Source organism: Budorcas taxicolor, chromosome 3 (assembly GCF_023091745.1).
Source record: "Budorcas taxicolor isolate Tak-1 chromosome 3, Takin1.1, whole genome shotgun sequence".
Classification (NCBI taxonomy): Eukaryota; Metazoa; Chordata; class Mammalia; order Artiodactyla; family Bovidae; genus Budorcas; species Budorcas taxicolor.
In genome coordinates, this window is record NC_068912.1 from 1408636 (window position 1) to 1640233 (window position 231598).

General features: G+C 44.1%; 2 protein-coding genes and 2 non-coding genes across 6 annotated transcripts; 1 reads left to right on the forward strand and 3 right to left on the reverse strand.

The window, feature by feature from the left end:
• Positions 1-691: 691 nt before the first annotated feature.
• Positions 692-94228, reverse strand: MPZL1 (myelin protein zero like 1). Of its 2 annotated transcripts, XM_052637078.1 has the most exons (7): positions 94088-94228; positions 26475-26641; positions 20207-20420; positions 19140-19272; positions 16598-16700; positions 6329-6469; positions 2298-2416 (listed from the first exon to the last, which is right to left on the reverse strand). In XM_052637078.1, exons 1-6 carry the CDS (start codon positions 94176-94178, stop codon positions 6353-6355), a joined length of 825 nt encoding a protein of 274 aa, XP_052493038.1. In that variant the 5' UTR covers positions 94179-94228; the 3' UTR covers positions 2298-2416; positions 6329-6352. The 2 variants fall into 2 exon arrangements, with proteins under 2 accessions (XP_052493039.1, XP_052493038.1); XM_052637079.1 differs by lacking the exon at positions 6329-6469 and having other exon boundaries at positions 692-2416.
• Positions 94229-100264: 6036 nt separating this feature from the next.
• On the forward strand, positions 100265-100336 carry TRNAP-AGG (transfer RNA proline (anticodon AGG)). Its single transcript has one exon. It is a non-coding gene; the product is annotated as a tRNA-Pro (tRNA).
• Positions 100337-100989: 653 nt separating this feature from the next.
• On the reverse strand, positions 100990-101061 carry TRNAP-CGG (transfer RNA proline (anticodon CGG)). Its single transcript has one exon. It is a non-coding gene; the product is annotated as a tRNA-Pro (tRNA).
• A 6885-nt stretch (positions 101062-107946) lies between these two features.
• On the reverse strand, positions 107947-176662 carry RCSD1 (RCSD domain containing 1). 2 transcript variants are annotated; one of them, XM_052636640.1, is made up of 7 exons: positions 176490-176662; positions 127820-127921; positions 126634-126723; positions 121836-121907; positions 117117-117320; positions 114423-115058; positions 107947-110016 (listed from the first exon to the last, which is right to left on the reverse strand). In XM_052636640.1, exons 1-7 carry the CDS (start codon positions 176493-176495, stop codon positions 109984-109986), a joined length of 1143 nt encoding a protein of 380 aa, XP_052492600.1. In that variant the 5' UTR covers positions 176496-176662; the 3' UTR covers positions 107947-109983. The 2 variants fall into 2 exon arrangements, with proteins under 2 accessions (XP_052492600.1, XP_052492601.1); XM_052636641.1 differs by lacking the exons at positions 126634-126723; positions 127820-127921.
• Between the last annotated feature and the right edge of the window lie 54936 nt (positions 176663-231598).

The window sequence follows — 231598 nt, forward strand, 5'->3', positions numbered from 1 at the left end:
TAAATGTCAAGTAATCCCTTGCAGGTACCCCCTTAGAAAAACCACGTGCAGTCTTAGGAGGCCTCATTCTGCCGAGAATCAGACATGAAAAGGACAGTCTGCCATCTGGAAGCAGCTCCACTGTTGTCGTCTGTGTCCAGGGATGAGGATGTTGGGACCCAGGAGAAAGGGCCAAAAGATCCGTAGGAGGTGGTATGAGGAGTTTCAGAAAAAGCCCCAACCCTGAAGTGCTCCACCCCAGTGTGAGCAGCTCCCTGCAGGCCAGTCAGTCACAGACCCAGAGCGGGAAGCCGGGACCCTTGCCCGGTGGAGGCGGGGAGAGGAGGCTCACAGCCGTGCTAACAGAAGTGATAGCTGGTGCTCTGGGTGGGAGCTTCACAAACATGCAGAAAAATAGGGCTCTTGCTCTCAGGAGGTGTTAGGAATGTTCCATACATAGTAGATTCATTGGACCTGCTGAGAAAGGAGGAAAAGGAGAATCCTCTTTTCTCCGTAAAAGAAAAAAAAAAAGACTAAGAAAATTACACACATCAATGCATACACTTGGTCTCTCCACAGCGTATTTTCTTATTCCTTGAAATCCTGGATGGCTGTACAATTCTCACAGTGGGAGGGCTCACCAGGAGTGTCCTCATCCTGGCGGCCTGAAGAATGCGGACGTCTGAACACCCGCATCCCCCCCCACCCACTGCCCCCGCTCCCCCTACACAAAAAGGCCTCCTAAAGGTTCTGGAGTTTTCACCATGGAGTCAGAGAAGCCCAGGGTACAAGGCAAAGCTGGTGACTTTGCAGGACTGCTCAGGGCGAGTGTTCTTCATTCCCCTTCCGCATGGGGCCTGTGGGCACAAGGGAGGGACAGGCAGCAGAGCCAAAAGGCCTTCCTCCACGTGCAGCACAGACCAGACACGCCAGGCTCAGAGATGGCAGGCACGCGCGATGACAAAACCCAGTCCTGCTGACATATATGTCAACAGAATGCGAGCTGGAGCACCAGGGGTTAACAGCAGTCTCTCAGGAAATAAAAGACTGCACATATGGGACAGAGTTTGTTTGTAGCGCGTACACTTTTTCTCTGTGTAACCACCTCCTAGACATCTTCAAATCTAAATTACTCTTTATTTCCTTAGAACTTGGCCTTCAAAGTCTCTCACAAAGAGAACAAGACAGGAAGAAAAAAGGAAGCAGCTCTTAGGGGACCTCAAACTAAATGAGATGAAAACTAACATTACCTGTCACACCCACTTACCCCAATGTGTTCTGGGACTATATCATCAGTATTTTCAATTTTAAATGAAGAAAATTCTTTACAGATCTAACTGTCTTTAACCTCAAAGGCCTTGAAGCTATTATTATAGGAGCCAGGCTGCTGGAAAATGACTGAAGCTTTATAATGATTCTCTAGAGAGAGCTCTGCCATACCAGAGACTGGCAATCTAATTATTCCATTTCTGGCTACTTAGAAAGAAAAGAAATTCTGCTCCTTAAGCTATATGGGGACTTGTTACAAGCACGAAGGACTTCAGCAAAGAACATACCATACCTTTTGCTCTCCAAATAGTACTACTCCTCAAGCCAGTCCAGGTTCTCGATTTCAATTATGTATCGATTATGGTATGGATGTAAAAGTACTTGGAAAGAAATGACTTCTGGCATTGATCCTTTGCTAATCTTGCTATGATGAATCCACAAATTGAGATGATATGCTACAGGGTGTAATTTTATAGTCTACACAACACTGAAAGCAGAAAACTGCCCTGTATTTTAGAGAGGAAAATAGCAACAAAAATCACATAGTCTTCAAGTGGCATAGCAAATGGATGCTTTCTAAAAACAACTGCCAAATAGGCGATATACCCTGGGCTAAAGGCCATCCTGAACATGCTTCCATCATAGCATCTCCACTCTCCAACTACAGTACACACAAAGGTGGGTTAAGCCCTTATATTAAAAGGCCATGTCTATCAGAATACTAAAAGATCTGCTACTTTCCCCATTAAGGCAAACCACATCTAAACGATGGTGACAGGAATGTGTCTGAATTTTCTCAACTGTAAATGATCCTGATGGGAAGTACAAAACCAGCAAGACAATTTATATACACATAGAATCATACCGTCTCTTAATCATGCAACACTGGCTCCTTGCACCAGGAAGATTAAATAGAACATTTATACACATCTTTTTCTCCCTCTATGACTAGACATGTGCTTCTCCACGTTTTGGTTTCCAAGGCCACACATACTTATGGGCCACATTTTCTGCACAAGAGTCCAGTTTGGATTTGCTTATTGCTTAGGGTATGATCGTGGTCTTCTCAATTTTTCCGAATGTCTGCGTACACCACAGACTCTGACTTGTTAATCCTGTCGCTGTGGTGTCCGCCAGAGTGGTCTAGCTGCGCGTATATGACTGGGCCCTGGGGAAGAGAAGCAGAATTAGAGGTATGGAAAACCTGGTGGCCTTGTGAAGTGTAGGGACAGAAGCAATGATTAATGTGATATTGTTAGGGTTTCAGAGCAAAGAGTCCCCCCTTTAGAATGTCTTCAGGAACATATTCTTCTTAGGAACAGTATGTCCAGGACTGACTTTAAAACAAGATTGGGTATACTTGGTAACTGTTCAAGATGGTACACAGAGATTTGTTATACTATTCTGTCTACTTTTGTATCTGTTTTAAAATATCTATAACAATATAATATTCCTTCTCAAGAGTTACCCTTAAATACCTGTCACAGAATTCCTCAACTCTTGTAACTGGCATCAGAGTCTCAAGGACAAAGATGGACCCTTCTGCCAACCCAAGACCCGCTGAAATCATGACTTTAAGAATGATACAAGAAATCAACATATGCAGTGCCACTCGAAAATACAATCAATTTTGAACTGATCATTTTACACAAATAGGTACTTAAAAAAAACTTCCTATATTCTTCCACACGCCTACTTCTAGTATGATTCTTTTAGTCTAACTATAACCCATATACTGCTTCTTTGATATCTAAGATCAGGTAAACATTTTTCCTGTTTTCAAATTTAAAATAACCCCAAAGCCACATCTACAGGCTTACAAGGAAAAGCCCTAGATGGACTAGAAGAGGCCCTCCTCTCACCCTCAGCAGTAAGGAAGAGGGCTGGCAGGGTCCCACCAGGACAGCAAGGCAAGGCTGCCTCGGGTAGAGCGAGTCTTGACTCTTGGGAGGACCAAGGGTTCAAGTGTGAGACAGCTGGCTGTACTGCACAACTCTCAGAGTCCCTTCCAACCCAGAGATTCTAAAACTGTAAACGACAGCAACTACCACAAAATAGCCTTCTTTAGAGGTAAAAAGAAGTTTAATATAACCCAAAGGCAATTGTCCCAATCCAGGGAATCTCTCCTTGAATAGTCTACTACTGTGCTTAAGTTTTCAATTTTGAAGTCATAAGATCAGTAGCCAGAAGCATGTGGTTTAAAATAAACACTCTTGAAACTTCTATATGAATCTAGAATGGTAGATACATGACAGAAATGCACAACACAGAGAGTGAGCCGTAATACAAACTGTGGACTTTAGTGAATTAGAAAGTTCTCCGTATTAATTCATCAACCGTCACAAAGGTACCGCAACCATCCAAGTTGTTAACAATCAGGGAAACTTTGGAGACGAAGGAGTACATAGGACCTCTTTACTTTCTGCTAGATTTTTCTGTAGAGTTAACACTGCCCTAGGAAATAAAGTCTACTTTATACGAAATAACTGAATAAAATAAAATAAACATCCTCACTCCCATCTAGGAGTCCTACAGGCAGCATCCCTTAATGCGTAGCATGGGATCCTGCGGAGTTCAGGCACTCCAGCTTCCAGAGAAGGGATAAACCGAGCTATGCAACGGTGCTCCTGAAAGAAGACTTACACAGTGACAGCCGAGGGCTAGACCCATCTGAACGCCGGCAGAGCTGCAGTCTGAATGTCCTGAGCACGGCAGGAGCACTGCTGAGCACCAGCCGTGGGGCCTCACGCCAGGCGTGTTCTTAACCCCCCAAGCATTACTGTCTTCATCTCTAACATGGCACTAGCAATAGTATTATCTCTCTCAAGACTGCTGTAAGAATTAGATGATATCTACAACTAAAACTTAAGCAATGTCTGACAGCATTCAAAATACAGCAATCATTTTTATCATGAACACACTGTTATACAAATACAATTAAAAGTACACCACTGTTACCAATCAAATAAGTCAAGCAAGGTCACTTTGTGTTTGGTCAGCGTGTGATACTTTTCAGGGCTGTCATGGGTAACACAACAGATCGTGCTGCTAATACTGAATCAAACTGAAACCCTCTATATTCATCTCAGAAAGCTGCAAGTTAAATGTGGTTCTAAAAAATAAAAAGTTAAACAAGCAAATGTTGTTCAAGTCATTATCTACGGTGGTTTATTACCTAGCAATAGGTAACCGATACACTGTGTGAGTGGGAAAGAGAGAGAACGGAGAAAGCAACAAAGGAAAATAACAGAATAACCTCTGAATCAGTCAGTAAATATGAAGAAACTAGGGAGGTCTTTCATGTGAGACAGTATGGTCTTTCACGGCACGAGGACACAACAGTTGGTCAAAAGGAACTGGGAAAACACAGAAGGATAAAAGGAGCCCCTTCCTACTGATGGGTTTGTTTCTCCAAATTGCTTCCTAACGTCCTTCCTCTTTCCCCCTTAGGAGCTCTGCAGCCAGCGGCTTTGTTAAATGCCTAGAACAGCCCCTGGCAGACTGTAGGTGCATGAAAGGTGCATGAAATAATGGATCTGGAGGAATTCTCACCAGAATGGGGGATTGGGAATCTGCCAGTGAACGTAGCTTAGTTGTGAATAGCTCTTTCAGGTCTGGTCTGAGGGAGATCTGGAAGCTGATGGTACACCGAGTCTCTGTGGAACACGCCTCAGGACTTTAACAAGAAGTCAACGGTCTTCTTAGGCTAAGACCACTGAGGGCTTCAGGAGGGGTCAGTGAACCAAGGACTTGGAAATGTACCTGCTATATTGCTAAAACATGCACTTTGGGGTGTTTGAGAGTTAAAACAGTATCAATAATAACACCTATGCTCACCTAGCTGTACTGTACAGCCTGACACCTTTCCTCATCCTCTATTTTTTTTTTTTTTTGGTGCTACCACAAAGAATTACACCAACCAAGTGAAAAATCACTCCATACATACATATTTTCCTCAACTATTTATTATACAAATAATCCTTACTATTAAAAATGTTTCAAAAAACTAATTGCTTGACCTAGGTTTATTCTTTTAGTTCCAGTTAGAAATGAAATTATCCCTGGACACTACCTGCATGAAATTTATTCTAATATAAAAACACAGTGGTGATGGAGTAGGGAGAAACTCCAGGAAGAAAGGGTTATGGAAGAGCAAGGATACCTATCTCTGAACACATATTAATTTCTTACTATGTGTAACTCAGGAATTACACTCTCCATAGCCTCTATAGCCCTTTAGAATCTGAATCTGGTCCTTCATCACCCTTGACACCCTAACACAGATTTGCTTTAACCACATGCTCACTGACCGTTCACAAAACACATTTTCAGTACTTATTTCACATCACCAAATACAGACGTGAAACAGTGTGTGTTGTGACATTCTTTGACATAAATGAAACTAATTATCAAAACAAAGTTGAAAAGAACTGGATATAGGCAGGACAGGATAAGTCTATGTCTTAAGAGCCACACGGATCTGGGTCTAATACCAGCTCTGGCAGTAACTACTGACCTTGAGCAAGTGACTAAACCTAGCTCAGCCTGGTTTCTTCACAAGCAAAATAGGGACAGTGAAGGAGCTTACCTCACAGGACCGCCGTGAGAACTACAGGAGGCAATACACGTGTTGTACTTCTGGAGACCTTGCACATCTATAGACTAAAGTTGACACAAACATAACTTTCCCACTCACTGTCCTCCAAAAATACTTGCCTCCTGTTGGCTTTGGCTGTGCCATGTGGTTTGTGGGATCTTAGTTCCCCAACCAGGGATCAAACCTGTGTCCTCTGCAGCAGAAGCTTGAAATCCTAACCACTGGACCACTAGGGAATTCCCACTTGCCTTTTGTATACAAAGCATTGTTTCCAGAAAAGAATCTAGAAAACCAATTGTCCCAAAGGTATACACACAAAGATTATTTGAAATCAATGTCATGCAAAACTAAGCTTTACAAAGAAAGATACTCCAAACTCTTAAGTTGTGCCTACCTGACACCCTTCCCAACCCAACTTCCCACTTTGTTTGCGGGAAGAGTCCCCCCTGCCTTTTTTTTTTTTTAATTAATTTGGAAACCAACTTTATTTTTGACTGTGCTGAGTCTTCATTGCCACGAGCAGGCTTCTTCGAGCTGCAGTGAGCAGGGGCTGTTCCATAGCTGCGGGTAGCAGGATTTTCTCTGTGGCGGCTCCTCTAGGTGCGTGGGTCCCAGTGGTCGCAGCTGGTGGGCACAAGAGCGCAGGCTCAGTAGTTGTGGCACAAGCGCTTAGCCACTCTGTGGTATGTGGGATCCTCTCGGACCAGGGATTGAACCTATGTCCCTTGTACTGGAAAGCGGTTTCTTAACCACTGGACCACCAGGCAAGTCCAAGAGCCCTAATTTGGTTCTGGTGTTCACTCCCTTCACTCAGGTAACTTGACTCCACCCTCCTTCCCTTGTGCCTCAGCTGGTAAAGAATCTGCCTGCAATGCGGGAGCCCTAGGTTCAATCTCTAGGTTCAATCCCTGGGTTTGGGAAGATCCCCTGGGAAAGGGAAAGGCTACCCACTCCAGTATTCTTGCCTGGAGAATTCCATGGACTGTGTCCATTAGGTTGCAAAGAGTCAAACAGGACTGACTGACTTTCAGTTTCACCTCTCCTGCCCCCAGGGGTAAAGTCAGTTATAACTGCTGCCCCCTCGCACAAGACTGGCAAGAGGCATCAGCATGTGACCCACTCTGGCCAAGGGAACTAGGAGAAGTTTGCTGGGGGGCTTCTGGTAATTTTCCTTCATAATAAAATCTCCTCCTTCCTCCTGGGAGGAGATTCAGCTCTTCCTACAAGTGCCTTTTTTCATGAGCTGCCTCAAAGCATGGCAGTCATTTTGAGGTTGAGGGAAGGCGCCTGAGAACAATGTGCCCAGAGGATGAAAGAATAAGATGGAAAGAACTTGCGCCTTAAGGACACTACTGGATTACTAAACTAATGAACACAGAGGTACCCTGCTTTGGGGTCGCTTGTGAGTTAACAAATCTCTTACTGTTAAAGGTATTTTTAGTCAGGTCTTCTGTTACTAATCTTCCAATTATAACAAAAATAGTGGCCAAAGACAGATGAGTAATATAGCACAATTAATGCCCTGCCTGGCTATTATGTTTTCATCTTTTGTAAATTTCCTTCCTGGAGCACTAGTATTGTTTCTCTTTTGATAAAAGAACATGGAGTTATTTATTCACTCAAATAGTAATGACTAATGCTATTAGACTCTCAGGTGATGCCTGCAGGTAGAAAATGGAAGGTTTTGCTGATCAAGGAACATGTCCTGATAGAACCATTGGAAGAGAGTACTAAGGGATAGTTTGCAAATATTCCTGTCACGTGTCCATTTCACACATCTGACTGTAGTACGTGGGCAGTGACTGCCTAAACCTGCCCTCATAAGGCACAGTATGCCGTGTTTGCTTGTATGTGTGTGTGTTAGCCACTCAGTCGTGTCTGACTCTTTGCAACCCCATGGACTGAAGCCTCCCAGGCTCCTCTGTCCATGTAATCCTCCAGGCAAGAACACTGGAGTCGGTAGCCAGTCCCTTCTCAGGGGATCTTCCCGACCCAGGGATTGAACCCAGGTGTCCTGTATTGCAGGTGGATTCTCTACTGTCTGAGCCACCAGGGAAGCCCGCAGTGTACCATGAACCCTTATAATTAGCAAAGGAAAAATGAGAAGGTCTTTAGACGTCAACTTGCCCTAACCCATTATTTAATAAGAAGGTGTTTAGACATCAACTTGCCCTGACCCAGTATTTAATAAGAAGGTGTTTAGACATCAACTTGCCCTGACCCATTATTTCAAAGATTAAGGGAACAAATGCTGAAGTAAAATAATTCCCTGAAAGTTTACACCATTAGCTGGACCCAAGAGTCAATACTGGTTTGTAACACATGACTAACCCTTCATACACTAAGATGTCTATCTAATAAATATGAAGATTTCCTCAAGGTTGTTTGTTAGGATGTACACATAAAAAAATTCTCCATATCATGGAAAAGCTTGAAGATGATCCCAACAACCCAGGAGCCTCTGAGGTTCTGTAGGGCAGGGACCAGATAATAATCATCCCTGCGTTTCCCACGTTCAGCTAACATTGCATATATGCTGAGCACTTAGATGTGTGTGGAAGTGATACATACAATGGAAAGATCAGGTTGTCAAAACAACTGCTACGTTTGGTTATGTTCAATTTATAAAAAGTATTTAATCTCATAAATTCCCTAATAAGATGAACATATTAGGTCAAGCCAGTTTTCTCCAAACAGAAACCTTTTCTGCTTCAGTCTGAACAAGTGGAAGATAGAATATCAAAAGGATTCTGGTGAGAACAACTTCCATAAACTCCTCTGGTGCTCAGACAGAGACATGTTTCTGTCACGCACACTGAGGGTGCCACGTGACGGTGAGTAAGAGCACACACCGGTGTCACCTGAGGCCCCCTGGTGCTTAGGAATTCTGTGGAGTATTTGAAGCAAATGTTTTAACCCCAGGATAGCAGCCCTCGTTTTAAGGTGACCACTGAATGAAAACCTAAATAAAACAAAAACTGGAAGATAAATCTGCAAGGAAATCACAGTTCCAAGTCTCATGTTGACTGGCAAAGGCTTTATAAATTTCAGAATCAGGTTAAGGCAGAAAATATACTTAACAAGTTGTACAACTGTAAATAAAAGATACATTATTACTTGATTAAAAATAACCAAGTAAGACAAAGGCTACTCCAGGTAATGTCACTTAACAGAAACCCTGATTTGCAACATGTTCAGCATTATGCAAACCAAGAACTCCCAGACGTCCAGGCTGGGTTTAGAAAAAGAAGAGAAACTAGAGATCAAATTGCCAACATTCACTGGATTATAGAGAAAGCAAGGGAATTTCAGAAAACATCTATCTCTGTTTCATCAACTATGCTAAAGCCTTTGATTGTGTGGATCATGACAAACTGTGGAAAGCTCTCAGAGATGGGAGTACCAGACCTTCTTACGTGTCTCCTGAGAAGCCTGCATGCGGGTCAAGAAGCAACAGTTAGAACCCTGTATGGAACAACTGACTGGTTCAAGATCGAGAAAGGAGTCCGACAGGGCTGTCTGCCATCACCCTGTCTGTTTAATCGGAACACTGAGCACATCATGAAAAATGCCAGGATGGGTGAGTTACAAGCCAGGATCAAGATAGGCAGGAGAAACATCAACAATCTCAGATACGTGGATGATACCACTCTAATGGCAGAAAGGGAAGAGGAACTAGAGAGCCTCTTGATGAAGGTGAAGGAGGAGAGTGAAAGAGCCGGCTGAAGACTAAATACTAAAAACACTAAGATCACTGCATCCGGCCCCATTCAGTTCAGCTCAGTTCAGTCGCTCAGTCACGTCCGACTCCTTGCGACCCCATGAACCGCAGCACGCGAGGCCTCCCTGTCCATCACCATCTCCCGGAGTTCACTCAGACTCACGTCCATCGAGTCCGTGATGCCATCCAGCCATCTCATCCTCAGTCATCCCCTTCTCCTCCTGCCCCCAATCCCTCCCAGCATCAGAGTCTTTTCCATTGACTCAACTCTTCACATGAGGTGGCCAAAGTACTGGAGTTTCAGCTTCAGCATCATTCCTTCAAAGAAATCCCAGGGCTGATCTCCTTCAGAATGGACTGGGTGGATCTCCTTGCAGTCCAAGGGACTCTCAAGAGTCTTCTCCAACACCACAGTTCAAACGCATCAATTCTTCGGCACTCAGCTTTCTTCACAGTCCAACTCTCACATCCATACATGACCACAGGAAAAACCATAGCCTTGACTAGATGGACCTTTGTTGGCAAAGGCATGTCTCTGCTTTTCAATATGCTAGCTAGGTTGGTCATAACTTTCCTTCCAAGGAGTAAGCGTCTTTTAATTTCATGGCTGCAGTCACCATCTGCAGTGATTTTGGAGCCCAAAAAATAAAAGTCTGACACTGTTTCCAGTGTTTCCCCATCTATTTCCCATGAAATGATGGGACCAGATGCCACGATCTTTGTTTTCTGAATGCTGAGCTTTAAGCCAACCTTTTCACTCTCCTCTTTCACTTTCATCAAGAGGCTTCTTAGTTCCTCTTCACTTTCTGCCATAAGGGTGGTGCCATCTGCATATCTGAGGTTATTGATATTTCTCCCGGCAAACTTGATTCCAACTTGTGCTTCTTCCAGTCCAACGTTTCTCATTACTGCATGGCAAATAGAAGGGGAAAAGGTGGAAGCAGTGACAGATTTCCTCTTCTTGGGCTCCAAAATCACTGCAGATGCTGACTGCAGCCATGAAATCAGAAAATGATTGCTTCTTGGCAGGAAAACGATAACAAACCTAGATAGTGTGTTGAAAAGCAGAGACATTAGTCTGTGGACAAAGGTCTGTATAGTCAAGGCTATGGTCTTCCCAGTGGTCATATATGGTTGTGAGAGCTGGACCATAAAAAAGGCACCAAAGAATTGATGCCTTCAAACTGTGGTGCTGGAGAAGATTCCTGAAAGTCACTTGGACATCAAGGAGATCAAACCAGTCAATCTTAATGGAGATCAACTCTGAATATTCACTGGAAGGACTGATGCTGAAGCTGAAGCTCCAGTATTTTGGTCATCTGATGCACACAGATGACTCACTGGAAAAGTCCCTGATGCTGGGAAAGACTGAGGGCAGAAGGAGAAGAGGGCATCAGAGGATAAGATGGCTGGATGGCATCACCAGTGCAATGAACATGAATTTGGGCAAACTGTGGGATATGGTGATGGACAGGGAGGCCTGACGTGCTGCAGTTCATGGGGTCACAAAGAGTTAGACACAACTGGGCAACTGAACAACAACAATGAGAGAGAAGAGGCTTTCGGGGACCTGCACTGAACACAAAGAAAATAACCCAGGAACAAAGCTGTGGGAAGCACTGGGGCTCTCCTCTCAAAACCGACCTGAGGTCCGACTGCAAACACTGAAAAAAGATAGTACAGATTGACACGGTGTGTGAACTGCTTCCCACTAACCTCCAGAAAATGCCAGAGTCAGGACTGGGCAGAACCCCGGGAGCTTACTCACAAGAGAGCTGAGCCTGGCTCTGACTCACGGACAGCAGGCACAGCAGCGTGGGGTCTGGATGCTGGAAACAGGGCAGCCAAGGAATGGCAGCCACTCCAGTCTTCCTGCCTGGAGGATCCCACGGACAGGGGAGCCCGGTGGGCTACAGGCTATGGCCTTGAAAGAGTCGGGCACCACTGAGCGACTGACACTTTCATTTTTAAGTCCACTTAATGAGTGCCTTCACTGTGAACAGACAACCCAGGATCATTGGGCATTTGAGGAAAGCTTCTAACATGACAAAAATTATAAGAGAAAAAAGGGAATTCAAAGGAAACAATAACAGAAGAAAACATTTAAAAAAATCATATAAAACAAGAAAAAATTATACAGAGAGATAAGACAATGTATTCATGAAAACAAGTATGCGCTATTAGAATCTGAGAATAAGTAATAGTTCTTGAAAATTAAGAGGAAGATAACAGCAATTAAATATTTAATAAAAGTTGGAAGATAAAGTTGTAGAAATTTTCTAGAAGAAAATTGCAAAACAGAAAAAATAAGAAAGAACTGCTCTAGGAAATGATCCAATTCTTAACAGGAATTTCCAAAACAGAGAATAAGAAAATGGAGGAGGAAAGTTTCCAGAGAATAATGGAAGACAATATCCTAACTGAAGGACATAGCTTCCAGATTGAAAGAGTCCACTGAGTAGCCAGTATAATGTATGAAAAAATCCCACAATTTTATAAAATTTCAGAACACAAGGGATAAAAAAAGACTCTAAGGGAAGGAGAATAAAACTGGCTCTACACAAAGGAGGAGGCATCAGGACAGTGTCAACTTCTTGGCGTTGGAAGCTAGAAAAATCAGCAATGCCTCAAAATGCTGAAGGAAAATGATTTCCAATCTGGAATCCTACCCAACCAGATTATCAGTCAAACTTGAGGGAGGAGAATAAAAACAATTTCAGACCTGCTGAAGACAAACATATTATTTTACAGTTTTGGAGGTCAAAAGTTTGAGATGGGTTTCACTGGGGTGAATCAAGGCATCAGTAAAGCTGCTTTCCTCCTAGGGGCTCCAGGGACAATCTGCTTCCTTGCTTTCCCCAGCTTATGGGAGCTGCTTGCATTCCATGGCTTGTGACCCCTTCCTTTATCTTCAAAGCCACCAGAATAGTCTTCAAATCTCTGGCCCGGACCCTCTTGCTTCCCTCCGCTAAGGACCCTTCTGATTACATCTGGCCCACATGGATAATCCAGGAAAATCTCCCCATCTCAAGATCCGTAAGGTAACGATCTTGACATGTAATGTAACATATCCCACAGGTTCCAGGGATTAGGATGTGGACATCTTTTGGAGGTCATTATTTTGTTTAGCATACAAAGCCTCAACATTCGTATCTGCTGTGCATCCTTTCTCAAGAAGTTATGGAGGATATGTTCTACCACACTATGGGAATAAAGTAAAAAGGTGAGGATGTGAAGTCCAACAGAAGCAAGAGAAAGAAAATTTCTTGGGAGGGGAGGCCCAGGATGACTCCTACACAGCAGCCTGAAGCACAACAAAGCCAGATTTCAACAGGCATGTCTCCATGAACAAAATGAAACCCACAGAATATCTGATGTGTCTGAATGTGCTCAGAGTTTTTTGCCTGGAGAATTTTGAGATGGAGTGCATTAATAGATAAGCACTTAGAAAACTAAGCAAATAAAAACCAAAGTAAAGATGAGCTCTATGACAAACAAAATAAAATTGTACAAAAAACCAAATGTATGCAGTACAACAGTGACAAAAACAGGTTTATGTAACAGTGAAAAGTAACACCTAACCACATATCCATACTGGGAAGAAGCATGTGGCCGTGTATATACTTGAAAGTGTATGCTGGGAAGAAGGGCTTGAAGGGAGGGGCTAAATTCAGCAATAAAGTTGCTCAGAAATATGAAGATAAATATCAGGGAAAAAATGGCAAAGAGAGAAACTTCCCTGGTGATACAGTGGATAAAAATCCCCCTGCTAATGTAGAGAACACGAGTTCGAGCCCTGGTCAGGGTAGATTCCACATGCCGCAGAGCAAGCGAGCCCACCTGCTGAGCCTACGCGCTGCAAATACTGAAGCCCATGCGCGCTGCAGCCTGGGCTCTCCCACAAGAGAAGCCGCCGACTAAGCAGCGCCGGCACCGTAACAAAGAGTAGCCCCTGCTTAAAACAGCCACAGCTAGAGAAAGCCCACGTGCAGCAACAAAGATCCAGCACAACCAAAAAAAAAAAAAGAGTAAATAAAAATTTTAAAATAGCTACAAGAATGGAAAGTGTTTGGCTACTATTTCTTAAAATTTCTTTTTACTTCCCTTTCCTTCTCAGCCTCCAATCAGGTTGCTTAATATTGTCTGCTAGCTTACTACTGTAGTTCTGTTCATGTCTCCCAGCGTTCCTTTCATGCTTTGTTTTGGTTAGTTTCGATTGCTTCTTAAAGTTTACTGAATTTTTCTTCCATAGTGTCTAATCTGTCATTTATGCCATCCAATGTTTTTTTTCATTTCTAGAAGTTTCTTCCATTTTGGTCTTTTTTATATTTCCATTTCTCTCCGTATTATGTTAAGGTTTCCCTTACAACCTTAAGGTTATTTTTAAGGTTTCTAATATTTATTTTAAGGTCCTTGAATTCTATGAATTCTATGACCTATGTCACTTCTGGGTTTGCTCCTATTGGTTGACTTTTCTCTTGACTATATGTTTTATATTCCCCCTTCTTTGTATGCTTCGTAATTTTTGACTGATGTCAGACATTGTGAATTTTTTTTTTTTTAAACACCAAAAACCTCTGTATTGGGGTAGGTTTCCCAGGTGGTGCTAGTGGCAAAGAACCCACCTGCCAATGCAGGGGTCATAAGAGATGCAGGTTTGATCCCTGGATTAGGAAGATCCCCTGGAGGAGGTCATCTAAACCCACTCCAATATTCCTGCCTAGAGAATCCCATGGACAGAGGAGCCGGATGGGCTACAGTCCATAGGGCTGCAAAGAGTCAGACATGCCTGAAGGGGTGTAGCACATACACACAGCCAGTCAGACATTGGGAATTTTTTGGTGGCAGGTGTTGGATTTTGTTTTTTGGTGTTTGTCTTTTTAAAAACTTGAAGCACAGTTAATTTACAATACTGTGTTAGTTTCAAGTGTACAGCAAAGTGATTCAGCTATACGCACACACACACATATATACACATACACTTTTTTGTACATATACTTTATATATCTATATACTTCTTTAGATGCTTGGATTTTGCTATATTGTAAAGACTGGATTTTGTGTTGGCGTGCATCTAAATTACTTTTAGATTAGTTTTATTCTTTAAACGCTTCCTTTTTATGGTGGGTCCACAGCACCCATAATCTGGTACTGATTTAGCCCTACTACCAAGGTGCTAATTTAGTCGCATTACCCCGATGGCTCAGTGGTAAAGAATCTGCTGCCCATGCAGGAGACATGGGTTCAATCCCTGGGTCGGGAAGATTCCCCGGAGAAGGAAGTGGCAACCCACTCCAGTATTTTTTTTTTCCCTACTCCAGTATTCTTGCCTTGGAAATCCCATGGACAGAGGAGCCTAGAGGGCTGTAGTCCATGGTATCACAAAGAGCTTCTGCAGCTAAGGTGTGACCATTCTGAGAACTCCAACCAATACCCTGAACATAGTGAGCTCCCTCCACTCTGCGTCTGAGAACACAAACTATTTCCGGTCCTGGGTAAGTTTCAGGGCACCGTACAACCCGCTGCTTTCCAGGCAGTTCTTCCTCCGGCCACCAGGACGTGTCGCCCATGCGTCTACAGACCTGTATTTAGCAAAGGCTCAAGGGGACCCACTCCAGATCCCAACGCGTCTTCTCTCTACACTCTTTCTTCTCTGGTGCGGTGCCTCGTAAATCCCAGCCACCCTGGCCTCCCCAGCTCAGTGGGACAGCTGCGCCGTTTCTGTCTGCCCTTAGTACCGCAGCCTGGAAGATGCCTGAGGAAGCCGGGACAATCACGGGGCGGCCCCTTATTCCCCTCTCTCAGGAATCATGGTGCTGAACAGCCTGTTTCCCAGTGTAGAGAATTCTTTCTTTCTTCCCCTACCCCCAGTTTGTTTTCAACAGGAGAACACCTTCTACAGCATTTCAAGGGCAGAAGCAAGTTTTCAAGGCTTCTTTAGGTATAATGTCTACCTGTAACTTTAATGCCTTTATTCACAACCTTATTCCTATTCACAATCCAAATTAGTGAATTAGGTATCTGAGGCATACTATGTAAACTGAGAGAGAGAGGGACAGAAAGACACACAGATAAAAAGAACGAGAGAGATGAACAGACAGACTAGGAATAAGTAAGGTCCTGATGCTGTGACAGAATATACGCTGCCTAGAAATCTAAGGTTCGAGCCCCAATTCTGATGCTAACTGCTCTGTGCTTTTAATAATTTAACATCACAACGCCTCCGTGTCCTCACCACATATGACAACTCCAGTCTAAGACTGTGGGGTAATTCTTCCACAAAACACTGTTATCCTTTTCTTTACTTCCTCTTAAATCCACCCACCCCACTACATCCCTAATCCCTCCTCCTCAGAGCAAAGTTATAACTGGCCACATTCCTTCTAACACTTTCTATCCCAGAAGAACAGAATCAGTACTAAGCTCTGGAATTTCTGCCATGCCACAATCATAGCTACATCAGCATGAATAAAACACGATACTGACCACAATGCTAGATTCCATGCTAGTTCCAAATAAAAGTTATTTCTTCTCTGTACTTTCTACAAAAAGCAGAAACCAGACTTTCCTTGTTCATCAAGCCTACTAATTATTCAAGTAACTGCTTACTTTCTATTGCTTCTAAAGAATTCATACAAAATAACTTCTCTGTTTTATTATCAATACCAAAATCAACTTACTCCTGTGAATTTCATGGCTTAAGGTACACCTCAATATAGAATCTAGTTCACTAGCTTTAATTCTCTGAGCAACTAGGGAAGAAGTGTTTACATCTGACAGTCATCTCCTAATTTTCTTGAGCCAATCTGTTCGTGGCGGTTTGGTGGAAACCTTTACTCAAGTCAGATTCTTTTCCACATACTTTCTTGTGTTCCTCCTAAAGCAACCCCTATGTTCTTCTCTGCTTCTCTTGCCCTGTCTTTCGGTTTCACTCTTTCACAGCTTAGTATTATTCTTTTCCACATCCCAGAACACGGCACAGCACCAAACTGCAGAGCACGGTAAGTGGACAGACCGCAATCAGCTGTTACCTGGTGAGATCCAGAAGGCAGGCTCTTTACGAGACCCTCTGGGTCGGAGGGAGACTTCTGTGAAACCTGCTTAACTGGTGACACATTCTCTGATGTATTGCAGCTGATAAGTTGGCAATTTGGAGAACAAATGTAAAAAAAACATAATTAAAATGGAAACATAAAATATAGAAATGCAAGTGATGACAAGATGAAGTAGCAGATATATAAAAACAAAACTCAACAAAACAATGAGTATCAAAACAATCACATTTCTTGAAACTAATTTTTATCCCTGACACTAGTTCTCCAAGCCAGTGATGCTACTCCAGGGGAGGAAAAGAAACCAATGTGGGATGACCACCTTGCCCCAGTTTACAACAATGATACATGCTGAATGGGATTCTGGCTATAATATACATTTACCCTTTGGCTGCTTTGGGTTTTTCCCCTGCTATCAATCCTCCTTTGGCATACAGGTTTAAAGGAGCAAGCTATACCTTCTTGACAGCAATTCGCTTTTGTGATCATCAAAGGCAAACCTCTTCTGAATGTGCTTCCAAAATGACAGATACAGATCCAGGCTTGTAGTCTTGGCTCATCTCACACCTTTGATTCCCTGGGTCCCCATTGTTTGTTTGCTCACCAATTCCGCAACCAAACCAAAGAAAATCCAGGAAGTCACGGATCATAAGAAACTGTGGAATGCCAAATCACATGGGCTGAACTTTTTCAGGGGCACAGGGGGTTTTCAACAGCAAGGCCCATCTCTTAAATAAACCAGAGAGAATTGATGCCAAGAGGTAACTCATTACAGATTCCTTGATGGGATGTGTTTTCAGCAGAGCTAAAATCCTTTATGATGTATTTTTAAAAAATCTTAGAAGTATGGAGAGAATCACTTAAAGTGTCGTTATTAAGCTCAAATCATACAAAGCATTCTGCAAACTGTGCTTTCTCTGAACCAGGAGGCTTATACAGCCCAAACCAAAATGGTTTGAGTATTCTAACACAAAGAGGGTCTAACTCAGTAATGATACAATTCAAGTATTAAAAAAAAACTAACACACACACACAGGCATCTTACATGAAGAACATATATGTTCAGATGACCATAAAACCTGACAACCCAATTTCATTGGGATGGTACACTCAACATGTTTCTAATACAGACACAGGACATATTTGTGGACAAACCATGATAGCTGTTGGGTTAGCTCAGAGATAGATGGTTAGTTGTCAACAAGGGAGATGGGCTGAGTACACACACAGGAGTATTAACAGCAACAGCCAGTGTGATTGGTTACCATGTGTCTAGTGGGAGTGGAAGAGAAGACCCAGCCCTGTTATAGTCCCAGTGTGTCGTCTATGTCAGCTTTTCTTAAGAAGTGGAAGACAAGCAGGACCTGATCTTGGCACACCAAGGTAGAAGAGACGGGAGGAGGGAAAAAAAACAAATAAGAAGAATAGCAGCATTCATGATGCCATGCAAGATTCTAAGGCACACTTTTCAGTGCTTTCATTAACCCAAAAGCATGAACTAAGATTGGCATGTCACCACCCGGATTAGTTTCATGTTGAAAACCAATCTTCCAGTTATATTTCATCATAAATTACTCACCATGCAAGGGAGCGAGTACAGTCAGCAAACAGAAACATTCCAAGCAAGTGATATCTGAATTTGAACACTCAAACTCCTTAAAACACAGCACTCCTAAAAAGTAAAGCAGCAGAGCCCAAAGAAAGAGGTCCTACCATCCACCAGCCAAGGAGTTCAGGGCATGCAACCCTCTCAGATCACAGTCCCTTCGTGCACTTGGGATGCAGCCCGTGCTCCATCAGCTGAAACCCAGCCTCACTCTCAGTCTTACCACACAAGTTCTACAGAGCTTATATGGGCTAGCTGTCCAGCTGGAGCGGCAAAAGGAGAGGGTCCTTCAGTTAGACATGCATCCTCTGCTCAAATGTGTTATCTTTGAGAAGCCACAAGCAAAAAGCAAGTCTACTTTTCTTTACTGCTGGTATATTTTGGTGTTCAACTCTTATTATCCCCCTTGGATGAGTCTAGCCATGCATTCAAGAACAAGTCATAAACTACTTATAAAACTACAAACAGGAAAAGTCCCGCATCATCACATCAGGTACCAGCACACTCTCCCCAGGCATTGTTATGACTATTACATTTACCTAATTGAAAAGAAGAGCCTTGTAAGATTATTACCAAGAGATCAAATTAAACTCATACTGGAGCAAGAGATCTGTGGCTTAATAATACTAATCTCAGAGTGGAAGGTACTCAGAGAGCACAGACTACAGAGCAGTCCACTTCACCAAACCTAAGAAAGAAACTGAGACAGGTATTAGCATCACATTCCACGTTTAATGGCAGTCCCTTGATCCCTGCTTGCCCACACAAAACACCTTTTAAGGAGACAGCTCAGTTCCGACATGAAAGTTAACAGCAGCTAATTCTTCACCATTCTTTTTCCATACAACATATAGAAGTTTTCACAAATTTTGACTCCTTCCCTCCAACTTTCCCCTCGAAAGCAGAGCTTCTTACCCAGTGTAATCCTGTTTAGAGTTTCTCCTTCTATAGAGGACAGCCAGAATCACGGTGATAAGCAGAGTGAGACCTAGGACCACAGCAGTAACTATACCCACCACTACCCAAACTGGAAATGCAGGCAAAATCTCTAGAGAGAAAGAACAACAAAATATGTTTAAGGTACATCGCTATAGAGAGAAGCAATGAAATCGTATCAAGTTAATAAACAAGTGTCTTCCTTTAGCAATTACCACACACTCTTTTATTATCCAAATTATGATATTCTAATACCTAACTGGTGACATATGAACATTAACCTGATAAAGAATGAGCTTCAGAACTCAACACATTTATATACATATAAAATCCCTCTCAATGCTCTAATTCAAAGAAAAGCTGGGTATGTGAATTTACCTCAATCTATTCTCCAACAAAGCAGACTTTGTCTCAAAATGAGATCCAGAACCTGCATTTCCTGGCTTATTCTCCAAAAAAAGGTGAAGAAACAGCTATACTGTTTCTGCCAACGTTAAAACTTTCTCCTGGAGAATATTGTGTGTGTGAAGTTGCTGAGTCATGTCCGACTCTTTGCAACCCCACGGACTATAGTCCACCAGGCTCCTCCATCCATGGGATTTTCCAGGCAAGAACACTGGAGTGGGTTGCCACTGCCTTCTCCAGAGGATCTTCCCAACCCAGGGATCAAACAGGGGTGTCCTGCATTATAGGCAGACACTTTACTGTCTGAGCCACCAGGGAAGTCAGAATATTAAAATAATACTAATCTCCTTTTCCACTACCCACCACATGTAACTATAATGAACTTGGTCTTAGTTCTAACTAACAATGAAAGATTCATACTCCTGGAATCTGATCCATATGCTCCGGACAGTAGGTATATAGATGGAGAAATTGAACACTCCAGTTGGAATGAGTTCCCTGACCCCCATGGATGTTTCGTAGAGCCACAGTCCATGGAAACAGGGATCATAACTAAGGCAGAAATACCCCTTTCAAACACATCCTGAAACATCACTCTTAAGGGGACTGTATCACTACTGCAAAAATATTCAAGGAAGTACCTTTCTCTACAACATAAAGCCTAATGTGTCCTGGCTGGACAACAATGTCAGGAGGGTTTTTGACATCACAGATGTAGGTGCCATTGTGTATAAACTGCATATTTTCTATGTTGATTGATGCATCTTTCTTGTCAAGGTCTCCAGCCCAGCTGATTCTGTCCTTAAATGGTGGATAATTCCCAGCATACACTTGCCCTTGGGAGTAGTGGAAAAACTGCAATTAGAAAAAAAGAACACATGAGCTATTCTCAAAGGCAGAAGTTCTAAACACTAGTATAGGCATACAGTGAGGGGTTCTTTTTAAAAAAGACTTCATTTGAGGAGCTCCAGTCAAGACTGTGGAGGAAGGACATGGAAAAAAGACTGCATCCAGAAAGAAATGCCACATCATCAAGATGTGACGATAAAAGAAATGCCAAATCTTAAGCAACGGGACCCAAGCCAGAAAGGGGTTTAGAAATCATGGAGCCCAATCCTCTTTCAGTTGAAGAAATGAACTTGCACACTATCTCTGATCCTCTCAATACTCCTGTGATGTAGCAATTACCAGCCATATTTTTATAAAGAAGGAGACTGAGACTCAAAGAAGCCATTTGCTCAAGGTCACAATGATTAACAGGTGGTAGATTCAAAGTCAGGACCACCTGATTCTTCAAACCAACGCTCTGACGGACACCATGATTGAGCCCAGTGAATCCAAAAGTTTCATCCTTAATTCACAAAGCTTACCATTAAGATACACGAGGGCAGCAAGAAAAAGAAGCCGAAATATCACAGATCAGTTAGTCTGGTGGGTTACCCCATTTTACTCATTTGCTTCCTACAGAAAAGTCATGGATATGTGAAAGGAACACAGCCCAGACAACCCAAAACAGTCTCATCCGCCTTTGCAGGCTCAGCCTTCAGCCCTTTGTCTTTGCAGCCTCATTCTCCCTGCAGGCCTGCTTTCAGCAAAGGGGCTCATTTCTCAAACCCAGTCCCCTGAAAATGAGGCCAGGCCTGGAGGGTGGGGATCTATCTTCATATGTGGCTCCAGTCTACACGGCCCTGCTGGAGGCCTGATGTCTTTGTTCTTATTCACCGATGGGGACACTGCAGGGTTGGGGGTGGCAGTCAGCATTAGTCAACCACTGAGCTGTACTTGCAATCCAAACACAACACTTTCAGAATCTTTTAGAGAAGCTGAAATCTCATCCATTCCTACGATTTAATGGCCATCTACATTTTGTTAACTTCTTAATCTCTCTCTCATCCATAGTACTCTCTGGAGCTCTAGACTCCTAATCCAACCACCTGCTTACTTTGGCTTAGCTGTCCCCACCCTCCCGTTGCCACCTTCTCCTACAATCTGCTTCTACCTGTGACATCTTGACTGATGGCAGCATGCCAGTCTCCCAAACCATACATTTTGGAATTATCATTGATTCATCTTTCTTCCCATTCAGTTAGTCTCCCAAACCTGTCAATTCTATCTCCTAAGTTTCTCTCTTCTATTTGATTCCCACCAATACTACCTGATTTTATGTCCTCATTATCTTGGACTATATGACCTTTTAACTGGTCTCAAGTTCCTCTAATCCATCCTCCATAATGCTTAAATGATTACTGGAAAAAAAAAACTTATCAAATATATACCCTGTGTTTAAAATAAACTAATGCTTATCAGGAACTATGCAGGGTCTGAGATTTTACACTCTCTGCAACTCAGCCATAGGTTCACAGATGCTGGCAGAAACACAAGACTCACAGGAAGTCTTTGTTCTTCTGTTAGAAGACTTGGACACAAAGAACCCTATTACTTACAAACAGCCAGCCGCATGCTTTTATCTGTAGCCCCTGCCCCTCAAAGTCCACAAGGACAGCATGGAGGGACTAGGGTGGATGCTGTGCACACAGAGGCTCTGCATCACAGCTGAGGAGCCCCAAGCTTGGAAAACCCCAGTCTTTTACAATGAGCAGTAAGCCCATCTGACCTTTGCCCCAGAGAGAGGCCTATTACTATCGTGGACAGTAAGAAAGCCTGTCTTCTGCTCCAGAAGGAGATACCCTCTCAGCCTGCTAAGACTAGTCACTGTACAAGAAAGGCAGCCAAGGCCTCTGCTTGCAAGATGGACAGAAATGTGAAATACCATGAAAAATAACATTCTGACACTCATAACCACTCTCCAAGGTAAGATTCACCTGCCAGACATTTTGCAAGTGAGGAAAGTGAGGCTCAGAACTTTAGTGACTTACTCAAGGTCACAGGTCTTAAGAGACAGAATTCAAAGCCAGCTCTGATTTCAAAGCTTAAGCTATTTCTATTATTTTAATGCCTCTCATGTCTGGTCATATCTTGCCTGGCCCAAGCCCTTCACCCTCTCTTCTTTACCAGGAAATAAACCATAAGCTCTCAGCTTAGCAAGCAAGTCTTTCTATCATCTGGTCTCTGCCTTCCTCTCTACCTCATCTACAGACATTCCCTGCCCTGTATTTCTGAAACAGTAATGAAAACCTATACTACACCTTTTCCCACTGCTGGGTCTCTGCAACCCCTCCCTCATTACACCTGATGCCTCTGAAACTGTATTTGTCTCTGCGCTTCTCTGCACTTGGCGTATCACTGGAACCGTATATGTTTGCTGAACTGCGCGATTGATAATGATTTGGTCAAACCACTAAGAAAGAGTAACAAAATGGTAAAAATAAAATAAAATACAATAAACTCATACAAAAAGAGACTAGATCTCCTTGAAAGTGAAAGTCAGTCACTCAGCCATATCTGACTCTTTGTGACCCCATGGATTGTAGCCCACCAGGCTCCTCTGTCCATGTAATTCTCCAGACAAGAATACTGGAGTGGGTTGCCATTTCCTTCTCCAGGGGATCTTCTCAACCCAGGGATTGAACCCAGGTGTCCTGCATTGCAGGCAGACTCTTAACCAACTGAGCCACCAGGGAAATCAGATCTCCTTATCAACCAACATTTATCAAGTAAAAGCCGGTGATAACATCCTGCTGCTGCTGCTAAGTCGCTTCAGTCGTGTCCGACTCTGTGCGACCCCATAGACGGCAGCCCACCAGGCTCCCCCGTCCCTGGGATTCTCCAGGCAAGAACACTGGAGTGGATTGCCATTTCCTTCTCCAATGCATGAAAGTGAAAAGTGAAACTGAAGTCGCTCAGTCGTGTCTGACTCTTCGCGACCCCGTGGACTGCAGCCTACCAGGCTCCTCCATCCATGGGATTTTCCAGGCAAGAGTACTGGAGTGGGGTGCCATTGCCTTCTCTGGATAACATCCTGAGGGACATCAAAACTGTAAGATAGGTCTCTACCCTTAAAATGCTTCCATTCAAGATAATGAAGAGTAAAACTGTTCTAGTAAGGCACACTCTTTCACAGGAGTGGCCAAGATAATGTGGGCAGGGAGTTTTAAGAACAGCTAAAAAGGGAGGACTTCCCTGGGGGTCCAGTGGTTAAGACTCAACGCTTCCAGTGCAGAGAGCACAGTTTTAATCCCTGGTCAGGGAACTAAGATCCCAAATGCCTTGTGGCACGGCCAAAAAAAAAAAAAACTAGCTAAAAGGTCAAAAGAGGTATTTAGAGGGATCAGAATGTGAAGATGGGGCAGAACTTAAATGGTAAGAGCTAAGAAGTGGAAAAACACTAGACTGAAGGAGATCACATAGGAGAACAGAAGTGGGGCTGGAACTCAGTTGTGAGGAGTTTTGAATTCCAGACAAGAACTGTTCGCAGTGGGAAACATGAGGATTCTGAAGAGGGCAGTGATGAGGTGAAAGAAGTGTTTTAAGACGAGGCACCTGGTGGACTGCAGGGGTGGCTTGAAAGATGGATGATATGAAGTGGAGGAATACCCAGGGGTGTTACTACACCAGCCCTGGCAGAGTTTTTATCATGTAATGGAGAGCAGAGAAGCAGGAAGGTTAACAGAAATCTAGATGCCAGATACAAAGTAGGAAGATCCAGCACATGTCCTTATTTCTTGGTTGAGTGTGAACGGTGGAAGGGAAGAAGCTATGGATCGGGGAGGGAAGGACAAAAACCCCACCAACAAAACACAAGATTAAAACAAAAAAGCAAAAAATCAGGTCCCTAGAAGAAAATAAATACCCAAATACAACTAGCAGAGATGGGAACATTGGGTAGAAAAGTTGAGCTCAGTTTTAGACACAGGGATCCTAACTCCATGGACCAGAAAAGCCACCTTTGGTATTTTGGGCTTGATTTTACTTCTCTTGAAAATCCATAAAAATGAGGAGCATCCTACTCATCTTATTAACTGTGCACCAACATCTAGGGGTTAAAGCATCCTATTTCAGTAACTGAACATTCTGGAACTAACTATGATCAGATTGATATGTAGGTATAAATGGATTAGCTAAAATGTAGCATTAACCAGAAATACAGCCCCTTCTCTTATTTTTCTGGCTGCACTGGGTCTTTGTTGTGGCGCATGGACTCTCTGTGGTGCCAAGTACGTGTGGCACACGTAGCTGCAGCGTGCAGGTTTAGCTGTCCCGAGGCATGTAGGATCGTGGGTCCTCAGCCAGGGCCCCAACCCTCATCCCCTGCATCGGAAGGCAGATTCTTAACCAGTGGACCACTGGGAAAGTTCCCAGCATGCTCTTAATATTAAGGCTGAGGGTATCTAAGCATGCATCACGCACATGGCAAGGATGTTTTGAGCACAAGCAGAATTGCTCTTCAAAGGAAAGAGCATCTAGGTGTCTTCCTGATGATGCTCTACTTTCTATAGATTATATCCCTCACTTCTAGTCTGGCAAAAGATATCAGTGTGAAGTTATTACAAATTTAAACAATTCTTTGAACTCTGCTGCGTAAATCTGTGTGTTTAATTTTGCATCTATAGGATACATGTTCCACATTAATAACATGTTTATGGGAAGCAACAGAATGCCTCTGACTCTGTTTTCCCATGTTACATTTGTATGGGTTCCTGCTCTCACTCACTCTGGGACTCTGTTTTACCAAGAATTATACCTAACTGGACCCTATGAGGAAGTTAACTAAATACGTAATCTCTGACTTTACCTCATCTTTCCTTCCTTCTAAGGCACAGCACCCAAGGGTCTCCCTTTTTATAAATCCTGAGGGACACAAGTCCACGCGAAGATTTGGAAATCAGGCATATATCCCAACCCAGTAGATAGATGATAGAGATATTAATATTGGTAACAATATCGATAAAAAGTTGCATTTAAGAGATGCTGAACTTATTTTTTTTCCTGGAGAGTCTGAGGCAAGAAAAGGGCCTTGAAGCGTCACTGACTTATTTTGCAAGTGCCCAATCAGAAGAATCATCATTAATCACACTAGAGAAGTAAAGAATCTCATGAGGCCATCGCCAAAAAGTCTACAGACAATAAATGCTGGAGAGGATATGGATAAAAGGGAATCCTCTTACACTGCTGGTGGGAATGCAAACTGATACAGCCACTGTGGAAAACAGTATGGAGATTCCGTAAAAACTAGGAATAAAACCACCATATAACACAGCGGTCCCACTACTGGGTGTATGCCCCGAGGAAACCAGAACTGAAAAAGATACATGCACCGCAGTGCTCATGCAGCACTATGTAAACAGCTAGGACATGGAAGCAACCTAGACGTCCACTGAGAGATGAATGGATAAGGAAACTGTGGTACATATACATAAAGGAATATTACTCAGCTATAAGAAAGAAGGCATTTGAGTCAGTTCTAATGAGGTGGATGAACCTAGAGCCTATTTATTATACAGAGTGAAGTAAGTCAGAAAGAGAAAGACAAATATTGTATATTAACACATATATATGGAATCTAAAAAGACAGTACTGACGATCCTACATGCAGAGCAGCAAAGGAGACACAAACCTGAAGAACAGACTTTGGGACAGTGGGGGAAGGAGAGAGCGGGATGATTTGAGAGAACAGCACTCAATCATATACATTACCATAGGTAGAGTAGATAGCCCCTGGGAATTTGATGTATGATGCAGGGAACCCAAAACCAGTGCTCCATGACAACCTAATGGGCTGGGAAGGGGAGGGAGGTGGGGGTTTCAAGAGGAAGGGGCCAAATGTATAACTAATTCAGATTCATGTTGATGTATGGAAAAAAAATCATAATATCCTCTAATTATCCTTTAATGAGAGGGTAATATATATATCCTTTACATATCCATAATATCCTTTAATTATCCTTGAATTAAAGAAATAAAAAGAACACCACGAGAGAGGACCCGTAGAGATGAAATAAGCGTTCCTACCGACACTGTGGTGTCGCTCCCCTCTGGCTGGAAACTCCAGGAGACTGAGGTCAGCGTGCCAGTCGAGTTAGTAGACTTGAACTTGCACGGCAGCTTCCCTTGTGTCCCATTTGGCACGAAGATTTCTTTTGGTGTATACACCTCCAAGGCCGATACACCATATGTCACTGTAGAGAGAGGAATAAGGACACTTTAGGAGTAGGATTTAGCATGAATACCACTGTGCATATTTATCTGAGGACAAAGAAAAAAATAAAAGAACATTACAAACTGTATACAGTAACCCACCATCACTGTATATTAGAGTTTGGGATTTCTGTTTTTTAGTAAGAAGACATTTTTACTAGTTCAGTTCTACCTAATATTTATGTTTTCCTTGAATGAACAGACTTTAATTTTCAGAGCAGTTTGAGGTTTGCAGAAAAGTAGGTAGTTCCTGGGACCTCCATGGCAGTCCAGAGGTTAAGACTCTGAGCTTCAGGCAAAAAAAAAAAGGGAGTTCCCATATATTCCCTCTTGCTTTCCCCAAGTGCCAATTTTCTCCATTGTTAACACTTTGCATTCAGTTCAGTTCAGTTCAGTCGCTCAGTCGTGTCCGACTCTGCAACCCCATCAATCGCAGCATGCCAGGCCTCCCTGTCTATCACCAACTCCCGGAGTTCACTCAGACTCATGTCCATAGAGTCAGTGATGCCATCCAGCCATCTCATCCTCTGTCGTCCCCTTCTCCTCCTGCCCCCAATCCCTCCCAGCATCAGAGTCTTTTCCAATGAGTCAACTCTTTGCATGAGGTGGCCAAAGTACTGGAGCTTCAGCTTTAGCATCATTCCTTCCAAAGAAATCCCAGGGTTGATCTCCTTCAGAATGGACTGGTTGGATCTCCTTGCAGTCCAAGGGACTCTCAAGAGTCTTCTCCAACACCACAGGTCAAAAGCATCAATTCTTTGGCGCTCAGCTTTCTTCATAGTCCAACTCTCACATCCATACATGACCACAGGAAAACCCATAGCCTTGACTAGACGGACCTTTGTTGACAAAGTCATGTCTTCACTTTTCAATATGCTATCTAGGTTGGTGATAACTTTTCTTCCAAGGAGTAAGCGTCTTTTAATTTCATGGCTGCAGTCACCATCTGCAGTGATTTTGGAGCCCCCAAAAGTAAAGTCTGATACTGTTTCCACTGTTTCCCCATCTATTTCCCATGAAGTGATGGGACCAGATGCCATGATCTTTGTTTCCTGAATGCTGAGCTTTAAGCCAACTTTTTCACTCTCCTCTTTCACTTTCATCAAGAGGCTTTTGAGTTCCTCTTCACTTTCTGCCATAAGGGTGGTGTCATCTGCATACCTGAGGTTATTGAGATTTCTCCCAGCAATCTTGATTTCAGCTTGTGCTTCTTCCAGCCCAGCGTTTCTCATGATGTACTCTGCATAGAAGTTAAATAAGCAGGGTGACAATATACAGCCTTGACGTACTCCTTTTCCTATTTGCAACCAGTCTGTTGTTCCATGTCCAGTTCTAACTGTTGCTTCCTGACCTGCATACAGTTTTCTCAAGAGGCACATCAGGTGGCCTGGTATTCCCATCACTTTCAGAATTTTCCACAGTTAATTGTGATCCACACAGTCAAAGGCTTTGGCATAGTCAATAAAGCAGAAATAGATGTTTCTCTGGAACTCTCTTGCTTTTTCCATGATCCAGCGGATGTTGGCAATTTAATCTCTGGTTCCTCTGCCTATTCTAAAACCAGCTTAAACATCAGGAAGTTCACGGTTCACGTATTGCTGAGGCGTGGCTTGGAGAATTTTGAGCATTACTTTACTAGCATGTGAGATGAGTGCAATTGTGCGGTAGTTTGAGCATTCTTTGGCATTGCCTTTCTTTGGGATTGGAATGAAAACTGACATTCTCCAGTCCTGCGGCCACTGCTGAGTTTTCCAAATTTGCTGGCATATTGAGTGCAGCACTTTCATAGCATCATCTTTCAGGATCTGAAATAGCTCAAGTGGAATTCCATCATCTCCACTAGCTTTGTTCATAGTGATGCTTTCTAAGGCCCACTTGACTTCACATTCCAGGATGTCTGGCTCTAGGTGAGTGATCACACCATCGTGATTATCTTGGTCATGAAGATCTTTTTTGCACAGTTCTTCTGTGTATTCTTGCCACCTCTTAATATCTTCTGCTTCTGTTAGGTCCATACCATTTCTGTCCTTTATTGAGCCCATCTTTGCATGAAATGTTCCCTTGGTGTCTCTAATTTTCTTGAAGAGATCTCTAGTCTTTCCCATTCTGTTGTTTTCCTCTATTTCTTTGCATTGATCGCTGAGGAAGGCTTTCTTATCTCTTCTTGTTATTCTTTGGAACTCTGCATTCAGATGCTTATATCTTTCCTTTTCTCCTTTGCTTTTTGCTTCTCTTCTTTTCACAGCTATTTGTAAGGCCTCCCCAGACAGCCATTTGGCTTTTTTGCATTTCTTTTCCATGGGGATGGTCTTGATCCCTGTCTCCTGCACAATGTCACGAACCTCCATCCATGTCAGGGGCGGCAGCCTAGAGGAGCTATCCCCGCCGACCCCAGTCCAAGGAGTAATGGCTGCGTGGGCGCTGGAGGGCCTAAAGGAGCTATTCCATGTTCAAGGTCAGGAGAGAGGGTGGTGAGGAGATACCCCTCGTCCAAGGTAAGGAGCAGTGGCTGTGCTTTGCTGGAGCAGCCGTGAAGGGATACTCCACGTCCAAGGTAAGAAAAACCCAAGTAAGACGGTAGGTGTTACAAGAGGGCAGACACACTGAAACCATACTTATAGAATACTAGTCAATCTAATCACACTAGGACCACAGCCTTGTCTAACTCAGTGAAACTAAGCCATGCTCTGTGGGGCCACCCAAGATGGGTGGGCATGGTGGAGAGGTCTGACAGAATGTGGTCCACTGGAGAAGGGAATGGCAAACCACTTCAGTATTCTTGCCTTGAGAACCCCATGAACAGTATGAAAAGGCAATATGATAGGATACTGAAAGAGGAACTCCCCAGGTCATTAGGTGCCCAATATGCTACTGGAGATCAGTGGAGAAATAACTCCAGAAAGAATGAAGGGATGGAGCCAAAGCAAAAACAATACCCAGCTGTGGATGTGACTGGTGATACAAGCAAGGTCTGATGCTGTAAAGAGCAATATTGCATAGGAACCTGGAATGTCAGGTCCATGAATCAAGACAAATTGGAAGCGGTCAAACAGGAGATGGCAAGAGTGAACGTCGACATTCTAGGAATCAGGGAACTAAAATGGACTGGAATGGGTGAATTTAACTCAGATGACCATTATATCTACTACTGTGGGCAGGAATCCCTCAGAAGAAATGGAGTAGCCATCATGGTCAACAAAAGAGTCTGAAATGCAGTACTTGGATGCAGTCTCAAAAAAGACAGAATGATCTCTGTTCGTTTCCAAGGTAAACCATTCAGTATCACGGTAATCCAAGTCTATGCCCCAACCAGTAACGCTGAAGAAGCTGAAGTTGAACAGTTCTATGAAGACCTACAAGACCTTTTAGAACTAACACTCGAAAAAGATGTCCTTTTCATTATAGGGGACTGGAATGCAAAAGTAGGAAGTCAAGAAACACCTGGAGTAACAGGCAAATTTGGCCTTGGAATACGAAATGAAGCAGGGCAAAGGCTAATAGAGTTTTGCCAAGAAAATGCACTGATCATAGCAAACACCCTCTTCCAACAACACAAGAGAAGACTCTACACATGGACATCACCAGATGGTGAACACCGAAATCAGATTGATTATATTCTTTGCAGCCAAAGATGGAAAGCTCTATGTAGTCAGCAAAAACAAGACTGGGAGCTGACTGTGGCTCAGATCATGAACTCCTTATTACCAAATTCAGACTTAAATTGAAGAAAGTAGGGAAACCACTAGACCATTCAGGTATGACCTAAATCAAATCCCTTATGATTATACAGTGGAAGTGAGAAATAGATTAAGGGACTAGATCTGATAGATAGCCTGATGAACTATGGACGGAGGTTCGTGACATTGTACACTTTGCATTAGTGTATCACTAACTTCCAGAATATTCTATAGCTGGAATCATATAGTTAATGTAGCCTTTTCAGATTGGCTTCCCTCATTTAAGCTTCCTTCATATCATTTCATGGCATGACAGACCACTTCATTTCACTGCTGAACAATATCCTTTGTACTTCAGTTTATCAGTACATCTACTGAAGGACATCTCATCATGCTTCTCTGATGCTCTGTTTTTAATGATGTGGAGGCCATATTTTTAACTCTTTAAACGGTTCTTATATTCACCTCCTACATTTCAATTTATATCAGGTTGATCTTTTCTCATCTTCCATATTTAAACCAATTTAAACTGTTCTAGGTAAGAGATCACTTTATTTTAAAGCCATGTTCATTATTTAACACACTCTTTTCCTGTATTTAAGGGGGAAAAAAGCGTAACTTATCTTGTGTTCATTAATGAAATCTTACCTACCATTGAATTTCAGTGTGTCAAATAACATGTGTACTCAAGAAATAACTAACCACACTGGGTCACATATTCCTCTCCTCATTGAATTTTTCAATTAGCCTAAGCCCGGAAAATAGTAATCAAAATGTCTATCATTTCAAGATCTACAATCAGAGGCAACTGCAAGAATTATTAAGGACTGTTGCTAAGCTAAAATAATCTTCACCCCAAAAGAAACTCTTTCATGGCCTAAATGATGATTAGAAAGAAACTAATTTGGCCTAAAAGTGGAAACAGAGTTAATACAGAAAAGATTAAAAACACCCATTTTCAAAATAAGAGATTTTTTAAAGAAATATTTGGGAGAGAATCCCTATCTACAGTGTTTCAATTATTCTCAGAATGTAACAGATGAGTAGAATAAGGAAGGGCATTGTCACAGGGGACTGATGGTCATTTTCAGAATTTTTTCTCCCTGAGGTCTTTATGATTCCAGGCCAAGGAGAGCAACGGCACTCCCCCATTCTCTCCAACTATCTTCCAAATGTTTATTCTCAGGACACAATGGGCACTTTTGGCCATTCTTCTAAATAAACTGATAGCCACACTGAATCAAGTAGATTTTTTTCTGCTAAAGAGGGTGGATTATTATTATAGAGAACAGCAGATTATTATTCATGGTCCAAACCTCAAAACAAGACCTTCTTTTAAGCAAGAAGCAAACAAAAGACACCCCGTGCTATTGTGGGTAGGCAGAAAAGCAGCCCCAGGGCACTTGAGCTCAGAATGAAGGACAACGCGCAAGACCGGACAATGTGACTTATTCCAGGAAGCAGCACTGGTTTGTGACCCTTATTTACTCTGTGTGATTTTGACTAGTTTCTCCACTGTGAGGAGCACTGCAAGGAAAGTCACAGTCTTTAAAATCAATAAATTAAGTTTCTCAACGATTTTCTCAAACAAGATCCCTGCTACAAGGTCTAGTTGCAAGAACTGTTACCCTGAGAAGGTATTTAAAGATGGAACTAGGCCAAGTGCCCAAGTTTACAGTCATGTAATTTTGACCAAAAGACCAACCAAATCCCTAAATGGGTTTTTAGACAATATATTTAAGATAGACAATTATGTCAAAACTGGTTAAAAAACAAGTGACTTTTAAAAACAACAACATATCATCACTCTGGCTAATTTGGACATGTAGTTTTTTGAGCCAGGAAAATCAATTCCAACTCCAGCCAGTCAGCTAGTTGCAGAAAAATAAAATAACTTCATACACAGCTAGTTAACCTCCTCTATCCCTGACTCTTTCTCTTAACTCCTTTTGTAATTCTTGGAGATTCCATTAGTCATAGGAAGAAACTTCCAAAACCCTGGTCTCTTTACCTTCTTTTTTCCAATAATCTTGTCCTCAGGCTTATCCCAGCTACTAACTCCCATAATCACAGTCTAGATGGGGCTTCTCCGCCATGGCACTCCTGACAGTCAGGCCAGACCAGTCTTTGTTGTGGAGGCTCTCCTGTGCGTGGATGTTTAGCAGCATCCCTGACCTCTACCAGGTGTCTGAAGTATCTTCTCCCTTTCCAACAATGTCTTCAGACAACCACAACTCCTATTCAGGGTAAGTTGCTCCTGGTTGAGAACTGCTGCCCCAGATCCTATCATCAATACCTGTGCCCCCTCCACAATCTTCTTTCAGGCTCTCTACCCTCTGACTGACCACCTCTGATCTTTCCAGAACATTTCTTCCAAAACCCTGATTTTATTGAATGCTTCAGCCACATTAGAACCCAGACCCCATCGGTCCTGCAACCCTTTCACAGTCTTATCCAATGTGCATCTCTGCCAGGGCAGCCGGCCACAGATGGAGAGAAGCACACACTCCCACTGACTGGGCTTCCCCTTAAATCCACGGCCACTAACGTCAAACAGGGCCCTTAATGGTGCTGAGCGATCCTCCCACATGCCCCTCTCCGTCAAGGATCCACTCTCCCAAATGACTACTTTATGCCTTCTCTCCAACCTCAACTGTGGACTCCCCCTCTGCTTCTGCTCAGCTAATGACCATGCTGCCTGTTTCCGTGAGAAAACAGAATCGGAAGAGAACTTCTCTGTGTCCCCAACCATATCCTACCCTCCGCCTGCATTTGTGGCCTGTCTTTCCTCTGCAGGAAATGTGGGTGCCCCTCTCCACTGTGCACTGCGTCTCATCTTCTCTCAGTCACCTAGAGACACTGATCTAGCAACTCTCGCTTTTTCTCCTGAATTTTTCATTCTCTACTGAGTTACTGTCATCAGCCATAGAACTATATACATTTATATAGCATTTATTATTCTATATATACTATATACTTTAGCGGAAAAAAATCTTGACCCTGCGTTGCCCCCCAGGTAAGATCTCTTTGCCCTCCTCTAATCTACAAATCTTAAAATAATGGTCCAGTCACTGTGCCCCGTCTTCCTCCTCCCATTTTCTCTTGAATAAACCCTGTTCAGGCTTTCATCCCCAGCACTCCACTAAAACGGTTCTTGTTAAGAAATCCAGTGACTTCCATGTGGCTAAATTGACAGCTAATTCTCAAATCTCATCTTACTGACTGAACTACATTAGATACAATTGATCACTCCCTCCTTGGAACAATTTTCCCCCCCAATTTGGTATCAGTATCTCATCTCTTTTGATTCTCTCATCAGCTCCTCTTTTCTAGTCTCCTGACCTCTATATGCTAGACAGCCCCAGATCATCCTTCTGAACTCTTAAAATTTTTTTTAAATTTTGGCTGCACTGGGTCTTTGTTGCAGCACAAGGGGGCTTCTGTTACGGTGGAGCTCAGGCTAGGAGCACACGAGCTCAGGAGGTGCAGCACATGGGCTTAGCTGCCCTGTGACATCTGGATTTGTAGTTCTGTCCAGGGGTCGACCCTGTGTCCCCTGCTCTGAAAGGTGGATTCTTAACCACTGGACCACCAGGCAAGTCCCTCACCCCTCTGACCTCTTATCTAGTCATTCTCTTGGTGACCTCATCTAGTTTCAGGGCTTTAAATATCTCCTAAGTGCCGATGACTCCTGTACACACACACACACACACACACACACACACACACACACACACATTCATATGCAAGTGTTTACCCAACAATGTCACTTGAATCTAACTGGCATCTTAAATTTAACAATGTAAAGATGATTCCCACCTCCCAATCTGCCCTCCACTTTAGTAAGTGACAACTCCAGCCTTCTAGTGGCTAAGGTTAAGACTCTGGACACCTTTCTTTCTCACAATTTACCTCTAAGCCATCACAAAATATGTGTCTCTACTAAAAATATATCTAGAAATGGATCTCTGCATGCTCTTCCAGTGCTACCATCTTGGTCCATTCCACCATCATGTTTCACTTGGGTTATTTCTGTGACTTCCTAAGCTGGTTCTCTCTTCCACCCTCAGCCACTTAACTGCAGCCAATACACAGAGGGTCAGAGAGCTCTTGGCCTCTCTGATCTTATCACTCTACACAAAATGCTCCAAGGATTCCCCACATCAGCCAGGATCAGGTCTGAGCACTCACAGTGCCTCATAGAGCCCAGGGTAAGCTAGTCCCAACCACCTCTCAGACTTCGTCTCATCTCCTGCACTTTCCCCTAAACATGCTGAGCAGTCACTCCATCACCTGGCCCCCAGGACAGAGAACAGTACGAATGGGGAGACAGGAAGTTGTGATGCATGAAAACTAGAGAAATGCTAGGAGTAAGGTACTCTGCATAGCTGATCTCAGGGAGAAGTTTCAGCAGGGATTTACACTGCGTGTGGTTACATGCACATCAAAGAATCCTAAAGTGCTTATAGCAGTTTCTGATCAGCTGTGATGAACCCGTTACAAAGTTTCTCCTGTGTGGGGAAAGAGAAGGGAAAACAGATCGCCTTCTCAGACTACATTCCATGTAGCCCAAGCCAGGGATGAATTCACTGGATTCCTAAACAATTGGAAATAGTTTGCTTTGTCCAGCCTTTTTTTTTTTTTTAAGTGACTAGGAGTATCACGGAAGTACATAGTAAAATTATTCATAGAAGAGAGTTTTAAAGGGGCTAGTTAAAATGGCTAAAGAATGCAAATATAAAGAACACTGAGATGTAGAGAAACTATTGTTCTCATCCACGTCATCCCACGTCACTGTAGACCGGACTCCCAGTCTGAGTAAGACATTACATAGGTATCACAGGTATTTTTAGGCCTCAGATTTACGATTATGGAATAGTGGCAAAAACCACTGTGAAAAGTATTAAAACTGTGGTTTAAAAACTCATTGCTAGGGGGAAAGGTTTCCTGCTGACTCCTGGAAAAACCAACTGCCTCAAGAATAAAAACATAGAAATGAAATAAAAAGATGAAGTAATATGCACATGTTTTTACAACTGGCTAACTTTGTATTCTGAGTTACATATTAACTTACAGATCAGCTTCAGAATGGAAACCAGAGCTGTTCTGACGTGCTCTAGGAAATAAATTTCTAAATGAACTGCTGCTGCTGCTTGGTCACTTCAGTCGTGCCCGCCAGGCTCCTCTGTCCACGAAATTCTCCAGGCAAGAATACTGGAGTTGGTTGCCATTCCCTCCTCCAGAGGATCTTCCCAACCCAGGGACTGAACCGAGGTCTCCTGCACTGCAGGCAGATTCGTTACCGCAGAGCCACCAGGGAAGCCCTCTCAACGAGCTATGCTGCCCTAAAGTATCACTCAGCAGGGGAGCGATGACGATCTTCAAAATACATTTTCAAACTGAAAACACCTGCAAAGTCATTTGACAAATAATCACTTAGTTGTGAAATCAACTTGCTAAGGATCATTTCTACAGTAGTCAAATACGACACTCAAAACTTGATATTCTTCCATTTTGGATGGAAACCTGAGCAGTTTAGGGGGGAAAGGGGGGCACAAATACAGGATACAAACAACATCCATCACAACCACAAAGAAGAAAAGCAAATTCAAGAATGTCTGCCCAAAGAGTTATTCCTGATCTGTTTCAAATGATCAATACAATGTCAATCATGTCTCCCAACTAACACGTCAATATGCCCTTTAACACCAGTAAACTCTGATACCACAAAATCATTTTAAATGCACTGGAGTGTTCTTGCCTGGAGAATCCCAGGGACCGGGGAGCCTGGTGGGCTGCCGTCTATGGGGTCGCACAGAGTCGGACACGACTGAAGCGACTTAGCAGCAGCAGCAGCAGCAGCAGCAGCAGCGGAGGCGGCGGCAGCAGCATTACTATGAACTAATGGCCTGGTTTAAAATAACAATGTTTTCCCTGTTATTGTTGAAGCAATTCCTTGTCATGTTAATGCTGGGTCCATGGGTAGTACCCTGGTTTGTAAAAACCTTACCCTTTTAACAAACCCTGAAACTGAAAGGCTTTTGTTTTGACTTTTTTTTTTAAAGCACTTTGAGGTTGCCAGTATATTTTCCTCTTTAAAAGAGTACAATCAGGCAATCTAACAGCTTTCTGGCTTATTTCTTGATTTGCTGTTGGTCCACACTGACAGTCTGATATTGTAATACATCCTAGCACAAGCGTAAATATGACCTATTAAAACATAGTAAAAGAGGGGGACGAGAGAGAACACTGAACACAAACTTCAGGCTAGTGGTCCTGACTGTAAGAGGGTGGCCAGGGCAGGATGTGTGCAGCACACACTGTTGGTTGTTTAATTTCTTAGGCTAGGCAGTGAGGGCATGGGAGCTGGGGTTGGTTTGGGCCACACGATCTGTGCAGGGCATGTGGGATCTTAGTTCCTTACCCAGGGAGTGAAGCCATGTCCCCTGTAGAGGACGCTCTCAACCACTGGACCAAGTCCCCGTGGGAGCTTGTTTGTAACGTGCACTCGGAAAAGTGTATCCACATGCATGCACACATGCGCGTGCGCACACGCACACACACTCTTTCTTTTGTATATATTTTATTTCTCATAATAAAAACTTTAAAGAGAGAGAGGAAGATACCAGTAGGTATTAAGAGATTACTTATTTAACTTGCAAATGCGCCAGTGAAAGCATCCAGCTCACGCTGCTCTCCCAGTGTGGCTGTGACTCCCAGGGTGGATGAAGGGAAGTCAACGGACCGTGTGTGTCGGCAGAAATAAGCCCGGTGCCAAGTCAGAGGCCAGTCTGCGGCCAACGGGGGCGGCCTTCTGCCATGCATCACGGCTGTTCTGGGTCTGCCTCAGCTTGGTGGCACAAATTAGGAAAGGCTACAAAAATATACTCTATTCAAGGAGCCATAAGTATTAATAAATTAAGCTATTTGTCAGGAACATGAAGTTATACTTCAGGCCACAATCTAAACAAAAGTGACTTTCTCCCCATGTCTGCCCCACAGGCCTCTCACCCTGTGCCCCTTTACATCCTGCCTTTCCCATCAAGGCACCCCTCACCCTCCCAGGAGGGGCCAGCTGCCCCCCAGGGGCTGGTCCCCCTTTGTTTACCAAACCATGCCCGCCCATCACTGTGCTCGACTGTCTGTCGGGATGGTGAGGGGGAAAATGAATGAATGAAAAAAATGAATCAAAGGGACCAAACTCGACTCATCTGAGCTCAGCCATAAAAAATTATACTTGCTTCACAAACAATGGCTTCAGCATAATGCCCAACACAAAACTGCAGACATTACTCAGGGTCAAGTTTGGAGGCTGACATCATCTTAGAGGAAGCTTAGATAGACAGCTTTCCTCCAAGAGTCACCTTCCTATTTAGATAAGAAAATCCCAAAGGCAACTCATCTTTTGAAATGTTCAATTAAAAAAAAGTTATGCAGGGGTTCATGTTTGGGAACTCATGTACACCCGTGGCAGATTCATGTCAATGTATGGCAAAACCAATACAGTATTGTAAAGTTAATACAGTAAAATAAAGTTAAAAAAAAAAAAAAAACTTATGCACTATTACTAATACACAGGATTACCCGATTCCTTTCAGAGTTGATTCCTTCCACTCACGATTGATGGCGAACTGGCAACATCTCTACCCTTAACCTTTCTGCACCAACAAAGACCTTTCTGTTTCTCAACTGAGAGATTCAAAAGGTCCTGAATCAGACCAGTCATTGCACTAATCACTTGACTCCTTAAAGCGCTGCCATTTCTTGCTTGCCCTCCTCTATGTATGCACTGTTCATCTTTCTTTCTTGCTACGGCTTTCCTTCTTTCAATCAACCATTATTCTTACAAACCATGCTGGGACTTGGCTTCTGCCCTTAGTGGACGGACAGTCGCGTGGAGACAAATGAACAAACATCTATAGTACAGTGGCAGAGGCACCAGGCCTGGCTGAGGGGATGTACCCAGAATGGCTTAGAGACAGAGCAGTTTCCACCAAAGTCCAAAGTCTCCAATCAAGCAGGCAACACAAACGCCACAACCTGAATTGTATCATCTGTGTCCAAACATTTGTCCCAAATTGTCAAAACGTTTCTCAGTTTTTAGCAAGCAAATGAAAATAAGACACTTTGGGGAAGAAATCAGATCGTTTTACTTCTGACAGAGTATAGTGGACTAAATGCTCAGCATAAAAAACACGTTGTAAACTCCGGAGGCATATCCATGGATAACAGAATAACACTCTCACATGCTTTGTATTTCCCAAGTGCTGAAAAGGTAAAAGACCAAGCAAAAGGCCACTGTACTGTAAATCTATATTTCCAAACTCAAATTTATATTATTAGAAGGCCTCCAGTATATTAGAAGATATTTGATCCAAAATGTAATCTAAGCCAGAAAAGGCTAATACAAAATATTTAAGAACAGCGAAACAAAAGATGGTAAAGTATTTGCCTATAGTTGATTGCAAGGATATTCTTTGTCTCCAAAATAGGACAAAGAGAAAAAGAGCAATAGCAAACCACCACTTAAGTGCTTACTATGGGTTAAATATTATCAAACTATGGTACATTTATTATTTTCCAACATCACTGTTGAGTATTATCTGTTGGACGGAAGCTCAGAGAAGCAAAAAACTTGCCCAAGTGACTTATTCAGCAATTATGGAACAGTCCAATCCAAAGCCTAGCTCTGTTCACTACGCTATTTATCAACCTTTCAGTTTAGTTCAGTTCAGTTCAGTCGCTCAGTCGTGTCCAACTCTTTGTGACCCCATGAATTGCAGCACGCCAGGCCTCCCTGTCCATCACCAACTCCCGGAGTTCACTCAGACTCACATCCATCGAGTTGGTGATGCCATCCAACCATCTCATCCTCTGTCGTCCCCTTTTCTGCCTGCCACCAATCCCTCCCAGCATCAGAGTCTTTTCCAATGAGTCAACTCTTCGCATCAGGTGGCCGAAGTACTGGAGTTTCAGCTTCAGCATCATTCCTTCCAAAGAACACCCAGGACTGATCTCCTTTAGAATGGACTGGTTGGATCTCCTTGCAGTTCCAGGGACTCTCAAGAGTCTTCTCCAACACCACAGTTCAAAAGCATCAATTCTTCGGCGCTCAGCTTTCTTCACAGTCCAACTCTCACATCCATACATGACCACAGGAAAAACCATAGCCTTGACTAGACAGACCTTTGTTGGCAAAGTCATGTCTCTGCTTTTGAATGTGCTATCTAGGTTGGTCATAACTTTTCTTCCAAGGAGTAAGCGTCTTTTAATTTCATGGCTGCAGTCACCATCTGCAGTGATTTTGGAGCCCCCAAAAATAAAGTCTGACACTGTTTCCACTGTTTCCCCATCTGTTTCCCATGAAGTGATGGGACCGGATGCCATGATCTTCGTTTTCTGAATGTTGAGCTTTAAGCCAACTTTTTCACTCTCCTCTTTCACTTTCATCAAGAGGCTTCTTAGTTCCTCTTCACTTTCTGCCATAAGGGTGGTGTCATCTGCATATCTGAGGTTATTGATATTTCTCCTGGCAATCTTGATTAACAAAGTCCTAATATTATTCAAACAAAAATTTTACAGGGAACCCCATACACAGTGAAGATAGGGGTAGTTTTCATATACAAGACAGACAAGAAGTATTCAAAACTTACTATAATAAATAAGTCCTAGACGTAGAATACAACACAATGGTTCCCAACCTTGGTTATATTTTGGAATCCTCTAGAGAGCTTTGAAAAATAGTGATGTCTACTGAAACAACTCTGTATGATACTGTACTGATGGATATATGTCAATATCAAGAGTGTAGAATACCAAGCGTGTAAATGATGGACTTTGACTAATTATGATGTATCGATGCAGGTTCACCCATCGTAATGAATGAACCACCCTGGTGGGGATGCTGATAGCGAGGAAGGCTACGCACTTGTGGGAAGCAGAAGGAATATGGGTACATGGCTGTGTGCTCAGTTGTGTCTGACTCTTTGCGACCCCACGTCTTGTTGCTTGCCAGGCTCCTCTGTCCATGGCATTTTCCAGGCAAGAATACTGGAGTGGGCTGTCATTTCCTACTCCAGGGATCTTGCCAACTCAGGGATCAAACCCACGTCTCCTGCCCTGGCAGGCGGATTATTTACCATTGCACCACCTGGGAAGCCCAGTGTATGGCCATACAGCCTCTCAATTCTTCTGAGAAAAATAAAGTCTATTTAAAAAATACTGATGCCTATGTCCTGCCCCTACTCCCAGGGATTTTGATTTAATTAGCATATTTGTGGCCTAGGCATCACCATTTTAAAATGCCCTCAGGGGCTTCCCTGGTGGCTGCGGCTCAGATGGTAAAGAAGCTGCCTGCAATGCAGGAGACCCAGGTTCAACCCATGGTTAGGAAGACCCCCTGGAGAAGAAAATGACAACCCACTTCAGTACACTTGCCTGGAGAATACCATGGACAGAGGGGCTTGGTGGGCTACAGTCCATAGGGTCACAAAGAGTCAGACATGACTGAGCAACTAACATACACACAGGTGATTCTAAACTTGTAACCACCATCCAACACACCAATGAGATGTTGGAGTCTACTTACTATACTATAATAAAAAAGACTCTGCCTGAAGCAGATGAGCCAAGCCTTGCCTGACATTTAACTGAATGTAGGCAGAAGCACGTTGACCTGTAAAATATATATTAGTGTACGTACGTGGATCTGAAGCTTTCAAAAGATGTGGCAATGCTCTACTACACTGTTAAACGCACACTCACAAGTTTAAATGTATACACAGAAATTACAAAATCCTGCTTTATTCTAAAGAATGCACTCGCTGCTGGAGTTATCATGGGGGCAGTATCCAAAGTCCCCAGATTATGTCTATAAGTTCATGTGTGGCATGCTATTCCTTATTATTATTTTAATTGTTAAAAACATACTTTAGAGGACTTCCCTGGTGCTCCAATGGCTAAGATGTTTGTGCTCCCAATGCAGGGGGCCGGGGTTGATCCCTGGTCAGGGAACTAGACTCCACAAGCTGCAACTAAGACTCAGAACAGCCAAATAAATAAAGAAAATAATTAGTTTATAATATTTATATATACACACATATATATGTGTATGTGTGTGTGTGTATATATGTGCGTGCTAAGTTGCTTCAGTCATATCTGACTCTTTGCGACCCTATGGCTTGTGGCCAGTCAGGCTCCTCTGTCCATGAGGTTCTCCAGGCAAGAATACTGGCATGGGTTGCCACACCCTCCTCCAGAGGATCTTCCTGAACCAGGGATTGAACCCAGGTCTCTTATGTTTCCCGTATTGGCAGGCAGGTTCTTTATCACTAGCGCCACCAGGGAAGCCCAAACATATATACATATATATATATACACACACGTACATACACATACACACTTCAGAATCAAACAAAATGTACATCAAACATTTGGAAATTCTAAAGTACTGTTCCTGAAATCCCCTAGAAGTCTATTGATGAGAGCTTGAAACAACACTTATCTGCTTGGTTTTTGAGAAATTCAGGTTTAAGTGTATAAAACCAGGGTCTACTATCATAGCAACCTGAAGCTGGACAAGCAGACTAACCACATTTTTGTTGGTTTGTTTTGTAAACTTTAAACTTTTTATTTTGTATGGAGGCACACCCAATTAACAATGTTGTGGTAGTTTCAAGCAAACAGTGAAGGGACTCAGTCATACATATGTATGTATCCATTCTCCCCCAAACTCCCCTCCTATCCAGGCTGGCACCCAACATTGAGCAGAGTTCCATGCGCTATACAATAGGTCCTTGCTGGCAATCCATTTTGAATATAGCAGTGTGTACATGACCTTCCCAAACTCCCTAACTATCCCTTCCCCGGCAACCATAAGTTCGTTTTCTAAGCAGACCAACCACCTTTTAAGCACACAGGGGGAAATGAATTAAATGAGGGAGGAAATACTCAACCTTTATAGGGCCACAGGTATGTATTGAAAGAGCTGATCTTACCTGGTGATTCTTTGGGCAGGTTCTGAATTAAATGCAAATTTGTCCATGCTAGGTTTTAATTTAAAACCCTGTTTAAAAGCTCCCTTATTTGCTTCCAAGCTTTTCAAAGCGACATCCTCCTTCTCCTGCTTTATATTTGGTGAGGGCAATTGCTGGTGAGCTGGTATCAGCTTGCCCTCGCTTTCTTCAACATGCCATGCAGCTGGCACATTTCTGGGCACCACTGGGAATGAGGCCACCTCTGAAATCCTACAGAATCCTGACTCCACCTAAACAGGACTTCAGGAAAAATCTCCCTGATCTGACTATCTCTTGCCCCCCACTACTCAATATTTCTTGCATGCCCCTCTATAACTGCAGTCTACTGAAGCTGCGCTTTCAAGTAAGAAGCCAAAGCTTTTTGATACTTGGTCCTGCAATTGTCTTGAACTTCACCATGACTCAAGACTACGAAAGAAAGAACCTCATCTTATTTGGCCTGTGTGTACCCAACACTGGAGACAATTCCTGGTGGCCACAAAGTTCTCAAGGAACATTTAAGGAGTAAGCAGACAGGTAACAGTTGCATTTTTAGGATTCCTATAATGTGAGGCTTTGGTTAATGAAACATATAATTACCTTTGAAAAAAAGAAGAAAGAAACCAAGTTGCCCTAAAATGGAAATCTAATTCCACTCAAACTCTCTGGCTCTTGGAAAAATCTGGCAAAACAGTCCAGATTAATTAGTACCAATTTACAACTCCCGAAAGAGTTCAAGTGTAAATGCTTACCCTTGGACAGAAGTAAAATACAAGACAAGAATGAAAATATGTGCCCTCTTTCCTATTGAGATGCAGGCTTTGTTAAAATAAAACAAAGACAGTAACATCAGTTAAATAACTGACTTATATAGCAAATAAGTGCTAGGTTCTGTGGGGATGCAGTCTCATTAAATAGTATGCACCTATACAAACACACAAGAATGTATACAGCAAATAAGGGAGGACACAAAAGAGCCCTCTAAACAAGGCTACCCTATCTGTATTTTATTTCCTGTTTATACCACCTTACCGTCCCTAGAAAAGTTCCTATAAAGCATCTCCCTAAAGTAGCAAATAGACTACATGTAGTTAATTAAATTTGAAGTTTGAGAAATGAAGAGGTCAGGGAGTATTTTAGGGAAAATATACTAGAATTTTATCTGGAATGTTGAGAAGAATCAAGACAGATAGGAAAAGCACTTTGCAGAGACAGAAAAGCTTGAGACACTGTTTCAAAATGGATTGTGTAGATTAGTTTGGCCAGAGTAGAAGAAAATGCCATAGCTCGAAGGGGGGACTTCCCTGGAAGCACAGTGGAAAAGAACCTGCCTGCCAACGCAGGGAACACAGGTTCGATTCCTGGTCCGGGAAGATTCCACATGCCTCGGAGCAACTAAGACGGGGTTCCACAAGGACTGAGCCCGCAGGGCCTGAGCCTGAGTGCTGCACCAAGCCGCAGCAGTGAGAGGCCTGAGCACCACAGCTGGAGAGGAGCCCCCGCTCAGCACCACTAGAGAAAGCCCGTGCACAGCAACGAAGACCCAGCGCAACCAGAGGGAAATGCAAGTACTGCGAAATAACAAGACAGTTGAAAGGGTAAGCTGAGAAGCTGGCACCTCATCCTGTGAGCAAATGGGCAACACTGCATATTTTTAAGTTGGGCAATAAGGTGAAAGTGGGCTTCTTGGCAGAGATGTGAAGAGACACAGAAAAACGAAGGAAAGGAGAGGCATTTTGAATATTTTCTCAAACAATTTTTGTTTTGTTCAATCTGCCCCCAACACTGGATAAAGCAGAAAAACTCATCTAAATCTTTCAAAAGCAACTAAGAAACCAAATTATTTTTATATTTATTAACCTACAAATTGACTTTAGATATGTAAAGGATATTTTTAAAAATATTTAAATTATGTACAAAATAATATTTAAATTATTTTGTACATAATTAAATATGTACAAAAGAATTGTACACATATAATTGCTTTGAAATAATTAATAGTAAGGAATTCTACATAATCATTGGAGAAGGCACTGGCACCCCACTCTAGCAGTCTTGCCTGGAAAATCCCATGGATGGAGGAGCCTGGTTGGCTGCAGTCCATGGGGTCGCGAAGAGTCAGACACGACTGAGTGACTTCACTTTCACTTTTCACTTTCATGCATTGGAGAAGGAAATGGCAACTCACTCCAGTGTTCTTGCCTGGAGAATCCCAGGGACAGGGGAGCCTGGTGGGCTACCGTCTATGGGGTCACACAGAGTCGGACACGACTGAAGCGACTTAGCAGCAGCAGCTACATGACCATATTTGTCATATGGCTGCTAGTTACAGTTTCTTGAGGTTATTTTTTAACACCATAACCATTTTGATGAAAATCTTGCTAAAATGCATTATTTTTCTTCTGTCTTCAAAAAAGATAACACAGTGAGTGAAGATTTGCAGAGAAACAACATTTACATAGTTGTGAAGCATTCCTCCACAAGGTAGTTATTAATCAGAGGGGAAAAGCAATTCCTTTACAGTGGAGAAATAGGGCAGGCACTGTGAAAATGCAGTGAAAGTGCCTAGTCCTAACCACTGGACTTCATGCATGCCTGCTAAGGCACTTCAGTTGTGCCGTGATGCTAAGGACTGTAGCACACCAGGCTCCTCTGTCCATGGGCTTCTCCAGGCAGGAATACTGGAGCAGGTTGCCATGCCTTCCTCAGGGTCCTTAGTCTTTAGGAAATATACATTGAAGTATTTAAGGATAAAGGTGGCACCCCCACCCTCCACAGTATTAACGGATAAAGTACCAACATTTCTGCTGTTTTTACATAGCTGAAAGATATACATACAAGGATTAAGAAAATGTAATAAAATATTAACATTTGAGAAATCTGGTTGAACAGTAGACGGTATTCTTTGCATTCTTTCACTTTTCTGTAAGTCTAAAATTATATCAAAATAAAGATAAAAAATAAATATATTATTTTGTTGAAATTTTGGCTAACTCTTTGGTAACTCAGGACTTGTGTGGACATCAAGAACACTATAATTTAGTGTTACCCTCTGGGGCCACTCAGATATGTAGGACTATTTGTCTATCCAGTTGCCTCCAGTCATGATTATTTTTGAACTTTTATACATTAAAATTTAAAAATGTTCTTACAATTATCATTCCAATCAAGTAATCACTTGTCAGTATTGCTGACTGCAGTTTGCCTTCAGCATACCCTATGCTACCTCCTACTTAACTGTTCTAATTTATCACAGGCTTGGAAATTCATCTAGTTCATATTCATTTTACAGATGAAAAGACTCTAGTTCCAGAAAGGGTAAGTAACTTACTGAAGGTATCCATTATCATCAAGAACAGAGAAAGGATTTGAACAATTCCAAAATACTTTTTGTGACATCATGCTTATTTGACTGGTGCATAAAATAAGAGGAAACTGTCTCTTAATAAAGAACTGTGTTATACCGAGATCAGACTTGTGGTTGCCAAGGGGGAAGTGGGAAAGAAGAGGGATGGACTGGGAATTTGGGGTTAGTAGATGCAAATTATTACGTTTAGAATGGATACACAAGGTCCTACTGTAGAGCATAGGAAAGTATATACAAACTGATGGGATAAGAAAAAGAATGTATATATGTGTAAAACCCAGTCACTGTTGTACAGCACAGATTGGCACAACATTGTAAATCAACTTTTCTTCAATAAAAATTTTTTTTAATTAAAAAAAAAATAAAAGGCTCAGGAACTATAAGGTGTGGGCTTTCTCATATTAGCTGTCCCCTGGCCTTTTTGCTTACCTTCAAATGGCCAGATAAGCCTCTGCAGATTATCAAAGTGTTCAGTGCATTTCAAGATTTCCCCCAAACTTCTCATTTATTTAAAAAAGAAACCCACATGTTTCAAAATCTCCAGATATTTTATTGCTTACTGAATGGCTGGCTGAATTGCCCAAAGCTTAGATTATTACCCACCTATATTCATATACACAAGAGACAACAATATCACCGAACAGCAAAAGGAGGACACATGCTAAGTCATCTGTAAACAAATATAGTATAAAATGTATAACAAAATTTTAGAACACTTTGTTCCTCCAAAAGTATTTTTACAGATATTTTCTGATAACTGAAAGAATCTTCTGCCTCCTGACTTACTGTAAACATCTAATGGAGTGAACACTCTTGAAATAATTCCTTGGGATCATTCCCCTCAGAGGACTGGCATTTACTCAAAGGCTTCTGAATGGTAAGAACTGCTTATAACAACAAAGTCTGTCAAATGGTTGAAACTGCCATTACGAGGAAGCTAGTATGAAATGTTTCAAGCCACAAGACATTTTGAAATAATTTCCAAACCCAAATGTTTATATAAATGTCCATCAATGAGGGGATTGTTTAAATAAATTTAATAAATCTATATAGGAAAATACCCTGGTATCGTAAGAATGAGGAAGTTCTTCAGAGCTGATATGAAACGATCTCCAAGACATATTAAGAGGAAAAGGCAAAAGGTAGACGCACCATATTCAAAAATTAACTCAAACTGTATCACTGACTTGAATGTAAGAACTAAAACTATAAGACAACATAGTTTTTAGGTATGGTAAAAGTATGAGTGACAAAAGAAAAATAGGTAAATTGGACTTATAATTAAAAATCTTTGTGCCTCAAACGTATCAAGAAAGTCAACCCAGAGAATGGGAGAAAATATTTTCAAATCAACTATGTGTTGAAGGACTTATATCTAAAATATACAAGTAATCCTTACAATTCAATAATAAAAAGACAAACTAATTAAAAGATGAGCAAAGAACTTGAATAGATATTTCTCCAAAAGAAGGCATACTCAATACACATGACCATTAAGCAAATGAAAAGATCCTCAAACATTACTAATAATTAGGGAAAGGCACACAAAACCACAGTGTGATACACAAGGCGATGATCTTCGATTTCTGAACATTGAGCTTTAAGTCAGCTTTTTCACTCTCCTCCTTCACCTTCATCAAGAGGCTCTTTAGTTCTTCTTCGCTTTCTGCCATTAGGGTGGCGTTATCTGCATATCTCAGATTATTGATATTTCTCCCAGCAATCTTGACTCCAGCTTGAGCTTCATCCAGTCCAGCATTTCGCATGATGTACTCTGCATATAAGTTAAATAAGCAGGGTGACAATATACAGCCTTGACGAACTCCTTTCCCAATTCGGAACCAGTTGGTTCTTCCATGTCAGGTTCTAACTGTTGCTTTCTGACTTGCTTCTCAGAAGGCAGGTAAGGTGAGAGATGGTATTCCCATCTCTTCAAGAATTTTCCAGTTTGTTGTGATCCACACAGTCAAAGGCTTTAGCGTAGTCAATGAAGCAGAAGTCAATGGTTTTCTGGAATTCCCTTGCTTTTTCTATGATCCAATGGATGTTGGCAATTTGATCTGTGGTTCCTCTGCCTTTTCTAAATCCAGCCTGTATTTCTGGAAGTTATCAGTTCACATACTGTTGATTACTGTCGCTATTCAAAAACACTATAACAAGTATTGATAGGGATGTGGAGAAACTAGAACTCTACATGGCTGGGAATGTAGAGAATGGGAATGCAAAGTAGTGCAGCCCTTTGGAAAATGAGCCTGGCAGTTCCTCAAATGGTTAAACATGGGGTTACCACACCCATCAACGGATGAATGGATAAAGTGTGGCACATCCATACAATGGAATATTTTTCAGCCATAAAAAGAAACAAAATATTGATCTATGCTGTATCATGGATGCACCTCGAAAACAGCTGAGTGGAAGCGGAGTACAAAGGGCCCCATAGAATGTGATTCCACTTACACAAAATTTCCAGAATACACAAACCCATAGAGACAGGAAATAGACTGGTGGGGGCTGGGAAACAGAGGGGAATGGGGAGTGACCACTAATGAATACAGGGTTTTATTACGGGGAATGAGTATTGTAAAACTGGATAGTAGCGATGGCTGTCCCATTCTGTGAATCATTAAAAAAACAAAAAAAAACACTGAACTCTATGCTCTTAAAGGGTGGATTTCACATTATGCAAACTATCTCAGTGAACTTGTTTTAAAAAAAAAAGAAGTTGCTGAACAATGTGTATGGAATGCTACTGCTTACACATTTACTCACATTTCCATAATACATCGCTGGAAAGATACAATGTTAGAAAACTAACATTGGCCTCCTCAGCGAGAGAACTGGAGACATAGGAAGATGATGTAGGAATATTTTCCATTATGTATTCTTTCTAAACTTCTGAACTATGTCAATATAGTGCTATTCAAAATTTTTTATTAAAAATAAAATGTAATTAGAAAATGTTTTTAATAGACTGGTTCCTTCCACTGGCTTGACAATATAAAGCTGTATGCAAAACAATACACTCAAGGGCTGTAGATGCTAATAAGTTACTAAAATTAGCCTTAAGTAACAGCAAAATCAGTACAGTTTCCTTTTCTATACTGTTTAATTCTGGACCCATTCATTTTTCCCTTTTGGTATTCTACTGCTTTGTATCTCAGTGACTCTTTGATGAAGTAATTTTCTGTACTTCTCTTACTTGAAAAGAAACCCAAACTTAAATTACTTCAACTTCAGATCAAATTCCCGAACTTGTTTAAAAAAAAAAAAAAAGCAAGATACGTATTTTTTTTAATATATATATTTTATCGATGTATAGTTGACTCACAATGCTTCAGGTGCACAGCAAGGTGATTTAGTTACACATACACACATATATTATTTTTCAGATTATTTTCCATTATAAGTTATTATAATTATTAACTATAGTTCTCTGTGTTATACAGTAAATCTTTGTTGCATATCTATTTTTTTAAATTAGAAATCTAGCATTCTATTCACACTAAGTCAAACAAGTAGAGTCAAAATGTCATAAATTTTTTAGCTAGGCAACAAATCATAAGTTTTCTGATTATATACATATATTACACATACTATTTATATATATGTATAGAAAGGATTTTCTACTACACTTGATAAAGGCTTGAGAAGAACATTAAAAAAAAAGATGGAGAAATTGGAAAACATAAATGAAGTGAAATGGGAACACTGAATATGAAATGGAAAAAGTGAAACAAACTAGATAAAAGATCATCATATAGTCCAGTTGTTTTTCAATACAGCTGCTAATTAGCAACATATGTGGAGCACTGGAGAAAAAAAGTAGTATCTGGGCATTTGTGTTTTTCAAAAAATTCCAAGGTAATTCTGATACACATCTGGATTTTAAAAAGTGACTACAGGTTTTTCTATTAAATGATAGTTTTTATGATATAGATTTCTATTATTTATCTGTTAACCAATCATGATTCAATGGTATTAAGTGAGTAATAGATAATCATAATCACATAATCACACGGTAAAAGATGTTTATCAGTTTTCACAATCAATAGCCAGACAAAAAATGAAAGATAATTACAAATGTAAGCCAAAATGAAACATGATTAACCTAACAATATAAAATAATTACATACAGTTTGAGGGGTCAAGAAGAGTGATGTGATTAAGTGGAAATGCAAGCACACATGTTCTCATCTGCCCAACTAGTCTATGTTTTTTGGTTGGTGCATTTAATCTGTTTACACTTAAGGTAGTTATTTTCTCTTTTGGGGTCTAGAAGTTCTTGTAGGTCATTATAGAATCGTTCAGCTTCTTCAGCATTACTGGTCAGGCATAGACTTGGATTACTGTGATAGTAAGGGCTTCCCTGGTGGCTCAGAGGTTAAAGCGTCTGCCTCCAATGCTGGAGACGTGGGTTTGATTCCTGGGGCAGGAAGATCCCCTGGAGAAGGAAATGACAACCCACCCCAGTATTCTTGCCTGGAGAATCCCATGGATGGAGAAGCCTGGTGGGCTACAGTCCACGGGGTCGCAAAGAGTGGGACACGACTGAGCGACTTCACTTTCACTTTCACTGTGATATTGAATGGTTTGTCTTGGAAATGAACAGAGATCATTCTGTCATTTTTGAGATTGCATCCAAGTACTCTTTTGTTGACTACGATGGCTACTCCATTTCTTCTAAGGGATTCTTGCCTACAGTAGTAGATATAATGGTCATTGGAGTTAAATTCACCCATTCCAGTCCATTTTAGTTCACTGATTCCTAAAACGTCGATGTTCACTCTTGCTATCTCTTGTTTGACCACTTCCAATTTGCCTTGATTCATGGAGTTAACATTCCAGGTTTCTATGCAGTATTGCTCTTTACAGTATTGAACTTTACTCACCAGTCACATCCATAACTGGATGTTGTTTTTGCTTTGGCTCTGTCTCCTCATTCTTTCTGGAGTTATTTCTCCACTGATCTCCAGTAGCATGGTGGGCACCTACTGACCTGGGGAGTTGATCTTTCAGTGTCCTATCTTTTTGCCTTTTCATACTGTTCATGGGTTTCTAAAGGCAAGAGTAGTGAAGTGATTTGCCATTCCCTTCTCCAGTGGACCACGTTTTGTCAGAACTCTCCACCATGACTGGTCTGTCTTGGGTAGCCCTACACGGCATGGCTCATAGTTTCATTAAGTTAGACAAGGCTGTGGTCCATGTGATCAGATTGGTTAGTTTTCTGTGATTGCGGTTTCCAGTCTGTCTGCCCTCTGATGGAGAAGGATAAGAGGCTTATGGAAGCTTCCGGATGGGAGAGACTGACTGAGGGGAAAACTGGGTCTTGTTCTGATGGGCTAAATCTTTAATCCAATTTTATGTTGATGGGCAGGGCTATGTTCCCTCCCTGTTATTTGACCTAAGGCCAAACTATGGTGGAGGTAATGAAGATAATGGTTCAGTTTGGTTCAGTTATGTCCAACTCTTTGCAACCCCATGGGCTGCAGCAGGCCAGGCCTCTCTGTCTGTCACCAAGTCCCGGAATTTACTCAAACTCATATCCATTGAGTTGATGATGCCATTCAACCATCTCATCCTCTATCGTCCCCTTCTCCTCCTGCCTTCAATCTTTCCCAGCATCAGGGACTTTTCCAATGAGTCAGTTTTTCGCATCAGGTAGCCAAAGTATTGGAGTTTCAGCTTCAGCATCAGTCTTTCCAATGAATATTCAGTACTGATTTCCTTTAGGATGGACTGGTTGGATCTGCTTGCAGTCTAAGGGACTCTCAAGATAATGATGACCTCCCTCAAAAAGTCTCAGGCACACACTGCAGCACTCAGTGCCCCCAACCCTGCAGCAGGCCACTGCCGACCCATGCCTCTGGATTTAGAAGGGGCAGAGGAACCAGAGATCAAACTGGCAAATTCTGCTGGATCATCAAAAAAGCGAGAGAGTTCCAGAAGAACATCTACTTCTGCTTTATTAACTATGCCAAAGCCTTTGACCGTGTAGATCACAACAAACTGTGGAAAATTCTTAAAGAGATGGGAATCCAGATTAAGCATAAGGTGGAATCAAGATTGCCGGGAGAAATATCAATAACCTCAGATATGCAGATGACACCACCCTTATGGCAGAAAGTGAAGAAGAACTAAAGAGCCTCTTGATGAAAGTGAAAGAGGAGAGTGAAAAAACTGGCTTTAAATTCAACATTCAGAAAACGAAGATCATGACATCCAGTCCCATCACTTCATGGCAAATAGATGGGGAAACAATGGAAACAGGAAGAAACTTTATTTTGGGCTCCAAAATCACTGCAGATGGTGACTGCAGCCATGAAATTAAAAGATGCTTGCTCCTTGGAAGAAAAGTTATGACCAACCTAGACAACATATTAAAAAGCAGAGACATTCCTTTGCCAACAAAGGTCTGTCTAGTCAAAGCTATGGTTTTTCCAGTAGTCATGTATGGATGTGAGAGTTGGACTATAAAGAAGGCTGAGCACCAAAGAATTGATGCTTTTATGGTGTTGGAGAAGACTCTTGAGAGTCCCTTGGACTGAAAGGAGATATAACCGGTCAATGCTAAAGGAAATCAGTCCTGAATATTCATTGGAAAGACTGATGCTGAAGCTAAAACTCCAGTAGACTGGCCACCTGAAGCAAAGAACTGACTCATTGGAAAAGCCCCTGATGCTGGGAAAGATTGAAGGTGGGAGGAGAAGGGGACGACAGAGGACGAGATGGTTGGATGGCATCACCGACTCAATGGACATGAGTTTGAGTAAGCTCTGGGAGTTGGTGATGGACAGGGAACCCTGGCGTGCTGCCGTCCATGGGGTTGCAAAGAGTTGGACATGACTGAGGGACTGAACTGAACTGAACTGATTACCATTTTCTGAATTGTTTTGGGTTTATTTTCTGTAGGACTTTTCCTTATGTTTCCTGCCTAGATAAGTTCCTTTAACATTTGTTGAAAAGCTGGTTTGATGGTGCTGAATTCTCTTAACTTTTGGTTGTCAGGAAAACTTTTGATTTCCCCATCAAATCTGAATTAGAGTCTTTCTGGGTAGCGTATTCCTGGTTGCAGGTTCTTCCCTTTCATGGCTTTAAATATATCATGCCATTCCCTTCTGGCCTGGTGAGTTTCTGTTGAGAAATCAGCTGGGAGCCTGATGAGAGTTCCCTTGTTTGTTATTTGTCGTTTTTCCCTTGTTGCTTTTAATATTTCATCTTTGTCTTTAGTTTTCATCAGTTTGATAACTATATGTCTCAGTGTGTTTCTCCTTGGGTTTATCCTCCCTGGGATTCTCTGTGTTTCCTGGACTTGGTTGACTATCTCCTTTCCCATGTTAGGAAAGTTTTCAGCAATTATCTCTTCAAATATTTTCTCAGGTCCTTTCTCTCTCTCTTCTTCTGGGATCCCTATAATGCGAATGTTAGTGTGTTTAATGTCCCATAGGTCTCTTAGGTTGTCTTCAATTTTTTTCATTCTTTTTGTGGCAGTGATTTCCAGCATTCTGTCCTCCAGGTCACTTATCTGTTCTTCCGCCTCGATTATTCTGCTATTGATTCCTTCTAGTGTATCATTCAACTGTTTGTTTGTTCTTTATTTCTTGTGAAGTGAACGTTGTCAGCCGTGTCTGACTCTTGTGACCCATGGACTGCCAGTGCCAGCCTACCAGGTGCCTCTGTCCATGGAATTCTGCAGGCAAGCATACTGGAGTGCATTGCCATTTCCTACTCCAGGGGATCTTCCCGACCCAGGGATCGAACCCGAGTCTCTTACATCTCTTGCATTGGCAGGTGGGTTCTTTACCACTAGCATCACCTGGGAAGCCCACTGACTTAGTCCTTGTAGGTTTTTGGTAAATATTTGTGCATCTTCTCCATTGTTTTCCCAAGGGCCTGGATCATCATCACTATCATTATTCTGAATTCGTTTTCTGGAAGGTTGTCTACTTCCACTTCATTTAGTTATGTTTCTGGGGTTTTATCTTGTCCCTTCATCTGGGACACAACGTTCTGCTTTTTCATTGTGATTAACTTTCTGTAATGGGTTTTTTTCTAGCTGCTGTGGGATTGTTGTTCTTCTTGCTTCTTTTGTCTTCTCTCTGATGGAGGAGGTTAAGAGGTTTGTGTAAGCTTCCTGATGAGAGGGACTGGCAATGGGAAAAACTGGGTCTTGCTCTGATGGACAGGGCCCTGCTCAGTAAAGCTTTAAATCCAATTATCTGCTGATGGGTGGGATTGTGCTCCTTCCCAGTTAGTAGTTTGGCCTGAGGTGACCAAGCCCTGGGGTCTGTGGGCTCTATGGTAGGGTTAATGGCAAACTCCAAGAGGGCTCACACCAAGGGGACTTTCCAGGCTGCTAGTGCCCTCATCCCTGTGGTGGGCCCCTCCACAGGAGACCCTCCAACACTAACAGGTAGTTTAGGTTCAGTTTCCCGTGAGGTCACTGCTCCATTCCTCTGGGTCTTGGTACACGCAAGATTTTGTCTGTGCCCTCCAAGACGGGAGTCTCTGTTTCCCCCAGTCCTGTGGAAGTCCTATGATCAAACTCCTTTGGCCTTCAAGGTCAGATTCCCCAGGGATTCCTAGTCCCTCTGTCGGATCCCCAGGCTGGGAAGCCTGACGTGGGGTTCAGAACCTTCACCACAGTGGGAGAACTTCTTTGGTATTGTTCTCCAGTCTGTGGGTCACCCACCAGGCAGATATGGGGTTTGATTTTATTGTGACTGTGCCCCTCCTACCATCTTCCCTACCCACTGAGGTTTCTTCTTTGTCTTTCGACATGGGGTGTCTTCCTTTGGTGGGTTCCAGTGTTCTCCTGCCGGTGGCTGTAGAACAGCTAGTTGTGATTTTGGTGCTCTTACAGGAAGAAATGAGCACACACCCTTCTACTCTGCCACCTTGAACCAGAAGCAACAGATATATTCTTTAATTTATTATAAAACCTCCCTCTATCAGACATTATACTTTAGAGGAAATTAAAAGTAAGAAATGATGTTTAATTTAGGAATAAATTTAAGAATAAATGACCATTAAGAAAAAGCCAAATACTGCTTAGAAATACTACTTCCTACATGCTCAACTCCTAAATTTCCATCCAAATGGATTCAAATTGCCCTCTGAAACCATTCTCTGTTTTTCCACCAACCCTGTCATAGAGCTAATCCAGAAACAAGGTTCCAAAACAGGTCACTGAACCCCAACTCTGCTCACAACTAGGGCAGAAGGAAACGGTCCCACTTGGTGAAGAAGTTCTCCCTTCCACTTAATTCCATACTGTCTAGCTGGAATCAAAGTGTAGTTCCTTCCATTTTGAAGAGTTCAGTACTGTTAACCTTATCTGATATACTGCTTTATCCAGACTCTTCTATTATTGTTGTCAGTGCTATATACCCCCTTGATGACGCAGAGGGGAGAAGAGCTGCTTTACAAGAGTGCATGGCTGTGTCAATATAGCTCGACTCTGTAGCAGGGCACACAAGCCTTTCAAAGCATGGCTCCAGGTTACCATTCTGGCCAGTTTATCACTCTTCCCATCTCACCCTAGGTCCTCATTTCTGCCATATAAAACTTCTAGCCCTTTCCCCGACACAGTATACTCTTTAACAACAATATGCTTTGTATATGCTACTACTCTTTTTGTCTGAAATGCCATCTCCACCAACTCACTCCCTCAAACTGGGCCAACATTCCTGCTTCCTTCAAGGCAACTCCAAGATTATCACCTCTAAAGTCTCCCTAAACTTGGGGTCTAATCATGGATATTTTCTCTGAAGTTTCATTGAATTTGTTTTAAAAAGACTTATAAAGTGACAAAAATTAGGATATTTCATAAATTCTAAGATACCACTGATGCCAAGACACATTTTATGTGTCATCAGGAAATAAAAATGCTCTCTCTGACTCACAAGTGACTGTATGGCATATCCCAATGTCAGAGATATTAGAATGCTTAAAACTGAGTATCTTAAAATTTTAAAAATGCAGTAAAACCCACAAATCTGAAAGGTAAAGATACTGTCTTCCATCTATCTGTTTACCTATAACACATCTCTTGATAACTGTTCCCCATTGGCATCTAAGATTTTAGATTTTACTCACATTTGATTCTTCCCAATAATCAGTTCAGAAGCTAAAACCCAAGATGCTCAGTGTAAAGTAAGAGTCCAGCTTACTTAAATTTAAAAATAAGAGTCCCTGATATTTTTCCAAAGAAGAAATGCAACAGGCAGATGAAAAGATGCTCAGCATCACTAACTGAAGAATCAAAGCTAGTCCATTTTGTAAGGTTCCGGGAAAAGAGCCTTTGGAGATCCCCTGACCTCACCCCACCACCTGCGAACCAATCAGAACCCTTGGCCAGCCCGGGAAATTCGAGTCAAGCCCGGGAAAGGAGAACCAATCAGAACTCAACACCTAACCCTTCACCAGAAGGTGACCAATCAGACCTGGAGACTCCCGTTTTTTGAATTTTTCGCGCGATAATACCCTATATAAGCAATGTAACCCAGAGCTCAGGGCTCCTCCCTATAGCTGCTGCGTCGGTATCAGTGGGAGCCCCAGCTCGAGCTTGGTAATAAAAACTCTCTTGCTTTTGCATCGGATATCGGCTCCCTGGTGGTCATTGGGAGATTTCGCGACTTGGGCATAACATTTGGGGGCTCGTCCGGGATCTCCCACCGGCTCCACAGGAAGACCGATCTGGAGAGTCATCTACAGCAGGTAAGCTTTTTTCTGTCTTTCTTTTCACTCCTGGGAGGGCCTGGTATCTGAGACCGGTATATTACTCAGGCGGACGCGCCGGAGAGTCACCGGTGGGGGTCGCTGGGAGACGTCCCCGACCCCGGCGTGGGGGGACAGAGTGCCCCTGTTCTCTGTAGATGATAGCGGGTCGCTCCCGCTGAACGGCCGGAGGTCATCGTCGTTCGGTTTTACCTCCGGACTCCTGGAGGTGTATTTCTCCTGTCTCTCTGTCTGTCTGTGTGGCTGTTCGTATTGTCTGTGTTAATTTACCAACATCTGACTGATCCAGGGACGATGGGGCAACACCATTCTAGCCCCACACCTCTATCCTTGGTTACTGATAATTTTAAGGAGGTCAAGATGCGCGCTCATGACCTCAGTGTAGAAATTAAAAGGAATAAATTAATCACTTCTTGCAGCGCAGAATGGCCGACCTTCCATGTAGGCTGGCCCTCAGAAGGCACCTCTGACTTGGGAACTGTACACCGAGTCCGAGATATCATCTTCTGACAGCGGATAGGACACCGTGACCAAGTTCCCTTTGTCAGCACATGTGTCTCCTCGGACAATTCATTTCCGAGTGTTAGACAAGAGCCCAGTTTCGGGCCCTGGAAGGGGTCCCTCTTCCTGCAACAAATGGTGACTCTGGTGGGATTCTTCTTTGCTGAGACTGACATCCTGACCACTCGGGGTACTCGGGCCAGCTTGCCTGCCAATGGACCAGACCCAGCGGCCGCAACTGGGACCCTTTTGTCCCTGGTCTCCTCCTGACGTGGACAACTGGCCAGAGTGCCCCGACTGGTAAAAAACAAGAGACTTTATTGATCTCTCTCCCCTTCCCTCTCTGTCTCCTCTCCTTAACCCTTCCTATCCTTCCCTGTTTTTCTAGTCCCCCGGTCCTGGATGCAGGAATCTGGTCAAAGGGCCCTCAGCCTGAGCTGAGGATTGGAGACTGATCACCTCCTCTTGGCAGAGAACTCGAATCCTGGTTCTGATTTCTGGTAGGGCCGAGTTCCAGTCCTCCCTTCTCTGGAGGCCCAGGGAAAAGTCCCGTAACGCCTGGGTGTCTGTAGGTGGCAGGAGACGTCTGTAAGGCCACCCCTTTTGCCCCGCCCCTCCTGCCTCCTCTCCCTTCTTTTTCAACCTGGCTTCCTTTCCTTCCTTGAAATCTTTGATGTTAGTACTTGGATCTGAAGTTCTGTGTCTCTATAGGAGGTTTTCTGAGAGACTGTATTTTTGTATTTAATGGCTTCTCTGGTGGAGCCGAGGTTAAAGCGTCTGCCTGCAATATGGGAGACCTGGGTTCGATCCCTGGGTCGAGAAGATCCCCTGGAAAAGGAAATTTTGCTTTGTCTGGCAACCATGTGGTTTAGACCTGCCACCATTTTGTTAAAACTTGATGTTCTTTCCCTGTGCCTTGAGACCAGGGCTCTCAGGAACACTTATCTAGACCATCTCTAACTCCTGACACTGAGGAAAAAGGAAAAAAAAAGACAAAGCTAGATCTTACACTGTGTCTGTCTAAATATGTCTTGGTAATATTTTTGTATATGATCTCTATTTATTTGGCTTACAAATCAAGTAATTCTAAATTAAACAATAAATTCCAGGTTTATGTGAACTGGAAAATATTCAGTGTTAAATACCTGATATTAATGTTTGTTTGTTGACCTATTTAATATAGACATGTCTTAGAGTACTTAACGTTAACTAAAATATTTTCATTGTACCTAGGTTTAATATGAGTTAAATATTATATCTGTTACAAGTTTGTCAACAAAAAATTACCTCAAGTAAAAAAAAAACTTCTAAAAAATGTAAATGAGATATGAGCATTTAGATAAACTCTATTAAGAATAATTATGCTTTAGGAATGTCTGTCTGAAATAGTCTGTCCAAACTGGGGTAACTTAAATTGGGTTGTGCTAAACTAAGTGATGGAAGTTCACTGACTAGCTAGCTCATTTCCAAATGGAGTAAAATTTTGAAACATTTATTACTGAACATTAGTTTCCTCTTACAAAGAAGCTAAAAAAATTTGGGACTGTTAATGACTAAAAATAAGCTGGTGCAAAAACTTGAATTTGGCTTTTCTCTCTGTTAAAAGGACACACTTTCTTCAGATGTTGAACTGCATTTGACAATAGATTTAAGTTCATTTGCTTCTTAAATGGTCTGTTCTGTATTTGCTTCTAAAATCCCATATTGTTACTTTGGCTGAGTGAATAGCTATTGTTTCACAGTGACCTATAGTCCCATCTGACTGAGTGCTCGAAACCTTTCTGATATTTGTTGACCAAACTTCCTAAATCATTCTATGAAGCACTTTTGGCTTCTAGCTAACTTTGGGATGCTTCAGAGGGCCCCTGAAGCATCCCAAAGAGAGATACTAAACTGTGTTTATTTGGTTGGTTAAATTACATTAAAAAAAAAAGATTATCAAATGAGTAATAAATCTGCTCATATTATAATGCAGGATAAAGTTACTAATACAGATATCCCAAAAATTATATGGAGTTTTTAACATTCTGATATGTCCTGGTATTTTAATGGTAAACCTGATGACTTCACAAAAGTTAGCAAAAGGACTAAATGAACCAGTGAATATGCTTATAACTTTTATGGTTTCTATCTGAAAAATTATGGGGTTGAATCTTATGTTTTCAGGAAGTAGGGGAAATCTTCCTCTCAAACTAATTATGACAATACTTTGGTAAAATTAAACGTTATAAACAAAACAATTATATTTTCTATCTGACTCCTCCAAAAATTAGAAGTTCTTAGGTTTCCAGTAAGTTTATCAAATGAGTTAGGAAGGTTTTCTCACGGATACAAAAATCTCAAGAAATTTTTGAGACCTTAAAAAGGGAAAAATTCACCTAGATTTGTTAGGCAAAATCTATGATAAGCCTTTGGTGTGAGTTTCCCAGCCCTGTTTTATTTTAAAAGTTCAGTCTGAGACTCTATAAATGTTTTAGCAAAATAAAAAGCCTATAATCAATTATGGTTATAAAAATCATCAGACCAAAATCAGTGAGCACAGATCTATTTTGCAAACAAACTAGCCTTAATTTGGTTATATTTAATAAAAATAAGGGTAACTTTAAGGAAAAAAAAAAATATTTTGAAATGTTAAATACCAGTTTGTTAATGGAGGTCTGCATCTAGTAAGACTCATCTCTTAGATAGTTCTTTGCTGTTATATAATGTTAATGTAAAATTTAATTGAATTCTTGAAGAACACCCTAAGTTTGTTTCTGAAGCTTATCTCAGTAATCTATCTTTGGATAAAGATCAGATGCCTCATGACCTGCAACCAGGACTGGAAAAAGACATAATTTAAGTGACTGTCTCCAATATGGATGGAAGGACTTTTTTTTAATCAGGAGAAACTACATTGCACCAGGATGAAAAGATGACGACATCAGAGGGAGACAGCTTCCCCGAGATGCTGGACCTGATTCGTATGATCATTTCTGTTTTCTTGGCTTCTTAGACCTTTACATATAAGTCAAATGTTTTTCTATCATAGGCCTGATCCTATGCTAGTTTCAAAATCAATCCAGTTGTTGGGTTTGTGGCCAATAACCTGTGTCTAGTTCTGGGTTACCTTGGTAAATTTCTCTATTACCAGACTCTAACTGGTTGGCCCTGAGAAAATTTACTTTAAAAATTAAATCATACTAAAGATAATCAGTCCAGTGACACTAGAAAACTGGGCTATGTTCCTTATAGATGGTGCCAATATATAATTTCCCTGGAAGATAAAGATTCTACAGGGCAGACTAAGTCAGATAACCTGAAGATATACTGGGCTACATCTAATGGAAGTTCTTAACAGAAGTCTTACTTGTGACTTTACTAATACTGCTGGCTATGTCATTTGTATTTCACCTGTTTTACAAAACTGCTGTTTCTTACACTATATGTGTGTGAGGCCTCTAATAGAATAATATATAGTCCCGTATGAGATCAATGATGGTAACAGTGTAACTCTAGATATGGCAAGAAGCAACAATAGGGAATATTCTCCTGGACCAAAAAGCTAGTAAGACAGGTGGTCCAGAGAATTTTAGATACTGTTTCATGGCCTAGTCCAGTAACAGCACATTGAGTGGCCTGTTTACCTGAGAATGGACACTCTCAGCACCATGGGATAAAATGGTCATGAAGTGCCCCCCTCATAATCATGGTCAAGTTTATGACCAAAAAGGGGCTCTGCCAACTGAAGACTGACACTCACCATCTGCATCTACAAAGATTAAATCATGGCCGCTGCAACTGCTGACTTTCAACGCCCCTGAAAGGAGTTCAGGGTGAAAATCAGGAATGAGGCACTCTGTGCTCTGGAAAAAACTAGCAGAACAGGCCTTCAGATAGTTAGATCTTTTCAGGAGAAGATTTTATGAGTCCCAATTCTTGCATCTTCTCATACCTAGAGAAACACTGACGTCATTAACAGTGAAATCTGCTTTGGCTATTAAGGAAAAGTTTACAATTAAAAGTCAAAATAGAGTAGCTGTGGTTCAGATATCCTGGGAAATAACTAGGTGATGCTATGGGTGTACTTTCAGATTAGACCTTGTGTTGCTAAACACTTGAGTTTTCTGAGTCGTGTCAGGCTTGGATGCCACCATTTTCAAAACAGTGTCTGCTGGAAGCTACTAACCTTACTTTTTATAAAACTAGGCAACTGGCTACATGGCTACAAGTTTCCCTGAAGTGCCAGGTCCAGACTGGGTTTCAGGCCTATTCTTCTAAAAAGAAATGAGATTAGGATTTTAATCATACAAGACTCAGACCTAAAACTTGGAACTCAGAAATACTTCCAATTCACTGTCTATACTCCAAGCTGGGGCAGTCTTATTCCCCATTTTGACAGGAAGTTATCACAGTCATAGTTGCCTAGTTCCCTAAAATTAAAACTGAACAGGACTCTGTGGGGCTCTGGAGATCTGTTCTGTGTTCCCCATTTCTTATCTGTAGGATATAGACTTTGTTCAGCCTCCTTGGCCTTCGCTGAATTCCAAAGCATGGATTCAAACAACTGCTAATCAGGGAAGGGAGGGGATACAAAAGCAAACAATCAAAGGTTGGTACAGCCTCCAGACACAGTTCTGGTTCCTACTCAAAGAAATATGCATAACAATGTCTTTGAGCCCCCACCCAGGTGGAAGATGGTAACTTCAGACTGAACACAAGATTCCTGGAGCACAGCTCTGTTGCTTCACCACCAACCAATCAGAAGGGGTCACAAAGCCTGCAACCCTCACCCCAAATGTTGCCTTCTGTTTCCGGGGACCAGAGATGACCATCCTGTTAGGTCTCCTGTTTGGCCCTTGTCTATTTCATCTCTGAGAGGGGCCAACTAAATTGCTGTTACTACAAGGGTAGAAGCTGGTTTCAGATGTGGAAAACCCCAACTTAGATCAGGTAGAGAGAGACTTCTGCTCTATTAGGCAGGCCTACGCCCATGCACAGCAGGAAGAAGTTACAGAAGAAAGAGACCTCCGCCCCAATTCCCAAAAAGTATCTTGAGTATGAAGTCTCTCAGAGGGCCTATGTGCTGTGTTAGGGGAAGAACGTTGTTTTTATGTGAATCACTCAGGGGTAGTCAAGGAGTCCCTGGCCAAGATAAAAAAAGGGCTGAGTCAAAAAAAAAAAAAAGAAAAATGTCTCAAAATTGGTTTAAATCCTGGTTCAACTCATCCCCCTGGTTCACAACTCTCATATCCTCCTTGGTGGGGCCCCTGATTATCTTGTTACTGCTACTCACCCTCAGGCCATGCTTACTAAACTAACTAGTGGCCTTCATTAAAAACTGCATCAACACAGTGCAGCTCATGGTACTCAGATCCCAATATGCGGCCCTACGAACGGTCCCCTTAGCAGGAGACAATATAGAGCTGACCTCAGACCCATGATTGGGTCTGTCCTGGATCCTAGAGAAGGGGGGAATGAAGAATCAAAGCTAGTCCACGTTGTAAGGTTCCGGGAAAAGAGCCTTTGGAGATCCCCTGACCTCACCCCACCACCTGCGAACCAATCAGAACCCCTGGCCAGCCCGGGAAATTCGAGTCAAGCCCGGGAAAGGAGAACCAATCAGAACTCAACACCTAACCCTTCACCAGAAGGTGACCAATCAGACCCGGAGACTCCCGTTTTTTGAATTTTTCACGCGATAATACCCTATATAAGCAATGTAACCCAGAGCTCAGGGCTCCTCCCTATAGCTGCTGCGTCGGTGTCAGTGGGAGCCCCAGCTCGAGCTTGGTAATAAAAACTCTTGCTTTTGTATCGGATATCAGCTCCCTGGTGGTCATTGGGAGATTTCACGACTTGGGCATAACACTAATCATCAGGGAAATCCAAATCAAAACCACAATGAGACATCACCTCACACCTGTTAGAATGGCTAATATCAAAAAGTCTACAAACAAAAAATATTGGCAAGGATGTGGAGAAAAGGGAACCTTTATAACACTGTTGGTGGGAATGTAAATTGTTGCAGCCATTGTGGGGAAAAGTATGGAGGTTTCTGAAAAACCTAAAAAAAAGAACTACCATATGACCCAGTAATTTCACTCCTGGGTATATATCCAAAAACAACAACAACAAAAGAAATACTAATTCAAAAAGATGCGTGCACCCCAAAGTTCATAGGCGCATATTTACACTGCCAAGCCAAGGAGACAAACTAAGCATCCATCAACAGATGAATAGATAAAAACCTGTGAGATGTACACATACAAAATAAAGTACTGGAAAATCCCATGGACGGAGGAGCTTGGTGGGCTGCAGTTCATGGGGTCGCTAAGAGTCGGACACGACTGAGCGACTTCCCTTTCACTTTTCACTTTCATCCATTGGAGAAGGAAATGGCAACCCACTCCAGTGTTCTTGCCTGGAGACTCCCAGGGACCAGGGAGCCTGGTGGGCTGCCGTCTATGGGGTCGCACAGAGTCGGACAGGACTGAAGCGACTTAGCAGCAGCAGCAGCAGCAGCCATAACAAAGAACAAAAGTTTTCCATTTGCATCAACATGGATGGACCTGGAAGGCACTATGCTAAGTGCAGTAAGTCAGAGAGAGAAAGATCAACACTGTGTGATATCATTTATATGTGAAATCTAAAAAGTGTAACAAACTAGTAAATATAACAAGAAGTAGACTCAGACATAGGGGTTACCACTGGGGAGGCAGGGAATGGCAGTATTGGGGTACAGGAGGGGGAAACACAAACCACTGGGTGTAAGATAAACTCACGGATATACTGTACAGGGAGACGTAGCCAACACTTTGTAATAACTGTAAATGGGAAGTAGCCTTTAAAAATTGTATAAAGGTAAATTTTTTTTCAAAAAAAATCTCGAAAAAGAACCAGTTTCTATTAAGCATCTCTCTAATAAAGTACAAAAAGAATGTCATAAAACTTAGAAATCATTAATCATAAATATAAAGCTTAAAAAAAGTTGATTTGCCCTACAGTGACCCAGGCAATACCCAGTATTTCAACATCAGTGTTAACCTACACACACTGGAGATGTTAAATGTTTCAGTGTTTTTAAAAGTACACAGGTCTCCCACATTGCAGACAGACTTCACCAACTGAGCCACCAGGGAAGCAATGCAGGGACCTAGGTTCAGTTCCTGGTTGGTAATATCCCTTGGAGAAGGGAATGGCTACCCACTCTGGTTTTCTTGTTTGGAGAATTCCATGGACAGAGGAGCCTGATGGGCTACAGTCCACGGGGTTGCAAAGTGTAAGACACAACTGAGCGACTAATACCTTAGTACAAAGACAACATTTTTGCTCCATAATATAAACAATAAAAAGAGCTTAAAAATATATTTGTAATAGAGAGAGAATCTGATGTTTGCTGACAACTTTCAAACTGTTCCTAAGAGCAAGCTGATAACATAGGTGAAACCTCCTTTGGAATAATGAAAAAAAGGGCTTCCCTTGTGGCTCAGATGGTAAAGAATCTGCCTGCAATGGGGGAGACCTGTGACCCAGATTTGATCTCTGGGTTGGGAAGATCTCCTGGAGAAGGGACTGGCTATCCACTCCAGTATTCTTGCCTGGAGCTGTGGAGCAGATGGGAAACTAAAACCCAGCATTGACCCGCAGCACAGCTAGGAGCTCTGATGTCAGCCCCACCATCTAATCACAATAAAAGCAAAGCCAGCCTTCTTTCCCTGTTATTTAAGCCACTTTTAGACTAGCTTAACAAGCCTGCCCTGCTCTTCCCAGAAAGCCCAGTGCATGACTAACAAATCTTTTCATACCTTCTCATCTAGCATCATCACTTTCTATATCTAAACCAAACCTGGGGGGTTCAGGCGGGGTGTCCATCTCACCTCTGTGGACTGATCACAGCAATATTTATTCTTGAATTGATGGCAGCAGATTGTTATGATTTCACTCTCAATTTAAAGTAAATAAATTGAATCATACAAGTAGATAAAAATGTTTATTCGCTGTTGTAAAGCATTCATAATAAGGACTTTGCTGCTGCTGCTAAGTTGCTTCAGTCGGGTCCGACTCTGTGCGACCCCAGAGACGGCAGCCCACCAGGCTCCTCCATCCTAAGGCCTATATGTTAACTTATTTCAGAGGGAGGAAGTGGGAAAACCATCTGTAGATGTATAAGTTCTTACAGAATTCTTGGGGGGATTCCCTGGCAGTCCAGTCATTAGGATTTGGCACTTTCACTACCGTGGGGCTAGGTTCAATTGCTGATCAGGGCCAGGATTCTGTAAGCCATGTGGTGCAGTCAAAAAACAAAGAACTCCTGGGTTTCATTTAGACATACTTTCCAATGGATCTACTTCAAAAATTCTCCCCTAGTAAGGTAATTTTTTAAAGACGATATCTACAATTTTTCCTGGGAAACCACCAAGTGGCTACATGGTCTGCAACTCTGGCAACCAGAGTGCTACCTGAAATAACAAGGAATAATGTGTAACCTTGGGCAAAAACCTCTTGGTGCCTCAGCTTCTTCTACTGTATGTGTGGGGTTGCTCAGTCATGTCCAGATCTTGGTGACAACATGAACTATAGCACACTAGGCTCCTCTGTCCATGGAATTTCCCCGGCAAGAATACTGGAGCGGGTTGTCATTTCCTACTCTAAGGGATCTTCCCAACTCAGGGATTGAATCCGTGTCACCTGTGCCTCCTGCATTGGCAGGTAGATTCTCTACCACTGAAATACCTGGGAATCTCTTCTTCTACTGTAAATACACTTTAATACTACTATCTACCTCATGGAATTACTACAAAAAAGAAATGAGTTAATATTTAGAAAGGGCTTAGAAGTGTGCCTAGCCTATCATAATCTGATAAGCATTTGATAAGCAGCTGCAAGAACATTTAGATATATTGGTTCGATGTGATGCTTCTGGACTATCTATTAAAACAGACAATAACCTCTCCTTTCTCTGAAAAATTACTGCATTAGTATGGAGTCTCCTTATTGCCAAATTCAGACTTAAATTGAAGAAAGTAGGGAAAACCACTACACCATTCAGGTATGACCTAAATCAAATCCCTTACGATTATACAGTGGAAGTGAGAAATAGATTTAAGGGACTAGATCTGATAGACAGAGTCCTTGATGAACTATGGACGGAGGTTCATGACATTGTACAGGAGACAGGGATCAAGACCATCCCCAAGAAAGAAATGCAAAAAAAGCAAAATGGCTGTCTGAGGAGGCCTTACAAATAGCTGTGAAAAGAAGAGAAGCAAAAAGGAGAAAAGGAAAGATATACCCATTTGAATGCAGAGATCCAAAGAATAGCAAGGAGAGATAAGAAAGCCTTCCTCAGTAATCAGTGCAAAGAAATAGATGGAAAGCAATAGAATGGGAAAGCCTAGAGATCTCTTCAAAGAAATTAGATATACCAAAGGACTATTTCATGCAACGATGGGCACAATAAAGGACAGAAATGATATGGACCTAACAGAAGCAGAAGATATTAAGAAGAGTTGGCAAGAATACACAGAAGAACTACACAAAAAGATCTTCATTACGCAGATAACCACAATGGTGTGACCACTCACTAAGAGCCAGACATCCTGGAATACGAAGTCAAATGGGCCTCAGGAAGCATGCTGCTGCTGCTGCTAAGTCACTTCAGTCGTGTCCGACTCTGTGCAACCCCAGAGACAGCAGCCCACCAGGCTCCCTCGTCTCTGGGATTCTCCAGGCAAGAACACTGGAGTGGGTTGCCATTTCCTTCTTCGTAACTATGAACAAAGCTGGTGGAGGTGATGGAATTCCAGTTGAGCTATTTCAAATTCTAAAAGTTGATGCTATGAAAGTGCTGCACTCAATATGCCAGCAAATTGGGAAAACTCAGCAGTGGCCACAGGACTGGAAAAGGTCAGTTTTCATTCTAATCTCAAAGAAAGGCAATGCCAAAGAATGCTTAGACTACCAAACAATTGAACTCATCTCACATGCTAGTAAAGAAATGCTCAAAATTCTCCAAGCTGGGCTTCAACAATACATGAACCGTGAACTTCCAGATGTTCAAGCTGGTTTTAGAAAATGCAGAGGAACCAGAGATCAAATTGCCAACATCTGCTGGATCATCGAAAAAGCAAGAGAGTTAAGAAAAACATCTATTTCTGTTTTATTGACAATGGAAAGCCTTTGACTGTGTGGATCACCACAAACTGTGGAAAATTCTGAAAGAGATGGGAATACCAGACCACCTGACCTGCCTCTTGAGAAATCTGTATGCAGGTCAGGAAGCAACAGATAAAACTGGACATGGAACAACAGACTGCTTCCAAATAGGAAAAGGAGTATGTCAAGGCTGTATATTGTCACCCTGCTTATTTAACTTACATGCAGAGTACATCATGAGAAATGCTGGGCTGGAGGAAGCACAAGCTGGAATCAAGATTGCCGGGAGAAATATCAATAACCTCAGATACGCAGATGACACTACCCTTAAGGCAGAAAGCGAAGAACTAAAGAGCCTCTTGATGAAAGTGAAAAAGCAGAGTGAAAAAGTTGGCTTAAAGCTCAGCATTCAGAAAACTAAGATCATGGCATCTGGTCCCATCACTTCATGGCAAACAGACAGGGAAACAGTGTCAGACTTTATTTTTGGGGGCTCCAAAATCACTGCAGATGGTGACTGCAGCCATGAAATTAAAAGACACTTACTCCTGGGAAGAAAAGTTATGACCAACCTAGATAGCATATTGAAAAGCAGAGACATGCCTTTGCCAACAAAGGTCAGTCTAGTCAAAGCTATGGTTTTTCCAGTGGTCATGTATGGATGTGAGTTGGATTATAAAGAAAGTTGGGTGCCAAAGAATTGATGCTTCTGAACTGTGGTGTTGGAAAAGCCTCTGAGAGTCCCTTGGACTGCAAGGAGATCCAACCAGTCCACTCTAAACGAGATCAGTCCTGGGTGTTCATTGGAGGGACTGATGTTGAAGCTGAAACTCCAACACTTTGGCCACCTGATGTGAAGAACTGACTCATTGGAAAAGACCCTGATGCTGGGAAAGATTGAAGGTGGGAGGAGAAGGGGATGACAGAGGATGAGGTGTTTGGATGGCATCACTGACTCGATGGACATGAGTTTGAGTAAGCTCTGGGAGTTGGTGGTGGACAGGGAGACCTGGCGTGCTGCAGTCCATGGGGTCGCAAAGAGTCGGAGACGACTGTGCAACTGAACTGAACTGATGGGAGTCTAAACATGTTGGTCCCATTTACTTCATGCTATTAATAATCTCTCCAAATGGGCTCTAAGCACCTTGAGGGCAGAGGTCATCCCCACAGTACCCCACTGTACCTGCCATGCACTTTCAGTGTCACACTGCCTGGGTGTCCTCAGCAGCGCCTCCATGAGATATACTTTTCTTGAAAAGAAAAGTTTTCTAAAGTAGTTTCTAAGTAAAGAATGCAAGCTGCGGTAGCGTAGCGGTTAGGCAGGCAGGCAGTCTAGGGTCTGGAGGTCAGGAATTTGAATCCCAGTCCGATGACACCACTCTTATGACAGAAAGTGAAGACCAGCTAAAAAGCCTCTTGATGAAAGTGAAAGAGGAGAATGAAAAAGTTGGCTTAAAGCTCAGCATTCAGAAAACGAAGATCACGGCATCCGGTCCCATCACTTCATGGCAAATAGATGGGGAAACAGTGGAAACAGTGTCAGACTTTATTTTGGGGGGCTCCAAAATCACTGCAGATGGTGACTGCAGCCATGAAATTAAAAGACACTTACTCCTTGGAAGAAAACTTATGACCAACCTAGATAGTATATGCAAAAGCAGAGACATTACTTTGCTGACTAAGGTCCGTCTAGTCAAGGCTATGGTTTTCCCTGTGGTCATGTATGGATGTGAGAGTTGGACTGTGAAGAAAGCTGAGCACCGAAGAATTGATGCTTTTGAACTGTGGTGTTAGAGAAGACTCTTGAGAGTGCCTTGGACTGCAAGGAGATCCAACCAGTCCATTCTGAAGGAGATCAACCCTGTGATTTCTTTGGAAGGAATGATGCTAAAGCTGAAACTCCAGTACTTTGGCCGCCTCATGCGAAGAGTTGACTCACTGGAAAAGACTCTGATGCTGGGAGGGATTGGGGGCAGAAGGAGAAGGGGACGACCGAGGATAAGATGGCTGGATGGCATCACTGACTCGATGGACGTGAGTGTGAGTGAACTCCGGGAGATGATGATGGACAGGGAGGCCTGGCGTGCTGCGATTCATGGGGTCGCAAAGAGTCGGACACGACTGAGCGACTGAACTGAACTGAACTGAAATAAAGAATGTTCAACAAGCATTCATGCAGAGTCCAGAGACAGAAGCCAACTTAACTAGGATCAGAGCAATGGAAAATAAAACACTCTGACTTAACTACTTTAAATCAGAAATCAGAGGCATTGTTACTTTCATTTATTTACATTCTGCCTAGTTATATTAAGGAGCTGAGGTATAAATACATAGAGACATAAATATTAAATAAACACAAAACTAGGAAAATATTCATTAAAAGATCAACATTAGCAGTAGGGTAATGGAATACTTCCACACAGCAGATATGGTCTATATACCAGCTAAAAGAACGCTTTTCCCGGCCACCATCTATAAGGGGGCCAGTCTTTAAGAACAGCTTGGAGCAGTCCAACAGTGAGTTTTAAAAGGAGGCTCTCATGAAACCCCGTTTTAAAAAATGCTGATGACATCACACCACAACAGGATTCAAAGAAAACAACTGTGTAAGGAGCCAAAGCATGACTGTCCCAAGTAGAAACTAAACCACGGATAGGACATGGAACAGCTACAGAAACAGACGGACTGCATATCACTTGAACAATCCTTTACAAGCATCACTTCCCTTAACCGGCTCCTGAAAGAAGTTGTTTGGCAAAACATTTCTGGCTATATTCTTAGCCAGTGTGGTCTGTGTTGATTATCAAAGGTAGATCCACATTCTTGACAGATCAAAGAACAAAGCAGGTTGATTATAAAAACTGAGGTGCCAAATCAAAGATCTCACCATGCATGGCCATCTCACACAGGGGTGGGAGGTGAACCATGGGAACGCCCCTTGCAAGCAACAGCAGCACTTCTCTTACAGAATGACTTTGGGAGAGGTCCAGTTTAAAGTACAAGTGATTGATCACACTGCCAATTCTAGACCAAAAAGCATAGGCAATATAATTTTAGGCCAGAAACTTTCCATGGGACTTGCTAACAGTCACCCTACCTGGCCAGCAGCTACACAGTTTGCAGGGCCCAAGACTGGGGTAGAGAGGGCATGGTACTTGCATCAGGAGGGTAAGATGGCCCTGCTGAGTCACCCACCTAACCCTCTAGGGTGCTGCCAACCTAGTGGGCAATGGAATGGTCACCATGCTGTACCATCCAAAGACACCCCAGGGCATGTGGGGCTGGAGAGTAGTGGGGCAAAAACCCATCCCTGGGAGGCAAGGAGGCAGCAGGAGGCAAGCTTCCATGTGAGCTGAGGCTCTGAGGCCCATGCACACCCACTGTCTCGTCAGACTTCACTTACAAAATATACATTCAAAGATAAAAATTATTAACACTTTCAAGACAGTGACCTTGGAGCATTAAACCCCAAGTTCATTATAGGGTCTTTCTGAGTTCAAGGCCCTATGTGATTATGATGAGGAGAAGGTAATGGCACCCCACTCTAGTATTCTTGCCTGGAAAATCCCACGGATGGAGAAGCCTGGTCGCTGAGAGTCAACCAGACTTCTCCATCCATGGAGAAGTCCATGGGGTCGCTAAGAGTCAGACACGACTGAGCGACTTCACTTTCACTTTCATGCACTGGAGAAGGAAATGGCAACCCACTCCAGTGTTCTTGCCTGGAGAATCCCAGGGACGGCGGAGCCTGGTGGGCTGCCCTCTATGGGGTTGCACAGAGTCAGACACGACTGAAGCGACTTAGCAGCAGCAGCAGCTGCCTATGAAGCTGCCTCCAATAGCCATAAAAAGATCTGCAAAATGTTCTTACAAAGCATCTGATTTTGAATGATAAGCCTTATCAACAAACTATCAACTCAACGAGTTAAAAAAGACATTCCTTGGTTACATTTACAATTCTCTATCATATCAAACATAGTACACACTGGTTTAAAGTTACCACCACCTAAAAAATGACATATCTAGAGTTTTTGCACTAATTACAAAATGAAACTTATTATTCCTATTCTGACTGTGGTAGACTGATACCAGATTAGGGACTCCTTACCAAAATTCCTTTAAGCAATCCATGTACATTTATTTTAAAAGTTGGAAAGTACTCTTTTCATTTGAAAGCTACTATTAATATATCAGCCCATAATATAACAATTAATACACTCTTATGTTTATATTCCAGGCTTTTGACATTATGGAAAATAAGAGTAATTTGATCAGACTAATAGGTTTTTTAAAAATTTTATTTATTTTCGGCTGTGCTGGATCTTCATTGCTGCACGGGCTTTCCTCTAGTTACAGAGACTGAGGGCTATTCTCTAGTTGCTGTACGTGGGCTTCTCATCACAGTGGCTTTTCCTGTTGCAGAGCATGGGCTCCAATGCACTTGGGTTTCAGCAGTTGCAGCTCCTGGGCTCTAGCGCACAGGCTTAATAGTTGCAGTCCACAGGCTTAGTTGCTCCGTGGCATGTGTGGGATTTTCCTGGACCAGTAATTGAACCATGTTTCCTGCATTGGCAGGCAGATTCTTTACCACCTAAAACCTAATTTTTACCAGGAAAGCCCCAGACCACTAGGTTTTAAAACTTTTCAGGAAAATGATATGCAATTTCTAATAGTTCCTGGGAATTCCCTGGTGGCCCAGTGGTAGGACTCCCTGCTTTCATGGCCGAGAGCCTGAGTTCAATCCCTGGTCAGGGAACTAAGATCCCAAAAGGCGCATGGCAAGCCCCCCCACCCCCCAAAAATAAAATAAAATAGTTCTTGCCTCTGTAGAAAACAGAACTGAGAGGAATACAAGCAGAAACAGGTAAATTAATTAAGAAGTTACTGCAATAGTTCTGCGACAGAGCGATGGTAACCTGGACTGGCGAAGAGAAGATGGAAAGAGAAATGGACAATCAACAGAACTGCTTGCTAACAACTGAATATGAGAATGAAGAAAAAGAGTAAGCCAAGAGTAATGCCTGAGTTTCTGGTCTGAACACCTGGATAAACCAAGGTGCTTACACAGCTAGAGACTTAACTGGGGAGAAGGAACATAAATCCACCCTCAATTTTGGAAATGTTGTCTGCAAAGTCTCTGAGACCTCCAGATGGAGTCAAGCAGGGAACGGAATATGCAGGTCTGAAACTCAGAGGTCTGGGTTGAGTATAAATTTCTGAAGTTATGAGCATACAGGTGGTATTTAAAACCACAGAAGAAAATGCCATCTTCTCATAAAATAATGTAGTAAAAGCTGAGGGTCAGGCCTAAGTCTTGAGGAACACTACCACATAAGATCAGCTGCGCAGAGAGGGAAGGTCCTGTCAAAAGTGGGTGAAAAGGAGCAGATTGTGAGAAAGGAAAAAACTAGAGGATGGGGTGTCAGGAAAGCGAAGAGAAAAGGAGTGAGAGGGGGTCTTGGATAATGACTACAGAAAAGGCTCAGGAGAGCGTGGCAACTTGCGGTGCACTGGTAATCCTGATGTGAGAAGCTTCCGCGGTGTGGGGGAGGCAGCTGGGAGAGCAGGCGAGAAGGGCAGAGATCTGTACAAAGACAGGAGGGAGGACAGACAACTTTGCAGAAATTTTGTTGAGAACTGGTGTCTGGAAGTGTAGCTAGGAAGACTGAGGGACCAGGAAAGGATTTTTAAAGATGAGAAATTCTAGAGCTTGTTTATATTGTAATAAAAATGATCCAAAGAGAAGCAATGACTAAAGCAACAGATCCTTGAAGAGATGAAAAGAGATGATAGCGTTGGGGGTCAGTCAGTTGATTACAACAAAGGGACAGAAGGGCAAGAGAGGCAGAAGTGTTTGAAAGGGAATGATTGTAACAATGGACCACGGAGTCCAAGCTGGAAACGGAGAGGAACAGCCAGGAAGTGACTCATGTAAATGAGAGAGTGAGAAAGAGTCCGAAGTCTTAATGAGTTCCAGACAGCATCGCAGAGAGACTGTCAGAAGGAGGTCATCTTGACGAATTGGATGAGGTTTGGAGTTGGTGCACTTTCTGGTGATGATTAGGCTCAGAGAAGACAAAAGGGTAAGAGAGATGGCCAGAGTAGGAGATGCTCAGAGTAGTAAGAAACAGCTCCTTACAAGACAGCATGCACCTGGGGACCTCCTAAAGGTGACTGTGGTCAACAGGGATATGAAGAATGAAAGGGTAAATCCAGGTACTCTTCAAGAGTAAGGGACAGACAAGCTCTCTGGCTGCATTTCCCAGGGATACAGCTACTTAATGGGCTCCCTGGAGCTTCACAGGGTGTCACAGCACTGCTTATGGGAAGGCAGCACCTACTGAGAATTTCAGAGCTCAATTTCCACATTTGTATTAGGTAACTTATACCTTAGAGCTTGAGCAAGCTTTCATTTTTACTGTAAAAATTTAAAAAGCCCCTTGTTTCAAAACTTTTAACTAATGAACCTTAACAAAGTGTAGCAACATTCTACCAACCTTCAACGAATATATTCAAAGCAATACTTACTGGGTTCCCACTATGTCCCAGGCGCTTTCTAGATCTTAGGGAAGATTTATACTTTAGTGGGAGAACCAGAAAAGAATAAACATACAGAGAAGAAATAATATATTTTCAGCTATAAACAGTAGGGAGAATACACACTAGAGCAATGGAGATCAGCAAATAATGGGGTTAGTGTGGTATGTGGCAGTGGTTAAGACTCCATGCTTCCAACGCAGGAGGTGTGGGTTCGATCCCTGGTTGGGGAACTTAGATCCCACATACCACACAGTGCAGCCAAAAAATAAAAACAAAACACAAGTACCTTGAAATCTTGTACAGAACTGATTGTTTCATTGCCGGCTGAGCTGGGTTTTCACTGCGGCTTGGGCTTTACTGTAGCCGCAGCGTGCCGGCTTCTCATTGCCGTGGCTTCTCTTGTTGCAGAGCGTGGCTTTAACGCACAGGGTCAGTAGTTGTGGTGCATGGGTTTAGCTGTTCCAAGACATGTGGAATCTTCCCAGATCAGGTTCTGAACTCCTGTTTCCTTCATTGGCGGGCGGATTCTTTACCACTGAGCCACCAGGGAAGCCCCAGAACTGATTATTTAAAAAACAAAAAGGAAGGTCCACGAATTTGAAAGAAAAAGTAGCGGGACTCCTCTGGTAGTCCAGTGGTTAAGAATCTGCCCTCCGAAGCAGGGGATGAGGCTTCCATCCCTGCTGGGGCCACTAAGCCTGCCGGCCACCACTACAGAGCCCGTGCGCTCTGGAGTTCCCACACCACAGTTAGAGAGAAGCCCCCGAGTCTCAATGTGTGCCTCAACTAAGACCCGATGCAGTCACAAATAAAAATCAATGAATATATATTTTTTAAAAGAGTAAGTATCCACATTCAATGACTAATGTTGGTCATCTGCAGAGACATACACTCTATATCACAGGCTCTCCGTCCAGGAAAGCTTTCAAGATGCAGGAAACCATCAAGGTTTCCAACTAAGGTTTCGCGGTGGTACCCTCATGTCTAAAGTATCACTGTTAGCATGTGACAGCACTCTCCAGTGAAGAGAGTGACGCCACCAGTCCAATGTGTCTGTCACTCATATGCCTAATCGTGGAGGGAGGGGTGTTTCAGCGCAATGACTAAAGCCATCATGGTCAACACATCCACTGAGTGGATCCTACAATCCCTGGGCAATCTTGTGAGGATAGTCTGTCTTTAGTTCAGTTCAGTCGCCCAGTCGTGTCTGACGCTTTGCGACCCCATCAATCGCAGCACGCCAGGCCTCCCTGTCCATCACCAACTCCCGGAGTTCACTCAGACTCTCGTCCATCGAGTCAGTGATGCCATCCAGCCATCTCATCCTCGGTTGTCCCCTTCTCCTCCTGCCCCCAATCCCTCCCAGCATCAGAGTCTTTTCCAATGAGTCAACTCTTCGCATGAGGTGGCCAAAGTACTGGAGCTTCAGCTTTAGCATCAGTCCTTCCAAAGAAATCCCAGGGCTGATCTCCTCCAGAATGGACTGGTTGGATCTCCTTGCAGTCCAAGGGACTCTCAAGAGTCTTCTCTAACACCACAGTTCAAAAGCATCAATTCTTCGGTGCTCAGCTTTCTTCACAGTCCAACTCTCACATCCATACATGACCACAGGAAAAACTGTAGCCTTGACTAGACGGACCTTAGTCGGCAAAGTCATGTCTCTGCTTTTGAATATGCTATCTAGGTTGGTCATAACTTTTCTTCCCAGGAGTAAGTGTCTTTTAATTTCATGGCTGCAGTCACCATCTGCAGTGATTTTGGAGCCAAAAAAAAAATAAAGTCTGACACTGTTTCCACTGTTTCCCCATCTATTTGCCATGAAGTGATGGGACCGGATGCCGTGATCTTCATTTTCTGAATGTTGAGCTTTAAGCCAACTTTTTCACTCTCCTCTTTCACTTTCATCAAGAGGCTTTTTAGCTCCTCTTCACTTTCTGCCATAAGGGTGGTGTCATCTGCATATCTGAGGTGATTGATATTTCTCCCGGCAATCTTGATTCTGGCTTGTGTTTCTTCCAGTCCAGCGTTTCTCATGATGTACTCTGCATAGAAGTTAAATAAGCAGGATAACAATATACAGCCTTGACGTACTCCTTTTCCTATTTGGAACCAGTCTGTTGTTCCATGTCCAGTTCTAACTGTTGCTTCTTGACCTGCATACAGACTTCTCAAGAGGCAGGTCAGGTGGTCTGGTATTCCCATCTCTTTCAGAATTTTCCACAGTTTATTGTGATCCACACAGTCAAAGGCTTTGGCATAGTCAATAAAGGAGAAATAGATGTTTTTCTGGAACTCTCTTGCTTTTTCGATGATCCAGAGGATGTTGGCAATTTGATCTCTGGTTCCTCTGCCTTTTCTAAAACTAGCTTGAATGTCAGGGATTTCACAGGCAGAAAAACACATTAACAACTCAATCCACTTAAACATTCTACTGTGACCGTGAAGCCGCTCAGTCGTGTCCGACTCTTTGCGACCCCATGGACTGTAGCCTACCCAGGCTCCTCTGTCCATGGGATTTTCCAAGCAATATTACTGGAGTGGATTGCCATTTCCTTCTCCAGGGGATCTTCCCAACCCAGGGATTGACCCGGGTCTCCCACATTGTAGACAGACGCTTTACAATCTGAGCCACCAGGGAAGTCCTAACACCCAGCATTTATATACTCACTGAAACTCACTAAGCTGACATGATATCCTTATTGGATACAGTGCTCTTGAGAGTTTGGTTAGTTTCTCCTCTGAGCCATATCACTGTCAAATGACTGCTCGCCAGATCTTGAAGTTCCAAGTTCTGGGAGGACCTACCTTCCTATTTTCACTCACTCTCTGCTCTAATGTTTATAGTTCCCACATGGGATTCTGTTCAACAGTTCACCTCCTACCCACTAAACACTTACCACTACATTCTAGGTGGTGTGTTAAGCAATGAAAACCTAAAGAAAGATAAGCCACAGTTCTGCATTTAGTGAAACGATCAAATAAAAAGATAATGTTAGATGAAATGATAGAGTAAAAGCTTAGAGGCAGGGCACTTGGCCTTACTGCAGAATATCTGCCAGATGAGTTTGCACTTGAGATGGAAGGTTACATAGAGGTAGCCAGGTAAATAAATAGGGAGAAGGGTAATCAGCGGGCAGAGCGAACATACCGTACAGAAAATCAAGGAGACGAAACAGTGAATCATGCAGAAACACTGTAAACAAAGTGCAAGAAAGCTAATGGCAGAAGCTAAGGACCCAAGCTTATCCTGGAGATAATGGAGAGGGATGGAGGCTCTTAGCTGAAGGGCAGCACCATTAAGTCTGTCCACAAGAGATCCCTCTGGCAACACCTGGGAGGGGAGTCCCGAGGGCACATGACTAGCATTAGGGAGACCAATTAGGAGCCTCCTGAAGTCATCTGGACTTAAAAAGACTGACAGCTATACAACGGAAAAAAGAGATGGATTCAGAAAAAGCCGGTGAACACTGGGAGGACTCTAGTTAAATCCATGGAGGTGGGGTGAGGAAAAGGAAGGATTCTAAAATGATGTTCAAGTTTTAGTCTTAGGTGTCTAAGAGAAAGGCAAACGGGACAGTGAGAAACTCTGAGAACAATGGCCAGTGGACTGAAGCAGAGGCACAGTTTGGAAAGGAGAGACATATGGAGTTGAATTTTAAGAACAGGAAGTCTAACTTGCTTCTGGACATTCAGTGGGTAAGAGTCTGCAGTTCAAAGAACTGGAGATATATTTGGGAGTCACCATTTATTTAATAAATCTTTACCAAATGCTTTATCTGCCAGATATGAATTGCAATTAAAAAAAAAACTAGATGCGATCACTAAAGATGAGCATGATGAGGCTAGATGGCTGAGAGCAGGACAGAAGGAAAAATCAATATTAGGGCACAGGCTGGTGCTGGGGGAATGCTTAGAACAGACAGTGAGGAGAGATAAGGATCAGAAGCAATGTCACAAAGAGAAAGGAAATAAGACTAGAGTGGTCAACAGTGTGAAGGAAGCAAAGAAGTCCAGAAAGAAAAGACATGAAACAGGTCAGCTGATTTGGCAACCTCAGGTGTTTGTGTGTGAAAGTCACTCAGTCGTGTCCAACTCTCTGCGACCCCATGGACTGTGTAGCTTCTCTCTCCATGGGATTCTCCAGGCAAGAATACTGGAGTGGGTTGCCATGCCCTTCTCCAGGGGATCGTCCCAACCCAGGGATCAAACACAAGTCTCCAGTGTTTTAGGCAGATTCTTTATTGTCTGAGCATTTATTAAAGTGTCAAACAGGTGACAGGAGGCAGAAGTCAGATCACACTGAGTTGAGATGTAAGAAGTGCTAAAGTAGAGCAAGGAAGAGAACTGTTTACAGTGAAGGGAAATCAACTATTTGAGATCTCCTCTTACAGCTTATCTTTTATAATTCATTACTGATGTGGTGGTTAATTTTATGTGTCAACTTAGCTGAGCCACCAACTGGGCCACTAATCTTTGTTGAAAGACTGTGGTGAATGTTTTTATGAAGGTAAGTTTTTGAATGAGATTGCCAATGAAACTGGCAGAGTCTGAGTAAAGCAGATCATCTTCCCTAAATGTTAGGTCACTAAGGTCACTAAGTCATGCCGGACTCTGCGACCCCATGGACTGTAGCAGGCCAGGCTTCCCCATCCTTCACTAACTCTGGGAGTTTGCTCAAACTCATGTCCATTGAGTCAGTGATGCCACCCAACCATCTCATCCTCTGTCACCCCTCCCTCTGCTCCTGCCTTCAATATTTCCCAGCATCAGGGTCTTTTCCAATGAGTCAGCTCTTTGCATCAGGTAGCCAAAGTACTGGAGCTTCAGTATCAGTACTTAGTACTTAGTATCCAATGAATATTCAGAGTTGATTTTCGTTAGGATTGATTGATTTGATCTCCTTGCAGTCCAAGGGACTCTCAAGAGTCATCTTCAGCACCACAGTTCAAAACCATCAATTCTACAGCATTGTTTTCTTTATGGACCAACTCTCACATCCATACATGACTACTGGAAAAAACATAGCTTTGACTATACAGATCTCTGTCAGCAAAGTGATGTCTTTGTTTTTTAATACGCTGCCTAGGTTTGTCATAGCTTTTCTTCCAAGGAGCAAGCATCTTTTAATTTCTTGGCTGTGGTCACTGTACACAGTGATTTTGGAGCCCAAGAAAATAAATTCTGTCACTGTTTTCATTTTTTCCCCATCTATTTGCCATGAAGTGATGGGACCAGATGCCAGGATCTTTGTTTTCTGAAAGTTGAGTTTTAAGCCAGCTTTTCACTCTTCTCTTTAACCTTCATCAAGAGGCTCTTTAGTTCCTCTTTGCTTTCTGCCATCAAGGTAGTATCATCTGCACTTCACATGGTGTACTCTACAGATGGGATTCACAGGTGGTGCTAGCGGTAAAGAACCTGCCTGCCAATGCATACGAGATGGTGGTTAGATCCTTGGATCAGGAAGATCCCCTGGAGGAGGGCATGGCAACCCACTCCAATATTCTTCCCTGGAGAGTCCCACTGAGAAGCCTGGTGGGCTACAGTCCACAGGGTCGCAAAGAGTTGAACATGACTGAAGCAATTAAGCACACGTGCACACACTCTGCATAGAAGTTAAATAAGCAGGGTGACAATATACAGCCTTGACATACTCCTTTCCCAATTTGGAACCAATCTGTTGTTCCATGTCCTGTTCTAACTGTTGCTTCTTGACCTGCATACAGGTTTCACAGGAGGCAGGTAAGGTGGTCTGGTATTCCCATCTCTTTAAAAATTTTCCACAGTTTTTTGTGATCCACACAGTCAAAGGCTTTAGTGTAGTCAATGAAGCAAAAGCAGATTTTTTCTGGAATTCTCTTGCTTTTTCTATGATCCAACAGATGTTGGCAATTTAATCTCTGGTTCCTCTGCCTTTTCTAAATCCAGTTTGTATATCTGGAAGTTCTTGGTTCATGTACTGTTGAAGCCTAGCTTGAAGGATTTTGAGCATTACCTTGCTAGGATGTGAAATGAGTGCAACTGTACAGTAGTTTGAACATTCTTTGGCACTGTCCATCTTTGGGATTGGAATGAAAACTGACATTTTCCAGTCATGTGGCCATTGCTGAGTTTTCCAAATTTGTTGGTATATTGAGTGCAGTACTTTAACAGCACCATCTTTTAGGATTTGAAATAGTTCAGCTGGAATTCTGTCATATGCACTAGCTTTGTTCTTAGTAATACTTCCTAAGACCCACTTGACACTCCAAGATGTCTGGCTTTAGGTGAGTGACCACACCATCATGGTTATACAGGTCATTAAGACCTTTTTTGTACAAACCTAGACAGAGTATTAAAAGCAAAGACATCACTTTGTGGACAAAGGTCCATAGAGTGAAAGCTGTGTTTTTTCCATTAGTCATGTACAGATGTGAGAGTTGGACCATAAAGGTGGAGCACCAAAGAATTGATGCTTTCGAACTGTGGTGCTGGAGAAGACTCTTGAGAGTCCCTTGGACTGCAAGGAGATCAAACCAGTCAATTGTAATGGAAATCAATGCTGAATACTCATTGGAAGGAATGATGCTGAAGCTGAAGCTCCAATACTTTGGCCACCTGATGCAAAGAGTCAACTCACTAGAAAAGACCCTCATGCTGGGAAAGACTGAAGGCAAAAGGAGAAGCGGGCAGCAGAGGATGAGATGGTTACATAGCATCACCAACTCAATGGACATGAATTTGAGCAAACTCTGCAAGATAGTGAGGGGCAGGGAAGCCTGGTGCGCTGCAGTCTGTGGCGTTGCAAAGAGATGGACATGACTTAATGACTGAACAACCACCACAAAGTGGTGGAGACCACTGTGTGATCCATTTACTTAAAATATCCGTGCACCCATCCGTTTATCCTGCTGGTCCTGTGTCTCTGGACAATTCTGACTAAAACAGATTTTGGTACCAAGGGTGCTTCTTTCTAGAACAGAATCTTAAGGATGAATTTTCTGAATTGGTTCTGGAATTTGGGGAATTGGCTCTCCACTCTGATTAGATTTAAACCACTAACAACCATTTAGTAAAGAGAGCTCTGATAGTCCCTGGCAAAATGTGGCAACAGAGATATACAAACCATCACCAATGAATACCCCAATCAAACAATTAGAAAAGGAGGAGTTTGGGATGACCATGTACATAACACTTTTGAACATTTTTTGTCAAACTAGTGAGGATAATGATGTAGTTCAATTTGCTCCTATAGTCACTAGACAAAGTCAGAAAGAATGGGATGAGCTCAAGGATTCAAATTCCCAACTCAAGAGCTCGTAAATGATCAGAAAACTTCTTCCCTGAAAGGGGTACTTATCTCCTACAGCCATAGAGCTGAGACTGCGAAAACCAAACCCAAAACTCTCATCCTGACGCCAGCTGGATTACACAGCAATTTGGTCTCCAGCTTCACAGGCGCCTACTATCAATGGGAGGCACTGTGCAGTAATGAGGCCATGCAGGAAGCCTGATGGAGCTGGGCATGCGAGCCCCCATGACTGAGCTTCCTCTCCCAGCATAAGCATACCCCAGCCTGGGATGAACCCTGCTTCGCCGGGAAACTTCAATGGACTCCCCTGAGGCAGCTGCCGTGAAAGACACTGAAGAGTGTCCTCAGGACCCAGCCCAACAACTCCTCTTTGTTTCTAGACTGATCACTAGCCTCAAGGCACAGAAGCTTCCTACAGGTACAGAGTATGACCGATGAGGAGATACACTACACTCCAAAAGAACTACTTGATTTTTCTGATTCACACAGAAAGAAGAATCGATGCTTTCGAACTGATATGTTAGAAAAGACTCGAGAGTCCCTTGGACTGCGAGGAGATCCAACCAGTCCATCCTAAAGGAGATCAGTCCTGGCTGTTCATTGGAAGGACTGATGCTGAAGCTGAAGCTCCAATACTGTGGTCACCTGATGCAAAGAGCTGACTCACTGGAAAAGACCATGATGCTGGGAAAGACTGAAGGCAGGAGGAGAAGGGGATGACAGAGGACGAGATAGCTGGAGGGCATCACCGGCTCAATGGATACAAGTCTGAGCAGGCTCCAAAAGATGGTGCTGGACAGGGAAGCCTGGTGTGCTGCAGTCCATGGGGTCCCAAAGAGTTTGGACACAACTGAGTGATTGAATAACAACAGACAGGAATCCAAGGAATATGTGTAGAATGGATACTAAGTATGCAGAACAATGGTGGTAGGAACATAAAGCTGAATCAGGCCAAACTGGTTGATAAGAGCCCATTAAACAGATATTCTGCATTTAATGTTGCAATTCAAGAGCATTAGAAACAGCGCTAACAGTTTGTATTGGTCCCTTGGCTAAAACAGGGGCCAAAAGTGGCCCACAGAAAATGAGCTTGAAATGCCGGATCTGCCTTGGTTTAATGAAGAGGAAGGGATTCAAAGGCTCAGGGAAATTGGAAAGTTAGAGGGAGTTTGTCTTCTTTTTAATTAATTTTATTGTAGTTGCTTTACAATGTTGTGTTAGTTTCTGCTATGGCACAAAGTGAATCAGCTATACGTTCACATATACCCCTACTTTTCTGGATTTCCTTCCCATTTATGTCACCACAGAGCCCTGAGTAGAGTTCCCTGGGTTGTATGGTAGGTTCTTGTTAGTTACCTATTTTATACATAGTATCAATAGTGCATGTACATGGATTCCAATCTCCCAATTTGGACTATCATTTAAGACAAATCATCCATCCCCAGGTCCAAAAGACATGTCTTTCTGAATATATGAGAAAAAAATTTGTGAGGAGAGCCCCAGCATCCTTGAAGAGTCCTGGGACCACTCTCAGTAGGCCAGAACTTGCAGAGCGAATTGCTAACACTGATGTGATGTTCCCTAACGGCAATGGAAGGAACTGGACCCAAGTGGCAGCATTCAGCTGCCAAAGGCAAGTGCGTTTCCACAGCAATACCAGAGGGAAAGCAGTAGCCAGAACGGTCTGACTCAGAGATGGGCAGCATTGGTTAATTGATCATAGTGTTCCTGGAAATGATACAGGTGGGCAGCCCACTAAATTCTTCCTTGATCTGTGTAAGCACAAAAGTTCTAGGTCACATGAATAAAAGTCTAACTTGAATCATAAAAATAGAAAGTCACATCTCCTCCATCAATTCCCATACTTAAATCAGCTGAATACAGACAAGGCCACAGGGTCCAAACTAGCAGAAGTTAAGAAATGAGTTTGAATGAAGGTGTTTTAAGTAGCAAGCCATTAGCTTTATGTATTAGATGTGTTTCAGGAGGTAGAATTTTTCAGATTTCATAAAATTAACACAATGCATATATTATATATTATACAACAGCCCCAGTCGGGTGTAAGACAGCATCCCACAAACAAATATATAAGTATTTCTGTGGTTTATAAGTATTTATGTTTCATATGATTATTTTTCCAAGTGGATCACAACTGAAACAGTCTATAACCAGTTCAGGTCAAATTATGCAGCCAAAAGAGTATGTATCAAACTTAGGAAAAAACTTTCAGTTTTCAGAGCTTTTGGGATTTCAGAATTGCTGATAAAACTGTGGACCTATAATCTGAAATGAGAAATTGCCCCTCAGCATTTTCTGTTCTGAAATCCATATACAAATCAGCATCATCTTTGCTTATTATTAAAATATTCTCTAATTTCTCTAGTATATAAAGTTCATCACACCTTACCAGGGTTCTTCTTTCTATATTTGCATTCACTGGGGGTGGGGGGTTGGAATTAATTCCAAACAGATGAAAGTGATCCAGACCAAAAGTCCCTATGAGTTAAGAGACAAGAGCTGGAACTCCTGCTCGAGGCAGGCAGAAAGGCAGCGGGGCTACAGAACCTCTGCCAGTGGAGTGGAAGGGCCAGGAAAGGTCCCAGTGAGGAGCTTTTGGTTTGAACATTCTGAGCCTGTTTGGACATCCTGTAAGGCAAGCCTGCCAGGAGTCTAACTGCAGAAGGATCTGCACAGCTTCTAGGGAGAAACTCAGCCCAAGTGAAGAGGGAAGGCTCAGTGGCTTGGTCCACATGAGGGGCAAGGAACATTTCTGAGCCTCATACGGTGTCAGACACTTGGATAAATGGATTCATGCTGTGTCCTAGCCAGAGGGAGCAATATCAGAGTGAGAAACTACAAGAATCACACCATTCACAAGCCCTAGGGAGGAGCAGGGCCCAATTCTGCATCAGCAGTGAGGAAGGCTTCAACATGGCAGCTTCATCCTCTAGGTTGGAGTTGGCAGCATCAAGGCATGGGGCTCTTGGCACAAATGTGACCACAGACACAGGACACTGGAGGATGCCCTGGGACAGTTAAAGGATTCTTTGCAAACATTTAAGACATGCTGGAAACCTTTGAAAAAGTGGTTAGAGACTTTGAAGGAGAAATTCTATAATAATGCAGAAAGTGAAAGTATTAGTCACTCAGTCGTGTCTGACTCTTTGTGACCCCATGGACTACAGCCCACCAGGCTCCTCTGTCCATGAAATTCTCCAGGCAAGAATACTGGAGTTGGTTGCCACTCCCTTCTCCAGGGGATTGTTCTGACGCAGGAACTGAACCTGGTCTCCTGCACTGCAGGCAGATTCTTTACCATCTGAGCCACCAGGGAGACCCATATTAACGCAGAGTGGTTGCAAACACATGCTTTGCAGTTTTGAGTCCCAACTCTACTACACATTAGCTAAATGAGTTTGCACATCACACAACCTGTCTGATTCTTAGTTTCTCCATCTGTAAAATTAATAAAAATAATAATTACCACACAGAATTGTAAGGAGATGAAATAATGCATATAAATTGGTTAGCAAAGGCCTGGCGCATGGTACAGACTCAATTAATGAGAGCAGAACAAAAGAAATAACATGAACCTAGTTTTTTTTGTTTGTTTTTTAACCTAGTTTTATATCTAAACTTCTAAGTTATACTTGGTTGAAAAGAGAAAGATATATATACCTGTATCTATATCTAGAAAGATAATGGGTTAATTAATTCAAAATTTCCTCCTAACTACTCACTTCCTCTCTGCCCTTCTTAACTATTTAGGAGATCTCAAATATTTGCATTTTAACATACTTTTCTCTTAGGAAGCTGAGTCCTTTACTTATGTTTCCTAGCAATATCCTTCAGAGGAGGGTATATAGCAATTATGACCTGGATGTGCATAACTGTAGGAAACAGGCTGGTATAGGGTCATCCAAGTTCTCACTGAAGCTTAGCCTACAATAAAGCACCTTTATCTTTTCAAGTGTTATCTGGAAGAAGCACAGGCTTATGTTAAGTTTACATAACTGCACACTGTGACCTTCAATGTTTGGAGAGAAAAGAATATATTTCTTAACTTTGATAAAAAGCATTTTAAAAATGGCTTTAAATTGCACATAACAAACTCATCAGATCCCAAAGTACTATAGACTATCACAGTCTCAGTACAGACCATGTAAACTGCAAATTCATCAACATTTGTTCAGTTGATTACAGCACAGTACTAACAAGCTTAAGTCATGGATTTCATTCTATGGGTCAATCTCATCTATAAGAATAAATAACCCAGGCTCAGCAAAGACATTGTATCTCTAACCCCAATTAGTTAAACCTAAGAACTAGGTACAATGTATCACGGCTGTTGGAAATCTATTTAAGCCACAGGCTCTGACAGCAAATCAGAGGTATTACAAAAGATCCTAATTTCTTGGGAGACTCTGAGTTTCAATGGGAAGAAAAAAAAAAAGAATTCACTGAAACAGAATTTATCAGTGAAACCATCTTTCTCTTCTTGGATAAAGGCCTAAGGGAACCAAGGTAAAGTTATAAATGAATAAAAAATTATAGCAGCTCAAGTCAAGTGAAGTCACTCAGTCATGTCCCACTCTTTGCAACCCCATGGACAGTAGCCTACCAGGCTCCTCCATCCAGGGGATTTTCCAGGCAAGAGTACTGGAATGGGTTGCCATTTCCTTCTCCAGGGGATCTTCCCAACCCAGGGATCGAACCTGGGCTTTACTGTCTAAGCCACCAGGGAAGCCCTTACATACGGCAGCCCACATGCATTCAAAAAGATTTTATAAATAGAAGCTTAACAGCGAAGGTATAAAGGTCCCAGGAGAAGATGACAATTTCTGAATTTAGGCACTACAAATAGTCACAAAGGCAGAAGAACCAGAGATCAAACATCCACTGGCTCATGGAAAAAGCAAGACAGTTCCAGAAAAACATCTACTTCTGCTTTATTGACTATGCCAAAAGCTTTGACTGTGTGGACCACAACAAACACTGGAAAATTCTTAAAGAGATGGAAATACCAGACCACCTGACCGGCCTCTTGAGAAATCTGTATGTAGGTCAGGAAGAAACAGAACTGGACATGGAACAACAGACTGGTTGGGAAAGGAGTACATCAAGGCTGTATATTGTTATCCTGTTTATTTAACTTATATGCAGAGTACATCATGAGAAATGCTGGGCTGGATGAAGCACAAGCTGGAATCAAGATTGCCGGGAGAAATATCAATAACTTCAGATATGCAGATGACACCACCCTTATGACAGAAAACGAAGAAGAACTAAAGAGTCTCGATGAAAGTGAAAGAAGAGAGTGAAAAAGTTGGCTTAAAGCTCAACATTCAAAAACTAAGATCATGATATCCGGTCCCCATCGCTTCATGGAAAATAGATGGGGAAACAGTGGAAATAGTGGCTGACCTTATTTTGGGGGGGCTCCCAAATCACTGCAGATGGTGACTGCAGCCATGAAATTAAAAGACGCTTACTCCTTGGAAGGAAAGTTATGACCAACCCTGACAGCATATTCAAAAGCAGAGACATTACTTTGCCAACAAAGGTCCACCTAGTCAAAGCTACGGTTTTTCCAGTAGTCAGGTATGGATGTGAGAGTTGGACTATAAAGCTGAGCACCAAAGAATTGATGCTTTTGAACTGGGGTGTTAGAAAAGACTCTTGAGAGTCCCTTGGACTGCAATGAGATTCAACCAGTCCATCCTAAAGGAGATCAGTCCTGGGTGTTCATTGGAAGGACTGATGCTGAGGCTGAAACTCCAATAGTTTGCTCATCTGATGTGAAGAACTGATTCATTTGAAGACTGAGGGCAGGAGGAGAAGAGCACAGCAGAGGATAAGATGACTGCATGGCATCACTGACTCAGTGGACATGAGTTTGAAGAAGCTCCGGGAGTTGGTGATGGACAGGGAGGCCTGGCGTGCTGCAGTCCTTGGGGTGAGAGAGTCAGACAGGACTGAGGGACTGAACCGAACTGAATGATCACAAAGCCAACTGACCTCCACCTTCTAAGCAGCCAAAATTCCAATGACTTTGGGCATGGCTAATGTCAAATATTTGGCAAAACAAAAGTAGTAAAGGAAGAAAGGACTATCATTCAAGATATGCAAAGGCTTCATATCTCAGCAGCCTTAGGGAGCAAGACCAAGAGCCTCAACATACTTGAGACTTCAGGCAATGCTTCTAGCTTTTTTTTAATAATTAAATTTCCTTTAATGGAAGCTAGAAAGACCAAAGTAATCTATAATGAATTCCATGTCAAGGCAAGTCATTTATTCTCTTTTTTAAAAAATTACACCAATAGTCTTAGAAAGCAAGATTAAAATCTTTGTGGGACTACCCTGATGGCTCAGTGGATAAGAATCTGCCTGCCCAAGGGGACGGGGGTTTGATCCCTGGTCTGGGTGGGTGCCCCATGTGCCTGGGCCACAACCACTGAGCCCACACTCAAGAGCCTGTGTGCCACACCTACACTCTAGGGCCCACAGACCACAAGTAGTGAGCCTCTGTGCCACAGCTACTGAAGCGCGAGTGCCCTACAGCCAGCAAGTCACAACTACTAAGCCTGTATGCTGCAGTCACTGAAGTCCATCTACCTAGAGCCTGGGATCTGCAACCGAAGAAGCTATCGCAACGAGAAGCCCGTGCATCACAGCTAAAGAGTAGCTCCCACTCTTGGCAACTAGAGAAAGCCTGCACGCAGCACTGAAGACTCAGTGCAGCCAAAAATGAATAATAAATAGAGCAGTGTGTATATGTCAAAAAATATCTAAAAATAACCTTTGCAATATGTGAGATGCATATCCTACACAGAGAATCCAAATTCTCAGATAAAAGCTACAACTTCAGTAAAAACACAACTGGGTTCCAGTTAGAAGATTCTACTCATCCACAAGAAATGTGATTAAGGCTACAACAAAAGCAGCTTTAGTCACAATAGAAAGGAATGTGAGAAATACTTAGTAGACCAGCATTTACCAGGTGGAAAGGAGGCAGCAATATTTCTGGAAAACTGTGTATATCATGTTTTCCCCAATTAAATCACATTTTAAACTCAGCAGGAAAGAGCAACCATTAATGGAATCCCACGGTGGATCCTTCATAAGTTTAAAAAATATCTATTTTGTAATGCCAATAGTATTCTCTTTCTCTCTTTTTTTTTCTTTTTTTGGCCACACTGCGTGGCATGTGGGATCTTAGTTCCCTGACCAGGGATGGAACCCATGCCCCCAGGATTGGGAGCACTGCTGCTGCTGCTGCTGCTGCTGCTAAGTTGCTTCAGTCGTGTCCGACCCTGTGCGACCCCATAGATGGCAGCCCACCAGGCTCCCCCGTCCCTGGGATTCTCCAGGCAAGAACACTGGAGTGGGTTGCCATTTCCTTCTCTAATGCGTGAAAGTGAAAAGTGAAAGTGAAGTCGCTCAGTCGTGTCCGACCCTCAGCGACCCCATGGACTGCAGCCTACCAGGCTCCTCCGTCCATGGGATTTTCCAGGCAAGAGCACTGGAGTGGGTGCCATTGCCTTCTCCTGGGAGCGCTGCAGGCACAACAGAAAAGTCTCTTTTTTTTTTACTGCAAACTTTCACAACTGGTGATTATCTTAAATTGTGATTGCCAAAGGGCCAACTGCTCTTTGGTGTCCATTCTTTATTTGAGCAGTCTGTTACTCCCACTAGAATCTAGGCTCCCTGCTGCATCCAAGATGCCTGAACGGTGCCTGGCACCCAGAAGGTGTTCATTTGGTTGAATAAGTGAATAATGATTTTGTAAAAACACAAATTCACATTTTATGCACTTTATACATATATCTTTCATTTAATATTGTCTTTCTTTTTTTTTTTTGGCAGCTTCTGAGCCCGCTTAATACCCTGGAGTTCAGACAAAAATGTGTGGTACAATATTAAAAAAAAAAAAAAGACTAAATTTTTATTTTATTATCACAACTAGTAAATCCAAACTAAAAGGCTGAGGGAATTGGTAATGAGATTAGTGGCCTTTGAACTACAGCGGAAGTGTCTCAAGTCTGCATTTGAGACAGCAACAAGCACCAAAAAATAGAAAAGTTTTAAGGATAAAACACTTATATACTACAACAAACATGATAAAACAATTATCGTACATAATAAGTAGTAATTCCAGAATTATAGTGCTTAAAGTGATCGAAGAATGTTAATTTATTCCATATATATCAGAGGAATATGAAGTAGTACTTAAAGAATGAAAATTATCAGATAATGCATAAAAATCAACTTGGAAAAAATACTCCTTCTTTCAACAAACATTTCTTGGATACCTCCTATGTGCCAGGCCAAATCCTAACACATGCAGCAAACTACTAACAAACTGTTATCAAGACATGCCTAAGCCTCCTCGCATTTAATAAGTATTTATTAGTATCTATCATATTCAGTACACTGAGCCCTAGGGATACTTCTATAAACAAGATCAACACGACCTCTGTCCTGGATTCTAGTGAAAGAGAAAAGAGAACCACCAAACAGTGAGAAATTACAATTAGGACATAAACAAAGGGCCAAGACTGGTTCCAAGAAGGAAAAGGAGTACGTCAAGGCTGTCTATTGTCACCCTGCTTATTTAACTTATATGCAGAGTACATCATGAGAAACGCTGGGCTGGAAGAAACACAAGCCGGAATCAAGATTGCCGGGAGAAATATCAATAACCTCAGATATGCAGATGACACCACCCTTATGGCAGAAAGTGAAGAGGAACAGAGGAGAGTGAAAAAGTTGGCTTAAAGCTCAACATTCAGAAAACGAAGATCGTGGCATCTGGTCCCATCACTTCATGGGAAATCGATGGGGAAACAGTGGAAACAGTGTCAGACTTTATATTTTGGGGCTCCAAAATCACTGCAGATGGTGATTGCAGCCATGAAATTAAAAGACGCTTACTCCTTGGAAGGAAACTTATGACCAACCTAGATAGCATATTCAAAAGCAGAGACATGACTTTGCCAACAAAGGTCTGTCCAGTCAAGGCTACGGTTTTTCCTGTGGTCATGTATGGATGTGAGAGTTGGACTGTGAAGAAAGCTGAGCACTGAAGAACTGATGCTTTTGAACTGTGGTGTTGGAGAAGACCCTTGAGGGTCCCTTGGACTGCAAGGAGATCCAACCAGTCCATTCTGAAGGAGATCAGCCCTGGGTGTTCACTGGAAGGAATGATGCTAAAGCTGAAACTCCAGTACTTTGGCCACCTGATGCGAAGCGTTGACTCATTAGAAAAGACTCTGATGCTGGGAGGGATTGGGGGCAGGAGGAGAAGGGGACGACAGAGGATGAGATGGCTGGATGGCATCACTGACTCAATGGACATGAGTTTGGATGAACTCCGGGAGTTGATGATGGACAGGGGGGCCTGGTGTGCTGCAATGCATGGGGTCGCAAAGAGTCGGACACGACTGAGCGACTGAACTGAACTGAACTGAAGAAATAATAACAGGGAACCCCACTGCATAGGGTGATTGGAGAAGGCCTCTCTGAGGAAGTGACACTTAGGCTAAGGCCTCACTGATGAAAATGAGATAGCTCTGGGCAGTTCTGGGGAAAGAGCACATCAGGTATCAAGGGCAAAGGACCTGAGATGGGAATGAGTGTCGAAGGGCAGAAAGATGGCTGCCGCTGCTGCCGCTGCTGCTGCTGCTGCTGCTGCTGCCACTAAGTCGCTTCAGTCGTGTCTGACTCTGTGCAACCCCACAGACGGCAGCCCACCAGGCTCCCCCGTCCCTGGGATCCTCCAGGCAAGAACACTGGAGTGGGTTGCCATTTCCTTCTCCAAGAAAGATGGCAACATGGCTTGAATATAGTGAGCAAGGGGCAAAAGTTGAAGTCAGAGTGGCAGGCAGAAGCCAGATCATGTAGAGAGCTGTAGGCCACGGAAAGAATGCCATTCAGAATGCAATGGGAAGCCATTAAGAATTTCAAACAAGAAAGCTACAGGAACTGATTTGCATTTTTCTAAAAATCATTTTTGCGGTTGTGTAAAGAAGGAACTAAAAAGACGCAAGGGGGAAATGCGAAGTCCAGCTGGGAGGCTACTGTTACCACAGTAACAGAGCCAAGAAATGACAGTGATTTTGAGTAAAAATCTAGGAGTAGACCAACAGGAAAAAAGTAGGTGAGGGAAAAAAGAAAGTGGGTGAGTCCTAGAGGTATTTTGGAAATGGGAGAACTGAATGGATGTGGGGACTGAAGGATAGGAAGTTAATTAGGGTGGATCCTAGGTTTCTGGGTTGAGCAATTAGATGGATGATGGTGCCCTTTATTGAAGTGGGTGGTACAAATTACTGAGATTCCTTCTTCATGTTCTGGGTATTCAAGCCCACCTAAAGGTTACCAGAGACATTCACTCCCATTGCCAAATTCGGTGAATCCTTGAAGTGTGCACACTTTTCATCTGACACAGGTAAAGCTTAACACTCTGTTTCCAAGACAGCACTCCTCTGCTTCGCTTACTCAACGAGTCTCCTTCTCCGGTTCCATATACCCCAGAACTCTGTTCTTGGCCTTCTACTATTTCTTTCAAGAACCCTCTCCCTTGCTGACCTCATCCAAGCAATCCACAGCTTTAACTACTACCCACATAAAGCCTCCCAGATCCATATCTCCTTCCAGAACTTTCTTTTCACCTACCCAACTGAACCATCTACCCAACTGTCCCATTTCTATTGAGATATTTCAGCAGCATCTTAAACTCAACATATCCAAAAGTAACTTCATCATCCTCTTCCTCCAACACTGCTTTTCCCTCATCCCACATTCTTCATCTGTGAAAAGCATAACTTTGCAGAACTATGCCCAGCTTCCTAAGCAGGAAACTTAGGGTCATCTTGTAAGTCCACATCAAATCAATTTCCAAGCCCCATCAAATTTACTTTCTAACAAGTTCATGGATATGTCCTCTCTTCATAACCCACCGTTTTAATTCAGGTCTTCAATCCTCCTGCTCTTGTTTCTTACATAACACTCTGGTTTCTTCAGCCTCACATCATTCAAACACACCCTTCACATCTCAATAGTCAGAGAAATCCTTCACAGGCTCTCTATACCCTTAGGATAAAATTCAGCCTTATTAATGGCAAACAAGGTCCATTGGGAGTTAGAGCCTCTAGCTGGGTCTCCTGCCTCAACTCCCACCATCTCTTCTATACACTCCAACCTCTCACCACGCTGACTGACCAGCGGGTTCATTCATGAATCTGCAAATACTGTTTTCTCCCAATTCCTACTTAATTCAAGCATCCCTTTCTTTTAGCAGTCTGAAATTCAGTCTGAGATGATGACTCTCCTCTGTGCTTTTACAGCAAACCGTTAATGAAAGACTTCTTCTACTGCTTATCACACTTTGTTTCTCCCACTGAACTGCAAATTATGTGAGGCCAGGGACTATCTTTCCTAGAATATTTTCAGTGCTTAGTACTTAAAAAATGATTAGTAAATGTTTGTGGAATAACTGCATCTAGGTCAAACTTAAGAAGGCTTTCTGTAAAACATGAACTGCTATATACAGTATTCATGACAAGAAAAGGTAACCCGAAAGAAGAGACATTCAATAGGTTTCTAAAATTAACCAATAACAACAGCTGCTGACTTTCAGACATCAGCATTCATCTTCCATTACTGAAGAGCTAGCTATGTCCAAGGTATGTATTGATGTAATTCTGATGATCTTTTTGTATTCATATCCATTAATATTTATTTCTTCAGTTCAGCTACTTTTTAGTACTCTGAGTTTAATTAAGATTTCTCTGCTTTTGTCCTCAGTAAAGACAGAGATCAGCGTCTCATGCATAATTCTGTATGAATAAACAAGAGTTCTGATACACATTAGTTTTAAGCTATTTTCTACTTGTTCACTAAAACATGAATATTACCATCACCACCACCACCAACGAAAAACACATGCTCCTAACCTTTTTCCCTCCTTCAGAAGAGACATTTATACAGAATGGACTGTCTTACATATACAAAGTATATCTTCACCTATCAACCACCAGAGAGTGAAGGGACTTTTACATTTATACTTTATAGCTCCTGAAGCCATTCATTAAATATTCTCCCTGGCTCCAAAAATTACATACAGGGCTTTTCTGTAAAAGTTATTATTGAGTTTTTCATGTTCAGACACTGTGATGCAACTGATATTTTTGCAAAACAAAGAAATGATTTCTTTCCACGGTTTCTTAGGAGCTGGCTCTCTTTATAACCATAACTTAACCACATTCTGAGACAGCAACAAGTTCACTGCTTTGAGCAACAATACACAAAAACGTTCTATGGCAGACACCACTGCAGATGTCCGTAAAACAATTCATCCAATTCAGTAAATCCACCCTGAGGTTTTTAACCTTATATCTCACTTATGATATCTGGCAAAGGAAAAAATGTGGATTTTTTTTTTTAACAAAGACAGATGTGCCTTTTAATATCCTATGTCTTGTCAAACTATGGTGACTATGTCTGGAATTATTATGGATTTCATGAAACTCTGTTAAGCCAGGTCATTCCAGTGGTATTTCAGCTCTTTGCACCCTAACCCAGAAGTAATGCTAATTCTTCTCGGTGCTCTGCAGGTTACAGAGATAAGGCATATGAAACTCTGGGGCCCTTCCATCTCCGAGACTTAAAAAACGGATTGGAGAGCACTGGAAATGGAACCAACAAGGTAAAACAAAAGTCGTTCAACAGGGAAACAAACCAACAAAGGCCCCACAGAAGAAAACACTGCAACCTTCCGCCGACTCCCAAAGGTGGAGAATGCCAGAAGCCCGGGTTCCTGAACCGGAATCCCAGTCAGGCCTGGGCGACGCAGAGTCACGAAGCGGAGAAGGTGGGCAACCCAGCGAAGGCACAATGCAGCCGCCCGCCGGGCCCCCTCCCCAGAAAGCCCCCCAAAATGACCAAAGTGGTGAATTCTCCCCGCCTCCTCTACACGCAGGGATCCAGGAAGAAGAAAGAGGCTCCGCGCCTCTCCAGCCGGCTGCGGGCCCGCGCTCCCCGCCCGCCAGCTCAGTGCCCCAGGCCCCAGGGCAAGCAGGCCGCGCCCCCTCCCCACCCCTGCGCCCCGCAAGCGCCGGGCCGGCCGCAGGTCCCGCCGCCCCCGCTCTGGCCCCGGCATCACTCACAGAGCCCGAGCGCCGCCGCCAGCACCGACCACAGACAGCGCCGGCGGTCTGGGGATGCAATCAGTGCTCCGGCCCCGGCGGGCGCTGCCATCGTCGTCCCGCCGCAGCCGCCGCGGCCCTGAGCCCCGGTCCCCACTGCAGTTAGCTGGGCTCCTGGCCGAGGGCTCTGGGCTCGTCGTCGCCGGTACCGACGAGCAGTGCCACGCCGCGCTCGCCGCTCGCGGCCCCAGCCACAGCCTGCCAGCAGTGTGCCGGGGCCTGCGCCCCGCGCTGGCCGCAGCCGTCAGCTCATTGGCCTGCCCCGCACACTCTGAAGGACGCGATTGGAAGGCACCGACTGTCCGTCATTCCCTCTCTCCGGGCGGGGCCGCGCCATCTCCGTCCCACCCAGGGCTCCTTCTGCCAGCGGCGGAGGTCCCTGGCTGTCCGAGGCGACCGCCGCCGAGCCCGGTGCCTGCCCGCCTGCCTGCGTGGCCGTTCGCCCGACTTCTCTGGCCTGCGCGCGTCTCCTCTGCGTCTCTGAGCGTCCAGCCCCCCGGATCTCTTCATTGTCTTCGCCTCCGTTTCTGCTCTTCTCGGTTTCTCTGAGCCTCACCTAGAGAAAAAGAAGCAGTTCGTTTACACAATTAAAAAAAAAAAGGAATGAGATGGGGAGAAACTTCTGATTCACTCGTGCAGATAGAACACATTTCCCCCCTTGCCCTGTATCCCAAGTCTATTTTGCCTGGATTCAGATAATTTATGTGCAAATTGAGAAATCTAATAGCTTAAAAAGAAGTCTCCATCTTGTCTGACTTTCCTCTAAGGAACCCTTCCCCTCCCGCTTTTGGCTAAGAAGGGTTGAGAACTGGGAATTCTCTCCTACTCCCTGCAGCACATGTGGATGGGGTTTTGCTTTTGAAAATGTCCCTCGATTTATCAAAAATTGGCAAGTTCCCCTCCTGACTCTGAAGTGCCATGCCTGAGCCGGCTCCAGTTGGTTAGCAGTGTCTGCCACTTACTGGTTGCCCCAAAATTCTGGAAAGTGTTCGGAAGGGTGCTTATGAGAACACCCTAGGAAAGGGAGAAACGGAAGGGCAGGAACACGAGAAAAATGAGGGTGTAGGAAGAAAAGGAAGAATCCAGGTGGGAGGCTTGTAGTGTGAGAGAAGGAAACAAGTATTAGACGATTAGGATGAGAGGGGGGAAGAGCAGGGTAGGAGCGCTCCCCTGCAGCCCTTCATTTCAGGGTTTTGTTTCAAGTCAATCTTATGAACAGGCTTCCCGGTATTTTTGCTGTTTTAGCCTGCTAGCCTTGTAGTATGGCAGACTGATAGCAATTACCTTAGTCCCAGTGAGAGAAAACCAAACAAACAAGAAAACACCATTTCACGTTATTTCTCTGTCAGCAAGATCCTCATGAAGCTTTTTTGGAATGCCATATATTGGAAAGACTACAAATGCATTAACTGAGCACCTACTGTGTGCTGTAGATGTAGAATACCCAGGCTTTACTCTCAAGAAGCACAGAGTCTAGCAGTCAGTGTAGCAGGCAAGTACTGAATTAAAATTTTTTTTCAGTGCTTGAAGAGAAGGTGGAATCAAGGAGAAATATAAGGCCAACAGGCAGTGATCCTCAGATATGTGTCATGTTAAAAGCTTCTCTGCTGCCCATGACACACTTCAATACAGATAACTTCCTCTTCTGAGAACCACTGGCCCACGAGGTGTCCAGAAAAGATGCATCGAGGAAATAGCATTTGAAGCAGATTTTATAGGCTAGATAAAATTTCACCAGAGAGAAACAGGAAAAGCAAACTCAGAAATAAGGAAGCAGTACCAAGTGCAAGGATATATATATGTATATGTATATGCATGTATATGTACATATACATATGTACATAGTTCAGTTCAGTCCGGTTGCTCAGTCGTGTCTCTTTATGACCCCATGAATCGCAGCACGCCAGGCCTCCCTGTCTATCACCAACTCCCGGAGTTTACTCAAACTCACGTCCATTGAGTCGGTGATGCCATCCAGCCATCTCAAACTCTGTCGTCCCCTTCTCCTCTTGCCTCCAATCCCTCCTAGCATCAGGGTCTTTTCCAATGAGTCAACTCCTCACATGAGATGGCCAGTCCTTCCAATGAACACCCAGGACTGATCTCCTTTAGAATGGACTGGTTGGATCTCCTTGCAGTCCAAGGGACTCTCAAGAGTCTTCTCCAAAACCACAGTTCAAAAGCATCAATTCTTTGGCGCTCAGCTTTCTTCACCGTTCAACTCTCACATCCATACATAACCACTGGAAAAACCATAGCCTTGACTAGATGCACCTTTATATACGTATGTATATACATATATATACAGAAATATATATATATATTTCAGCTGTGTTCAAGGCCCAGTTCATTAGCTTTCCTCACAGACCAGGTTCTCTTTCTGGGGGTTTTTTGGAGGGAATTTTTATATAAAAAATTTCTTTTATATAAAGAAAAAAATTCCCACCATAAAAACCCCAGAAAGAGAACCTGGTCTGTGAGAAAAGCTAATGAACTGGGCCTTGAACACAGCTGAAACTTCTGAGAAAACCCAGATGGTCAATTAGAAGGCAGTTAGACATGTAGGTCTGGAGCTCAAGGAAGGAACAAGAGAGGCTACCATGAAACCAGAACTTGCAAGGGCAGCAAAGTGTTTCCACAAAAAAACCAGTATCAGATCATAAGTAGATTATAAATATTTGCTGAATGAATAGATGAATGAATGTTTATTAAATTAATCGAGAGAAGTTACAAAGAAAAAGTCATGTGAGGTTGTTTCAGCCATAGTCCTTGCATTCTAGTTTTAGATCCTTCTGTAGAGATAGTAAATGGAAAACAAACCAACCTTTGGATTTTCAATCACTATTGTGAACTTGAGAGTCTCACTTAACAAACCTCCTCCTCCTTAGGTACCTGCTTCTACCTCCTGGAAACCCCTCTTCTCAGCTCAGTCAGTCCAGGCATACAATCAGAATCAATTGAAGACTTTCCATGGATAAGTAAAGTCTTTTTAATGGGCTGTGTTACCTCTGAAAAGAGTGGACTTCTTGGAGAGAATTTTCCCTACAGAGTCAATAAGAAGGAAAACCATGAGCAGAGTCTTGTCTGATAATAGTTATCTATGTACAGATCCATTGGCCTCTCAGACTTCCTGCTTCATGTAGTATACAGAGAGTACAATAAGGAGGGTTGGCCTTGGGAACATCTCAGGGCTTTAAGTCTTCTCTTAATAGAGATCAGATAAGAGGCACCCAGGAGCAGCTGCTGCTGCTGCTAAGTCGCTTCAGTTGTGTCCGACTCTGTGCAACCCCATAGATGGCAGCCCACCAGGCTCCCCCATCCCTGGGCTTCTCCAGGCAAGAACACTGGAGTGGGTTGCCATTTCCTTCTCCAATGCATGAAAGTGAAAAGTCAAAGTGAAATCGCTCAGTCGTGTCCAACCCTCGGCGACCCCATGGACTGCAGCCTTCCAGGCTCCTCCGTCCATGGGATTTTCCAGGCAGGAGTACTGGAGTGGGGTGCCATTGCCTTCTCCGCCAGGAGCAGCTAGTGCTAGCAAATATATATGGGCATAATTTTCTAGAGCTGAAATTAATGGGAAAAGTAGAAAAGACAGTGTCAGGCACCAAAATTTCCAACATCGTTGTGATTGTAGTAGAATTCTCTTCCACTTCCTGTACTCTCAGTGGTATTCTCTCCCTCCTTGTATTTTAAAATCTGTTGCCAGAGGAAGATTGGAATGCTATGATCTGTGGGTGGTGACAGCAAGCCATTCCAGGAGCACTGAGATTTGATGGATATCAGATAGAGTCAAAGATGAATCCAGGACACACTGAGAAAGATTTATCTGGAGCTAAATCAGTTTCATTAACATTTCTACAGAGACTGTCTCAATCCAGAAAGGGATTGCATTTTCCTAGGAAAGTTTTGAAAATCTGAAAATCCAAGTTCTAGCACCTCTGGTGCCCCTGGTATCCCCGGGCACAGAGGCACAAGTTGGAAGAACTTGGTAACAGGGTCTTTAGGGTTTACTGTATAGGAGAAGGATGTGTCTCCAGCTTGTTCATTCACTGTGGCCGGGATAAAATGTTCCTCAAGGTTCTCTGTCTCCCTGTACCCCGACAGCACCTATGTACTACTTCTGCTTCACCTATGAGGGAACGATGTGCTCTGGAGAGGTATCACAGGCATTCCTCTTGCTGGGATAGAGACATTTGTCACTGTGAGTTGGACAACTGATATCCTGAGTTTTGTTACTGTCAGTCTTCCTATATCATCATTGGGAGGGAAATGTGACAGTCTAGTGGCACCTGCAGAATACAAGACAAACCCTTGCAATCACTAGAGAAGAAGAAATAGGAAAAATAAAAGCCCTAAAATGATAATAACTTAATAATAAATTCAAGTGGGAAAGGTGAGCATAAAAACAGACCTCTTGGTAACTGTGGAGATGGGGGTTCCCAGAAAACGGAAGTGATTACATTCTTTTACCTAACGAGTTATATTTTGTAGTTTCCTCATTTCCAGGAGAAATAGAAACTTCTTAAGTATCCAGGGCACATTTTTTTCCAGTTAGGTTCTGATGAATAAACTCTGCTGACATCTAGAACTAATGAATATTTTTAAAGGGTATTCTTATCCTCCTTGCTTTGGGACCTAAGAAGAACTGAAGACTCAAGTTAGGACGTTTTCAAATAAAACAAAGGGTGGGGTCTTAATGTTAGAACCCCAGAACTAAAATTTACTCACATTGAACCATAAGTAGAAAGTTATCAACTTAGAGTGTTGTTAACAACACATAGTGCCTCTAAATGTTTGAGTGAATGAGCAATCAAATGAATAAACAATGAATGGTACATGAGATAAAATAAATAGGCCTATTTAGGATAGTCACTGTGTCTACTTGTAGTTTCCTATCTGGTTAGTTATTTGTTAGAGTTGCAATTCACAAATACCGATTGTCCAAGTACCAAAATTTGTAGTTTTAAGGGATTTGGAACATATTGCAGTCATTCAGCAATTAGTCATTGAGCACCACCAGCTTTGCCAGCATAAGCCTCAGATACTATTTAAGAATTTAAAATATAGTAAAAAAGCTCTTTTCTCTTCTCCATTTTCCTCTGTGCAGTCGAATTTACTCCTCCCCATGTCTTTTCACAAGAATTTGAAGATCAAGCAATTTCTGACCAAGAAACAAAAGCAGAATCATTCCATTCCCCAACCGATTCGAATGAAAACTGGTAATAAAATCAGGTATAACTCCAAGAAAAGACACTGGTGAAGACCCAAGCTGGGCCTCTAAGGAGCCTCATTTACCAGTTGGCACTCATCTATGCTATGGCAAGGTCACTTGCACCTTAACTGAATCACAGCAGTGCAAACTCACTGCTGTCTGAACAGCTCATGGGAGAAATGAAATGTGTGACTCTTGGTGTTTCCTCACTAGAGGTCCGTGTGGCTCAGTAATAAATATGTGAAACATTCTTTTGGGAAAAAAATTAAAACTAAATAAAATAGAGTTAAGAAGCCATGCCTTAGAGACACTGGGACAATTGGACACCAATTATAACAATTGTTTGCCAATTATACAGTAGAATTCAGTGCTGCTATTAATGTTTAGAAGAGACAAGACTGCAACCCAGTTATATACCACATACAATTGGTTTTTAATTTGTTAAAGGATTTCTTTCTGAGAAGGTCAAAAGAGAGAATGAGAAACAGATTTTCCAGCTGAAGAAAACAGATCGAGTAAAAACACATAGATGGCAATACTTAAGGCCGGAAAGACGGTGCTTTGAACACTAGGATAAAATGTGTAGGCAAGAAACTGACGATGTCACTACTATTGGAAAGTGCAACATCCAGAACTCAGTAGGGGAGAGAATCTGGAACCTACCTGCCACAGGGAAATTGCCACACACTCACTGCAGTTTATCAGCCATAAATATAAATAAAATTATAAATATTCCACTGATAGTGACATCGTTGTTTTCTTCTGTATTACTGATTTTCAAAAATCAAGAGAAAAAGAAAATCCGTTTACACTAGAACGCAAAACAGCTGAGGAATATAAACACATAACAGTAAATAACCGCTTGGAAACGCAGAAATCAGTAATTCTTCCTGCTTTTATGATGGCAAGAAGATTACGAGAACGACGGCTCGTTGGTCTAGGGGTATGATTCTCGCTTAGGGTGCGAGAGGTCCCGGGTTCAAATCCCGGACGAGCCCTCCCTTTTTTTTCTTTGAATTAAATCCATTTCTAAAGAAATTAACTTTAGATCTATAAATATAATAAATACATGTTGGTGAAAAATACAAAATTGAGACCTTTTGAACTTATAGCACACTTTAAGTTCAAATACCATTAAAAGACATAACCTGAAAACGTAGAAAGTTTGAGAGCAAGGTAATGCTCTGAAAAGACTCATCCCATTCCTGCCAGTTCCAGAGTCGAGCACGTTCGCTGGGCATCTCCGGTGCCTACAAGTGCGACCTAAATCTGCTCACGCCCGCGCCCGTCCGCCTGCACAGCGACCGTGGAAGGCGGACTGCCGCCGGCTCACCCGGGCCCGCCGACCCTCCTTGCCGCACGCACGCTCGGAGTATTCCGGGGCTGCCCCGGGGTCCGCACGAGGCGTGTCTCTTTTCCGAGCACGTGTGTTTCAAAGTGGTACAAGCATTTTCATATCTTGCCTTCAGACGAAAAAAGACCACGTTTTGTACGAATTGATCTCATGTGATGTTTTACTTCGTGAAAAGTACTTCTTGGTCGTCTTGGTCAAGGTTTGAGCTCAAGGAACTAGAATAGTTCATTTCAGCCCTTAAATGAGCCATGTGGGGAAAAAAAAGTTTTAATGTACTGCTTATGCAAGAAAAAGCCTGGGCTCGTCCGGGATTTGAACCCGGGACCTCTCGCACCCGAAGCGAGAATCATACCCCTAGACCAACGAGCCGCTCTCGGCAAAAGGCCTCCCAGAGCCTCCCTTCAGCCTTATCCAACCGCCAGCTGCCCCGCCCGACCAACCTCGGCAGGAGAATTTCCTCTCATTTCCCAGGTTTCGGGTTAAAACGCTTTCGCCACCCAAAGGGACACCAGGAAGGGACGTGCATTTTTTCCCAGCGGGGTCGGTCTTATCTTCCGGCGCCTCGGCTCTGCGCCGCCGCCTGCGGCCATCCGCACAAGATTCGGGAAGCCGCTTTCCACGAGCCAGGATAGCCCCCTGGAAGGCGGGGGCGGCAGGGCGGTGGAAGCCGGGGCTAGGAGGGCGCAGGCAGGGCCCCTCGGACGCCTCGGACTCCTCCAGGTGCTCGCAGCCCAGGGTCTCCGTGCCCAGTTTCGTTACTTGCGGGGAGGTCCCGCCGCTCTCAGCTCAGATCAGCCTCAGAGCACTTGGCTCTGTGCAACGTGCCTCACCCGCCTTCCCAGCCTCTGCTTGGCCGCCGGAAGACGCTCGGCTGCCGACTACGGACATGGGTGGGTGGAGCGGGAAAAACCTCGACGAGCTGGCAAGAAATGGGAAAGGATGCACCTTATCCCTGCAAGGGAGTGTTGGGACACAGAATTCTCAAAGGGTCTAAGTATTGACAGATAACTTTTTTTCCAACGTTCATTTTGAGATCACGCACTCTTTTTAGAGCCTTGGATGTACTGAACGGACTGCGTTATCTGTAACAATCTGTCTCTAACGTGCTAACCTCATTTCGCAGTTAGGTATTTCAGGCGACATGGCGAGGAAGTGGCACGGTAGGCACAGCAACTACCCAAGTCTTAGAAGGTGTGTTGGATGGGGAGGACTGTGAAAGGGGCAGGGAGGGAGACAGGGTTTGGTGCCTTGTTAGCTTGGAGGAGTGGAGAAGGCACTGGCAGTGAGCAGAACCTTTGACCTAGCACCACCTCCCCTTCGTTTGTTCTTCATAGGGAAGAACAAATCTGATTCCATATTGTATCTGTTTTTGTTTGTTTTGTTTTCTACTTTAACCTATGTATTCTATTCAGAGAAGGCAATGGCACCCCACTCCAGTACTTCTGCCTGAAAAATCCCATGGACGGAGGAGCCTGGTAGGCTGCAGTCCATGGGGTCGCTGAGGGTCGGACACGACTGAGAGACTTCGCTTTCACTTTTCACTTTCATGCATTGAAGAAGGAAATGGCAACCCACTCCAGTGTTCTCGCCTGGAGAATCCCAGGGACGGTGGAGCCTGGTGGGCGGCCATCTATGGGGTCTCAGAGAGTCAGACACGACTGAAGCGACTTAGCAGCAGCACCAGCAGTGTATTCTATTGCTTTTGCTACAAGGTAATTACCACTTCAGCATTCTTGCCTGGAGAGCCCCATGAACAGTATGAAAAGGCAAAAAGATATGACACTGAGAGATGAACCTCCCAGTTGGATAGGTGCCCAATATGCTACTAGAGAAGAGCGAAGGAATAGCTCCAGAAGGAATGAAGAGGCTGAGCAAGAGCGAAAACAACGACAGGCTGTGGATGTGTCTAGTGGGAGAAGTAAAGTCTGGTACTATAAAGGACAATATTGCATAGGAATCTGGAATGTTAGGTCTGTGAATGGAGGTAAATTGAAAGTGGTCAACAGGAGATGGCAAGAGTGAACATCAACATTTTAGGCATCAGTGAATTAAACTGGGCAGGAATGGGCGAATTTAATTTAGATGGTCATTTTATCTACTACTGTGGGCAGGAATCCCTTAGCAAAAATGGAGTAGCCATCATAGCCAACAAAAGAGTCTGAAATACAGTACTTGGGTGCAATCTCAAAAGTGACAGAATGATCTTGGTTTCCAGGGCAAACCATTCAATATCTGGTAATCCATGTCTATGCCCCAACCACTAATGCCAAAGAATCTGAAGTTTTAAGGTTCTAGGAAGACCTAAAGACTTTCTAGAACTAACACCAAAAAAAGATGTATTTTTCATCATAGGGGACTGGAATGCAAAAGTCGGAAGTCAAGCGATACCTGGAGTAACAGGCAAGTTTGGCCTTGGAGTACAAAATGAAGCAGGATAAAGACTAACAGTTTGGCCAAGAGAACATGCTGGTCATAGCAAACACCCTCTTCCAACAACACAAGAGAAGACTCTACACATGGACATCACCAGATGGTCAACACCGAAATCAGATTGATTATATTCTTTGCAGCCAAAGATGAAGAAGCTCTATGCAGTCAGCAAAAACAAGACTGGAAGCTGACTCTGGTTCAGAACATGAACTCCTTATTGCAAAATTCAGACTTGAAGAACATAGGGAAAACCACTAAGCCATTCAGGTATGACCTAAATCAATTCCCTTATGATTATGCAGTGGAAGTGACAAATAGAGTCAAGGGATTAATTCTGATAGAGTGCCTGAAGAACTATGGACAGAAGCCTGTAACATCGTACAGGAGGCAGTGATCAAGACCATCCCCAAGAAAACAGAAATGCAAAAAGGCAAAAGGGTTGCCTGAGGAGGCCTTACAAATAGCTCTAAAAAGAAGAGAAGCAAAAGGCAAAGGAGAAAAGGAAAGATATACCCATTTGAATGCAGAGTCCCAGAGAATAGCAAGGAGAGATAAGAAAGGCTTCCTCAGTGATCAATACAAAAAAATACAGGAAAACAATAGAATGGGAAAGACTAGAAATCCCTTCAAGAAAATTAGAGATTCCAAGGGAACATTTCATGCAAAGATGGGCACAATAAAGGACAGAAACAGTGTGTACCTAATGGAAGCAGATATTAAGAAGAGTAAGCAGGAATACACAGAAGAACTATACAAAAAAGATCTTCATGACCCAGATAACCACACTGGTGTGATCACTCACCTAGAGCCAGACATCCTGGAGTCTGAAGTCAAGTGGATCTTAGGAAGCATGACTACGAACTGAACTGGTGGAGGTGATGGAATTCCAGGTGAACTATTTCAAATCCTAAAAGATGATGCGGTGAAAGTGCTGCACTCGATAGGCCAGCAAATTGGGAAAACTCAGCAGTGGCCACAGGACTGGAAAAGGTCAGTTTTCCTTCCAATCCCAAAGAAGGGCAATGCCAAAGTGTGTTCAAATTACTGCACAATTGCAATCATTTCACATACTAGCAAGGTAATGCTCAAAATCCTTCAAGCTAGGCTTCTACAGTATGTGAACCAAGAACTTCCAGATGCTCAAGCTGGATTTAGAAAAGGCAGAGGAACCAGAGATCCAATTGCCAACATCTGTTGGATCATAGAAAAAGCAAGAGAATTCCAAAAATCATCTACTTCTTCACTGACTACCCTAAAGCCTTTGATTGTGTGGATCACATCAAACTGTGGGAAATTCTTAAAGAGATGGGAATACCAGACCTCCTTCCCTGCCTCCTGTGAAACCTGTATGCAGGTCAAGAAGCACCAGTTAGAACCAGACAGACTCTAGCAACAGTTAGAATAGACTGGTTCCAAATTGGGAAAGGAGTATGTCAAGGCTGTATATTGTCACCCTGCTTATTTAACTTCTATGCAGAATACATCATGTGAAATGCTGGGCTGGATGAAGCACAAGCTGGAATCAAGATTGCAGGGAGAAATATCAAAAGTCTCAGATATGCAGATGATACCACCTTTATGGCAGAAAGGGAAGAAGAACTAAAGAGCCACTTGACAAAAGTGAAAGAGGAAAGTGAAAAAGTTGGCTTAAAACTCAGCATTCAGAAAACAAAGATCATGTCATCCGGTCCCATCACTTCACGGCAAATAGATGGGAAAATAACGACAGACTTTATTTTCTTGGGCTCCAAAATCACTGCAGATGGTGATTGCAGCCATGAAATTAAAAGACTTGCTCCTTAGAAGAAAAGCAATGACAAACCTAGACAGGGTATTAAAAAACAGAGACATTACTTTGCCAACAAAGGTCCATCTAGGTTTTTTTCAGTAGTCATGTATGGATGTGAAAGTCGGACCATAAAGAAAACTGAGTGCCAAAGAATTGATGCTTTTGAACTGTGGTGTTGGAGAACATTCTTGAGAGTCCCTTGGACTGCAAGGAGCTTCAACCAGTCAATCCTAAAGGAAATCAGTCCTGAATATTCATTGGAAGGACTGACATTGAAACTGAAACTCCAATACTTTGGTCACCTGATGTGAAGAACTGACACATTGGGAAAGACCCTGATGCTGTGAAAGATTGAAGGCAGGAAGAGAAGGGGACAACAGAGGAAGAAATGATTGGATGGCATCATCGACTTGATGGATGTGAGTTTGAGCAAGCTCCGGGAGTTGGTGATGGACAGGGAAGCCTGGCATGCTGCAGTCCATGGGGTTGCAAAGAGTGGGACATGACTGAGCGGCTGAACTGACTGGGTTTCCACCAAGGAAACCCAACTGACATTATGAAAATGAAACTGTTAGTTGCTCAGTCATGTCCCACTCAGAGATGCCATGGACTGTAGACTGCAAGGCTCCTCTTGCCGTGGAATTCTGCAGCCAAGAATGCTGGAGTGGGTTGCCATGCCCTTCCTCCAGGAGATCTTCCCAACCCAATGATTGAACCCAGGTCTCCTGCTTTGCAGGCAGATTCTTTACCATCTGAGCCACCTGGGAAGCAACTGACATTATTGGTTTGTCTACAAGTAATTTTTTCAAAACTTCATATACAACTACACCATCAAGGGCCAGAGTCATTACTGACAAGAGTGCCCAGTGAGGAATCCTAGCCCATTTCAACCTCTTCCTTCTACATCCTGTTTCCCTCATGGCATCTCCTTGACTGTGCCAGGGTGTTGCAGGTACCACGGAGAGCCCAGAACTTTCCAGGAAGAGAAGTCAATAATTCTCTTTGTTCCTGTTTTTGAAGTGGGTGGCTCCCTTTATACTGCGAGGCATTTCACACATTCATCATCTCTTCTTTCTCTGAGGAGGATCAAAGAACCACAGTTTCCTGCCCCATTTGACTGCAATTGTGGTTTCTCCAGAATTCCCGTGGCTTTTCTTGACTCTGAGGGCAGAACTGGAGTAATGGTTTTCTCAGCCTCCGTAGGCACTCTGATCATGACATCACTGGGCCTGGCTTACTCTAAGCAAGACTGGGAAGTCAGGAAAGCGTGTAAACTGCCCTTAGACTTTCATGTACTCTGCTGTTCTTTTTCAGTCCCTTCTAGAAGGTTTTCTAGAACAAACTCAATTCAAGATGTGATGACAAAGGTATAAAATATTCTCTTTCTCAGGATATGCATTTTGAATGGGAAGACTAGAGGCAGTGGAATCAGTTGCTAATTAAAACATTTCAGGCATCTGGTATCAGTGAGGGAGCCGTTGGGCAGTGATAAATGCTGAGGATAATCTTACTCCAGTCCGAAATCAGCTCAGTCATTCCTTACTTAATAAGTATTTATTGAGTGCCTATAATACATGAGGCACTGGCACAATGAACAACACAGACACTGACTTAACCCATTGGAGCTCCAGACTGGCTCTGGACACAGCAAACACCACATGAAAAATGAGACTATTTTCTTTGGTGGCTTCTGAAAACAAATGCTGTTTTATTTGAGTAGCACTTAAATTTTGCTCAGACTCTGTTTTGTTTCTTGTTGTTGCCTACCCAGCATCATTTCTTTTAGTAACAGCACTCTGATTTAACCTTGAGGCACCCTGTTACTCCCATTCAGGGTCCTTGAAGATGACAGAACTAACTCACCTAGCCCCTAACTGCAGGAGAGAGCATGTGACCGAGGGCTGGCCGATCTGATCTCTGCATCTCCTTGTTCATAACGATCGGTTCAGACATGGATATGTGATCCCCATGGAGCCTACAGAAAACCTTTGTAGGATTTTCCCCTACAGTTATTAGGAAACAATAAGCTCTTTCTATTGGGTTTGCAGGCTGGGAAGAGCCTACTTGAGACTATGGTCAACAGAAGAAAGCAGAGACATTGCTTAATTGATTGTATTCAGGTCTGCCCATGGATTGTCAATGTATATTAACATTGTACAGGCAAATAGAGAAGGAGGAGGGGGAGAGAGCGATTCATAGACATAGCTGTTTTGTATCAGCCAGTTTGAGTTCCTCTCATTAGCAGCTGAAGGTCCTCATTCATTCAACTGCATTAAACTTTTACACCTCCAAGAGTACTTAATCAAAAGATGATGACGAACTATTTGTCCATCCACTCCTTTATTCCATTATCTAACATATGTTAATGATTAGTCAATTGGTCACAAGTCAAAACTGGTCTGGCAAACGATCCTTTTCAGGGTGACCTCAGTGAAGAGAGTGGAGTCCTACGTCTCTGGGGTTTTTGTGGTCATAGCTGGTTGGTTACCTAATGCTACATGCAGCTGAAACAGCATCACAGCCCCTTTTCAATACTGGCATATTCCTTCAAAACAGTCAGGTCTTTTTCATGCTCCCTCTCTGGAGAAAGGAGGAACACAGTTTAAAATTCAAGCTGGACTACAATGGAATTGGAAGAATGATTCTGACTCTTTTCTTCAACCTTGTAGCTGTGAAGAAACAGTGTTTTCCTTCAACCTATTAATGGAGCCTGAATGAAAGAAAGTCTTCCTGGTCTGGTGATGACTGTTCCACCTAAAACACAAATGGATTTCTTTAATCCCCAGGGTGAAGTCCTAGTCTCAACTATAGTGGTGCATCACCGAACCACAGTGTTTCGAGAAGAGAGCATTAAACACCCAGGCCGCAGCACCAACAGGGAACAGGGTCCTGCGTTCGCTTCATGAATTCCCCACCAGGAGTCACCAATAACAACGCCTGGGAATAGGTCTCTATGTTCTCGCAAGACAGATCAAATATGTGATTAACAGGGAACTGTTGAGACTTTTGATAGCATCACACACGCTCCTTCAGTGTCACATTCTTGTCATTTTTATTGCTCCTTCATCTGCTACTGTAAGGTATGTAAGATAGAGTTTCATTTCTACATTCACATCCCATCTATTCCATTCCTTCTTTTAGTAAGGAAGAATGGCAGATTTCCCCCTTTCACCACACACACCCACAACCAAGCTCACATTCTCAAAACTCTTGCCTAGATATGTGCACGCATAAACAACCCAAAGACATATATAAATAAATCCATGTATTGTTTAGGGGGTATACATCTCTGTGAAGAGATTAGATAGGTAGATAGACAGATGATAGATAGTATATAGATCTCAAAATAACTGACACACATATCTCCCAAACTCTGCTAAAATACAAAACTTATTATAGTATCAGTCTTCACTAGATTAGAAGATTTAGAAGCTACATTCAATTTAAAAATAGTTTTTGAAAAATGTATATATCAAATATTAATACTATTCTGGAGTTAGAAAAACTGTAATGAGGTGATAAAAACTGAGGTACCAGTGGTGAGATAAGGCCTTTTAGTCTGGGAAACTACTTTTTGAAGTCAGAGTAGATAGAGTATGGTCTAAGAGACCTCCAGAAAAATGACTGCTCCAACTACCAAATCTGCATGTTGAGATACTGAAATAAATCTGAATAAGGAGCAACTCTAAAGATTAAAATTTATTTGGACGAGCATCTTTCAGCAGGAGTGTGTGAAGGGGGGAGAGATTATGTTAAGAAAGGGGTAGTCAGGCCTCCTGTTCCTAGCGAAGCTTCCTGCACTCTCTCAACAGAACATTAAAGCAAGAGCTATTCAGGGAGAACAGACCAACGACCTACTCCATCCCTCCTGAGTCGGGGAGGAGACCCTGGGTTTCCATTCAAGTCAGGGAAGGATGTCCTTATTATGTAGGTTGCACATCGTGATGCCCATTGCACTTCCCAGGAGATACCTAATTCATGCTCGGGGCTCCCCTTCTGGAAGCACAGACTTCATCTTCCCAGGATAAACCAGAGGGCAGGCACTGCTCAGGTATCATTGTTCTGCTTTCAGGAAGAGGAAATGAAGTGCAGACCTGTGAAACCTCTTGACATTCTGCCTCCCCAAAGGAGTTGCTGCCTGCCTCTGCCTCTTGTTCCCTGGAAGTAGGAGATGAGCTGAAAATTCCTAACTAGAGAATTACCAGATGGGAAAGCTCCTGGTAAATTACCAGATGGGGAGCTTCCCTGGTGGCTCAGACAGTAAAATCGTCTGCTTGCAATGCTGGAGACCTGGTTTCAATACCTGGGTCAGAAGATTCCCTGGAGAAGGAAAATCCTGGAAAATGCCATGGATGGAGGAACCTCATAGGCTACAGTCCATGGGGTCACAAAGAGTCTGACACGACTAAGCGACTTTGCTTTCACTTTCAAAGCTCCTGTCCCTGGAACAGACATATATTTTCAAATGTTTCAATAATTATCTCTTCTAGTCCAGTGTTTTCAAAATTGGTTGACCAGTCACATTTGGACCAAGCTGAAAGGTTGTTTCAGGGTCTCCATACAATTTCAGGTCTTCTGTAACTTACAGGATGTATATTTCCAGTGATACTACTTTGATTCTAGCCACCTGAAATGAGTTTTTACTTATATTTGAGAACTGTGAAAACTTAGGAATAATAAAAAGGCTATCACTTTATATAAACACAATCTGATTAGCTAAATGCCAGTCCAGTTCTGAGGTCAGCTGTAGGGATAAGTGGGTGTGGATCTGGGCCCCACAGGTTGACCAGTATCCCTGGGAGTTGTCAAAACAGCAAATTGTTTTAAATAAGTTTTCTTAAAAAAAAAAAAGAAAAAAGAATCCATCAAGTGACACAAACTCAAGCTGATCAAAGTCTTCTGGCCTCAGGTCCGCTCTCCGTCTGCAGTGGTGTGCAGGCTGGGAAACGGCACCCTGTGTCTTCAGGCTGACTTCAGACTCTCAGCCCATTGTGCCCTGCAATGGCTTCCTTTTTGCTGCTACTTTCAAAGACACGGCTCCAGCAGCTTCATCACTGGAAGCAATGTGCTCTTCACATTTTAGTGTCCTGGACAGGGGTGTTATCCTGAGAACAAAAGAGGAAGGAATAAATTAGGAGGAGAGTAGAGAAGTCTGGACACTCAGCTTGTCTTCCTGGGGATGCTAAGTCAGGCAACAATAGTAATAGTGATAATAATGCTATGTGACTGACATAGTTTTTCATACTCATCAACACATTTATTCCTCACAAAAGCAATAGGAGTTTGATACTTGTATTTACTCTGTTTTATAGGTGGGTTAATTAAGGCACAGAGAGGTCAAGTGACTTCCCCTAGGTCATATAGTTAGCAAGTGGGGGAGTCAGGATTTAAACCCTGGGATCAGAGCTTGGGCTCTCAACAACGACACTGCCTTTTCCTTGATGCTTGGCCTCCCATGTCCTCGCAGCCCTAGCTTCTCCCCTCGTCACTCATTCCCTTTAATTTCATCATCCTGAAACACTGCTAAAGAATCAAAGAGAAAGAGGAAAAGTTCCTTATGAGCAGGAATGTATATGGGCAAAAAGGAGTTTCAGGTTCAGTTGAAAGTAACTGAAGAAACGAAGTAAGCAGCAGTCTGGTTTGGGGGCGTGTGGAATGAGGGGCTGCTGGGCCTGTGGGGTGCGGCTGGGACCCTGTGAGAGCCTGGCTGGCGCTAAGCAGTCAGGAGAGGCCAGGAGGTGATGGTGAGGACCAGGTGCAGGAGTCATGATGCTGCCCAGAGGCCGAGAAGGGGCCAGGGCAGCCCAGCCAGGCAGAGGTGGAAGGATGGACGTGGTTTCTAGGGTGGGTTGCCAGCATCAGCTATTTCAGAGAGGTGAGGATAACAAGAGCAGAGACATGTCAGGTCTTTGGTGGATGGAGGCCACGACTGAGCTTCAGAGTCATTGGTAAGAGTGAGGGTCAGAAAGCAGAGTTGAGAGATTTATCTTTAGGATTGGAGATAAATGTTTGTAGGCAGAAAGGGGTGAGCTAGTGAGGTGCTAGAAATACAGACGGGTAACCGAACAGGAAAATCTTGGTCTAACCCCCTCGCTCAAAAGGCACACGTATGCTCTGCAAATATCTTGTAGAAAAGTCCAGAAAACAATTGACACAGCAGACAAGGCAGGTAATCTTATCAAGGGTAAAGGGCCTCTCCTCGGATTCACAGGGAAAAGAGACTCAATGTCAAAGGCTGTCAAGAGGAAGTGATAGGTATATGCAGGAATTTAAAAAATATATCTTTCTCCGAAACAACTGCAACTCAGCCCATCAAACCCAAATAGGACTGAAAATGTGAACACTGAGTGATTTATAGTGATTATGCGTACCAAGAGAAAGCACAAAGAGAAAGATGGGGGCAGAGATTCAAAATTCATTCTCACAGATCACAGAAATTTACTGTATAGCACAAGGAACTATATTTGATATCTTGTAATAACCTATAATAGAAAAGAAAGAAGAAAAAGAATACAGATGTACACACATACATATGTATAATCAAATCACTTGACGGCACACCTAAACTAGCACAATATCATAAATCAATTAAAAAAATCCACTCTCCATACTCCCATGTTGCCAGAATCTTTAAAATGAGAATTTATTCTGTGCACTATGTAATAAAAATTAGACAGCTTACCCAGTAATTTTAGATACAGGTCAGCTGGAAAATGATTCCAACATTTATTAATTTAGTTCATTAATTTATTAATTGATATTAAATAGGCAAAATAGGAGAAAGTCTTTGCTATGTCTTCCAGCTTCTATTTTAAAATTATACTAGGAATCTATAGACCATACCTTTTGTTTACCTTACCAAATTTTGCCAATTCTTAAAGAAGAGTACATAAATTGAAAAGTCCCAGTGAATAGCATATTATTATTGGTTTGATGCAAGGGAAAAAGGGGAAGTTTGGATGTACAGATTCTGGAAAATACAGTATTTTCAGCTGAGTCTTTTTGCTGTTCACTTGGCACCTCACACACATACCCATATTTACCCCTGTATATTAAAGAATTTAATATACTAAGTCCTCAAGAATTTTTTCAAGAAGTTATCATTCTTCAATTAAAATCTCCTTGGGAGTGGATGTGTGTGTGTTGCCCGCACACACACACACACACACACACACACTGTAACTAGCACAGTGTTCTGCACATAGTGAGGATACGACACGTAATTAAATGAGAAACAAGATGCTGTTACGCTCTTGGAAAGAGGCAGCACCTCGCATTTAAGTGATACAAAAATGAAAATAGTGTCTTGAAAATAAAAAAATCCAAACATTTTAAAGTATTACTACTGAAGAAAGAACATTCAAAAGTTACATTAGGACCTGAGCACTAACAATTTGGAGTATAAAAACACAACCACAAAGAAGGGGGGCTGGAAGGGTGTACACACGCCAGGCCTATGTAATCTGGGCACAGTCCTAAACGACAGCTCTCAGACGGCATTTGAGAGCTACAGGCTCTGAGTCTGTTCAACCAATTTTGTGCTTATAAATTACTTCACCTGGTTGCTTCAAGGATCTAGACATTAACCGCTGAAAAAACAAAACCAAACACACTGGCTGGGTTGGGGTACAGAGAGGGTGGGAGTTAGGGAAAGCTTGGCAGGGGCCCCCATGCAGAGAAGGGCCTCACAGAGGGTCTGGAATCTGTGAAGCTATGGAACAAGGGGGAGCAGAGGTGAGTGAGTTGTCTTCCTCCAAAGGTATGTCCAACCCTAAGCCCAGTACATGTGCACGTGGCCTTATTTGGAAAGGGGATCTTTGTAGACGTGCTTAAGGATCTCAAGATGAGGTCATTCTAGACTTAGGGTGGGCCCACATCCAATGACTGGGGTCCTTATAAGAGAGAGGAGAGGGAGTTTTGAGGCACACAGAGACAGGCCATGTGAAGACAGAGTCAGAGGCTGGGGTGATAAGTCTACAGACCTGGGAAGGCCAAGGACTGCTGACAACCATCAGAAGCTGGAAGAGGCAAGATAGGATCCTCAGGGGTGCCAGCAGTCAGCAGGAGTTAGAAGAAAGACATGGAGCAGACTCATCCTCCAAGCCTCCATAAGGAAGCAACCCTACCAATACTCTGCGTTTGGAGTTCTGGCCTCCAGAACTGTGGGACAACACATTTGCATTGTTTTTAAGCTGCCGATTTCTGGTAATTTGTTATGGCAGCCCTAAGGACTTGAGTAATTTTAGAAATTACTAAAATTGAGAGTAAACACACAAGCACACCTCTTTGGTTGCTGTACAGAGAATGGACTATGTAGGCGGAAAAAATGGAAGCAGGAAGCCAGATAAGAGGCTAATGCAGTCGGAGGCTGACGGTGGCTTGAGTGAACGAATAAACTAAAACAAAGGGAAGGGGGAAACACTGGAGGGTGACTTTGTTGATGAGATTGTCAGGGGTGGTGGTAGGGGATGGGACACAGAACTTTTCTTGTGGAAGGCTGGTCTTGCTCCTGAGGCATAGGGAGGTGAGGTCAAGGTAGGCTTTCTGGGAGTGGTGGAAGGGGCCAGGTGAATAAATGCCCAGCAGGAAGGAAGGGACTGAGGCACTCCCGCTACCCATGTGCAGTAGGTATCTAACCCCCGTGCATGAATAGGTGGAACATAAAGTGTAGTAAAGCCGCTCAGTCGTGTCCGACTCTTTGCGACCCCATGGGCTGTAGCCTACCAGGCTGCTCTGTCCATGGGATTTTCCAGGCAAGAGTACTGGAGTGGGTTGCCATTTCCTTCTCCAGGGGATCTTCCCGACCCAGGGATCGAACCCAGGTCTCCTGCATTAGAGGCAGTCGCTTTACCATCTGAGCTACCAGGGAGGTCACATAGATGGAACATAAAGCCTCCTCTATTCATTTTGTGTGCTTTCTTTTTTAAAAACTATTTCATTCTATTTTTAATTGGAGTATAGTTAATACTAAAAATTTTTATTCTATTTTTTTTATTGTAGTCACAAAACCTCCTTTAAAGGCCCAAATCAAAAGCTATCCTCACCCTGAAGCTCCACTGGCACTCTCCACATACAAACTGTTTCCCCCTACTTGTGCCCCAGGCTTCCCTAGGAGAAGCCCCGCCTTCTTTACTGCACCCTAAGGAATTGCTGGTCTCAGGTGCTAGACTGTGAGTTTTCTATGGAAGGAGTACTTCCTTTGCTCTTGGAATCCACCACAGCAGTGAGCCCAGGCCCAGACACTACATCAGCAGGCCTTGATGTGTGGGTCTCAGTCATACCTAGAAAGATGCCAGGACTGCGAGGCAGTGAGAGGCAGCGGGTAAGACACACTTCCCTTTCTGGTTGCTCCCCATCGGTGAGAGCCTGTCTCAATCCAGCACCTGTGGTACTGCACACCCGGCTGACTGGTGACAGATAGAAGGGGTAGGGCATGGGGAAAAGGGTGCGCTGGCCCTGCCCTGTCCCGGGGGTTGGGAGTGGGGTGGGAGGGACAAGCCGGGCCGCCCACCTCTGTCCTGGCGACCTCGCTGCTGGTGTCCGGCTGGGCATGGCCAGAGTCGGGGCTGCAGCCTGGCTTGAGGCTGGCCCCTTCATCTTGCTTTTCCTCGCTGGTCCCCTGCTCTGGGCTGTGGCCGCCCGCCGCTTCTCCAGGAGGGGGTTGAGGGGGCTCCTCCTCCGCGGCTCCCTCCTCCAGCCCCTTTGCGTCTTGGCTGCTTTGTCCGGGCTCCTCCTCTTCACTGGCCACCCTCTCCTTCACCTCTGTGGGCTCTTCCACCTGCTCTCCAGCCGGCCTCTCCTCTTTGGGGCTCCCACACCCATCCTCCGCCTCTGAGCTGGAGGCTCGGGCTGGATGCTGGCCAGCCCCCTCCTCAGAGCCCCCCACAATCTTCTCCAGCTCCTGGGCTTCCCCCACAGCCCTGCTCTTCTCCTCCAGCTTCTCTGTCCTGCTGGGCGTCCTCCTCAGAGGAGGGGATCCTGGGGCTTTGCTCTTGGCCGGGAACACCTCGTCCCCGCTCTCTTCCTTGGCACCATTCTCCTGGGAAGGCTCCACGGCCCTGAACTCCCCCAGTTCCCCACAGTCTGACTGGGACCTTCGGAATCTCCGGGAGGGAGGGCGCCTTTTTATGGAGCCCCTTGTCCGCACCTGGAAGAAAGTGTTAAGGAATGTACATCTGTGAAAACAGCCAAGGTGAGGATGCATGTTCTTTCAATGCCAGTTTCACAAGCCCCACCTGAGGATCATTTGATTTTCCACGAGGATGTAGCACTGTTTGCTATTTATTATAGGCAGAGCCCTATGGGGTTATGGTATATGGTAACCTGCAGAATTTTTTCTGTGTGGATGAAGATAAAAATGCTTTCTATCCAATAAGAAAAGATACCCTAAGATTTTATTGGTTCTGTAAAACATCAATCAGTTTGGTGTCTAACTTAGCAATTTTATTCGCACATTTGTTCTATTTAATTGCTTATAAATAACCAGTTCTTTGAATGAGCTTTACCATCTTATAGATTTCCTCATAAATTAACAAGTTGAACAAAATCTCTATTTCATATTAGAGTCATGTTTTAACATTTTGAGGACGCTACTTTGACAAAGATGAGTGGAAGGTGTGTGAGACTCAGAACAAGGCCTCACCTTCGTCCACTGGACTTCGTCAGAAGTTCAATGGGCATGTTTATATCAGATGCCCTACTTTATTCACATGATGTGTCCTTTAAAATTTAATGTGCAAAGTAGGGACTTCTCTGATAATCCAGCAGTTAAGAATCCCCCCTGTCAATGCAGGGACAAAGGTTTGATCCCTGGTTGGGAAACTAAGATATCACATGCCATGTTACATTTTTGTGTTTGTCAATCCCAGTTTTGTCTCAGTGGTTTAGAATGAATGCTTGGTTTTAAAAGAGCTTCCCAGAAACTCTGCTGAGACCACAGTGAGGCTAGCCTGCACGCCATCAAGGCCTCAGTCCTCATGGCCTGCAGGGTTCAGAAATAATCCCATCTGCTCCCTTACTGCTGCTGCAAGACTCAAGTCCCCAGTATCAGGGCTCTCCCTGGGGTTCCTCTCTGTCCCCAGGGGTCTCTCCATTGTTCTGGGCTAAAGGATCCCTATTCTGTCCCCAGCCAGCAGGCTCAAGCCCACCCCATGACCTCTTTGTTTCCTTGGGCTCTACCTGTTTCTGCATATTTGATCTCTTTTTCTTAGATGGATTCTCCGGAAGTGTCCAGAAGATCCTGCTCTCTCCATCCATAATTCTAAAGTCACATACATTTATTAATACCATTTCCTGGCATTGGAGCCCTTTAACTCTTAGCCTCTCCCTGGCTCTGGCCCAAATTTGCGGCATGTATTGTCAGAGTGTACTGGATTGTATGCACCTCTGATTCCTGATTCTTCCCTCCTTCCAGTAGGGCAGGGATCTGATGAAATTACACACAGAGTACCAGGTAGCATCCACAGAAACAAGCCTTGTTACACATCTATTTTGCAAAGGAAACAGTTTGGATGTTTTTTAACTGGGGTGTGCATGCAGGCTAAGTTGCTTCAATCGTGTCCAACTCTTGTGACGCTATAGACTGTAGCCCTCCAGGCTCCTCTGCCTATGGACTCTCCAGGCAAGAATACTAAAGTGGGTTGCCATGTTCCCTTCCAGGGGATCTTCCTGACCCAGGGATCGATTCTGCATCTCTTACGTCTCCTGTATTGGCAAGCACGTTCTTTACGATTAGCACCACCTGGGAAGCCCCTTAACTAGGGCAAGATGCAGCAAAAACGATTTGAGCCTATTCTGGGTCACTTAGGAGTATTCGAATCAACCTAGTGACCCTGTCCTCCTTTTTTGCTGAGTCACTGCTTTTGACATAAGTCTCAGCTGGGATCAGTTGTGACTTCCTCCCTCTCTCTCCACAAAGGATGGAGAACTCGCTCCCTCCCCATGCCTGCCTTTCACGTGAGGGGAGCAAGTTGCAGGGAGAGGGGATGAGAGAGACAGGCTAGGTAGAGGGTGATCTTAGTTCAGGGATCACTTGCCAGAAAGAGGAGACATATCCTTTGTTAAAAAGCAGCTCTGACCACAGCTAAGGTGTGTCCTCCTTTCTCCAGGGCGACACAGGGTAGAGATAATTCAGGATTGCTCAGTACCCACATGTCCACAGACATTATAAACAAAGACATCACAATACTTAGGACCCAGACAGTACCTTATTGTAACATGGCAGATGACTGCCTTCAGGAGGCTGGTCAAAGCTGACAGGCACCTCCTCTGGTTCGCTGGACCGGGATCGCACTCCAGGGCTGCTGGGGGTAGAAGGTGGGCTGTGAAATGGTGACACCATGGCCTTGAATCCAGGACTCTTGGGAGAGGCCCCAGGAAGCAGGGCTGCTGGATCAAAGACTAAATTGGCCTGTTGGGAAAGATGAGGAATTTCAGGTAAGGGTAGAGAGAAGATGAACGTTCCTAAGCTAGCATGTTGACTTCCTGGCCTTAGAACTGACTGAGACTAGGGACCGTGAGGCTTTTCTTACTTCCTAACCAATCATCCATTGTCACAGCACGTCCTGCTCCTGGAAGACCTGCTTACTTTATCTACCTTCGGCTACCTGGCTTACTCCAGCTTGCATTCCAGAATGCCCAGGAAGTACTGATTTGATCTAAGAAAAATGCATGGAGTGGTCCCAATTTATAGACAGAGAGGCCAAAATAGCAACTGCCAGGACTTGCAGGCACCAGGATCTCACACTAAGTCAGCAGCTTCCCCATCCTTCTCGTCAGTCAGTAGCAGTTGCCACTCACAGGATGCCTCCTCTTTGCTGGGCATGTGCAGTTTCCCCCTCTACCCTACACATTCAGTTTTGTTCCCAAGGCACAAATTAGCAAAGTGTTTAAGGAATCTGCCCTGGGATTCAAGCCCGGTCTCTTTGTCCCTCAGCCTCCAAGTAAGTACAGGGTCTTCCTCAGTAGACAACCAGGATGATGGACAGAGCAGGCCACCAAGGCCTCCGGGGGAGCTGGCAGTGCGGCTGCAAGGGTGCCCCAACCTGGCCATCACAGTGCAGTTGAAAGCAGGCTAAGATGAACCCTGAGGGCAAGCAAAGAGAAGGGGTTACCCAAAGGCAACCAGGGCCTAAGGGAGTCACGAGGTTGGTGGCGGGGAGGAGGCAGGTGGTCCTAGACCTATCCAACTGCCTCAGAGAAGGTGCAGGAGGGATTGAATGTGAGCGCCCTGAGTCCTCTGGGATCATCTAGGGGAACCAGCTCCTCCAGCTCTACCCTCTACGTTTCCAAATCTTTGCCCAGTTGCATCGGCCAGAGCAGGAAAGCCAGCAGCAAGGTCTGCTGGGAAGGGACCAGGCTTGAGGGCAGACGATGCTCTCCACGCAGACACATCTGACTCCAGATATCTACTCTTTCACTTGATAGCTGTGTGACCTACAGGCAGTCCAGTAGCCTTTCAGTATCTTGGATTTTTTATTTGCTCAATCGACTGAGCCTGACCTTCAGAGTCTTTTATGCTCTGGTCCCATTACTCTCTCCTGTCATTACCTGACCCACACCCTCTCCCTCCAGACTTTCCTCGGTGTTACCCTCCTGTTAGCCAAGGCTCTGTCATCCCGAAGAGCTCCTAGATGGTACTTTAGGACTTGCAAAGTCTAGAACACTATGCATGTTTAAGATGACATTAGTACTTCTATTGTGATTTTAGGAAGAATTTATAATATAGACAAGATTGTGTCATAGTAAAATTAAAAATATAAAAGTTAAATAGCAACACTGTGAGCCCATGCCATGTCTAAAAGCAGCATATGGCAGGCACCAAGGGACAGGTTTGGACCACACAGGCTGAGGGAGTTGCTGTACTGGGATGGCTTGGAGGGCTTCCTGGCAGTGGGGAGGTTAACTGGGCATTAAACGAGGTCTTCTTCCCCTTTCAATGTCCAGCTGGGAAATTCTCTCTGTCAGACTGCTCACAGGCTTCCCTGGGGGCTCAGTGGTGAAGAATCCACCTGCCAGTGCAGGAGACACAGAGACGATCCCTGATCCAGGAAGATCCCACATGCCTGGGAGTAACTAAGTCCGTGCACCACAACCATTGAGCATGTGCTCTAGAGCTGGGCAATTGCAATTACTGAGCACAGCGAGCGAAGACCTCAAGCCCTAGAGCCTGTGCTCCACAGCAAGAGGAGCCACCCTGAAGACCCAGCACAGCCAAACATAAATAAATAAACATATATTAAAAAATACTGTTCACAAATAAAGTGGGTCTTCTAGCCAGTGGAAAACTTCTTTTAACAAAATATTTTATTTTTATTTATTTGGCTTCACTGGTTCTCAGTTGCAGCATGCAGAATCGTTAGTTGTAGCTTGCCAGATCTAGTTCTCTGACCAGGTATCCCCTGCATTGGGAGTGCAGAGTCTTAGCCACTGGATCACCAGGCAAGTCCCTTGAACTTTGAATTATGAACTTCTCCAATGAAGAAACATCATAGTTTCCCTCTCATCCAATAGAATATTTAGAAGAAAAATTGAGCTGATGATGCATTTCGTAGTTCTTTTCCTACATAGTTCCAACAAAGTGGCTCCTAAGGGATCTGGCCAAATTATATACTGCTACTGACATTCTTCATAAGATTAAACCGTTGGAGATCAAGACCTCATTCTCAGGTTTCCATATTTCCCTAAGGCACTTGTTAATGACCAGAAAAGGGGAATAAGACCAAAATTTCAAGGTACACGGTCTTCGTGATAATTCCTAGCAGTTGCCTGAGGGCTGTGGTGGGCTGCAGGGAGGCGGAGGTAGAGGTCCTGCATTACACCCTTGACATCGAGCGGGGGGCATGTCTCAGTTCAGGGGTCCCCTGTGAGAGATCCCTGTGAGGTACATGGGAGCCCTGCATCCTTCTACAGTGATGGGCAGCCCACCCCTTCCCTGCAACTGAGATGGAATCAGGGCTTTTCATGATGCATTAAACTTCAGAAAGACTCCTTCTGACCCTCCACCCGGTAGGCTCATGACCCCAAACCAGAGGTGCTTTCCTTAACTGCAAATCAGGCTGGGGGCCAAATCTCTGGGCTCTCCCGTAGCTGGGAACTACAGAGGCTGTGACTACTTGTCCTGACGCATCCCTAAGAATGGCTCCACAACAAGGTTGAAGAATCAGTTTCATCAGTTGGACCCAGACAGGAGAATCCAGTGCAGGAGAGTCTTGCTGAGGCTGCAGTGAAAGCTTGAGCATCTTCTACAGGCCTGACCCAGACATATGCTTGCTCCTCCTCTGCATTTCAGTTCACACTGTTCCCACACCAGAGAACTTCCCTCCCTCCTTTCCAGCCACCCTTCTTAAGGACCAACTCGGGGAATACGTGTTTCATAAAGCATTCGTCAGTTATTCCTGACCACTTGACTTTCTTCTTGCTCCATAATTCTAGAGCAGTAGATCTCACCTAAGGTTGGGGACAGGGGGATGGTTTTGTTCCCATGAGACATTTGGCAATATCTGGGGACATTTTTTCTTTGTCAGTTTATTGAGTGCTGCTGGCATCTAGTGAATAAGGACTGCTGCTAAACATCAAATTATCCAGCCCAAATCATGCTGAGGTAAAAAAAGTCCTGGTCTAGGGACTTCTTTGGTTGTCCAGTGGTTAAGAATCTGCCTTCAAAGCAGATGGGTTCGATCCCTAGTCAGGGAACTAAGATCCCACATGCCTTGGGGCAATTATGTCTACAAGCTGCAACCAGAGCAAGCCCATGCTGCACTGAAGACCCAGTGCAGCCAAATAATAATAATAATAAATTTTAAAAAGAAAAATCATACCAACTGTAAAAAAAAAAAAAAAGTCATGGTCTAAAGCAGTAGGAGTTGGATAGTTACCCACAATTTAGACCTCGGGTATTTACTCTCCCCTATGTCTTTTATTGTATCATATGTGAAAATCTGGGCTCCCCTACTGGCTCAGATGGTAAAGAATCTGCCCGTAATGCAGGAGACCCAAGTTTGATCCTTGGGTGGGAAAGATTCCCTGTAGAAGGAAATAGCAACCCACTCCAGCATTCTTGATTGGGAATTCCCATGGACAGAGGAGCCTGGTGGGCTAAAGTCCATGGACATGTAAAGAATCAGACACGACTGAGTGACCAACACTAACCTGTGAAAATCTTGTCTCCACAAGATTGTGAGATAAGTGCAGTTATATGCGTCATTCACTCTCCTAGGAAAGCCAGGGGGCATAGCGGGGAGGGCATGCAAGGTAACTGGCAATGAGGAAGGGCAGAACGCTTTCCAAACAATGAACTTGGCCATGGTGGTGTGATGTCTAGCAACTGAATTTCAGCCCTGTATAAGGTTGAAGTGGTCTGTGACTGCACTCACGCCTTGGAGAGGACTTGGCTATTCCTGGAGTGTTTCTTGCACTATAATGTCCTTTCCCCATAAGATATCCCATTCTCTTCTCTTCCCATTCTCTGCTAGGTGTTAACGACTTGACTTCACATTTGATAGGGTCCTCATTTTGGTGTTTTGCCTTTAAGTAGAGCTTCCCATCCTTCAGGGCACTTTAATCACTACTTTGTTATCAAAGGTCAACTATCCAGGTGACCAACTAGCCACTAGGGCGTCCCCGGTGCTCAGAGGTTAAAGCGTCTGCCTGCAATGTGGGAGACCCGGGTTCAATCCCTGGATCGGGAAGATCCCCTGGAGAAGGAAATGGCAACCCGCTCCAGCATTCTTGCCTGGAAAATCCCGTGGACAGAGGAGCCTGATAGGCTACAGTCCACAGGGTCGCAAAGAGTCGGACACGACTGAGCGACTTCACTTCACTTCACTTCACTTCATCCAGGTGACATATGGAACTCCCCTTAGGAATCCCAAAGACATGCAAATATTGGATAAGGGGTAGTGATAGGTAATCATTCTGGACTTACCTGAAGTTTCTCAATCAGAGGTGAGCTCTTCACTTTGACTTTAGGAGGGTGGTTTGCACTGGGCAGTGACTTCTATAAAAGCAAATGGATCAAAACAACCAAATGAGTAAGGTGAAGGGAAGTGGGGTTCTGGTTGGAGCCCAGAAGCCACAGTTGGAATGAGAACAAAAAGTAGGTTTCATCACTTCACCGCTTAGCTGCAGGAACTCACTTACCTCCTCGGGTACTAGGCACAGCCGGTGCCCCCTCCCCTCTCCCTCTTCTTGCCACTAACAAGACTGCCTGAGTCTACGCACTGGAGCAAGCAGGGCAGCCGAAACACAGGAGGCCTCCTGTCCCAGGAAGGATGCCTTCACGGCCATTACGGGGGAGCAGACTCTGTCTGAGGGGAAGATCTTCAGCCCATGACCTTACAATGCGGGAAACCAGCTGGAGGGGATTCCAAACAGAAAGGGCAAGTGACTGTCCCTTCTGTTTCTCACAAATATCACAAGAAACCAGAGAGCTGGAGTGAAACCCGACAGGGGTATTACGGAAATTGTCTCCTTGAGCTAATAATATTTTGGGAAACCTCACCAATAGTGTTTATCATTTTCCAAAACACTGAATTTTCATTTTGATTAAGCAGACATTTATTGAGTACCCCTTACATTCCAGACATTGTGTTGGTTATATAAAAAAATGAACACGATTTTGTGAAAGTGAAAGTGTTAGTTGCTCAGTCATGTCCAACTTTTTGTGACCCTATGTACTGTATGTAGCCCACCAGGCTTCTCTGTCCAAGGGATTCTTCAGGCAAGAATACTGGAGTGGGTTGCCATTCCCTTCTCCAGGGGATCTTCCCATCCCAGGGATTGAACCTGGGTCTCTTGCATTGCAGGAAGATTCTTTACCACTGGAGTGTGTGCCTGCCCTCTAAAAGCAGTCGATGTCTGAGACATACATATACATACACACACATACATATATATATATATGAATATATGTACATATATATGCTGTTAAGAGATATTTTTGTGATGAATATATGTCAGGTTTCTTGTCTGTTATTGGGTTTTACATTATCTAAAAAGATTGACTCCTTGTTTTGTGTAAAGTCCTTACAGCTTGATTCTAGTTCCACAGGTATATTGATCTTCAACGTGTAGGAATGATGACAGTGATGATAATGATGATGGTGATGAAGAAAAAGAAATTGATGACTTCCATATCGTTGGACAGAGACCAGAGCAGAAAAAAAAACAACAGGAGTTTCCTACATTTTGGGATATTGCTTCTTGCGCCTGTATTCTAATTTACTTGACTTATAAGAAGAATAATACCGATTTCTTATAAACCTGAGATATTTATTGAGGGAGATGATTTTAGTGATGGAAAGAGAGAGACTCACTGAACAGAACTCTCTGTTACCTTTTTAAGGCCAGCACTGGGGGGATGGTGCTGGGGTGGACCAGTCACTTGCTGGGACTCAGGAGGCCCCCTCCCAGCCCTTTCTGATGCTGGTTTTCTTCTGGGAGGGGAGCTGCACTGTATGCAGGACCTTAGTCCCCTAACCAGGGATTGAACCCATGACCCCTGCACTGGGAGCTTGAAGTCTTAACCACTGGGCTACCCAAAAAGTCCCCAACTGGCTTTGACAGGAGCTAGATGGATGCCCTGGCCTCAGCCTTCCCAGCCAAGGCTGAAGCAGGCAAGTGGGTTGGAATAAGCGATTCTAAGACCTCCTCCAGCTCTCAGGCGCCTCTGGCTCCATGAGTTTGCATCACCAGGCGTATTTCCAGAGTGGTCAGTCTTTCAAGGAGCCTTGTGGCCACTGTGAGAATAGATTTGGTTGTTCTTAATTTCTGGGCTTTACAGTGAAAATTCACATGAGCCAGTGTTTTTGAAGATGCCGTTCTAGAAACTGCAGCAACAACTGTGCTGACAAAACTCACTTTATGTAATAACTCCTCTCTTCCATAACTGATCGTTACCTTCTGAAGAGAGTGAAAATTCAATAAACACAGCCCCTACAAAATCCTTATTGATTTGAACTGATCTACTAAACAGGACTTCCCTGGTGGCTCAGATGGTGAAGTGTCTGCCTACAGTGTGGGAGACCAGGGTTCGATCCCTGGGTCAGGAAGATCCTCTGGAGAAGGCAATGGCAGCCCACTCCAGTACTCTTGCCTGGAGAATCCCATGGACGGAGGAGCGTAGTAGGCTACAGTCCATGGGGTCGCAAAGAGTCGGACACGACTGAGTGACTTCACTTCACTTAACAGAAAGAATCCAGAAAAGCCACAAGTGCAGTTCCCTAGGAATGGCAGCAAGTGGCAGCATTTCCTTTACTGTTTAACTAGCAGCTCCAGACAAGTAGCTGCCTCTCACATAGCTGGAGGGATCAAGTCAACCTGACATCTCTCTATGTATACGTATGTCCATATATGACATTCTAATAATGACTAGAATAACGACCAGGGTCTTCAGTCCTTCTCCGGGCAGGTGAGGCAGTGGCTACGTTAAAACCCAGTATTGGGTGGGTCCTCCAGAGAAGGGTAACTCCAATACACCCTGGGGGCAGGGGCTGGCCTCACCAGCTCAGGCTCCTGTAGGCATAGGGAGTGGCGAGGAATGAAGAAGAGATAGTAAGACCCCTTCAGCACTGTGCACTGGAGACCAGGAGGCAGCCTGACTGAGGCCTTCCCTGCAGGCCCCCAAGGCTCCCAGCATTAGAGCTTCTGCAGGCTGTACCGTGGGAGTATGGAAGGATGATGGACAACAGCCTCCATCTAACCCAGCCAAACAAAGTTGGCTGCTTGTTTTATTTTTGTGTGAATTTCAAGGTGACAAAGAATCTTTGATATCCAGAAGCAATGTCCTTCACATATGCAAGCAGCCTGTCACCCCAGGACTTTCCTTCTAAGATCCAATCTCACATTCATTCAGCCCTTGGCTGAATAGACCATAACTGCTGGTGGTGGCCCATGGAATGAAACATGCAAACTTATTTCTCCCAGAGCCACTGAACTAACCTGGCTCACTCCACTTTTATCCAGGGAATAAACATCCCCCTCCAGCCCCCATGACTGGTTAGTGCTCTTGTCCCATTTTACAAAATAGGAAGCAGGCTCAGTGCAGTGCAGTGACTTCTCCAAGGCCAAGTCCAGTCAGGGGGCAGCCTCACAGGAGGTTCCTAGTGGCCACAGCCTTGGCCTGTTGCCTAACACAGGCCCCAAGCCCAGAGGGCGGTCACAGGGGAAGATGGCCCTCAGCAAAGAGAAGTTGTTGATATACATTTGGTCAGAATGTTGGCTGCTGCTGCTGCTGCTAAGTCTCTTCAGTCGTGTCCGACTCTGTGCGACCCCAGAGACGGCAGCCCACCAGGCTCCCCCGTCCCTGGGATTCTCCAGGCAAGAACACTGGAGTGGGTTGCCATTTCCTCCTCCAATGCATGAGAGTGGAAAGTGAAAATTGAAAGTGAAGTCGCCCAGTCGTGTCTGACTCTTAGCGACCCCATGGACTGCAGCCCACCAGGCTCCTCCATCCATGGGATTTTCTAGGCAGGAGTACTGGAGTGGGGTGCCATCGCCTTCTCCGAATGTTGGCTGAGGAACCCACAAAGTCACAGAATCATAATGTGGGCACATGAGGAAACCCCAAAAAAACTTAGTGTTTTTCAACTGTGCCTCTTGGAGAGTCTCATCCCAGAAGATCTCTGTTCATTGTGTGTGTGTGGGGCGGGGGGGGGGGGGGGGGGGGGGTAGTATTCCCAGAGCACATGGGGCTCTAGACACCACCCCCTTCTCCACTTGACAGGGAGCAGCTCTTTCTGATTTATCTGATGGGCTTCTGCTTATATGCCTTGGCTTGACAAATAGGTGTGAACATCATTGATCTACTCCAGATGTTTCACTTTATAGGTGAGAAAATGCAGACAAGGAGAGGCTCGCCCAAGTCCATGTGGCTACCGTGTCCGTCTGTCATCAAGATGCTGGCCCCCCAAAAAGACAGTGGGGAAAGAGGTGTCACAGTGGATATGGGGACTGGACTATCTCTGGCTGGCTTGCTCTATTTGGGGATTGGCCTCCCGGGCTGGAGGAGAGAACAGGCAAGTCTGTTTCTGGTGGGGACCGCAACCACAGTGAAGGTTCATGGGCTCCTGGGAGGGTGTGGACAAGTTACTTTTACAGTTACAATTAGATAAATAAGGGTAGGTGAACATGCAGGCTGGGAATCCATTGCTGGCTATGATCTATGATACCAGAGCCTGTATTATGTTGGTAACATTGGCTATTTATAGCTGAGGGCAATGAGGCCTCCTGGGGGCTCTGGTTTTCTTCCAGTGATCCAGAATAATAGCCATCCTGTACAAAATACCACAGAAACACTCAATTATCTCATTGCAGTTCTACCTCATGTGAGTGCAGACCCTCTTTCCAGACCCCTTGGGCACATGGAAGATCATTTAAGTCAGACCTGGGAATCAAACATGACTTTCATGAGTCCTAAATCTGATGTGATGTGGTAATACTCTATGGCCCATTCTCTTGGCTGAAATGCTCAGGCTTGAAAAATGGTGCTACTGTCCTTGAAAAATCATAAGGGAAGCTCAATAAGAGGGAATAGGAAGGGGCTTCATTTTCACAGTAAAGGAACAGGAAACATCAAGAAAAAAAGTTCATTCCTGAATCTGAAAAGGAGAAATTCCCTGCACGCCTTTAAAGTCTAAAAATGTGAACTGAGTGCTTCTTTCCATAAGAAGGAGAAAGCAAATCATAACCAGCATCTTTGGAGCCCCAGGGGCAGCAGCACTTACCTCCTCACCATTCTGGCCCAGCTCTACCTTGGGGGGGAACAGAGAGAGGGAGCAGGGCGGTTTCCTTCTGGTTGGTTTACTGGCTGGTGTCTAGAGGGAAGGGCGACAGACAGACACACAGAAAAAGAGAGAGAGCTAATCAGGCAACAGGGAGGAAGAGAAAGGAGTGGAAACTGGCTTTAGGAATGTTCAGGAATGTCTGGTGGAGAAAAGAATGGAGGGAGGGTTGCCAGTTAACTATCAAGTCACTCCAGTGAACTGTCTACCCATTCTGACTTTTAGCTTCTCTCAGTGATCTCCTGCTGGCATCCTCTTTCACTTGAGATTCATCAGCCTGAAGCAACATTTCCAAAATAACACTTGCATCCAGCTTCTGAGTACTGCCAGAGCCTTAGATCAGTACTCTTTCCTTCACCCTTTATAACATGCCTACCGTGTCTTGAAATTACGGATGGGTTTTTCAGATGGAAAATAAAACCACAAAACAATGCATCTAAAAAAGCATTCTTGTTCTCCCTAAGGGGCTGTTGATAAACCTCCCCCGACACTGGGGTGCCCTTCCTACATTCCACTTCTAAGATGCTTCTCAGACTGTAGGACTAGAGAAAATCTGGCCCAGATTTCTTCAACACTACAAAGCCCTCTTTGACACTGTCCTCTCCATCAGGATTCTAGAATCCTCTGCTAACCAGATCCCTTCCCTTTCTGATCCCTGCTTCCTATCTGAATGCACTTCCCTGTCAGTCCTTGCTTCCCAGTTCTCTGTTGGAATCTACCCTTGCTCTGAATTCCTAGGCTCAGAGGAGGAGCCTGGTGTGGGGACTTCTTTATTTTGTGCCAGCCCAGGCCTGGCACAGCTGTGCAAGATCTAAATCTCCATCAGTGGGCGATGGAGCTGGACCAGCCCCGGGTTCCAGAGCCCCATCTCGGACAGCAAGCCTTTCAACGCTCAGCCCCATGTCTGCTCCCTCCTGGCCAAAGTATAAGCCTCACTCTGGTGAGGAAAGACCCTGCCCAGGACAAGTGGCAGGGCAACATTCCTCACATTCAGAGAGACCCCTCTCTGACTTGCTTCCTAATTTGGTAATCACTAAACCTCCTCCCTCCCTCTGCTCTGGGCCTGACCCAGACTTCCCCTTCCTCCAGCCCCCTCCCAGGAGAGGGGCTCTGATGCCGCCTGACTCACCTCCTTTGCAAGGGCGGCCTGCTCCCTGAACCGCCCAGCCAACTGGGCCACCGAGGGGGGTGCGGAGTCGTCCACAATGGCGTTGGTCTGTGCTGGCCTTTCCTGGCAATCCAACGGGAAGCCAAAGTTAACCAGCAAATACACACCTGGCACTCTGAGCGTCAGCACGAGGGGCCACGCGAGGGGCCTGCTCTGTGACAGTGAGGCCTTCTCCCAGCATTTTGCAATTGGCTTCTGCATCAGAGATTTTAAAAACTCAGTCATCAACTGCATTTTGTATGCATATTTCCAACGTCCTCGGCCCCGGGGTGTGGCTCTATCTGGAAAGGAATTAAAGTTGCCCTGGGGGGTGGGTCGCGGAGGGCCCAGGGATCTGGGAGGCAGGACAAGGCTGGGTTCCTCATTCTACAAAGACCTGGCCTGCAGAGGGCTCTATCAGAGACAGCCTCCCCTTAGTCAAAGGGCGCTTCGAAAACTGGAGGCTGGCAAATGCGCTGGAGCAAGTCCAGTGTATGACTGGATCTAGTGGGATGAGCAACTGCCCTGGATCGAACTTAAAAAAATTTTTTTTAATTTGTGGCTGTGGGGGATCTTCATTGCTCCATGCAGGATTTCTCTAGTTGCAGAGAGTGGAGGCTACTCTTAATTGTGGAGAGCAGGGGCTCCTCACTGTGGTGGCTTCTCTTGTTGTGAAGCATGGGCTCTAGGGTGTGCAGACACAGTAGTTGTGGGACAAGGGCTGAGTTGCCTTGAGGCATGTGGGATCTTCCTGTACCAGGGACCAAACCCATGTCCCCTGCATTGGCAGGCAGATTCTTAACCAATGGGCCACCAGGGAAGTCCTGGATTGAACTTTTGACAAGTATTTTTGCATCTTATTTCTCTTACTTGACTGAGTGCTTTGGTCATAGAAATGCTCAGAAAATATCTGTTGAGCTAATAAACAACACGAGAGTCAAATAGCATGGCAGAGGAGAACCAGACTATCTGGATTTGACCACTGAGTTGCTCCATCTCCTTAGCTCAGTGACCTTGGGCAAATGACTGTTTCCTTCTGTACCTCGGTAGGGATAACAGTAGCACGTTGTTCACATGGTGGTTCTGCAGATCAAATGACTTACTATGTATCTGAAGTGTGGGGACAAGGCTTAGGACATAAGAGCTTCAGAAGCGTTGTTACTGCTACTTCTAAGAACCCTTGGCGATGACCTCAGTGAACCTCGGTCACTGCTCACTCTTGCGTGCCATTTGCCACCAAGACTCATTCGAGGAGTCAGCAAGCTCTGGAAACAGACACTTCACTTCTGCCTTATTACATGTGGCCTACAAAAGCCCCTGACTTTCATAATTTTTTTTAAAATGTCCAGTCTTAATGACATTCAGCTTTGATTTTCGGTGACCATGATGATGGCATTTTGCACACAGGCTGCAAACCTCTCCACTCCACCTGCTCATGTCTAGCTTGAAACTGAGAGAATCTGGGTAGCAGTTGCCCAACAAAGACATCTTGGTCTTTCCATGGAGCTCATGGCCTACAAGCACGCTCCGGCTGCAAACTTGCATCCCTCCACATACACATCCATGCGCATATGCACACACACATACTCCCACATACGTGTCCTACACCCTCCTTTTTGTGCTGAAAGTGTCTCTGAGCTTTCATATTTGAGTGCTACCTCTGAAGGAAATATCACTGGTAATACCATGACATTGTCCCATTGGAGCAGGAGGGGCAACCACCTGCCCCACACTGACCTCAGGTGAAGTTGAGTAAGTGTGGGCAAAACTTTGAGAAGAGGGCTTTGCTTAGAGATAGGAAAGGACTGCTGGGACACAGAGCTTTTGATCTGTGAACAGGGTGTTCTAGAGGAAAAGGCAGGTCCCTGCTATAAGTCAAGTTTATCCCCATTTCAGCCTAAATATCAAATACTGATTTCAAAAAAAGATGTTAAAGGATTCGCCTCTCTTCAAGATGCCAGAATTCCCCACAGCGCTGGAGAAGGGGGTGGGGAGCCTCAGTGCCCGCCCTGACATGTGCCCCACACTGGCCACGCAAGGCCTGGTCAGAGGTGAACATCATGTCCTCCTGGAACAATGGAGAGGCTCCAGGGACAGAGCAATTTATTAATTGAGCTGCTCCTGGCAAACATGCTGGGCCGGTCTGTCTGTCTCAGTCTCTCTGTCCGCTGCTATTTATTGCTCGCGTCCTGCTGACAGCGCACTTTACCTCAGCCCCGAAGGCGCCAATCACCGGTGGTGCGGGAAGAAACGTTCCAGATAAAAATAGAGCTGAAGGGGAATCAGAAACTCCGCCCTAACTTCCCTTGTTGAAACCAGGCTTGGCAAGGGGTGAGAGAACTACAAGCCTTCTGGAAGGACTTAGGACTTAAAAGCTAGGTTGAAGGAAAGATTGTGATACGTCTGAATTTGCTTTCCTGGAGCCCAGTGAATGGGTTTTCTTTAGAATGTCTATGGACTCCAGAGCTTGTTGAAGCCTGGCAAATCCATTCACTACCAGCACCTCTCATTCTGTGTTGTGGAAGAGTGATTGATTGTTGCCTTCTCTCAGTTGGGCAGAAGTTAGGAGAGGGCAAGTAACTTAGCCAGAGTCACACAGGAGAGGCCAGACAAAATAATCTGAGAAACACTTGATCCAATACCTAATAATCCAACAATGAACATCAGTTAAATAGCCTAATTTGTGAAGGTGCTTGAAAACTGTAAAGTGATATATAAATAGTAAATCTATTATAAGCCACTGGGTTACACGGGTACAAAGGAGCCAGTGTGGCTTTGGGGATGGTCAGGCACTGTGGTTTAGCCTGTTTGAGGCTTTGCCTGGATTTCTGCCTTGCACTTCTGGCAGGTACCACTACTGACCTCTTCCAGCGGGTCAACATCACACCACCTTGGCCCCAGGCAGGTGAGCAAAATTTTTTCCCTCTCTCTCCCTCTTATCTCGCTCAGCCCTGAGGCTGGTTTGGGAAGGTCATGCTCCTACCTTGATTGTTCTTAGATCTGAGCACGACTTTCGCATCTCTGCCTTGTCCCAGACTTTCCTGGGACCCCCCCACCCTCTAAGCAGCATTCTTTATCTGTTCCAAAGTTATCCATTAAGTATTGAACACAGAGTCAGGAACACAGAAAGTCGTCCTCAAAGGGGGCCTTCTTCCCCACCTCCCATCCAACCCAGCTTGTGGTGTCAGGGTCTGGGCCCTGCTCCCAGAGTCGCTGACACCGTCAACTCCACCTGCACCCACCTCCAGGTCTTGGTCACATTTTGACCTCTGTGGATCGTTTCTTCCTGGGACCAATCTCCATGTCTTAAATCTATTTTCTCAACCCATTCCCACATGCGACCTGCTTTAGTTGACACTCATGCTTACAGATTGCAACCCCCAACCCACCTTGCTGGGCCCAGAGCCTGCTGACCAAGCCCTTGCTGCCACTGTTCCAGCCCGGCTCTGCCGGCAAGCTTGGAAACCAGTCCTATGGTTCCCTCAACTTTGCCGAGGCCAGAAGAAAATCACCTCTGGAGTTTACTTTCTGTTTCTATGGGACTTTCTTCAGAGAACTGAGGAGCCCATATGTCTGGACAGCATGGAACTTCCCTCTCACTGTTGCCGCGATGAATAAATACAACCTGGATGCTGCCAACCATTCGCATAGTGGAAGCTTTGTGTACAGGCCCAAGTCAAACTGCCCTGGCTGTGCCCATTTCCCCACCCTCCTCCTCGGCCCAGGTCTAAGTTTCTACCAGTCTATGGTCCACGGTTTAGGGTCACAAGGCACCAGGGGAGGCCTCATCTACAGCTTGGGGGAGAATCAGCGAGGGGCGTCTGCCTGGGGCCTGAGGAACCCCTGCTCTTAGCTAACAGGAAGGTTGTCTTGCTCACCAGAAACAGGACAGACAAGCCAGAGCCTCAAAACATAAGGTATGCCCGCTTCTTTGCTCTTTTAGAACTGCAGTGGATCACTCACCCGCTTCCAACTTAGATCTTCATTTTATTTATTTATTTAATTTTTTAGATCTTCATTGTAAAAGGATCAACAGACAGTCTCTTGGGGAATGCCGCAGTGATTCCTTCGTCTTTTTGTGTGCTTACCTTACCTGAACTCTTCAATTCACCACCGAGCTTAACCGTTACCACTCGGGAATGACGGAGAGGACGATGGACTAGGAACCAGGCCGGCCAGTTTGACGCACCCACCTTACTTACAGCAGCGGCTACGTGGGAGGCACTGTTCTTATAGCACTTGATACATTTTTCTCTCATTCTCACAGCACCTCTTCTAGAACAGAAAGTGGCCCAGAATTGCTAACTCATTCTCCAAGTTAGTAAGTGCTGCGTTATCTGGATTCCAAAGATCTCCTTCCGCACAGACACGCTTTGTTAACTCTAGCCCTTCTCTTCAAGAGTTGTCTCAGTCAGTGTCTCAGCAAACACCTCTGTCCTGAGCCCCGCGCTCAAGCAGTGAACAAGGCAGAGTTCCTGCCCTTAGGGAGCGGCTGCGCCAGCGAGGGGCGCGAACAGCAAACACAGAGCAGAGAAACAAGTAAGAGAACTTCAGGGCCATGAAGAAGAGGAAACAGGGTGCTTCACCTATGGGGCTGTGAGCAGCCATCTCTGAGGAGGAGCCATCTGAACTTCCAGCTGGGAAAAAGGTAGAAAGAAAACTGTTCTGAGCAGAAAGCACCAAGAGGAACAAAGGGTGAGGGACAGAGAAGACAAGTGTGGCAGGGGCCTGTCGCATCCAAAATATGAGGAGACATAAGGGATGAGAGGCAGTCTGGGCCCCACTGCATGGGGCCTTGAGGATCATAGCAAGCAGTCTGTAGCAATATTTTACTCCGAGTGAATGGAACACCATTTGGAGGGTTTTGAGGAGAGATGTGACCTGAAGTACATATCAAAAGGCTGTCTGTAGAGAACGGATGACCGTGGAAGCAGGGGGGGCAGGAGGAAGGTTCTGGCCGTGGTGCAGCTGAGCAGTGATGGTGGAACGGACCAGGACTGTAGCAGCAGGTGGTAAAAGCGGTGAAGGTGAGACGGCTGTGAATTACTGATGCACTGGCTGTGGGAAGAGAAAAAGGGCAATCAAGGGGGACTCCCACGTGTTCGACTTGGACAACAGAATGCACGGCATATTTCTTCCTGGGTTGGGGAGGGTTTGTTGGAGAAAGATGTGGGTAGGGAAAGGTAGGGGGTCAATAGTTCTTTCTTGGTAAAGCCTGGTGGGCTGCCGTCTATGGGTTCGCACAGAGTCGGATACGACTGAAGCGACTTAGCAGCAGCAGCAGCATGACCGTTTGAAATGTCTATTAGATATCCATGCAGGGTGGGAGTTAAATATACACCCAAGTCTTAAATTCAGAGGAGGTTTCCAGGCTGGAAACAAAACTTTGAGAGTCAGTAGATAGTGATAGTATCTGAAGTCACCGAACTAAATAAAATCAGAAGATATAGAGAAGAGGTATAAATATAGAGAAGAGTCTCTGGAGAAGAGGTCCAGAGACTGAACACCTTATTAGCACTGAGCTGCCTTTCATTCACAACAGTGATGGGACTGCTTTTCTTATTCCAGGAGGAGCCTTGCAGACATTTTGGTGCAGACTTCAGACAGGCTGGGTTGAGGCCAGATTTAGGTGAGAGAGGATCAGAAACCCTGAAGTGCCATTGGAAGAGAAAGTCTTGTGTCCTGCATCCATGCAGCTGGGTCAGATATTCAGCACTTCTTGGGCATCTGTAGACACTGCACAATGCACTGGAATAACAGTGACTGGGGCAGTGGGGGCTGGAGGGATGGAGAGCAGGTGACGAAGAACAACAACAACAACTAAGCAAGGCAGAAGAGGAGAAACAGGTACACATGAATGCTGATCAACTATTTTGCCTTAAGACCAAAAATAGTGCAAATATTCTCTACCTCCCCACTTGTCAGCTTTAAGAGTTTGAAAATGGCAAGTCCTTAGCCTCTGAAGCTCTATCCCAGGGAAAAACCCAGGTAGGATGCCCAGCTCACACAAAGGATCCACAGGCCATTCCCCAGGGAGTGCGTCACTCCATGGGACCTCCAGGGCTTTCCCCTGCCTCCCAGCACGTGGTGCTACAGCCCAGGGGCCTGGACAGGGTTAAGCAACCCTGAGTCAGTGGACGTCAGCCTGACTGCTTCAGTGGGCTTAGAAGCAGGGTAGCTCAGTCTCCAGGGCTTGGCCAGCCACCCAGGTGGGGTCAGTGGGCTTGGTGGTGGTGGCACAGGCAGGGTTAGCCCAGGCACAGTCCCAAGTAACAGCAAGGACAACAAAGCAACGGGAGGGAGCCATTCATCCCGAATGTCACGGTGGTCGAGGACCTTATCGGTGCAATCTGGGAGATGATGTGAAATTTCTCTGTGAAACCTGTCAATTGTTGTATAAGCATAAGGATAAAAATGCATTTTGAGTCTTGTGGGGTTGGGGATGTGCACGGATGATATGACAGGAGCAGAAAGAACAGCTAATTCAGAGGTAAATCAAGTCTTTTGTCTCTGACACATATTGGGGGTAGATCTTTCCGAGCCTCAGGATCCTTGTTGATAAGTGAGGTTATTAACATCCATTGGCCTCTCCTCCAACCCAAATTGCCATCAGCTGGCCATTGTGTGTGCGCGCATGCTAAGCTGCTTCAGTTGTGTCCGACTCTTTGCAACCGTATGAACCGTAGCCTGCCAGGCTCCTCTGTCTGTGGAGATTCTCTAGGCAAGAATACTGGAGTGGGTTGCCATGTCCTCCTCCAGGGGATCTTCCTGACCTAGGGATCAAACCCTCATCTCTTACATCTCCTGAACTGGCAGGCAGGTTCACCTGGGAGGCCCAGTTGGCCTTTGCTCCAAACCAAACTGCGACATGTGCCTGATGTCTGGAGCCTGCGCCGCCCTCCCCCCACTAAGGAGGCAGCCAGTACCCTGAGTCCCCGCAAGGTTCACAATCAGCCCTGCGTGCGAGAGGCAGAGTGTAGAGGCCACAGGTCATGGTGCTGCACGTGGGACAGGGGAGCACACAGCTCAGGCTTCTTTCCAGACTGCCTGGGTTCAAAGCCAGGCTCCGCACATACTGTGGCCCTGAACAAGTTACCTAACTTCTTTCTGCCTCAGTTTCCATCTATGAAATGGGGAGAATACACGGAGGGAAGCCCCGGGTTGTCATCTAGTCTACCCTTGCCCTTCCATTCTCTCTGGGGCACAGGTCTCCCAGAGGGAACCCCAGCCAGCTAAGACATGCTCCTTGCTGCTTTCTGCCATTCTTAGTTCATAAATGGGCAGTCATGAGTTGGTCATTGGCGGTCTACACTTAACAGATACTTAACAAGACGGACGGTTAACAGACATTCCTTTCCTGAGTTTTCAAACCATCCCTGAGAAACTGATGTGCATCAGTTCAGTTCAGTTCAGTCGCTCAGTCGTGTCCGACTCTTTGCAACCCCATGAACTGCAGCAATCCAGGCCTCCCTGTCCATCACCACCAACTAACTAGCAATTAAGAAAAAATAAAGCTGACTGTAATTTTATGGCTTTTAGGGTCATGACCTAGGTCATGTCCCCTCTTCCTTCTCTCCTTCTTCTGATTATGATTATTGCTATTATTTTATATGCTCTCCTACCACCTTAGGCAGGGAGCTCTCAGAGTCTTGCCAGTAAGGACACACCAAGTCCTGAGTATGGTTTTGGAGCTGCCCTTTCTTGTGTGACCTTGGTCAAGACACATGGGCTAGTGAAACCTCAGCTTCCTCATCTGTACAATGGGAAGAGCACCTGCCTTGACTTCCTCTAGGGAGAGTTGTGAGGCTCTCGGGATGCAGTGAATTATAGCACACTGGAGAAGAGATACACAGAGACGCACAGGATGGATACTATGCACACCCAGAGTTTATGGCCTACTAAGGAACAGGGGTGATTAGGCAAGTATTTAAACTATGATCAAGATCAGGGACTTCCCTGCTGATCCAGTGGCTAAGACTGCACTCCCAATGCAGAGGGCCCAAGTTCAATCCCTGGTCAGGGTACTAGATCCCACATGCTGCAACAAAGAGTTCACATACCACGACTAAGACCTGGTGCAATCAATCAATAAGTATTTTTTTTAAAGTGTGATGGATCAGCCAGTGCAGAAGGCAGACTAGCCCCCAAAGATGTCCACATCCTAATCGTGGAACCTGTGGTGATGTTAGGTTACATGGCAAAGCGTGCAGGTGGAATTAAAGTTGTTAATCAGTTGACCTTAAAATGGGGCACTCCCCTGGATTATCTAAGTGGGCCCAATGCAATCCAAAGTGCTCTTAGAAGTAGGAGAGGGCAGAAGAGTCAGCGTCAGAGTGATGGGATATGAGAAAGACTTGACCTACTATTGCTGGCTTTGTTGATGGGGGAAGAGGCCACATGCCGGAATGCAGGTAGCCTCTAGAAGCTAGGAAAGGCAAGTCTCCAGAAGAAAGGCAGCTCAGCCAACACCTTGATTCTAGTCTCAGTGAGATCTGTTTGGAACTTCTGACCTCCAGAACTATAAGATAATAAATTTATTTTGTTTTGGCTGCGAAGTTTGTGGTCATTCATTGCATCAGCCATACGAAAGTAAACCAGGCGGTAAGTACTTGCTGACTCACTGTGGGCTCTGAGGTCTGGGGACACGGTGCTGAAGAAGAGAGTCCTGAGTCCATACTCTTGCTGGAGTTCACATTCCAGGGGAGACAGGCAGTGACCCGGTAAGCGAGTGCATGTTGGTGCCCTGAGTGGTCGGTCACAGGAGGCCTCCCCAAGGAGGAGCAGACGGAGGTGACATTGAGTTCAGGATGTTGTGACTGGAGAAGGACAGGGTGAAAAGCATAACAGGGGCACCCAGTCTGGCTAGAGGTATCCAGGAGGACTTCTAGAAGGAAGCCCCAACGTGGACAAGCTTGGAGGGTGGGCAGAGTTAGTCACCCTTCTGCTGAGGGAGCCACATGCGAAGGATGCAAGCCTGGGGCTCCTCACTGAACTACCAGAAGTCCCTAAGCCTGGCTCATGGCATGTGGCCTGAGGGGAAGGTGAGGCCGCACAGGAAACAGAGGCCGAGCGGACCCTGTGCTCTGGGCCACGCTAAGTCACTGGGAGGCTTTAGAAAAAGAGTAAAACAGAGGCTCCACTAAAACGAATGGGTTTGTTTCGACGGTCCCTTTGGCTGCAGTGTGAGAGATGGACGGGCCACTGCCACTGTCATGAAAGGCATGCTTACTTATCTGACTGCGCTGGGTCTTAGTTGTGGCACATGGGATCGATCTTTGTTGCAGCATTCAGGATCTTAATCGTAGCATCTGGAATCTAGTTCCCTGACCAAGGAGTGAACCCAGGGCCCCTGCTGTGGGAGAATAGAGTCTTAGCCACTGGACCACCAGGGAAGTCCAGCCAAAAAGGTTTTGATGGATAGGAACCTCTGCTCACTGACTTACAATTGCTAGCTGTGTTGTGCCATTATGATCACTTCTTGCAAATCTGCAAATCTTCAGCAGAAGTTCTACTGAAAGCGGCAGCTTGTATTTGTGGGTGCTTTTTAAAGGCAGTAGAGTGAGAATCAAGCATCTGTGGCCCACAGCTGGTAAAGAAATGCCTTCAAGAGGCAGAGTTTATTGATTCAAACACTAGTAGATAATGAGCCCTACACAGGCCAAGGATTCACAGAGTGTTTAGGTCTCCCAGGCTTACAGGAAAATGGACAGCAAGGATTCAGTAGAGGCAGAAAACTGGGACCAAGATCAGATAAGTTCATCTAGGAATTAACAACTCTCTCAAGGCTGACTTAGACATAGGGTTGCAGTCAACACTGTAGATCTCAAGAGTACAAGACCAGACAGAATGGTGCCCTGAACTAGGGGAGGGTCCATGGAGATGGAGAACATTAACAGGAACTTAAAAGCAACTTAGGAAAAAGGACTATCTAGAACGAGTGACGGACCAGGTAGGTGCAGAGAGGAGTCAAGATGCTGCCCAGGCTTCTGGCTCTGTCTGCTGAGTGGACAGGGGTGCCATCCACAGAGATGGTGAGCCCCAGTGAGAGCAGGGCTAAGAGGAAAGAGGCAGGAGGTGGCTAGAGAAGGAAAAGGTGCCCAGAAGCGGAGAGTGATCACAGCAGAGGGTCCAGGATGGATCCTTGAAAGCTTGGAATTTTTGGAGTCAGATGAACCTGCGCTTGAAACTTGGCTCCTGTTACAAAGTGTTGGCTCAGCTCGAAGACAGGCTGGGTGAGTGGAGGCGAGAAAGGAGATGGAGAGGATCCTGGGATGAAGAGGAGGAAGCAGTGACTTCGCAGTTCAGGCTGGGTGCCTGCACCACCAAAATAGTCTTCTTCCAACTGTGGGTGTGCAGAGAAGGAAAATCAAATTCAACCTTGTGAGCCTGGCAGCCTCAGAGCAGTTGGCTTTTATTTTTGTTTTTTCTTTTTAGGGGAAAGGGGAAGAGTGTGGGAAAAATGCCTACATAGCTAGCTTAGGTGATTCAGGGGGATTCACAGCCTAGGCCAACAAGTAAATCTACAATCCATCTGCTCTTCAAAGAGAATTCAGAGACTCCTGTCACATGCTCTCCATGCTGGTTAGCCCCCGAAGAAGCCTGATCTCGCTGAAAGTCCCTCTGACTCCTGGGGTTGCTGCAGACACCTGCAGGCCTCCTAATAATATCCTTCACGGGGGACCATTTCTGCCTCCCAAGTGGGAGTGACATGTGAGTGAATCCTGAGGCCTGGGACATTTGTCCTTCATGTCCCAACAGAAAGCCCAAGCATACCTTCTAAGATTAGAACAAGTTGCTCAAGGACAAGGGCCTGCCTCCCAGTTAGCTGTAGCCTCTCCTATTACAGCGGCTCTTCTTCCTTCCCTCCCCTTTTCCCTTACAGTCTGGAGCTGGACTCTTAGCAGGACGTCTCTTGGGAGGCTCTGTGGGTTGGGTCACCCTGGGCAGGGTGTAGTGCTGGGTGCTAGGCTTCTTTTTGTTTTACCACATCTTGGATTCATTCATTCATTCATTCTTCCTGTACTCCAGGACCTGTGCCAGGATATAGCAATTAACAAGATGATGCAGGTCTTTTCATAATGGAAGCTGCACTCTAATGAGGGCAACCGTTCAGCAACCATCATTATTTTTACTCCAGTTTATTGTTTCTTAGGGTGATAAACACTGCAGAGGGAAAGGACTAGAAAAGCAAGTGATAAGGGGATCTGACCCAAAAATGTGATGTTTAAATAGAGGTCTGGAAGAGAAGAAGTGATCCAAGCAGTGTGTGTGTGATAAGGGAGGGAGGGGTATAGCCAAGGGCATTCCAAGGAGAGTTTACCCAAAGGCCTGGAAATGAGAAGAACAGGATGTGTTTGAGGAAATAAAAGAAGGCCAATGTATAGAACTCAGTTCAGTTCAGTTCAGTCGCTCAGTTATGTCTGACTCTTTGCAACCCCATGGACTGCAGCATGCCAGGTTTTCCTGTCCATCACCAACTCCCAGAGTTTACTTAAACTCATGTCCATCAAGTTGGTGATGCCATCCAACCATTTCATCCTCTGTCGTCCGCTTCTCCTCTTGCCTTCAGTCTTTCCTAGCATCAGGGTCTTTTCCAGTGAGTCAATTCTTTGCATCAGGTGGCCAAATTATTGAAGTTTCAGTTTCAGCATCAGTCCTTCCAATGAATATTCAGGACTGATTTCCTTTAAGATGGACTGGTTGGATCTCCTTGCAGTCCAAGGGTTTCTCAAGTCTTCTCCAACACCACAGGTCAAAAGCATCAATTCTTCGTTGCTCAGCTTTCTTTATAGTCCAAGTCTCACATCCATACCTGACTACTGGAAAAACCATAGCTTTGACCAGACAGACCTTTGTCAGCAAAGTAGAATGTCTCTGCTTTTTAATATGCTATCTAGTTTGGTCATAACTTTTCTTCCAAGGAGCAAGCATCTTTTAATTTCATGGCTGCAGTCACCATCTGCAGTGATTTTGGAGCCCAAGAAAATAAACTCTGTCACTGTTCCCACTGTTTCTGCATCTATTTGCCATGAAGTGAGAGGACCTGATGCCATGATCTTAGTTTTTGAATGTTGAGTTTTAAGCCAGCTTTTTCACTCTCCTCTCTCAGTTTCTGCCATAAGTGTGGTGTCATCTGCATATCTGAGGTTATTGATATTTCTCCCGGCAATCTTGATTCCAGCTTGTGCTTCATCCAGCCTGGCATTTCACATGATGTACTCTGCATATAAGTTAAATAAGCAGGGTGACAATATACAGCCTTGACGTACTCCTTTCCCTATCTAGAACCAGTCTGTTGTTCCACGCTCAGTTGTAACTGTTGCTTCTTGACCTGCATAAAGATTTCTCAGGAGGCAGGTGAGGTGGTCTGGTATTCCCATTTCTTCAAGAATTTTCCACAGTTGTGATCCACACAGTGGATCAAAAGACTTTTCAAATACCCACGGTTTTGCAAGCTTGTTTCTTTCTGCCTTAAGCACAGAAACCCTGTGTTATTCACGTCCCAACCCCCTAGCCCATTACCATATCCAGCACTCAGTAAATAATGTCAAATGAATGAATGAATGATACATCAGTAAACCAACACCAATGGGCTGACACTGTGAGGGGTTGATAAGCATAGAACAGGGCCTCAAGGTAAAAATGGAAACAATGTGTCAGCCAGGGTTGGCTCTGGGCATAACAGGCTTGAATATTTTCATTAAGGTTCACTGAACTGAGCCAAGGTCACTGGAATAGTATAACAACTAGAGGGCAAAGAATGAGACCTTCCCTGACGAATCCAGTACTTAAAAATCTGAGCCTCCAGTTTCTACTTGGAGCTAAGGAATGCATTATAATTTCATATTTCCCATCCCTGGATATATCTGTCTTCTTTTTTTATTAACTCAATCTATCCTAAAACATGACATATCTAAAAAATACTTAAAATGTGTCTATTTCTTTATGTAGAGTGGTTGAATCTTTCTGTTGGCTATTGACTTTCAGACATATTTCATCAAGGAGCCACTGAGGCAGGGAAGGCATGGGTCTCCTATCAGTGTAGAATGGTACCTGCCCAGGCTGTGAAATCCACATCTCTGCTCAGCTGTGAAATTTCACATTTCTGTAGCTGTCCTCAGACACTAAGGCTGTCCTCCCCAACCTTGCTGCCCAGGGATGGTCCAGGCAGGAATCCATAATCTTTGGTATATCAAAGAGGCCCCATGCAAAGCACAAGAAAAGTTCTACCTGCCTTAGAAACTGACTCATTGGGATGAGGCAAAAAGGGTCTTGAAGCAGAGAGAAGAAAAGAAAACCACCAGGCTGAGTTAAGTTGCTTTACTTGAAAAGTCTATTGGGTTTTATAGGGCAAAACAGCTGACTGGGAAAGGCACGGGTGGGGTGTTGACATTCAGCTTGCAGATGGCCTGATCTCTCTCTTCCACCTGCTCTTCCCTCTGCCTGCTCCCTTTGGGCCTGGGACTGATTCATATTTGGGAGTGTCCCCTCCAGTCACTGACTGAGGGTCAAGGGTCAAGAGTCCCACAGGAGTCCAGACCTGCTGGGCTGCTCAGGCCCGCTCTGTGTCCAGCATTATCCCCATACCGAGTGATTCTGTTTATACCTACTGCTGCTAAGTCACTTCAGTCGTGTCCGACTCTGTGTGACCCCATAGACGGCAGCCCAGCAGGCTCCCCCGTCCCTGGGATTCTCCAGGCAAGAACCCTGGAGTGGGTTGCCATTTCCACTAATCAAATGGCCCTCTTTAGAAAGCCATTTCTAGAGAATTTTGAATTAGTTTGGTTTTGAATTAGTAATAGTAGTTTTCTGTATTGTATTTTCTTAACAATAATAAAGCAGATAACTTATTGAAAGCTTATTGCGCTGAACATGAAAAGATGTTCACTAATTATTAGAGAAATGCCTACTTCTGGCTTCTGCAGGTGAGGAGAGTCCTGCCTTTCACCCAGGCCCCTGCACCAAGAGGAGGCAGGACTCAGCCTCATGGCCAGAGTTTGAGGGTTGTGCCTGCCCCTGTAGGTCCAAGCCTAATCAAGGACCCTCAGGGGCTAGGGTGGGTGCATGAACAGCTGGAGAAGCTCTCCAGGGAACATGCTTGGGTTCAAAGGATGCAGGAAGTGGGAAGAAGAAATATGTCTTGGCAGACATGTCCTGCAAAGTCAGAAGAGACGATCCAGATGAGTCATTTCAAGAACTGAGCACCCTAGGGGCAGGGGAGGCCGCTGACCCAGCAGTCAGGAGAGCTGTGTGAATTCTCCACCCACCTCTGCCCTTCTGTCTCCTCATCCCTAGGATGAAGAGCTTGCCCAGCACGCTTTCCAAGGCCCTTTCCACTCCAGTACTCTTGCCTGGAAAATCCCATGGATGGAGGAGCCTGGTGGGCTGCAGTCCATGGGGTCACTAAGAGTCGGACACGACTGAAGTGACTTAGCAGTAGCAGTTGCAGCTGGCTAACTATTTTTTTTAACTTTAACATCACTAAGAGGAAATTGGGAACACTTAGGTTATCTTCCTCATGTGGATGAACAGAGGTGGATACCCGACTAAGTCTAGGCAGAATCAGAGCAAACTGAAAGGAAGATCAAGAATCCCAAGTGATATTACACCCCTCCCCCCACCATTTTGACACACAGCTCTATAAAGAACCCCATCCCTCCTTCTCTTGTCTCTTCCAAAGAAGATTCTAAGAATGGAACACTTCCTACTCTTAAACAGGAACCCAATGGTAATCCGATATAATCTCTTCATTCCACATTAGCAAACTAGGGTTGGTAATTCTCTTAAAGAGAAGAGTTTTAGGACAGGGAGATGACAGGGCTCAAATAGCCTCGGGGGCATTTGAAAACCATTAAAGAGCAAAGAGGGTACTTTCCTGGTGGTCCAGTGGTTAAGAACCCCCCTTGCAATGCACGGAACATGAGTTCGATCCCTGATTAAGGAACTAAGATCGATCCCACATGCCACAGGGCAACTACAACAAAGACCCAGGCAGCCAAAACAAAAAATAAATAAAATAAGAGGAAGGTGGGTGAGAAATCAGTAACAAAGAACAATACCAAGCCCGATCAAGGGATAAGGGCAAAAGAAGCACAAACTGTAAAGGGGAAAGTATATTAGCAGAGAGTTCAGGTTTTTCTCCAGGTTCACTGCTCCCCAGCTGGGGAAAACCATAACCCTCATTTTGGTTTCCTCTGGAAGTCATACAAAGAAGGAATGAGTACAGGCTCTTTCATTCACACCCTTTGGCCTACTGCTTTTTTGCTATCCACACACCAAGGGCTCGGCTCCTTAGTCAGCTTGAGAGCCTCACAGTTCTGAAGCAAGAATTAGGGGCTCTAAGAACAGAACAGGCCAGCAGGGACACATCTGGAGTAGCCACGGACCCCCTAAGGTGAACAACTCTCCGGGGCCCTGAGGGGGAGGGCAGGGGCTCCCAGGCTCTGAGCAGAAGTTCCTCACAGGAGACCCTAGAAAAATCCTCCTAGTATGGAAACAGAAATATACAGGCCCCCAGCTCAAGAGACATGAGTACAAGGCCTAAGATACAAGTAAACCAACTTCCTCCTGCTCCCTTCTTATCAGCAATTGTACTGCCCGCCACCAAATGCATGAAAAATCTCTCCCTGGACAATGGCCAAAGTGCTTCTCATGCAGAGATTTGAGCAGATAACTCACAAGATGGTTTGGTTTTCTTATGGACAGGCCAACAGTACTTTATCCCATCACTCCAGCATACCTATAAATTATACCTCTGAGCTACCTTTCAGCTGCCATGGCTCTTCCAGGAGAGGCGGCTCCACTCTTAGTGGCTCCCAGGCCACATCACACAGAAAATCTGGGATTGCAGAAAGCAGAGAACACAGATGGTGCTCATTTCCACCCCAGGATCAGCATGGGGCTGATAGACCAGACTGGCCACTCTGGCTTTTCTGCTATTATCCTGCTGTCCAAGCACAGGCTGTTGTGATGCAATTTGAGAGGACTCATAGTTCCAGATCCATCTCCTCTGGACTTCATTTCCTTCTCTATAAAATGGAAATGAGATCTACTACATAGGGACATTATCATGATGAAGTGAAACATGCATGGGAAGTATCTTATCAGCCAATATTTATTGATTGATCATTCCTATTTAATACTTTCCACTGATTTCACCTAATGAGGCCAAGAACTATCTCACATTAGAACTTGTTTGGTAGTCAACACCTTAAGTTAAGCAGAGATTTTGGTGGGTCCATAGTTGTAGGTATTTTAAAGTCAAGTGAGATTTAGGAAGATTCAATATGAAGCACAAGCTGGAACGAAGATTGCTGGGAGAAATATCAATAACCTCAGATATGCAGATGACACCACCCTTATGGCAGAAAGTGAAGACCAGCTAAAAAGCCTCTTGATGAAAGTGAAAGAGGAGAGCGAAAAAGTTGGCTTAAAGCTCAACATTCAGAAAACGAAGATCATGGCATCTGGTCCCATCACTTCATGGCAAATAGATGGGGAAACAGTGGAAACAGTGTCAGACTTTATTTTTTGGGCTCCCAAATCACTGCAGATGGTGGCTGCAGCCATGAAATTAAAAGACGCCTACTCCTTGGAAGAAAAGTTATGACCAACCTAGACAGCATATTCAAAAGCAGAGACATTACTTTGCCGACTAAGGTCCGTCTGGTCAAGGCTATGCTTTTTCCTGTGGTCATGTATGGATGTGAGAGTTGGACTGTGAAGAAAGCTGAGCACCGAAGAATTGATGCTTTTGAACTGTGGTGTTGGAGAAGACTCTTGAGAGTGCCTTGGACTGCAAGGAGATCCAACCAGTCCATTCTGAAGGAGATCAGCCCGGGGATTTCTTTGGAGGGAATGATGCTAAAGTTAAAACTCCAGTACTTTGGCCACCTGATGCGAAGAGTTGACTCATTGGAAAAGACTCTGATGCTGGGAGGGATTGGGGGCAGGAGGAGAAGCGGATGACAGAGGATGAGATGCCTGGATGGCATCACTGACTCGACGGACGTGAGTCTGAGTGAACTCCGGGAGTTACTGATGGACAGGGAGGCCTGGCGTGCTGTGATTCATGGGGTTGCAAAGAGTCGGACACGACTGAGCAACTGAACTGAACTGAATATTCCTACAGAGTCTTGGTTATAAACAATTTAGTGAAGGCTGAAGGAAGTTCAGAACTGGACATGGAATAATAGACTGGTTCCAAATTGGGAAAGGAGTACATCAAGGCTGTATATTGTCACTCTGCTTATTTAATCTATATGCAGAGTACATCATGTGAAATGCCAGGCTGGATGAAGCACAAGCTGGAATCAAGATTGCTGGGAGAAATATCAATAACTTCAGATATGCAGATGACACCACTCTTATGGCAGAAAGTGAAGAAGAACTAAAGAGCTTCATGATGAAAGTGAAAGAGGAGAGTGAAAAAACTGGCTTAAAACTCAACATTCAGAAAACTAAGATCATGATATCAGGTCCCATCACTTCATGGCAAATAGATGCGGAAATAATGGAAACAATGAGAGACTTTATTTTGGGGGGCTCCAAAATCACTGTAGATGATGACTGCAGCCGTGATAATTTCAAGATAATTCCAAGATGCTTGCTCCTTGGACGAAAAGCTATGACCAAACTACACAGCATATTAAAAAGCAGAGATATTACTTTGCCAACAAATGTCCATCTAGTCAAAGCTATGGTTTTTCCAGTAGTCATGTATGGATGTGAGAGTTGGACTATAAAGAAAGTTGAGTGCTGAAGAATTGATGCTTTTGAACTGTGGCATTGGAGAAGACTCTTGAGAGTCCCTTGAACTGCAAGGAGATCCAACCAGTTCACCATAAAGGAAATCAGTCCTGAACATTCATTGGAAGGACTGATCCTAAAGCTGAAGCTCCAATACTTTGGCCATGTGATGCCAAGTCTGACTCATTGGAAAAGACCCGGATGCTGGGAAAGATTGAAGGCAGGAGAAGAGGACAGCAGAGGATGAGATGGTTGGATGGCATCACCAACTCGATGGACATGAGTTTGAGTAAACTCTGGGAGTTGGTGATGGACAGGGAGGGCTGGCATTCTGCAGTCCATGGGGTCCCAAGGAGTCGGATACGACTGAGCAACTGAACTGAACGGAAGGAAGTTCCTGAAAAATAAAAAGCAATCAGCCAACAACTTTGGAGGAGAGAACAGTTACAGAGAAATTAAGTCACGGTCCCTGTTCTGTTGAAGTTGACAGTCCAGCTGGGGAAACATGAAGCAAAGGTGGATCAAACACAAAAGCAAGTTAAGCAGACAACGGCACAGAAGCTGTGTGCATATAGGCATGATCTATGGCCCAAGGAGCAGCCCATGCTGTAAATGTGGATGTGTCAGAAGACCCAGGAAGGGGAAGTGGTGGAGTAAGAATAGGGGCGGGGGGACTGGATCAGAAGGTGCTTACAGACAGTGCTCCGGAGACAGAGTGTTTTCTCATATCCTCACTCTGGTCCTTGGGCAGGTAACCAACCTCTGCAAATTTCAGGGGCCTCATCTGTAAAGTGAGGATAGCAGTATTTGCATCGTAAGCTTGGGTAAGAATCAAGTGAGGTATATAGTATTCAGCATAGTCTGACACATAATAGTCCTCACTAAACGCAGTCTATTATTATATTTGAAACCAAGGTATTTGGAATTTATCCTGAAAGGGTAAATCCAGCACGGAGTTTAAAGGAAAACATTTGTCCTGAATTCTTCCCATGCAAACCAGAACTGCAAAGGGGCAGTCAGGCAGTGATGAAGACAATCTTTTGGAGAGAGGGTTGGGCATCCAGGGGAGGGTGGGGGACCCAGCTCAGATGGCAGGAAAGAACTCTGTGATCCTAGGAGGTCCTGGGGCAGGGATATGGAGAGGTCAGGAACATGCATCCCACCAGAAAGAAGGACAGAATACAGAAGAGAGCTGGGAAAACGGATGGAAAAACTTCTATTTAAGGAGCAAATGCGGGAGGGCACTGGTGGGGCAGGGAGGAGCAGACAGAGGCTAAGAGCTGAGGACAGAAAAATTCCAGGCTGGTATCAGCTACAGGAGCTGGGCAGAGAATGCACACGTGGCCTGAGAGGAGCCTGTGGTAACAGCTTCCAGCGTGCTTTGCTAGCTTCCCACGCCTGCCTCTGGGGTTCATTGTCATTTTGAAGGCAAACTGAGATTAGTTAGCTGAAACATAAGGTGTAACAGCAAAGTATAGGGTAAAAGAGTGTTAAAATGAAACATTTCCCTTTTTAACTAAGAAAGAAATCCTGGAGGCTGATTTAAATATATATATATATATTTAAGTACCTCTACTAAAAACAAATGCTCAGTGGAAAAGAATTTTCCTGTCAATGCAGGAGATGCAAGAGACTGGGGTTCGATCCCTGGGTTGGGAAGACTCATGGACAGATCCTGGCAGCCTCACAGGGTCACAAAAGAGTTGGACACGACTGAGCATGCGTGCACACACACACTATAAACAAAAGAAAAACTTTTGTAATGGCAAAAATACTACAAATGAAGTAAAAAGAAAACAATAGACCCCAAAAATTTTTTGTAACACAGATGAAAAGGAGATAATATCTGTTATACAAAATCCTCTCATAAAATGATGGGAACAATATATAAGAAAGGATATAAATAAGCAAGGAATTCCCTGGTAGCTCAGCTGGTGAAGAATCCATCTGCAGTGCAGGAGACCCTGGTTCGATTCCTGGGTTGCGAAACCCTGGAGAAGGGATAGGCTACCCACTCCGGTATTTCTGGGCTTCCCTGGTGGCTCAGATGGTGAAGAATCCGCCTGCCGTGTGGGAGACCTGGGTTCAATCCCCGAGTTGGGAAGAACCCCTGGCAACCCACTCCAGTATTCCTAGCTAGAGAATTTCATGGACAGAGGAACCGGGTGGGCTGCAGTCCACGGGGTCCCAAAGAGGTGGATACGACTGAGCGACTACGCAGAGCACAGCACAAATAAGCAATTCATAGAAAAGCAGATTTAAAAAGCCAATAAACATTAAAAGAGGCTCAAACTTACCAGTTTCCAGGCAAATGCAAATTAAATTATTAATAGCACCAAGATTTCTCTTTATGCATATCAGATAGGCAAGGAGAGTGGAGAGAGGATAAAACAGCCATCCCTCTTTGGGAAATGGGAAAGGAACCATCGCAGATTGCTGGAGGAAACTGAGCTGTACAGCCTTTTAGGAAAGTTATCTGGCAACATTTAGATTACACAAACCTTTTGACTCAGCCCCATGCTCCACAGACATATAAGCCCCAGTATATAAAGACATGGAGGTTGACTGCAGCGCTGTTTATAGAAGCAAAACTCTGGAAACAAATTAAATACCCATAAAAGGGGAAACGTTTTGTGGTCCATTCACATTAACAAGCTATTATAAATCCATTAAAAAGGATGAATTAGAGCATTCCAAACTTCCATGAAAAATTGCAAAGTGAAAACAGTAAGATGCAGAGAAATGTGTATGATATGATCCTGGTTTTATAAAGCAACGACTAAGCAATCTATCCCCATCTGTGTCTATGTGTACACATACCTATTCGTCATATGTGTGTATAATGTACATGTAATAATTTATATGCGGGCTTCCCTGGTGGCTCAGAGGTAAGGCATTTGCCTGCCAATGCAGGAGATGCGGGTTTGATCCCTGGGTTGGGAAGATCTCTTAAAGAAGGAAATGGCAACCCACTCCAGTATTCCTGCCTGGGAAATCCCATGGACAGAGGAGCCTGGTGGGCTACAGTCCACGGGGTTGCAAAGAGCTGGACCTGACTTAGCAACTAAACAGAAGCAACAACAATATGTATAGTTAAAGAATATGAAATATCCTACAGAAAGGTATATATGAGGTTTCTGGAAGCTGAGGTGACGGGGAGGAGAGCTGATTTGGAGGAGGCAAACCAAAAGAAAAACACTGCCTGTAAAAACTCAGCATGCTTGCCATGATATCAGTCATGTAAAATGGTGTATGTGTATTTGAAAGAGTACATTAGAACTAATTCATAGGGCTGTCCATGATTATGTTTTCAAGGGAAAGAAAGCAAGTTGCCAAGACATAGTATGAAAACCATCAAATTAAAATATTTTTTAATTTTGAAAGGAGAGTTTCAAGCTTACTCATCAAATCTTTCGGGGAAGTCTCGTGTGAACAAATACTTAGAAAAAACTTTGTAGCAAGTTGTCAGTCTTCTCAAAATATTAAAACAAGGGCTTGGGCGTTGAGGGACAGGACACATGCCCAGAGGGGAGAAGGACGAAGTGAACATAATTCCAGAAAGATACTGTGCCACTAGTTTAAAAACATGACCTTAGAGCTGTTTTTAGGTTTACTAAAATCTAGACCAATTTGCCCCATTTGTAATAGCTCCCCAAACATTTTTAAATGTTCTCTTTTCGGTATTACAAACTGCTCTCTGGTCAAGGAAGCGATCAATCTGAAGCCAAAGTGTCCCCTTCCATCTTAGCAGATACTCTGATTTTCTATAAAAGTTTTGGATGGCTCAGTGTGGACTCATTTACTCCCTGGTGATAAGCAATGTCCCCTGGGGGCTTATGTATTCATTACTTTTGGAAAGGAAAAAGGGATCCGTAATCAATATTAATCGAGTGCTTACTATGTTCAGGGCATATCACAGACATAGCTCACTGAATTCTAACAGTCTTGAGAAGTAAATATTATTAGCCCTATTTTACAAGGAAGCATAAAGTTACTTTTCCAGAGGCACATGCTGGTATAGCGGAGTTGGGTTCAAAACTTGGCCACTGTGACTTTTAGTATAACACAGACACCCTCCCGTCTATGAAAGCTACTTCTACTCTAGATGTAGTGATGTAAATTCTGAGCAGGGGCTGCCACTGTGAGAACGCAGCCTGACAGATGGGAGTAATGACCTCTTTTGGAGTAGATGGAAAAGGGTGTAAGACCCATTGAGGTCCTGGGTGTACTTTGCAATCTGTTTCCACAGCCTCGTCCCACATCATTTGGGATGGGCCTTGCAAACCCTAGAGCCTTCAGAGACCAGGCAGGAAATGTAAAGGAAGGGGTAGGGGTTTGGGAGAAAACCCCTGCCTTCCCAGATGCTCTTCAGGTCGAGCCCACTGCCTGCATGGGTCACAGAGAGCTGTTTTTCAAAGGATAATTCAAGGTCCAGCATCACTAAATGATCTGGTTTATTAAGAGATTAAAATCCAGATTTTTAAGTACCATGTATTTTGTTTTTAACATCAGTTCAGATAAAAAAGAAAAGAAAACCTCAGTGGGGGTGGAGAATGTTTGCCTGCAGCATTTGGCCCAGAAGGCTACCAGTTTGCTACTTCTGATTTATGGGAAGTATGTTTTTATCGTATTCTACCTATTTTCCTGAATAATCCAAGGAAATAACTTCTGGTTTAATATATAAATTTGTTTTTACTATTTGTACATCACTATACCATTGTTCTTAATAATATAAGTATCAAAGGTATTATTACTTTCTCCTTCAATTCTAAAGGTGCTTAGAAAACAGAACTCCAGATAGAATGAAAAGAGTTCAGGTACCACTCCTGCCCATCAGCAGCTACTAGACTCCTTAACCATCCTGAGCCTTAACCTCCTAATCAACAAAATGGATCAGTAACAGCCAGCTCACAGAACAACTGGGATGGTTCTAAAAGACAATCTGTGTAAGAAAGGTCTTCAGTAAGTGTCTGCTTCGTTCCTTCTAAAAGACAGGTGTAAGGCTCCATAAATACTGTCAAATAGATCAACTGAGAGAGACTATGTGCCTTACTAACAGTTTCTTCACTTGATAAAGGGATTTCTCATCATGTGCTTTTGTTGTGCATGAGACACATGATGATTTCCCTAAAATTTTAGTTTAGCATAACTTTTGGGGGATAAAAGCAAACAAGCACCTGCTCTGTGAGGCTGTCATAATTGGTTTGGAGATGGGAGAACTGGCCTACACATGAGCAGTGAAGAGTAATTCTACTGGAGTTACCTAGCACCTCTGTCAATAAGGCCACAGTTGCTGGGCACTCAACAACCAGAGTTAACACTGAAAACCAAAGACTTCCTCTCCTCCTCTCTCCCCAACAGTTCTGCTTATCAGCTGGTCTTCAGAGAGAGTCCTGCCTTGTACCACAGGTGAGTGGTGGAGAACACAGAGCCAGTTATGCAAGGCCTGTATTCACCCCACCTTGCCCATGGGGACCTGGATGCGGCGCATTCAGGCCAGAGTGGGCAGAGTTTTTGCAAGTCTCAGGAACAAAGCTGATTATGCCCTGGCTCTACCCTTTCTGAGTGCAACACCACAGGAAACGCCTGTAGACGGCAGGAAACTCGAGGAATTGAAAATATCTGACTGATCCCTAAAAAATAAATAAAACAGGAAAGCAAAATGGTCTCTTTTTTCACAGGGAAAGCGAACAAGGTAATATCTGGTTTGAGCCATTTCTGCTCTGCAAAGCACCTCCCTCCTATGGGCCACCCCCACCCCCCCACCCCCAGGCAGACATAGGCCTGGACCACATGCTCTGATAGCCCAAGACATCTGGATGCCTAAGATTGTGTCAGTGAGGGTCCTGAGCAGGGTCCAAGTCACCAGACTTGAGATTTCCTTTGTAGGAGGGAAGATTTGAGGAAGCTGAGCTCATTTCCTTGGGAGAGGGGTAGCCTCCATCTAGTTTTGGACATAAAAGGCTCTTGTGCTCTTCCTCCACAGCCTTCCCAATCCCAGCAAGGCAGTTCCTGAGAGTCCTGAAGATCAAGGATGGCAGGCCCACTTGGAAAGGATATGATTGCTGAGCCTGCAGGATCTGGCTGAGGAGCAGATTTAAAGGCAGTAGAGGAATTTCCCTGGTGGTACAGTGGATAAAAATCCATCTGCCAGTGTAGGGACATGGGTTTGCTCCCTGGTCCAGGAAGATTCCACATGCCTCAGAGCAACTAACTCCTTGCACCAATGAGCCTGCGCTCTGGAGCTCGTGAGCCGCACTCCTGAGCCCGCGTGCTGCGACTAGTGAAGCCTGCGCACCCTGGAGTCAGCGCTCTCCTCCTGTTACAGAAGCCGCTGCAGTCAGAAGCCTGTGCACCACGATGAAGAGTAGCCCCTGCTCCCTGTAACTAGAGAAAGCCCATGTGCAGCAACGAAGCCCCAGCACAACTAAAAATAAATTTAAACAGACCAGAAAGGTGGTAGAAGTAGGAAACCTCAGATCCTGCTCCCTCCCTTGCCTTATCACATCCAGTAAGTCACCAAGCCTACTCATTTTTATTCTAGCTCTATTTCCAGCCTGGCCTCTTCATAGCCCTGCGGTCACTGCACTTATGGGCCCCAATCATCTTGCCCTTGATTGTGGTCACCTGACTGGTCTCTGTGCCTCTGCTTTTCTTTCTCTTGCCCATTCTCCCTTCTGCTGCCCAAACAATCTGTCTAAAATCTGTCTTTGCTTGGTCAACCGACTATATAGTGCCTACTACACAATCAAAACATCTTAGTACGGGACTTTTCTGGTGGAGCAGTGGATAAGAATTCGCCCACCAAGGCAGGGGACACAGGTTCGATCCCTGGTGTGGGAAGATTCCACATGATGCAAAGCAGCTAAGCTCATGTGCCACAGTGAGCCCTTGAGCCACAACTACTGAGCCCACACGCTGCAGCTCCCGAAGCTGGAGTGCCTAGAGCCTGTGCTCCACAACAAGAATAGCCCCCGCTCGCTGCAACTAAAGAAAACCCGCAAGCAGCAACAAAGACCCAGTGCAACCACAAATAATAAACAAACAAATAATATAACTGGAGTAGGAAATGGCACCCCACTGCAGTATTCTTGCCTGGAAAATCTCATGGACAGAGGAGCCTGGCAGACTACAGTCCATGGGGTCACAAAGAGCTGGACACAACTGAGCAACTAAGCATAAATAATTAAAAAATAAAATAAAAATATACTATCATTAGAAAAAAACTTCTATCTAAGGCTCCTGTCCATCTTTCCTCCCTAAAAGATAAAACTTTTTCTCAATAAGAAAAGCCAATACTTACTGAACATTTACCATGTGCCAACTACTATACTTAGTGCTTAATAAAGCTGATCTCATTGGATCTACCACCAACCAGCCAAGTGTTATGATTTTCACATTGTGGATGGAGGAATCAGAGCTTAAAGAGGCTAAATGACTTGCCCAAGGTGACAAAGCTGTGTTGGACCCGGGATTCCAACCCTGGCAGTCCAGCTCCATATAGCACTCTTACCTAGCATGAACTTGTCTGCAGCCCTCTAAACACACTATGCATTTCCATGCCTCTGTGTCTTTGCACATCCTGTGGCTCCATCACAGATTCCTTCATCCTTAATTATTCTCTCTATCTGGATATCGCTTCGTCTCCATCCCAGGTCCAGATTCTTGATCCGTCCCCCCAGAAGCTTTCATGGACTCCTCCCCAGGGTTCTGTCATCACAGCCAGCCATGGAAACCTCTCTCATAACACTTCCCTTGCCACTCTGAGCTGTCTGTCCCCTCACCAGAGTGTGAGCCCCTTGAAGGACGTACCACAGCCTTCATCTCAACTTTCCCCTCTATCCTAGCAGAGTGGCTAACATAGTAGGTGTACAATAAACATTTATTGGTTTAAAGACATCCCCACTGGAAAAGACTGAGGTTTTGGTTTCTGGATCAAGTCCCTGGGCCTTGGGGTCCCCATCTGTTAGATGAGAGCAGCAGTCTGCTCAGCTCCTCTCCTTTATTTCCCAAGGGGGCCCAGATTCTTTATTTCGTCCACTGGACGACCAGGGAAGCCCCTGAAGCTGTTTATTTTATTTGTTTTTAGGCGATGCTGGGCCTTTGTTGTAGCACTGGGTTCAGTAGGTGCAGAGCGTGGGCTCCTTTCCAGTTGCAGCACTCTAACTTAGTTGCCCCATGGCACGTGGGATCTTGGTCTTCTGATCAGAGATCAAACCCACGTCCCCTGTATTGAAAGACAGATTCTTTACCACTGGATCACCAAGGAAGTCCCCCAGGGTCTGTATTTCAGAAACTCCATGTGACTCTAACATGTATCCATAGTTGAGAACTATGGCTTGGATCTAAAGAAGACTTGGTGGAGAGGCTTGCACACAACATACTTATACATATGAAATCTGTGTACAATAAACATCAGCAAACATCAAAGAAGATAAACTTCCAAAGCACAGAGAGAAAATACTGACGCAAAGTTATAATTTGGGAAGACACAAGACGTTGACAGTCAATACCAAGATGTAAATTAACTTTAAGGTAACCATGCACACTATTAAATTGGCAAAATGTTATAATAACAAAATGCCAGAGCTGCCAGGATTGTAGGGGAAATTGTTCCCTTAGAAACCGCTATTATCACACATTACTAATCCTACCTTCTCTTGCATCAATAATCGAGGACTATGTAACAAGAGGACGTCCCAAGTGGCACCAGTGGCAGAGAACCCACCTGCAAATGCAGGAGAGGTAAGAGGCACGGGTTCAGTCCCTGGGTTGGGAAGATCCCCTGGAGGAGGGCATGGGAACCCCACTCCATAATTCTTGCCTGGAGAACGCCATGGACAGCGGAGCCTGGTGGGCTACAGTCCATGGCATCACAATAGGACATGACTAAAGCAATTTAGGACAGATGGACAGATGTAACAAGATCTTGAAAATTCTTCATTCTATTTTTAGCATATATGCTGAGGAAATAAGAAATCTGCAGCTTATACAAAATCATCTACAGCATTGCTTTTCACATGAGGTGAAAACGTAAAAATCATCTGAATATTACAGTTCAGAGAATAGTTGGAGAAAATGATAGACTATAAAGGCAATAAAACAATGTTCCTGTTAAAAATTACAAATATTCAACCTTTCTAATACATGCGGATGTGCATGGAACACAAAGAGAAAAAGAACTGAGACATTCACAGTGTTTTGTACAAAAATGAGAGTCATACAAATATACTTTGACAAAAACTGGCAGTGAATTTGGAAAGATGGGGCAAAAAACATTGTTCATCAGCTCTGAATTTGTTCACAGTTTTTGTCATTAGAAAGCGTGTGCTCCCAGCTGGGGTAGCAACTGGTCAGTCTCTTTTTATGGAGGGCAGGCCTGGTTCCAGTCTGACAACTGCTTGTATCTTTAGCTAGGCCTCTTGGCTGAAAATACACTCCAGAATCTGATCATGGTGAGGTTTCAACTTTAAAGAGGTTTCAACTAAAAGGAACATGGTTCCTTTTCAACTCATATCCTCTCCTGTCCAGATGGTAAGGGGGGAAATCACTGCCCCCACGAGGAATGGACAGTGAAGAGAGATAGGAGCAGGGCTGGGGGAAAACTCCTCCCAGGACGTGATAGCAGGGCAGCAGCCTCCCGTGGGAAAGGGCGCTGGTGACTCTCCAGGGGAGAGAGGAGACTTCTGAGGCCCACCCCTCAGGCAGGGGCGCAGCTGCGGGCAGAGGCAGCCCCCAGGATAACTGGGAGAGTGCCTGTCCGAAGCGCAGCCTCTTCCTGCTGGCCCAGTGATCTCAGAATAGAAGGGTGACAGGGAGTTGGTGGGTCAGGACGGACAAGGGGCCCCGCCATGCCTCAGCCCTTCGCCTTGGCTGGGCAGCCCTGACCCCCTAAATGGACTAGTGGCTGGAGAGTAAAAGCCCCAGGATGACAAGACTACCCAGAGGAGAACGGGAAGAGCAGGCAAGTTCGGGGCAGAGCCCTAAAGACTGAGAATACCAAAGGCAGCTCAGAATGGCCGGAAAACTCAAGTGTGGAGTCCATCGCATTGTACTCTGTGTTGGCAGGAGAGGTGATATGAGTTTATCTACCCAGAAGGTGACTGAAGCTGTGCCTGGGCTCAAGAGTAGGAGAGCAGCAACACCGGCTGTGCAGACAGCAGGGTGCCTCTTCCTAGGAGTGGCCCCAGGGCAGGAGCGCGGGACGCGGCCAGCCAGGGAGCAAAAGGCTGGGTCTCCAGCGACTTCAAGTTCCATTTCCTTCCCTGTGGCTTGGTGACCTCTACTGCAATTTTTTCCATCCTCACCCACAGCTGGAAGTGAGGCTTTAGGTCTGGGGATGTTGTTACATATTGGATTGTATCCCTCAAATTTATGTTGATGTCCTGGTCCCTAGTACCTCAGGATGAGGTTGTACTCTAGAACTGTGAGAAAATAAATTTCTGGGTTTAAGCCGCCCAGTCTGCGGTACACTGTTCAGGCAGCCCTAGCAAGCGAGTACAGGCCGCGCCCCATTCCTCCCCAGCCCGTCATACTGTATATACTCATGCTCACAGCTGGCAAGGCAAAGGCACCTCAACTCCTTCCCTACTCCATCAAAACTGCTCAACTTTACGTAAGCAGAGTGACTGGCTGCGGTGGATTCTGGCCCTTTCCCCTCTATGCTCTGTTAATTCGTGCCTTTGCTTCTAAAATTCAAAATGCTTCACTGGACCGGGGGAGTCCCTGTAGCTCCTGAACGTTGCCCCTACTGTGGCTGGAACAGAGCTCTTAGATGGTGGGCCAAGGCGGTGGTCCTCCCGGCATGGACAGCAGGTCTTTCCTTAGGATGCAGGGCCTCCTGGCAGGTTCCTGGGGTGTCAGGCCAGGGACGGACCCACACACTAGAGTCAGGAAGTCCTGCTCACCCCACTGGTTTCCTCTTTGTAGCTTGAAATGCAGCCTCTGCCTCTGAGCAGAGTGATCTGGGCAGGGCCCAGCCTGGCCTTTCTGTAACAGCTGCACTGAGCTTCAAAGAAAAACCACAGGAGAGGCGGAAGCAGAGGCCTAAGCAGAAGCACACGCCCACTGACCTCCCACCCCTACCCTGCCTCACACACTCCAGAGAGCAGGCTTCTCTTTGAAGCACCAGGTTATTTACAGATATTTCCCTGTGTTTTTCAAAACACAGAGGTGACAACACCTCGCCTCTGTCCCATCCTTTATACCTCTTCTAAGTCCTTGACAATGAACACATTAACTCATTTAATTCTCCCAATAAGCCAGGCATGCAATAAGCCGGAATGATCATCCTGGTGAGGGCCCCAGGTCTTCTACCGATGATTCAAGACCCCACAGCAATTTCCACAGCAACAGAATTTGGTGCAGACCCCTGAACTCCGGTACCACCACGCCTGGCTCCTTCCAGCCAGACTGTAAGACTCAGCTGGTTCTCATCCAGCACACGCACACACAGTGCACCTGCACGGGCCCTGGGGACCGCGCCGCCTCTTCCCTTCGTCTTCAGTTAGGACTCAGATGGAAAATTCTCAGCCTGTGAGGAAGGGTCACCCCTCAAGCTCCTCTTTCCCCCTCTGCCTCCATGGTCCTTTCCAAAGCCTACCTTGCCTGGTTGTTAGTCCAGATAACTGAATAGCCCCCGAAAGGTCTCCACGTCATGCTCTCTCCAATCCATTCCCTGGGGACCATAGGCACAGGGAACTTTTTAAAATGTAAATCTGATCACCTAACTCCCTGTCCTCCACTGCATGGGGACGCAACCATGGGGCAACACAAAGTGTGGCTTTTGAGAGCTTGAACGTTCCCTGTAGTCTCAGCAGCCATGCCAAATACATGTCCAGTTTAAGTTAAGTGTGCCTGCCCTACAGATACAGCTTCAAAGCTGGCCCCTTAAGCCCTCCCTTTACAACGGCACTGTGCCCCCAGAGGCTCTGCGTGGAAAGCCTGGTGCTTCCTGGATCAAGCCCTGGGGAGTCTTGGGCGGCGCCCACTAAACCTAACTGCACTCCACGTTCTCCCCTCCCTCTTCAGCATGCCCTCCAGCTGCAGCATCCTTCTCTCTCTTCAGCTCTCCAGCTCTTCCTCATCCTTCCAACCATGCTCAGGCATCACTTCCTTTGGGAAGTCTTTCCATCCCCTGAGTCACACCCAGATCTATCTGCTGAGCACAGATTTATCAGCATACTTGACCAAACTATAATAATCATCTGTTCTTCTGACTTCCTTACTAGACTGCAAGCTCTCTGAGGGAAGTATCCCAGTTTTATTCCCCTTTGAGTCCAGAATTCCCAGCATAGAGCCTGACACAGTGGGCACACAGGAAATCTTTATTAAGCAAGGGAGTGGGTGGCGATTACTTCTTCCTAACCCAGACCATCCTTGCCCATGATGGCAAGGGATTTCCTAGGAGCAAGCCCAATCATTGCTTCCTAGAGGCCAGCTCAAACAGGCTATTCTGCCTCCATCCTTGATCTGTTGGTGAAGTTCTGAGTGTCCCCTGGCTCACTCTGCCCTGCCCCCCTCTTGCTGGTATGTAATTTCCCCCCATCTGCAGCTGCTCCAGTAGGAAGTCCAGATGGTTGCTTCATTTCCCATGGTGTCCACACCCCTTTCCTGCCCTCCCCTCCTCCCTGCTAGCAGGGGCGGTGGGACCCACAAGAGTACAGTGGGAAGATGGGGCTCTGGACTGAAGCAGACTCCACGGGGCACTGTCACCTCACGCTTCCTTCCTGGCACACCTCACTTAGCCTGCAATTTATATACTAGGTACAGTGAGCCTTTGCAGAAGGAAGGCCGCCCAGGGCTTATTTGGTAGCATTTATCAGAACCATAAAAACATTCATATCCTTTGGCCTAATCATTTCACTCCTGGGAATTGCTTCCAAAGAAATAATCCAAGAGAAGAAAAAAAGATACATGTGCTGTTTATAGCCATGTTATTTACAATAAGGAGAAAAGGAAAGCAAATGCCATGTCCCAAAATAGAAAAACGATTAAACAAATGAGAGCACATTTGTGTAACAGAATATCATGCAGACATTTTAAGTGAAAATATGACTATACAGAAAAAGGAAATAACGTTAGGTAAAAAGATAGAGTACAGAGTTGCACAGACACCAATTACAATTTTTTAAGATTTACATATATGGCTAGAAATAATTCAGACATAAAATTGGAAGCAGTTATATTAAGTGAAATTGTCTTTTTCTCCCAGTTATTTTTTTTTAATGATAAAGGGGGTAAAATTGAGGATGAGAAGGGAGCAAGAACAAAACATAGTTGTGTTAGAAGGAAAGTTTTAATAATTTTACCTTAAAATGTTTAATATTAGCTTAAAAATAAAGTAATAGTTTTAAAACTAAAGAGAAACCCTTGAACACCCAGACCTAGGATTTTCTAAAAAAGACTTTTGTTGTTGTTGATTGTGGCTTTATCATCGTTTTTAAAATAATAATAAGAACAGGCTTCTTTCAGACCTTTCCAGCATGAGGCTGTGGATGGGCCTATAAATTTTCTGATGTGCGGCCTGTAACCTGATTACCACTAAGAGCACTGAGAAGACCTTCACCTAATGGACTGATAATTCTGCCCCCTCTCCCTCCTTTCTCTGTGCCTCAGGCACCACATCTGCACCTCCAGGTAACAGCCTGAAATCACTGAGGCCCATTCCCTCAAGGCCTCTGCTCCTGGACTGAGAGAGAATTAGGGGAAAGGAGATGGGACCACACAGAGTCCCGGGAGGACACCTGGGCAGGATGAAAAAGTTTAAGTCCTATATTTGTGGGATACAGACATGAAGCCTGGGATTGAGTCTTTTCTTTAAAAAAGAAAAAAGGACTAGGTTATGGGAAGCTTGTGATCAGCTAAAACTCGCTGTGCACAGACCAGAAAGACAGTGTTGATAACGTGGGCTTTAACCCTTTGCACACGAACTGCCCCAAGTGTGAAGGACACCCACAGCGTTGTCCTTGGCCTGCTCCTCACTTTACAGTAGCCTCTCACTGTGCCGGCTGCAGAGACCAATCTGTGCAGAAGACCGCTGAAGCTGTCTCAGGCTACTGCCTCTCCACGCGCCAGTTCTGAATTTCCAGTTTGGAATGTCCTGCCAAGACATCAACCTAAACACAGCCTCTCTCCTTCCCAAACCAGCACAATTCTTCTTCCTGAAAATGCAGTCACTCTGATCACTTTCTATCTAACTCCTACCCCTATGGCAGCCTCCTAACAAATGCCAAATATGTGAATCCTTGCTTCAGTTTATTCTGCAGTTTCTTTGCTTTTCCAGTCTCAAGGCCCTCTCTCACAGGTGTTTTAGCCTCTCAACTGGTATTCTGGCCTCTCCAGTCTCCCATCCATTCATCCTACACCCTGGGGCCAGATGAACAGACCTCCAGTGCTCCTTTGATCCCAGGAGTCCCCCACTTTTCAAAGACCTTCAATACCACTGAAGAAAGCCCACATTATCAACACTGTCTTTCTGGTCTGTGCACAGCCTGGTTTCATCCTCTCCCCACTCCCATGGGCACATACCCAGGCACATATGTGTACACATTTGCCCACTTGTCACTTAGGGTACTCATAGCTCCCCACTCCCCCAACGTGTCGCATTAGCTGACTACCACCGTTACTTCTTTCTCCTTCACTGTAGCTACCTGCTTAAAAAGAAAAGAGAGAGAGAGAATTTTCCTGGTTTTCAGTGCCCACTGTGAACCTCTCCCATGAATGCTCCTCCAGCTGCACCAGCAGCTGAGCATGATCTGTTTCTGAGAAAGTCTCCCAGCCCCGTGGTCTTGTCACTTACATGACACTTCATATTGTGTACCTTGTGTTTATATAGATATGCATATCACTTTCCCCAAACACTACCAAACCTTTAGCATTTTGAGATATCATGTTTATGTCAGACTCCCTTTGAGGGTTCAGACAGCATCTTTCACACAGTGGTCCTGATAAATATACGTGGAGTTGACTAAACAAAGGAGTATTTCTAAGCCAGGTCTGTCCTACCCTGGTGCCTGACATTCCAAAGCTAAGCAGAGGACCTGAAGTTCATCCCTGTGTAATTTCATTATGTTGGTTTTGGCCTGGCATCCCATCCTATATAAATCATTTTGAACTTGAATATGTCATGTATCATATTAACTATCCCAGCTGTGGGTCATCTGTCTTCTTTCTATTTTTCATTCAAGTCATTCATTAACAAAAGCGTTAAACAAGCCAGGGCCAATGACAGAGCCCAGGGGCCTGACCCTGGAGATGCCCCTTGGTAAAGACCTGGGATGCAAAGTGTACTGAAGCTCCACTACAGGTAAGGTAATTCAACCTGCTCTGAGTCCAGGTTACAAAAAGAAAAAAAAAAACACCCTTTGTAATACAAGTAATTATTTTGGCAGGATGACTTCAGAGAAGGTTGAGCAACCTTGACTGTTTGAGAAATCAGAATACCCTTGTTGGTATATGTTGCTTAGTTGCTAAGTCATGTCTGATTTTTTGCTACCCCATGGACTGTGGCCTGCCAGGCTCCTCTGTCCATGGATTTCCCAGGCAAGAGTACTGGAACGAGTTGCCATTTCCTTCTCCAGGGGATCTTCCCAAACCAGCGATCAAAACTGTGACTCCCACACACTGGCAGGTGAATTCTGAACCGCTAAGCCACCAGGGAAGCCCTTGTTGGTATACGAAGGCACTCAATTCCTTCAGCCCAGCAGAAAGCTCAGGATACATGTCAGCTGAGACTGACGTTAGCTGAGAAGGGCTCTGCACGGTTGCCTTGTAAGTCTCCAATCCCTGCAGGTGTCTTTGCAATCATGGCATCCCACCCTGTTCAGCCCCCTAGCAGGACCTCTCATGCAGGTGTGAAAGGTGAGGACAGGTCAGGGAAGAGGTGACTAGTGAAAGAAGGAGGAAGAGGAAGGGAAATCATACATCACTTGGACTATCTTCTTCTTTTTTCCTACCTCCTCATTTCACCTGCTATACCACAGTGAACCATAGAATACACTTGCTGTCTCCCTTTCTTTGAAATGCATTTATTGAGCTAATGATACTTTCTGCTGGCAGGCCTTGGCTGCCTGTGAGCCTGCAGCTTGGATTTGCTATTCCATGCCTAAGGCTCCCATAGGGCTGTCACCTTGGTTCTAGTCTGGACTAACGTGGGTACTGTTAAAGCACTGCTTCCAAATACCAACTGCATACAGGAGTCTGGAGTGCACCACCAGGAGAGGTGGTGTGCGGTGTGCACTAACACCCCTCTACCCCCACACTCTCAGGCTGCAGAACTTCAGGGGTTCTCTTGTCCATTCAGGGTGGCAGTCAAAACCAAAAGAGGCCAATCTCTTTTAGAATGGCTGTTTATTAAAATGACAATCATTGCCCATAAAACATGTGCCAGGCACTGTTCTAAATGCTTTTCTCCAGTACAGTTGGCCCTTCAATTCCACAGTTCTGCATCGTTAGATTAAACCAACTGTGGATCAAAAATATTCAGAAAAAAACTTCAGAAAGTTCTAAAGAGCAAAATTTAAACTTGCCAAGTGTCAGCAACTATTTACACAGCTTTTACATCATATTAACTATTATAAGTAATCTAGAGATGATTTAAAGTATACAGGAGGATGTGCATAGTTACAAAGAGTCAGACACAACTGAAATGGCTGAATAATAACAACTACGCCATTTTATACATGGACTTGAGCATCCACAGAATCTGAGTGGGTGGGGTGGTTCCTGGAACCAATTCCCTGTGTATACTGAGGTATGATGGCATTACTTCACTTAGGCCTTGTAACAATCCAATCTAAACTAAAACGGACTGGAATGGGTGAATTTAACTCAGATGACCATTATATCTACTACCGTGAGCAAGAATCCCTCAGAAGAAATGGAGTAGCCATCATGGTCAACAAAAGAGTCCAAAATACAGTACTTGGATGCAATCTCAAAAGCGACAGAATGATCTCTGTTCGTTTCCAAGGCAAACCATTCAATATCACAGTAATCCAAGTCTATGCCCCAATCAGGAACGCTGAAGAAGCTGAAGCTGAACAGTTCTATGAAGACTTACAAGACCTTCTAGAACTAACACCCAAAAAAGATGTCCTTTCATTATAGGGGACTGGAATGCGAAAGTAGGAAGTCAAGAAACACCTGGAATAACAGGCAAATTTGACCCTGGAGTACAGAATGAAGCAGAACAAAGGCTATTAGAGTTTTGCCAGGAGAACACATTAGTCATAGCAAACGCCCTCTTCCAACAAGAGAAGACTCTACACATGGATATCACCAGCTGGTCAATACCGAAATCAGACTGACTATGTTCTTTGCAGCCAAAGATGGAGAAGCTCTATACAGTCGGCAAAAACAAGACCAGGAGCTGACTGTAGCTGAGATCATGAACTCCTTATTGCCAAATTCAGACTTAAATTGAAGGAAGTAGGGAAAACCACTAGACCATTCAGGTATCAGTTCAGTTCAGCTGCTCAGTCGTGTCTGACTCTTTGCGACCCCATGGACTGCAGCATGCCAGCCCTCCCTGTCCATCACCAACTCCTGGAGATTACTCAAACTGATGTCCATTGAGTCGGTGATGCCATCCAACCATCTCATCCTCTGCCGTCCCCTTCTCCTCCTGTCCTCAATCTTTCCCAGCATCAAGGTCTTTTCAAATGAGTCAGTTCTTTGCATCAGGTGGCCAAAGTGTTGGAGTTTCAGCTTCAAATTCAGACTTAAATTGAAGAAAGTAGGGAAAACCACTAGACCATTCAGGTATGACCTAAATCAAATCCATTACGATTATACAGTGGAAGTGAAAAATAGGTTCAAGGGATTAGATTTGATAGACAGAGTGCCTGATGAACTATGGATGGAGGTTCATGACACTGGACAGGAGACAGGGATCAAGACCATCCCCAAGAAAAAGAAATGCAAAAAAGCAAAATGGCTGCCTGAGGAGGCCCTACAAATAGCTGAGAAAAGAAGAGAAGCAAAAAGCAAAGGAGAAAAGCAAAGTTATACCCATTTGAATGCAGAGATCCAAAGAATAGCAACGAGAGAAAAGAAAGCCTTCCTCGGTGATCAGTGCAAAGAAATAGAGGAAAATAACAGAAGAAGAAAGACTAGAGATCTCTTCAAGAAAATTAGAGATACCAAGGGAACATTTTATGCAAAGATGGGCTCGATAAAGGGCAGAAATGGTATGGACCTAACAGAAGCAGAAGATATTAAGAACAGGTGGCAAGAATACACAGAAGAACTACACAAAAAGATCTTCATGACCCAGATAACCACAATGGTGTGATTACTCACCTAGAGCCAGACATCCTGGAATGTGAAGTTAAGTGGGCCTTAGGAAGCATCACTATGAACACAGCTAGTGGAGGTGATGGCATTCCAGTGGAGCTGTTTCAAATCCTGAAAGATGATGCTGTGAAAGTGCTGCACTCAATATGCCAGCAAATTTGGAAAACTCAGCAGTGGCCACAGGACTGGAAAAGGTCCGTTTTCATTCCAATCCCAAAGAAAGGCAATGCCAAAGAATTCTCAAACTACTGCACAATTATACTCATCAAGCTAGTGAAGGAATGCTCAAAATTCTCCAAGCCGGGCTTCAACAGTACATGAACTGTGAACTTCCAGATGTTCAAGCTGGATTTAGAAAAGGAAGAGGAACCAGAGATCAAATTGCCAATATTTGTTGGGTCATCGTAAAAGAGAGTTCCAGAAAAAAACATCTATTTCTGCTTTGTTGACTATGTGAAAGCCTTTGACTGTGTGGATCACCACAAACTATGGAAAATTAAAGAGATGGGAATACCAGACCACCCGACCTGCCTCCTGAGAAATCTGTATGCAGGTCAGGAAGCAACAGTTAGAACTGGGCATGGAACAACAGACTGGTTCCAAACAGGGAAAGGAGTACGTCAAGGCTGTATATTGTCACCCTGCTTATTTAACTTCTATGCAGAGTACATCATGAGAAATGCTGGGCTGGATGAAGCACAACTGGGAAATCAAGATTGCTGGGAGAAATATCAATAACCTCAGATATGCAGAATTCACCACTCTTATGGCAGAAAGTGAAGAGGAGCTAAAGAGCCTTTTGATGAAAGTGAAAGAGGAGAGTGAAAAAGTTAGCTTGAAACTTACCATTTAGAAAACTAAGATCACGGCATCCAGTCCCATCACTTCATGGCAAATAGATGGGGAAACAGCAGAAACAGTGAGAGACTTTATTTTGGGGGGCTCCACAATCACTGCAGATGGTGACTGCAGCCATGAAATTAAAAGACACTTTCTCCTTGGAAGAAAAGTTATGACCAACCTAGACAGCATATTAAAAAGCAAAGACATTACTTTGCCAACAAAGGTCAGTCTAGTCAAAGCTATGGTTTTTCAGTGGTCATGTATGGATGTGAGAGTTGGACTATAAAGAAATATGTTTACCCATAGAAACAGGGCATATATTCACCCCCTGAATTCTCTTTCAAATCTACCCGCCCCTCTCAATCATACCTCAGAGCATGAAGAACAACTAAAATCACTAAAAACATTTTTTTATGCTTGCAAAGCAGCTTTTGTTTTAATCAGGAAGAACATCTCTCACCACAAGAGTAGTATAAGTCTCGAGTGAGCCCTGAGTGAGCACAGATTGATGCTTTCTTCCTCAGCCTTCACATCTTTGTCAACCTGAAAGACACAACAGTCTAACTTCCAGACTAGCTCAAAGGTCATCTGCTCTGTGAAGTCTTCTAAGATTTCACCAGGACCTGAATGATGGTCATGAAACATGTCAAGCTCTCTCATCACTTGAGGCATGTGGGAGGACTGCACTTCCTCCTCCCTGGGCTTGAGTTGACTGTGGTTCATTCCAGTCCTTTCAGGCCAGAGTCATGGCCAGGACAAGTCCTCCAGAACCCTTCCTCCATCTGCTGTGACAACTGGCAATGTGCTTTGGTAGCTGCTCTGTCAACCAGGGTTCCCGGAGGACAACAATAACATTAAGCAGAGCCCCCAGGCATCGCTTCACAGAGTGAGAAACAGCATTCACTCTTTTCAGCCACTAAGACTACGGAATTGTCTTACAGTGACGCTAGCTGCCTGGACTGCTATAGTCACCTGTCCTCACTAGTCCAATCAGGCCGCCTTTACAGGGCCAGTCACACTGTTCTGTAATCGTTGCTTTTCTTTCACCCCAGACTGTGCAGATCTTGAGAGCAGGTACTGTGTCTTATGAACGCTCATCTGGTAACTGCTCAGTCGTGTTGTTTAGTTGTTAAGTCGTGTCCAACTCTTCTGTAACTCCATGGACTGTAGCCCTCCAGGCTCCTCCATTCATGGGATTTCCCAGGCAAGAATACTGGAGTGGGCTGCCATTTCCTTCTCCAGAGGATCTTCCTGATCCAGCGACCAAACTTGCATCTCCTTCATGGGCAGGTGGATTCTTTTTTTTATAACACTTTAATTAGTTAATTTTAGCTCATTTTATTTTTAATTTTATTTATTTATTTTTGGCTATGCTGGGTCTTTTTTAAAAATTCTATTTATTTTTAATTGAAGGATAATTGCTTTACAATATTATGTTGGTTTCTGCCATGTATTAAGATGAATCAGCCATAGGTCTACATATGTCCCCTCCCTCCCACCTACCACCCCATCCCACCTTTCTAGGTTGTCACAGAGCCCCAGTTTGAGTCATACAGCAAACTGGCCATCTATTTTACATAAGGTAATGTACATGTTTCTATATTATTCTCTCCATTCATTCCATCCTCTCCTCCCCGCGCCCCTGCCCACCTCCGGTGTCCACAAATCTATTCTCTGTGTTTCCAAAACTGGCAGGCAGATTTTTTTACGACTGAGCCACCAGGGAAGCTTAGATGAATCAATGGGAGAATGCATGAATAAGGTATTTGATAACCAAGTATCAAATGAGATCATATAAAATGTAATTTTATAATCTTGCTAGACACAATCCTCTCTGAAGGCAGAGATGATCCCAAATAATCTTAAGTAGCTCTTCTCAACCTGCTGACACCATAGTTATCCCATGGGAAAGGGACCAGAGCAGAGAGAGATGGCCCTCACGGCCCCGTGGAGAGGAGCCCAGCACTGCAGACCCTCACGGCCCCGTGGAGAGGAGCCCCGGCCCTGCAGACCCTCACGGCCCCGTGGAGAGGAGCCCCGGCCCTGCACACCTCCTCCCTCCTCTCCCGACTGTGGCTCTGAGCAGAGAGGGCTGTGGCTGTCCCTCATGCCAGTACAGTATATACATGTGTGTGGGCTACCCCAGAGGCAAGAAATTAGTCTCACGACAAGAATCAATGAATTGGCTGTTCATGGCAACCCACTCCAGTATGCCTGCCTGGGAAATGCCCTGGACAGAGGAGACTGGTGGGCTACAGTCCATGGGGGTCATTAGAGTCGGACATGACTGAGGGACTCCACCACCACTATTCACCCTCAGGACAGCAGGGGGAGGATTGTCACAAGAGAGCCGAGCAATAAGCAAGGATTGACCCGCCAAGCCTGAAGTCTCCCGCCCTTATAATGAAGAGCGGGCTGACTGCTGTCATGAGCTAAATGGTGCCCCCCCCCTTCAAATATGATCACTTCCCCATCTCTGGAACCTGTAAATGTTACCTTATTTAGTAAAAGGGTCTTTGCAGATGTAGTTAAGGATTCTGAGATGAGGAAATCATCCTGGTTTATCAGTGTGGGTCCTAAACCCAACGATACAAGTCCTTACGAAGAGACTCACAGAGTGAAGGTAAAGGGAACGTGAGGCAAAGATTACAGCGATCACAGCCAAGAAAGCTGGCCACCACCAGAAGTTCTAGAAGGTGTGGGATGGATTCTCCCCTAAGGTCTCCTGTGACACCTTGGTTTCAGACACCTGGCCTCCAGAACCATGAGAGAATAGATTTCTGAGACCGCATTTGTAGTCATGTGTTACGGCAGTCCTAGCAAACTCAGGCATCTGCCAACTCCACTGGCTTTAGATAGCAGCCCAGAGTACTAGCATCCCTCTGAGTCTTCCATTCATTCCACATGGGCTTGGAATCACCCTTGTTCTTGTCCTCCCAAGTACTTCAATTTAGGCTTTTGTGAAGTGATTCAGGAATGACTAGGCAGCAGGGGCCAAAGACTCCTCCAGAAAGACCCTCCGAGGGCATCATAGAAAGGAGGGTCGGAGGACCACTGGAGTACTCTCCCTAGTGGGGTGGCGTCCTCGCAGACTTAGTTTAAGATCTCTTGGCACTTGTTGCTTAAGATACTGATAATAATAGCTGTCCCTCTCTCTGCCCATCTCCCCCCACCCCTACCATCCCCCTATAACGGTGCTTGCCAGATAAAACCTAGAAACCAAGCACCACTGGTATGGACTTGGAAAGCCTCAAGAAGACTATACACAGACATGTGGAGGCAATAAAGTAATTATGAACTTATTTAGACACGTGGATCACACATGCCCTGTAGAAGGGAGGTTCCTGTGCTGGGACCTAGAAGATCTTCATCTAGTTCTGACTTCACCACTCACTGACTTTAAGTGTGACCATCAGTATATCACGTATGTCAGTTTCCTCATTTTTTGGTCATGCCAAACATTTCATGGAATCTTAGCTCCCCAACCAGAACCAGGAATTGAACCTAACCCCTCAGCAGTGAAAGCAAGGAGTCCTAATCACTGGACCACCAGGGAATCCCTCCTCATTTTTAGAATGAAGGGAATGAAAGAAACAGCTAATATTCCTTCTTGCTCCCAAAACTCTAAGCCATAAAAATGAATTTTTATTTAAACTTCCTTTGTGCCATAGATGCTGGCACTAGTTTCATTCAGAAACACAAGTGGAGCCTTTCAGAAGCCTATCAGACGTGTAAATGAGGACTCGGAGTAAATCTGTATCAGACCTTAGAGGCCCCAAGCCTTGAGCCGCTGGCCTCCCCAGTGGCCTTGAGCTGGAGGAGAACTGGACAGGTCAAGGGGTATGTGGTCTCCCTGCCACACATGCTGTGGGCACTGTGTGGGCAGCCAGAGCCTCTCTACTATAGGAGGAAGAGAACGGGCCACAGGATCCCACCGAGAGGGGTGAGTTCACATGTTGGCACTTCTGGTAATCACCTTCCAAACCTTGGGCATACAATTTAATCATATTGAATCCCCAGCATCCTCATCTAGGAAACCGATGGAATAGGATTTTATGAAGATTAAAAAGATAAACTTATGTAAAACATCTGTATATAGGAGGTGTTCAACAAGTGGATTACCAGGACGGCAAGCTTCAGGTTTGTCCTACACTGACATCAGTATCAGTTCAGTTCAGTCACTCAGTCGTATCCGACTCTTTGTGACCCCATGGACTGTAGCACATCAGGCTTCCCTGTGTATCACCAACTCCTGGAGCTTGCTCAAACTCATGTCTATTGAGTCAGTGATGCCATCTAACCATGTCATCCTCTGTCATCCCCTTCTCCTCCTGCCCTCAATCTTTCCCAGCATCGGGGTCTTTTCAAATGAGTCAGCTCTTTGCATCAGGTGGCCAAAGTATTGGAGTTTCAGCTTCAGCATCAGTCCTTCCAATGAATGTTCAGGACTGAATTATCAGTATGGATGCTGAGAAATGCATTTTGCACTATCCATCAAAACATATCTCGAAAGTAAGACAAGCCACGAATCTGAAGCTTGGGAATGTATTTCAGACATGGAGGTGGGGGTGGGGTGGCCCCATCAAGGTAGGAGAACTGTCCATTTGACTCATGTGCTTGGAAGAAATTATCACAGGTGAGGGTCTAGGGGTGAGGCCCCAAGGAAGCCAGAAGCCCTCTATGGCACGTTGTGAGATGTAAATTCTCTGTGACCTCTGGTGTGGATGCTTGGGTTGTGTAATAGCAGTCACAAGTCTTGGCGTCTTGCTTCTGTTGCACTGTTTTGCTGGACCCAGCCTGAGCTGAGGCACGTGGCTGGCTGCTGCTCCTGGGCCCACCTCGGCTTGTGCCTGTGCTGCCGTTGGACAAAGAGAAATGTTGGCTTTTTGGAGCAGGCACAGGATGTGTGAACACAGTGAGAGGAATGTAGGAGTGGGGCTGCAGGTGGAGGTGTGAACTGAACGAGGAGATTTTGTGTGTGTGAATGTAGTTAATTCCCAAAGTCCTCTTTCTGTCAGACAAGGCAAGAGGGCTGTGGAGCTGTGAACTGAATGAGGAGATTTTATGCGTGTGAATGTGGTTAATTCCCAAAGTCCTCTTTCTGTCAGACAAGGCAAGAGGGCTGTGGGGGCGGCTTTGGTTGAGCTTGACCACAGGCATTCCCTTGTGGCCTGGGGTCTATTTCAAATTGGATTTCTGCCTCAGAGCTTTTAGGTGCAGGCCCTGGGCTGAGTATGCTAATCGTTGGGCTGAAATCCCCAGTTAGCTGTGCACCCCCGGGGCTGCCAGGGAGCCTGGGAAGAGCCTCACTTGTAGGGGAAATCCCCAGTAGAGGAAGCAAGTTTTCTCTAGCTCCCATTAGAGACGCTGACTTTGAATTCTCACACACCTGAGAACTTATCTTCAATCTTGTACTTTTTTTACGTTGTGTCATATGTGTATATTTTGTTTCCCCAAATAGAACAGAGGTCCTTTTATGGCAGGAACTGTAACTTTTATTTCTCTATATCCCCCCTCTAGCTCCCCAACTTCAAATACCTTTTTCTTGATTGATTCTCCAGAAACGGACTGCTTGTACCTCACACGATGTTGTTTCTAGCGTCAGTGCTTTGCTTGTCATTCCCTCTAACTAGAAGGCACTCCCCATTTTCTGCACTTGGTCAACTCCTACCCATCCCTCCAGACTCCACGTAGAAACCATCTCTCGCAGGAAGCCCGTCTGAATCCCAGGCTGGGTACGATGCCTCTCCTCTGTCCACGTGAATTCAAACCCCTGTTCTGCACATGCCTATAGGTGCTGGCCCTGCTCTTGGACCAGAGCTGTTCGAAGACCAGCAGGGTGAGACATTCATCTTCCTGTCTCCACTGCCTGGCAGCAGTGGGGCCTCAGTATATGTCTATTGGACCTAATTAAAGAACTATAGTGTGTTGTATGCTATGTGTTGTATGCTATAGTGTGTTGTATGAATTATTATCGATTATTGAAGATCTAGCTTAGGAAAGAGTTGTGATTGCTATCCCAAGGCCAGGAAGGCGGCTCTGATACAGTGCAAGCACGTTCAAAATGAAGGGCTAGGGACATCTTGGCTTAAGAGAATATCCAGCTCCAATGTCTAGAACTTAGTGCTTCCAGCCTGGGGGCCCCAACACTCCCCATTGAGTATGCGCTCTGATGGCATCTCAGGAGGCTCATTATAGATGTAAAGACCCTGAAAGCCCATCTCACCTCTCCTAGGGAGGTCCTGGGCCCCAACTGCAGAGGCCCATTCCCTCAAGATAAGATTTGACTCATGCAAGACGAATCTCATAAGCTCAGCAGTCATTTCCCACAATTCCCAGGAGATAGATATTCAGGAAACCCAAAAGGAAAAAGATGGAGAGCTCAATCCGCAAATGACCAAGGTATAAGGGAGTGTTTGACTCAGGTAGATCTACTGGGTAGATGAACTCCTCTGTGTCCCTAGAGCAATAATACTGATGCTGGTGACCAAATCTTAGTACTGTGTTAGCAGTTTCATTATATCTTCAGCACAGAGTGATTAAAAACATCTACCTGACTCTAAGGGCCAAAATGAGGTGGATATTTATTTTGTGATGAAACAAACCATTCTACCTCTTAAGGTTTAGGATGAGAGAAAAACTAGGTGAGAGAAAAACTGCAAGCTTTCCAAAGGTTCAGTGGTGCCTGATTCCCCAGGCAGCCTTGATCTCTGTGTCTTGTTTTCTCCTTCACTATATCGCAGGTGGAGATCATTTCATTCCGCCCAGAGCTCTGAGATGTTTAGATTCTAATGAATTAAGTCGAGGTGGTCAAGCTGATTCTGCAAACCTTAAACTATTACTTTAGGATGGCAGACTTGCCCTCAGATTTCTCTGGAACCAAAACGTTCTCTTGAGGCCTTGATAAGATTACCAGGCTGCTGAGCTTCCAGTGTTCAGATTTCCCACGGAAGCGCACTCGCCAGCTTCTGGCTGCCCTGGCTGTCAGCAGCCACGCTGTGGACTGGGCTCTGAAACCTGATTCTGCTCCGGGAATGTGTGTTCACCCCCTCCTGTGAGAGCGCCTGGGCCCTTCCAGTCTGCCTGCTGGAACCTTCCCTGTCACTGTGGTCCTGGGAATGGAAGTGTCTATTAAGTGGAAGCCAGTGGTACTTTGAGGGTCCCACAGAGTGGGAGCCAGACAGGAATGTGGGGGTACTTGGGCAGGCCTGCAAGTCCACTAAGCCAAATTCCAGCTTCCAGAGGCCAAGCAATCCCTTATTATGGCCCATCGGTCAGCAGCCAACATATGGCTCAGTGAGAGGGCAGGTCCAAAACCAGCGAAGGCTGTTGGTGACACTGTGGTAGAAAATATTTAATGAAGTATGGGAATTCTCTGGTGGTCCAGTGGCTAGGACTCCAAGATTCCTGGTACAACATCCCCCCTGCCCTGCCCCAATATTAATGAAGTAAAAAGATATCATTGGAAAAAGTAGGTTACAAAATGAATATATTATATGTACCAGTATATACACATACACACTTACCTGTCATTAGTAACACTGATAACCCATGAGGATGACAAGATAGTCTGAGAGTATTTAACTAACATTCATCACACAAGATCCAGTACATAATAAATGCTCAATAGATACTGAATGGATGAATGACACTATCTGGAAAGGACTGTGGAGTTACCTCAGAGAAAAGGCCTCATTAACTGTCTCCATCTAAATCAGAAATTCACTACATGTTCAGTGGTAAAATTAAACCTTTAAAAATACTCTCAGGTTATCTGGTAGTACCTACAACTTATATTTAAGCAATTAAGAGTGCTGGTGTTGGAGAAGACTCTTGAGTCCCTTGAACCGCAAGGAGATCCAACCAGTCCGTCCTGAAGGAGACCGGTCCTGAGTGTTCATTGGAAGGACTGATGCTGCAGCTGAAGCTCTAATACTTTGGCTACCTGATGCAAAGAGCTGACTCATTTGAAAAGACCCTGATGCTGGGAGGGATTGAGGGCAGGAGAAGGGGATGACAGAAGATGAGATGGTTGGATGGCATCACCGACTCAATGGACATGGGTTTGGGTGGATTCCAGGAGTTGTTGATGGACAGGGAGGCCTGGCGTGCTGCAGTTCACGGGGTTGCAAAGAGTCGGACATGACTGAGCTACTGAACTGAACTGAAGAGTACTGGTTTGATTCTGATGTACAAAGTCTCCAGCTCTTTCTTTATTATACACTTCTCCATGCTGAGTTCCTATCCAGAGTAACCTCACCTATCATCTCTTCTAGAGAAGAATCATATTTTCATCATAAGAGGCCTGTACTTGTCATAGTAGGCTGGACATTCCTGGTTAGACAACCTAAACCAACATATCTAAACCTTGTTGTTGTTGTTATTGTTGTTTTAAACTGATTTTCTCCCATCTTCAACCATTTAGTTACTCATTCAATAAGCATTTGAGTGCCATCAGGCACTAGATATATATGGCCCCTGTCCTTGAGGAATTTTCCAGAGAGAGAACCAGGTAAGCAGACAGTTACAGGTCTGTCTAGTACTCTAATTCAGTTTGAAAAAAGTGCCCTGAGTGTGCTGTAGAGTCTGAGGGCATCTGTAGAGGCTTCCCAAGGTGGAGATATTTGAGCTGCAGACTGAGAGGGGAAGAGTTCTCTGTTTCTGTTAATTCATTTATCAAGCAAGCTCGTCTCAAGAAATCACATGATGATCTAGGCACTGTGCAAACTTCTGGCGACCTAAAGACCAGTAAGAGCGTCGCTGCCTACAAAAGGCTTATTACAGAAGTGGGGAAGCAGCACTGCCACTCCCTCGGAATCTCAGAGAACCCTACTCACCTGTGCACCCCGGCGGGCTCAAACACAGAAGTCATTTCCGGTTCCTTATAGAACACATGGTCTTTATTCTTCCATTTTTTTCATTCTTGCTCTCTCTAAGTCAGAATATGCCTGGACTATCAGAGTAGCTCTTGAGTCTGGTTTCCTTGTTCACTCTATACACTGGCATTTCTGCCATATCATCCCTGCTACAAGGTGGATGCCACCTTACTCAACACCACTCAGAGTTTCTTATCGTCCAAGGAGCAGAATCCAGGGCCATCCACTATCTGGCTTTGAGGGCTGCAGCTAGCCTCTGAATCAGAAAAAGGCATCCCTTTGGGGTACAGCTAGGTAAGGAGACTTTTTACAAAGCAAAGTAACCCTTCCTTCCAGATGGCTTGAATTCCAGCTCCCACTCACCCACTTGGGCAGCATCCACTAAACTCGGAGGCCCTGTGGTTTTTATCTTATTACTTTCATTTTTTTTCTTTCTCTGCTTCTTCATCTTCCTTTCCAGCCAACTGGCTTACTTTCCTGCACAAAGCTGGCATGTTCTCCGTGCACCCATTTCTTACGGCTTCTCCTCCTCACCACCCACCTTTCTTTTAAGACTTCTTCTGAGTCTTACAGAGAAATGTAAGAAATACTGAAATACTATAGAATTTAGGGTCTGCAAATGCCATACCCTAAGGCACTTTTGCATTTGAAAATTATGCACATGACAAGATTAGTCTTATTTTCCCTATTGGATTGTGAGCTTTTAAAAGGCATCTTTTCTTGCTTACTCCAGAGGGCTTAAAGAGGGCTGAAGTACTGATTGATATTGTTGATAACAGTAAAGTAACTTAAAAAAAAAGATTCCCCAAAGACTTCCAAAAGTTAAATGGGTTCTAGAAAATGAATGCTGAGTAACTCTTACTGGCCTGGTATAAATTACTAGTACTGGGAAGTAATGTAGCTCCATTTCTCATCAAATATAGTGGCATGTCTCAAACGTGGGTTTCACCTCTCAAAAGAGTTTTACTCTGAGATTTTTCAGAAATTCCCAAATCCCACTCCTGCATATCATGTCCCACCATGAAAAAGTTTACTTCCTGGCTAAGAAACGTCTACTTCCTTAGCTGTTGGAGTGCCTTAGTGTTAGCTGTTGGAGTGCCTTTTTCAGGCATTTTGACAAGAGAACTTCAAAAGCAGTCACTGCCAACCAGCAAATCCATGCCCTGTACAGATTCAGTGAGAACTGACACGCGTCCTGACTGGCCAGCAGTGCTCCTGTCTTGGCAGAATCCCCTATCAATGACTACACGTCTGTTTATAGACTGGAGGATCTTCTCTTTTCACCACTCACTTCTCTTTTCACCGCCCGCCCCCCTCTCTCTTTTCACTTCCACACAGGAAGTTGCTCAGGCAAGTTTCAGGGCCTCTGCCACACACTGTTCCTTCCTCAACTGAAGAAGAAAGTACCTTTGGAAGGATTCCCTTGTGTCTTCTTAGAACAAATTTGGTCCTCTAACAGTAAGCAATTTGCTTCTTAGCCTAAAACTTGCTTTGCTCTTATCTCCCATCCATTTCTGCAAGAGATTAAAGAGGTCCTAAATTACACTGCACCTCTAGCCAAGGCCTGAGGCACCCTGTACTGTCAGAAGAGGAAACCAACTCTTAAAGCAACTTCTTTGGGAACCTTCTTGTTCGTATGGGCATTCCCAGAGCCATCTCCCTTCTCGGTTCGGAAGCTGCAGCCAGGAAAGATTTTGTTGCTCTAGGCTATCTTTGAGTAGACTGGTGAACACCCACTGCTGGATTTCCTCTCACCCTTTCCCAACCCTAATCTGCCTGGAGTTTCCCCAGTTTACAGATGTTTCCAGAGGGTCATCTTAGCCTCTGGTGGATCCCATGGGCCCCTGCACTTTATAAAGACTCTCTGAAGGTGATCCCTGAAGAGAACTGATAGAGCTGGACACTTGACTGCCACTGCCCAGGACAGACCTACTGCCCACACAGAGAAGTCCCAGCGCTTTGCAGGCAGTGAGGATTCCTCAGAAGAGCCAACCAGAGTCCTGGTGTAGAGCAGCCAAGGGGAAGAATTAGCAGAACTGTGAACCTGGAGAGTGCTGACGACAGCACTGGCAGCAGCTGTTCAGCTTTTGAAAACGGGAATCACCTTTGCTTTTCTTCTGTTTAAAAGCAAGCCTAAATCTAGCTAAAATAGGCTGAGGGCTAAATGTCAGGTCTATTTCAAGGGGAAAATCTATGGGAGCCTCAAAATATGGAAAAGGCAGGGAGGAGGGGAATACACCAGCCACTCCTCCACTGGAGGGTGGTTCCTGGATCCCACTGGTTGGAACTGTCCCAGGAAAACCCCAGGCGGAGCAGTGGTGGGCCTCACCCTGGAGCCCCCCACAGAGATGTAGCCAGAACGCCCCAGTGCATGCAGGGACATACTGGAAAGTCTCAAGTTTGATCAGAAATAGTGCCATTTGCCCATGAGGGGAGTTTCCAGAAAGTTCTGAAAGATGTAACAGACAAAAGTGGGACTTGAGAAGCAAGAGGGCGACTGGACTTTTAAAAGCTCAATTTTCATCGAAAAGGGAAGCCCACAGAGGCTGTGCCTCGGGGTAACAGCTCTGTTTCTCTTTCAATATTCATCTCTTCAGATCCAGCGGCTTCTGATTTCTAAAGGGGTTTTGCTCACACATTTGTCCATTTACAAAGTTTACAGCACCTAACTTTTTTTTTTTTTCTGAAGCATTTGAGTCCCTAAGCAAAATAGCTGAACCTCTAGAAAGGCCCCTCCCCTCTCCCTGAGGTCCTCCCGGCCTACACCCTGCCTGCGGGGTAGGGGGTCCCCTAGGAATGGCCGGGGGCTAGCCTCCGGAGAGCCGCAGCGCTGAGCCTCGCTCGTGCTCCCTGCTCGGACCCTGCTCGCGCGCCGCGGGATCCTTTACCTCCATGTCCTCCAGGTGCCGACTCAGAGCCGCCAGCGCGCGTTCGCTCTGTCCGGGGCTCTCGATGCCCGCTCAGCGCTCTGCTCCCGCCTGGACCGGGTTTGGCTCCGGCGGGCACAGCGCAAGTGACCGGCTGCGCCCCCGGCTCGCTGGCTGCAGGACTGACTGCTGGCCGCCCCAGCCCCGCGCTAGAGAACTAGGAAGGAGGAGGGGAGGGGAGGGGAGGGGAGGGGAGGGGAGGGGAGGGGAGGGAGAGGAGGCGGGGAGGGTGGGGAGCTGGGGAAGGAGGCCGGCGATCAGGGTTTAAATTTAGACACAAATCTAAACAGATACTGTCCCCTCCCGGGGCAGGACTCAAGCGAGGGAGCCACGACTCCATTAAGCTGCCCAAACATGGGGATGGGACAGTCGTGTGGCCCCTCTTTCTCGTGAAGTTCCTCCAGGACCCGGGTCTTGGCTCGGCGTCAGTCCTCAGCCTCTCCCTCCCTTAAGATCTCTTCTTTCTTTTCGCTTGCCCTAAAGGTTACAGTGGTTATTCCATTCTTTTTATCTCCCCTCTTTTCTATTTACTTCTTTTATGTACATCTCTACCCCTGTCTCTCCTCATTTAAAAAGAAATTGCATTCGCCGCATACCTGCGTTTCCCGGCGTTCCTGGGCGGAGAATGAGGACCCTCCCTGACGGATAAACGGTTCTCCCACTCCCCTCCTCCCCGCCCCTCGGAGACTGTTCAGGCGGTGCCTTCAACGCTTGGTGTTGCAAACTCAAGTACACCGCCCCCCCACCCCCCCGCGCCGTCATCTCTCTTGCTCTCCACCTCTCAGTCTCACATTTTCTGGAGACCTTTATCAGTCGATCCATCTCTCATCTGTATATCAGGTAGAGGAGGAGGAGAAAAGGAATCCAAGCAGTTTTCCAAGCTCCCTGTAGCAATCTGTCTTTTTCTCTCCCCGATTGGATTGACTGACGTATTTGGATTTGTGGAATTTCATCTCCCACAAACTGCTTGTTGCTAAAGGGCCTTTTTGCTGTTCCTAAGTGTGCTCTAAGAAATAGAGCAAAGGGCAAGATCCGGAACATCCGATTCCCATAGGCTCAACATAGCAATCCTCCCCCAGGGCCATCCCAACTCCCTGAGCAGCAAAGAGGCTGAAGAAAACAGAGCTGCAAGGAAGGGACAGGGGAACTGGAGTCTGGGGGCAGCTTCTCTCTCTGCTACCAGTTTACACACTCGTCACCAGTGCTAGGTGCCCCTTCGGATCTGGACCCCTCCCAGAGAAGAAAAGGGGGAAGCCTTCAGAGACCAATGAGTGTGAAGAGGATTGGCCCACAGGGATGCCTCTGTGTCTTTCTGCAGGGTCCTTGTGCCCCACCCCACCCCAAACCCTCACCCAACTCACCCTGGGAAAGAGACAGCGGGCCAGGTAATCATGAGCACTGTGAAAAGAGATATGTGGAAAAATGGGTAAAGGAATCCAGCTGAGAGTTTGCTCACACTACAAAGAACTGCCCTAATTCCGCTCTTTATCCCAGCACTCCCTGCAGACTTTCAGCACTTAAGATTGTTGCTTTGGGTACCAGCCTTAGAAACATGGCCTCTTCCCTGTAGAATCTTCTAAGACTTGCCTTTCTGAAACACAGATAGCCCTAACGCCAGAGTGTTTTCTAGTTCATTTAACTTAGCCTAACCTTTATTTCAGAATCCCAGGGACGGGGGAGCCTGATGGGCTGCCATCTCTGGGGTCACACAGAGTCTGACATGACTGAAGCGACTTAGTAGCAGCAGCAGCAGCAGCAGCAACCTTTATTTCAGAAGCAGATTGAAGGCTGAATTCCTGCTCTGCTAATTTCTAGCTGTGTTTTCTGAGACAAGTCACTTACCCAGTCTGATCCTCATTTGCCTCACCTGTATAGTTTATTAGACACTCTGAAAAAAGTATCTACATTTTTTTTTTGAGTAGCTACTTTTATAATGCTTACCCTCATGTACAAGCTCAAATAAATAGGGACCCAATATTTCTTTTATTCCCAGGCAATCTAAGGCCCAATGAATAGGATTCTACTCCCAATCTCTTTCCATTCCAGCCACACAGCTGCAGAAGTGAGTTCGAGAGAAGAGTTGGCAGCAAGAAAGGAAGTTTCTTGGTACCTTGCAATGCATAGTTGTGCATATAATTTTTTTCCCTTTTCTTTTTTTTTTTCAAATGTGCAGGGCTGAGTTGGTGATGGGAGCAGAGTCTCTTCTCATATTTTCTAACCTCCATCTAGTCCTCCTTTCTGCTCAGAATGGGGCTGCCCCAGCACAGGTTTCTGGTTCACAAACAGAACGGCGGAAGTGCCTACCAAAGGAAACGGTTAGGCTTAGATAGCATCACAGTCACTCAAGGTGACTTGCAGCTGCAGCCCACGCCCTGCTTGGGCCTTCCCTCAGCCATGTGAGAACCCATGACTACAATGCAGATAAACTTGGCCGCCACCTTGCTCCCGGGTCTCAGAATGTACAGGGTAGGATTGCTCCTCCATAGTTCTTTGGGCTAGGAAGAGGCATTTATGAGAGGGAACAATGGAAATGGGAAGAGAGGGCTGAAGCCCAGAGCTGTTTCAGCAGTCCTGAGTAGGTAGGGGCTTGTGCTCACCTTTTCTTCCCCTGCCACCCTTCCTGAAGATCCCCAGAAGCCAGAAAGGAAATAACCCAGGTGGTGAACTCCCTGTTTTTGATGGGTTCTCTGGGATTCTGACTTGGTGCTTGGTGTGCTGTGAGGAGCTGACAACCCAAGGGGAAGGGAAAGTGGCTCTGATGGGGTCGTTCCTCCCTGTCTCGAGGGGACTGGTCATCTCACAAGGACTCACTTCCTTTACTCTCCCTGCTTTACACACCCTGGTAGCCTAAATCAGCCAAGCAGCAAATAGAGGCCAGCGCAGAATGAAAAACAAGAAACACCAGAGCAGCTTGAGTAGGGAAGCCCATATTACTGTCAAATAAATACTACCAAATGCATGTTACTGTTTGGTGAATGAATGAGTGGGTAAATGAATGACTGAAGCAAACCAATAGGATCTTTGTCTTTAAATCAAAGGCAGAGCCTTTTTTCCATAGATGGGTCTTCAATAGGAGAGAAGACCTGGTGAGAGAAAAGATCAAGAGAGATCGTGGAAGGGTACAAGTTAATTAGTAAACCAGAACCGCACAGAGCTGCAGTCAGGCCGTTCTCAGTGAGTGGCCACACGGTGCTGCCGATTGTTGACTTTAAACACAGAGTGGGAAGCAAACGTCCTCTCAGAACTGTGAATACTCACTTCCAAATGTATACACTTCAGCACTAAGTCCCGGGAATCTGGCAAAAATAAAACAAAACAACTCATTCTGCTGTGATTGTCAGTGAGGAACAGAACTGAATAAACTGAAATGAAAGCACCAAGGTTTGAGTGCTTTTATGAGTTCAAGGAATGGTAATGGAGAGTCTCCCAGAGGAAGATGGTAGCATGTGAAAGGTAAATTGAAGTGGAAGGTAGCAGGGTAACAGCTGCGCCACGGGGAGGATGTTGATGCTTGGAGAGGACAGCCAGCCGGGGTTGGTGATTGCATGAGGAAGTGTTTTGACTGGCCCTCTGGGAATTGGAAAATTGATTACATAGGGCAACTGAGCAAAGAAATTCATGTGTAGAAGCCAATGGGAGACAAGTTTCTCAGTGATAGTGAAGAGAGATACAAATATGCAAGAGGAGTGGGAACTGAAATGAACCCTATGGTATTGGATTGGAATGGGAGGTGTTGGTGTGAACTCATGGTTTTCAATCTGTAGATACATATTCAGTTCAGTTCAGTTCAGTCGCTCAGTCCTGTCCGACTCTTTGCGACCCCATGAATTGCAGCACTCCAGGCCTCCCTGTTCATCACCATCTCCCGGAGTTCACTCAGACTCATGTCCATCGAGTCTGTGATGCCATCCAGCCATCTCATCCTTGGTCGTCCCTTTCTCCTACTGCCCCCAATCCCTCCCAGCATCAGAGTCTTTTCCAATGAGTCAACTCTTCTGCATGAGGTGGCCAAAGTACTGGAGTTTCAGCTTCAGCATCATTCCCTCCAAAGAAATCCCAGGGTTGATCTCCTTCAGAATGGACTGGTTGGATCTCCTTGCAGTCCAAGGGACTCTCAAGAGTCTTCTCCAACACCACAGTTCAAAAGCATCAATTCTTCGGCGCTCAGCCTTCTTCACAGTCCAACTCTCACATCCATACATGACCACAGGAAAAACCATAGCCTTGACTAGACAGACATATATGTGGATATAAATGTGTATACATACATACATACACACACATTTCTTAGTTTGATCCACTGAAAGGGCCAGGAAGAACTGATACCCCAGTAGCAATCAGTGAACAGAGCCCAGATCTTGGTTTCTAAATACCATTCTTCACTAAAGGAACCAAGGGTCCTTGGAGAAAATGGCTTACAAGGCTGGGGCAGGTAAAGAACAAGATAAGCCTGAAACATTTTGTGCTAGAAAATATGGAAGTGCTCAAGAAATGAAAAGAAGATGTTAAGAATATACAGAAACCAGATTGCAGGGGTGCCTAGGACAATATTGGGATGATATAAGGATCAAAATAAACAATGATAGCAACGCATTGTTGTTGTTCTTTAGTCACTAAATCATGTCCAACTCTTTGCGACCCCATGGACTTCTGCCAGGCTTCTCTGTCCCTGGGATTTCCCAGGCAAGAATACTGGAGTGGGTTGCCATTTCCTTCTCCAGGGGATCTTCCTGATCCAGGGATTGAACCCGTGTCTCCTACACTGGAAGACAGGTTCTTTACCACTGAGCCACCTGCAAAGCTCCAGAAATGCATTAGGCTCTTTAAATGAACTAAGAGTTCATAAGTCCACACTGATATAAACAAATAAGTGGATAGATGTAGAAGGTTCTTACAGCACAATGCTAACAAAGGTAAAAAAAATTGTCATATGACAACAATTATAGTTCTAATTTTAGGTAGAAACATCATTTGATGCTAAATCTAATGGGGTAAAAATGGGATGAGAAATAGGATTTTAATAATTTCAAATTATCTCCCTATAAATTATTCATTAATTACAAAGGGGAAAATGTAACTTTTTAGAGATAAGCCTGTATGTGTGCTCAGTTGCTTCGGCTGTGTCCAGCTCTTCGTGACCCTACGGACTGTAGCCCGCCAGGCTCCTCTGTCAATGGGATTCTCCAGGCAAGAATACTGGAGTGGGTTCCTATGCCCTCCTCCTGGGGATCTTCCTGATCCAGGGATTGAACCCACGTCTCCTGCATCACAGGCAGATTCTTTACCACTGAGCCACCCAGACATAAGCCTAACAGATACCATATTAAGAAAGTGATCGAAGCAAACACCATCAGTGATGGGACAAATTGACATCACATTTTACCTGATGGGATGCAATAAGAAGAGCCCACCAGGACTTCCTTGTGCTCCAGTGGCTGAGCCTCTTTCCCGCAGTGCAGGGCGCCTGGGTTCAACTGCTGGTCAGGGAATTAGATCCCACATGCTGCAACCAAGACTTGGCACAGTTAAATTAAATTAACTAATTAAATATTCTTTCAAAAAAGAAGAATAAGACACCATTACTTCTGTGATACTCTGGCCCAAGGTGCATAACCTCAGTCTAATCATGAAGAAACACTGGACAAGTCAAATAGGAAGAACATTCCTCAAAGTGACTGGTCTGTGATCTCCAAAAGTGCCAGTATCAAGAAGGTCAAGGGAAGGCTGGGGAAGGACTCTAGTCTACAGAAGACTAGAGCCGCATGACAATTGGGTGGACCATGTGCTTCTAGATCGGCTCCTTTTACTATAGAGTATTTTGAAGGAATTATACTTTGTATATATTAATATATATCTCTCAAATATACACATATCAAATCATCAAATGTATACTTTAGGCATCTTACAGTTTTGTCAGTTATAGCTCAATAAAGCTGAAAAAAAGAGAAATCATTAGAATTGGCAAAACTCTAAGGATCCTGGGTGAAGGATATATGGGAGTTTTTGGTACTAATATTACAATTTTTTCAAAGTTTGAGATTATTTAAAAAAAAAAAAAAGTTAAGAAAAAAGGTGGTGGGGGTAAGAATTGAGCTCTCCTGTTTCTTTTTTCAGACTGATTTGCTACCCAGTCCCTTCATCATCTGTTCCTCCCCAACCCACCCCCAGAGATCCACAGGATGGGCCAGGGTCCCGTTGACACTGGTGATAGAGAGAGAGCAGGCAGAGAGAGACTGCTGCTGCTGCTGAGTTGCTTCAGTCGTGTCTGACTCTGTGCAACCCCATAGACGGCAGCCCACCCAGGCTCCCCCGTCCCTGGGATTCTCTAGGCAAGAACACTGGAGTGGGTTGCCATTTCCTTCTCCAATGCATGAAAGTGAAAAGTGAAAGTGAAGTCGCTCAGTCGTGTCCAACTCTCCGCAACCCCATGGACTGCAGCCCACCAGGCTCCTCCGTCCATGGGATCCTCCAGGCAAGAGTACTGGAGTGGGTTGCCATTGCCTTCTCCAAGAGAAAGACTAGCCTTTTGGAAAGACAGAGGATGGAGACATGATGTGGAAGATTATTCAAGTTTTTTTCTTACAGATATCTTTGTGATGTTTCAGTGGTTACAGCAGACACATGGACTTTTAAAGTTTTGGAGGAGAGTTTTTCGTTTTTTGTTTTTGCCTGTGCCCTGGGGCTTGCCCACCGGCTCAGTTCTCTGACAAGACCAGAGATTAAACCTGGGTCAAGTCAGTGAAAGCCTGGAACTCTAACCACTGGGCTGCTAGAGAAGTCCCTGGAGGGAGATTTGACTTAAACACACACACACACACACACACACAAAAAGGACTTCGGTGATCTTTGGTGATTCAGTGGTTAGGCCTCGGAGTTTTCACTGCAGAAAGATGGGTTCAATCCCTGGTCAGGAAACTAAGATCCCACATTTCTTATGGCAAGCCAATAAAAAGAAAAGAAAAATAACTGATTTTTTCTAGAAAGTGGGGTGATATTTATAGAAATAAAGGTGGTTTTCATGAAGTATTCATATCACAATTTCTTTGGGATATTTTTAGTAACGTTAAGTAATGCAGTTTTGCCACAAGGACATTTACTAAAATGAATCAGTAGCATGAATTGGACAGGAGCCTGTCCAAAGCTGGAGGTTACGCACATGGCCTTAAAATGAATATCTCTGATGATTCTACACTAACAAAGCGAAACATTATAAGAATGAATAGTACCCAACTCCCACTTGCCACTCATTCTCTTTGTTTTTTTTACATGCACAACAAACAATTATGTGGAAAGTTTTCTGCACAAAGTGCACATTTACAAAATCCTACTAAAAATCTGTGTTCCTACCTGTTAGTTTTTCTTTCCTTTTTGTGGTGGTATCACTATCCATCCATTTGTTCATGGCAGAAACCTGGGAGTCATTCTTGATTCTTCTGTCATCTTTACCAACCAGGTGCTATACACTTTAAGCTCTGAAATATCCTGACGTTACTCCCTGCAACCTCCCACCAATCACAGTCATTGCCAGCTTTCATTTGGATTAGAAAACTATTAGATATAGTTGATCTCCATAGCTCCTAATCATTGTCCTTGCCTCCAAACTTGACTCATCATCTCCCTGCATCTGTTTTCCACTCCACTAGGAGTAATCCTTCTGAAGATTACTTTGGAGGCTGCAACTCACACTCCTAACATGACCAAGTTTACCTCTCCGGCTTCTTTTCAACAGAGAACACCCAGTACTCCACACTGGAACCATCCTGGTGTGCTTTCTGGTCCCCGAAGGGGCTCTTTTCTCTGCACAAGCAACACATTCCTTGCTTTGCACAAAGCCCAGAGTTAACTCTTATGCATCTTCTGTTTCTCAGATAAGGCTTCCTCCGGATGGTCCTGACGACCACCACATATCCCCAGCTTCCCGCCACCGGGAATAGAGGTGCTTCCTGTGTATACCTCATGCCTGCACTATTCTCGTCCTTGCAAGGATTACTTAATACTTGCCTGCTTACTTTCTTTATCTTCCCACAAAACTTTAATCTTCAAGAAAGCACATTTCATTCTCTCTTGGTGAAAGTTCTAAGGTTGGTGCTGGGTTCAAATTTGGTGAGTTCACATGTTGGGTTCACATGTTGGATGAGTGAATGGACACTGGCCTCATGTAAAAAATGTAGATAATCCATTTTGTAATCCAGTTCTTGAATGCCCACCTAAAAATACAGTATAAACATGAAAAGTTGTAACACAAAGTATAGCACAGAGATTTAAAGATTAGTGTGGAAACCAGACTTCCTGGGCCTAACTGTGACCTTGATCAAGTTACTTAATTTTGTTCCTGCTTTTTCATCTATAAAATGGGGCTAATGATAGAATTTACCAAATAGAGTTACAAGAATTAATTGGATCAATACATGTGAAATGCTTAAAATACTGCTAGCAAAATAGTGTGATGAAGGCTGGGTCATTATTGTCATGAAGTAATAGTAGCAGCAGCTTTTTATCATGAAGAAATGATTGTAATCAGAGGGAAGTCCCAAACACAGCTGCCTTCACAAAATAATTCTATGTTCATCTCTCAACTCCAAGTTATCTACTTGTGATTTTCACCTAATTTTTTTTTGGCCACACTACTCGACTTGTGCAATCTTAATTTCCCAACCAAGGATTGAACCCCTTGGCCCTCAGCAGCAAAAGTGCCAAGTCCTAAGCACTGGACCACGAGGGAATTCCCAGTTGTCACCTACTTTTAATAAATTTGTCTGCTGGATGCAGGCTTACTTGGATAAGATTCATTTCTGTCTTATTTCTTCTCAGCTGCACTTTTCCTGACTGTTCTAGGATATTTTCAGTTAAGATTCAGTTCTGCATTTCTCGCTTGTACATGCCAAAAATTGAAAAAAAATGGTGGAAAGGGAATTCCTCACATCTCAATTCTGAATAAATTTCACTATCTTGAATGTCTTTCATTTGGGAAATCAGTTTTAAATTCAGTACAGTTCAGTTCAGTCCAGTCCCTCAGTCGTGTCCGACTCTTTGAGACCCCATGAATAGCAGCACCCAGGCCTCCCTGTCCATCACCAACTCCCGGAGTTCACTCAGACTCATGTCCATCGAGTCAGTGATGCCATCCAGCTATCTCATCCTCTGTCGTCCCCTTCTCCTGCCCCCAATCCCTCCCAGCATCAGGGTCTTTTCCAATGACTCAACTCTTTGCATGAGGTGGCCAAAGTATTGGAGTTTCAGCTTCAGCATCAGTTCTTCCAATGAACACCCAGGATTGATCTCCTTTAGGATGGACTGGTTTGATCTCCTTGCAGTCCAAGGGACTTGCAAGAGTCCTCTCCAACACCACAGTTTAAAAGCATCAATTCTTCGGCACTCAGCTTTCTTCACAGTCCAACTCTCACATCCACACATGACCACTGGAGAAACCATAGCCTTGACTAGACAGACCTTTGTTGGCAAAGTAATATCTCTGCTTTTCAATATACTATCTAGGTTGGTCATAACTTTCCCTCCAAATGATGGGACCAGATGCTATGATCTTCGTTTTCTGAATGTTCAGCTTTAAGCCAACATTTGACTCTCCTCTTTCACTTTTATCAAGAGGCTCTTTAGTTCCTCTTCACTTTCTGCCATAAGGGTGGTGTCATCTGCATATCTGAGATTACTGAAATTTCTCCTGGAAATCTTGATTCCAGCTTGTGCTTCTTCCAGTCCAGCGTTTCTCATGATGTACTCTGCATAGAAATTAAATAAGCAGGCTGACAATAAACAGCCTTAACATACTCCCTTTCCTATTTGGAACCAGTCTGTTGTTTCATGTCCAGTTTTAACTGTTGCTTCCTGACCTGCATACAGGTTTCTCAAGAGGCACGTCAGGTGGTCTGGTATTCCCATCTCTTTCAGGATTTTCCACAGTTTATTGTGATCCACACAGTCAAAAGCTTTCGCAAAGTCAATAAAGCAGAAATAGATGTTTTTCTGGAACTCTTGCTTTTTCGATGATCCAGCGGATGTTGGCAATTTGATCTCTGGTTCCTCTGCCTTTTCTAAACCAGCTTGAACATCTGGAAGTTCACAGTTCACGTATCGCTGAAGCCTGGCTTGGAGAATTTTGAGCATTACTTTACTAGCCTGTGTTCACTTCTGTTCAGTCGCTCAGTCGTGTCCGACTCTTTGTGACCCCATGAATCGCAGCACGCCAGGCCTCCCTGTCTATCACCATCTCCTGGAGTTCACTCAAACTCATGTCCATCGAGTCAGTGATGCCACCCAGCCATCTCATCCTCGGTCGACCCCTTCTCCTCCTGCCCCAATCCCTCCCAGCATCAGAGTCTTTTCCAATGAGTCAACTCTTCGCATGAGGTGGCCAAAGTACTGGAGTTTCAGCTTTAGCATCATTCCTTCCAAAGAAATCCCAGGGCTGATCTCCTTCAGAATGGACTGGTTGGATCTCCTTGCAGTCCAAGGGACTCTCAAGAGTCTTCTCCAACACCACAGGTCAAAAGCATCAATTCTTCGGCACTCAGCCTTCTTCACAGTCCAACTCTCACATCCATACATGACCACAGGAAAAACCATATCCTTGACCAGATGGACCTTAGTCGGCAAAGTCATGTCTCTGCTTTTGAATATGCTATCTAGGTTGGTCATAACTTTTCTTCCAAGGAGTAAGCGTCTTTTCATTTCATGACTGCAGTCACCATCTGCAGTGATTTGGGAGCCCAAAAAAATAAAGTCTGACACTGTTTCCACTGTTTCCCCATCTATTTCCCATGAAGTGTTGGGACCAGATGCCATGATCTTCGTTTTCTGAATGTTGAGCTTCAAGCCAACTTTTTCACTCTCCTCTTTCATCAAGAGGCTTTTTAGCTGGTCTTCACTTTCTGCCATAAGGGTGGTGTCATCTGCATATCTGAGGTTATTGATATTTCTCCCGGCAATCTTGATTCCAGTTTGTGTTTCTTCCAGCCCAGCATTTCTCATGATGTACTCTGCATAGAAGTTAAATAAGCAGGGTGACAATATACAGCCTTGATGTACTCCTTTTCCTATTTGGAACCAGTCTGCTGTTCCATGTCCAGTTCTAACTGTTGCTTCCTGACCTGCATACAGGTTTCTTAAGAGGCACGTCTGATGGTCTGGTATTCCCATCTATCTCAAAATTTTCCACAGTATATTCTGATCCACACAGTCAAACACTTTGCCATAGTCAATAAAGCAGAAATAGATGTTTTTCTGGAATTCTCTTGCTTTTTCCAAGATCAAGAGGATGTTGGCAATTTGATCTCTGGTTCCTCTGCCTTTTCTAAAACCAGATTGAACATCAGGAAGTTCACGGTTCATGTATTGCTGAGGCCTGGCTTGGAGAATTCTGAGCATTACTTTACTAGCATGTGAGATGAGTGCAATTGTGCGTTAGTTTGAGCATTCTTTGGCATTGCCTTTCTTTGGGATTGGAATGCAAACTGAAATTTTCCAGTCCTGTGGCCACTGCTGAGTTTTCCTAATTTGCTGGCATATTGAGTGCAGCACTGTCACAGCATCATCTTTCAGGATTTGAAATAGCTCAACTGGAATTCCATCACCTCCACTAGCTTTGTTCGTAGTGATACTTTCTAAGGCCCACTGGACTGCTCATTCCAGGATGTCTGGCTCTAGATGAGTGATCACACCATTGTGATTTTCCAGGTCTTGAAGATCTTTTTTGTACAGTTCTTCTGTGTATTCTTGCCACCTGTTCTTAATATCTTCTGCTTCTGTTAGGTCCATACCATTTCTGTCTTTTATCGAGCCCATCTTTGCATGAAATGTTCCCTTGGTATCTCCAATTTTCTTGAATAGATCTCTAGTCTTTCCCATTCTGTTGTTTTCCTCTATTTCTTTGCATTGATCACTGAGGAAGTCTTTCTTATCTCTCATTGCTATTCTTTGGAACTTGGCATTCAAATGGGTATATCTTTCCTTTTCTCCTTTGCTTTTCACTTCTCTTCTTTTCACAGCTATTTGTAAGCTCTCCTCAGACAGCCATTTTGCTTTTTTGCATTTCTTTTCCATGGGGATGGTCTTGATCCCTGTCTCATGTACAGCGTCACAAACCTCCATCCATAGTTTATCAGGCACTCTGTCTAACAGATCTAGTCCCTTAAATCTATTTCTCACTTCCACTGTATAATCATAAGGGATTTGATTTAGGTCATACCTGAATGGTCTAGTGGTTTTCCCTACTTTCTTCAATTTGAGTCTTAATTTGGTAATAAGGCGTTCATGATCTGAGCCACAGTCAGCTCCTGGTCTTGTTTTTGCTGACTGCATAGAGCTTCTTCATCTTTGGCTGCAAAGAATATAATCAATCTGATTTCGGTGTTCACCATCTGGTGATGTCCATGTGTAGAGTCTTCTCTTGTGTTGTTGGAAGAGAGTGCTTGCTATGACCAGTGTGTTCTCTTGGCAGAACTCTATTGGCCTTTGCCCTGCTTCATTTCGTATTCCAAGGCCAAATTTGCCTATTACTCCAGGTGTTTCTCGACTTCCTACTTTTGCATTTCAGTCCCCTATAATGAAAAGGACATCTTTTCTGGGTGTTAGTTCTAAAAGGTCTTGTAGGTCTTCATAGAACCATTCAACTTCAGCTTCTTCAGCGTTACTGGTTGGGGCATAGACTTGGATTACCGGGATATTGAATGGTTTGCCTTGGAAATGAACAGAGATCATTCTGTTGTTTTTGAGATTGCATCCAAGGACTGCATTTTGGACTCTTTTGTTGACTGTGATGGCTACTCCATTTCTTCTAAGGGACTCTTGCCCACAGTAGTAGATATAATAGTCATCTGAGTTAAATTCACCCATTCCAGTCCATTTTAGTTCCCTGATTCCTAGAATGTTGACGTTCACTCTTGCCATCTCCTGTTTGACTGCTTCCAATTTGCCTTGATTCATGGCCTGACATTCCAGGTTCCTATGCAATATTGCTCTTTACAGCATCGGAGCTTGCTTCTATCACCAGTCACATCCACAGCTGGGTATTGTTTTTGCTTTGGCTCCATCCCTTCATTCTTTCTGGAGTTATTTCTCCACTGATCTCCAGTAGCATATTGGGCACCTACCGACCCAGGGAGTTCCCCTTTCAGTATCCTATCATTTTGCCTTTTCATACTGCTCATGGGGTTCTCAAGGCAAGAGTACTGAAGTGGTTTGCCATTCCCTCCTCCAGTGGACCACATTCTGTCAGACGGCTCGACCATGACCCTCCCGTCTTGGGTGGCCCCACACAGCATGGCTTAGTTTCATTGAGTTTCTGTCCTCTGATGCCCTCTCTGAAACACCTACCATCTTACTTGGGTTTCTCTTACCTTGGACGTGGGGTATCTCTACACAGCTGCTCCAGCAAAGTGCAGCCACTGCTCCTGACCTTGGACGAGGGGTATCTCCTCACGGTCGCCCCTCCTGACCTTAAACATGGAGTAGCGCCTCTTGGCCCCACTGCGCCCGCAAGCCCCTGCTCCTTAGACGTGGGGTTGCCCATCTCGGCAGCCTCCCCTGACCTCGGGCGAGGGGCAGCTCCTCTCAGCCACGCTTCTGCGTGGTCTGGCGCAGCCCATGCGCTTATGTGCAAGTTTTAAGTTGCTGCTAAGTCGCTTCAGTCGTGTCCGACTCTGTGCGACCCCATAGACGGCAGCGCACCAGGCTCCCCCGTCCCTGGGATTCTCCAGGCAAGAACACTGGAGTGAGTTGCCATTTCCTTCTCCAGTGCATGAAAGTGAAAAGTGAAAGTGAAGTCACTCAGTCGTGTCTGACTCTTAGCAACCCCATGGACTTCAGCCTACCAGGCTCCTCCGTCCATGGGATTTTCCAGGCAAGAGTACTGGAGCGGGGTGCCATTGCCGTCTCCTAAGTTTTAAGTTACACAGATGTAAATAATTCATACATTTAATGCACAGAAACGATGGTCTTTTTTCTGGTGCAGTCAAGGATATGATCTTTTTTCCTAACTCTGCCACTTACTGACTAGTCTACTTCCTCTCATCCTATTGTACGACCTCGTAACTTACTGGTGCCGAAACCTTTTCCACGATTTTACAGTTTTGGAGTATGTCGTTATTACATTTCCTATGCTCATACATCTACATTCAACTTATCTGCCTTTGATAGTATTTGAGACTTTTTCATATTTTTCTCATCTTGGTGTCCCCTATATTATTCAGTCTGTGAAGCCCACACAGTGTCCTACCTTATAACCTTATCATTTATCTGAGAAGGCAATAATTAATAGACCCTTCAAGGCAATAATCAAATAGACCTTTGAATCAGCGGTGCTTGCTAAGTCGCTTCAGTTGTATCCGACTCTTTGCAGCCCTTTGCAACCATATGGACTATAGCCGGCCAGGCTCCTCTGTCCATGAGATTCTCCAGACAAGAATACTGGAGTGGGATGTCATGCCCTTCTCCAGGGGATCTTCCCGACCCAGGGATCAAACCAGAGTCTCTTGTGTCTCCTGCATTGATAGGCAGGTTCTTTACCACTAGCACCACTCTGATGCAAAGTAAATGCCAAATGTCCTGAAGCAGTGTAAAACTGGATTCTGTGAGGTCCTGAGGAAGGCCAAGAGGTCAAGGATGGAAGGTTCACGGAGTGCCTTGGGGTATAGGGAGGTGCAGCTGACCTAAGTGTGCTTGGTGAGATAGAGCTGCTGGAGCTCTGGGTGCCTGGAAGGCTCGCGTGAGCAGAGGGCTCTCCAAGGGTGAGGAGTGGCTGGAGAAGGACGACAGGGTTTGTCAGAGGCCTGCTTTGACTGCTTTTCTCAGCTTTGCAGTGTCTGCTCCAACATGGTACACATTATCCCTTTAAGTGGGTATTAAATTTAGAATCCATCCTGGCCTCCTCACAGGGAGACTGCTGCCCCTGGAATCTTATTCTGGGAATGTTTTGTGCTTGGTATTCGCCTCTGCAAAAATAGGTGATATTTGCATCTTGAAGATGACTGACCTGAGCACAGTTGCTTCTGGTTTATATTTCCTGTTTCTTTTTCCTTTATTGTACATGGTGGGATTTTAGGTGGCAAGAAAAAGAAATGGCGTTAGTGTGAGTAGGGGAGGAGACTTGACAACCACTTACCTATAAAGACTGTAGGCAAAGGGGCCAAGCTGAGGACTGGGGACTCCAGAACCCTACCACCTGTGTGCTTTCTAAAGGGCAAAGTTATTTAACCATTCTCATTTTCTAATTTGGTGAAAATTCTCATTAGTTACCCAAGGATGCGGCAAGGAACTCCTAATCAAAACAACCATAAATCTAAAGCCATAATGAGGTGGGTTTAGCACTCAATCTGGCCTTGCACAGATGAGTTGTCAATAAGGCAAAGGACACAGACAGCCCCTGCTGGAAGTCACACAGGGAAATGAATGTGTCTCTGCTGTGAAAGGCGGAATGGTGTGGGTGGCAGTGGTTGAGGAGTGGGGTGGGGGTGGAGTGGGGAAGGAATTTGCATCTCATGGCTCAATCAGATCTGAAAGCTAACATCCTGTTTTTCTGTAGGTTGGGCACATCAGTAGCTGAAAGCCTCTCTGACCACGACCAGGCTCAGGAAGTGAGTGTCAACAGCCTTGCAGATGGGAACCCAGCTCTGAATAACGGTTCATGCAAAGGCATTCTGCCCCGGTTCTGGCCAGGCCCCTGCACTCCCTCTACCCCAATTCTAGAACTCCAGACCTTACCCCTCCTCCCCAGAGACTTATCAACAGGAAGTTAAGTCAGCTGGAACACTCTGTTCCCTTGATAATTTCATTTTAATTCTGCAGCTGTGTTTAAGGCTTCTAGAATTCTCTCTGGTTCTGTGTCTTGGTTCTGCTTGTTTGCCTGATGCCTTTTCTCTCACATCCATGTAACCATAACATGGTTACCATTAGGCTGGTAGACCAGAAAGAGAAGTAGGGTTGATAAGAAGGAAATGGGGAGAGAGTGGAAGAAAGCAATTTAGGGACTGTAATACTAGCTGTTGATGAGCTAAGGAAGGTGACCAGTTGCTCAGGAATCATTACTGAGGGGAAGCTGTAAATTCTGAGGAGGAATTCCTAAATCATGAATAATATGCACTGCTTATTTAACTTTTATGCAGAGTACATCATGAGAAACGCTAGGCTGGAAGAAGCACAAGCTGGAATCAAGATTGCTGGGAGAAATATCAGTAATCTCAGATACGCAGATGACACCACCCTTATGGCAGAAAGTGAAGAGGAACTAAAAGCCTCTTGATGAAAGTGAAAGAGGAGAGTGAAAAAGTTAGCTTAAAGCTCTACATTCAGAAAATGAAGATTATGGCATCCGGTCCCATCACTTCATGGGAAATAGATGGGGAAACAGTGGAAACAGTGTCAGACTTTATTTTTTGGGGGTCCCAAATCACTGCAGATGGTGACTGCAGCCATGAAATCACTTACTCCTTGGAAGAAAGTTATGACCAACCTAGATAGCATATTCAAAAGCAGAGACATGACTTTGCCAACAAAGGTCCATCTAGTCAAGGTTATGGTTTTCCCAGTGGTCATGTATGGATGTGAGAGTTGGACTGTGAAGAAAGCTGAGCGCCGAAGAATTGATGCGTTTGAACTGTGGTGTTGGAGAAGACTCTTGAGAGTGCCTTGGACTGCAAGGAGATCCAACCAGTCCATTCTAAAGGAGATCAGCCCTGGGTATTCTTTGGAAGGAATGATGCTAAAGCTGAAACTCCAACACTTTGGCCACCTCATGTGAAGAGTTGACTCATTGGAAAAGACTCTGATGCTGGGAGGGATTGGGGGCAGGAGGAGAAGGGAACGACAGAGGATGAGATGGCTGGATGGCATCACTGACTCGATGGATGTGAGTCTGAGTGAACTCCAGGTGTTGGTGATGGACAGGGAGGCCTGGCGTGCTGCGATTCATGGGGTCACAAAGAGTCGGACACGACTGAGCGACTGAACTGAACTGAACTGATGCACTGCCGGAGCCATTCCTTCTCATTGCTTCAGGGTGCTTATCTCTACTTCATATCAGAGTGAAGTGGGCATGTCTTCTCAATATTCTACAGTGCCTACTTGGCAGATGGCTTACCCACACTTATTTTCTCTTAGGAAGCGGTTGGTAAATAAACAAATGAAACTTCTCTCCTTCCTTTTATCCCAAGTTAGCTTAACACTTAAAAAACCCAGACACAGAGTTCCCTGGTGGTCCAGTGGTTGGGAATCCTCCAGCAAATGTAGGTTACAGGGGTTCGATCCCTGGTCTGGGAAGATTCCACATGCTACCAGGCAACTAAGTCTGTCTGCCACAACTACTGTAGCCTTTGCCTCTAGAACCTGTGTTCTACTACAAAAAGTAGCCCCTACTCACTACAAACAGGGAGCCCTTGCACAGCAGTGAAGTCCTAGCACAGCCAAAAATAAAAATAAATTAGTCCAAAACAAAAAAAGTTTCCATATACAACTTGGTCTACTCAAGGTAGTATCTCAGAACTTCTTATAGCTGTAATTACAGTTCCTTATTTGCTGAATGTCTATTTCTTTATCAGCAGCACATTGTTCTGAGACTCAGCAGGGCATTATTTTGTTCTGTCCTGGTTGCTTTTTCTCCTACTGCCTTTCATTTAAGTCTAGAGGGGAAGGACCTCTAAAGTTAGAGACCATGAATCCCTAAAGCCATTAAGCAACTAGAAGGAAAGTGGTGCTTATTCTCTCTCCTAGTTCTTTTTCAACAAATCCAAGAAGAATGTCCTGCATTCTTTATAGTTTAACTGGCCCATTGAACTCACATGTGTAAACTGCCAGGGTGGGTTTTTAAAGGATCATATGAGGCAAATGACTTTTAGTCACACAAGTAGTATATGATTTGTCAATCCCGGTCCTGGAAGCCTAAGTCCAAGAAAACATGGCTCACAGAACAGATACGGTATCACATGTCTCCATAAAACCGCCTCTCAGTTCAGTTCAGTTCAGTCACTCAGTCGTGTCCAACTCTTTGTGACCCCATGAATTGCAGCACGCTAGGCCTCCCTGTCCATCACCAACTCCCAGAGTTCACTCAAACTCACGTCCATTGAGTCGGTGATGCCATCCAGCCATCTCATCCTCGGTCGTCCCCTTCTCCTCCTACCTCCAAGCCCTCCCAGCATCAGAGTCTTTTCCAATGACTCAACTCTTCGCATCAGGTGGCCAAAGTGTTGGAGTTTCAGCTTTAACATCATTCCTTCCAAAGAACACCCAAGACTGATCTCCTTCAGAATGGACTGGTTGGATCTCCTTACAGTCCAAGGGACTCGCAAGAGTCTTCTCCAATACCACAGTTTAAAAGCATCAATTCTTCGGTGCTCAGCTTTCTTCACAGTCCAACTCTCACATCCATACATGACCACTGGAAAAACCATAGCCTTGACTAGATGGACCTTAGTTGGCAAAGTCATGCCTCCGCTTTTCAATATGCTATCTAGGCTAGTCAAAACTTTCCTTCCAAGGAGTAAGCGTCTTTTCATTTCATGGCTGCAGTCACCATCTGCAGTGATTTTGGAGCCCCGAAAATAAAGTCTGACACTGTTTCCACTGTTTCCCCATCTATTTCCCATGAAGTGATGGGACCAGATGCCATAATCTTCATTTTCTGAATGTTGAGCTTTAAGCCAACTTTCACTCTCCTCTTTCACTTTCATCAAAAGGCTCTTTAGTTCCTCTTCACTTTCTGCTGTAAAGGTGGTGTCATCTGCATATCTGAGGTTATTGATATTTCTCCTGGCAATCTTGATTCCAGCTTGTGTTTCTTCCAGTCCAGCGTCTCTCATGATGTACTCTGCATGTAAGTTAAATAAGCAGGGTGACAATATACAGCCTTGACGTACTCCTTTTCCTATTTGGAACCAGTCTGTTGTTCCATGTCCAGTTCTAACTGTTGTTTCCTGACCTGCATATAGGTTTCTCAAGAGGCATGTCAGGTGGTCTGGTATTCCCATCTCTTTCAGAATTTTCCACAGTTTATTGTGATCCACACAGTCAAAGGCTTTGGCTTAGTCAATAAAGCAGAAATACATGTTTTTCTGGAACTCTCTTGCTTTTTCCATGGTCCAGCGGATGTTGGCAATTCAATCTCTGGTTCCTCTGCCTTTTCTAAAACCAGCCTGAACATCTGGAAGTTCATGGTTCATGTATTGCTGAACCCTGGCTTGGAGAATTTTGGGCATTACTTTACTAGCATGTGTCTAGAAAATCCATATATAGATTTTCTTTTGCTAATTGGTAATTATTTACAGTGAGCTATGATTTCAAATGCCTGCTAGTGTCTGCCCAAATTTCGTATTTCAGAATTAGTCCAGGAATTCTGTATTTTAAGAAATGAACTATATGAAGCCTGCAATGAACATGATGCTAATAATAAAAAAACATGAAACTTTCTAACATCAGAGACTAGGCAATTTGCCCACTTTTGCCACTTGTATTCTACATAGAGTACTAGAAGTTCTTGCCAGAACACTTAGGCAAGAAGAAGAAATAAAAGGAATCCAAATTGAAAAGGAAGAAGTAAAACTATCTTTGTTTGCAGATAATATGATCTTATATGTAGAAAACCCTAAAAATCCCCCCAGAACCTATTAGAAATAACAAACAAATTCAGCGAAGTTTCAAGATACAAAATCAACACAGAAAAATCAGTTGCATTTCTGTAACTAACAATGAACAATCCAAGAAGGATATTAAGATAAGAATTCAGTTTAGAAAAGTATAAAAAGAATGAAAATTTAGGAGTAAGCTTGGCCAAGGAGGTGAAAGACCTCTAAATCTATAAAAGTCCTAAAAAATACCTGAAAACTATAAAACATTGCTAAAATAAACTAAAGAAGATACAAATAAATGGAATGACATTATGTGTTCACACATTAAAAGACAATATAATATTGCCCAAATGTTTATACTAACAAAGCTATCTACAGATTCAACATAATCCCTTTCAAAGACTCAATGATTTTTGTCAGGAACCGAAAAATAATCCTAAAATCCATACAGAATTTCAAGGGGCCCTGAATTGCCAAAAAATCTTGAAAAAGGATGAAGTTGAAGGCCTCATACTTCATGGATTCAAAACATATTACAAAGCTACAGTGAGGCGCAGACATAAAGACAGACACATAGACCAATGGAACAGAACAGAAAACTCAGAAATAAACCTTTGTGTTTATGGTCAAATGATCTTAAAGAGGATGCCTAGACTACACAATGAAGAAAGAAGAGTCTCTTCAACAAATGGTGCTTGAATACTCACATGCAAAGGACTGATGTTAGACCATATACAAAAATTAACTCAAAATGGAATAAAGAGCTAAATTTAAATCTATAAAACTCCTAGAAGAAAACACAGGAGAAAAGCGTCATGGCATTGAGTTTGGCAATGATTTCTTGGATATGACACCAAAAGCACATGTCAGTTCAGTCGCTCAGTCGTGTCCGATTCTTTGAGACCCCACGAATCGCAGCACACCAGGCCTCCCTGTCCATCACCATCTCACGGAGTTCACTCAGACCCATGTCCATCGAGTCCATGATGCCATCCAGCCATCTCATCCTCTGTCGTCCCCTTCTCCTCCTGCCCCCAATCCCTCCCAGCATCACAGTCTTTTCCAATGAGTCAACTCTTCGCATGAGGTGGCCAAAGTACTGGAGCTTCAGCTTTAGCATCAGTCCTTCCATAGAAATCCCAGGGTTGATCTCCTTCAGAATGGACTGGTTGGATCTCCTTGCAGTCCAAGGCACTCTCAAGAGTCTTCTCCAACACCACAGTTCAAACGCATCAATTCTTTGGTGCTCAGCCTTCTTCACAGTCCAACTCTCACATCCATACATGACCACAGGAAAAACCATAGCCTTGACTAGATGGACCTTAGTCGGCAAAGTCATGTCTCTGCTTTTGAATATACTATCTAGGTTGGTCATAACTTTTCTTCCAAGGAGTAAGTGTCTTTTAATTTCATGGCTGCAGTCACCATCTGCAGTGATTTTGGAGCCCAAAAACATAAAGTCTGACACTGTTTCCACTGTTTCCCCATCTATTTTCCATGAAGGGATGGGACCAGATGCCATGATCTTCGTTTTCTGAATGTTGAGCTTTAAGCTAACTTTTTCACTCTCCTCTTTCACTTTCATCAAGAGGCTTTTTAGCTCCTCTTCACTTTCTGCCATAAGGGTGGTGTCATCTGCATATCTGAGGTTATTGATATTTCTCCTGGCAATCTTGATTCCAGCTTGTGTTTCTTCCAGTCCAGCATTTTTCATGATGTACTCTGTATAGAAGTTAAATAAGCAGGGTGACAATATACAGCCTTGACGTAGGCCTTTTCCTATTTGGAACCAGTCTGTTGTTCCATGTCCAGTTCTAACTGTTGCTTCCTGACCTGCATACAGATTTCTCAAGAGGCAGGTTAGGTGGTCTGGTATTCCCATCTCTTTCAGAATTTTCCACAGTTTATTGTGATCCACACAGTCAAAGGCTTTTGTATAGTCAATAAAGCAGAAATACATGTTTTTCTGGAACTCTCTTGCTTTAGCAAAAATAGACTAATGGGGCTACATCAAACTTTAAAAAACTTTGGCACATTAAAGGAAACAATCAACAGGGTGAAAAGGCAGTCCATGGATGGCAGGGAAGAAAAGAATATCATATATCTGATAAAGAGGTAACATACAGAATATATAAAGAACTCCTATAACTCAATAACAAAAAATCAAGTAACCCAATTTAAAAATAGGCAAAGGACAAGAATAGACATTTCTCAAAAAAGATATACAAATGGCCAACAAGCATTTGAAAAGATGCTTAACATCATGAATCACTGGAGAAGTGCAAGTTGAAACCATAGTGAGACATCACCTCATACCTATTAGGATGGCCACTATGAAAAAAAAACAAACAAACAGAAAATAACAAGTCTTGGCAAGGATATGGAAAAATTGGAACCCTTCTGCACCACTGGTAGGAAAGTAAAATGGTGAAGTCACTATGCAAAACAGTATGGAGTTTCCTCAGAAAACTAAAAAAAGAATTGTCATATGATCCAGCAATCCCAGAAGTGAACACTTAAAAATAGTTCAGAGAAAAATAACAAAAAATAGAAAAAAAGACACAAGAAAGCAAAAAGGGTTAAACAGGAGGAAATTTGGTGTGTGTGTGTGTGTGTGTGTGTGTGTGTGTGTGTATGTGTGCTTTACCAGAATTAAAACTTACAAAGAGAAAACAAAAAGTAAAAGAATGAATGCTTGAATAGTCCTAACCATAAATTACCTCCATCGGTGCCACTCCTCTAGGTTTACTTAAAAGGCAGTCCTATGACTGAGTAAAAATTTCTTAAAAGTCAGATTTGGCATTAACAAAGAGGCATCAACGTCTATAACAACTAACCTTCCATCTGTGGTCTCCAGTAGCAAAGATCACGAGCCAATCTCAGGCAATCACTCATGGGGATGTTATAAGTCATTCAAGTTTGGATAGGTTCAAACTGCTTGACTTTCTTAGTTTCCAGTGTGGAGATTTTTGGATTATAAACTGCAAAATTGGTCTGAGAAGTGGCAATGGGAGAGACAGAAGGCCCTATGGCTTGAGCATTATCTCTCTGATTAGACCATGAGATTAACTGCTGAAGCCACAGACTGAAGCCCTGTTTGAGTGGATAAGGTATAGAATAGCTATAAGGTATCTAGCTATAAGGTGTAAGTTGCGTCTGGTGGGCTGGAGAGAGGGCAGATTCATGCATTGAGGGAAGGGCAAGGAACAGATCTGGAAGCCAGCAAAGACTTGGGAGGAGTGAGAGGGGAAGGGATGCTTAAGAGTTGGCAGCACTATCAATCGTAGCACTTTTCAAAGTGAGGAACAAGATATGATGTGCCTCCTGATATGATGCAATAAAGAGGGCACCGGGCTTTTCTCTTTTGCAAATTGCATCAGTCCCTGTTTAGCCAGCTGTTTTCCCCATAGCAATTAAAGAATCTGTTCTTCCTAATTTTTCTTCTGAAAACATTCATGGCAAAATCCTTATCATTGCCAATTCAATATACTAAGCTGAATGAAGCTGTCATGTACAGAAAATGAACATATAGCTTGCAAAGAAGAAATGGTTTGTTTTCCAAGAACTCATTCTGAGATAGGGGAGGAGGGCATGCAACTTCTGTTATCATCAATCCCCCGTTTGGAAATTGGGCATGATTCTGCAGGGCTGACATGAGGATTAATGAAGTCGTTTGCACAGAGCAGCTAGTGAGCTCTTGTTGCTCAATAAATGGTGACTAAAATAGAAGAGGAGGAAGCACCTACATGTTCAAGTTTCTTCTTTATATCTTTCTACTTCATTCTACTTCCATCCCTTTTCTTCTTCACCTAACCTCCTAGTGCCTCATGGGTCTCCAGAACCCTTCAGCTGTGGTCAGGACCCTGCTCAGGCACTCCGTCTTGGATACTTCACTGCAGTCCTGAGGTGGGGAGTCATGGATGTGAGAATTGCCTTCCAATAGGTGCCGGGAGAGCTGGGGTGCTGGGGAGACTTCACTGAGGGGTCAGCACTGGCATTAAGGATGAAGACCCAAAGCAGACCTTTCCAGGCTGTGTGGTCAGCAGAAAAAAGCCAGTGGATACACAAAAGAGTACATAGCAAGAAAGGAAAAGCAGAGTCCAGTGTGGTGGGATGGTGGAGAAAAACATGGGCTGGATTGAGACATGCTAAATAGTTTGGACTTTAGCAGGGAAGGGAGCGACATGGCACAGATGAACTATGCAAAAAAGATCTTCATGACCCAGAAAACCAGGATGATGTGATCACTCACCTAGAGCCAGACATCCTGGAGTATGAAGTCAAGTGGGCCTTAGGAAGCATCACTGCTAACAAAGCTAGTGGAGGTGATGGAATTCTAGCCAAGCAGATCCTAAAAGATGATGCTGTGAAAGTGCTGCACTCAATATGCCAGCAAATTTGGAAAACTCAGCAGTGGCCACAGGACTGGAAAAGGTCAGTTTTCATTCCAATCCCAAAGAAAGGCAATGCCAAAGAAGGTTCAAACTACTGCACAATTGCACTCATCTTGCATGCTAGGGAAATAATGCTCAAAATTCTCCAAGCTAGGCTTCAAAAATACGTGAACTGTGAACTTCAACCATGAAATAAGACAATTACTCCTTGGGAAAAAAGTTATGACCAACCTAGACAGGATATTAAAAAGCAGAGACATTACTTTGTCAAAAGAGACTTCCTTGGTGGTTCAGACGGTAAAGCGTCTGTCTACAATACGAGAGACCTGGGTTCGATCCCTGGGTTGAGAAGATTCCCTGGAGAAGGAAATAGCAACCCACTCCAGTACTCTTGCCTTGAAAATCCCATGGACAGAGGAGCTTGGTGCAGGCTACTATCCATGGGGTCACAAAGAGTTGGGCACGACTGAGCGGCTTCATTTTCACTTTCACTTACTTTGTCAACACAGGTCTGTCTAGTTAAGGCTATGGTTTTTCCGGTAGTCTTGTATGGATGTGAGAGTTGGACTATAAAGAAAGCTGAGCACTGAAGAATTGTTGCTTTTGAACTGTGGTGTTGGAGAAGACTCTTGAGAGTCCCTTGGACTGCAAGGAGATCCAACCAGTCCATCCTAAAGGAAATCAGTCCTGAATGTTCATTGGAAGGACTGATGTTGAGGCTGAAGCTCCAATACTTGGCCACTTGATGGGAAGAGCTGACTCATTGGAAAAGACCCTGATGCTGGGAAAGATTGAAGGCAGGAGGACAAGGGGACGACAGAGGATGAGATGGTTGGATGGCATCACTGACTCTATGGACATGAGTTTGAGTAAACTCCGGGAGTTGGTGATGGACAGGGAGGCCTGGCATGCTGCAGTCCATGGGGTAGCAAAGAGTTGGACATGACTGAGCGACTGAACTGAACTGTGAACTTCCAGATGTTCAAGATGGACTTAGAAAAGGCAGAAGAACCAAGATCAAATTGTCAACATCTATTGGATCATAGAAAAAGCAAGACAATTCCAGAAAAACATCTACTTCTGCTTTATTGACTTCGGTATGACTGTGTGGATCGCCACAAACTGTAGAAAATTCTTAAAAAGATGGTAATACCAGACTACCTTACCTGCCTCCTGAGAAACCTATATACAGGTCAAGAAGAAGTTAGAAATAGACATGGAACAACAGACTGATTCCAGATTGGGAAAGGAGTATGTGAAAGTTGTATATTGTCACCCTGCTTATTTAACTTATATGCAGACTATATCATGTGAAATGCCAGACTGGATGAAGCACAAGCTAGAATCAAGATTGCAGGGAGAAATATCAATAGCCTCAGATATGCAGATGACACCATCCTTTTGGCGGAAAGTGAAGAGAAACTAAAGAGCCTCTTGATGAAGGTGAAAGAGGAGAGTGAAAAGTCTGGCTTAAAACTCAACATTAAAAAAACGAAGATCATGGCATCCAGTCCCATCACTTCATAGCAAATAGATGGGGAAACAATGGAAACAATGAGAGACTTTATTTTTGGGGGCTCCAAAATCACTGCAGATGGTGACTGGAGACCATAGCCATGAAAGTAAAAGACACTTGCTTGTTGGAAGAAAAGCTATGACCAACCTAGACAGCATATCAAAAAGCAGAGACATTACTTTGCATCAAAGGTCCATCTAGTCAAAAGTATGTTTTTTCCAGTGGTCATGTGAGAGTTAGGCTATAAAGGAAGCTGAGCACTGAAGAATTGTTGCTTTTGAACTGTGTGTTGGTGAAGACTCTTGAGAGTCCCTTGGACTGCAAGGATATTAAGCCAGTCAATCCTAAAGGAAATCAGTCCTGAATATTCATTGGAAGGACTAATGCTGAAGCTGAAACTCCAATACTTTGGCCACCTGATGTGAAGAACTGACTCATTGGAAAGGATCCTGATGCTGGGAAAGATTGAAGGCAGGAGGAGAAGGGAACGACAGAGGATGAGATGGTTGGATGCCATCATTGACTTGATGGACATGAGTTTGGGCAAGCTCCAGGAGTTGGTGATAGGGAAGACTGACGTGCTGCAGTGCATGGGGTCGCAAAGAGTCAGATACCGCTGAGCGACTCAACTGAACTGAACTGAGGGAAAGGAGCGACATAGCACAGGCTATTTTGTAGGGGTCAGAATTATATTTTATAAAGGTAACTCTGGCAGCAGAAGGAATCAGCGGCTATACGTTTGCAGAGCAGGAAAGCAAGTCAGGAGATCCTGACCACGTCAGCTGACACACAGCATAGACCTAAACTGGGGAGGAGGAAAGAGGTTGAAAAATATTACAAGATTGATTTGCCAGGACTAGCAGGCAGGATAAATAGGAGGAGCTGAGAATAACAAACTTTCAGAGTAGGTTTGCCAGATTTATCAAACAAAAATACAGGAAAGATGTCCAGTGACATTTGAATTTCAGACCATCAGTGAATAATTTTTAGTATAAGTATGTCCTGTGCAATAATTAATCTAACATTTAAATTGAATTTCATCTGGCAACTCTGCACTTGTTAACAAGTGAGCAATCATATTTCTCATTTTCAACTGGACAATCAGCCTAGTGAAGAGCACCAAGTTTATTTCAGTGTCATGCATCACCTCTAGCACAGTTTATTCAATATGTTTTTTAGATCTGTACTAAATCTACTCTTTAAATTTAGCATTATCCTATCTAGGAAATTGCCAGTTTAGTGGGTTTATTATTTTTTTCTTAATTTTTATTTTTACTTTATTTTACTTTACAATTCTGTATTGGTTTTGCCATACATTGACATGAATCCACCAAGGGTGTACATGCGTTCCCAAACATGAACCCCCCTCCCACCTCCCTCCCCATAACATCTCTCTGGGTCATCACCGTGCACCAGCCCCAAGCATGCTGTATCCTGCGTCGGACATAGACTGGCGATTCGATTCTTACATGATAGTATACATGTTACAATGCCATTCTCCCATATCATCCCACCCTCTCCCTCTCCCTCTGAGTCCAAAAGTCCACTATACACATCTGTGTCTTTTTTCCTGTCTTGCATACAGGGTCGTCATTGCCATCTTTCTAAATTCCATATATATGTATTAGTATACTGTATTGGTGTTTTTCTTTCTGGCTTACTTCACTCTGTATAATCGGCTCCAGTTTCATCCATCTCATCAGAACTGATTCGAATGTATTCTTTTTAACGGCTGAGTAACACTCCATTGTGTATATGTACCACAGCTTTCTTATCCATTCATCTGCTGATGGACATCTAGGTTGTTTCCATGTCCTGGCTATTATAAACAGTGCTGCGATGAACATTGGGGTACATGTGTCTCTTTCAGTTCTGGTTTCCTCAGTGTGTATGCCCAGCAGTGGGATTGCTGGGTCATAAGGTAGTTCTGTTTGCAATTTTTTAAGGAATCTCCACACTGTTCTCCAAAGTGGCTGTACTAGTTTGCATTCCCACCAACAGTGTAGGAGGGTTCCCTTTTCTCCACACCCTCTCCAGCATTTATTGCTTGCAGATTTTTGGATCGCAGACATTCTGACTGGTGTGAAGTGGTACCTCACTGTGGTTTAGATTTGCATTTCTCTGATAATGAGTGATGTTGAGCATCTTTTCATGTGTTTGTTAGCCATCCGTATGTCTTCTTTGGAGAAATGTCTATTTAGTTCTTTGGCCCATTTTTTGATTGGGTCGTTTATTTTTCTGGAATTGAGCTGCATAAGTTACTTGTATATTTTTGAGATTAGTTGTTTGTCAGTTGCTTCATTTGCTATTATTTCCTCCCATTCAGAAGGCTGTCTTTTCACTTTGCTTAATTTTCCTTTGTTGTGCAGAAGCTTTTAATTTTAATTAGATCCCATTTGTTTATTTTTGCTTTTATTTCCAGTATTCTGGGAGGTGGATCATAGAGGATCCTGCTGTGATTTATGTCGGAGAGTGTTTTGCCTATATTCCCCTCTAGGAGTTTTATAGTTTCTGGTCTTACATTTAGATCTTTAATCCATTTTGAGTTTATTTTTGTGTGCGGTGTTAGAAAGTGATCTAGTTTCATCCTTTTACAAGTGGTTGACCAGTTTTCCCAGCACCACTTGTTAAAGAGATTGTCTTTACTCCATTGTATATTCTTGCCTCCTTTGTCAATGATAAGGTGTCCATATGTGTATGGATTTATCTCTGGGCTTTCTATTTTGTTCCATTGATCTATATGTCTGTCTTTGTGCCAGTACCATACTGTCTTGATGACTGTGGCTTTGTAGTAGAGCCTGAAGTCAGGCAAGTTGATTCCTCCAGTTCCATTCTTCTTTCTCAAGATTGCTTTGGCTATTCGAGGTTTTTTGTATTTCCATACAAATCTTGAAATTATTTGTTCTAGTTCTGTGAAAAATATGGCTGGTAGCTTAATAGGGATTGCATTGAATTTGTAAATTGCTTTGGGTAGTATACTCATTTTCACTATATTGATTCTTCTGATCCATGAACATGGTATATTTCTCCATCTATTAGTGTCCTCTTTGATTTCTTTCATCAGTGTTTTATAGTTTTCTATGTATAGGTCTTTAGTTTCTTTAGGTAGATATATTCCTAAGTATTTTATTCTTTTTGTTGCAATGGTGAATGGAATTGTTTCCTTAATTTCTTTTTCTACTTTCTCATTATTAGTGTATAGAAATGCAAGGGATTTCTGTGTGTTGATTTTATATCCTGCAACTTTACTATATTCATCGATTAGCTCTAGTAATTTTTTTGATACTAACTAAAATAAATGTATGACTCTAAAATAATTGTTTATTCCCATACTACCTAAAATGTGCATACGTACTTTGGGAAATTCCAGTAAAGTAGAGAGAGCTAAACCTTGGCTGGTCTGACTCATATCTGACCAGCCTTGAGCCACAATCTCTGTCTAGATGGGAGGAGGATGGGCTTGCATGCTTACAAACCTGCACTTGACTGTATTAGATTAGAAGGAGATGGACAGACTCTTGATAAGGAATGGGCAAGTGGAGACTGGAGCTCAGTCTACAGGAGTCCAGCAGGTCCCAGAGGCACATTTGTGGTTGAGGCCCCATTGCCTAAGAGTTGCATGGGGACAAGTGAGGGCTGAGAACTAAGCTGGAGGTTGTATTGAGGAGTTACACACCCAGAGGAATAATATGTCTTTCCAGAGGCTGTAAGCTGATATCCAAGAATGCTTGTTCTGGGATTTGGATGATCCACCTGCTTATGCAATGTCTAATTGTTCCAGATTTGTTAAGAAAGCTTCTCCTGATACTTGGTAGTGGTTCAGGTTGATGTCAGTTCCTGCACCATCCAACAGAGAGGTTTTCCCAGGTTTCTTGGTGGAGACTGGAGCCACCAGAATTGGGGCATCCTTAACTCAAACCAAGCAGCCACTCTTGCCCAGGCACCTCTGGCCCCAAATGTCATGCTGAGAGCCCAGTGGCTCCCATCATATTTCAGCCTTCAGCCACATAATGGCCCCCACTGTTATGCTTCCCAAACACCACAAGGCTCTCTTTTCTTCAGCTTTCACTAATCCACTCTACTTGTAAAACAACTCCTGGACTAAGCCAGTGTTGCTCTGGCACTTTCTCTCTGCTCATCAACGTTCAGGCCCCTTGGGTAGGGCTGATGCTTCTCTGGGTGCTTTCCCACAGTGGGTTGGTGAGACATGAGATGGTGAGGGTAGCACCACCACCCAGTCGAATGCTCACATGTCACAAGGCTGTTCTGTGGGGGCAAGGCAGAGGGGCTGGGCAGGAGACTGTAGGGAATATCTGTTATGTGCCAAGTATTGTGCTAAGCCAACCTTTACAGTGTTCCATGAGGCAGGTGCCATCATCTTCATTTTACAGACAAGGAAACTCAGAGAGATTAACTCGTATAAGGCAGAAGAAGTAGAGGGAGAATTAGATCTCAGGCATTCTGACCTTAAGTCAGGTGCTCTTGGAATTATGCCAGTTGAAATCATTTTGAGAAGAAGGGTAATCATTGTTTCAGTTTCAATACAGTAAGAATTTGGAGGCACCTTCTGTATACCTAAGGGTGAGTGATTTAGATCAGCTACAACCTACTGGTAACAAATCCTTCAGAATGCTCTGCTTTAACTCCCAACGCTGTTTTTTGTTTTTTAAATCATCCACAGACTTCTTTCTTCATGACTACTGCTATTATTATTATTTTAAATATTTATTTATTTTACCGTGTCTGTCTGGTGTTAATTGCGGCTTGTGGAATTTTTTGATATAGTGCACGGACTCTCTAGCTGCATTGTCCCACAGCATGTGGGATCTTAGTTTCCCCACTAGGGACTGAACCCACATCCCCTGCATTGCAAGGTGGATTCTTAACCACTGGGCCACGAGGAAGTTCCCTCAAGTCTACTGTTATTATATATACATACCCACATTAGTTAAGAATTAGTTAGGCTGCATAACAAAGAAACCCAAAATATAATACTTACATTTAGGTTTATTTTTCTCTTATATAAAATTCCAGATGAATAGTTTAGAGGTGATAAACTCCAGAAGGGTTTTCTCAACTCTTATCATCTACTCTGCATTCTTGCCATCAGGAAGCAGGAGAGCACGCACCTTCATTTTAAGGGACTGGCCTGGAAGAGTGCATATATCACTTCTGCTGTGTCTCATGTTGGCCCAAGCATAATTACATGGATGATCATGTCTACACGGGAAGTTGAGAAATGTAGTTTTCAGTTGAGTTGTCACCCATGCAATAAGAATTTCCATTGCTAAGGAAAAGAGAATAGATATTCGAGAGAAGAGATAGCTACCATCACAATAAGTTTAGGAAACTTTTGCATGAATTGATAGGTCATTATGTTTTCTTTAAGGAGTTTGGATTTAGAGTCAGATTACTTAGCTTAGAGCCACAACTCTGCCATTTAGGTGTGACCTGGTTAGTTGTGTAACTTTTCTGGATCTGTTTTTCCCTCTGTACAACTGGGAAATGATAGTTGGCTTAACTCACTGGTGTGCTGGGAGGGATGAACAAACACATTTTTGAGAGCTTAGGCTTCAAGGTCACGTGAAAAGTGAAGTGCTACAGGACACCCAGATGTGGTTTTCTGTGTGTGTGTGTGTGTGTGTGTGTGTGTTTCAAATTGTGAACACTTGGTCTAGCTCCCAATCTTGGTTTAGGGTGAGACCACATATCTGAAATGTCTGTTTTGTATTTCCACTCACAGGGGACTACTTGGTGTGTTCCATTTGCTTCCCCTGGTTAGTCTGGCCTGCCTTGACCAAGCACCTCTCCTCAGGCACCTGGACTTTCACCCGTCTCTGGGGAGACTTGCCTGCCCCACTGGCTCTTTCTGTGCTCTCATCACACGAGGTTGATGAAGGCCCCTGAAACTTACTCCTCACAAAGCGGATTTGGGTAGAGACCCTGGAACAGAACTGGGAGGAAGGAAACTAGCCAACAGCCCCCAGTGATACCAGTCTGAACTGTCTCTCCCTGCCCTGTGTACAAAAAGCCACAGAAAGCAGCCTTGGCCTTATCTGTATCCCGAGTTGAGGTTGTACTTCAGTTTACACTGTGTATCAGTTATAGCAGAACCTCTTTTTACCTATTAGCCTCTAGATTCCAGAGTTCTGTCAAGAGCACACAATGGTCATAGCAAACACCGTCTTCCAAAAACACAAGCTACAACTCTACACATGGACATCACCCAGTGGTCAATACCAAAATCAGATTGATTATCTTCTTCACATCCAAAGATGGAGAAGCTCTGTAAGACAGCAAAAACAAGACCTGGAGTTGACTGTGGCTCAGATCATAAGCTCCTAATTGCAAAATTCAGGCTTCAACTGAAGAAAGTAGGGAACACCACTTAGTCATTCAAGTAGACCTAGCTCAAATTCCTTATGATTATACAGTGGAGGTGACAAATAGATTCAAGGGATTAAACCTGGTAGACAGAGTGCCTGAAGAACTACGGACGGAGATTCATAACACTGCACAGGAGGTGGTGATCAAACCAGCCCCAAGAAAAAGAAAGGCAAAATGGTTATCTGAGGAGGCCTTACAAATACCTGAGAAAAGAAGAGAAACAAAGGCAAGGGAGAAAGGGAAAGATGTACCCAACTGAATGCAGAGATCCAGAGTATAGCAAGGAGAGTTAAGAAGACCTTAAATGAACAATGCAAAGAAATAAAGGAAAACAACAGAGTGGGAAAGACTAGAGATCTCTTCAAGGAAATTGGAACTATCAAGGGACCATTTCATGTAAGGATAGGCACGATAAAGGACTGAAATGGTAATGACTTAACAGAAGCAGAAGGGACTAAGAAGAAGTGGCAAGAATACACAGAACTATGCAGAAAAGGTCTAATGACCCAAACAATCATGATGAGCTGGTCATTCTTCTAGAGCCTGACATCCTGGAGTATGAAGTCAAGTGGGCCCTAGGAAGCATAACTATGAACAAAGCTACTGGAGGTGATGGAATTCCAGCTGCACTGTTTAAAAATCCTAAAAGATGATGCTGTGAAAGTGCTGCACTTAATGTGTTACAAATTTGGAAAACTCTGCAATGGCCACAGGACTGGAAAAGGTCAGTTTTCATTCCAATCCTAAAGAAAGGCAATGTCAAGGAATGTTTGAACTACCATACAATTGTGCTCATTTCACAAGCTAGTAAGGGTTTGCTCAAAATCCTTCAAGCAGTACATGAACCAAGAACTTCCAGGTATATAAACTAGATTTAGAAAAGGCAGAGGAACCAAAGATCAAATTGCCAACATCCTTTGAGTCATAGAGAAAGCAAGGAAATTCCAGAAAAACATCAACTTCTGCTTCACTGCCTGTGCTAAAACCATTGACTGTTTTAACACACTGTGGAAGATTCTTAAAGAAATGGGAATACCAGACCACCTTACTTGTCTCTTGAGAAATCTGTATGCAGGTCAAGAAGCAACAGTTAGAATTGAACATGGAACAACTGACTGGTTCAAAATTGGGAAAGGAGTATGTCAAGGCTGTATATTGTTACCCTGCTTATTTAACTTAAATGCAGACTATATCAAGCAAAATGCTGGGCTAGATGAGTCACAAACTGGAATCAAGATTGCCAGGAGAAATATCAAGAACCTCAGATATGCAGATGATGCCACTCTAATAGCAGAAAGAACAGGAACTAAAGAGCTTCTTGATGAGGGTAAAAGAGGAGAGTGAAAAAGCTGGCTTAAAACTGAACATTCAAAAAATGAAGATCATGGCATCTGGTCCCATCACTTCATGTCTAATAGATGGAGAAATAGTGGAATTAGTGATAGACTTTATTTCCTGGGCTCCAAAATCACTATGGACAGTGACTGCAGTCATAAAATTAAAAGACGCTTGCTCCTTGGAAGGAAAGTTATGACAAACCTAGATGGTATATTAAAAAGCAGAGGCATCACTTTGTCAACAGGAGTCCATATTCAAAGTTATGATTTTTCCAGCAGTCATGTATGGATGTGAGAACTGGACCATAAAGAAGGCTGAGAGCTGAAGAACTGATGTTTCTGAATTATGCTGCTGGAGAAGACTCTTGAGAGACCCTTGGACTGCAAGGAGATCAAACCAGTCAATCCTAAAGGAAATCAACCCTGAATATTCACTGGAAGGACTGATGCTGAAGCTGAAGCTTCAATACTTAGGCCACCTGATGCAAAGAGCTGACTCATTGGAAAAGATCCTGATGCTGGGAAAGATTGAAGGCAAAGAAGGGGGTGGCAGAGGACGAGATGGCTAGAAAGCATCAACAAATCAATAGACATGAATCTGAGCAAATTCCAGGAGACAATGAAGAACAGGGGAGCCAGTCCGTGGGGTCACAAGGTCACAAAGTGTTGGATACGGCTTAACAACTGAACAACAATTTCCTTATGCTCCTTAAGGAAGGAAAGAAGGAAGGAAATCTTCAACGTCTATTATGTTACAGGTACCTAGACAACTTGCCAGCATTTATTTCCCACTCAACCGCACTGCCCACAGATATTATGACTTCCTTACTGACAGATGAGGAGTTGGAGGTTGAAAATCTGCCTTGCCTAGTAATAACACAGCTATCAAGTGGAAGAGGCAAAATTTGAAGACCCAAGACCTCTGATGCCAAGTCTGGCTCTCATTTTACCACACTGTGATTATTTTTATTATAGTTGAATATGGAAGGGTAGAAGTCACTCCAGCAGTCATTGGGTCCTCCCCAGAGGATAAGCATGGCTTTGAAACCATTTCACTCAGATTGGGACTTGAACCCATGTCCTGGGACTCAAACCCAGCCAAAACTCAAGGTCTTCCAACTGAGATCACAGGTTTCAGGACCTAATGAAGCCCAGGTTCCTGATATCTCATTGCAGAAAGAATTCAGTGAGAGAAAGAGTGATAGGTAAGAAGTGGGTTTATTCAGTGAAAAACACACTCCACAGACAGAAGGTGGGCTGCCACAGAGGGCGAGTGCAGCCCCAAAATGTGGTGTCATTAGCTTTTATGGACTGGGAAATTTCATAGGCTAATGAGGGGCAGAACTATTCCAACTATTGTGGGGGAAAGGTTGGGATTTCCAGGTGTTTGGCCACTGTCCACTTTTCTCTGATGGTTGACCTTGGAACTGTCGTGGCAGCTCTAACAGTGTCATTTAGCTTGCCGACATGTTACAATGAGCTTATGCCGAGTGTCAAGGTTTAGTCAAGTTGACTTGTCTGTCATCTTGGACCCATTTGGTTCTATTCAGTTTATGCTGTGCCCTTGGGCTATGTTGTTCTTTCAAAGGTTTTGTCCTGTCCCTTTTCCTCCTATTTCAATTTCATGGCCATAGTAGAGAACCAACCAGTTGGAATGAATGGCATTTTCACCACTTTATCTTCAGCACTACACAACCTAGTACCTGACATGTATTTATTGCATATACTTAAGTCATTGGATTGATTTTTGAAAATTTTTAATAGTTTTACTGAGAGATAGTTTACATACATTTTACCCATTTAAAATGTACAGTTCAATGGTTTTTAATATGTTCAGAGTGCAAGCACCACCACAATCTAATTTTAGAACATTTTCATTACCCCAGAAAGAAACCTAGTGCCCGTTAGTAATTACTCCCCATTCCCTCCTCCCCTCCTTGGATTGATATGTTAAAAAGAATCATAACTGAGTTGAAGGTAAAAAACACCTTGCAAAGCCCCCATGGGAATAGGGTCTTTACCCAGATAAAACAAGCAAGTGAAGTCAAGGAAAGAGCTTTCCTGCACACAGCCGTTCAGCCCTGGTTTCCTAGTAGAATCTGAGCCGGAGTTAACCAAAGTCCTACTACGGCCAGTATGTGAGTTACAGTCACAGCCTTGAATCTGTGGCAAAAGCAGATGGCACTTCCAGCAGGCATTCCCCAGAGGAGCAATTTTCCACAAGGACTGTGCATGGCAGCTAGCCATCCTGGGATTTCTGGCATGGTTCAGTTTCACGTCTTTTGTTCCAAAGTCCTTAGAATGGCACTTGTCCTGGTTGGGTAATGAACCTTGTTTTTGTATACGGAAAATGCAGTTACTACAGGCATGTGGAAAGTGCCTTTTATTGCTTCCTGCTGGCAGATCAAAAGCAGAGGGGTTGGACCACCCCAGGGAAACCTGTTTTATTCAGGGAAAGGGAGGGGCCTCGGGGCTCAGCAGTCTTTTGCTATTCTGTGCAGGTCAGGAAACCCAGGGAGGCTGCTGATAGAACCAACCGAGGCTACAGCAGGGCTCTGTCCTGAGCATCGGGCCCCAGAAAAGGCAAAGCAAATTGTAACAGGAAAGAAAAAAAGCAGAGACAGAATTGCTCTTTTGTTGCACAAAGGAAGGAGGTGACCCAAGGCTTCTTGTGACACAGGAAGAAGCATATTTGGAGAAGTGAGAGCCGCTTCCTACAGATCCCTTCAGATTAGAAGCCAATTATGGATTGCCCCGAGGAGGGCATGGCAATCCACTCCAGTATTCTTGCCTGGAGAGTGGTAAGGACAGAGGAGCCTGGTGGGCTACAGTCCATAGGGTCGCAAAGACTCAGACGGGACTGAGCCTCTAAGCGCAGCCTCAGTTTGCCCCGGGACAAACGAGAAGCTCTTTTGTGGTTTTGGTTCTTTCCACACCTGGGTGAGGTCACTTGTGTAAAGGTGGCCTTCATAAGCATGTTGAAACCAAGCCCAAAGTCTATTTGTTTTCTAGGATCAGCCTATTAAGACCTGCCTTCCCATCCTCCGGTCCTCCCACCTTCCCAGCTGGTCCGGCAGGTCCCTAATGATTAATTAAATCTTGAGCTAGGACTCAAGAGTCAGTCTCATCCTGCTTCCCTCATCAGCTCTGAAGCCAAGGGCACATCACTTACCCCATCCGATCTCTGCTTTCTCAAAAGAGTAGAGAAGATTGACAGAATTATCTTATCCAGACAGACTGATGGCTTTGCCTTGAGGTGATTCAACTATCAGATTCCACAGTTAAAAACCTTGAAAATATTTGGATTCCTCAGTGCAGGAAAATCTTCATGATTCTACACATTTCATTCGTTAATTCACTCAAACACGTATTAAGCACCACTATATGTCAGCCATGCTAAGCAACAAAGTGATAACTTCTGCTCATTGAATCCCTACTATGTGTCGCAAGTTGTCAGATACTTCAGATTGATCGTCCCGTTTAATCTTCCCCACAACTCTATGAGTTAATACTTTCATCATTAGGCTAAAAGGAGGAGCCTGTAGTAGTTCAGATGGTAAAGAATCTGCCTGCAATGCAGAAGACATGGGTTTGATCCCTGGGTCAGGAAGATCCCCTGGAGAAGGGAATGGCAACCCACCTCAGTATTTTTACCTGGAAAATTCCATGGACAGGGGAGCCTGCTGGGCTATGATCCGTGGGGTCGCAAAGAGTTGGACACGACTGAGCGACTAACACACTTATTAGGCTAAGAAGAGTTTAGGTAACTTTTTCCGGTTCACATGTCCTTGATTCTAGATACTAATCCTGCCATTGCATAGATAAATGAGATGTAGTGGGTTCTGATTTCAAGGATGTTCCAACCAGCAGCCCTGTGGCCAGCTAGCAGGCTCTGAAACCCTTGACATTGTTCACTTGGTACATGGGATTCTCTAAGTAAGAATACTGGAGTGGGTTGCCATGCCCTTCTCGGGGGACTTCCGGACCCAGGGATCCGATCGAGCCTCTTAACCTCTCCTGCATTGGCAGGCGAGTTCTTTACCACTAGCGCCACCTGGGAAGCCCTATGAGTTCCGCAGACCAAGTTTTCTTCCATAGGAATGGCCTACCATAAATATTATAAACTGAAGAAATAGCGCCCTCTTGTGTCAGAAGAATAACACATTCGCTCTCAGGAGAAAGACATTTTGAACAATCTTAAACTATGAAACTCTTGGGGTTTTTTCGTTTTTATTTTTGCCTACTTTGACTTTGAAACAGGCTACAGAACTCTTTGTAAATTACTAAGTACAAGGATCAGCAGGACACAATGAAGGGACATGATGTTTGAATACTCCTTTGCTGGGGGATCTGATTGTCCTACACTAGCCTGGAAAATCCAGAACTTCTGTTTCAATATGAATATGATCCTTCTTGACATGTTTACTTTCTTCCTTTATGTTTTCCCCACCCCTCCTATTTCTTTTCTCTTTTTTCTATTTTTAACCTGCATTTGCTTCACCCCACTCCTTTCTACTCTCTCTACCTGTCCTTAAAAATAGTTATATTTGCTTATAAACAATACCATCTTTATTCCTCTTTTTATGGGATTTAAAAATTTTATCTGTTCTTTTTTTGAGTGTGTGTTGGGGGTGGCAGAGGGTATACAAAGAAGGAAACACTGATATAACCTAGGATTTAGAAGATCTGGATTTGTCTCCATCCAGCCATCCCTTCCTGCTCTTTCCATAAAGGATTAGCAGTCTGCACAAAGTAACATTCACCATAGAATCCTGTATGTTTGCTCAAAGTAGGTCACAAGATATCTTATGGTGGAATCTCTCAGAAACCAAGGAAAAGAGGAAAAAATAGTCAGTGATTGTACTCATCATATTCATTAGATAAAACAGATGAATTGCTCTTTGGAAGTATTGTGTTCTCTGATACTGAGGCCTGACAAATTCTCCCATGGATCCTCATGAGGAAAGGACCAAGTTACAGCGGGGAACACCCCTCTAGCAGCCCTGCAAGAACTACAGGAACACGTTTCCTATTTTTGTTTCTCATAACAATGTTCAACGGGAGGCTGGTAGCGGGTAACTCTAGAGTACCGTTCGGTACAAAGAAAGCCAAACAAAGGAGGAAAATGATATAATCCAAGTAGGCAATTCTCTGCTACTCAGATACATTTTAAGGGTAAAATTTAGAACAGCTAAAAAAAAAAAAAAAGTGAACTGCATGTTCTTAGGAAATCCATTGCAGATATGATTTCTTCTGACTGGGCTTTTGGTAAAACTGAACGGAATGTCAGGTTGTAATCTCCAGGAAGAACCTGTGTTGTTGATAAAAGGAAGATATTGTGATTTTAATAACTGAAAAGGAAAAAGATCAAGTCCCTTAAAGAGCATTTGGGAGTAGATCCAGACAAGTAACTGACAGATATCCACTCCATCTCATCAGAGGATGAATTTAAGAAGTATCTAGAAGCTGAAGCCAAAATCTCTATTTAAAACAGTTTGGGGTCTACTCCAGCTTATGAAAGAAACAGAGAAGCATAAAAATGATTCTCATATTATAGTATGCCTAGCACATACTAAGGATTTGTTTAGAATTCTAAACTAAGATATTTGTTTAGAATCTTTAGAATCCAAAGGTTTTGATTCTATTGTTCTAGTCTGGGCTAATGAATCTACATTTTAAACTCAAGAAACAATTGAGACAGAGACATCATCGTAAAGTGGGGTTATGATAATTCTAGTTGCGGGGACAACAACCCAAAGCAGATGCTAGGGACTGCTTGCCTGGACAAAAATCTCTCAGTAAAACACCTTGACTTACAACTATTTCAAAACCATGACGTCCTGGTAAAATCTGTAGTACAAATTAGTTCATAACTGTGTCTCCTGCCCTCCTTTCCCGGTAACTAAATGTTCTAACTTGCTGTTTAGAATGGCTCTGCTGCGCTGAGCTTAGTCTCTCAGTCGTGTCTGAGTCTTTTCAACCCCATGGACTGTAGCCCACCAAGCTCCTCTGTCCATGGGGATTCTCCAGGCAAGAATACTGGAGTGGGTTGCCATGCCCTCTTCCAGGGGATCTTCCCGACCCTGGTCAGTTATTACCTCAGGTCAGTGATTAGATAAGTTAGGATAAGGTTTGGCTGCATGTAATGGAAAAATCACAGTGTCTTAAACAACTTGAAAGCTTTCTTCTGGCTCTCAGAAATGAGCTTCGGAGGTTGGCAGTGCTGAACGCGCATCGCACTCCAGAATGCTGGGGGCTGAGGCTCCCTGCATTGCTCTGATCTCCGGCATGTGGCCTCTACTTCTTGCCCAGGATGGTTGCCGCTGCTCTCACATGGTTCCACATGACAGATGGCAGGAAAGAAGGGCAAAGATGGATGGAGTCCCTCCCTTTAAGAATTTTCTAGGTTGATACTCAGTACATTTGCTTACATTTCAGTGATCAGAACTTGGCCTCACGGCCATATCTAGCTGCAAGGAGATGGGGATTTGGGAAGAGTAATCTTCATTTTGCATGGCCACATGTCCAGCTAAATTTAGGGGTTGATTACAAAAGGAAGAAAAATAAATGGGTATTGTCTCTGCTATAGCCATTTGTGGACATCATTAGGTGAAAAGTTCAGTTGTCAGTTGAAAGAAAGTGAAAATTGCTTAGTTGTGTCTGACTCTTCGTCCATGGAATTCTTCAGGCCAGAATACTGGAGAGGGTAGCCTTTCCTTTCCCCAGGGGGATCTTCCCAACCCAGGAAATGAACACATCTGTCTCCTGCATCGCAGACAGATTCTTTACCAACTGAGTTAGTAGGGAAATCCATTGTCAGTTGAAGCAGTTCCTAAGTGTCAACATCAAAGCCATGTCATCAGCCTCAGAAAAGAGCCTTTCCAATCTCAACACAGAGACTCACCCTTCCTCCTCATCTGAAAGAGAAAGCAGTTCACATGATATACACTGTAAGAGGACGGATCCAAATCTCTGCTTACTCCCATCTTTCCTCTTTTGAAAATGGTACACATATAATATTAATATGTGCTTGTGCTAAACCCATGCAGCATGGTAGAGTAAAAAGCTCAAGCTTCCTCCTGTTGCAACCCCAGCCCTAATCCTACCAAGAGGTAGTCTTGGTTGTCATTTTCGGTATTTCTTTCTGAACAAGATTTATATCTCCTCCTCGAAAGTGTTACCTGATTTATCAGGACACCATGTTTATCCTGACTTCTATCTTGCTCTGTTTCATATCATTGTAGAGTTTACCGCTATTCATTGCGGTAACACAGTGGGGGTCAAAGATGACAAATGTTAGAAGTTACAGGAGCTGGAGAAATCACAGTGTAATCCTTACAGGTTACTTCTTGTTTTCTGTGGAAATGTAAATAGGGCTGGGCTTGCTAATGTTTTCCCCACTGGACTTAAGGAATTGTCTTTAATTTTTAAAAATACTAAATTCATGTAAAGTAAATATGTAACTTCTCTTGGGATCTTCAGCAATATAAACCAGGACATCCTCTTTTCTTGTGCTCTAGACAGTTTGTGATTTTGCTGACAGTTATCCAGACAGTGTCTTCATAGGTAACATCTAAGAGAATATGAAACAAATAGAGGGAAAGTGAATCATCTTCCTTTTCTTTCTTACTATTTATTTATTTATTGGCTGTGCCTTGGAACTTGCAGGATCTTAGTTCCCCAACCAGGGATTGAACATGGGCTCCCAACAGTGAGAGCCCAGAATTTTTTTTTTTAATTTATAATTTTTAAAATTTTAATTGGAGGCTAATTACTTTATAATATTGTGGTGTTTTTTGCCATACATTCACATGAATCAGCCATGGGTGTACATGTGTTCACCCATGAACCCCCCTCCCACCTCCTTCCCCATCCCATCTCTCAGGGTCATCCCAGTGCACCAGCCCTGAGCACCCTGCCTCATGCATCGAACCTGGACTGGCGATCTATTCCACATATGATAATATACATGTTTCAATGCTATTCTCTCAAATCTTCCCACCCTCACCTTCTCCCACAGAGTTCAACAGTCTGTTCTTTATCTCTGTGTCTCTTTTGCTATCTCGCATATAGGGTCATTGTTACCATCTTTCTAAATTCCATATATATGTGTTAGTATACTGTATTGGTCCTTTTCTTTCTGACTTACTTCACTCTATATAATAGGCTCCAGTTTCATCCACCTCATTAGAATGGATTCAAATGCATTCTTTTTAATAGCTGAGTAATACTCCATTGTGTATATGTACCACAGCTTTCTTATCCATTCATCTGCCGATGGACATCTAAGTTGCTTCTATGTCCTGGTTATTATAAACAGTGCTGTGATGAACATTGGGGTACACGTGTCTCTTTCAATTCTGGTTTCCTCGGTGTGTATGCCCAGCAGTGGGATTGCTGGGTCATAAGGCAGTTCTATTTCCAGTTTTTTAAGGAATCTCCACACTGTTCTCCATAGTGGCTGTACTAGTCTGCATTCCCACCAACAGTGTAAGAGGGTTCCCTTTTCTCCACACCCTCTCCAGCATTTATTGCTTGTAGACTTTTGGATCGCAGCCGTTCTGATCGGTGTGAGATGCTACCTCATTGTGGTTTAGATTTGCATTTCTCTGATAATGAGTGATGTTGAGCATCTTTTCATGTGTTTGTTACCATTTGCATGTCTTCTTTGGAGAAATGTCTGTTTAATTCTTTGGCCCACTTTTTGATTGGGTCTCTTTTATTTTTCTGGAATTGAGCTGCAGGAGTTCTTTGTATATTTTTGAGATTAACTCTTTATCCATTGCTTTGTTTGCTATTATTTTCTCCCATTCTGAAGGCTGTCTTTTTGCTTTGCTTATAGTTTCCTTCGTTGTGCAAAAGGTTTTAAGTTTAATTAGGTCCCATTTCTTTCGTTTTGCTTTTATTTCCGTTACTCTGGGAGGTGGGTCACAGAGAATCCTGCTATTATGTCAGAGAGTGTTTTGCCTATGTTTTCCTCTAGGAGTTTTATAGTTTCTGGTCTTATATTTAGATCTTTTTAACCCACTTAGAGTTTATTTTTGTGTATGGTGTTAGAAAATGTTCTAGTTTCATTCTTTTACACGTGGTTGACCAGTTTTCCCAGCACCACTTGTTAAAGAGATTGTCTTTTCTCTATTGTGTATTCTTGCCTCCTTTGTCAAAGATAAGGTGTCCATAGGTGCGTGGATTTGTCTCTGAAAGCCTAGAATCTTAACCACTGGTCCGTGAGGGAATTTCCCATCCTCCTTTTCTATCACAGTTTGGAGGGGCTCCAGTGGCAGAGAAGATGGCAGAAGTCTTCAGCTGGGAATTGTGGGGTCTGCCACACACATCTGAAGAGGTCACTCTTTGAAAAGACTGTGGTTTCCTGGGGAGGTTCCCACCATGAAGGGCTCTAGCAGGAAGCAGGGTGGACTACGGCCGATGCAGTGCAGTAATCATGTCAAGTTTAGTTCATGTGCCCTGAGGCTTATCTGCTCTGTTCCACCCGCTTCCCCCCCACCGCCCATCCAACATTCTAGCCCCCTTCTCACCCCAGGACCCTGGCTCCCTGCTCAGTGGAGACCCTCCATGCCACTCCTGGCATCATCTCATGCCCGGACAGTGTCAGCTTCCTCAGCCTCCCCCAGGAGAGGGCTTGGCTTCGGCATGGCTTCTATCATATCCATCAGAGTAGTAACAGAGTCTTGATTCTTCCCAAATGCACCCCAGTTCTGTAGATCCTTGCACACTTCTGCATCTAGGAGAAGATCACACTGGAGGGTAGAGGATCTGACTTTCCCGGCAACTTCCCAGAAGGTCTGTGTAACTCAACTCAGAAGCGCAGGGGAATTAATGCCCCATGCAGTGAACTTCAGGGGCTTCCCTGGTAGCTCAGCTGGTAGAGAATCCGCCTACAATGCAGGAGACCCCAGTCTGATTCCTGGGTTGGGAAGATCCCCTGGATGAGGGCATGGCAACCACTCCAGTTTTCTTGCCTGGAGGATCCCCATGGACAGAGGCGCCTGGAGGGCTACAACCCGTGTGGTTGAAAAGAATCAGACACGACTGAGCCACTGGGCACAGCACACAGCACAGGTGTGAACTTCAACAATGACAGAAGGAATGAAAGACCTGGCTGATATGTCCCTCTCCTTTCTTCCCCAGAGGCGTGGTTCCAAGGCCCTGTGTTTCCACCTGGCTTGTCAGAATGACACTCTGCGTAATCAAGCAAGCAGCAGTCTTCCCTTGTGCAGCCGAGGGCAGCTAATCAATGCGCCACCTTGCATTTGCTTTCACTCCTTTCCTGCTCTTGTCTCCTGCCCAGGGATTTGAAATAAAGCTGCAGCATTGTTAGGTTTGCCTCCGGATTTTCTTCAAGGGAACATGGGCTAGGAGAGTAACTGATGATATTTGTTATGAGCATATGTGAGCAGTTCCCTGGAGGGACGGTTTAGAGATTTGGCAGAGATATAGGGTTGAATTCTGAAATACTGAATTCCAGGTAAGGAGTGACCTTTTTTTTTTTTTTTTTAGTATAAGTGTCTCCCAAATATTGAATGGGATATACTTGTGCCAAAAGAATTATTTGCAGTTTCTTTGAAATTCACCTTTAAATCTGCATCTTGTATTTTATTTGTTAACCCTGTGAGAATACTCTGAGAAATTCCTGGGAAAGAGGCTTTGCTGGGTTTGAGGTAAGGTAACAGTGTAGATAAAACTCTATGAAGCTGTACAGAGAGTGAAACAATATAGTGAGAGTGTAAAATGTGAAGTGGGGGTGCAATGGGAATCAGAATTGTGCCACAATGAAGAATCTTGTTCTTTGTTGTTCAGACTCAATCTCATGTCCAACTCTTTGCAACCCCATGGACAGCAGTACAGCAGGCTTCCCTGTTCTTCTCTATCTTCTGAAGTTTGTTCAAACTCATGTCCATTGAGTCAGTGATGCCATCCAACCATTTCATCCTCTGTCACCTCCTTCTCTTGCCCCCAATCTTTTCCAACATCAGTGTCTGTGCCAGTGAGTCAGCTCTTTGCCTCAGGTGCCCAAAATTTTGAAGCTTCAGCTCCAGCATCAGTCCTTCCAATGAATATTCAGGCTGGATCTCCTTGCAGTCGAAGGGACTCTCAAGAGTCTTCTCTAGCACCACAGTTCAAAAGCATCAATTCTTTGGGGCTCAGTATTTTTATGGTCCAGCTCTCAGATCTTACATGATTGCTGGAAAACCATAGCTTTGACTATACAGACCTTTGTTGGCAAAGTGATGTCTCGGCTTCTTAATACACTGTCTAGGGTTGTTGTAACTTTCCTTACAAGGAGCAAGCTGGCTGCAGTCACCATCTGCAGTGATTTTGGAGCCCAAGAAAATAAAATTTGTCACTGTTTCCACTTTCCCCCCTTCTATTTGTCGTGAAATGATGGGACCAGATGCCATGATCTTCGTTTTTGAATGTTGAGTTGTAAGCCAGCTTTTTCACTCTCCTCTTTCACCCTCATCAAGAGGCTCTTTAGTTTCTGTTCTTTCTGCTATTGGAGTGGCACCATCTGCATATCTGAGGTTCTTGATATTTCTCCTGGCAATCTTGATTCCAGCTTGTAACTCCTCCAGCCCAGCATTTTGCATAATGTAGTTTGCATATAAGTTAAATAAGCAGGGTGACAATATATAGACTTGACATACTCCTTTTTCAGTTTTGAACTAGTCAATTGGTCCATGTCTAATTTTAACTGTTGTTTCTTGACCTGAATACAGATTTCTCAGGAGATAGGTAAGGTGGTCTGGTAATCTCATCTCTTTAAGAATCTTCCACAGTTTGTGGGTATCCACACAGTCAAAGGTTTTAGCACAGGCAATGAAGCAAAAGTAGATGATTTTCTGGAATTCCTTTGCTTTCTCTATGATCCAACAGATGTTGGTAAGTTGATCTTTGGTTCCTCTGCTTTTTCTAAATCCAGTGTGAACATCTGGAAGTTCTTGGTTCATGTACCACTGAAACTTAGCTTGAAGGATTTTTAACATTACCTTGCAGGCATGTGAAATGAGTGCAACTGTGAGGTAGTTTGAACATTCTTTGGCATTGCCCATTTTGGGGATTAGAATGAATACCAAGTTTTTCAGTCCTATAGCCACTGCTATGTTGTCCAAATTTACAGAGAAATTGAATGCAGCACTTTTACAGCGTCATCTTTTAGGATTTGAAATAGTTCAGCTGGAATTGCATCATCTCCTCTAGCTTTGTTCACAGTAATTTTTCCTAAGGCCCACTTGACTTCACACTCCAGGATGTCTGGCTCTAGGTGACTGACTACACCATTGTGGTTATCCAGGTCATTAAGATCTTTTTGGTATAATTCTGTGTATTCTTGCCACCTCTTCTTTTTTTTTTTTTTCTTGCCACCTCTTCTTAAACTCATTGGCTTTTGTTAGGTTATTACTTTTGTCCAACCTTTATCGTGCCTATCCTTGCATGAATGTTGTCTTGATAGTTCCAATTTTCTTGAAGAGATGTCTAGTCTTTCCCACTCTGTTGTTTTCCTCTATTTCTAGGCATTGTTCATTTAAGAAGGTCTTCTTATCTCTCCTTGCTATTCTCTGGAATTCTGCATTCAGTTGGTATATCTTTCCCTTTCTTCCTTGCCTTTTGCGTCTCTTCTTTCCTCAGCTATTTGTAAAGGCTCCTCAGACAATCACTTTGCCTTCTTGCATTTATTTTTCTTTGGCATAGTTTTTGTCACTGTCTCCTGTACAGTGTTATGAATCTCCATTCATAGTTCTTCAGACACTCAGTCTACTGATCGAATCCCTTGAATCTATTTGTCACCTCCACTGTATAATCAAAAGGGATTTGATTTAGGTCATACTTGAATGGTTTGGGCTTCCCTTGTGGCTCAACTGGTAAAGAATCCGCCTGCAATGCAGGAGACCTGAGTTTGATCCCGGAGTTGGGAAGATCCTCTGGAGAAGGGAACAGCTACCCACCCCAGTATTCTGGCCTGGAGAATTCCATGGACTGTATAGTTCCCCGGTGGCTCAGATGGTAAAAACAGTCTGCTTGCAATGCTGGAGACCCAGGTTCAATCCCTGGGTTGGGAACATCCTCTGGAGAAGGAAACAGCAACCCACTCCAGGACTTTTGCCAGGGAAAATTCCATGGATGGAGGAACTTTGTAGGCTACAGTCCATGGGGTCACAAAGAGTTGGATACAACTGAGTGACTTCGCTTTCAATTTCGCTTTGAATGGTTTAGGAGGAGAAGGGGATGACAGAGGATGAGACGGTAGGATGGCATCACCAACTCAATGGACTTGAGTTTGAGCAAGCTCTGAGAGTTGGTGATGGACAGGGAAGCCTGGAGTGCTGCAGTTCATGGGGTCGCGAAGAGATGGACACGACTGAGCGACTGAACTGAACTGAACGGTTTAGTGGTTTTCCCTACTTTCTTCAATTTAAGCCTGAATTTTGCAATAAGGAGCTTATGATCTGAGCCACAGTCAGCTCCAGGTCTTGTTTTTGCTGACTATATAGAGAGTCTCCATCTTCGGCCTCACAGAATATAATCAATCTGATTTCATTATTGACCATCTGGTGATGTCCATGTGCAGAGTTGTCTCTTGTGTTGCCGGAAAATGGTATTTTCTATGATGCATGTGTTCTCTTGACAAAACTCTGTTAGCCTTTGACCCGCTTCATTTTGTACTCCAAGGCCAAACTTGCCAGTTACTCCAGGTATCTCTTGAATTCCTACTTTGGCATTCCAATCCCTATAATGAAAAGGACATCTTTTTTTGGTGTTAGTTCTAGAAGGTATTATAGGTCTTCATAGAACTGTTCAACTTCAGCTTCTTCGGCATTAGTGGTCGGGGCATAGACTTGGATTCCTGTGATTTGTGGTTTGCCTCAGAAATGAACTGAGACCTTTCTGTCATTTTTGAGATTGCACCCAAGTAATGCATTTTTGACTCTTGTTGACCCTGAGGGCTACTCCATATCTTCTAAGGGAATCTTGCTCACAGCAATAGATATAATGGGCATCTGAATTAAATTTCCCCTCTCCTGTCCATTTTAGTTCACTGATTCCTAAGATGTCAATATTCACTCTTGCCATCTGCTGCTAAACCATGTCCAATTTAGCTTGATTCGTGGACCTAACATTTCAGATTCGTATGCATTCTTGTTCTTCACAGCACTAGACTTTACTTTCACCACCAGACCATTGTTTCTGCTTTGACCCAGCCACTTCCTTCTTTCTGTAGCCATTAGTAATGGCCCTCCGCTCTTCCCCAGTAGCATACTGGACACCTATGGACCTGAGGGGCTTGTCTTCTAGTGTCATATCTTTCTGCCTCTTCATACTATTCATGGGATACTTGCGGCAAGAATAGTGGAGTGGCTCACCATTCCTTCTTCCAGTGGACCACATTTTGTCAGACTCTTCACCATTACCCGTCCATCTCGGGTAGCCCTACATGGCATGGCTCATAGCTTCATTGAGTTATGCGAGTCCCTTGCCGTGATAAGTCTATGATCCATTAAAGCGGATAAGGGTCAAGTATCCAGAATATATAAAGAACTCTTACATGCCAACTTTTAAAAATGTACAAAGGACTTGGTCAGATATTTCTCCAAAAAAGATATGCGAAAGACCAGAAATCACATGAAGAGTTGCTCAATGTAGTCAGCCGTCAGAGAAATGCAGATGAAAACTTCAGTGAGATAGTATTTCATATCCATTAGGATGACAATAATCCCAACTATGGAAAATAACAAGTGTTAGTAAGGATGCAGAGAAGCTGAAACTCACCTACATTGTGGGGAATGTAAAATGGTGAAGCTGTTATAAAATGGTGACACCATCTGGGATACCTCAAAAAGTTAAACATGGAATTTCTATGAATGTGTACTTGTGCTCAGTGTATCCAACTCTTTGTGACCCCATGGACTTTAGCCCACCATGCTCCTCTGTCCATGGAATTTTCCAGACAAGAATACTGGAGTGGGTTTGCCATTTTGTACTCCTGGGGATCCTCCTGATCCAGGGATTGAACCCACGTCTCTTGCATCTCCTGCATTGGCAGGCAGATTGTTTATCACTGGGCCACCTTCATATGACCCAGAAATTCCACCCCTAGGTATACACCCAAAAGAACTGAAAACAGATACTCAAATCCTTGTATAAGAACCTTCATAGCAGCATTATTCACGATAGTTTAAAGATGGAATCAACTCAAAGGTTCATTAACAGATGAATGGATAAATGAATTGTAGTCAGATACACACATACACAGGCTTCCCTTGTGGCTCAGCTGGTAAAGAATCCACCTGCAATGTGGGAAACCTGGGATTGATCCCTGGGTTGGGAAGATCCCCTGATGAAGGGAATGGATACCCACTCCAGTATTCTGGCCCAGAGAACTCCACGGACCATTAGTCCATGGGGTTGCAAAGAGTCAGACATGACTGAGAGACTTTCACTTCACTTCACACATATAGACACACAGAGGAATGTTATTCAGCCCTAAAAAAGAATGAAACATTGATGCATGCTACCATATGGATGGACCCTGGAAACACTTCTGCTAAGTGAAATAAGCAGTCACCAAAGGTCCTAGCTCATTGCATTTATATACAATATTCAGAATATGGAAATTCACTGAAACAGAAAACAGATTGACAGTTGCCAAGGAGAAGAGGGAATGGGGAGCCAAAGTTTAACAAGTACAGGATTCTATTTTGGGGCAATTAAATCATCTAAGGATCGGATAGATCCAGTGCTTGACAACATGGTGAATTTACTAAATGTCACTGAATTGTTCGGTTTAAATGGTTAATTTTATGTGACTAGTTTCACCTCAATTAAGAAAAGAATTATTCCATAGGCAGTGGTAAATAACAAAAGGGGTTTAAAGCAGGCAAATACCCCAATTCCTTGTACTTATATAGATTACTGCTTTTTCGTAGGAAATAGATGGTTGGCGATGGAGGCTGGCAAGACATCCAAATGATGGTTGGCACCACCTTGACTCTTGTGCAAAGAATGGGATAAAGAGACGACTTGAGAGGAAGCACCAACATGACAAAGTGAATAGACGAAGGAGCAGTGAGAGATGACTGCAGTTTTCAGGGTGACACGCTAACAGTGCACCGTCTTACTGACTCACCAAACAGGAGCAAAGACAGATTGGGTGGTGAGTTTGTTTTTTAGACTTGGAGTTGAGAGGTCTGTGAGACAACCGAGTGCAGTAACTAATTAGGAACCTGGAAATACAGGGTTGAGAGTTTTTGCCCTCCTAATGAAGCTGTAGGAGAGGATGAGATTGCATAGGGCAAAAGTCTAGAATGAGAAGGACAGAAAGCTTACAACAGAGCCTGAAGGAACTTCAAATGTAAGGTTAAATAGAAAAGGAGGGGTGGGCAAGAAGAGACCAAGATGTGTCAAAAAAACTGTGAAAAGCCAAGGAGAGCAAAAACAAGGGGTCAAATGGAGATACTGCTTTGAGAAGAATGAAGTGGTCAGCTGTCTTGAATGCTTCTGAGAAGTGAAGTGTCCATTGGATTTAGCAGCATGGTAGTAATTGTCAACCTTTCCATGGACGGGTGGGGATAAAATCAGAATCATTAATTTGGGGACTGAGAATTTGATATCTTTACTCTCTTGACTTCCAGTTCACTGCAGGGTTGTTCTGGATTCTATTCTCCTGAGTTATCTTGGTACGGAGTCCCGCCAATGCTGCCTGGAGGACCTATGTGATACGGTCCCTATGTGACACCCCGCTGCTGAAGATTTTGCCTGTGATAACAGAATGTGCACTTCCTTTATGCTACCTCAGCTACTGATGTTGCTTCTTGATACTGACTTTCCTCTTAGGTTCACGTTTTCATGTCTGGAGAAAGCAGATTTCATGACAGCAGGATTGAGTTGCTAGAAAGATTTTCGACTCATCATTCCTTATTTCTTCCTGGATGACTTTCCTTATGACCCTCCCTCTTCTTAAAAGAGAGCAGACACTTCCTAGATTGGACATGGAAGCTATGGGCATTTTTGTCTGTGGTCCAAGGGTGCAATTGACCAGGAAATATGTTAGCCTTATTTTCCATGTGGCATATGGTGTGGTGGTGGTTTCATTGCGAAGTCATGTCCGACTCTTGCAACACCCGCATGGACTGTAGCCTTCTAGGCTCCTCTGTCCATGGGATTCTCCAGGCAAGAATACTGGAGTGGGTTGCCATTTCCTTCTCCAGGGAATCTTCCTGATCCAGGAATCAAACCCAGGTCTCCTGCATTATTTTCCATTCCCAAGTGCTAGGGAAAAGGCCACTATTCATTAAAAATCCCCGTTAATGGAGAGATGATTTATAATGAGGTTTCTCCAGGGGGAAACAAACAAACAAACCATGATTTATAGCATGTGCCAATTTCCATGGTGTACATACTTCCACCACATCCAATTTCAAGCTGCTGCAAGGTCACTGAATTCAGAGATAAGAGATGCACAGAATCAGCTCTAAGTGGTAGGTACAAACTGGCTCCAACACCAACATCCCTCTTTCTAACTTTAAATGTCTTCCTGGAAACTGGTCATATTTTCTCCTAAAATTTACTTCCAGAATTTATCATCAGATTTGATTTAAGAAGCGCTTATATAGGAGCTCCTCAATAAGTATGTGTGGAATGCATGAAAGAATAAATGGAATCATCATTGCTTGCTTCACTGACCTCATTCTACAGTGAAGGAAAAGTAGTTGCTTTGAAAGATACCTTGAATTAGAAAGGGCACTGCACCTGAAGTCAGAAAATTTAGGTTCAAGACCTGGCTCTGTCTTGTAATATCTACCTCCCTTAAGACAAGTCCCTTAATGGCTCTGGGCCTCATTTGGATCATCTACAAATGAGGCTAAGAAGAATCTGCTACAGAGTTGTTGCAAGGATCAAATGCAATAGTACCCAGTAAAAATTATATGGTGCTATTTTATTGTTACCACTGTACAGAAGAATTTGAAATTTATAAAACCTATGAATCAGTTTGTAAGGATATGCATCAGAAAGTAAAGTTTAATAAATGGATCTATAAATACAGGGTAGAGAGCATAGATATGGGTTTGAAAACAGATTCTACTAATTTGGTCTGTGACCTGAGAAATCACATCAATAAAATGGAGATAATAATACCTACTCCAAAAGGTTTTCACAAGAATTAAAATTAGACAATATATTGGTCAAAATAGGCTCAGTTATGCTGTGGCTTCAAACAATAAAGGTTCATTGTTATTTCCCAATCATAACACGTACTCACTGTGTTCACTGCAGATGACCATGTGATAGCAGGGATCTGCCCTACAATGTCCAGGTGGATTGAGCAGCCACAATCTGGAATGTTATCAGCTGCCTAGGTAGAAGGAAAGAGAGTCTTACACAAGTATGAAAATGATACACATCACTTCCACTTTTAGCCCCTTGGCCAGAACTAGTCAGATAACCCCACTAACCCCAAATTGGTCAGAAACTGTAGTTCTCCCTGAGATACTGCAGACAAACTGAGACAGTGAGTGGGCAGCTCAATGTTTACTGCAGAAGCATCCATGGTGCCCCTGCGCCCACTTAAATGTTCCTCCCTGTCTTTTAGATGTGAAGGAAGAAGATGATTTCCATCAAAAAGCTTAAATTTATTGGCCTAGCATACGTTGTGTGAGAGAGTTTCCTTTTGCAGTTTTATGAATTTGGAGGGAGGGAGAAAAAACCTACCGGTTTAAGAAGGGGCCCTAGAATTTCTTTAGAAAAAAAAGTGTATTTTATTTAACATAATGATTAGAAAGCCAATTTGGTTATGGGAAAATAGCCCCACAGCAGGGTGGCTGGACCTCAAACTAAATTACTGTTCATATTAAAGAGGAAAAAAAATTAAAGTTTCTTGAAGCAGCCTGGGAAACTTTCTAGAAAAGAGATTCAAATATTTAATTTAATATAATCTGCTGTGGTACATAGCAATGTAATTTCACCCCCAAATCTTCAACAAAAACCTGCTACACTTTAGGTTAAGTAGAGTTTGTAATGGGGTGGAGCATTAAAAGAAAGTGTTTTTTGGGTAAATTTAGGACAAAAGGAAGAAAAAGTTTCAAGCTACATCAAAAACTTAGCACAAAACTGTTGTGAGTAACACAATCCCCTGAGAATACTCAGTTATTTTGTGAGGAAATGCTGAGTTTCCCAGCCCAGTAAATGAATTATTTTAATATAAATATTAAAGGGAAAAGTAGTTCCACTAAGTTGACAGAGATGCTGACATTAAAAAAAATAGTGTAGACCTCCATTACGGGTGACTTTCTTTGAGGATGACATTGGTTAACATTTAAATAATCATAATTGAAGTTGATTTCTTTAAGAGATGTCAACATCTTATTAAGACAGATCCAGCACATGAAGTATTGAAATGAGTTCCTGCAGTTCTATTATGTTGCAGGAAGTCAGGAATGTTTCTCTTGGGCTGAGGCTGGGCGCCAGCTCTGCATGCGTCCTTTGTCCCCAGGCATCCCTCTGCCTTCCTAGCAGTTATTCCACAACTCACAGCCCCTCCAGGGCATTGCAGCCAGCCCCATGAAAGGGGGTTAATTTACCTCCACATGTCATGTATTTGCCTCCTGTCAAACAAAATTACATTTCCTGAAATACAAGTGGAATTTTGAGTCATAAATAAGCTTAGGTGTGGTGAACATGAGAAGACCAGATTGTTTTTAATATGAAAGGAAAATCGAAACGGAGTTGGTGTTGCTACGAGAGCTCTCTAAAACGAGGCCATTAAGGAAGTATGACTTATGCATGTCTCAGCTTGGATGGAATCTGACATTTGACCTGATGATGTCATCCACAACACCTGCCAGAAACTCAAGAAACTGAATTCTTAATTTTTTTATGACATTTCAGCTTTAAAAAATATTTACCCATGCTTACCCAATGAAGCCCTAAGAGGATTTACTGAGAGTTAAAGCAGGCTTGTTAGTGGGAGCTGCCCCCCACAGATGCGTGGCCAGAGGAGCCCTGGTGGGGGAAAGGCTGCCTTGGCCTCCCCATCAGACCTTGAGGACGTGGCCAAGGACTTTAGCCTCCTTCAGCACTTTTGTTTTTACTTCCAATAAAAAATCATTCTGACTTTTTATTTATTGTAAATAATCCTCAGGGAAAATTCCTTAAATTATTGTCAGTGGCTAAAGAAAAGCTTTCTTCTACTCACCACACTTCTGACATCAAAAGTGTGTGTATGGGTTTCCCACATCAACCGCTTCAACTCTCTGGCACCAAATGAGTATCCTACAATTCAATTCTGTCTTTCGGTTCCGACACCAATTACTCAGAGCTTGCTCAGACCCCAAGGTTACAGCTCAGTCCCATAAGACTACCCACCTCTTTAGGCGCCAAATGCAGTAGTGGATCCCCAGGTAGCCCACACTTCTGTCCAACTTGGCTACAAATGGGAGGTTCCCGTGACTCCCTCAAGTGTGGTACCTTGCTAGAGCAGCTCACAGAACTCAGAACACTTACTTCTGTTTGCTCGTTCATTGTTAGTGCTATAACAGAGGACAGAGATGAACACCCAGGTGAGCAGGTATGTAAGTCAATGACTAGGTCTGGGGCACAGGAGCTTCTGTCCTTGTGGAATGTGGGAACCTCAAACCAACTTCACTGTTTAGGGTTTTATGGAGACTTCATTCTATAGCCATGATTGATTATAGTTAGCTCAGTCTCCAGCCTCTTTCCCATCCCAGAGGTCAAGGAAGAAGAGTCAGGGATTAAATCAAATAGTATAACAAAAGATGCTCCTTTCACCTAGTAAGTTACAAAGGTTTTGGAAGCTCTATGCCAGGAACCAGGTGTGTACATGCTAAAAGTCACTTCAGCTCAGTTCAGTCACTCACTTGTGTCCGACTCTGCAACCCCATGAATCACAGCACGCCAGGCCTCCCTGTCCATCCCCAACTACCAGAGTTCACTCAGACTCACGTCCATCAAGTCAGTGATGCCATCCAGCCATCTCATCCTCGGTCATCCCCTTCTCCTCCTGCCCCCAATCCCTCCCAGCATCAGAGTCTTTTCCAATGAGTCAACTCTTCGCATGAAGTGGCCAAAGTACTGGAGGTTCAGCTTTAGCATCATTCCTTCCAAAGAAATCCCAGGGTTGATCTTCTTCAGAATGGACTGGTTGGATCTCCTTGCAGTCCAAGGGACTCTCAACAGTCTTCTCCAACACCACAGTTCAAACGCATCAATTCTTCGGCGCTCAGCCTTCTTCACAGTCCAACTCTCACATCCATACATGACCACAGGAAAAACCATAGCCTTGACTAGACGGACCTTAGTCGGCAAAGTAATGTCTCTGCTTTTGAATATGCTATCTAGGTTGGTCATAACTTTTCTTCCAAGGAGTAAGCGTTTTTTAATTTCATAGCTGCAGTCACCATCTGCAGTGATTTTGGAGCCCCCCCCAAAAAAGTCTGACACTGTTTCCACTGTTTCCCCATCTATTTGCCAGGAAGTGATGGGACCATATGCCATGATCTTCGTTTTCTGAATGTTGAGCTTGAAGCCAACTTTTTCACTCTCCACTTTCACTCTCATCAAGAGGCTTTTTAGTTCCTCTTCACTTTCTGCCATAAGGGTGGTGTCATCTGCATATCTGAGGTTATTGATATTTCTCCTGGCAATCTTGATTCCAGCTTGTGTTTCTTCCAGCCCAGCATTTCTCATGATGTACTCTGCATAGAAGTTAAATAAGCAGGGTGACAATATACAGCCTTAACGTACTCCTTTTCCTATTTGGAACCAGTCTGTTGTTCCATGTCCAGTTCTAACTGTTGCCTCCTGACCTGCATACAGATTTCTCAAGAGGCAG

Coding starts and splice junctions, on each gene's coding strand:
- MPZL1 (XM_052637078.1), bottom strand. CDS start 94,178: ATGGCAGCGCCCGCCGGGGCCGGAGCACTGATTGCATCCCCAGACCGC. Junction 19,273..20,206: donor GCTTTATGTTGTAGAGAAAG/GTACTTCCTTGA, acceptor CTTTCTCTCTAG/AGATTTTGCCTGCATTTCCA. Junction 16,701..19,139: donor TCTAAACAGGATTACACTGG/GTAAGAAGCTCT, acceptor CCAACTTATCAG/CTGCAATACATCAGAGAATG.
- RCSD1 (XM_052636640.1), bottom strand. Junction 117,321..121,835: donor CTCTGATTGAGAAACTTCAG/GTAAGTCCAGAA, acceptor CTTTCCCAACAG/GCCAATTTAGTCTTTGATCC. Junction 115,059..117,116: donor ATCTGCCATGTTACAATAAG/GTACTGTCTGGG, acceptor ACTTTCTTCCAG/GTGCGGACAAGGGGCTCCAT.